The sequence below is a fragment of the Perna viridis genome, chromosome 7 (assembly GCF_037379345.1).
Source record: "Perna viridis isolate PV_CMFRI_1.1 ecotype Kerala chromosome 7, ASM3737934v1, whole genome shotgun sequence".
NCBI lineage: Eukaryota > Metazoa > Mollusca > Bivalvia > Mytilida > Mytilidae > Perna > Perna viridis.
Genome location: NC_142451.1, coordinates 5,319,105 through 5,595,561, shown reverse-complemented (window position 1 = coordinate 5,595,561; position 276,457 = coordinate 5,319,105). Strand labels below are relative to the sequence as shown.

At 32.5% G+C, this 276,457-nt stretch overlaps 9 protein-coding genes and 1 long non-coding RNA gene across 21 annotated transcripts; 6 read left to right on the top strand and 4 right to left on the bottom strand.

The window, feature by feature from the left end:
• The first annotated feature begins 16,840 nt into the window (after positions 1–16,840).
• On the top strand, positions 16,841–34,960 carry LOC148611074 (galactose-specific lectin nattectin-like). Its single transcript, XM_088595211.1, has 4 exons — positions 16,841–16,862; positions 31,453–31,550; positions 33,966–34,059; positions 34,798–34,960. The coding sequence occupies exons 1-4, from the start codon at positions 16,841–16,843 to the stop codon at positions 34,893–34,895; spliced, it is 312 nt and encodes a 103-aa protein (XP_088451337.1). The 3' UTR covers positions 34,896–34,960.
• Positions 34,961–35,092: 132 nt separating this feature from the next.
• Positions 35,093–52,391, bottom strand: LOC148611073 (GPI-anchor transamidase-like). Of its 2 annotated transcripts, XR_015924045.1 has the most exons (11): positions 52,289–52,390; positions 49,634–49,779; positions 49,269–49,327; positions 46,415–46,491; positions 45,196–45,307; positions 43,102–43,198; positions 42,480–42,597; positions 41,133–41,243; positions 39,930–40,096; positions 38,169–38,319; positions 35,093–35,279 (listed from the first exon to the last, which is right to left on the bottom strand). XR_015924045.1 is itself a non-coding variant. In XM_088591186.1 (10 exons), the coding sequence occupies exons 1-10, from the start codon at positions 52,373–52,375 to the stop codon at positions 38,238–38,240; spliced, it is 1,056 nt and encodes a 351-aa protein (XP_088447312.1). In that variant the 5' UTR covers positions 52,376–52,391; the 3' UTR covers positions 35,093–38,237. The 2 variants fall into 2 exon arrangements, 1 of the variants encoding a protein (XP_088447312.1); XM_088591186.1 differs by having other exon boundaries at positions 35,093–38,319; positions 52,289–52,391.
• Positions 52,392–56,440: 4,049 nt separating this feature from the next.
• LOC148611072 (uncharacterized) lies at positions 56,441–95,476 on the top strand. Of its 3 annotated transcripts, none has more exons than XM_088591177.1 (24): positions 56,441–56,646; positions 57,700–57,907; positions 58,949–59,143; positions 61,266–61,421; positions 61,763–61,938; positions 62,443–62,556; positions 63,118–63,309; positions 64,392–64,470; positions 65,076–65,285; positions 65,884–66,059; positions 66,822–66,935; positions 67,888–68,079; positions 68,483–68,560; positions 69,727–69,745; positions 76,344–76,382; positions 77,111–77,274; positions 77,434–77,550; positions 78,622–78,813; positions 80,269–80,341; positions 84,363–84,425; positions 88,027–88,190; positions 91,163–91,282; positions 91,913–92,098; positions 95,325–95,476. In XM_088591177.1, the coding sequence occupies exons 1-24, from the start codon at positions 56,587–56,589 to the stop codon at positions 95,394–95,396; spliced, it is 3,159 nt and encodes a 1,052-aa protein (XP_088447303.1). In that variant the 5' UTR covers positions 56,441–56,586; the 3' UTR covers positions 95,397–95,476. The 3 variants fall into 3 exon arrangements, with proteins under 3 accessions (XP_088447303.1, XP_088447304.1, XP_088447305.1); XM_088591178.1 differs by lacking the exon at positions 58,949–59,143 and adding an exon at positions 58,215–58,259; XM_088591179.1 differs by lacking the exon at positions 58,949–59,143.
• Positions 95,477–100,077: 4,601 nt separating this feature from the next.
• LOC148611071 (uncharacterized) lies at positions 100,078–112,606 on the bottom strand. 4 transcript variants are annotated; one of them, XM_088591180.1, is made up of 11 exons: positions 112,213–112,606; positions 109,707–110,078; positions 108,935–109,062; positions 108,395–108,533; positions 107,597–107,716; positions 106,405–106,554; positions 105,450–105,611; positions 104,723–104,794; positions 104,276–104,443; positions 103,105–103,177; positions 100,078–102,357 (listed from the first exon to the last, which is right to left on the bottom strand). In XM_088591180.1, the coding sequence occupies exons 1-11, from the start codon at positions 112,265–112,267 to the stop codon at positions 101,475–101,477; spliced, it is 2,322 nt and encodes a 773-aa protein (XP_088447306.1). In that variant the 5' UTR covers positions 112,268–112,606; the 3' UTR covers positions 100,078–101,474. The 4 variants fall into 4 exon arrangements, with proteins under 4 accessions (XP_088447306.1, XP_088447308.1, XP_088447307.1 ...); XM_088591182.1 differs by lacking the exon at positions 112,213–112,606 and adding an exon at positions 111,218–112,194; XM_088591181.1 differs by lacking the exon at positions 112,213–112,606 and adding an exon at positions 110,990–111,188.
• Positions 112,607–112,742: 136 nt separating this feature from the next.
• Positions 112,743–117,779, bottom strand: LOC148611070 (uncharacterized). Its single transcript, XM_088591184.1, has 4 exons — positions 117,642–117,779; positions 114,334–114,466; positions 113,708–113,935; positions 112,743–113,429 (listed from the first exon to the last, which is right to left on the bottom strand). Exons 1-4 carry the CDS (start codon positions 117,642–117,644, stop codon positions 112,981–112,983), a joined length of 813 nt encoding a protein of 270 aa, XP_088447310.1. The 5' UTR covers positions 117,645–117,779; the 3' UTR covers positions 112,743–112,980.
• Positions 117,761–120,693, top strand: LOC148611069 (uncharacterized). The gene is made up of 3 exons (XR_015924585.1): positions 117,761–117,901; positions 120,147–120,256; positions 120,677–120,693. It is a non-coding gene; the product is annotated as an uncharacterized LOC148611069 (long non-coding RNA).
• Positions 120,694–120,783: 90 nt separating this feature from the next.
• Positions 120,784–144,796, top strand: LOC148611068 (uncharacterized). The gene is made up of 17 exons (XM_088595210.1): positions 120,784–121,336; positions 124,717–124,831; positions 125,732–125,814; positions 126,541–126,561; positions 131,162–131,253; positions 132,453–132,506; positions 132,778–132,856; positions 134,203–134,281; positions 134,759–134,879; positions 135,444–135,526; positions 136,028–136,103; positions 137,749–137,874; positions 138,843–138,894; positions 139,679–139,799; positions 140,614–140,758; positions 141,339–141,422; positions 141,823–144,796. The coding sequence occupies exons 1-17, from the start codon at positions 120,784–120,786 to the stop codon at positions 141,979–141,981; spliced, it is 2,043 nt and encodes a 680-aa protein (XP_088451336.1). The 3' UTR covers positions 141,982–144,796.
• Positions 144,797–156,544: 11,748 nt separating this feature from the next.
• Positions 156,545–193,714, top strand: LOC148611067 (tyramine beta-hydroxylase-like). Of its 2 annotated transcripts, none has more exons than XM_088591175.1 (9): positions 156,545–156,824; positions 157,506–157,697; positions 179,097–179,229; positions 182,184–182,282; positions 182,570–182,755; positions 183,313–183,482; positions 185,750–185,993; positions 187,220–187,316; positions 190,484–191,073. In XM_088591175.1, the coding sequence occupies exons 1-9, from the start codon at positions 156,789–156,791 to the stop codon at positions 191,004–191,006; spliced, it is 1,680 nt and encodes a 559-aa protein (XP_088447301.1). In that variant the 5' UTR covers positions 156,545–156,788; the 3' UTR covers positions 191,007–191,073. The 2 variants fall into 2 exon arrangements, with proteins under 2 accessions (XP_088447301.1, XP_088447302.1); XM_088591176.1 differs by lacking the exon at positions 190,484–191,073 and adding an exon at positions 193,613–193,714 and having other exon boundaries at positions 156,649–156,824.
• A 7,634-nt stretch (positions 193,715–201,348) lies between these two features.
• On the bottom strand, positions 201,349–209,545 carry LOC148611066 (PP2C-like domain-containing protein CG9801). Of its 2 annotated transcripts, none has more exons than XM_088591173.1 (5): positions 209,416–209,545; positions 206,526–206,674; positions 205,757–205,882; positions 204,934–205,115; positions 201,349–204,333 (listed from the first exon to the last, which is right to left on the bottom strand). In XM_088591173.1, the coding sequence occupies exons 2-5, from the start codon at positions 206,665–206,667 to the stop codon at positions 203,107–203,109; spliced, it is 1,677 nt and encodes a 558-aa protein (XP_088447299.1). In that variant the 5' UTR covers positions 206,668–206,674; positions 209,416–209,545; the 3' UTR covers positions 201,349–203,106. The 2 variants fall into 2 exon arrangements, with proteins under 2 accessions (XP_088447299.1, XP_088447300.1); XM_088591174.1 differs by having other exon boundaries at positions 209,302–209,433.
• A 10,795-nt stretch (positions 209,546–220,340) lies between these two features.
• Positions 220,341–248,242, top strand: LOC148611065 (uncharacterized). 4 transcript variants are annotated; one of them, XM_088591168.1, is made up of 9 exons: positions 220,341–220,469; positions 222,700–222,822; positions 223,613–223,896; positions 226,791–227,839; positions 229,566–229,680; positions 230,851–230,935; positions 234,632–234,766; positions 237,633–237,813; positions 238,343–248,242. In XM_088591168.1, the coding sequence occupies exons 1-9, from the start codon at positions 220,377–220,379 to the stop codon at positions 238,543–238,545; spliced, it is 2,268 nt and encodes a 755-aa protein (XP_088447294.1). In that variant the 5' UTR covers positions 220,341–220,376; the 3' UTR covers positions 238,546–248,242. The 4 variants fall into 4 exon arrangements, with proteins under 4 accessions (XP_088447294.1, XP_088447296.1, XP_088447295.1 ...); XM_088591170.1 differs by lacking the exon at positions 220,341–220,469 and adding an exon at positions 220,547–220,639; XM_088591169.1 differs by lacking the exon at positions 220,341–220,469 and adding an exon at positions 220,566–220,665.
• Positions 248,243–276,457: the final 28,215 nt, after the last annotated feature.

Genomic DNA, 276,457 nt, shown 5'->3' with positions numbered 1-276,457 from the left:
TGGTCTGCTGGAACGTTTGCCCTCCAAACTGAGCATTAACATCTTGGACGAAGAGTTCTATCACCATCAAATATACTTAGCATATAGAAAAAAGTAATCAAGGGAACCAAGGTTATAGCGGTAATCAAAAGAATGTAATACAGACATATACAACAAAGAAAATACAGTAACTAAAATCATACATATAAAGTAACAAAAGTAAATGAGCAACTCGGACTCCACTAAAAACTGGGAGCATGGACCAGGTGCACCGGTTTCTTCATCTACCACGATATCATGCCCTCTGTTTAATTGTTCGTTGCTCGTTACATATCCTATTTTATATTCACAACCTAACATTTCAAATTGGGAGCAAGATTCAATCGGACCAAATAGCTTCGATACTAGTTAGGGTACTAACAAAGAAACTTTTGAAATTGGTCATGTTTCAGCTGTTTCATACTTTAAGGACTCATTAAACTCAAGATTATATATATTTGCATTTTCGTATGGTAAAGTATTGTTGCACACTATGAATGCAGTCATCTTACAAACAAACAAGAAGGGCTTCTATTGCTTACAAAATGTACGAAATAAACTCTGTACAATCACAAATACATGCGTATTTTGGTCAAAAGAAACAGGCGGAAAAATGTCCTTGTAATATTTACTGACGGAGAAGGTATTCATCTACGTGGATGATCAGATGACATTCTTACGCTACAATATTGCCAATAAAATAACTATAAGGTACATCTATAACAATAATATTACCAAAATGGATGATAGAAATAAATCTTGGATGGGTAAAAAGCCTGAAATAAGTAAACGTATGTTTCATATCAAAAGGCGTGCATCATTATAATTCATTATCTTCACGTTTGTTAGCAAAAGGAAATGTAACCGGGAAATTTACTCATTGCTCCCAGTAGAATGTTTTGATCTATTTTGATATGATCATCAAAAGTTGATTGTTTCTTGAATTTTGTTTCGCTGTTAAAAGTGTGGTTTTCGTTACATAATAATATTGTTTTTCAAGAACGCAGATTTTAGTAACAGGAGAGGGTTTTGTAACTAATGAAAGAAAATGAATATTTTAATTGAATAGTTTTTAAAAATCCATTTATTTACTCTCACCTCTACATCTGAAACAGTGAACAAGTAACAATTGAATTATTTCATTCTAACAAAATTACCATACTGATATATTCTAGGCAATGGTCAAACGGAATAATATAAAAGAAAAGTCATATCAGAAATGAAAGTACCAAGGTAAAAAACCGGAAATTTAGGAACAATGGTTCTGATTGCTGGGGCTTAAGGTTGTACTATACAATGGGATTTAGGTGCACTGTTTCGTACACAAAACTGACCCGATCTAATTTTGTAAAACTTAAAAATAAAAGGTGCATCTTGGTGGAAATATTGAATGTGGGTAGTAGAGAAATCGTACATAAATAGATGCAACACTTGGGAAAATATAGAGGTGTAAAATGCATGCTTTAAGCTGTCCGGAAAGATTCAGGTCCTGACCAGATTGGATTCTCTTCCCTGAAACAACAAGCTGTTTTTTTCAAAAATGCAAAATTTCGCACGAACTTTAAGAATTAAAATCATGAACAAATGAACGGAAAAAGGTACACTTTATATTCGTCTTTTTTACTTACTTTTTCTACTAGTTTTGAAGTGCCTAATATTTTAATTTTAATTCTAATTTTTTACAATTAATTTTGGGAAAGCACCCAAAATTTGTTATGAAAAGTGATATGTATTTTTATTATGTCACCATGGCTACAAATCTTCAAAACAGAATAGAAAAGAATATATATCATTTTTTATATGAATCTCCATAATGTAAGGTTTTGAAAAATATAGTTTTTACATGAAAAAAATGTTGGATTTGCTTGTTTAAGTGTCTCAATATAGCTTTATTTCAACAAATTGTCATAAAGTTAGCTGCAGTTACCTATCCATATAGTAGAACCTAACCATGTTTTATTACGCGCGAAATATACAAAAGACCTTCTTCCACTACCGTTTGTCAACAAAGGTATAGATACGATTAATTAATAAAAACACCCTCCATCACAAAAACGTTACCAACAACATTCGCCCATATTTCAAAGACAAATCCATACCAATTATTTCATATTCCTATACTTCACCCATTGCATCCAACATTTTCAATTAAAAAAGGCCATTGCAGAACCTCGAAATTGAGGACTTCAAGGCTAAACCACATGACTGTTCTTGCAAAAACTCTCAATTCAAATATGGTCCTTCCTGTCACGTCGTTACGGGAGATTTGTCCATCATCAAAAACGAATCTCTGCATAATATCCTTTCTAAAGGTCCCAAGTACCGTGAACCACGCTCCATAAATTGGAATTATAACTTTAAAGTTCTTATGGATGCCGTGGAGGAATACCGAAGAAAATGGATAAAACGAGAACAAGAAGACATTGATTCTCTGTCAGAGTGGTTAAAGGCCGTGAGGTCTTTAATTCTGAAACGAATGAAAGTTTTAAGTACGTCAATGAGTGCCAATGCTACATCAGTTTTCAAAGACCCCAATGTAGCAAAAACATAGTCTACTATACATGATAATATGCTGTCGTACCAGCAGACAAAGCCCAAAAAACATTCTTTCGTTCGCACAACGTTTTGCATACAATATCTATTATCAGAGGTAGACGTAGAAAGTAATAGCAGTGATAAAACCAATACTGCTACCACACTCTCCAAAGAAGAAATGGTGCTAACCTCTATTGGTCTCTCTACCAAAGACGATGATTGTGATTTACCGTCTATGTACTGGGTTCCTAAACTCCACAAGAATTCATACATACAACGTTACATAGCTGGATCTGCAAAATGTACCACAAAACCTCTTTCAAAACTTCTTAACTTCTATACTCACGACTGTCAAAGAGGGTCTGCAGTCCTACCATAACACTTGTTACTCCCGTAGTGGTATTAATTCAATGTGGATCCTAAAGAAATTCAATAGATCTTTTGGAGACAATCAGTTCAAGACTATTATCAGAATATAGTAGCATCAAAACCTATGCTTTTTCAACACTGTATACTTCTATTCCCCATGCTCAGTTAAAATCCCGAGTTAAAAAACATTATACATCGTTGTTTTTCCAAAACGATGGTACGCCTAGATACAAATATATAGTTCTTGGTAGAGATTCCTCATACTTTGTGAGAAATAATTCCAAATCATCTTCCAAATATACAGAAGATGTTTACAAAATGCTGGAGTTTTAATCGACAACATATTTGTCCAGTGTGGTGGACGCGTTTTTCAACATACGGTCTGCATTCCAATGGGAACAAATTGAGCTCCTCTACTTGCTGACCTATTCTTTCACTCTTATGAGGCTGATTTTATAGCTGATCTAATCCGAAAGAAAGAACATCGTTTAGCTAGGTCCTTCAATCTCAGTTTTCGCTATATAGATGACGTATTATCTTTAAACAATCCTAATTTCTGGGATTTGATACATCGCATCTACCCCCAAAGAACTTGAGATAAAGGATACTGCAGACACTGTAAAGTCAGCCTCATATCTTGACCTACACTTAGAGATTGATCGTAAAGAAAATTTATTGGCCAAACTATACGACACACGTGATGATTTTTTTATTCCGTACTGTCAACTTTTCTTTCATCTCCATTTGTCCCTTCAGCACTTGCGTATGGAATTTTTATATCACAAAGTATACGTTATGACAAGGCTTGCCGCAAGCACACAGACTTTTTGTACCACGCTAGACTTCTTACAATTAGGGGTCTGCAACAGAGTTATGTTGCTACAAGATTGAAGTCATCAGTACAAATGTTCATTAGTCGTCATCATGAACTCGTGGATCATTGTGGTGTATCCATCTGCACCATGAAAATTGGTTTGTTCAATGTGTAATTGTTTTCCTTTTTCCTTTCGTTTAGCCCGGACTTGTCTTTTTATGAGCTACTCGATGGATGTTTCTTGCAAAACAGAGGACGCTTATCCTACCGGTGAACATGGTCCCTGCCCCCAGGTTATAGTGGCGTCCGAGTTGCTCATTTACTTTTGGTTCTTTGTATGTGTTATTTTAGTTATTTTATTTTCTTTGTTTTTCTTTGAAAACTGATGTAGCATTCACGCACATTGACCTACTTAAAATTTTCATACGTTTCAAAATTAAAGACCGTACGTCTTTACCCAGTCTGACAGAGAATCTTGTTTTCGTTTTATCCAATTTCTTGCGTAGTCCTCCACAGTATTCGTCAGAGCTTCAAAGTTATAATTCCAATTGAAGCGTGGTTTACGGTATTTTGGACCTTTAGAAAGGAATTTACGGAGAAGTTCCTTTTCGATGATGCGTAAAACTCCTAAAACGATGTGACCGGAAAGAACAGTCAGGTGGTTTAGCCTTGCAAAACTCAATATCGAGGTTCAACAATAACCTTAAGCTAATTGAAATTCTTTGGATGCAAATGTGAAGTATATGAATATGAAATAATTGGTATTGATTTGTCCTTAAAATATGGGGAATTTTGTTGGTTTAGTTTTTTTGAAGGAGGATGTTAACCAAATTAATTGCATCTATACCTTTGTTGACAAACGGTAGTTGAAGAAATGATCGTTTTTCTTCAGCTTGACCTTTTGCTCAAACTAGTTTAAAGAGTCATCTGTGGAAACCAATTTCAAAATGATTTCAAGACATCCGTATAATAATAAGGTAGGTTCTGAAACAGGAGTGTCAAGACTTGTTTTTAAAGGTAGTGTAGTAAAGTGGGAGGTATAGAATATAGTTAAGTTCAAGAGTGTATGAAAAGAAGACCATCTATGGAGACATCATGCATCTTAGGTGACGTATAGTGGCAATGGCCATGACTCCTTATCCGTCTTGGATTTTTGTCAAATAAATTCATTACATTTATGTTAGTGTAATATTGGCTTGAAAGGTTTCTTATACTTTTGATGTTTTCACTGCACCCGTCAGTTAATGCAGTACTTATTTTGCGTATCCAGCTTTCCTCTCTTTCCGTACGAACAATAACCGCACATTCGCATAACCGCATAAGTTCCATTCTAATGGGTAAATTAAGTTCGTCGATTTACAACTTAAGTCATCGTGACTTCTTGTTTTAAAGCTTTTGTTCGTAAGGGTACAAGTGGAAAAGAAGTCGGTTATTGGAATGTTGCATATTTTGCAAATTTTAATTCCATATTTTGATATGTACAATGTGGTTCGTCATCGTTGTCGTCAAAGAGTAATCAAGGGAACCAAGGTTATAGCGGTAATCAAAAGAATGTAATCCAGGGACAAAGACCAAACATGGAAAACAGACATACACAACAAAGAACATAAAGTAACTAAAATCATACATACAAAGTAACAAAAGCAAATGAGCAACTCGGACTCCACTAAAAACTGGGAGCATGGACCAGGTGCATCGGTAGGATAAGCGTCCTCTGCTTTTCTAGAAACACCGGTCGAGTTGCTCATAAAAAGTCAAGTCCGGGGTAGACAAACGAGGAAGAAAGGAAAACTATGACCCATAACGATCCACAAGTTCATGATGACGACTATGAAACTTCTGTAGTGATGACTTCAGTCTTGTAGCAACATAATCCTGTTCCAGAAGCCGATTTGTTACAGTTCTAGCGCGATACAAAAAATCTGCGTAGTTTCGGCAAGCTCTGGCATAACGTATGAGTTGTGATATGAACACTCCATACGCAGGTGCCGAAGAGATGTTGCCACAGATGAAAGGAAAGTTGACAATTCTGAATGAAAAGTCATCACGTTTTTCGTAAAGTTTGGTCAATAATTTTCCTTTACCATCGATTTCTAAGTGTAGGTCAAGATATGAGGCTGACTTCACAGTGTCTGTAGTATCTTTTATCTCAAGTTCTTTTGGGTAGATGCGATGTATCAAATCCCCGAAATTAAGATTGTTTAAAGATAATACGTCATCTATATAGCAAAAACTGAGATTGAAAGATCTAGCCAAACGATATTCTTTCTTTCTCATCAGATCAACTATAAAGTCAGTCTCATAAGAGTGAAGGAATAGGTCGCAAGTAAAGGAGCACAATTTGTTCCCATTGGAATGCAGACCGTTTGTTGAAAAACACGTCCACCACACTGGACAAATATGTTGTCGATTAAAAATTCCAGCATTTTGTAAACATCTTCTGTATATTTGGAAGATTATTTGGAATTATTTCTTACAAAGTATGAGGAATCTCTACCAAGAACTATATATTTGTATCTAGGCGTACCATCTTTTTGGAAAAACAACGATGTATAATGTTTTTAAGTCGGGATTTTAACTGAGTATGGGGAATGGAAGTATACAGTTTTGAAAAATCATAAGTTTTAATGCTATTATATTTAGATAATAGTCTTAAACTGATTGTCTCCAAAAGATCTTTTTCAGAATCCACATTGAATTGATACCACTACGGGAGTAACAAGTGTTGTGGTAGGACTGCAGACCCTCTTTGACAGTTGTGAGTATAGCAGTTAAAATTTTTGAAAGAGGTTTGGCGGTACATTTTGCAGATCCAGCTATGAAACGTTCTTTGTATAGATTCTTGTGGAGTTTAGAAATCCAGTACATAGACGGTAAATCACAATCATCGTATATTGAATATATCATTTAAAGTGATGGAACATGGTTAATGGAATATATGGTCAGCAGACTGAACATGCAATTGGGTACACCCTGTTGGAATTGTCGGGGAACAATCCATACCAGATGTGAGCTTATTAAGATTCCCAACTAAGGATAAAACAGCATTACTAGCCAACAGTGTGTCTGGTCTGTTTTCAGGTTAAAATAGCATATGTAGACAGTTTGTTCGGTTGGTTTTCTACTGCGTGAATTTTCCAAGTGTTTTCCAAATTTTGCTGAATAAGTCAAGACCACATAGAGTTTAAAGGACTTGGAGATCAACTCATATTCGTAACTACTGAGTTTACAAAGCATTGTTAAAACTCCTTGCAAAATGTCCATCTCTGTTACAACAGAAAGTAGACCTTTCAGGGCTATAGGCCATGTCTCTGAAAGAAGAAATTGCCACCATTTTTCCTTGTTAACACTTATTTAAAAAAAAACTGATATTTTATTTGCTATTATATTGGTCTCAGCCTATTTCCCCTTGTACTTTTTAAATCATCTTTCTATAATCAACTCCGTTTATCATTCTCTTTACCCACTGCTCTGACATTAACATTTCTAAATGGATAAATGGAGTTTTTGTTTCCTCAAATGTCAGTCTTTTGATATCTAATTTTCTTATCCCCTTTATAACCTTTTGATTGCTAATTGTCCAACGTATATACTGAACAGCATCTTCATTTTGAATGTTGGTAGCTCTTTTGTCAGCATGCACCAGCCACCACTATTCCAACGAATTTGTCGGGTGACTCCAGGTAACCATCTACTGAAAATCTAAACAGAGTATCCTACCACCCATATTTATTATTTAACTTATTACATTAAAGACCTTAATCTGAATCGATTGACTCTGATCTGGTATTAAAATATGACAGCGCCTTTCTTCTTAACATTCTTCCCATCTAGGCGGTATTTGTTTGACCATTTACACGTATCGGCAGTGGTAGTAAATTGCAATATTTAGATGCACTAATCTCCTTTTCCATCAAATGGCAACCTATTTTGCTACTGAACATCAGAACTATGTTCATTTGAGGATGTTGTTTTCTGTTCGAAGTCCTTCTTCGCTCGTTTATAGCTTTTATCAGTGCGAACCTCTTACTATCTTTGACTGTTTTGTATTTTGAGTATACTTAATCCGTAATTTCTTATCCGTTATTGATCAGTTATAACCTTTTTATGATCTACTATATCTCCATCCACTGTCTTCATTGATGCTTCTGTCGGTCTGATGAAGAAAGAAGAAAAGTAAAACGAACAAGAATTAAGATGGACACAACAGTTTAAAGAGGTATTGAGCGACCTCCTCCTGCAAATAAACAAGCCTTACAAGGACCAGGGACTAAATAAGACATTAATAAAAACTCTCCAGATATTGATGAAACCATTTCTGCATTGGGATATTTAAAAACAGACCCTCCATTATGATAAAGTATCCTTCAACACATCTTTAAAAATATATAGCTCATATATCTCAAAACACAAAACAAATGGAATAAACGAAAGATAACCAGACAACCAACAGGGGGAGACGTAGGTAATTGTAACAATTGGAGAAGCATTACAGCACTCTCAACACCAAGCAAAACCCTAGCAAATCTGATCAACAAAGGAATTTCAAATTCAATTGATAAGAAGCAGAGTAAAGCAAACATAATGTCATAGAGAAGGGGTGTACTGGCCAGATACATCATTTGACAATCGGATAATCTCGAATAAAATCATTCACTTTTTCTCTGACTTTCAAGAATCATGCATATTCTTAGAGGGGTGCCACCAGTGTCTAGAACGAGTTTCGAGGATAACTTGCTGATGTTTATCAGAAAATAAAATTCCGACACTGCTGCCTACACTTGTACCAGAACGAAATTGTCTGACATCTGACAAACCCATTTTGTAACAAAACATTTTCAATTATAAAATAATTGCGTGCTTATATTATGTGGATCTTCTAATTAAGTCGAACATGCGGTTTTTGTTATGCATATAATTCTTAGTGTCCGTTGTTTGTAATATATATAAATATAACGAAGTTCTATTTCGCAGTCGTTAGGTCTAAAATAAACGATTCTTTCTTGCACACCTGTCTCTTTTGTAACACAAAAAGATATCTTGCAAGAAAAGGACTTACAGATCGCTAATTAAAAAAATAAACACATTCCAAAACGTGTTAACCAGACAATAGCACTAATTTTACAATACCGGTGTCTTTCTCAAATTGCATAAAGCGATTGTACGAATATCTCTTTTATAAGATATGTGTTCTAGACTAAGGTACTCCACCAGATAACATAGAATCCAGAAACTTCTACAATGAACATGGAATTATAAATAAAAAATATTAGGTTTCCGACACAACATTTATTTCTTACATGCCAATGTTACCCAATCCATTGACTAAAGGTTTCAGCATATTTCATTATAGCTGTATAAAAATTTAAAATAACGTTCTTGACATTTTTCGGTTTTTATGGAATTCCTCATCAAATTGGCATTTTTTTTTTATTTTTATAAATTTTCAAAAAAAAAGATTCCTCAAACTAAAATCTTTTCGTTGTTAAGCAGATCATGCTTCGTAATCACCATATTGTAATCAAAAGCATCTGCAATGGATACCGAAAATCTCAGAAAGTCTTAAACGCAAACTAGATTCAAGAACTACATTCAATATCTCCCAATTAGTAAATTTTGTTTCGAGTCCATCTGTTGAAACTAGTAAATTATGCACATTAAAATATCATATGTATTGATAAGTCATCATCATAATGAAATTCCCTATTTTAAGTTCTCAACACAAAATTTAGACCCAAAACAATAATAAAAATATCAGGTCATGAATTTATTGTAAATAACTATCAAAATATCGAAAAAACAATTTTTCAAAACTCTTCTCCTCTGACACTACTTGACCAACTGAAACGAAACTTGGTTTGAATGTTCCTTGGGGTATTCTGTATAGAAGTAATTTAGGGAGTTATGATTCGTCGAAAAACATGGCCGCCATTACTAAAAATAGAGCATAGGTGTCAGACAGTAGTTTTTCGTTGTAAGAATAAACGTGTTCATATTCCTTTCCGAGCAAAACTCAATACCAATGCCTTTCGAAATGAGTTGCATTTGTTTAATTAGATAAATACCTGTCTTATCCCTCCGATTAAGCATGGAACTGCAAATATTTACGTTTATTTTTATTTTCTTGATTATATCGTTTCATTATATTTATTTTCAGTTTCTGATAGCTATTTGCTGCATATTTCCAATCAGTTTTAATGTTTGATCGTTTGTTTGTAATTATTAATATTCTCTACACACGAGTTCTTTGATAATGTTATTCTCTTGTAATGTTCAGTGTACTCATACGAGGTAGCAGTTACCTCTATTTTTATATTTAGTCAGTAGGGACTTATCTTTTTATCTGTTCATCTTGTGTTTCGGATATCATTTAGGTCAAGACGACCAAGGCTGTACATCCTCATCAGGTACTCTAGCCTTCCATATATATAGAGTCAATTATGTTTAGTTTTTACAGAGAGTACAATGTAAGAATAATTGTGTTCATATTCCTATCCCAGCAAAACTCAATATGGGTACCTTTCGAAATGAGTTGCATTTGTTTATTTCGATAAATATCTGTCTTATCCCTCCGATTAAGCATGGAACAGCAAATATTTACGTTTATTTTTATTTTCTTGATTGTATTGTTTCATAATATTTATTTTCAGTTGTTGAGTTAAACAAAGTTTCCAGTAAGCTATTTGCTGCATATTTCCAATCAGTTTTACGAATTAATTGTCTGTATTTATTATTATTATTATGATTTTGCTCACGAGTTCATTTATAATGTAATTCCCTCTGTAATGTTCAATGTACTCATACGAGGCAGCAGTTACCTCTCTTTTTTATATTTAGTCAGAAGGAATTTATGTTTTTATCTGTTCATCTTGTGTTTCGGATATCTTTAAACCTGAGACGACCAAGACCTATAACCTCACCAGGTACCCTAACCTTTCATATCGATAGAGTCAAATTAATTTTATTTTGACAGAGAGTACTACATTCGGTACATACGTTGGGATATCCTGCATATATCAATAGGGATTTATGATTCTTCGAAAACCATGGCCGCCGTTACTAAAAATGGAACATAGGGGTGAGACATTAGTTTGTCGTTTTTTATAACGCAGGGTGGTATGTTAGAACACAAGGGGTTCTTTTTTCTTTGCCTTGTACTGTAACAGACTACTTCTTGGGATATTATGATTTTTTTAAAACCTTCTTTTATGGTCTTGTATCTATATCCCCTTCTTCTTAAATTGTTCTTCAGTTGACCTAAACGTTTTTTTAAGGATTCGTCATTTGAACAAATGCGCCTTAGCCTAAGAGCTTGACTGAATAGTATACTCTTAGTCAGGTGCGATGGATGACAGCTCTTAGGCATAAGATATTGATGTGTGTCAGTTGGTTTGGAGTATAGGTCCGTGGATAGCTCTCCCCCATAAGGTGCTGGAGGTATCGAGAAATCAGATGTTAGTAGCAGATGTTTCGTGATTGAACTTAATTGAAAGATGTTGATTGTTGGCACGTGCGATAAAATTGTTTAGTTCTTCTTTGTCATATGTTAACTTCATATCCACGTCGTCAACAAATCTATACCAGGACAGAGGCTTTTCTATGGAGGATTCAAGTAGTTCTTTTTCAAATTTTCCCATGAAAATATTGGCATAAGACGGAGCCATTTTGGTACCCATAGCCATTTATTTGTAAATAATGGTCTCCATTAAAAGTAAAATTGTTCTTTTTTTAAAACCATTATGAGTAAAGTGACTAGGCAGTCAGTAGGTGGAACTTTGACCTACCGAGAGTCCCATACTTCTCTACAAGCCTCGATACCATCAGAGTGAGGAATGTTGGTATAGAGAGATGTGACGTCCATAGTGACCAGAGTGGTGTTTGGTGGAAGGGGATTCAGAGCCTGAATCTTCTGTTAGTAATTAGTCGTATCTTTTATAAATAATGGAAGCTTTTCAACATAGATGAAAGTCCAAAAATTCCGAAATTTTCTCTGTTGGATGGCCATTAGCAGAGGTTTAGAATTTTCAGGTTTGAGATATTCAAGAGTTTGAACGCCAATGTGGTTATTTTCGTACATTCTGTTTAACTCAGTTTTTATTTCTTCCGCAATGGATTGAGTGGGGTCTGTTGTTAATTTGATATAAAACCGGTCATCTTTAAGTTGACGCTTGGACTCATTAATGTAGGCGGATTTGTTCATGCTCACTACAGCGCTGCCTTTGTCTGCAGGTTTTATTATGATATTGTCATTGGTCCTTAGACCTTGAATTGCAGCACGTTCCCCTATTGTTAAATTATCGTGACTCTCTATGTTGACCCTTACATTTCTTATTATGTCAGATTTAACATTATCAATAAATGATTCCAAAGTTAAATTTTTGCTCTTTTTAGGGACCCACTCACTTTTCTTTATAAACCGATAGTTATTTTCATCTACTGAATCACTCTCATTTTGTCCCTCACTCTCTTTTGAGCTAAAGTACTCTTATATCCTCAAACACCTGGCGAAGTTGTCAAGTTCCTCGGTCAGGATGGTTTCGTGTACAGGACCGGGAACTGGGCAGAAATTGAGACCCTTAGCTAATAATAATGTTTCATCTTCAGTTAGGTTTCATACACACTCAGTTTATTTAAGGCACTGAAGAAGGTCATTTGTTGACTGAAAATGTTGCTCATTATATATCTACTGTCAAAGGGCGGTGTTGCCATAGATGTCACAGGGGTACGCGTTCGAGTCCTACGGAGGGAATGACCAACAATTTAATTCGCAAATTTGGCAGTTCTCCATGTTTTCCATGTCTGGTCTTTGTCTCTGGATTACATTCTTTTGATTTCGGCTAGAATCTTGGTTCCCTTGATTACTCGTTAACTAAATCTGCTATGACTTACACCTCACAACATTTGAGAAGCAGATCTGTGAGTAAAGGAGTACAGTTTGTTCTTATTGGTATACCTAATCGTATAGTGACTGTCATATAAATAAATTAAAGGAACCAGGATTCGATCGGTAATCAAAAAGAACATAAACCGGAATTAACGATTAATCAGAATGAGACTAAACAAACGATATGAAATAGCCAAAATAGCACGTATATACAAACGAAAGTAAGTAAACGAGACAACATCACCCGGATTCCACAAAAACTGTAATCTTGGACCTAGTTAAAGCGCCTTCTGCTTTTTATTCCAGAAACACTCTCCGGAATACTCACAAAATGCCACGTCCAATGTGTACGGAAGATGAAAGAAGGAAAAACTATGATACAGTGAGATACTACTCATTATCCTTGAAATCTTAAAGTAAGGTCGTGATGCTACGTCAGATGATTTTTGCATGATTTATTGTTATGATATGTTTATTTCATGATATCAAGTAGTTTGTGAAAATTTGTCCTATGTACTGCAGTAAATTTTGATATGAACATTTGATTTTACTACAATGTATTTCGGATAATTTTCTTTCCTGTCCAATTCTTAAATCAAATGCCCATGTCATGTGTGAATCGCTTCGTAAGTAAAAAGTAATTAGTATTTATAGTCGTGTTTCATATTATAAGGTCTCATGAGGTTTTATAACGACTTATCCGCCAGTAGGACTTGTCTGACTCGAATTGTATACCATATTACATTTACCAAAGTTGCAGTTACACTTACTTAGACTTCATTATTTATATTAAACAAGGTAGCGTTGCTCTTTTGACATGCTGAATACAACTTATCAGTGCTGGATTATGTCTGATGATCATGAACATAGTAGGTAAATGATAGATGTGAACAGCATAACGAAATGTGTTATATTGAGTTGCTGTCGATTTACTACAATGAGTTTCTTCTTAATATGGTTGTCATCAGTTAAATTTAAATTTGAAATTAAAAGTAAAAAATGTTTATTCGTATAAAAATTCTAAACTGCCTTAGAGGCGTTTTCACGTCTAGTTCGGACGATTATTGGATCGATCGTATCGTCGCCGAATCAGACTCATAAATATGTGTTCATTTTTTCGTAGATGATCTGCAAAGGCCTTTGTAAGTTCATTCATATAGAAGTTTTTTGCACAAATATTGTCCTACGCTGCAATTTTTTATTATTATTATTTATTACATACTATAAATTTCTTGCAAGTATTTCTAAACTCTGCCGACAAAGACCCGAATAGAATAAAAGTTGTTGGTACAGATACAACTCTGATAGCTTTATCGACAATAGCTAAAACTTCCAGTGAATCAACAGACGTAAAGTATACATCACTATTGATTCCTAATAAAGGTTCTATAATTCTGGGAATAGAGGCGATAACCGCGAGAAAAGTTGTTATAGTTACGACTATTATCATTCTGTCTCTTTCAATAAGGTTTTCTCTGTTCGTCTGGAATTGTCGTCTAAACAGGTTTTGTTTTTTGATTTTTCTCGACAACAATAAACACAAAACAGACATTGATACAATTGGTATTGCATCACTTGATATCATAATGAAAATGGAAATTGCCACATTTATCACATTCGTATCGTTATTCGTTTGTACAATGTCTGCTATACAAACTGAAACCATCTTTTTGTTTAATGTATCAATAATAAGTCTCTCTTTGGGATTTAGAATCCAAATACTGACTGTTGACACCGAGAAAGCAACGATTAATACAAATATAATCCCAATTACAACGTTTTGCCTGTTAAAATACCGCTGATATGTCATTGGTAAGTACACAACTAAAACTCTTTGCGTTGCCTGGGCAACTCGTAACCATTGACAACAGAAGTACAAAGCAGATGGCACAGTGAATGTGAAAGCAAGGTAAGGGTAACACCAGTGAAACTCTATATAGTCTTTACCGCCAAAAAAAATCACTGCATTGATTAGGCTTTCTGAAAAAAGAAGTGTCACCTCAAAAGTTGAATACAACGACATGAAACCATATCTATGATAAAAGTTCTTTCCCCAGAGGAGATAATGCAATAAGCATAACAACATAAAGGAAAAAATGCTGATGAATGGTTGTACATAAACAATAAATATCAGTAACCGTTGGGGATAAAAATCTCTTGGATTTATATACACTTCTTTTGTAGCCTTTCCTGATAAAATCCCTTGCAGTAATATTGCTTGCAATTCATCAGGGGATAAGTCTCTTTTGCCTACAAATAAAAGAAAGTGAAATCAATGAAAAACACAGTCTAAAATGAGATAAAAATTACGACAAAAAGAAAGGCCAAAAACGCATTGGAAAAAAATAGCATTTACTTATTAATAAAAACAAAAATACACACTCATAAACTCAAAAAATACTAAGCGATGTGGGGGCAATATGTTTTATCAAATATACTGAGTTGTACTGTCACTCTATAACATTTGCAGTCATTGCTTTTTTTTTTAGATCGTTCACATGCTAATGAGTATGGCTAAGCATTTCTGCTATGATCATTTTAAATTCGAATGTCATTTTGAAGGCAGGTTTTGTGTGCTTATGAATGTTAATCTTTGTAATTTCAGTTTTGTACCCTTCCATGAGGTAAATAACGCTTAAGATGACTTTGTTTGTTGTATTATTAAAGTAAAAAAAACTTGCATGAGATCAAACTTGACGTTCTTCACCATTCAACATTACCAATCGTCAATCAAGGTCGTTCGTCACTTGACAGATGAAGGAAGAAAACTTTTTGAAGTGAATGGTAGAAACTTAAGTGGCAAATTCGAATCAATCAAGGGAATATGGATATTATTCTACAATATTTCATTGAGCAATTAGTCTTGAAAGCAAACTTAGCTCCGATATTCATAATGTATTTTCAGGGTAGAATTTAGTCCATTTTTTGACACTTTTTTTCTAATCAAAGAACGTTGATGCCAAAAGACAGTTGGCGTCACAGAAGCTCATTGGTAGAGCAACAGAAGAGATAGCATTAAGAAGTTTAGAACATTCGCAACACAACATGAGAAATAATGAAAAAGATCCAAAGAAGAAAGTGTATCAATCATGTTATGTATATATAATATCATGGATAACAACAGTTAAATGTAGATTATATCGAGCATCTAGAAGCCTTTAAAGGTATATTTTTAGAACTATCTCAACAAAGACAATACTCTTTCAAATTCAACAAGTCATCGTCAACTACATCAAGTGTGTTACAACAAATGATACTTAAAGCGACATAAAGCAGAGCCAAATATGCAAAAGGTAGAAGCAACTTGATATAGAAACAAGTTAAAATACACACCAGTCCTTACATCATTACTGTAAGATATAAGATAGATGAAGCGGAGGTCGAAATGAGGGCGTTTTGCGAATCAGACCAAATTAACGCTATCTCAATAATTTCTGCTGTAGATAATTCAGAGAAACGAACAGCTTCTGTTAATCTATATCAACACTCTGGTTGCAGTGATAATCAAGTAACATGTTCTGTTTTTTACACTGATGCTTCCTTATTCAATACTACATTTAAAGATGAAAACCAACATATAGAACCTTTACAGAGTGAAGTTTCACCGAAGTGTTTTCTTGCTTGTAAAACAAGCTTCAAGAATGTGATGAAGAGATCTGTTGGTGAAGAGGTTAGAGTCAGAAAGCTTAAAAAGAGTCACTAACCATTCTGGCATCGACTGCTACAAACCCCGAACAAGGGTATGACAAAATTTTGGAGTAGACCCAATGACAGGTTTTGCAAGTTGTTGAAAAAGTAATTAAAGGAACCAAGATTCTAGCCGAAATCAAAAGTATGTAATCCAGGGACAAAGATCAGACAATGAAAACAGACACACACAACAAAGTACAGAAAACAACAAAATAATACATACATAGTAACAGAAGTAAATGAGTAACTCGGGCTTCACTTAAAACTGGGAGCATGGACCAGGTTCACCGGTAGAGTAAGCGTCCTATGCTTTTCTAGAAACACCCGCCAAGTTGTTCATAAGATCAAGCCCATGGTAAACGAAAGTGCATTAAGACAAAAACCAAATTCTTTTCAAAGACCAGAAAGGAAGACATGGTCGATATTGTTTCCATATTGAAACTGTAAAGGAAAGCGAAACTTACAGGAATCTATTCAGAATTTACGATTCTTCAACTGGCATAAATCAGATAACGACTTAAGTACCTAAAATGGACAACAGAGACGAACCAGGTATGAAACAGAGAATCAAATCGTTGATCCACCGTTAATTATGAAAATAGAATATGTGGTATGACTGTCAATGAGAGTCATCCACCAAAAGCCAAACAACGACAAGTTTTACCTCCTAGGGTATGTACACAGTTTTTACATTGAATCGCCAAATTGAACCAAGACACAAAAAAAAGATCAGAAATCAGTAGCATACAAAAACCCTGCTTGTTCAACCACTTTAAAAAAGAAGGGAAAATTGAACAAATGTGTGCCCTTTATATGGAAATAATCATGTGCTAAATGTCATAGTTTAAGCTTCAGCTCAAAGCCCATGCATGCACGTAAAGAATTCCTATGGAAGAATTTTAATTTGTGCAGAATTGGAATGGAAAGATTGTTTTAAGTTGCCATTCTTGATGGCAAAGAATAATATACTGCAGTGGTTACAATATCATATTAACCATTATATCTTAACCACCAATATTTTTTTGAGTAGTAGAAAATCCAAATCATACTTTCCGTGAAGAAAAACCAGAAACGATAGAACATTTATTATGGAACTGTAATGTAGTTCAAAATTTGTTACATAACCTAGGTGTATGGTTACTACCAAATAATATAACCATATCTTTCAACAAAAAGATATTTTTATTTGGAAACATTACATGTGGAGTTAATAATAATGTATGTAATCTGGTATTACTGAAGATTTAACATTACATGTATAATGCTAGGTGTTTTAATAAACAACTTTCATTGCAAGCAACTTTCTTTTTAGTATGATAAACTAGGGCAAAGCATGTCATCTAGAATACATGTATATTTGTTTGTATATCATAATAGTATTTTTTGTTACTATGTATGCATATAACATGTAACCATGTACTGATTGTTTTTGAAAAAAAAAATAATAATAATATATAAATATAAAAAAACTTTGCGATAACTGCATTATATTTGGATGGCTGTTCAATAGAAAATAGAGCTAGGAAAATAGGGAGCAGCTTCGTATCGACAATAAGTTTACTTAAGTACATTTGAAAGTGCGAGAGTAACAACTAAATCATGTTTAAAGATTGTTCTTGTTAATGTCTACACAAAAGATGGCTGGCACTACTAAATAAGTGTACACACTGACTGATGATCAGAGCAAGCGCTCTTTTGCAACTTCAAACTTCCCACATATTTGGCTGAGACAGATCGAAAATTAGTATATTTTATTTTTTATTTTATATTGAGTATCAGGACGTTTTACCTCAAATTACCGTATAGTTACCAGTATTTGACAAACGGTCGAACTACTCCATCACGACAACTTGCATCTACACACAGACATATTCGTACATAAGACTGAGATAAAAATGTTGATGCCTTAACAGAAGATGTTTTACATGAAATTATGAATACTGGTATGGTTAAGGAATCTGGTGGTCGATGGAATGCTCTGATGCCTATTCTGGAGAAATAACAAATCGTAGAGAACAATTAATCGCTATGAAACGACCTAAGTCGTTTAATCGCACCTAGAAATCGAATTTTTGGGACAGGAGCATGTTATACAATGAGTGATAGAGAATGGTAACACAGAAGTATCACCACCAATTTCAGTTTAATAGGAATGATGGTATATTCCCATCTTCTCTAATTATCTCCCCCCAAAAAGGTAGTGTTCGAGTGGCGTTTGATACAGTAACCGTCTACAACAGAAACTCGGTGAAATAGGTACTGTACCAGGGTCCAAATCTTTCTAACATTTTATTTGGAATTCTTCTTTGATTCGGAGATAGACTAATGCTTTAATTGCAGAGGTTCAACATTTTTAGACTTGCAAAATGTTGACAATTACCAAAATTCCCTGCATTTCAGATGGAACGCTGACAGTGACATAACGTAAGTTAAGTAGATCACCGCATGGCTCTCGTATTTGGCAACAATCCCTCGCCTACAGTTGTCACTTATGGCTTATAGGCATCTGTCAAGAACGCTTATTCAGATGTAAAGAATTTCGTGAAACGAGATTACAATTTTAACAAAGGAATTAGTTCCTACGTTTTGAGTTAGCTCCCTTTCTATGTAAATCATGTTTTGCGTCATTTCTCATTAAATGACATTGTGATTCTATCGTTTATTGGTACGCAACTTTTTTGTAGGCTGGCAGTATTTTACGGAATAAACATAACTTTCTAAAAAGTTTTATTTGTAAATTATCGTTAGAAAATATTTTAAATGAAAGCTTGTCATTCGAAAATACTTCAAATATAAGCTAGTGATATGAAAATTAAAACAAAAGTAATTGTTATCATTTTGAAAAAGTATTCAAGGGAACAAAGATTCTAGCGGAAATCAATAGAATGTAATCCGGGGACAAAGACCAGACATGGAAACAGACAATCACAAAAAAGAACATAAATACATGTAATTAAACTAATACATACAAAGTAACATCTGTAAATGAGCAACTCGGGCTCCACCAACAACTGGGAGCATGGACCAGGTGCACCGGTAGGATAAGCGTCCTCTGCTTTTCTAGAAGCGTCCGCCGAGTTGTTTATAAAAAGTAAAGTCCAGGGAAGACGAAGAGGAAAGGAAATCCTTGAAACGTTGTACAAATCAGTTTTCTTGGTGTACATCGATACACCGTAATGATACACTGGTTCATGATGACGACCATTAAAGTTCTGCAGTGATGACTTCAATCTTGAAGCAACATAACCCTGTTCCAGAATCCTAATTGTAAGTGGTCTAGTGCGATACAAAAATTCTGCGTAGTTACGGCAAGCTCTGGCATACCGTACGAGTTATAATATGAAAACGACACTACATACGCAGGAGCTGAAGGAATGTTGCCACAAATGAAAAGAAAGTTGACAATACGAAATGAAAAGTCAATACGTTTGTCCTAAAGTTTGGTAAATAGTTTTCCTCTACCATCGATCTCTAAGTGTAGGTCAAGATATGAGGCTGATGTCACAGTGTCTGTAGTATCCTTTTTCTTAAGTTCTTTGGGGGTAGACAATACTTCATGTACATAGCGGAAACTGAGACTAAAGGATATCTCTAAACGAAGTTCTTTCTTTCGGATCAGATCAGCTATAAGGTCAGCCTCATAGGAGTGAAGAAATAGGTCAGAAAGTAGAGGAGCACAATTTGTTCCCATAGGAATACCGACCGTTTGTTGTACAATACAGTTAGGTCATTTCTGAAAATTTGGTCTCATTGTGTTCCAAAGCTGTTTTTAGGCTGTCTGAACAAAAATTTCCAGTGTTTTGTCATAAAAAAGTGCATATTTTTTAATTCCTTGGTGTATGGAGGTTCAAGTCATTTATAAGTAATTAAGTGATTATTGTTATAAAATCCAGTAGCCATGGTAACATACTGAAAAAAATATTACTGAGTTTTAGTACAAACAGGTGTACCTTTCCAAAACTAACAGACTAATAATGATTTATAAAATACCAGGCACGTAGACACTACCACAGGATGAAAGCATGCATGGAGTAGGTGGAAAAGTAATCAAGGGAACCAAGGTTATAGCGGTAATCAAAAGAATGTAATCCAGGGACAAAGACCAGACATGGAAAAAAGACATACACAACAAAGAACATAAAGTAACTAAAATCATATATACAAAGTAACAAAAGCAAATGAGCAATTCAGACTCCACTAAAAACGGGGAGCATGGACCAGGTGCAACATAACCCTGTTCTAGAAGCCTATTTGTTAGAGTTCTAGCGCGATACAAAAAGTCTGCGTAGTTTCGGCAAGCTCTGGCATAACGTATGAATACGCAGGAGCCGACGGAATGTTGCCAAAGACAAAAGGAAGGTTGACAATTCTGAATGAAAAGTCATCACGTTTGTCGTAAAGTTTGGTCAATAGTTTTCCTTTACCATCGATTTCTAAGTGTAGGTCAAGATATGAGGCTGACTTCACAGTGTCTGTAGTATCCTTTATCTCAAGTTCTTTTGGGTAGATGCGATGTATCAAATCCCCGAAATTAGGATTGTTTAAAGATAATACCTCATCTATATAGCAGAAACTGAGATTGAAGGATCTAGCCAAACGATATTCTTTCTTTCTGATCAAATCAGCTATAAAGTCAGCCTCCTAAGAGTGAAGAAATAGGTCAGCAAGTAAAGGAGCACAATTTGTTCCCATTGGAATGCCGACCGTTTGTTGAAAAACACGTCCACCACACTGGACAAATATGTTGTCGATTAAAAATTCCAGCATTTTGTAAACATCTTCCTCTGTATATTTGGAAGATGATTTGGAATTATTTCTTACAAAGTATGATTAATCTCTACCAAGAACTATATATTTGTATCTAGATGTTCCATCTTTTTTGGAAAAACAACGATGTATAATGTTTTTAAGTCGGGATTTTAACTGAGTATGGGGAATAGAAGTATAAAATGTTGAAAAATCATAGGTTTTAATGCTATTATATTCTGATAATAGTCTTGAACTGATTGTCTCCAAAAGATCTTCCGAATTTTTCGGGATCCACATTGAATTAATACCACTACGGGAGTAACAAGTGTTGTGGTAGGACTGCAGACTCTCTTTGACAGTTGTGAGTCTAGAAGTTAAAAGTTTTGAAAGAGGTTTGGTGGTACATTTTGCAGATCCAGCTATGAAACGTTGTTTGTATGGATTCTTGTGAAGTTTAGGAATCCAGTACATAGACGGTAAATCACAATCATCGTCCTTGGAAAAGGGTAAAAATAATAAGACCATTTTTGATTCATTTTCTCACAATTTTAATTCAAAAAGATCGTGCGAAATTAGGTATTCTGAAAATCAGCCATCTGATGCTAACGATCCGGATACCATTCTTCATTTAAAATTTACCTGTTTATCATTACATATATTACATATATTACATCTGTCTATGTATAAATGCTTAACTACATTTAAACAATATATCCACCACATTTCAAACTTTTAATTTTAAGTTTTACAACATTTGACGGGGTAACTTGGTGTGCGAAACAGTGCGCCTTAATGTAACTGTATAGTGCACACTGAAAAATGCGTCCACCACACATGACAAATATGTTGTCGATAAAAAATTTCAGTATTTTGATAACAGTTTCTTCGGTTTATTTTGAAGATGATTCGGGATTATTTTTTACAAAGTATAATGAATCTCTACTAAGAACTACATGTTTGTATTTAAGCACAATGGCTTTTTCGGAGTAACAACGATGTATAATGTTTTTGAGTCGGTATTTTAACTGAGTATGGTTAATACAAGTATAAAGAATTGAAAAATCATAGGTTTTAATGCTTTTGTATTCCGATACTAATCTTGCATTGAGGGTTTCCAGAAGATTTTTAGAATTTTTCATGATCCACATTGAATTAATACCACTACAGGAGTAACAAGAGTTGTGGTAGGACTGGAGACCCTCTTAGACAGCTATGAGTATAGAAGTTAAAAGTATTGAAAAAGGTTTGTTAGTACAGTTAGCAGATCCAGCTATGTAGCGTTGTTTTTATGGATTCTTGTAGAGTTTAAGAAATCTAGTCCATGAAATTACATCTTGCGTCGTTTACATATTAAACGTAAAATGTTAAGAGATGTTAATGATGGTTTTAATGAAATTATAATGGCATGGGTCCGGCCGAATGGTACCACTATCCCATTTACTAAAGTACATATTATGTCTACTTTTTAAAATTCTTGTAAACCTTTTTTATTGTGTATTTAGACTTTACCATATCAATTCAATTGAAAATTTCTAATTCCAACAAAAATAAATTGGGAAACTACATTATTTATTATATAGATAGCAGTGTTTTATCGAATGTTCCCATCGAAATAAATTGCGATAATTCACACTGTAAAATAAATTCGGTAATTACAATTTCGGACTTTCTCCCGCCGAAACGTCACAACTTTGAAATCAATCAGCCATTCACAAAATTTTAAAAATTTGAAGTTAATTTTGTAAATAGCAACGAATAATCGAGGAAATCTATATAATAAGTGGGATAATCAATTGGTTATCGTGAATAACCAAAATATTATCACGAATCCGAAGAACGCATAGATTTAACGAGTGGGCGGAACTTGTTCCTCGCACGATGTAAATAGCTGTCTTTGTAAGAATCATGCAAAATCTGAAAAATGTGATACACCCAAAAATAGGCTACATATTTTTTATTTTTGTAATTAAGTTGTTTTACGTGTCTATATTATGAAATGTGTAATTATTCATTCAAATCTACCTGCTTTTAAGAGATAATCACCATGAAAAATCCAATAGATTCTATTATATTTGAGTGTCATTTACAGAGTTATATCCCTTAATTTTGAATTCTACAGTGCATTCTATACAATGTTTATCTCCTATGAGCATGGGTTATACGAAAAACCAAATGTTAATTTCTGTTTACTGAAGCATCTTAGTTTTCCATATATTTTCTATCTTTGCGTCAATGCGTCTTTAGAGTGGTTATACAATGATTGAACAAACTATAAACCATGAAAAAAGAGAACTTAATGTTTGAAATATTCCCTAATATATACTTTATGATAGGAATAATCAAAATAATATAAAAGATACAAACCGTCCATGCTAGCTTGTTTCCGTCTTATACAAGTTTCATGAATTGAGTAACCATATATATATTCAGTTAAAGGATTAATATTATATAAAAGTTAAATGATACAGTGTCATTGATGATGCAGATGTCTATTTAATGATACCGAATTTCTGATAGACAATATTTTAGTAAACCGTTGGATGCCGAAAGTAATCAATTGATATGTATCTATTTTGTTAGAAATCTACGTGACTAATACATGGTTTCTTATGGATGAAGGAGTAATCAAGAGAACAAAGATTCTAGCGGAAAGCAAATGAATGTAATCCGGGGACAAAGACCAGACATGGAAAACAGAAAATCACAACAAAGAACATAAAGAAATGTAATTAAAATAATACATACAAAGTAACAAAAGTAAACGAGCAAAAACTGGGAGCATGGACCAGGTGTACCGGTAGGGCAAGCGTCCTCTGCTTTTCTAGAAACACCCGCCGAGTTGCTCATAAAAAACAAGTCCGGGGTAGACAAACGAGGAAAGGAAAACTATGACCCGTTGAATAAATCAGTTTCCATGGTGCTGATGGATACACCATAAAGATTCACGAGTTTATGATGACGACCATAAAACTTCTGTAGTGATGACTTCAATCTTGCAGCATCATAATCCTGTTCCAGCAGCCTATTTGTTAGAGTTCTAGCGCGATACAAAAAGTTTGCGTAGTTTCAGCAAGCTCTGGTATAACGTATGAGTTGTGATATGAACACTCCATACGCAGGTGCTGAAGGGATGTTGCCACAGATCAAAGGAAAGTTGACAATTATGAATGAAAAGTCATCACGTTTGTCGTAAAGTTTGGTCAATATTTTTCTTTTACCATCGATTTCTGAGTGTAGGTCAAGATATGAGGTCGACTTCACAGTGTCTGTAGCATCCTTTATCTCAAGTTCTTTGGGATAAATGCGATGTATCAAATCCCCGAAATTAGGATTGTTTAAAGATAATACGTCGTCTATATAGCGGAAACTGAAGAATGTATGCTTCTAAATTCAATATAGTTAAAATGACAATACTAATTAATTAGACTAATGAAATATGTATAAAGTCATGCAAATAAAATTTAAAAAGAATAAGGAAGATATCCAAAAAAAAAAAAAATGCAAAATATAAAAGGAAGACACAATTGTTCTAAATAAATATGTTTTAACTATATGTTTTACAAATACATTACTTTTAAAATAGTAGAAGTGTTTAATTGTAGCACAAACAGTGCATTTGATCACGATTTCAGTGAAGTTGGTGTTTATTAATTTGTGTTATTTACCAACGTCATTAAGAACTATCAAAGCTATTCAGTAGGGATTTTACAACAATGAATCAGCACGGTACGTTAATCATATAACGTACATTTCTAACAAATCAAGGGTATCATTATCGAACTCTTAAGAATTGGCTATGATAAAAATTTTGTCTATTGAAAAATAACATAAATTTTCCATGTGCATATTGTTTATTGCGCGAACTGCTTTCAGAAAAAGAAAAGTTGAAATCGAATCTCATTGTTATATGATGATTTCATATGGATTACACTCGTTGTTCAAGAAATACACTACTTAGTGCCACATCATTCACGTATTATATGTAATCAAAGAATTATGATTTTAAAAAAATGTCCAGGATTATAACCTATCATGTATTGATAAATACCAATCATCAGAGTGATAATCCGCGAATGGTCATGTTGCACCCTATATCTTTCTAAATAGCAATATTATCTACTATAAGGTATCATATTTGTCTATGTATTTAGAGGGTAAATGATAGTTTCGTCATGATAATCTCTTTCTAATCCAAATTGTCAAAGCTCGATTTTTTTTCATAATCCGATTATTCTTGGTGAAATCATAGAATATGTTGCGATACCAATAAATGCAATAATCAAGAGACAAAAGTGGCGCCATGAAATACCAATAATTAACATTGACAGAAGAGTAGTAAGAATAATTCACATTTACAAAAAGGTAAAAATCAGTGCAGCAGTAAACAAAACTTGAAAATAAATTAAAAAGGCATGTTCTATTCAGGCATATTAATATGAATAAATCTGAATTAAAGATATTTAGCGATTTGTATTGTTTGCCGTCATCATCCAAAAAGCTGTTTACAAGACTTGATTTTATGCATAAATTAGATCGGATTTTGCAAATATCATTTGATCGTGCAAAATGGGGACTAGAAAAAAAGAAACATAATAAATGAAGGTTTAAGGCTTTAATTGTAATTTTTTATGGTCAATTTGGACGAAAATTGAAGAGTAGATTATAATGTTTGTATTTCTACTCTAATATAATTTAACAGTAAGGTTTTACGGAAATGATATTGACTTCGAGTTCGGTAATGAGATACTAATATTTATGTTAGGCAAGTTCCAATGTCGTCTGCTCTGATATTTAACATGCCTTCAAACGAATCCGAAAGTGAATTTGAAGGTTTAAGCGAATCTGATATTGTAAATGTTCAAAGGGAAGTCATAGCAGCAAAAAAGGTTGAGAAATGTTCTAAATGAACAAAGTATAGGTGATGATTCAGATTCAGATAAAACCCCTGAAAATGAACTTGAAAATGATGTACCTATCAATATATCAATGAATGAGGTAACTCTGCTTATTGTTGGCATTCAAACTTTGATGTTCTAAAAAGGGGTCTGTTACATATACTTACACCTAGGGGAATAACTGACCCCGAGATTACAATGGACCCAATAAAAGATACTCTTGGCAGCTCTTTATTGATGATAGGTTTCTACAAAATTTGATAGAAAAAAACAGTTACGCCAATTACCAAATAATAAACATGCCAAGAGATTTTAAATGTCATGGATTACACCAACCCCGCTAGAAATAAAATATTTCCTTGGTCTAACATACCAAAGGGGTATAACCCAAAAACCTAACGCCAAGTTATACTTGTCCTTTTATGTCAACTTTCATCTTTTCTTTAACAATCAGCCGTAAGACACGCACAAATTTTAAGATATCTACACTTTTCTGATCATGCAGCTGAGTTAATAGGTACTTCTAGCTATGATTAGGTCAGTGGTAAATCATTTAAAATGTTTTTGTTCCCAGTGTATTCTAAGGAGAAATCTCACATTTGATGAATGTGTGGTGTCCTTTAAAGGTCATACATCCCTGAAATAGTACATACCCTCCAAACCTAACTAATAGGGTGTTAAGATATAGATGCTGGTAAATGATGATAACAGTTACATACAATATATTGATATATACCCAGGCAAACCTGTAAGAACCGAAGGAAATTAAGAACTGCATTGTTAATGGAAGACTAAGAGACCAGGGCTATCATGTGTACTCTGATAATTGTTTTTACTTTTCCCTGTCTGTTCACTAAATTGTGGGAAAACTATGGTACTGGTGCATGTGGCACTGTATGTCAAAACAATGCAGGTTTGCAGAATGATACATTGTGTAAAAGAAACCTCCAACATCAACTCAATTCGGGCAAAAGAGACCTATATTAGCCACAATATGGAAAAATAAAAGAAATGCCTCAGTCATCTCCACAATACAAGGTGGCAATGTAGGACATGCAAGTCGTTTAGTCAACGAAAATGGTACATGTTCTAGGAAAGATGTTGTTTCTATTAGGGTAATCTTTGATTATACAGAAGGACATGAGGATAAAGCTGACCAATATATATAGTACTACAGCTATAATCATAAAACATTGAAATGGCCAAAGAAAGTTTCCTTCCGGGTATTAGAAATGATAAAATTCAATGTTTTCTGACTTTTTACTTTAAGTCGCAATCACACATTCACCATCACATTTTTGAATTTATCTTCTATGTTCATAAAAAGGCTATTATCTGGTTCGTCGAGGAGGGGGAGGGACAACAGTTAACTTACCAGAACTCAAATTAGTTTAGAGACATATGCCAACAACCTTTCAAATCAAATCAAAATGTCATGTCTCTTACATGAAAAACAGGCTGCGGGCATTGTGGAAAACATTTAAGTCTACCTAACTGCTTTACAAAGTACCATACCCAGAAAAACTACTGCTAGTTTTGTTTTTTTTTATACTTAATTGGACATTACATTTCCATAGTTTAAATTGGATAGAGCTGAACAAATGTAAAGGAATTCTAATAAAAGAAAAGATACATTGTAACCGGTCTACAATTCATTTATTCAAAGTGAGGGATAATTTTTTGTTGTTATAATTCAATTTTTTTTCGGAGTTCATTTTGATGCATGTTGTCGGTTTAGTTATCAAAATTTTATTTGATTTTTTTAAATGAAAAATCATTTCTCCGTTTTCGCATTTGAAATATCAAGTCATTGAGTCAAACAACAGTCATTAAAAATCTTTCCAACCGATCAATAAGATTATTAGTATTTCAAAATTTATGAAATATTTATATCAGGACTATTTTGATTTATTTAAAGGTTGAAACAATGGGAAACAGTATTTTAACCATAATTTCTTGTTCTGTCATCTAAAGTAAAAAAGTACTAGCTTGTTATGTCCGTATTTGACGGCTATTGATAGCTTTGGGACAAAACCAAACGGGTCGAACTGATAGATTTTCATCGTACAATTGCTTGCTTGGTATCAACAATGACGGTTTAATGAAAAATGTTGTTCTAAACTTTTTCATGCTTTGATTTTTACGTTTCTGCGCCAAAAATAAAAATCTAGTACTGAAAGTGTTAAGAGCAATTCTCTGAAAGGACCAAAAGAAAAGGAAAAAAAATGAAAAACATGCTTATTTATACTGTTTGAAGTCGTTCAAGCATTTAGACGTGTAAAACAGTAACAAATTTTATTTTAGTAACACACTATCAAAGAAAATTCACTGTTCTGCTGGAAAGGTAGTTTTATGCCATTTATAGTTATGTTGTTTCCATGGAAACTATAACTGAATTTACTTATTAATTTTGTTTTGCATTCATTAAGATCAACATTATATACAGTTATTTGTCATGTTATAAGACTTCTGTTAAAACTCATGTTTAAAAAGAGTCTAAAAGTACCTTAAAAAATGAAATTTTTGTATTATATGAATGCTATTTTGGCATTATATGAATGCTATTTTTAGTTAATAGAAATGTAATTTCTTTAAATGTTACAAAATATAAACTTTACTCTTTTATATAAGAGAAAAATAGTCATGTGTTATTTTTCTCTTTGCGAAAAATGATGTTGAATATGGTTGCCCTGGCAAAAATCGAAAATATGATTTTTTTAAATGTTTTTATGTATTGTTTCCATCATCATTTCTGGAATTTTTAACATATTTGTCCGGTGTGGTGGACGTGTTTTTCAACAAACGGTCGGCATTCCAATGGGAACAAATTGTGCTCCTTTACTTGCTGACCTATTCCTTCACTCTTATGAGGCTGACTTAATAGCTGATCTGATCCGAAAGAAAGAATATCGTTTGGCTAGATCCTTTAATCTCAGTTTCCGCTATATAGATGACGTATTATCTTAAAACAATCCTAATTTCGGGGATTTGATACATCGCATCTACCCCAAAGAACTTGAGATAAAGGATACTACAGAAACTGCCTTATATCTTGACCTACATTTAGAAATCGATGGTACAGGAAAACTATTGACCAAACTTCACGACAAATGTATGACTTTTCATTCAAAATTGTCAAATTTCCTTTCATCTGTGGCAACATCTCTTCAGCACCTGCGTATGGAGTGTTCATATCACAACTCATCCGTTATGCCAGAGCTTGCCGTAACTACGCAGAATTTTTGTATCGCGCTAGAACTGTAACAAATAGGCTTCTGGAACAGGATTATGATGCTACAAGATTGAAGTCATCACTACAGAATTTCTATGGTCGTCATCATGAACTCGTGAATCGTTATGGTGTATCCATCTGCACCATGAAAACTGATTTATTCAACGGGTCATAGCTTTCCTTTCCTCGTTTGTCTACTCCGGACTTGACTTTTTATGAGCAACACGGCGGGTGTTTCTATAAAAACAGAGGACGCTTACCCTACCGGTGCATCTGGTCCATGCTCCCAGTTTTTAGTGGAGTCCGAGTTGCTCATTTGCTTTTGTTACTTTGTGTGTATTATTTTGGTTATTTAATGCTTTTGTTGTGTGTGTCTATTTTCCTGTCTGGTCTTTGTCACTGGATTTCATTCTTTTGGTTTCCGCTAGAATATTGGTTCCCTTGATTACTCTATCCCAAACTTTTAATCTTCATATAATATTATGTTTTCATCAAGTGACCAAAATGTAAATGCATAATCTGGATGTTCCTATAATACAATAAAAAATATATTTTGTGGCAACAATAAAGGTTAAGGTCACGACAAAAATGTACGTTTATAAAAATAAATTACGAAAAAGACCCTGAAGTTGTGACCTTGCTTCTTTTGTGTCGTTTTTTTTTACTTCTTTTGCAGGAACAGTTTTCATCTGCTTACTTAAAATGATTATGAGTATTATTGACAAGTCTTGTAAAAAAAGACTGAAATGTCCGTTTTCTTGAAGATTACCATGGTTACCAGGTTTCTATTAAAATTTCTCAAATTGAAAATAAAAATGGCGGGGATATTACAATTCAATTTAATCTTTTTTTTTTAAATGAATAAATATTTCTCAACTATCCTGGATGATCATCAGTATTCTTTTAATTCCTTTTATGTTATTTATATTAAACAATAATAAAGCGAAATCAATCCAACGGATAGGATTTTATATTGTTTCTTTGTATAGGTTCCTATTGTTTATCTACATTGATAAAAACTGTACCAAAGGTACTCAGCATGAAATAGTTAAAACTATGTGTACTTGGTGATAAAGCAGAATGAAATTCACAAGAAAATCACTTATCTTTTTCATTTTTGTAAAAAATCTGATATGTAAGTACAAAATGAAATTAAAAAGAACACTACGATATTTTTTTTCAATTTGAAATTGAAGGATTAAATTCATTTTTTTTTCCTTATATTTACATGCTAACGGAGGTATTAGGTTTATGTTACTGAACTGGAAAGGCCACATGTTGCTAAATTCATCTAATGTTTGATTACTATGAATGAAAAATATATCAATTTCCCAACCCAAGATAAATTATCTCCTGCATTCTTTAAATGTTTGCTTAAGTGATATTAAATAGAAACATCATTTTAAATGACCACAGAGACTAAGTTCTATTGTTTCAATTTCTTATGTTTAAGAGGATGTCCATCCAAAAACCAGGCAGTGGGTAGCACATGACAAATTTTGTTTTCAAAACATTTCACCCATTTCGTATCACAAATGCATCCTTTTCCAAAGTTGAATGTTGGATTAACTGCAACGATAAAAGAGAAATAAATTATATAGAAAAAGTAATCAAGAGAACCAAGGTTATAGCGGTAATCAAGAGAATGTAATCCAGGGACAAAGACCAGACATGGAAAACAGACATACACAACAAAGAACATAAAGTAACTAAAATCATACATACAAAGTAACAAAAGTAAATGAGCAACTCGGACTCCACTAAAAACTGGGAGCATGGACCAGGTGTACCGGTAGGATAAGCGTCCTCTGCTTTTCTAGAAACACCCGCCGAGTTGCTCATAAAAAGTCAAGTCAAGCAGTGAAATTCATTGAAAAAAGGAGATAACTCTTGAACAAAATTTGATTGCTTTGTTAGGGAACTTTAAAATCATTTTTTGAGTCATGTACTGTCAAATCAAATCGAATCTAATACTTTGTGTCATACATATGGTAAATACATTACATTGAAACACAAGTATTCAGTGGGTTATAATATACCTTGTGCAACTCATATCATATGACCTGCCTGATTTTTACATCGACAACTTCTTAAACACAACAAGCTGTAGATCAATAAGATCAAGAAACGATGTAAATTTGTATAAATGTAAGAAATGATAGAAACACTTCATTTTTCTTTGACAATAGAATCGATGAAAGGTTGAAAGACAACACAACAGACCATGAATATCGTATCTTGTATATTATTTTATTATCTTTTTAAGCACATGCAGCTGGAGAATGTCATCTTGGATTGTTACATTATGCTGGTTCGTGTTATTTGTTTATCAACACATCGAAAGAAAACTGGTTTCTAGCTGCAGTAAGTAAAGTAACAAAACATAAAAACCAAACCATCAAGGAGTCTTACATAAAACCTGGTTTAACCCACCTTTCATTTTGAAATGCCTGTTCCAAGTCAGAACCATGTAATGGTTTTCCAACTTTTTCCTGATATTTAATATACCGACTTTCCTTTTAGACTTTTCCTATTGACTACTGCCTAGGTTTTATCAATGCGGTATTAAATAGAATGCAATGATGAGAGGATAAAACTTTCAAGTGAAAGTATTTTTGAAATTATTCAACTACACAGAATATTCATTTGTTGTAAATAAAAGTTAAGTTTTTGGCTGGGAAAAACTCCTTAAACATCTTAGTCAATATCTCCATAGCTAAAATGCCGCTTAATCACCAAACTGTTTAGAACTGTGACATGTGTTTCGTAATGCATGCCCAAATTAGGTAATCTTGGTCAGTTTCATATATATATATATAGCCCAGCTGGCCGAGTGGTCTAGGGCGCTGGACTTTGTGCAGGCGGTGTTGCCATAGATGTCACAGCGGTACGAGTTCGAGTCCCCCAGAGGGAACGACCAAAAATTTGCATCGCAAATTTGACAGTTCTAACATCGTTGGGAATTTTTCAGACCTTTATATTTATATGTTTGTGCAATTATCTCATTTAAGGTAAATCGAACGGACGCGGTAAGTTGGTAGTAGACCAACCGGTTAGTGAGTACAGACATTCTGTAATCAGGTGTACATCCTAATTTACTTCCAGTCTCTTCCAGACAATTAGGGTTCTATTGCATATTTTATAGCCTCCACCTTCGCTTAATTTGTCATTTATTCAACATTTTCAGTTTTCATTTTTTTTTGTTTTTTGTTATCTGATCTCTCATTTCATACGATGAGATTTATTGAATAAATGATCTTAATCCCAATAGCTTTATCGTTCATTTGAGCAAATAGATCTTAGTCTCTTTGGTGAGAAAAATGAATCAGATATGTTCTATCGTGGATGTGTTCTACAGGTCTGTCATTGGTCTCCGAATGAATAGCTAATATCGAATTTATTTTACTCAAATTTCTTTGGCCGACATTTTTGTTTCTGTTTTGTTTTGTTTTTGTTTTTTTTGTTTTTTGTTTGTTTTTTATTTTTTTTAATTTTTTTTTTTGATAAAAATCAGACAGGATGTGATTCGTGCGTGTCAAAACCCCACTGAATTTACTTTCATTTCTTATTCAGAATCAGTTACAGACCACATAAAAAGTCATAGTTTCCATTTTGGTGTTGCGCTTTTGAGATAAAATTTATATACTAGTAGATTGTACATGAAATTAGCACTTTGCAAGAGTCATCCTTCTTGATTTTGTTCGATTTGGTTGGTTTAAGTGGGAGATAAATGTATGATGTTTTCAAGAGTACAGATCTTAATAGGGAAAGCAGAACTGTTACGTAAAAATATAGCATATGTAGAATGAAAAAAAGCATTGATTGTTTGGGGGAGTTTTTTTTTCATCATTAATCACTTTAATATGGACAGTGTTTGTATTTTATATGGACTGGTACTTAATATTTTCGGTTCCCCACTATTGTATGAAAATTCTAGATCTTTCCATACGTACAAATTAAGACAGGATTAAAAGATACTAATAATCAATACGGAATCGTTAAATTCCTAGCCAATTATTAAAGATATAACACGTTCCTTATTGTTACATTTTTTTCAAATGTATGCATAGTTTGTCCTGTTTAGTATAGACATGCATGTTATTCGACCAACAATCGAAACTCCAAAAAGGAACAAATTACGTCTCATTACAAAATGACCTGTTTCGTCATTGTATGTTGCATACATAACAGAAGACCTTGAAATTTAGACTTTGACAAGGAACTTTTTTGCATTTTCTGTCAGTATAATACGAATGGATTATTGTACATAATCGATTTGGTAAATGTACAAATACCAGTCATATAAGTATTAAAAAATTCTGTTTGCTGCACACGTGTGTCAGTGGTAACCTAACATCAGCAGCATTAGAACCACATACTTAAGAATATCAAGATCCCAAAATACATTATTCACAAACAGTATACAAATGTATTTTATAGATTGTGTGCTACTTCGTTTGTTTAATACAAGGAATAAAGCATCATTGTTTAATTTTGTCTAGTTCGGGGCGGTTCAAACCAGGGCACTGTTCTCAGGGACCTCTGGCCCACCAGCAGTATCATCAACCCAGTGGTTTCCAAATTTAAGAATGTCAATCATATAAATATTGTTAATTCCGTATGCTGTTCAAGTAGTAATCTCTCATATGATGTAAATATTGTTAATTCCGTATGCTGTATATGTGTTTCAAGTAGTAATCTCTCATATGATATATGATTTTTCTATGTTCTCACTGATAATTCAACTTTGGAAGTTTGACTTTTCTTTACTTATTACAGAGTTCGTGTAGAGAGCATGACAGCACTTTAGCTGAAATTACTACTAAAGCAGAGAACGATTTCGTTGTAAACATAGCAAACGGTCTCAAAACAGGTAATTGATATACACCAACACAAAAAGGGGTTATAAACTGATAGAGTAATCATAGAGTAAATAATCATAAGGGAACCAATATTCGAGCGGATATCGAGAGATAATTTTCAAAGATAACGGCTAGATAAGGAAAATAGACACACACAACAATGAACATAAAATAACCAACATAGCAGGTACAAGGGAACGAAGGAAAATGAGCAACCCGGAGTCCACTAAAAAAATTGAGCTAGAACAGGTGCACCAGTAGGGTAAGCCTCCACGCGTGACAAACGTATCTGTTATTCTTTCCATCACACAGAGAGTGCTCCATCTATTTTCCGTATCCTCTCCTACACCACTGATTGGAATTCAATGTAATCACATTATCTTTATTACATATTCCGATTGTGTACATCCTATTTCAGATTTTGATCCGAATTAAATTTGAGGTTTCCGGAAGCAAAACGTGTTCTTTGTCAATTATGAACTATTCGTGATGTCCCGTTGAATGCATTCATTTATTATAAAATAAATCATTTAAATATTATCATTTGCTAGCTATATATAGCCAGACAGCTTTTTTTTTAAATACAATTAACATTGGCCATATCATCGAGGTCTTTTAACACTTTGCTTTAGTAGTTGAAGATAAAGAAATTAGTATCATTTTACGTCTGTGATAATAAAACGTCGAGGATTCCTTTATTCAAATTTCAAGAAAGATGACATCGTTAATATCAATTTTCAAATTAAAAGATTTTTGGATTGGAGGAAGAAATGACGTAATAGATGGATTGTGGGAATGGTCCTCCGGAACACCATTTAATTTTACTGACTGGGTCAAGCCAATATAAGACGACCAAAATCACAATCTGAACTGCCTTTTGATTTTCCATGGAAGCTGGGTTGATCACTTTTGTCATTTCACTAAACACTACATATGTGAAAAAGGGTAAGATTAACAAACATGTATGTAACAGTTGAAAAAATTGGCATATATATATTTGAGATCAACTCTTGAAGCTGACAAATTTCAAGGCTAATAAAATAATTATTCGATCTCTTCTCTAATTCAGATGTTCATTTCACATTCAAATTGTACAGTGTTGTGTCTTAACTTATTACAAAAACTTTAGTAAGAAAAAAATAGCTAGCTTAGGAGAGGGGATGTTAAAAAAAGCATAAGGGTGCTAGGACAATATCAATAACAACATAGCAAATAATATGAAGTTAACATAAGACATGAACTTAATGTGCAATACAAAAAAAATTATAACCATTATAATTTCAATTTTCGGAATGCACAAACATTCGAAAAATTAATTTTAACTACAAAACACTTATCATTGTTTACAACCGCGAAAACTTATAACCATGAATATTTTGCGTTGATGGAATTGACGAAAATTTATATAATTAATGAAGCAACTATTATTTACTTAAGAGTGAACTTTTTTGCACCCTACTCTAGTTTCTATAACATCATTATTTTTAATTTCCAGTGAATATTTTTTACTCCATTATAAAGTATGCAAAAAATGTAAGATTGAACTTTCAGAGCTACGTTGGATGAATTACAACCACATTTTTTTAGTTGTTTTAATGGTGTTATACCACTTTTGTATTCTTTACTATCAACAAAAGCTTCCATAAACTGTACTTGTGATTTATACATAATTTAGTTTTTTTTTAGTTTCATCTCGGTATTTATGTTGTTATAATACAATTATTTTCTTATTAGATTAATATATCCATTTATATTAGATCTGTTATACATTTTTGTAGTTATCCTCCTGGTGAGAAGATCATAGGAAAATAAATACTGATAAGTCTTCATTTCTTAAATTCTTTACAGTTTCTAAAAGTCTACATGTGTTCATATAGATCATTGTCTTGTCAACATGGTACAAGGATTGGGAATGTAAAGCAAAAAGGCTACTTGAGCTATCTGACTAAAAAGTGTCCTTTTTAATTTATATACAAAACTACCAATCATATATATTGCATATTATTGCATATTTCGAGATGCTGTACACCTGTCTGAATGGATAACCTCATAGAAAATGGATAAGAAGTTCTAAATTAAAAAAAAATAATTGTATAAAAGAGGTACTCAAAACCAAAACTATTGAAATGGGTTACCAAATCAATCACTGAGAAGTTCTACCATGTGAAATCATGGAAATGTCTAATGGAATTTACCTTTTAGACCTGATGTGTTTACAGTCATCTAAAAAAACAACATCGAGTACACAATGTCGCAAACAAAAGAGGCCTATAAACCAGGTGTAGCTTTTGCTCTGAATTGTTATGTAGAATACTCAGTGTAAAGAATTATCAATATTTAAAGTATCTAAAACACATGAACATATATATATGTGTGTAGTTACAAAAGTCAATGAACAGGGATTTTATTGAATTTGTAATAACTACTTAGCACTTCAATATTAGGTAGATTCTGTCCCTACCTGGCTTCATACACAAAATTGCCTACTTGAAAGTAGTATTATGAGATAATCTCATATCTGCTATGATACTTGGAATTGACTAAAATATAGAAAACAGACATACACAACAAAGAACATTTTAAAGTAACTAAAATAATACATACAAAGTAACAAAAGCAAATGAGCAACTCGGACTCCATTAAAAACTGGGAGCATGGACCAGGTGCACCAGTGGGGTAAGCATCCTCTGCCAACACCTGACAAGTTGCTCATTAAAAAGTCATTTGTAAGACAACATTCCTAAAAACAGATATGCTTAAAAAGCTATAATATTACATGTTGATCATGAAAGGGTAAGTTTTATTTTGTTCATCCTTTTTAGTTTTATTAATGTGATACAACTCATGAATTTGATAATCCTGACTTCAATAATGTCATACTCAATAGTGTCATGATTACTGAAATATTGGTTTCTACTACTTTAGCCAAGAGTCAAAGGTCATAAGTCAAATTTGTGTAGATTATGAGGACTTCTGTATTACAGAAGTATAATTCCCAAATGTCATTTTTTTATTCATTATACAAGAATAACATGTAATGGAGTAGTTTCAACATTTATAGTCAGGGGCCAGACTGAATGAAATCATAGCATTTTAACTGTTGACAAAATACAGAAAACTAACCTTAAGTAAGACATATATTTTCCATATGTGTGTATATCATTAAAAATATGCAAAAAAACATGAACCTTTTGTGCCTTATCCACTAAGGACTAAAATGTTCAAAGAGTTAATTTTCAGTTAATTCAATTACCTTTCATTTTGAAGTGAAGGACTTTCTAAGTGAGACCCATGTATTACAGTTTAACAATACTTGTTTTATTCCTTTCGCTGACTTACATCTAACTTACATAGCACTTTAAATTGAAAAACTACTTGCTTCCCTCAAAGCACACTCTCTTATATTTTTTGAACATGTTGGTTTGTACCAATGTGTAATAAATTACATAAAAACTCACACATAATACATACATACATCAAACATCAATAACAACGGAAAAATGAATTGCAGCACTGAAGTACAAATTTAATGTTTTTTATGATTCATTACCATATTTATGAAAAGTATAAAATATCACAGGCTTTTACTACAGAACAATCACTCAGGAAAAAAAACAATGAAGGTACTTTTGTGGCTACAAATTATCATGGTTTGTGGAAATTTTGTTACTCCATGGAGTGAATTCATGGATTAGATTATAGATTCTATATTCAAAAAAAATTATTTTGCTGTAAATTGAAGGTTCAAACAAACCATACAAACCACAAAAATTGGTACCCTATGAAAAACAATCATTTCATGTAGTACCTAAAACACTCCTTAAAAAGTTCTAGTTCTCATTTTAGCATTCATGCATTGTTAATATTGCGTTTACACATCGTTTTGCATTTGTTTAAACACACAATAAACGCACTGAATGCATTCAATTATCGTGCATTTAAACACATGATGGAAGCATGATTTATACCTATGACAGAAGTGTTCATTTATCATGTGCTTGGTGAGCGTTTAGAGTGCATTTAGGTATTGTGCATGTGGGAAACCTAAATGTCTCGAGGAGTGTATCACATTCATTATGCAATAGCAAATAGATGCCGTATACATGTAATTTAAATGATATCATGGCCATTGTTCAGAACTTTGACTCTATTGGTTTCTTGAATCCCAACATCTATAGCATGACTGATGTCACACAGGCATTGGAAACTGGTCTGCATAGGACAATTTCTCTTGTTGTGCTGGTTCTGGGTTTTCTTTACAGCTGTCTTTCCTGTGAAATTAAAAAAGACAAGGTCTTCAATCTCACACAACAAGTTCTCCAACCTCACACAACAAGGTCTTTAATATCACACAATAAGGTCTTTAATATCACACAACAAGGTCTTTAATCTCACACAACAAGGTCTTCAACCTCACACAACAAGGTCTTTAATCTCACACAATAAGGTCTTTAATCTCACACAAGGTCTTCAACCTCACACAATAAGGTCTTTAATCTCAAACAACAAGGTCTTCAACCTCACACAACAAGGTCTTCAATCTCACACAACAAGGTCTTTAATCTCACACAACAAGGTCTTCAACCTCACACAATAAGATCTTTAATCTCACACAACAAGGTTTTCAACCTCACACAACAAGGTCTTTAATATCACAAAACAAGGTCTTTAATCTCACACAATAAGGTCTTTAATATCACACAACAAGGTCTTCAACCTCACACAACAAAGTCTTTAATCTCACACAACAATGTCTTCAACCTCAAACAACAAGGTCTTTAATCTCACACAACAAGGTCTTCAACCTCACACAACAAGGTCTTTCATATCACACAACAAGGTCTTTAATCTCACACAACAAGGTCTTCAACCTCAAACAACAAGGTCTTTAATCTCACACAATAAGGTCTCTAATCGCACACAACAAGGTCTTCAACCTCACACAACAAGGTCTTCAATCTCACACAATAAGGTCTTTAATATCACACAACAAGGTCTTCAATCTCACACAACAACGTCTTCAACCTCAAAGAACAAGGTCTTTAATCTCACACAACAAGGTCTTCAACCTCACACAATAAGGTCTTTAATATCACACAAGGTCTTTAATCTCACACAATAAGGTCTTTAATATCACACAACAAGGTCTTTTATCTCACACAATAAGGTCTTTAATATCACACAACAAGGTCTTCAACCTCAAACAACAAGGTCTTTAATCTCACACAATAAGGTCTCTAATCGCACACAACAAGGTCTTCAACCTCACACAACAAGGTCTTCAACCTCACACAATAAGGTCTTTATCTCACACAATAAGGTCTTTAATATCACACAACAAGGTCTTTAATCTTACACAATAAGGTCTTCAACCTCACACAACAAGGTCTTTAATCTCACAAACAAGGTCTTCAATTTCAAACAACAAGGTCTTTAATCTCACACAATAAGGTCTTCAATCTCACACAACAAGGTCTTTGATCTCACACAATAAGGTCTCCAATCTCACACAACAAGGTCTTTAATCTCACACAACAAGGTCTTCAATCTCAAACAACAAGGTCTTCAATCTCACACAACAAGGTCTTCAATCTCAAACAACAATCCCTTTGGTTTAATATTGAAGAAATAACATAAACTAACATACAAAGGATGTTAGTGTTAATATATAAATTCATATGTTATCAAATTTCTAAATTCAAAGCATTTTTCTACCTCAGTATTCCAAGTAAACAAAATTAAAAAGGAAAATAAAGCAATCATATAACATGTAAAAGTCAAGTCAAAAGATAATAATTTGTAGGTAGAAAAGCCTCACCAATGTATCTTAACTTATTTTTTTACCAATTCCATAATTTGAAAAAAAATCAACATTACTTACGAACAATAATCAGTTTTATTTTGGAGAATGAGTTTTTTTACCAATGGTTCTACATTTCTGACACTTCCAAAGAAATCTGTCAGTAAGACTTTATTGGGGTCTCTTCTAAATAAATCTGTTCTAGTGGCTACTGTTGATATACATTGGTGTTTTGGGCAAACTTTCAACTGAAAAAAAAAATCAAAGTTTCATATTTATTAGTAAACAATAAAGTATTAAGTATGATTGTTTTGTTGAATTGTTTGTTAATTTTGATTTAGTTGACTGATTTATTCTTTTCTTTTTGTAGATTTTAGGTTAGACAGGAAAAACGTTTTCCTGACTGAGAGTTTATTTATTTTTATTTCTTTTTTCTGTTGTTCCATAAAGGTGAAGATTTTTTTCCTGACCAACATGAATACCTATAAATCAACCTGACACTGTTTATATGTATTGAACTCAGTTTCAAACTCACCATCCCAAAAATACATGAATTTCATATTCATTTGTGTCTTTCATATATCAGCACATTGCATATTTGTACACATTCTTCTATCAAGGGTAGAAAAGGGTAGGGAACATTGCATTTTAAGGGTAATACTTTTTGATAGTCAAGTCTTTACTGTTGAATTTTTAACACCTTAAAAAAAACACATATTTTACTTTAAAATTAAGTTTTAAAAACATTAATGTTAAAAAATAGCTGTTTAAATATGGGTTGTAGTATATCCAACACATATAATAATGTGCATTATGGTCTCACTAACCACTTCCGGGTCAAATGGCCACCCCCATATGTAGTACCAAAAACACACTGAACCTAGACATATGCATTGTAAGTGCATTATTTGTGTGTATTATGATTAAAAGTAGTCAAATTGAAGCTGAGAATGTGTACTTTAAAATCATATATGTAATTAACTACAAAAGTGTATGAATATTGTTTACATGTGTGAGTAATTTGCCTCCATGCTGTCAGTTAGCAGAACAGGTAAAAATGTGGATTTTCAGTATTATTTATTCAAATAAATTTTGTGAAGAATTTCTACTATCATCGTACCATTAGCATAATGATTTTGGAAGCCTTATTTTCCAAGCTTCGCAACAGTATGCAACTTTAAGATGTCATTTGTCCTGGGAATTCACAGTGAGACTTTGAAAATTACTTTTTTAACATGTAAAGTAATGGAAACGTTAGTAGTGGTTAGTGAGACCTATACTTACAAATTGTCCCATGGTCTTTTTACTATCTGGTGTAACTTTATCTAAGAATTCTAAAGCATAGTAAGTGTATCTATCTATCACATAAACTCCTATACTACTGTCTACATGGTGCTGAAAGAGAAAGGTCAAAAGTAGTGAATAGTTAACTTGATAATAGCTCAATTTGAAACAGATACAGTTTACTTGGCTTTACATACCTGTAGGTAGTATAGCAATGTAAATTGAATTCATAGTATATCTATACATTACATCAGTTCAAGCCCATTTTTGATTGAATCATTATTTTCTTCAGCCATTCTTTTATAGTTGTCTTTCTTATTATTCATTATGCATTTCTCAGTTTATAAAAACCAAACATCAGTACTTATGGTTGCTATGCATAAACACAAAGAATTTCATAATTCCTTACAAGAAATTCCATTGTAATTCTGCCATTTTTGTTGCTAAGTGCCGATTGTTGAAAAAATACTGATAATTGTATCATTAATTTTTATGTTGACTTGAACGTTATTTCTCACGAATTTGAAAATAAACTATTAGAAGGAACTTTAACCTTCAGAAGAATTGTTCACACAAAATAAGGTGGTAAATCTATGTTTTTGTTAAACTACCAACAACCAAAAATCATCTTGGTAACAATATTACGGTCCATTTTGACAATGTAAACATTACAGTCTCATCAGATTTGAACAATTCACATTTTAAGAAAATGCCATTTTGTGATATAAATGAGCAACTTATTTAACACAATTTAAATATCAGTAGGTGTCAATAAAACTGTACACAATTTTAATTTCAAATTTGAATAATATGTTATGTATGTAATACTGAGTATACAAGTTAAATGATACTTATTGTTTTCAGAGGTTTGTATCGTGAACTACTCAAATAGTTCATAATTCAATAGTTCATAATTTTTTTTTCTCAAATTTGAATGGTTCAAATGTAGAAAAATCGTATTACAAGATTTAAATTATAGTCAGAAATTATTCTGTTACCAAAGTTATCATTGCATGCAACTGATTTCCCATGAAACAAGATTTTCCCATATAAATTTAATTCTCTGGACTTGTAGCTGGTTAGTTTGCTTGATGTTTGTGAACATGACATGGTTGACTGTGTTTTATTTCATAATTCTATGTCAATATGCATCTCTTGGGAACCATGATGGCTAAATTATCATTATCCACAACTACCTACTGATAAAACCTTTCATTAATCTTTGGTTGTATTTCTAATTGATAATTTACATCTGTGAATGGGAAGTGATTACTCAAATTTGCAGTGTTATCAGATATCATGTTTATCATGAAAGTAAAATACAATTTCAATTACAAATTTACTCACAGAAAGAGAATCTTCACCAACATGGCTGCTGGCAACAGCTAAAATATTGGGTGAGTAAAACAGCTGGAACATAGACTGGGCTTGGCAAGTGTCTATCATGAAAAACACCTCATGGTATCTAAAATGAAGATATTTTTAAAAATAAATATATCTCTACAGGGTATGTAAGTCTGGTAAAATAACTCCTAAGCTTTCATGAAATTGGTCCCAATCTACCATTTAAATGCATGGAAATTTGTCACTTACAATATAAGCATTGAGTTCAGTATAAAAAGCAAAACATATTCCAGTGCAAAAATGCAGATAAAAATGATAAATATCTATTTTAAATGATGAAAATGTGAATAGAAGCAAAAAATACAAAATTTTGCATTGTAATACAGCATTTCGGTAAACAATACATAGCAGATCAGTCTTTTGGTTTCAATATGTTTTACACAGGAAATGGAAAGAAGAGAGAGACTAACAAACCCATATTAGAAGTTCTGATGTTTTTCACAACACAATCTTATCAATGCCTTTAATCAAAATCTGACTGAAACCTACCCCTTTCAAAAATGTGTGCTTCAAATCCGGCAAATAAAAAGTGCAGGACCATTATCCAGAGAAATAGCAATCTTACCTCTGTTTTTGCCACATCTGTTCAAAGGCATCAGCAAGTTCTACATTAGATATTTCTTCTGCATCTTGAAACTTGAGAAAACCATCTCCACCATGACCTACAAATATAAAAATAGCATCAGAATGACAGAATGTACTTTTTAGTTAAGAGTAAAGAAAGCAATACATGGAAATAGAATCCAAAATACAAACGTTTAAATTTACATTATATACATATTTCAATCATAGGTGGATCATAGGGGTGGAGGTCCTTGTGAAATTAAAATCTTTATTATAGAATTAATGTATGGCCTTTTCCATATTAGCCCAGTAACATGCCCAAGTGTTAATAATGGCCCAGGATGGTTGTAGTGGCCCGAGTGTTAATAATGGCCCAGGATGGCTGTAGTGGCCCGAGGCAGTGTTAATAATGGCCCAGGATGGTTGTAGTGGCCCGAGTGTTAATAATGGCCCAGGATGGCTGTAGTGGCCCGAGACAGTGTTAATAATGGCCCAGGATGGTTGTAGTGGCCCGAGTGTTAATAATGGCCCAGGATGGTTGTAGTGGCCCGAGTGTTAATAATGGCCCAGGATGGCTGTAGTGGCCCGAGGCAGTCTTAATAATGGTCCAGGATGGTTGTAGTGGCCCGAGTGTTAATAATGGCCCAGGATGGTTGTAGTGGCCCGAGTGTTAATAATGGCCCAGGATGGTTGTAGTGACCCGAGTGTTAATAATGGCCCAGGATGGTTGTAGTGGCCCGAGTGTTAATAATGGCCCAGGATGGCTGTAGTGGCCCGAGGCAGTGTTAATAATGGCCCAGGATGGTTGTAGTGGCCCGAGTGTTAATAATGGCCCAGGATGGCTGTAGTGGCCCGAGGCAGTGTTAATAATGGTCCAGGATGGTTGTAGTGGCCCGAGTGTTAATAATGGTCCAGGATGGTTGTAGTGGCCCGAGTGTTAATAATGGCCCAGGATGGCTGTAGTGGCCCGAGGCAGTGTTAATAATGGTCCAGGATGGTTGTAGTGGCCCGAGTGTTAATAATGGCCCAGGATGGTTGTAGTGGCCCGAGTGTTAATAATGGCCCAGGATGGTTGTAGTGACCCGAGTGTTAATAATGGCCCAGGATGGTTGTAGTGGCCCGAGTGTTAATAATGGCCCAGGATGGCTGTAGTGGCCCGAGGCAATGTTTATAAGATTAGACATACCTAATAATTCAATATACTCAGTCCTAGTATCATCTTTCAGGAACTTAAAATCTCCTAATCTAATTAACTGAATTATTAGGTCACTCTTAAATTAAAGGTGTCACTTATTGTAAGAAATGCATGTACGCCATTTTGATTTAGTCTAATATGGTCCTGTATTGATGCGAGTTTTAAAATTTGTAATGCTTGACTGTGATTTCATAATGACCGGCTGTAGGAATTCCTGGTTCATAATTACCAGTTGTCGAAATTTTCGGTTCATAAAGGATGGGCATTTCTATACATATTGTAGACAGTTGGTCAATAAAATTTTATATTTTATCTATCTATTTTCTACAAAAGCAATCTAGTTCAATAAATAAACAAGCAAATTCTATTTTTTTTATCATGGTACCATCAACACAAGAGAATATGATGTACATGTATATTTTTTCACATATTCTCCTCAGAGGAAAAACTTGGGAACCCAGTTTGCCCCCTTTTTTCTGTAAGAGGATTTGCCAAATTTAGGAGCTTACATGATGGTTGCCTTTTCCTGTCTTTTCATTTATTGTTACTTTGATTTTTTTAATGTTGATTACAGTAATTGTCAAATAATTTATTAGTCAGAGAAATGAAATTGTCTATTAGTGTGAATATTCTTTCTATATAGGAACTTAAATCATGTGTTATGGTCAATATTAAGCTAATGGACATTTTCCTCACATCTGTGAACAATTTTTTACTCCAATGAATGTAATTTGATATGTGTTTTTGTAAAATGCTGAGACTGCTCACTCTTCTGAAGCTCCTAAGTCCACCCCAGAGTTTTCAGTGAGTTTTTGGTGTTTGTTCTCTCTGTGAGTTCTTTTTGGTTAACTTGGATATCCACACCCTGATTGACCCTTCAGTATTTCTATTTTTTCTTGCCTGTCATATACACTAATATATTGCTCCGTTCATCTGACATCAACCTTTTTGATGGTGGGGTACTTGGAGGTAGTCTGCCAGTTAATACTCTTATAAAATTCTCAACAGTCACCTGCAATGTAAATTACAAAAATGACAGTTCCCCAGTATGTTTTCTTTCTAAAATAAAGGAGCTTGTGCGGTTTATTGTAGCACTTTCAAGACTTTGCCTAAGTCAACTATAATTCATGATGAGTTCCCATATTCAAAATTGATGATTTTCGTAGTTTAAGCATTGATGGTCCCTTCAATATGTAGAAATCGTAGTTTAAGCATTGATGGTCCCTTCAATATGTAGAAATCGTAGTTTAAACATTGATGTTCCCTTCAATATGTAGAAATTGTTATTACAAATGAAATTGTTTATTTCTTGAATTGATGAGAAATAATTACATTCCTCTTTTTCTTATCTAAATGGTTTGCCCCTACAACTATTGACACATGGTGGTGCTTCTGCACAATCAGACTTTCGTTTTCATAAGTTATTGGGGGTTCTACCTATTCATTCTATTAACATATGCATGTATCTTTACAGGTATAGATCGACAAATTTTGAAAAGGGGTGGGGGTTTCCAGGTTATTATTTGCTCTTTTTCCTAAATAATGCACAAAATTATGAGTTTCTTTTGTTACTTTGTATATATTATTTTAGTATTTTACATGTATCTTCTTTGTTGTGTTCATCTGTATCCCATGTGTAGTCTTTGCCCCTGGATTACATTATTTTGATTTCCACAAGAATCTTGGTTCCCTTAACTACTCTTTCAAACCAATGAGGGACCTTTCAACCCCCACCCACCCCAAAAGAAACTGCCACTTATTTCATAGACAATGTTGAAGCTATTAATGGAACAATATCTGAGATGCAAGGTTGCGTAATATGCAGACAATACATGATGAAATACATTTTTGAATGCACAGCACAGGTACAATAAAAAAAAAAAGGAAAATACTATATACACAAAACAAGCTGAAATCCTGAACTAACCAGAGCATCCTAAATAAGTGAAAATGACAGCATAGCTTTCAAATTCTAAACTGGACTATAAGCATATGATACATAAATAAATGAAGGAGTGATTACATTTCAATGTCCCAATGAAGAATTCCTTGATGGCTGTCTGGCATATCTTTGTGCCAACAACACACTGCAGTTGAGGACAATAATTATTATACTTACTTCATACCCTCTGTAATCTACTTCTACATCATCACCATAAACATTTATGTGCTGGTTAGCGTTGTTGAATACTGTCGCTGAAATAAAAAACAAAATTTTATTTTTTCATATTAACTGAAGAGCTTGAATATACAAATGTAGTGATTACACGAATTTGCATCCCAAGTTGAATTGTATGCAAGTATCTATAATATCATTCTTTGAAATCAATAGTGGATTACATTTCATAACCTCCTTTATCAAATACAAAGAGCATAAGATCTATCATGGATTTCTGCAAATATCATGATAAAAGCAATAGTTATAACAGAAAAAGCCCAAATACTGGACAGAACTGAGGTTCAGGTGTGCAAAATTTTGAAAAATTAAGTTTTCCAAAGTGAGGCTTCGAACATAATTCAACAATTCCATAATCTGCTTCTCAAATTTAGCTGATCCTGTAAGAAATATAGAATCTACAACAACAGTGAGTTGATTATGAAATTTTCCACATTGAGAGAAATGATTTTTTTATATTCTTAATATCAAGGCTTAAAGACATAAAAAATCATAAATGTAAAAATTTATTTCTGGAGATGTGAAAAATTTCATTAGGCCAAAGAAATTAATAGTCTGGCTTCCTGCTACCAGCAAAAAAAAATTGGGTAGGTAGGTACATTGTAGGTAGGAAAACTATCTTATATTAAAAAAAATTTTTTTTTACATTGAGATAAGGGGGAAAAATCTAGACTTTACCAGTGCTTGAGCTAAAATGGCCATAAGATGTTTAAGGAAGGCAAAAAAAAAACTAGAGTTGGTAGGGTAGCAGGAAACAAACATAATTTTTTGCCTTATCAAAGAGTTAAAGTTGTAGATTGTGTTTCTCTCAATTTTTCAAAACAAAACCAATCCAATTAACCTTAAAACGTCAAAAAACCTGAAATAAATAGCGTGTGCACCACAAACCTGTTGACGTTATATACACACTAACATTCAGAATAACGTAAATCTGTCAATTTTAGACTTTTCGTACACTAAAATTCTTCATAGCTATCTTCAAAAAGTGTATTCAAGGTAAGAAAATTCAAAATAAATCTTGTATTATCGATATAACAACCTCAGACCATCATAGTTATTCAAGATGAAGCCCAGGACAATTGAAAGCTTAGCTCAGCAGAGAACAAAAAACTCTCTAGAAAGAAAAATTTTTAACCAATCAGTCAAATGTATGAACAGAGGATAGAAATTAGAGAATTCAATTTTTTCTTCATTTTTTTATAGATAGTAGAACATAATAACTAAGTTTCCTTTCCCATGTGTATTGCTTACTCAGGGTGATAAGAATTCCTAAATCATTGTCCGAGGATTTATAAACGTCTTGATCTGTGTTTGGGTAAACTACTCATATCTTGTATTGAAATTGATGCCCATCAGCCACGTACGCCCACTTCTCAGACCCTACACCTGTTGGTGTTTCTGCAGCTGGAAGTAGGACTTAGCATTTACTCTTCATGGTTATTATAAACAAAAAGTAGGGCTTACCATCGGCTCTTCGTGGCTATTATAAACAAGATCCAAGCCTGCTTCGTCAGGAGTCTGACTTAGATCTTCCACAGACGAGAATGTGTAAAAAATTCTTTGATATTTTTTTTATCTGCTGTATGCAATAAGAGGTTGACAGTAGAATATTTTCTTACAGTCTTTATCTTTCATTAACACTTTCTAATGTTTTTTAATCAGCTTGCCAATTTTTCTCAAGCAAAAGTGGTATTTTGTAATAAAAACCAATGGTATGCTATTATTGTCCCTTTCCTTTTTTCTAAAGAGTTCAGAACGTCTAATTAATAGAGCTGACTCCATGTTGGTGTTGATCACATTTTCTGAATATCCTCTTTTTAATAAAAATATCTTAAAATTATAAAGTATTTTCGACGAATTTTCCATGTTACTGTTGTTTCTAATATATCTGATAGTTTCACCTTTTATAAGTCCCAGAAAAATGCTGCTATTGTGCACTGAAGATTTGTGGAGGAATTGATAAGTATTAGTTGGTTTTATGTAGCTACGTATATCAAATATTCCATCTATTTCAAAATGTTCACCTTTGTAGATGCAAGTGTCTAAGAATATTGCCGTAGAGATTGATATGTTGAATGTAAATTTTAACAATGGATGAATTGAGTTCGCAATGTTGAAAAAACACTCAATTTCATTCTGTGGGCCATTGTATATAAAAAATCTGTCATCCCTGTATCTTCCATAAAACAATATTTTGTTTTCTGTCTCAAATCTGTTAAAGACTTGTTTAATAATTTTATATGCAGTAATATCATAAATTTCTGGGCTACATTTAGAGCCCATACTTGCTCCTATTACTTGTCGGTAACATTTTTCATTAGATTCGAAGAAATTATTTTCCAAAACAAAATTTAATATAGTTCAAATAGACTTTGGGTAAGGGCTTGGTAAAGTGTAATCTGATTCTACCCTAGTTTTGTAGCTTTCTTCAACTGTGTCCAAGATTTCTGTGAACTGTAAATTAGTATACATACTGGTTAGATGGAAATCTACCAACAGACAATCTCTATCTGCTTTTAAAGTTTCGATTTTGTTGATAAAGTCTAAACTATCTCTTATGTAACTATTTTGTCTTTTTACAATAGGGATCAGAAAGTAATCAATAAATTTGCTTATTCTTTCAGTTAATGAGTTTATTTGTAATATTATAGGCCTGCATGGTGGCAACTGCTCTGTGTTTGGGTAAACTACTCATAATAATGTCTACATGAATTTTCTATATAATTGTACATGTATGTGGCACACACCCACCATGCCCTAGCTGAATCTGTCTTGGCTAATGTCCAATTAGACTTACCAGGTCTTGGGTTCCTGGGGTTACATGCCATGTCATCAGCTATCATCAATATAATATGACTGGAAAGATAAAAACACAATTTAAACTTTAAACATGAGCATAAACAGATCACTAGAAAACCACATCTAAACTGGTAAACTAACTTTACTTCTCAAGATATAAAATGCTTACTTCTAAGGTACTAGAAATACATGTATGATTAAAATATATAAGTGACTTCACATGTCAAGGATATTTGTAAGAAAATATGAACATCAATAGATCTACATGAATAAGGAAACATATTTTGTGAAAATTTAACAGACAATAAATAATGATATTGGTAGGAAGAAAAACAATGGATGCTTAGTAATGACATAACTTACCTGTCAGGAATTCCTAACTTTTTAACACTTCTATAAATAGACAGAACATTTGCCACATGTCTGTAGTTGAACCAAAACCGAGATGTGTCAACAAGAACAACCCAGTTATTAGTGTGTCCACTCTTAAAAAAGTCTTCTATTTTTTCCTGAAAAAATTGACATTTGGAAGAAATTATTTGGAATTCTAATATGACGCCCTCAAGAGGCTTAGAGTCCACAACCATGGTTGATTTTCGATTGCCTTATGTGTAACACTTACTAAAATGGCCATGGTTTGTGTCTGTAAATTACCTCCCATCAATTCTTTTTTTGTGTAAGCAAATACAGGATGTGTATTAGCTATTAATACATTTTTATTCACTCTGATAGATTGAAGGAAGATCAAAATTAATACCTATTTTCATATTAGGTATAACATCAAAAAAGAGATTTCGATGACCTGAAAAAATTTAGGGCCAAAATTGCCGAACAATAAATGAAAAAAAGAGGACAAAAAATTGTATTACACTGCACATATCTTCTAATCAATGATTCAGTAAACATATTGTAAAATGCAGAACCATTTATATGTATGAACATTACATTAATTCTGTCACATGGTGTGTGTTCATTGAATGAAAGAGCAAAAAACAGCCGAAGTCTAAGGCTACCCTACCTTGGGTCTCAAAATATGGAAAAAGTATCACAACTAATCGTATCAGAATCAAATAAAATCATGGAAACTCTGTTTAATTATTGTATTACCACAGGCTGGCCATTTATGTTGATATTTAACCCCTCACTATTGCTTGAGGTAATGTGACATAAATGGAGAGCCTGTGGTACAATAACCATAAAATCGAGTTTTCTTGATTTCTTCCTTACATAAATATGACAACTGTTTGTTCTATTGTCGGTGGCCACGTTTTTGCTACAGTAATTCATTTTGTGTAGGACCCAAACAAATAATCCAAGTTAGATCTCATTTGGTCCAGAAGTTTCAGAGGGGAAGATTTTGGAAAAATTATAACATCAAAAATTACAAAAAAATATGAAAAAGGACAATAAATCCTAAATCAGTCCATGGATAATCACAAAAATTTGTACATTGATAGATCTCGTGCCAAACACATTTACCCATCAGAATTCGGCTAAACCTTATGGACTTGGAGATATTTGTCAAAAACTGATATATATCCTCGTTATATTTTTAGTAACAGGGGCCATGTTTTAACAAGGATAAAAAAAAGGTAACAATCATTTGTGAAGGATACTGAAAGGAAAAATCATGCTAAGTTTAATTTCAATCAGTCCAGTAGTTTTCGAAAGAAGATTTTTTAAAATGATACATGTAACATAAATAATACAAAAAACTCAATGATAAAAGGCAATAACTCCAACATTGGTTAACAAGTTTTCAAGAAAATTTGATCACAGATAGATCTCCTCATGTTGAATGGAACACTTTTACCTTTTGTCAGAATATGGTTTAACCTTACAGTTTTAGAGATATTTGTGAAAAATTGATGTCTAACCCCTACATTATACTTTTAGGTACAGCGGCCACGTTTTTGAACGGATCAAAAATCTAAACAACATTTAAGTGCCAGATACCCTAAGGAACATCTGTGCAAAGTTTTATATAATACATGTACCACTCAGTAGTTTCAGAGGAGATATTTTATTAAATTGTTATTTGACAACAATGGATGCCAAGTGATGGCAAAAGCTCACAAGGCCAGGTGAGCTAAAATAGTACAGCAACATTATAACAGACATTCTTAGACCAGCAGTAAATTTTTTTGTCATGAACATCAAGAAGTATAGGTCTTATCAGATACAGAAGTGAAGTGATTCTGTATTTGGCTTAACAGGTCAATTAAGAGCTTTTTGGAACACCTCATGGTATGACTGCATGAACTTCGTTCATTGTGCGCACAGTATTACTTTTTGACACAATAAAGCATAGTGACTTACAGTTCATTATGATCACACAACTGGCTTAGACACTATATACATGTAGCACAAAATCTGAAACTGAATTACTGGTAAATGGGGAAAAAATTCTGGTTTTGGGGTTTGCCTTCAACCCCTGTTCATAACAAAAAAAAAACAAACACTGTAAGTATGATGTACAGATGTAATGTGATTTTTGTAGCAAATTTAGTATCAGCATACACGAAAATGATTCCGGAATCCAACTAGGTATGTGTGATTTGCATAATTTCAACTTGAAAGTCGTCACAAGCGGTTGAAGGGCGGTACTCCGTTGTACCACTGAATCTCCGACTTTTTGTATGGCACATCGTTCTGACCCCAACCCAACATATCAATATCCAAATAAAAAAGAGGAAGGTTGCAGGGTCTGAGGAAATTCGGACTATGAAACTACATTTCTGTATATATCTTATTATCTACCATGATATCTCACTTTCAATTTGGTGGGTTTTTTTAATATAAAATCTTTCAACTGCAACACTTTTGTACTTAGCATGAAATACTTAAATACTTCCCAGCGCAGACACTCTGTCTAGGTCTGCACATGATATTTACACACACGTATAATAGACGGCAATGTAGGACTCGTACATTATTAAATCATTTCGTTACTAGAGATGTGTAAGGTGGTTTACTTTGGGATTAACATAAAACAATAACCATCACAATGCAGTTTACCTCATTACAAGAGATATCCAAAATTGCAAATGAAGTAATAATTAAAAAAAGGAAAAACAAAAATCGATTTTTGCTGGAGGCATCCATGTTGTTTTGTCTCGATATAGCTAAATACCAATTGCTTTTCCTTCTCGCAGTATGACGTACAGCAGTAAGGCGTGTATCACGAATAATAATATAAATATTATTTGCAACTAGAATTTGTTGTATTGATTTAAAAATAGGAAATGTGGCATAGTTGTCAATGAGACAGAGTAGAATCAGTCATGCACCAAAAGCCAAGCACTTTATATCACATGACATTAGCAAAATGTAAATGGCCCCAATATAAATGAAGCGAATATATTCATAATAAAAGAGAAGAAAATCGACCTAATCTAAAGAAAAAATGTAAAACGAATAAAAATGAACAGGTGACGTTCATGCTCCATATAAAGAGGACATCAATGCTGAAGGAATCATAAAATCAAAGAATCGGAGGAGAAACACCGGGGATCTTCCGAGTTAATTTTTTTTTCTACTAAATAGTGTATAATAAGTCCAAGAGTGACATTACATTTTTAAGTAGTTAAATCTTTTAAAATGAAAAGTAGTTTTACGAGAGCCGTTAAATAAAAGTTTTTGATTTTAAAAGTATCAGTTGGTTTTTAAGTTTTTATTTCGTCCGCAAAGGATTGAGTGAGGTCTGTCGTTAATTTGATATAAAAACGGTCGTCTTTAAGTTGACGCTCTGCCTCATTAATGTAACAGCCACAATATCAATCGTGAGCACTGGGCCTCTGTCGAAAAAACTCATCATTATCCAAAGTCTTTCCCGAACCACCAATGATTGCTTTCAGACAGCCAGACAGTTTGCATAGTCTGCTTGTGAGGGCTGAAATATCTAAGCCCAACTTGACTCCAGGCGAGAGTCGCTCCTGTGGTGACAAAAGGTGTAAATGGTGCAACCAAATGCACCTCTCGTTTCATTCACCAGCACAGTCACGGGGGAACGCTACAAAATATTCTGCAACGTGCACTGCAAGGGTGCTAATGTAATATATTTGCTCCAGTGTCCCATCTGTGGCCTTCAATATGTTGGTGAATCTAAACAGCCTTTTTACAAGCGCTTGAACGGACACAGGAGCAACCTAACAAAAAAGCCTTTACTCCCAGCGAGTCAACACTTCAGATTACCTAACCACTGCCTCGATGATTTCAACAAAATGAAAATCTTCCTCGTGGAACAAAACATGATCTGGAGCGATCTACAGAGAGTGAAGCGGGAGGAATTTTGGATAAAAGAACTCCGTGTTTTTTACACCCACACGGAATTAACAAAAAAACATTAAGTTCTTCCTATATTTTGTATAGTTTCTTATAACAGTGTTTGTTCCCCGTGCAGGTCCGGGTGTTAAAAGAATAGGCCTGCAGCAGCGCTAAGCTTGTCGTATAAGGCGACTAAATAGTGCTCAGAAACCTAGCCGGGGGCTAGGCGCTCTGCTCACAGAGCAGCTGGGATGTGTGCCCCAGGTGGTGGAATGGGGTACCCCTGGCGTGTTACATGCTGGGGTTGTCACGCTATAATACGGAAAACCTGACCGCAAACCATAGTGATGCACCGTGTTGGGAAAGATGCCACGTTCCTCGCACGTTAAAGAACCCTGCTAGGGTATTCGATAGGAGTAGGAACCTTTGCGCTCCGCCACAGCAGGGTAAATTGCCCGACCTTACCAATCCCCCTTATTCCAGTGGCAATCAAAATTTGTCGACCCTATTATCCTTGTGACCCATCCTTTTTTTTTCATTTCATGTTCATTTTGTCATCCATTTCATGTTCATTGTCTGAATATAGCTGAAATATTGCTGCTCGGACGTTAAACCCCAACAAACATATAACAGTGTTTGTAAATAATTTTAGTTTTATAGTTCAGTATTCAGGATCAACACACAACGTGCGTCTATAACACAATGTTCAAGATCTTTGTTACCTGTCGATAAAATTTTATACGTCACAGGTATTCACCTGATTAGATAGTGAGTTGTGTTCACAGACAATTTACTTCCATACACACTCAGTTTATTTTAGTAAACTGAAGGTCGTTTGTTGACTGAAAATTTTGCTCATTATATCTAATATAACAATATTTTATTATAGTGTATTAACATCTTTATCGGTATCGTTGTACAATCCTTTAGACTTAGATAATTACATCATCGCATCTACCCCCAAAGAACTTGAGATAAAGGATACTACAGACACTGTGAAGTCGGCCTCATATCTTGACCTACACTTAGAAATCGATGGTAAAGGAAAACTATTGACCAAACTGTACGACAAACGTGATGACTTTTCATTCAGAATTGTCAACTTTCCTTTCATCTGTGGCAACATCTCTTCAGCACATGCGTATGGGGTGTTCATATCACAAGTCATACGTTATGCCAGAGCTTGCCGAAACTACTCAGATTTTTTGTATCGTGCTAGAACTCTAACAAATATGCTTCTGGAACAGGGTTATGTTGCTACAAGATTGAAGACATCACTACAGAAGTTTTATGGTCGTCATCATGAACTCGTGGATCGTTATGGTGCATCCATCTGCACCATGAAAACTGATTTATTCAACGGGTAATAGTTTTCCTTTCCTCGTTTGTCTACCCCGGACTTGACTTTTTATGAACAACTCGGCGGGTGTTTCTAGAAAAGCAGAGGACGCTTACCCTACCGGTGCACCTGGTCCATGCTCCCATTTCTTAGTGGAGTCCGAGTTGCTCATTTGCTTTTGTTACTTTGTGTGTATGATTTTAGTTACTTTATGTTCTTTGTTGTGTATGTCTATTTTCCATGTCTGGTCTTTGTCCCTGGATCACATTCTTTTGATTACCGCTATAACCTTTGTTCCCTTGAACACTCTTCCAAATGATGTGATTTAAGTGTATAGATGTACATATGTACACAGACAAATTCATGATAATGTAGAGCACCAACACAGTACGGAGCGCCGAATGGGACTTGATCTTTTTGTAATCAAAATTAATTTTGTGTACACAAAATTGAATTCTATCATAACAAAATCAGTTTGTCGTACAAAATTATGTTATACATACTTGTTTTATGATCACTTCAAAATCGTAATGACAAAATTCAATTTTGTAGAAAATATTCATTCTTGACATAACAAAGTTCAATTTGTCAAAAAAAAAAAAGCATTAGTACGTGGGCTGAGATAACCTTCCGTGCACCCCCTCCACTCATCAACCAAAATATGATTTGCATGTACCCTTATACCTCCCATTTACGAATCTTTTTGTCGCCAAAAAAATAAACTGAAGCATTTTTGTATTTTTTTTTTTTTTTTTTTTTTTGGCTACTTTTTATACCTCATTGAGGCAAAAATCTATTTTAAACTTTTTTTGATTCTGCGAACTTCTTTTTTTCTACAGAACGTAGTAACTGACATATGTATATATCATCATGTAGCCCAATGTCTCAGGTTTACAATTGTACCAAGAAAGTTGCGGTAACACTTAGGGTTTTGCGGTAAAATGCGAAAAATATACCCCTACCCCGCCTAAAAATCGCTAAACTGACATATTTTTCAATGTCAATACCCCAATAGAAGAACTAGACAGCGTGTTAAAAATTTGTTATTTACTCCAAGATCTCGTGCTGATTATTATAAACGTTCGCTAACAGTGTCTGGTAACAGTCTATGGAATATTTTACATGAAAACGTCAGAAATTGTAATACGTGAATTAGCGTCTTTTAAGAAACTTATTTAGAAGAATATATTTCTACATTAAGTTATTGGTGCCAATTTATATGTTTATATGAAAACTTAAATATAATGGTTTTTATCGTATTTAACTGTATGATTTATATATATATATATATATATATTAAAATACATGACCACTATGTGAACTATATTGGTATTTTTGATATTTTTTGGTCATTAGTGTAACCTGTACTATTTTTATACACCAGGGAAAAAGACCCAAAAACAATATACTATGAGCCATTTACTTTTTTATACAGTTTAAATTTTCTTAACGTTCTTTTGATAGTAAACTAACGTTACGTTTATATAATAAATTTTGTTATTTATAGGTAATCAGTTGAAAACTTCAACGGACTATATTGAAATTGAAACCGGATGTTCGTCCGCAATATATTTGTTGTCCTTGGATACAGTCTGCTTTGGAGGATTTGGAACATTCAAACTGCGGTATCTCTCAATTTCTCGAAAAGTGCAACATAACCGTCAAGATACCACCTAAAAAGCAATCATACATCCGCGTCCGTAGCGGAAAAATGAGTACGGATGATGCAAAAACTTATCTTTCAAAGCGAGAAATCCCTCGCTTGTTTGAGGTGAGACAGTCCTTGCTTTTATCAAATATCATATTTTGTTTATCTTGTTTAAATTTGGTAATCTCTATGATGTTTTGCATATTAGGTTTTGCTTTTCAATATTCTGTAAAAAAAAAATAATCGTTGTATACGTTTGAGCTACTTGTTGTTTATTAATGTAAACAAATGAGAACAAATACTTGAAATAGCCTCCTGCTTATACAGATATACTGCTCTACACTTAACTGAACTCCCTGTGTAAAGGAACAGCAATGATAATAAATTACATGCAGAAAACTATCTGCACTATTTCGTAAGTCAAGAAATATATTCAAGCTGTAAACAAATCTTATCAAAAACCTGTTGTTAGTGTGATGTGTGAAAATATACAGTGCCAGATCCAAGCCTTGGTCCACTGGGGGAATCCAGACCTTGGTCAGCTGAATGAATGTTACATAAATTATTATTATATATATATATATATATATAACACAAAATGTCTAGTAGAACCATAAGTATTGGATCTCACAAGACAAATTTCAACAAGTTGCTACAACTATTCCAATTCACATTCTGGTCCAGGCAATTGTGATTTTATTTTTTTGATGTTGTTTCTCCAAATCCAGTCCACTGGAAGTGTAGTAACCCTACTGCAGACATGCACCTGCCCATAGTCAGAAGATGTTGGTCATTATTGTGTCTTTGTGTCATTATTTTACTTTTTGATTTATTTTGAAGAAGCATCATTACACTGTTGCTGTGAATTTTGTCACAAGTGTTGTCATGAACTTTCAGAGCTTACTTAAAGATGTGTTTCATTTGTTGAAAACATTTTGCTTATCTCTGAAAATATTTGCTCTTTTGTATTTCGGTTATACGCAGATACATTTGTTTCCTTTCTCCATATAAATTCTTTTTCTGTTGCATAAAAATAAATACTCATGCGAGTACAGTTGATTGATTTGGCATTAAATGTGCTTTATATTATAGAGATCACCTAATTTAATTTAGATTTTTGTATTTTTGTTATTTATTTACCATCTAAGCAATTAAAAGTTGTCTTATATTTTGTAGAGTTTGATGACTGGTCTTATGTACCATAGACCAACAGATCATATAAGTTACCTGATAGAATGTCTAAACAAGGTCAAGGACAAAGGTCAAGAAAACTTAGTATGGAATTCATTTGTAGAAGTCAAGAGAACAAAAACACCATTGCCTCCAATAACCCCAGATAATGGCAAGCGACCAAAATCAAGGGCAAAAACTCCAGTAAAAATAGGTAATTTATTGAACTTCTGGGCAAAGCTGTGTTAAGATGAAATAATTAGTTAATAAACAATTAAATACTAATGATTTTAACTGATTTATTTATGTTTCAAAGGTATGTCATTACTGTGAAATAAAGTTTAAGTATTGATCAAATATGCATGACTGTTAAGATTTGGGGAAAACAAGTTCAGAACTGTTATTCGTTTGGAGACCAATAAAGGCACTAATGTTTTTGCTTATTTCAACTTTACTAAAACAGTGTAATAATGTATCTGTTTTATCTTTTTTAGTTTTATTTTCATAATTTTCTTTACTAGGCCGAGATTACTTTTGGGTTGAAAGATCGGGCAGATCTAATTTAGGTACATGGTATGGAGTTCTCCCCATTATAACAGAGCATTACAACTCTGATGATAACATCTTCATTTATTGACAGTTTGACTAAATGTAATTCCTGTTGACATGTTTTTGATTTAATTTTCATACAATACATTAACTGATTTAGATTTTCAAATCATTTAAACACCTATACATGTGCAAACCATCCACATTACTACATGTATTAAAAGATTTACCAGACATGCACAAATCCTAAATTTAACTTGAAATAACTTTTTCTACCCCAAATACATTTCAATGGTGCAATTTAACTATTTAATGTTAGAAATTTGGAAGGCTTAGAAAAAGGTTATAGGTTTATGTATGTGCTACAAATTGTATATTGTGCTTCTTTAATTTGCTAGAGCACATAACAAACCATAAAAAATATACATACAGGTACATGTATATGAAAGGACCCATACTATATTTTAAACAGAGTAGAGTAGATATTTCTGAAAGTATTTCAAAGACTATACTATAATGATAGGATTGAAAAAGCTAGGTCATGTTCATTTTTAACTTTATTGAATCACTCTACCTAGGAAAAATAGGAAAAGATATTGCATCCTGCTCTGTAGGTTTATGGCCATATCTTGATAAAGTCTCATGAGTGTAATTCTCAAAAATAGTAAATTTGCTTTTTAAACATGCAAATAAATGTTGGTTCCAGATAAAGAGAGATCTATCACTCCAGTGGAAAGGCAAAGGTCTATTACACCTGTTAATAGGCAAAAATCTGCCACTCCTGTGGACAGATATGGATCACCAATTGATAGGCAAAAATCTGCCACCCCTAATGATAGGCAAAGATCAATGACTCCAGTTGACAGGAAAAAATCAATGACTCCAATCGATCGACCAAGGGGTAAAAACTCTGCACTTTTCATATAATATTTTCAGTATTTCATACATGTACATCTTTTAGGCTTTTACATGTAGCTTCAATTACTGCTTTTTCTGGCCAAATATATCTCTTCAAGCAACATACTTGGTCATTCTTGGTGATGGAAATTTCACTTTTATACATTGATTACAAGTGTGATTATTGATGATTTGCCATGTTTTTTTAACATGTTTTACAACAGACTAAGATCCATCAACCTAAAGCTAATCCAAAATGCTTGCAATGAATGTATTATACATTCCTTTCAATTAGATTAAAACAACAGATTAGATCAGTAATCAAATCTTATCATTTTAAAAATGAAATATTGTGGTGCTTTTTTTTACTTTTAATTGTATTATACATTTTTGTTCTAAGTAGATTGAAAATTAACATTTGAAATACACATTAATTCATGTGTGTTTCTTTGTCATTTTTTTTTTGTCCTTTTCTTTATTTTTAATTCCGAGTTTAGTTGGGAAAGCTTAATGAGTATGACAATTTCTTTAGATACTTTTTACCAACTATTTCAGAAACGTCAAAACAAAATGTCTTATATGTATCTATAAAACGGAAATAGGTATTTTGAATGCTGAGAAAAAAACTTTCCTTAAAATATTGTACATACCCCTTTATTTAATAATTGGGTACTGAGTCCTACTGACTCCTTTCTTCCAATTCATTGTTTGTCAGTTGATGGATTATTGGAAGAAAACTTAAGACTCCACAAATTGGCTGCTTATTTGGCATATTCCTTTCTCTTTCTTTTTTAATATCTTATTGAGCACATGTATATATATACTTTGTTTTGCACAACACCTTTCATTAACTGAATAAGTCTTCATGCAATTATTCTCTAGTTGTTAACCAGTGTATTTCCCATTTGCTGAGTTATCTAATCTTTATAGCAGATTTCGTTTAAGGACCTAATGACTTGCAAAATTCCAGTTTTCTGCAAATATATTTTTCTTCTTTTTCATATGCTACTTCTAATCTTTAATTACATTAGTGTTTAATTATTTTTCAATTATAAAAAAAAGAAAATAATAAGTAATTCTTTTCAATATTTGTTCAATACAAGACACATTTTTGCTGCTTTAATGAAGGACAACTCTTGCACATGGGAAGTAATTCTGTTTACTGCAAATTAGGACATTCATGTAAATGGAATGTTGTTTACTGGTGCTTTATATTTTTTAAAGAAATGATATTTTTAATTGCTTTTTTATTCAAAATTAAGTGAATATTTCAGCAAAATGAAAGATAAAGTTTTCCTATAACACAGGATAGAAACTATGAAATTCATTATTTATTTTGTCATAGCTTCATTGCAACTGCTCAGGATTTTTTCCCTAATGTAATTATTAGCTTTCAAAGCTAAAGTTTTTCTTTGATTTCTATTGTAGTATTTTTTCACTGACTTAATTCTACACTAGCAGTTTTAAAGATTTTTGCTATTGACATTTGAGGCTTTAGAAGTTCTAGAAACTAGTGAATGAACAAGACAATTTATTTTTTATTTTCTGTTATGTGTTATTCATACTACCACTTTAAAGACTGGGCTATACTGCATCTTCCTTGTCTGGTTCACATAGTAGAGTTTGTAATGGATAAATATTTCCACTTTTTTGGTGTTTGGCTTCAGCATGGTAATTTTACCAAATGTCCACATTTCACCTTTCAACATTTCCAGCATTTCAACTTAGTTATACAGTATGACATGTTTACAGTTAGGTGATTGGGGTTCTGGTATGCTTGCACCCCAACCATTATTTACTTATATTAGTTGCATTGATTAATTCAAGTCATAAAAAGCAGTGATTCAACAATGGAAATTTACCCCAAATAATACTCCATGATAATTATGACTATTCCTTACATAAAGGTTTTCAAATTACAAGGATGACATGTGAAAACCTTGTAATTATTTCTAAAACTTTTTCCTAATGAACCTTGCAAATACACTTAAAATTTGAATATGCAAAAGAGGCAATTTGAGATGTCTATTTTTCACTGTCAGATAGATAGCTTTCAGTGCAAGTTTCATATAAGGGAAATGAATCTAAATTCAAAGGTTTAAATACTACAAATTGAATATTTTCAGACTCTCCAGTTCCATTAGAGGATAAGCGTGGAACACCACTGCCAGCTATTGGGGACCAGAAGGAATCAAATAAGACAAATGACAAAGTTCAATCAACTGCTAAACCGACAACGCCCGGTCAGGGAATCCCAGATGTTCCTATCATATTTATCATGGGTTGGTCATTGTTTTACTGTTTGATTCTGTCTATTTTAGGTTAAGCATTTTGAATGATTAGGTTTGAACACTTTAATGTATGCAGTTGTAGATTTTCTTCACAAAGTATGATATGGTGTTCATATCTTTTCTTGTGAGGAAAAAGTGTGTTACATATAGAATTAGATGCTGTTTGTTTTAAGTAAAGAAATTTCTAAGAGAGGAGATCATAATAAATTCCAAATAAAATAAAGCTTTAAAGTATTTATGATAGTCTTTAAAAAAAAGGTCTATAAAGACTTACAACATTGATTTTAAATTTTCATATGTGAAATTGTATATGTATTTTTATTGTTGAACAGGTGGACCAGGGTCTGGAAAGCTGACACAGGTACAGAGGCTGTTAAAATTGGCTACAGGATGGGTACATTTATCAATGGGAGACATTTTACGTTCAGAGATTGCACAGAAAGGTCAGGCAGAAGACAAGTGGAGTATGATAGGTGATCTGGTATCTAAAGGAGAAATGGCCCCTGAGGTAAGATATATTATTAGTTATTTATTTTCTTTGATAAGCTGGACACTGTGGCATTGTTGTGGTAGGTTGCTGGCCTTAAGTGCAGAGAGAACAATTCTTTTATCCATGACTGAGTTTTACAAAAACTAGACCTTAAGATATACCTTGGTATACAATCACTAGTTGTCAGAATTATTTGACTGTATGGGATGACATGCATAAATTTTTATGGACTATTGCCTCGGTGAAGTAGCACTGAAAATTAGGTTCAATGTGTCCGTCTAGCATCATTAACTATAGAAACTTTGAAACAAATGCCTAGCATTCATATTTTTTAATTACCAGTAAATAATTGTTTAAATGAAGTATACATGTACTTCTTTAATATGCAGAAGTAAGGATGAAATGTTGGTTGTTCTTTTTAAAGAAAGTTGTCTCTTTGCAAAGGTTTGAAATACCGGCACTTGATTCGAAACTTATTATTATTAAAGATTTTACCATTTTTGTTTTTAATCTTACTTTCAGGAAGTTACTGGAGAGTTACTCTTGAATTCTTTCAAACAGCACCAAAGTGCAAAGGGTTTCATTTTAGAAGGATATCCAAGAGATTTGGCTCAGGCAGAGGAGTACATGAAAGTGGTATGCTATTATCTTAAAAATTAGTATAAACTGTTTTCAGTTTAATTGCTAAGTTGTGTCATTATATATAAAATATAGCTATATTAACTTTTGATTTAATTTGAGACAAATTATGTATGATATTTGAAACTCCCTCCCACTGTTTGGTAAAATAAAAAATTATACTTTCATCCAGGCAAAAAACCAGATTTACCAAAGGCTTAGATGAATTTTTGACGAAGCCAATAATTTAAAGTCCGTTCAGTTTTACACAATTATAATTCCACTTCACAAGTGGGTGGTATATATTTGAATCACGCTATTCATCCATTTGCATTTAGTTGCAATTATCTGGGCTCCAACTGAATGGATTTTTTTGTTTTATATAGATGGGGAAATACGTTGTAAGCAATATTGGTTGATTTCTGATGTCAACTTCCTGTAGGAGTAGGGTATATCTAGCAGAACATGTTACCCCTGCATGCCCGATTAAGTCAATTTTTACTAGTACAGTCTCAACCTTAATGGGGAAGTCACTAAAGCAGAAATATTATATTAAATATGGAGTAACTTGTTTTGTAGATTGGCAGAGTTAATGCCATCTTATACTTGGACTGTGAAGAGTACTACTGCACCCAGAGACTGTTACGCAGAGGACAGAAAACGGACAGAATTGATGATAATTTGGGAGCCATCTCTAAGAGGATAACTTTCTTTAAGGACAACACACTGCCTGTCATTAAGTACTATGATGATATGGGCCGACTTTTTGTGGTGAGTTCCACAACCATTATACAAATATCTACCTGGAATATAGTTAGAGGCCGCCTAGTTTACAGTAAATCCACAAGTTGTTGTGATGTTTTCCTTTTTGCATACATATTATTAATTGTCATAAAATGCACAAATCTAAACTCCCATTATGGAATTTTTAATATCACTGATATGGAAGTTTTCTCAAAATTAAAAAAAAATCAAAATTGAAGTCACATGTGCATTTACAGCTTAAATGGAAAAATCCTAATAGTAAAATGCATGTATTTTTTTCAAAATTTTCAGTATTTGATAATTCAAAAATTTGAATTAATTTGGGAACTTCTTGCTACATAAAGGATTTAAACAGTTTGTATGAGATACTTGAGATATGAAGTATTTCATGTGATTGAGATAAAAATAGTTGATCTTCTCTGTAATTATCTGTTATTCTTGTAAGATCTATTTTGGTAGAACCTGTTAACAGACATCATTTACAATGTTATATTTATCCATGATTTTTCATTCCATTTTTCACTTGATCATAGGAGCACACAAATTTCAAAGTTTTTGTATTTGAATAAAAATCTTTAAAAAAGAATTAAGTGATGTAATTATAAATATGACACCACTTTTGCTGATGAAAGTAAATTTCATTCAATATTAATGCATGTTGAGTATTGGTATTTTACTAGATATTAATGATTAAAAGGTTTTAAACCATAAATGATCAAAAAAATTTAAGTCAGTAAACAGAAATCAATGTGTATATGTACAATGAAGCAGATGATTTGAGAGTATGGTAATTCTATTCCCCAGCATTTCTATTGTTTTCCATTGTTCATACTGCTTGATAATTCTCTCAGGCTACTGCCATAAAACTGAAAAAAAATGTTGGCACTTTCAAATGACAATATTGTAATAAATCAACTATGATGTTGCCAATAAACACTAGTTTTGAATGCCTGGACTGAAAATGGCATCTAACTAACTGTAATATTTCCTCTTTCAACATCAAAACTGCAGTTAATCTGTTTATTATACAAAACTGTCATCACAAAGATAACTTTTTCCTATTGTGAAGTCAATTATTTTTGTTTTAGCTCAATGGAGATAGAGATGTTCAAGAAATAGCTTTTGAAATGTCAAACATTTTCAAATTCCTTCAAAAGAACAATTTTGGTGAGTAAATTTGGTTTGTTTTGCACTTAATGGAATGTTCTAAAATTGTTTAATATTGAACCCCTGCAAAATGGGAAATATTTAGTGGTCATGCTGTCCTTCTGTTTGTACATCCACAATTCTAATCTGTAACTTTTCTAAAACTGATGAATAGAATTTAATGAAACTTTTACAAATTCTTTATCACAAGATGCCATTGTGCAAATCCTATTTTGTTTTTCCATCTGAATGACTATTGGTATATCAACAATTTCTTGTTTATAAAATGAAGAGATCAAGATACTATTTGTTGACTTCATGTTAGCATTTTGATACTATTCAGAATTCAATAGTCAATAATGTATTTAAAATTTTTATGTAAGTAATTAGATAGTAATATTGATCAATATTTAAATTACTGAATTAAAAACTAGGTGTGGTTTAAAATCAAGCCCCACTGTGCATATGACTACAAATGAATGATTAGTTAGGGGCTTTTAATTATCAATGATAACATTTTTGAAAATAGTTTGTACTGAAATGGCAATGGAGTCAACATGTGATAAATCAGACAGAGGAAGCTCTATGATAGTTTTATTAAACCAATGGTGTCCTCTTTTTTTCAGTTCTGAAAGATGCTAAAGCAATGACAGCCCCTCCACCACAAAAAAGACCTGTTTCTTCCAAGAAAGAGCGTAAGTCATCACCCAAAACAGAAAGGAAAGAATCCAAGAAAGAAACAATAATTCCGTTAGTTGAGAAACCACCGACTATTGACGTTCCTGACACAGGCAGAAAGGAAGGATTGCCTACTGTTCCTATTATACTGATAGCTGGTAAGTACTGAACAAAAAATATTTTTTCTGGATTTGTTACTATGTTAAAGGAAATCACTCATTTTTTATTGTTAGGACTATTTCTTCTGCAACTAAAATCATTAGAATTTGTTAAATTATTTTTTCTCATTTTTTTTTTTTTATTTATTTTATGATTTCTATTAGTGCTTATTCTTGCAATGCCAGTCTGTCCTGATTCGAAATGATCTATTTTACTTACCAAGTATACAACAACTTCAATCACTAAGGTTTTTTTAGGTACTGGAATATTCTGATTTTTTGTCCCCACCATTACATTGAAGGGGACATAGAAATACCATACGCCCATGCACAAGTCCATCCATTCACATTTGTAGATTGCTCAACAGATTTTGTTCAAATTTGTAGAATTGTTTGTTGCCGTTTGTAGTTGATTATATTGTGCCGCCATTTTGATATACAAATTTTACAGGAGTTATGGAACTTTTGTACTTTCAACTTTTTTGCGGTGACAGGTATATAATTATATTTCGCACATGCTCATTGACAAACCTCGGCTACGATAGAAAGGTCTTTTTTGTTAGGTTGAATACATGCACTAAGAAATGTTTGTTTATAGGTGGACCAGGCAGTGGTAAAGGTACGCAATGTAAACAGATTTTGGAGAGATATAAGGAAGTTGTTCATTTATCCATGGGTGACATCCTAAGATCACAGATTGCAGATGAGGGGTCAGCTGATGAGAAGTGGGGTATGATCGGTCAGCTGGTACAGAAAGGAGAAATGGCACCTCAGGTTTGTTAGATGTTATTTGATTTCATTAATAATATTGGTAAACTGAATTTCATAGCATCAACAAATTGTAAATGGGAGTACTTTAAAGCTGCCATTCATGCATTATTCTGCACACTATAATAAATAACATTCAATGGATAATGGTTAAACTGAGTTAATGGTTATTTTCTATGAAAAGCTTGAATAGATAAATTTTCAAGGTCAATTGTTAAGATGACAGTGTAATTGTTTACTTGGCCATCAAATGCCATGGTATGCATTACATCTCACAATTACATAAAACATATGTGAAGATGAACAAGACATATTGATTTTTTAAGTTTTCAACTGAAAGCTTCTTACGGTACAATTTCTACACATCCATCCATATTTTAACATGTGGAAAGTTTAGATCAGTTTTTAATGAGACATACAAATGTAATACAAAAATATATTTACATTTACTTAAAAGAGTTGAATTCTTAATGAACATAGAAATATGCAAAATGGAATACTCTTGAAGCTGAAACCATTTTGAAATGCTATAAAATTTCATGCTGTAATGCATATATTTATACAAGCATGAAGTAAAAAAAATAATCTTAATTTGAAAAATCTGCTTTAAATATATATTTATATACTCTCAAGTGAATGATCTATGAACATAATTCATGCACACTTGAATTTTTTAAAGTATTTTCCCCAGATTATTGTATGAAAAGTCCCAATTGTTATGTTTTCTTATCTGGAAGCTCTATTACAATTGTTGATGATATTTTTTAGGAAGTTACTGCAGAATTATTAGTTGAACACATTAAAAAACATAAAGATGCAGCTGCCTTTGTTGTAGAAGGATACCCAAGGGATAAGTCACAAATGGAGGAATTTAATAAATGTGTAAGTACATCAAGTGCCCTTAATAATTTAAAAAAAATACTTCAAAGTACCTTCAACATGTAGGAAGAAGCAGAAACTGAGTACTTACTCTGGTATTCAGCCCTGTTTGTTTTAGTTCTTTTGTGTTTTTTAAATTGCCCTTATTTAGATTCTAATTCATTTTTGCATGTATTACCCCCTCCTTTGTATTACTACCTCTTAAGTGTAAGTTTTTGCAAATGGGAAAAATCAAATACATTCATGTCAAAACTCCATGGATCTGACAATGTTATTTCACTCAAGGATACCCTGTCTATTTGAAAAGACCATCATATGATCTGTGCATCACTGGCTTTGCTCAGAAACTTTTCAATAAAATCTTAGAAAAATGAGGTTTTTGACAGAGGTATCTGCCTTTAAAATGTTCATTTTTCAGTGCAAAAAATCTATGGAAAATCTTGTCTTCTTTCCTTCATTATCATGGTGCAAATAGTCAAATTAAACTTTCAAAATGGTGGGTTTTTTCATACCATGTTTCACCCACTGACTGATTCTTACAGGCTGACGCGTAATATGAATGTGAATAACTTATGACATAAATATATACATAAATAGTTCATTTTATTTGTTCTCTTGAAGTTTCACATTCGTCCAGAATTTTACAGCTCTAATAGCTTTAAGCTAGCTCTGAATTTATATTTTACTTAGAAAGTCTTATATAACCATTGTAAACATGAACAATTTCTGCCAGGCCCACAATAAGAAGACCCATCTTCAGAGCAGGTACCCTGATTGCATCATTAAACTCCTTTATTTTACTGTACATTAACTCATAATTTTGCTTATGAGTAATTCCCTATTATTACTTGTAAAACCATTTCTACTAATAGGAGAAAGTCTTGCTCAACTGCTGAAATGCTTACATAATAGTGCTGTACTTGAAACAAAAATTCATTGTCAGTTATGTTTTCAGATTGGAGGCTTAAATTTTGCCATATTGTTGGACTGTGAGGAGTATTACATGCAGAAGAGATTGTTGGATAGAGGAAAGAAGAGTGGCAGAATTGATGACAATTTGAATGCCATCCAGAGTCGACTGACATTCTTTAAAAATAACACATTACCCGTTTATAAATACTTAGACGATCAGGGCAAACTAGTTGTAGTAAGTTGAAAATTTTATTTGCAGTTTTATACTGAGTAATTATTTAAAGTTTGTTTTTAGTATTATCTTCTATTTTAATATAATTACAAACATTTTTCAAATACAGAAAAGACATATTAGATATACCCTGTAAGTTAATGGCTTGAATCTTCCCTTTTTTAACAGGGAGAGGTTTTATGTTTGCAGTGTCTGTCTCTGACTTTCATATATTTATTTTTTTAAGTTCTGAATGAAAAAGTACCAAAGTATTTAATGTTAGGTATTTATTACACATGTTTTTAACAGATCATCAATTCAATTGATTTTTTAAATAAAATAAAAAATATTTATGATTTTATAGAGTTATTGCCCTTGACATGACTAATCCACATGTTACTAAAAATGAGTATATTTATTTTTACAGCTTGATGGGGATAGAGATTTAGATGAAATTTTCTACAACATCTCTCAGATTTTAGATTTTGCATTTTTTGGAAGAGAGGTGAGTTTATGCTGCATGTTTGATAGGACTTGACCTGTTTTTTTAGTAGAACAAGACTTTTTGATAGTGAATATAAATTTTTCTATAACATCTATCACATAGATTTTACTTTTGTTTGATTTTTGGTTTGTTATAAGTTTATTAGATACTGAAACAGCAGAAGTTTATTTTCACAAATATACTCTGACCATGTATAAACATAAATAATGGTTCCAGTTTTTGTTATTCCCCTTTATTTGATTTTTTTTATTTAAAAAACCCTGATTCAATAAAAAGTATCCATGGATAGAGGATATGAGATATACTATATATGTTGTTGATTAAATTCACACAGGTTGTAAATAATTGATATGAATGCAGTCTACATCTACTGCAAAATGTGCAGATAAAGATCAAGGTGCATATATACATATGTAAATGTTTTGTATTACTGCCAATTAGCAGTGAAGCATAATTATCAAGTTTATATCAGATGCATAGTAATCCTTCATTATATTATTATCAATGACTTGTAATAATGATACTTCTGGTGGTTTGAGGATCAATAGAGGTGTCAAACAATATTGTTAAACCATGTAATTATTAGGGAAACATATAAACACATATTAATTATCTATTTCAAGACAGATCATAGCTGATATTTGGATTTTTTTTAAATATGTATTTTCCACTTCTATTTTTTACCCCACAAGACTTAACCCTAATTGTACCCATTCAGTATAACTTGTTGATCCACCTTTTTGCTATTCTGAAGGGTAGAACGTCTTGAATTATGAATGTAAGTGATTTTTCTTTTTAATTATTTGAATTATGTCACATATATATGATAATTTGTTTTCAAGGATATTTTTATTTCATAGGACTGCTATTAAAAAAAATCTATGTTTGAAGGTGTTTTTTAAAGGACATTGATCTATCATAGGTTGTTTTCTATGCTTAAATCACTTGCTAAAAAGTCTGGAGCATATTTGGTCAGGGAATTTTTGTAGTTCTACTCTGCATAAGTTTTTTTTTAAGATTGATCAATCTGTAGAGTAGAAGCAAAATTGGAATAAATTAGGAACTTCCATAAAATGACTGTGTTGAAATTTTGGGACAAACTATCTGAATACAGACATAAAGATGTTCAAATAATTACTGAATAAGTTTTCCTTATTTAATTTCAGCCAAAACCTCCAGGCGCTGGTAAGTAAACTTATATCCTTTAAGATATGTGATGATCTGTCACATGACCTACAATGATATTTGATTCCCATTAAAAAAAAATCTCACATTGCTCCTCATTTTCTAAAATGTTGGAAAATGAACAGGACATGAGATTCTATGGTTCTACAAGTATTAAGATTGAATGAGGTCCAAAGAATTTTGCAGTGTCATTAAGGCTTATTTGAGTTTTACAATGAGTATTGAAATGTCAAGCTGGCATTGTAAATAAACATATCAACAAGTTAGTTATAGCTTGGAAATATTTATATAAGTGTAAAATACACTTAATCAAACACTCAGTCCAATAGAAAGTTAATCAGATCGATGCTGGTACAGATATCTTTTTATTTACCAGGAATAATTTGGTATTAAGCCAATATTTGGTTCACTAAAAAGCCTTTTTGGATACAAACTATAAAAAGTTTGTAACCAAAAATGTTCTGAATTAGAACTTCAAAATTGTTGCTACAGGAAAACTCAACAGGAAAATTTGATTTCTTGTAATTAAAGGAAACTTTCTAAGTTTATCAAATTCTACATTAAAGCTAAATTGCTATGAATGGAAAAGTGTCACTAAGTTAACAAGTTTTCTTTACCAAAATTTCACTTTGTCAGGATTATTGTAAATAGGAATTGTGCTTCCCTAGTGTAAAATAAATACTGAAGTTTTATGGCAGTTCTTTGCTGAAGTTCAAAAAGTTAGTATCATTATCATATGGAAGCTATTATTTTTTCTATGGGACCTTTTCTGTGCATGGTCATGACTTTGTGCAATGTTTTCTTCAAATGCTTAATTTTGACTACTTGCATTAAGACATGAAAACTTTTATGGTCATGTTATGTGATATACATCTAAGCCTGAAACAACTCGAATACTTAGTATAAAATGAATGGTGTGGAGCACTTACCACAAGTAAATAATATCTAAAAGCCAAGTAGAGATCTACGTAATTTTTGAAATCATGCACAGCACAGTTTTGCTCAACATCACTTGATTGCAAGAAAATAGGACAAAAGGTATAGTGGCTTGAAATGTCTGTACTATTTCTGGAAATCTTTGTTACTAATATGACCAATACAACTTTCATCTCTATCAACCCAGGGGTTTGAATTAAAGAGGTATTATTTAAGCAACATTTAAAATGGGAGGCCATATTGGAACAAAAATTTTCAGAATGTTTATTTTACATTTTTTAATCATTGAGTAATGCCTTTCTATCTTTTTATTTATTTCATCTCATGATTTATATTTAAGAATAACTCAGTTAAGTTTTTCATTTTATAAATAAGTTTTAAAGTGTTTCTAGAAATGTATTTGCTTCAAAACTCTTTTATATGTTGCTAAAATTTTACCTTACTTAAAATGCATGTACATTTGTGACCTTCCTCCAATGCATGAACTTGGATGACCTTTAACATTGCATGTTTGTTTCAGATGAATCATTAGAAGAAATGATTAAACCAGAAACTGCAAAAACAACAGGAGACAATGTAGCAAACCCATCACATACAGAAAAACTGGATGCAGTGGGTAAAAGTGGATAGTACCAGTACTACTGGTTTCCCAAAAGACTTATGTACCAGTAGATCATGGCACAAACTTTAATGATATATTTTCAAACCTGTGATATTGTCCAGATATGATTAGAACTTCTTAAATATTAAGTAGATTTATTGTAGTGCTTATTGGCACAAAAATATTTTTCTTATTGTAAATAAATAGTCATAATAACAAAATGAATAATATTAAAGATTGTTAAAATCAAACATGATTTTAAGAAAAGAAATTTAGGACAAAAATTAAAAAAAAATGTTTATTAATTTCAAGGATTAATATGACAAAAGGAATGAAAATCTACAATTGATGTATTTTGTATTAGTCTCATGCTTTAAATAGTTATCTTTTAGATATATCTGTTATCTACCTTTATTAAAGAGCATGCTTCCAGTCAATAAAAGTAATGTCAGTTTCCATCCTAACACATTCTACATTCTTTATTTCTACAACTGCAAGTCAGCATATCACATTGACTTTTAAGGTCTTTTAATATGTCTCTTACATCTTTTTAGAGAATTCATCAGGTTTTTTTGTAACTAAGGATATCTTTTGTCATTTCCAACTAGGGGCGGTTTTTAATGCTGATGTCAAATGTTATAAACAATTCACATTTCCATTTAACACTTTAGAATTTGAACTTGACTCTATCATTGTTTTCATTTTTTCTCTTTCTGATGTAAATTTTTGAAGCATTTCTGATTTGTAAAATGATTTATTTTCAACATTCTTGTGTATATAACTTAAATTTTTTTCAAAACAAATTTTATGTATTTTGACTTTCAGTGATATTAGATGGTACCTCAACTTATCTTGAATGCAATTGAAAATTGAATAAACTTTTTGACTTTGACATCAGAGAAAAAACAATTGAAATTATTCTTAGAACATTGATACTCCAATCAGCAGTTCAGGAAATAAATGTTTCTTGAAAAATGGAAAGAGATGGTTCTGATCAATAGTATTTTAAAACGAGAATTACATATAGCTTTAGCTATTTTTTTGCTGCCATAATTGTGAAATAGATTGCTTAGATTTATTAAAGTTTCCTGAATTATCTCCCTTGTACCATTTTTGTTTTTTTTTTTGTTTTTTTGTTTTTTTTTTCAGAAAGTGCAGAAACAAATATTATTGAAAAAGTTTAAGATATATAACACTTTAAAAATCTTTTTTGAAAATAAAATGCAGTACATTTATTAGTTTTAAGAATACTTAAATTCAATTGTGATCAAACCTTTTTATATGAGTTTTGTAGGTATAATATATCTACATATTGGCAATAAGTTTCTACCTTATGATGACCTTGAATCCTCTAGCATTTACATCATTTAGGCAGCATCATGTGCCCTTATACTTTGTGTTGTTGTTTTTATATGTCCTTTCATGTGATGGATATTTGAAAGTGTACAGCTGTCTGTACGTCTGTTCTTCTAAGTGTAGTTTGTGAAATCAGAAAGATTTTGATGGAATTTGATAATTTAATAAAGTCTGCCTTAATGTACGGGAACTTCCTATCGTTTTTCATTTTTGTTCCAGAGTAATGAAACTTTGAAAAAACTGTTAGTTTTTATTGGACTATTGATAATAAAGCTTGTGTGTATAAATTGTAAGCAGTCTTTTGCCTTTGAAATAAAGTACATGTATGGTACATGTATATTACTCAGTGCTCAATTGTGCCAACACTTTCTGTATATGGAAGTTTGATTGCTTTCTTAAAAGCTAAAGGATTGTTGTTTAAGATTTGGACACATTTTAATGAGTATGTGGCAATTCCTTCATTCTCAAAACTTATATTTGATATTTTCAGTTGAATCCTTATACTATTTTCTTTTTATCGACCATCTTAACACCAGTTTTTGTTGTATGTTTGTTGTATGTGGTCTGTGATATGTTTTTTTCTGTGATAGTATTATGACTTTAGTAAATTTTATTTTTATATGTATTTTATTTTCATATCCTACCAGTTTTGTATTCTTTGGACTTTTTTATGTATTTTTTTGTAGGGTGTCCCTCTCATATTTTTTTTCTGTAAAGTTGAGTATTAGGGACTAGAATTATTGGATTAAGGGTAAATTTTCTTCAAATGTTTTTAAAAGTAGTTCAATATATTTTTATGAAATATTACATTTGAGAGCTAGAATGTTTCTAGGAACATGTAAAAACATACATCTGTGGTGAAATGTACATATCAGTTTCCTTAAGCTTAAAATGCTTCATGTGTATATACATATATTAATTTTTGCTTCACATAATCATCAAGGGAGACAACTCTAAGCAGATGTAAACAATCTAATCCAATCTACATTGTTCATTTCAATCTATGTTGCAATTTTATATTGTTATTTTATTTCTATCAATGATATACAATATTGTTAATTGGATTCATCTCTTACATTACTTTAATAATAAAATAATATGGAACTTTATTTCTTCTTATATTTAAGTTATTAAAAAAAGTGATAATATATAGGCAATTCAATGGAGAGAAAGGAGAGGTAGCTCAGAGTAATGGAAACATATTTATTTTCACAGATTCTGTCAAGCTAACATATTTTGGCATGTTTTGAAAAATGATGAGTATTTTTTGGTGTTGGCCGATCCAGGGAGGGGGAGGGTTCTGGCCTTGTCAGAAAAGTTTGATTAATTTTGTGCAAAATTTTGGCAAGAATTCAAAAATAGTCTATTGGAACCCCCTTTTATAAATGTCTGTATTAGAATCCCCATTTGATAAATTTCTGGATCTATCCCTGCTTAATATGAAAATACATATATTTGTAGCAGACCAGAGTCCAGTTTCATAAAAAATATCTCAAGTTCAGAATTTCCTCAAGTCCTGTGTTTTAGGAGAGAGAGTATTTGTTAATTTGAAAGGTGGCTTACAACAAACCTTACATAAAAAAACATAATATCAAAGATGACCAGTTGGTTGCATTCTAGATATTTTACTGTCAAAGAACTTTTATTCGTGGGTACCTTACCAATTTTCATGATTTCAGGGAAAATGATTGGCTCATAGATTCTAGAATTTGTGGATTTGACAACTCTATCATACAAAACAAATATAAACCTCCTTTTCGTTAGGAACCAAATTTCTTGGTTAACCAAACCCTTGAAACCACAGTTTGGTACCCCACAAACAATAATACTTTCATAGTATTAAAATTTTTTTAAAATCCAATAAAATGTAATTTTATCACTTTCTGGGTGAATTTTTGTAAATCTTGTTTTATAGTTTATATTTATGGCTTTGATAACGATTTTCTTTTAAGCTGTACATAGTATCATTGGTTAGAAATGGTATTTACCCTGGCAATGCTTCAGGTGGTTTATTAAAAGCTATTTTGTATAGCTACGGTATTCCAGTTACACTGTAAGTCAGTTGTGGTTTTATTTACACAGTCAATGACACAATTTAAATTTTTTGTTGATGATATCAGGCACTAAACTAAGGAAAAGCGTGTCAGTTTGTTACCCTAAATCAGGGAAACAATTTTGTTTGCATGTTATCTTGATTTTTTAAAGTCTACCTCCCCCCCCTCAAAAATGTTCACTGAATCTAATCTTTTAATTCTATTAATGTCACCCCCTTGAATCCTGCATCAGTCTCTGTATTTTTTAGAATGTGTGTGTTGTTCCTTTAATTTTCCTGCAGTTTTAAGGGGAGAAGTATTTTATATGTTTAATATTTCATTCTTTCAAGTGAGTGTTAACATGCACTATCTTCAAGGTCAAGGACTTCCAACATGCCATGCCCCTTCCACTATCAAATATTTCTGTGTTAAAGTATAGAGGAATTGAATTCCAGCCTTATCCAATGCTTGTCATACTATTAATGGTGCAAAAGTTTATGTCTTGCATGTAAAAAAGAAATTCTGTAGTACATTTATTTCGTGGTAGACTGCATGTAATTAAAGATTGAGATATCAACCAAAGACAATAAAATTGTCATTGCTAACATAGGTAAAATTGAAGGTCATCTGCAAGTAATATTGAAGGTCATTTTTAGTTTTTACATAATTTTAGACTTCACAAGGAAGTAAAATATAAATGTTGAATCAAAAGTGAAAATATTTTATATTATATACTCACTATGGAGGTTGTTTAAGACAGTAGAATGGCTGGGGTGATGAGTAAGTACATTTTTAATATAGTTTAGTGTGACTGGTATAATTTGGTGGAAATTAGTGAATCTTGTTATGCATGTCAATTTTCTAACAAATCTGAGATTTTTTAAAATTCCTTCAATTGGATCTCTGCAACAGTACAGGAAATAGGAAGTTTACACAAGATCAAGGTCATTCAATGAAATACATTGAAACCTGGCTAAACCAAACATGATCATAAGCATGAAATATAATTATCTCCTGCTACATAAAAGCATAGTGCATACATTTCACAAAACATTCCAAACATTTGTCCTTTCCCCATAGAACAAATTAGGAAATTTGGCACTTACAAAAATTATCCTTTATATGTTGGTAGATAGAGAATTTAATTTTATTGATACATGTAAAAGTAATGGCGATCCAAACTGGATCCTGGATCCAACACCAATGCTAAGCTTAGAACTCAATTCCTTAGTGATACTGCAATTTTATTCTATGTGAATCTCATGTTTTAAAATCTATTGATTATGTAGAATTGTGTGTCATTTATTTGCACGGGAATTACATCATAGACATCAATACATAATTTACATTTTAGGTAAAATCAGAGGAAACTTTTGATAAAAAAGATACGAATAGAACTTTATTGTATTATGATAAATCCATTTCTTAGAAGGGGGATGGTGTTCTGATATGTGTTTTTATACTCAAAGTAATATAGATTGATAGATTTACTAATTTTGTCTGACATTGTGAGGTGTCATCAGCTCTGCTGCCAAGAGTTACACATTCAGAAAAAAGATCTTAACATGTGTGTGTTTGTGTTAATTTTGGTAAGACAGACCTTAAAAGAAACCCAAAAAACTTAGCCATCCTAAATATTGATTTAAATGTCCTATTCTACTGTCTCTTTCAGAGGAAGCATTGGAGCATACAAAAGTAGTGTTTGTTGTAGGTAAGTCTTTGTTATTGTGCATAAATTAGGATGACAAAAATTTCTATCAAACATAGATTTGAATACTTACGAAAGAATATGATAGAATTTAGTTTATATCTCCTGCTCATTCTAGTTAACTATCTAAACGGGTTCATCAGGTGATCATCATTTAATCACTTCATCAGATGGTGATCATTTAATCAAGAGAGGACCAACTCTACCCCCTGAACATAACCATTTAATATATACAGTAAATAGCACAATGTACATGTATTTTGAAAGTTTTTTTTTCTGGTTTTAAGTGAAGGTGTTACTGGGGTTACTTGTGTTCTCTGACATGAGTTCATGTACTTCTTACCCAAAGATACATTAGAATACGAAATTAAAAAAATAGGACCATGTATCAATTTATCAAGCTTTTTTTATATTGAAAACTGTTAAATCAAACCACTTTTTGACTGAAGACTTTGTTTGGTTTGGGCAGGTTTTTTTTCGGTAAACATAGGTTCAAAGTGCATTTTAATGGATCTTGGGGACTTAATAGGACATCTGAATTAGACAAGTTTCCTGTTTATTGAGACATTTTTTGTGGACAGGTTTCACTGTATAATCAGTGTCAAATACTTTTTTCATTGTTTTATAAAAAAAATTCATCTGAAGACTATGTAAACAACACAAAAGTCTATTTGTATCTTAATTTTATGCTGAGAAAAAAGATATTCACTTCTCCATGCTGTTGTTTCTAGGTGGTCCAGGAAGTGGTAAGGGGACTCAATGTGAGAAAATCGTTGAGAACTATGGCTTCACTCATCTCTCTACTGGTGATCTACTCAGGGCTGAGGTTGCCTCAGGATCACCTCAGGGCAAGAAACTTACTGAAATAATGGAGAAAGGAGAACTTGTACCTCTGGTAAGATGTTTTTATATATATATTTACCTTATCTGTCATTTAATTTTTTTTAATTCTAATTTAGGTAACACCACCATTTATACTGTTATGTTAACTTATCTAATAAATGATTTTCCTAACTTATGCACAACTAATGATTTTATTGATATATAATTGCAGGATACTGTGTTAGACCTACTTAGAAACAATATGTTAGCAAAAGCCTCCACCAGTCGAGGATTCCTTATTGATGGTTACCCAAGGGAGATGGAACAAGGAGTTAAATTTGAAGACAAGGTATTTTTTTGTGATATTGTGAAAGGCCAAAGGAAACTGTTCAATACTAGAGAAGACAATGAAATTGAGTCAGAGCAGACAATAACCTTACCAACAGCCAAAGGCAGTCTCTAAGCCTTATATAAATAATGAGAAAAATTCCACATCCAGAGTCTGCTATATACTTGCCCTTGACCAATGTACTTGTTCAGTGAAATTGGCATATATTTATAAAATAAAGTCTAATTATCAAAACTGAAAAAATGTGTTGTTCCCTCAGTAGGATTCAAAACCTTTCTCTGCTCTGACATTTTTCTGTTGTTCCCTCAATAGGATTTAAACCCTGTCCTCTGCTCTGATGTCTTTTGTTGTTCCCTCAATAGGATTTAAACCCCTCCTCTGCTCTGATGTCTTTTGTTGTTCCCTCAATAGGATTTAAACCCCTCCTCTGCTCTGATGTCTTTTGTTGTTCCCTCAATAGAATTTAAACCCTGTCCTCTGCTCTGATGTCTTTTGTTGTTCCCTCAATAGGATTTAAACCCCTCCTCTGCTCTGATGTCTTTTGTTGTTCCCTCAATAGGATTTAAACCCCATCTTCTGCTCTGATGTCTTTTGTTGTTCCCTCAGTAGGATTCAAATCCTTTCTCTGATCTGATGTCTTTTGTTGTTCCCTCAATAGGATTTAAACCCCATCTTCTGCTCTGATGTCTTTTGTTGTTCCCTCAGTAGGATTCAAATCCTTTCTCTGATCTGATAACTTTTGTTCTTCCTTCAGTAGAATTCAACCCCTTTATTGCACTGATGTCTCTGGCAAGAGCACCTTCACTACATCAAAAACTCTGGACTACTATATTTCATTACGGAAATCTAATGATACATTAGTAAATCTAAAGCATGAATGTTAGCCACAGACAAAGAGTTGATACCTTATGATAAGGTATAGGGATATTTTTATCTGGGACAAGTGCCTGTGATGTTTGCTGATGAAATCACTGGTGATATATATTTCAGTGAAATTGAATAACCTTAGAAATATCTTTACAGTGATTCTGCAAATCACCACATTATGAGAAGATAATTTCTTTTTTCAAGGTAAAAGCCTGTGATTTTGTCCTTACCTTTGATGTCTCAGATGAAACAATGACAAAGAGACTTCTGGGTAGAGCTCAGACCAGTGGACGGGTTGATGACAATGAGGAGACCATCAAAAAGAGACTGAAGACATTCCATGACATTACTAAACCAGTTATAGATTACTACAACAAACAGAACAAAGTTGAGAAGGTATATATTTACAGTACAGTGAATGAATGATTGACCATAGGGCATTAACTTTTTTGGTTTTCATAGTTTCGTCAAACCATGAAATCTGAAATGTATAAAGTCTATCTTTTACATTCACAATTAACGCAGTTGTGTTTGACCAGTAAGTTTCAAATCCAAAGGTCATTTGAAATTTGGAAAAATTACAAAAATTGATTTCCTCAAAAAGTACCTTCACCGTACACTGCTACAACTAAATATGTACATAGCAAAAGCTGTGCACATTAACCCTAAACAAACATTCATCATACTTCATGTATCAATAACCCTAAACAAACATTCATCATACTTCATGTATCAATAACCCTAAACATTCATCATACTTCATGTGTCAATAACCCTAAACAACCATTCATCATACTTCATGTATTAATAACCCTAAACAAACATTCATCATACTTCATGTGTCAATATTCCTAAGCAAACATTCATCATACTTCATGTGTCAATAACCCTAAACAAACATTCATCATACTTCATGTATCAATAACCCTAAACAAACATTCATCATAGTTCATGTGTCAATATTCCTAAGCAAACATTCATCATACTTCATGTGTCAATAACCCTAAACAAACATTCATCATACTTCATGTGTCAATATTCCTAAGCAAACATTCATCATACTTCATGTGTCAATAACCCTAAACAAACATTCATCATACTTCATGTGTCAATCCTTAAAGTCTCTTCTAAGCAGTTTCTACTGAAGAATGCATATTGAACTTGGGTAGTCCCATGTAAATTGTTTGTCAAAAGGGGTTTAATTTAAACAGGGTTTACTGCACTGTATATTGATAATACTGTTCATACAGCTTCACGTTGCATACAAACTGATGTAACTACCAACATATCAACCCTTGGGTATATGTTTCAAGGGGTCAAAATATCATATTGGAAAACTTTTAAATGTGGTTGATTCAGACATGCTTTTAAGTTAAGACAGATTTTCCAGAATTTTCTGAGATGTTATTTTATCCTTCAATCATCATCATCAAATACAAATACAATGTGCCCAAAATAGTTGTGCTGTATGAACTGTGCATGAACATTTTCGTCTGTATATTTTAAGTCATGCCCATATTTATCCGTGATTACTTTGAAGAGTCCCCAGGAGGTCTAATGTAACACTATGTGAAACATGAAATCAACTCTGTGGGGCACAATAGGGAGAAATTAGACACATTTCTACTTCTCTTTGAAAAAAAAATCTTATCACCTTTTTATTGCAAGATAAAACAATATGAAAAATATGTGTACTTGGTGGTGGATGTTGAAATAATGCTTGGCATAGCCTTACTTTATTCCGTCCCCAAGTCTTTTACACATACAGGTATATATAAATTCCAATAAATTTTCATTCATTTGACTTGATATATGTAATCAATCTTTCATGTTTTCTTGTTTTGTTTTCAGATAATGGCAGAGAAGTCAGTAGATGAAGTATTTGCAGATGTACAGAAAGCCTTCAAAGCCAGAGACATAGAAAGTAAATAGAGTTAACTCCCTTTTTTTGATGTAGAAAACATCTTATCAGATGATTTCAATTGTAAAAGCTTTCCAATTTAATACAAATACCTATCTTTGAAGCTGTAGTAGATTAAAGAATAGATTATATATTTATTCTGTTATTTAATTTTTCTGCTTAGTTAAATATGCTTAAGCTTAAAGGATTAATTTTCAATCAAAATGATAAAGTTTAGGTACATTAGGAAAGCTGTCGTAGGGAAAAGATTAACATACAGTTCATTCTGGTACAACTTTATAAGTACAGAAATTTATCTTATATCAGATATTGTTTGTTTCCTCTAATCCTAAATGACTCAGTAAAATGTTTTTTTTTTTGCCAAAACAAATCAATATTTTATTTATTTATTTGCATTTTTCTGGCTTGCGCCTGATGTAAACATCATCGCCATTCTACCTTCCCCCTCTTCTTTGTAGGGTGTGAATTGGGAAACATGGATAGTTTTAAACAAAGGAAAATGGTGTGACGTGCTTTCTTGTAAAGAAGTCACCACTTCTCCTTGTCATTGATCTTTTAATGTTCCATGTGTACTTTTTCCAAACAAAACTTGTTCATCGACCATATTTGTAATAAGCATCATATTGGTAGCAAGGGATTCACCTGTATTTATAATGATGAGTTATATGGCTTGTAAATTTTGTTTTCGATTTTGATGGTTTTTTTTATGATGAATTTCTATTGTTGAAAGCATTCAAAACCTATTTATTTTGCAGATTCTAAGTACATCAATAAATGCATAGCTCTCAAAATTTTCTATTTAATGTTATTAACAAACTTTTTTATAGTTCAGGAATAGTAAAGCGTCGTATCTCTATCATTGTACAAGTGGTTTTTTTTGTTTGTTGATGAGAATGCTGTCAGTACTCTGTAAACAACCATGTCCTATGCTTTTGAGTCAGAGTTAGGATCCCATTCTTGTGAATTCACAGATACAGAGCACTAAAGATGGATTCAACAACAGTAAAATACTCTTTTTACAGCAGCCCTCTAGAATTTTTTTATAACACAAATTACCAGTTGTATAGTGCTTTCTATTTAGACTTTGTGTTATAATGTTATTGGCAACATGAGCCCCCCTCCCTTCCCTCTAAAAAAAAGAAAGAGATTTTGTACCCAGAAAACAGTAGTCTTTCCAAGTCTGATTAGACAGATCTTGATGTCTATATTCTTTACATTAATATTTGTTTGATTGAATGTTTATGATAAAACTTTTTTGTGACTGTTTTTCCTTTGATCAGATTCATTAATTCCCCAGATAGAAAAAAAAAAAGTTTGCATGATAAAGAAATCAGATGGCATGCATAGGTTGTTAAGATGAGAATAGAGGAAGATGTTTGTCAGTGTAACCCTGCCTTCCCTTTCACTTAGAATGTTACGATCTTGATAATTATGTAAAAACAATTTTGTAAACCTGCCAAGTTATGCAGCTTCCTGTAAAAATGTCATCAATTGATGTAATCAGAAGCCTAGCAACACCAGATTAGCTCAGCTATTTTGATCTGTAGTGTAAACTTAGTAATGACATAAAACACATCTTAGTTTTTAGGATTAAAGACAAAATTATGAATTCATGTCATATCTATGAATGAGGAAAATTTGAGAATTTTATTGTTATTGGTGGATGTATTAAATCAGCTTAATTGACATTTAATACAATAAAACCTGTCTAAAACAAACCATTTTTGGAATGAGGGATGTGTTAAGTTTAGGCATGTTCAAAATGTATTGAAATTGATATGAAGGGATTTAATTTGGGATCTGCCTGTAGGTGTGTCCAACATATGATTTTGACATGTTTCAGAGTGACTGAAAATATTAAACTAAAAAATATACACTGTAACTTTTCTTAATCTTCTATGGTACATGTCAGCTAAGGGGGATAACTCAAACTTTTAAACACTTACTGTCAAAACTTAATATCCACTTAAAATTCCTAATGGTTTTAATCTCCATTGGTTGAGACATAACAGATCAATGATTACTTTAATATATAAATCCCTCTTTCCTTGACAGGAAGACAATAAATCGGTCAAATGTTTGATGATTTTTATGTTTATACTACAAATGCTTCATCAGGCATGTATATGCATGTTTGTACAAATTAGTCATGTATTTTAGCTTCAGTTACTCCAGAAAAACGCCCTAAAGTAAAGTTTGTTTTAGCAAGTGAGTTGCCTGTCTGACTAGATTTTTGCACTGTGTGGCTTCTTTAAATACCTTATTTGAACTTGGTAACAAATTATAATCTTGATCTCTCTCATTTTCACTTAATTTACTAACTTAATTTTTTCATTATGGCAGAGTTAGAAATAGAAGCCTGCCTGCCAGCCCGAGACTGCCTATTTTTTGGCAGGGCTGGCTAATTTGAGCAAAAATCTATAGCCATATAGTAAATATGTCGAAAAATTGTATTCAGGACTGGCTAGAATTTTAGTGATTATGGTCCCTAATGAATGTATTACCACATGATTTTGTTTTAGTGTTGACAAGTAGCTTTTTATCCTAATTTTGTCTCCAATGTCCTGTCTTCTCCATTTTTAATGGAAGTTTTTCAAAATTTTATTCTATACAATTTTGTCGAAACACAATATTGCCCCTTTTATTGATGCAAAATTAGCCATTTACTTTTTGAACAAAATATGTTTTATTTTTATTATGCTATTTATTTTTCATGGTTTACCTGATGCCACTTTCTTAAAAACTGATAGTTGTCACCTTTTCCAAATTAAGCCTATAGATATTGCTTTGCAAAGTTATGCATTTTCATAACAATCACATTTACTGAATATTGCACTGAATTACAATTACAACTATTGTGATTTTTTTAGGGGTAGGGCTCAATTCACAGCCTCTAACAACAGAAGAATGGATCCATAGTGCTTCATTTCATCTGGTTTCTATAGAATAATAATGTCTCTCATCACTCCCTCGATGTCAACCCCATATACTGACCACTTCTGGTTTTAAGTCAATTTGAAACCAAAATTGCAAAAAATCCTCATTTTTTCTTATGTGACCCCTATCGGGACCCCTGACCTTCCACTTACAACTGTAATGAACAATTTTTGGCTTAAATTACCATCAGAAGGAACAAGCTTTGGAAAACTTGCAATTTGGACACTATTTTACCCCAGGTGAGCACCACATCTGGTGAAAAATGACCAAAAATGACCATTTTCAGGCAACACACACATTTTCCCATGCATGCCCAGCCACCCTCCCTCCCATCACCTTCTTAGATTAGATTAGATTAGATTAGATCTTAATTATTTCTTCAAGTAAATTACTGTGCATGAAAAGGAAGAAATTTGTAATTAATTCTGACTGTTCTTCTATTCCACTGCCTGAAGGCCTAGTAATTGTAAGTCATTGTCACTTACAGATAATTGAGATATACTCTCACTTTAATAGATAGCTTTTCCAAGAAATTAAGCTGTTAAAATGAGAAGTGTTCAAAATCAATTGATCTCATGGCAACATTTTGATGGATAATATTCTATTGTTTTAAGGAATAATGCCAAACATTTTTTCTTAGTTCATGTACCTTGAATTAATCCTTATTGTTTGGTGTGTTTTATAATGGATGCATCATGGTAAAAGTCACATAATTGCTCCATTTCTCTGACAACAAACTAAATATTATTACTTTGTAGTAACACAATTGTTTTTGTTTGAGTGGTTTCCATAGAAACCCAAAATATTATTACACTGAAAAAAAAATGCATGCTTGTCAGATTTTAGAGACTAGACTATTCTATTTTCATTAGAGGGGTGTTAAGGTTTTTGCCAACAACATTTTTCCATAGGTTAGTGTTACAGGGTGAAGGTCACCAACTCCTCCCTCCCTCCTAGTCTGAATAGATCGATCATTAGGCTACAACCATGGGATGCACAGGTGTGTATTGATCTTTAATGGTCTAAATATTGATCTCCAATCAGCTGATTTATTGGAATTTATAAATTCTATTTTTATCTTAAACAGATTCCAAACAGAAGGATAAGACAGAGCCTGGATTGAAGGATGCTAAAGTGCTATTTATTATTGGTAAGTTCATGTTGTGTATTCCTTTAGTAAACATTCAGTTAAATTCAGCGTGGTCATCAAGCATGTATAATTCTTGGATTTATACATGTAATACATTTTCACAATGAATATTGATAAAATCAATATATTGTACATGTATCTTAACAAACTTTATCCTTAGGGATTTATAACCACAAAGGAATATCAAAATCGATTACATTGATGGTTTTTATGCATGGATGTTCATTAAAAAGGGGAGTAATGTAGTCAATTTAATGTCAATAGATAGATGTCTATTTGTTATTACACTCATTTCTTGCAATATGGAAAAAAGAAATGTTTTCTTCAACATTTGTTAAATGTGAAAAAAGTATGTTACTTAAGGTTTTCTTTCAATCTCCTAATGTTTGATAACATTTTAATTTGAGTAATGAAGATTATTAAAGTAGATATGATATTGTCCTTCATAATATTAGTTAATGTAACTCAATAGGAATGTTAACTTAACATTTCCAGTTATCATGATGCAATGTATGTTTACATGAATGAAGTAACAAATGATAAACAAAATAATATTTTTGGACTTTAACTCAAAAACTCATGCAGCAATTTCAATTTTTGAAAATTTATGATTTTGCTATTTAGTGTAATGGGAATTTATTCATATAAAGGGGGAGATTTGCAATTTTTAGACTATAATTCAGTAATGGCTGAAACTGTTTTCATGAATTTTGAATGAATTTGTTTTTTTTTAATTGATGAAAGTTATAAATTTCTAATTTTTCACTTTTGAGTTTTGGGAAGGGGAAGATTTCCCATTCTTGAAAATGCTTCAAGCAGTTTTCTTGAAACTCTGTAGAATAGTTTATTTCTAAATGTGTAAGCTCCCTTTATTTATTTTGCATTTTGCATTTTTTAATTATGGGACTTAATTCGCACAAATATAGGGCAGTTTCCTTTTTTTTGGACTTTAACTAAAAGCAATTCATCCACCAAATGCCATGACATTGTGCATTATTTATTTCTTCTGAAATAGGCTTTTGATTAGTTTTATCATACTGTACAGATACAGAAACAAATTTCTAGGGTCTATAGAAAGCACTTTGTCTATCTGTCTGTTTGTCTGTTCATGTTATCTTTTAAAAGTCTTGTTACATTCAGTAAAGTTATTTGACTGCTTCCATTTCGGGTAAAATATTATCCTGTGTCAAACATTTATTCTCAGTCAAAATTCAGTGCTGTATCAAACTTGAATTTTGTGTCCATATTTGTTCCATTTTTTCAAGGTTCAACCTTTACGGGCATATTATTATTAACATATATGACCAGTATTGCCCTTATTCTAACTCCCTTGATAATTTGATAACATTTTTTTTTCTCTTTGTAACATTTTTTCAGTAATCTCTTCAGTCTATTGCACTAAAATAAAGTATATATCTGTCATGAGAGGACATTATTTACTTCTTTAAAGTTGTAAACCTAGGCATTTGAATTATTCATATGTACCATATCTATGTTTGAAAAAATAAGAATTTATCCATCTCTGCATATGGACTTTTTCTGAATGGCTCTCAGTTCAATTGAATTCCTAAGACTAACCAATCAAATTAAAGTGTCACATCACACTGAAAAGGAAAATCAACAATCCAAAGTTTGAAAGTTTTTTTTTTCTATGAATGAAGATTTTACATGGTAAAGGATTTTGTGGCATATCAATATAGCATCCCTTTTTTGATGAGTTTTATGTGGAGTTGTATTACTGTGTTTATAACATAAGTATTAGTTACTGAATGCTCTATAGAACACTTGCACTCCTGGAGTACTAAATGGAGTTATGCAAGGTTAAATAAGTTTATATATGATGGAGATTTTCCCTACATTTTTTATGCAACCTTCTGGCATTTTATTAAAGGGTCTACATTTATATAAAAATGATTAAGTCATGAAATTATCTGGATTAATTATTTATCTCAACAGATATCCTCATATTTTGTTGGTCTGGCCTTAAAACTTGAGATATCCATGGGAGGGGAGGTAATCCAAAATTTAGATATAGGTCTCACTAACCTCTTCTAATGTTTCCATTACTTTACATGTTAAAAAAGTAATTTTCAAAGTCTCACTGCGAATTCCCAGGACAAATGACATCTTAAAGTTGCATACCGTTGTGAAGCTTGGAAAGTTAGGCTTCCAAAATCATTATGGTAATGGTACGATGATAGTAGAAATTCTTCACAAAATTTACTTGAATAAATAATACTGAAAATCCACAAAATTTTTACCTGTTCTTCTAACTGACAGCATGGAGGCAAATTACTCACACATGTAAACAATATTCATACACTTTTGTAGTTAATTACATATATGATTTTAAAGTACACATACTTAGCTTTATTTTGACTACTTTTAATCATAATATACACAAATAATGCACTTACAATGCATATGTCTAGGTTCAGTGTGTTTTTGGTACTACATAGGGGGGTAGCCATTTGACCCGGAAGTGGTTAGTGAGGCCTTAAAAACATTTTATGAGTTTTTTATGTTTTTTCTTTTTTTACATTTTATGAAAGCTTGTGGTATTGTGAGTCTAATAAGACCAAAACTATCAAAATCAGACATAGGACTACAAAGAAATGGTCATTTTTATATCATGCCCCTCAGTGATATTTCCCCTAAATTACTAAAAAATTACAATTTTAACTAACTTGTCACACCAAATTGATACCTATGATAATTCAAGAAGTTGTAATAGTAAATATCATTTATCATTATGAAAAAAGAACAGATTTCAACAATTTATATTATACCTATTTCATTATTGTGTGATTCTAAGTCTGTGCTGTGTGACTATTTGAGTACTTTGAATATCCCAAGCAGTGACGTTGTGTATTTCATGGATGACGTCAAGTTATGAGTCACTGTTACTGATAAAAATCTTGTTGCTATGTTGTTTTTTAAAATACCTTGCACAATGCACCTCTTAAAATATAGCCAGATTACCAATATCACTATACTGATTTGATGGGAAAATGGAAATAGTGACCAGGAAAGGCAATTTATGGTCTCACTAACCACTTCTAACATTTCCATTACTTTACATGTTAAAAAAGTAATTTTCAAAGTCTCACTGTGAATTCCCAGGACAAATGACATCTTAAAGTTGCATACCGTTGCGAAGCTTGGAAAGTTAGGCTTCCAAAATCATTATGCTAATGGTACGATGATAGTAGAAATTCTTCACAAAATTTACTTGAATAAATAATACTGAAAATCCACAAAATTTTTATCTGTTCTGCTAACTGACAGCATGGAGGCAAATTACTCACACATGTAAACAATATTCATACACTTTTGTAAATAATTACATATATGATTTTAAAGTACACATTCTTAGCTTTATTTTGACTACTTTTAATCATTATACATACAAATAATGCACTTACAATGCATATGTCTAGGTTCAGTGTGTTTTTGGTACTACATAGGGGGTAGCCATTTGACCCGAAAGTGGTTAGTGAGACCTATAGATTGAATGAGTTATAAATCAGTTGTTTTGTTGTTGTCAACAAAATAAAAAAATGAATAAAGTTTATCTGTAATTTGAAATTTGACTTTACAGGAGGGCCAGGGAGTGGTAAGGGTACACAATGTGCCAAGATCGTGGAAAAGTATGGGTTTGGTCATTTGTCATCTGGAGATTTACTGAGAGCAGAGGTACAGTCAGGATCAGACAGGGGCAAGCGACTCAATGAAATCATGGAGAAAGGTGAACTGGTTCCTTTGGTAAGTAGCATTTGTACCAGTAAAAGTCATCCAATATATTGTATAACACACAACAAAGCTACTGGTATAGATGATAAATGCCAGAGTTGTTTCTGTATAGCTTAATTAAAAGTAAAAGAATTCTAGTAACCTCTTTCAGGGTAAGGAATAGATAAAATTTCAATTATGGTTAAAAAAATGCATAGTGTTCTGAATTATCTTGAACAACTTGTACCTGATAGTCTTGTACAGTGCAAGTTCAGTTCATTTTTTTGAAGTAAAAGAATAATGGTGGAGAAGTGGTGGAAGCATCAGCGTTCGGAGACGTTCCACTAAAAGAGATTTGAACTCTGCAAGCATAATTGCAGGTTTTTTCAGATTTTTCCTGATTTCAAAACCTATGCAATCCTCCAACTGTTTGATGGTTGTTAAGCAAATTAAAATTTCTGGAAGTTCTTAGTTCCATTTAAAAGAGTTGTATATGTCTGTCTTTGCCCCATTTTTTTTTTTTCGCCCATCTAAGACAGGATGTATTATGGTATACTGTTGTCCGTCCGTCCATGGTCAACACTTCTGGCAATAACTCAAAAACACTTTCACCAACTTTAATGAAACTTTGGTGAATTGTTCATATCTATTGACATAAGCTCCATTTCGATTTCTATAAATTTCAGATTTATCGTATCTGTGTTAGGATTTTTTATACTTAAAAAAAGTGGGATTTTCAAGTTTTCGCACAATTACTCAAAAACACTGTCACAAACTTTTATGAAACTTTGGTGAATTGTTCATATATATTGAATTAAGCTCCCTTCCAATATGTATAAATGTCAAGTTTTGCGTTTCCGTATTATGAAGTTTTACTCTTTTAAAAAAGATGGAAATGGCCAGGGAAATTTATTTGTTGAAAAATCGTTTGAAAAAGGACCATTTGTTATGATGATCGATTAATAAATATAAAAGGTACTTGGTAACCTTGTCTGAAAATTGTGTTTTGAATAAGATAGAAATTTATGTGTAAAAAATCAAGACAACAAACTTAGTTGAACTTGAGGTAACCTTGATAGTGCCAATTTTTTGTGCATTTTTTATTTGCTTTTTTTTTGGCGGGGAAGGTGGTGGGGTATTTGACAGGGCTCACATTTCTAGTTGGTCACATAAATTCATTAAAATCATAAGGACAAGTTAAAAGGGCAATGGGTGTATCATGCACTTAAAGTGCAGCTCTTTATTAAAAGATAATAGAACAGTAGTGGATCTAGAAAATTCAAGACTATCCTAAGAAGCAGCCCTCTCCCTTTGATTTTCTGTATAATCATGTGTAAGGGGGTAGGGGCCAAACCCTCTATGGTCCCTTGGATCTAATAATGTATAATAGAGGTCTGAAGTTTTGAACAGATGAGTTATTTATGACATACCAACCGTCAACAGGTATATTTTCATTGGCAGCACAATTTAAAGTACTTTCATAGGACATATAAGTTGGTGCATCAATTAAATAAGTCTTTCATATATGACCTATAATAAGTTCTTCATTTCATGTGACATCTTCAAAATTTGGCATTTAATACTATAAATATTTAGTATATATTTATTTTATTGCCTGTATACCTATTACACCCTTCATTTCATTCATTATAAAGCTAAGACAATGTAGCTTCAAGGACATAATTGACTGTCTTTGTGAATATAATCCACAAAAATCCCCAAAAATATTTTGTGATGCAGTGTTAATCAATTATATGCACGATATGAGTGATGCTGACAATCATACTTGGTGTAATTGCCATTTTCGTGCTGAGAATATATATACTCAATACTTTGCAGTAATATGTGGTATTTGTAATATATGATCCTGACCGACTAAGGGATTTCTTTACGTCCTTGGCTATTATTTGTCCATGAAAATCATTTATGTACTTGAGTGAGCAAAACATTTTTTATATAGTTATCACTGTAGCAACTTTTTTTTTTTTTAAATATGGATGAAATACGAGACATGTACTGAAACTAACAACTTTATACACATGATTTTGAATTTGCTCAAATCCAGCAAACATCATAATCCATGCCAACTTTATCTAAAAGCTTTCTTGGTCCTTCCATCATGGACCACCAATGAAGAACATATCCGACCAAAAGGATATTTTGTTTTATAACAAAATATGTATGTTTGCATGAATCTTGGATGTATTCTTTTAATGTAAGTGTAATACAGAATTTTTGTCAGTAAGTAATCTTCAAATGTCTTCAGCATTTGATGGGTTACTAGATAACCATCCAATATAGGGCCATGATATAACTCAGATAATTTGACATGTTATCATCACAGAGAAAATATGCCTATTTGTTATATATTAATATTGATACAAGTAATATTATTACATCATAGGAATTAAGTCATGGTTGAAAATATCAAACATGAAATATTCTCTGCTGAGGTTGTCATAACATGGTTTTTCAATGTTGTAAACAATACATTTTTATTAATTTATTTCATGTGATATGATATACTTGTGCATTTTTTGTCCCAGTCTCTGTGAGCAACCTGCTTATATAACCAGAAATATTTTTGGGAGCTTCAGTGTCATGTGATTTCAAAGTGAATTAATTGAGAATGCATCAGAACAAAAATTTCTAAACATAAATAGAACTTAAATTATATCAGTGCTGATCTTTTTGGAACAGGTATCTTTTTGTAAAAAAAGAAATAAATATTCCAAATTTTTTTAATAAAAATACAAATAGTTATTCTATATTTTCCCAATCAATTTACAAGGTAGTTTAATAAAAAAAAATTTGATTTCAGTTGCTGCTGAAATATGAATAAAACTTTTGCACTTGTGTGAAAAAAAAAATCTTATCAGACATAAAATCCCAGACCCCACCTCAGGATTCAAATGGTAGGTATCTTAGGACAATTCCCTGGTTACACATGCCCCAAAAAATCATGTGTTAAGTTTAATGGGGAATAACTCTTGTTTTTTTTCTAGGATGAAGTTCTCGCCTTACTCAGAGATGCTATGCAGAAGAAATTGTCAGAGGGTGTAAAATGTTTCTTAATTGATGGTTACCCTAGAGAGTTAGAACAAGGAGAAAGATTTGAGAAGGAGGTTAGTGTCTTTTGATACATTAACATTAAAGTAACTTGGGTACAAATTAGTAAAGAAGGACAGTGACAAAAATATAGAAACCAAGTAACAAATCAGCACAAAAAAAGAACATCACAATGCATTGCATCTTTTCTACTACAGTGTGGAGAATACCAACAAATCCAGATATTTCCAAATGTGACTGTGACCTTTCCTGTAATGATATTGAAAATAATATTTCAAATATTTTTCTGAAAACATATAACTCCAGTGACAGATGTTGAATCAAGTGTTCATATGAATGTACTTTAATAAAGGATACACGCAGCTGAGGTTAATAGCATTACATTATCTCCTGAACAGCTGATTTTGCAAGGGATAAAAAGCAGCGATAATTACTATAATAGGCATTGGTATTTGATGAAAAATACAAAAGCTAAAAAGGAGGTAAAATTCCTCTTAAGTAATTAGGATTGTCCTGTTGTTCAGTTTTTCAATATGTCACTAACAAAATACCTGACAGTGTTTGGCCTTATGACCAACCAAATAAATCTAAAGTGAAAATTAGAAAACTTCCCTTTCATAACACCATTTTTCTCTTCTTGCCAGTCTATTGGAACTTTGTGTTATCTACTTCTGTTTTTTCTATAGGTTACAGGGTGTGCAGGTGTACTATATTTTGAAGTTGCCGATGAGACAATGACAGCCAGATTATTAGAACGTGGCAAAACCAGTGGTCGTGTAGATGACAACGAAGAGACAATTAAAAAACGATTAGATACCTTCCACAACCAAACAAAGCCAGTCATTGATCATTATAAAGACAAAGTTTGTATTGTAAGTTGAAAAAGAAATTGGTGTAATCAGGGGTTCATATCTGTGGTAGTCAAGTTGTTTTTGGCCCTCAATTTCTTACCTTGGACCTGTGAAATTTCAGTTACATAGTTGCCAGACCTTCAACCTGTTAGTTGACCCTTTGTTGTGGAATTTAGATTTCATTAAGTAGACCATTGATTTGAAATTCAGGAATGTCCTGGATCTTTCTCTGTTGGAAGTAAACTTAAACCCCTGCTTATACTTTTTTATTGTAGAGTACTTTTTAATATTCCATTCCACCTCAAAATAAAACATTATGTGTTATATGGATTGATAATGATATAAAATTCATTGACATGTTGTTTAAGATATGCTTTAATTCTCCTATGAATTAGCAATTATCAATTTAGAAAACAACGAATAACCGATCAATTTATGCAAGAGCAACATTCCCAAATCCAAAATTCAAATAAACTAACATTTTATCGAAATGTACACATTGGATACAAGCGAGCAAGCTTTGTTGATATTTTACAAAAAAGATCAGAAAGATCCTCTCTTTGTAATATTAGAATCAGTAGCCATAATTTGGAAATAGAAAAAGGCTGTCATCTATTAATTCCTGCAAATGAGAGATTATGTAAAGTTTGCAACTCTGGGGAGGTTGAAGATGAATTACATTTTTTGCTAAAATGTGAAAAATACTCTAGAGTTAGAAGTCAATTTATATCCAAATTATCAAATATCTTCAAAAAAGATATTGATTCAATTAATTACTACACACTGAAACAATGTATACTCAGTGATTCGTATACTATACTAAAGATTATCACTAATTTTTTAGATATTATTTTTTCTATCAGTAAAATTTTATTTCATAACAAATATCTCTTCTCATAACATTTGATTAATATTCTATTTACATGTATACTGCTACTATATATGTTACACTTTTATGTATCAATTATATGGGCCTTTGTCAATTATTGTAATTGTGTTTGTGCCAATAAAGAATAAAGAATATGATGGACATCCACAACAGAAAATATTAGAACAGCCCCATTCAGCAATCACAATCATGTTCAAAATATTGCTTTATAAATGAGTGATCATTAAGTTGCCTAAGTGGCCCAAAGAGTAGAACTAGACCTTTTCCAGTATTAAGTTTAGCAAACAAATTCATTACCATTGTAAAATGTTATTAAGAAAGGGAGATAATCCATTATTGTAACCTACATGTTAGAGTTCTAGGTACCAGTATCGCATTGCATATCCCTGAGCGGATGTATGTCAAACATGGATGCTATTAAAATATAGTGCATTTTCTTTTGCCTCTCTACAAACTAATGTTTTGTCAAAAGATATGAACAATGACTTATAAAATAGAGCGATGACCACACTATAAGATGTCAAACTTTTTTAAAAGAAAATCTAACATGATAACATGAAAATGTTCCACTGAAAAGGTTGGTTTGATGATTCCAAACGAAAGTGAAAGTAGAGAAAATGGCTATTTATAGTTCAAGACTACTTTTCTGTCCAATCTTCGTGGACTCACCCTATTTTCTTTGCGGGAAATTATTTTTTTTACATGTCTTTAGAAATGCTACATAAGTGAAAGTTTTATTGAATCAATTTACATATTTTTTTTTAAAAATCCTAAAAATGTGCACTTCACTATAGAAGTCTATGGGAAAATTAATACGATACTGAGACCTCTAAATTTTCATGAGATATGACACCTTTGTGGGTTCAGGCCCAGGAAATGTCAAAACTTTCCATGGATGCAATACAGCTCATTTTCAGTTTCATCAATTTTCTGGTTACGCAAGGTGTTATTTGAATGTGGAATTATTTTAGAAAATAAGTGAAAAAAATATGATAAATCTTATCCTTAAAAAGGGCTTACTGAGTTTTCCTTGCCTTTTGGTATCTTACTTACTTTACCCCTTAGCCATCCCTTCATGACAAATGTCCATAGTAAAGGTTAGTTTTTTTCAAATTATTTTTTGGGGTCATTTTCTAACTTTCAAAATACTACCAAATTAAAATAATACATTTTGTACTTTGTTATTAGATTTTTTTCAGCCCCTACCACAATACAAAAAACTTTCAGACCTTAATTAGGCAATAACATGGTCATGAAATCCTCCATTCATGAGTCCCTGCTTCTCCACTTATAGAGTGAAAGATGGTAGTGTGGAATCAAAGTAAAGTATCTGTTGGTTGTTGCTTCCATCATCTCTCATTTTAAAGTGTACAATGCAGCATCCACTTGATTGATTCTTAGTCTTATATGCTTTAATTATCTTTCAGTAGATGTTTAATTCTAAATAATCAATCAATTTTATACAATTATGGCAGCTCAGTGCATGCAGTATCATGTTTTATGGGACACTTAATTGAGATATTGACCGAGACCCATGGCTACACACATGCACCTAGCTGACATAATTATTTTATAACATTTCTATATCGAAATTTCAAGAATTTCCAACTGAGTGAGTTTCTTTTCATCACAATTTTTTAAACAAATAGTTTGGTATGGATTTAATTGAGCCAAGTTATAACCATTTTTTGTTTGTATTTGTTTTTGGATTTTCTTTTTTTAAATTGAGTAAATTTAGGCAAGTACATAAAAGATATTTGACCGATGTTTACTCTGATGATTTTGCTACATAAAACACTTTTATAGTGAATGTAAACAGCTGACATCAGTGATGCAATATTACTTGTAATCAAAACATCAAGCCTGCAATACTATCAAAATATGGGTATGTCAGAAATACATTGTTTATATGGAAACTATAACATATGAAATCTAATAAAATAAATTATAACTATATATAATGGTACTGTTATTCATGGATATCATTTTTTTCTGTGGCTTGTCAAAATTTCATTTGATAATGGAGTTTTTAATTTGTGGATTTAAGTTTTTCAAAAAGTATTTTTATGTTGTTGTGATTAGAACTTATGTTACAACAAAACCACAAAAATTGCTTATCCAAAAATAATAGTTCATTTTCATTATATTACCTCCTAATGACATATGAAAAAGATGAAATAACAGCTGACCAGCAGAAGCAACAGCTATATTGTGATGATTGTAACATTTAGTTACCTCAGTGACAATGTTGTTTATATTTTCTACCTTCCAGACCTCTATATCATGATGATCATAACTTCGGTAACTACCATTGTCTTTCCCCCAGTAACAATGTTGTTTTTATTTTCTACCTTTCAGATCAAAGCTGAAGGAGGAATCGATGAGATATTCACCGAAGTACAGAAATACATGGATGAAAAGAAGTGGTAGACTCGCTCATTAAAACTAATTTATTATTTTTATATTTATATTATATAATACGATATTAAAGTTTGTTAATGGAGAACAAGTTTTACAGGGTTTTCATCTGTTTAAGAGAGAATGTAGTTTTATGTTTACATTATGAACTTTAATGTAATTGATCATGCCAGTACATAGGCAGATTATCTGTAAATTATGGTAGAATCAATTAATTAACAGGTTATTTAGCTAGTTCCAAAAAAAAAAAAAATTTCTCTGTTTATAAGAATATATTTTTAGCTTACTTCTTAAAAAAAGGGGGGTAATAGATTTAGTATATTTTGATATAAGAGAGATGTATTAAAAGGATTTTTATACATGAACATATGATATCAGAACTTTAACTGGTATTAGATTTTTTTCTGCTGTGATTAATCCATATACTGTGAAAGTAATTTTATTGATGGGTACCAATTTTCATGGGTTAGGGAAGAAACATCATTTTTTAGATTCTTGAAAGAGTAATCAAGGGAACCAAGGTTATAGTGGTAATCAAAACAATGTAATCAGGGATTCAACATGTCCATCATAGAAATGAATGGAACATTTCCTTGTCATTGGGAACCAAGTTCATAAATCGTCAGACCAACGAAGACCACAAAAATTGGTACCCCATGAACAATGATACTTTCACAGAGTCCTTTGCAACAATTTATGCTCTGCTAAAAACAAAGTTCAATTTCAGTTGTTTACTTACCAGAATTATGGGTAAAAAGAAAGAGATTACCTGTGCAAAAATATTGAAAAGCATCGAGATGCAAGTGTTTTGTAAATGAAACCAAATGAACATCTTTTGAGTTTGTTTATAGCATCTTTTTAAGCCTAATCAAAGAGCCAGAAATAGTTTTAGATGATTTTACTGTTGGCCTATGAAACCTAATCCCCCAATGCTACAGGTGGATGGTCAGCTTTTGCTATATACCTTTGTGTCATCCTTGTTTCTAAAGTACTGAAAATGTACAAATTATTGCTATGTTTTTATGTTGTGAAAATTCAACTTCCTTTACAATTGCCAAAAATAGAAACTTACATGATGTAACTTGTAATATTGTTGCTGCATGGTTTCTCAGAAGGTAATAATTACAATCACATTTTTACCAAATTACAAAATTGCAATAATTGATGCATGCAATAATTTTTTAATTTACTGTATCTCAAACCATAGAAGAGAAGTTTCACGAAGACCTTATTTAAGTTTAAAAGTCACATTTTGTCTTAAGTTCATGAAGCTATGTGTCACATTAGCTTCATCATATAAGTTTTTAAATTTTTGAATAAAAAAATGCATGTTTTGCTGGTAAGCTTCTTTATATTTATGCATTTGGTAATGGTGCTTATATTGGGAGATCATGCATTGTACATCAGCAGGCATTTTACTTAATATCACTATAGATTTCAAAATAAATTCATATTTAGGTTGTGACTTATAATGCTACATACATTATGACTAAGATTATTCTTAACAAACGCTTACTAGAGTAGGATTTGTCTTGCTTAGAACCAAAATGGTATATCTTGGTTACAGTTACCATATAGTGGCATTGTTAGCTGTATCACAGTAACTTGTTCTCATTACCAAATATGCTGGTAAGGTTGATTATATTGATGTGGTATTTGATGGTAGGAGCAAGTTCCTGTTGTCACCTCAAGAGTAATTAACTTATTTAGGTTATCAGTTCAGCCTTAAAACTTGGTAATATTTGTTTGATCATATTTGTCAAAACTGTATATACTACCACAAGCAAAGGAAGAAATAAGAAGGGATGAGGAAAGTTCTGGCAGTGGTCTAAATATTGAGAGGTGCAGAAACACATCTCAGTGATAAAAAAAAATCTGCAAGTCAAAAACTGCAAAAAATTCACTAAAGCTTAAAAATGGGGCATATCTTTTTTTTCAAAGTGGATTTTCAACAGTATTTTTAACAACTTATTAAAAAAGTGATAGTTTAAAGCCTTCTTTTACCCTTCCCCTTCTGTTAATTTGCCACCCCATTTTTATATGCACCTGCCTGTTTTATTTATATTAGCAATGATCTGTGATATTTTATTTAGTTGCTTATATTTTTCAGTGTTTTTTTTTATTGTATAGTTTAGTTTCATAACTGTGTATTGCTGCAATAGTTCTTTTACAGGAACAAGTATGATATTTATCTGTTATGATTTAGAACACATGCTTATTAGTTCAGCAAGTGCTATGCTTTCAGAAACTTTTTACTAGAATTACACTGAGTAATGCAAAAAAGACAGTAAAATATCTTGTATTTTGTCATGTTGAATGCTGCTTTAGAAATTTATGTGCTAATTTAAGTATAAATAATGCTTTCATCTTTCAGTGAAGGTAAAATGCTTATTTGTAAAATTTCACAGGTTTAGAATATTTGGATATTTTAAATACAATGGATTGATCAAATTTAGTGGCTAACAATTTTTTTCTGTTTGGTAAAGTATTTTTTGCAATTGTATGTCCACATTTTTGTAATTTATGTGAAATTATCAATTTCCACCAATTTAAAATAAGAAGGAAAAAAGGAAAAATATAAGTCTTCCAAATCTATACCCTGCTTAGTGTAGTAGAAGACAGTTTCTGACTCGAGTACTTGTGTGAAAAATACAAACAAAATATCAATCCATTATATTTATTTATGTTCATAATTGATTTTCTTTTATTGTTTTCTGTTTTGTATTAGATTTGATTGTTAAGGTTTCTGTATATCATTTATATTTGCTGCTTAGTTTATTGATTTAAAAAATTACATTTATTTTATTTTTAGGGGGGTATTTTTATTTAAAGATTATTGTCTGTTTTTTTAACATTTATTTATTTTTACTTTTTTTGTCATTTGTTTTGTTTAATTTTTTTTATCCTTTTTGTCATTTGTATTGTCTTGCTTTTTTGGGTTATTTTTCTTATTTAATTTTTTTTCAAAGATTATAAGCATGGTATGTTTTTCCTATATCTAATTTTAAAGTTTTTTTTAAATCATTGCAGTCAGACCTTTCTTTAACAACCACCACATTCATTGTGAACAAAGACAGAAAGTGATTGATCAGTACAATATAAATCATGTGACTTCAATAATAACAAAATGATCCTCCCTCTTTAACCTCTAAAGTCTCCATTATGGACACTCCTCAATTCTGAGGTATAATAATCTATCCCTAGGGACAGACCCAGAAAATTATGAAAGAGGGGTTGAATTCCATCCAGAAAGTTATTTAAAGAGGGGTCAAGGCTACAAAATTTGCACGTAGTTAACAAAATTTTACAACCCTTGGAACCCTCCCGTGGATCTACCATTGGAACCCTCCCGTAGATCTATCATTGGACTCCTCCCGGGAATCTACCATTGGAACCCTCCCGTAGATCTACCATTGGACTCCTCCCGGGAATCTAACATTGGAACCCTCCCGTAGATCTACTATTGGAACCCTCCCATGGATCTACCATTGGACTCCTCCCGGGAATCTAACATTGGAACCCTTTCGTGGATCTACCCTCGATTCCCTTGTCCATATATCCCGGTTACTAACGATGCTTTTGTTTCCCTCCAAAATTACTGAATTTTTTATTATTTTTTTTTTCAAATTAAATTTGCACAATGTTTCAAGTAATGAAATAAAGGACATGTACGATTTGGGAAACATTGCCCCTTTTCACTTCATTAATTTGGAATGCGGGGTATCTGTGACCATTTTTGTTCACAATCGGAATTACTCGACTATTTCGCTTCACTCTTCTGTGTAGCATCAAAAAAATTAATTTAACTAATTTCCGGCGTATAAGCTCCTATATTAACAAGCCTTATCTATGTATATAGGCTAAAAACCACTAATTCCACTTTCCATAGGCTTCTATGCTAAATTCACAATATTCAATGGCTTCTCTGGATTTTACCTTAACTTTAACCTGCAGAGGACTATATATCAGCATGATTCTACATATGTCAGCTCACAATCCTCAGAATGGCATGTGGGGTTAGCAGACTTGCAGTGCAGTACTGGTCACCGGAAGTGAAGGGTCTATAAATAGCATGGGAAATCCCAGTGTTTTCACAAGATAGGGGTATATTTAAAAATCATTATGGAGATTAGGCTTCACATCACAAGAAGCAAAATGCACCTATAAAATGTACAGAAATGTTTTTCCTTTCAGAAACTGTTTAATTTTTTTAAATAAGATGAGAACTTTTTTCACAGCACTATGGGGAACATGGGTAATTTCTGCCTAGGACTATTTTTGCGTACGTTCCAAATGCTCATTGGTTGAATTGGTGGTCTGTAACCTATATTTTATCTATTTACAGCCGACATAGTTTTTGATTGATCCATATAATTGCATTTTATTGCAATTTTATAATAGAGTACTTAGAGTCCGTGTGCAAGTTTTACTGAAAGGTTTGACTGGATACATATTTATTGCTGTTTTTATTATTATTATTATGTTTAACGCATCAATTTACTTACTGACAATACGAATTATAATGAATCTCCGTTTGTTTCTTCAAAAACAAACTTATATTTTCATTACTCTTTTATGCCTTATTTATCTTATGAGATTGGAAATATGACAGGTGTGGCTCTTTATCTCTAGTTACAAGGAAATATCGTAAGAAATCTCAAATCTGAAAAAAATTGGAAAAATAAAGTCTGTATTCAAGTTATAAAATCTATATTTTATTAATAAAATCTCAAGTCATAGAATGAAAACATTGATCAAACAGTATGCTGTGATTGAGGTCGGAAAGAAAAGATAAATAAGTAACAACTAGATAACCAATAAGGAATGCTGAGTAAGTAATCTGTTTATCAGTTCCACAAGACACCGTATGCAAATCAGGTGTGTTGATAAAACATCTTTTTTTTTCGGTGTCACCAACAATGAAAGTATATCTTGTAGTACTCCGGCAGTGCTAGAGGTTATCTTGCCACTGGGGTATAGAGGAACGGAATTCCAACCTTTAACGTTGTAGTAGTCAAGTAGCTGCTCAGTCCCGTCCGTCCATTCATAACGCTTTAGGGATACATATAAAATATTGAACCAAAATTATTCAAACTTAGCATAGTGTTTATATGCACATTCATAGACCAGTTATTAAGTTTTAATTATAGGTCTCTGGCATATTGGATGGAAACAACCTATTACAGAGAAATTTGACAATTTTATTTTTCGTGTATTTTAGCGTGTATTACATAGGTTCAGTTTGACAGTAACTACTTGTGTAATCTAACCCAAATTGTAAAACTAATTTTCTTCTAACTTAACACAATCTTTACACATTTATGATATTCGAACACACCCACCAGTAAAGTAGACTTTTTCCATGAAGTAAAATTTAATTTACGCACAACTCTGTAGTGTCCTCGATCACCCAGTCTCCTTTCACAGTATATAATCTTGGTTCATATCCGTATATAAACTGAAATCTTCGGTTGCATGCAGAGATTAACAAAATTCAATTTCTGTTTTCTGCAGTTAGTAGGTTTAATTAAGGATTAATATTTTAAATATAAATACTTGAGATGATTGTAGTAGCCTCCATTGGACATCAAATCATCAGTTAGTGACATGGGGTACCCATCTCGTATACGTTACTCCTAATACACCACAGAAGGGAATTTTGTGAAACTTGCACAAAGTCTGTATTACATATTTCTATTCAATATCTTCAATTAAAGATTTTGATCATAATCAATTTGGAAGTTTCATATGGCAAAACGTGAACTTTTTGATTTATGAATATGGTGATACGGGGGTACTTGTCTCTCCTACATCACTGAATGGAATTCAATTAAACTTTTATAACATCTTCATTACACACTCCCATTGTGCACCTCCTATTATGGATTTCAATTTAAATGGGGATATCAAGTTAGTGAACATTGCTTATAGTTTTCCTTGTTTCCATGGTAATATAGAAATAAAATGATCTATACTTACTACACAATGATCTTTTAAGTCAATAAACTAATTCAATTGCATACCAAAACATCATGCGTATTCTCAACGAACCCCTTATACTACATGTCAGAGAAACAGAACCCAGAGAATTCATGAAGATTTACAATTTACTGGACCGACGGGACTATCACTACGAAATTCACTTGTTGATATCCTGTCTTTACTAAGCTCAATGTCTACTAAGTCACGCAACATAGAGAATTCTCCTTCCTGGAAAGACATAGATACTGAACCCTGAAACCTTAATTTTGTCTCCTCCTCACTTGCACCTTCATCAGGGCCTTTTCCGTTTTGTTTCGCCTCGTTTTCAGCGATATTATCATTAAATAGTTTGGAGTTATGAGAAGTAGGACTATCTGAACTTGTGTCTTTTACAGTATCCTCGTGTGCCATGAGGGGTTGCCTTTCATTGGTGTCTCTTTCATACATCGAAATAGCAGACAATGGGTATGGGTTTTCACCAGAATCTCTTTGGTCGTTATCACGGAAACAAAACGATCCACTTTGTTCGCTTTCATTATCATCTCTGTCAATCTCAGTAATGCTCATCGACACCATTCGATTTTCATTACAACCAAGTTTGGATTCCGATCCATCACGTGTGTCCGTTTCTTCTGTTACATTTGATTTTGCGTCATCTTCTGAATTTTCGATGGGTACGGCATCGGCATCTTTGTGGATAGTTGCATTTACCCATGCAATATTTGTAACTCCTTCGGCTTTGGAGATAACATTTTTATCAAGTTCTTGATACGTAGAATCTGTGGGGTATGACACTTTGGAGATAACATTTTTATCATGTTCTTGATACGTAGAATCTGTGGGGTAGGACATGACCGAGGGCAAATATCGACGAGTTTGTGACTGGAATGCATCATTCTCTACGTCAAATGGATACCCAACCTGCTCATATTGCGGTAACACATACGATTTCCTTTTCATTAATTTTCTTCCTCCAGGGGGTCTCCTATACCTTTAAAATATATAAAAAGATTAATGTATTTGGATATTTCAAACACATGTGCCAATATTAGACGGGCGTGTGTATACAGCTAGGTCCAATGACTGATGCTCGGTTATTTATGCACTAAGTACGTTTTATATATATATATTGGTATGATTTTTATTGTAGACTGTAAAATTAACACTTTTCCTTCTCAAGAAGGGTGGGACACATCCCCTTTGAAGTGTAATATAGTATTATTGCTTAACGTTTTCCATATTGGCTTTAGTTGTTGGTCCGAGGCTAGCCATATTGGCTTGAGGCGTAGCCGAAGTCCAATATGACAAGCCGAGGACAATAACTCAGCCAATATGGAAAACCATATGCAATTATACCTCTATTGACTAATTCGTCCAATACGTCTTAACCAGGCCAATATGACATACGGGTAAAAGCCGTATTGGACGGCTAAATCCCGTATTGGGGCACTTTAGTATTTTGTATTGTATTGGCAGTTTTGACCATATTTAGGCTAATATTCGAACTTTAGTCAATAATATGTTTTATCTAACATCGGTTGGTTGACAGTTTAATCATTCTTGTACCATTCATTTCTTTTTTTAAACAGACTTTCCATTTGGACTATTCCTTTTGACTACTGCCTAGATTGTATCAGCTTGTTACTTCGTTATTTCCGAACTCTTTGATGGTCTAGATGATTTCTTGATAATACTGACCATGCACTTGACAAAATTTGAAATAACATTTGAAACTGACCTTCGAACTAACACAACAGCCACAACTATAATAACTATGCCAACTGTTATGCCTATGGCTATAAAGATTCTACCTGAAATGATACAATAATTGTATATAATAGGGTTATTGCATAGATACTGGGGGTGGGGGGGGGAGGTGGTATCTTGAGTAGAGTTTTATATTAATTGCACGAGTTTACGAGTGCAAAATGTATTCTACGAGGGATAATATTCCCCAATATTTATGCAATGACCCTTTTATTGTATGGCAATATAATTTAGCCTACTTGTTTAAAATAAACTTTTGTCATGGATAAGGTCGCAAATATTAACTATATTTACACTATTGTAATATGGAAATTTATTGCGCGCTGACGTTGCATTACTTTTCTATGGGGAAATTCTATTGCTATACAATAAAATGTTATATATAATTTTTAGAGAAAAAAAAACAAATGACTTCAGGTGGATCCAATTGCGCCAAAAATGTTGTAAATACCACCACTCATTAGTACAATATGATTATTATATAGATAGGAATGTTTGATCGAATGTTCCCAGTGTAATAAATTTTCCAGCAGGACTAGAGGATGTCTGGCAAGCTATTTTCTGACTTGGTGCCATCCTAACCCTAGGTTGGGGTATGGAGGAACGGAATTCCAACCTCTTAAACTGTAGGATTAACATATCATCCAACTGAAAATTAGTATGCTTTGAATTTTTAATCATCCTGTTGCTTTCATGATATTTATCGTTACACGTGAACTTAAAGCATACTTTAAGCATGTAATAAAGCAAATATTATTTTGTAAAAGGCTAGATAGAAGGAGTAAGGCATGAATTTTTAGATCTTGACAATATCAGGATGTCACACGTACTGCTATGTAGCCAGAGACCCGATTTATCCAAATATTGAACCTTTGCTTAAAAGCAGGCGAATTAATAAATCAAGCAGTGGAATTCCGTGTCAGTCAAGAGTTCCCCCCCCCCCCTCAATCTATATTTACTAAATTCTTTCATTTTTTAAAGTATCCTGCGTCGTTCTGCGTTTTTTCTCTATTTGTTTGTCTCGCATGTGTGTAACTTTACTTTCTATTGTACGTAAAAATTTGAATTTAGAAAACCACGACATTGTAATTATACATGCAACTCCAATTTTTATATATTATTAATAGCTTCAAAATAATTACCGTCACTATCGTCTTCGTCTGAAAGTTTGATATTTTTTGGTTGCTTTTCTAATAAGGTAGATCCATCAGTTATACTCTGAGTAGGTACATTGTCAGCCATGTTTCTCGTTTTAGACGTTGCTTTAATAGGTTGTGTTGCTACATCTTCTTCTGTCACTCTGTCTTGTCCTTGTTTTAAATAAATTACAATGACAACATTTTTTTCAGTATTATAAATAATTGATATATGCAGTGAAAGAATGGTACACACGTTTGTCTCTAGATAGCTATTAGATGATTGCAAGAGATACAGTTGCGATTAAAATCATCAACGTAAATGTAATCACAGTGGCGGATCCAAAGAAGGGGCTCCGGTGGTTGGAAATCCCACTTTTCTTGCAAAATTTTCTTAATTTTGTTCGAACTTATGGTCAGATATAATATTTTTTAAAGTAGTGTCCAGTTTACCTTTCTCTTGTGTCACGTGTCTTTCTGTAGGTAGGTGTACGTCTCCATGACCATTGTCTCTTAGAGTTGTTTCTGGAAACATTTCTGTGATTGTCAGTTTTTTTATAACATCATGTAGATTCAACACAATCATAAGAAGAATGTTTGTACCACTTCACTTGGATTGTGTTTCAAAAAGAACAAATCTACGAATGTACAGTTCGAATTATGGGGGCGATTTCCGGGAATAACGATGAAAAAAAGGTTCAAAAGAAAACTGTATATGCATTAAAATATATGCTCGTGCAGTTAGTGTCTTATGTTTATTGGAATCACTTCGTATCACTTTTACTTTCAAATAAAGAAATGAAGTGTCTGAACTCTTTTCTGAAAGAAATTACGATGGAGATGTTAACGTTATTCTTGCAATTTATCATAGGGTTTGTAATTTGTAATGATATACATGTAAATACAGAAATCAATCTTTAAAGAGTAATCGAGGGAACCAAGTTCCTAGCGGAAATAGAATGAATGTAACCTGTAATCCAGGGACAAAGATCAGACATGAAAAACAGCCACACAAAACAAAGAACATAAAATAACCAAAATAATACATACAAAGTAACATATGTAAACGAGCAACTCGGACTCCGTACACTAAAAACTGGGACCACGTGTACCGGTAGGGTCAGCGTCCTCTGCTTTTTCATAAACACCTATCGAGTTGCTCATATGCTCATAAACTTACCATCTAGAATATCTGTAGTCCGTTCGCATAAGCTGTTTAATTTTGCCGCGCAATTTTCCAACATAAATTCTAGGACGCCACTATTATTCCGCCTGAGAGCTGTACATTTTGTAGCATCGAAGTCCTCCTTATGTAAAGCAGTTACGACGTCCATAAAATTGTCTAGAAAAGATGTATTAAATGAAATACATTTTTATTTACTACATGTATTTGCATTAAGACTGACGACAATTTGGTGCTACCTATTCAATGAAAAATCCCAAAATTGGCATTTAGTTATTAGTTCTTCGTTATGGCTAAACATGATTATGCAGAGTACACATGTCTCATTTCATTAACTAAATCCTCTTACATATTGTACATGTATACATGTACGATTGCTGACTGCTTCCAAAGTGGAGTTAGTGAATAGGGTAATTTAACAAAATAACAAAAACACTTTGAAACCAAATAATAAATGTACCAAGGCCTGTTCTTCTCAGAGCTACTAATAAAGTCACCGATTTTCTCCGTAATATACAAGTTTTCTTGTGTAATTAACAGCCAGAAAAAATTGAAGATTCATCAAATCAAGTGCTAGAAATATACCGAAAGAGTTGATCCCTCGAATCATTATAGAGTGAGTATTCAAGTGAGAAATGACCCTTGTTGTATAATTTAAACAGATCTATCAACACGAGTCTTTGAATGGTGCCACTAATCAAAAGACTGATCCGGTTTTAATCTTATTTCAAAAGAAAATGAACAGTAAAAAATCAGGATTGAGGTACAAAGCATGGAGAATAAATTCCAGGCTAAAAAACTTTGCACCTTCAGAACAAATAGTCATTTCCAAAGTTTTATCAAGTTCTCTATGTGGAGGGTTCTGGGTTTGGACACCCCAAACCCAATTTCTGGACCCCTCTACAATTTTGGACGCTTACATCTGATGAATGATCTATATAGTTATACCTACCATAGCCCAGGGCTAAGTCAAGAACATTGAAACCTTGGATCCAATATTGTGCTGTCGCCAAAGATAGTCGCTTTAATTCTTCCAAGTGGACAACCCGGGTGTTCAGAGAAGTGCATGTTACTTGGGCGTCTTTCCAAGTTCCTTTCCTCACTGAAAATACAAATAATATGATATAATATATTATATAATATATTCATAGAATATTTGATATATTAAAAGATAATACAATATAATGATAATAATAATATAATAATAATAGATACATATAAATTACAAACTTATTAACTGTTATTCATTATTTATTGTATTTGTATTAATGTTTTCTCTTTGTCATGGACGTTCAACTTCGCCCTTGAAATAGATCTATTCTGGACTTGGTATTTACTGTTTTGTGGGATTATTTCAGCGACCGAAAACGCAGTATGCTAGAGAATCTTAAGTGCCAGCTGACTTGCTATCTGAATCAGACGTTGAGCGACATTAAAAACAACCCTTCAGAGTTATATATTTATTCAATTGTATCATAAGAACTATATATATATGGAGTGAATAAATACTATATGTATGTCATAACTGAATAATTAGTGCAAAGATTAGACACAACATTTTTATAATATTTTACAGAGGAGTATCCTCATTTTTTTCAGAGTTGTAAAGATCTGATGGTTGTCGTTTTGAGTAGAGTATACCAGTTTGAATGTAAATGTGTTGTAATATTGTTCTTTTTTACCTTTCACACTGGCTGAATCTAAAAAAGAGCTGTACCTTAAAAGCAAGTAATGTGTATTAATGTTTTGGTGTTTTCAAAAACACACCATTCCTCGGTATTACTTTCTAATTTCTAAATTGTTTTTTCTATATGAACTAAAAAGACGTTATTCGGGAATAATTTCTCCTTTTTTGAACATATCTCTAAAGGTTACTTTTTTCATAAAGAGAGGGGAGTGTCCATTACTTTAATACATTTAACATAGTTAAAAGATACCAGGCCCCAGAGCCACAAACACTTGAAAAATTACTTAAGTCTGAGAAAATTTTTAACTGTTTGTGACGCCATCAAGTTGGAAGACTTTGAATGGAGTTACCATGGAAACTTAGACAATTCTCAGACTTAACCTTTGTTTTTAACTTTTGTGGTACCAGGACCAGTCCTTTTTATTTGAAGCCAATTACTGAAGTAATCATTGCTTACCTTCGCTTGAATTCTTACAGTAGTAACTTAATGTACTGTTACATTTATCGAGCTGGTCGAAAATGTTCCCTGATCCAAGATGGGCTCCATTTGGACAATATTTAGATGAAAGATCAACATCTATGAACAAGTATACATGAACGTATAATGACAAAATGATAACCTTTTACCAAGAGTATTCAGCAATTGATAAAAGTAGGAGGTTTCAATTACAAAAAATTATGAAAAAGCTACATGTAGGCTTTCAGACCAACATTTTTGCCCAAAATATTTGCAAAATTACGAAACTTTTCCAACCAAAAGTTTTGTATGTTCTTTCTCTAAAATGTTCTTTCGTGTTTCTCTAAAGACTAGTACAGAAGACGATTATAAGAAAAAAAAATTCATATTTTTCTAAATTTAGACAAACTTTGATATCATATCCTTCTCGTAATCGTGGACTGTGCAGTGGTCCTGTTTCATTCTATGGTATATAATCATTAATACGCCTTCCAATTGTTATTTCTTTTAAACATGTGATATTATTATAGTAAACAGAAATTTATTCCCTTGCTCTGCATTTTTCGCTAAATTTAACAGTCAGTGACAAATTTTCATCGTCAGTGGAGGTAGCATACGGGAAACTTAAACGGGTCATATAAATGAATGGATTTGTAAAACAGATTTGAACTTATAAAAAACACACGAGAGCGTTATTTTACATCTACGTAACAAAACATTCGATTTCACTATAGAAAATATATTTTTAAATCATTTTGTCGCTGTAACCAGAACTGATTTTAAACAGTTTAGCCTTACGTTGTTTGGTTTTGTAAAGGTTTGTAACCATTCCTGTTGAGTTTTCTGGGTAACCTGTACACTTCTGATATCCTATAATTCTATGAGACGTAGAATATTGATGAATCAAAGCATCATACACGCAGCTACAGTTCCCGTCCTGAAATGTGTAAATCAACAGTAAAAAATTGTAACTGTACTGATGTATATATTTATCATACCAAAGCATGATACACGCAGCTACAGTTCCCGTCCTGAAATATGTAAATCAATAATAAAAAATTGTAACTGTATTGATGTATACATTTAAAATATAGAACTAATGATTAGCATTTAGAGAAAAACGAGAATATAACAGGCATTTTTTTTTCAAGATTAACACTTTAATTCACCGATTTCTCCAAAATCGGCATCGTCTGATTAATTCGACTGTCGACAATAGAAATGAGAGTTACGATGTAAATCTTTGGTCACATTAGTCATCTACTTGTACACATATTGTACTAGTACATTGTACTAGTATTATTCATAATCATTGTGGTTTATAAATATGAGACTTACCATCCAACCAATATGTTTGAAATCAAAGTTCCCCTTCGCACACTTTAGAACACATTCTTCTATAGAACGAACGTCTGGTTGTTTAATAACAAAATCCATGTCAATTGGATTTTCAATTTCTATGCATTCTGAAAGATTGTATTTTAGTATTAAAACTTTGCATTGTCCTTTTTTTCCAAAAAAATATTTGTCCGATTTTTTAATTTGATTAAAATTCGTATATTAGTCAGTTTCTTGGCCCATTCATTAACAGTAAGAATGCCTAATACAACCATCATATAAAAAATCGAATCGGTTAGTAGTAATAAGATGGTGGTATTGGACATAATTTTTTTCTGATGCTGTCAATGAATGGGGCCAGAAACTGACCAAAAAAAAAAAACCAATTTTAATTAGATTTACAAATCGGACGGAAATATTGGTTCTCGAGAAAAAAATGGTCTGTGCCCCATGAAGTACTTGTGCCGAATAGTAGGTATGCATTCTATCATAATACTTGCTAGGTATCCGTATTTAAATGAACATTCAAAATATAATTCAGTCAAGCAAAGTTAAAATTAAGAAGTTGTGTTTTAGAACAAACTAGTAAACTGGGTACTTTACCACCACGTAAAACATGACAAATTAAGCGTGCATATTTCCAGCAAAACGAAACTGGTTACATCAAATATGTAATGAAGGAAACCTGTCTTTGACCAGATATCGTCCGAGGTCAGATGAAAATGTATTGTGAAACCATTTCTGCTTTTGGTTGAGACAGGTTTTGACTTACTAATAAATAAAGCACTGTAGGCGTACAACTGGAACGAACGAACCCAGGCCGTAAATTCTGTCGGTAGTTCAGCAAGGTTGTAGTGCGATGGTAATTCTTCTAAGCATGAGTGACTGTCGCCTCTTATACAAAAATCAAATTTCATCAAATCGCAGGATTCAATCGCACTTGTCCAAGACCTTCCACTTGAATCTAGTTTCATTATGATAGGTTTGGTTGTGAGTGTCTCCATGGTTAATGTTGACTCCTCCGTTAAAGGCAATTCTGTGCTAAAGCTGGTGTTGTTAAGAGGGAACATCAAACCACCATGATCAAAGATAATGATCGGTCCTGTATTAGGCGTGGTATCATTGGCCACGGCTATAATATTTACTGAAAGGTGAAAATAAAGATTGTGTATAGTTTGATCAGGCGCGGATTGAGGTGTGCATGATGGGCGCGCGACTTCCCTTGAATCGACAAACCATCGATTGAAACATTTGAAAATGCATTAATTGATTTTAGTAACACATGAGATTACATGTACCTTAATAAAAGTAAAGAGTTTAATCAAAACAAGGAATGGTACTATGTCCACGGCCAAGAAATCACATAATGATAATAAATAACACAAAACAGCTCAACGAATACTCGATGAAACTCGAAATAAATAAGCAACCGGACTTAACTCAATTTGGGGTATGGTCCAAATTAACAATCCTAAAAATGTTGTAGGGCATAACAAAATCAATTATTGCACTAAATTTCTTCGCATCGTTCTGTTTTGCGTCTTGTGCCCACTGACTCCACCCCTTGTTATTGCATAATTTCTGATGAAGCTAGAAACTTTGAACCATACTTTGTTCAGTCAAGCGAAATGTTTACACGGCATTTTTAAAGATCGAAATTGTCGTGAAGGTATTTTACATTTAGGAATAAGGCAAAGTGATAAAACACAGAAAGAATCTAACAAACAGCATGTATTTAATCTGGAAGAAAATGGGAGGTACTTGTATAGATTTACGCGAAAATATCCATATTAAAGTCAGGCAAACAAAAAATATCGAGAAAAGAAAAACTGATTTTGTAAATACAATGCACCTGTGGATTAAGAACAAAACAGATCTAGCCTGATAAAAAATAATTGAATTATTTTAAGGATGCTCTAATTACTCTGATGTCTATTAGTAGTTTGACTATTTTGATATGCTTTAAGTGTTACACTTTTTACAATTACTAAAATACAAATTCTATCATTATACTCGTAAATATTTTCACAAATGTCAAATTCAATTTCGACTTACCAGTGTTGCTAAGTAACAGAAAAAAATGTCTCCAAACTTTCATCGTGTATTTTTCAGAAATTTGTTCATGTTAAGTTGGGTCTTCTAAATAATAATTAGGCCAATTTCATATTTAAGGGAATATCAACAATGAAAATTAAAAATTGGAAATAATTGGTAGATTCTACATTGTTTATCGAAATCATATTTTTTACGAGAAAATCAACCTCTCTTGAGTGTTTTACTAACCTATTAGAAACAGCTTGAAGTTGAAATTGACGGACTTTTTTGTTCAGAAGTAAACCCCCTTTTGAAACCTTAATCTCCGTTTGATATTTTTCAAAATATGTCACGTATTAGTCATCGAAACTGAAACAAGGAAATAGGACATATACAGATAGTCGAGATCAAAACGCACAATGCGTAGAATTATTTCCGTCAGATGTTAAGTACTTTTAATTTCACTTTTCAATTTCATGTTATCTATAAGTATCTCTTCCGACATTGAAATGTACACCAAAATACATATAAATTTCAACTATTTACGAAAGCGCGCCAAATTAGCATGATTTTTTCCTCGGTCACAATACAGAGAACACCGAAAAGAAGGAACTATGTGTGTATAGGAAGGCAGTGTTTATCCAGATGGATAAATAACTCACTTCGTTTTAAAATGGCATAAGATAAGATATTAAGGCATTTGTACCATTATGACAAAGAATATACACTGTACATGTGAATTGTACATTTGTTTTATAACACTTCGCCAATTTTAGACTTGAAACAGGAAAAAAAATGTTTTATATGGTCCAAGGCTGACGCACTGTGTCTTGTAGAACAAAATATTTGTCTCCCTTTTTATCGATTGTTTTTGTGATAGGACAGAGTAATCAATGGAACCAAGATTCTAGCGGAAATAAAAAAAAATGTAATCCAAGGACAAAGACTAATATAATATGTACAAAGCAGCTAAAGTAAATAAGCGACTCAGATTCATCGAAAAACTGGAGTCAAGGACCAGGAAAGTCGGTAGGATACGCGTCCTCTGCTTTTCTAGAAACACCCGCCGATTTGCTCATAAAATGTATAGTCCGGGGTAGTCAAAAGAGGAAAGGGAAACTATGACACCCTGAACAAATCGGTTCTTATTGTGCAAATGGACACACTATAACGATCCACGAGTTCATGATGACGAACATATAACTTTTGTTATAATTATGACTTCAATCTTGTAGCAAAATTACCTTGTTCCAGAAGCCTTATTGTAAGACGTCTAGCGCGGTAATCAATAGTTCCCATCGATCTGTAAGGTCAAGATATGAGGCTTGACTTAACAGTGTCTGCACTATTCTTTATATCAAGGTCTTTGGGTATATGCTATGTCTGAATCCCCGGTCGAAACTAGGATTGTTTAACGATAATACGTCATCTATATAGCCAAAACTGAGATCAAAGGATCTAACTAAACGCTGTTCAATCACTTGAATCAGATAAGCTATAAAGTCAGCCTCATAAGATTGAAGGAATAGGTCGGCGAGTAAAGCGGCACAATTTGTTCCCTTGGAATGTCGACATTTTGTTGGAAAACGCGTCCACCACAAAGGGCAAATATGTTGTGAATAAAAAATTCCTGCATTTTGGAAACATATTCTTCAGTATTTGGAATCTCTACCAAGTACTACATACCTGTATCTAGGTGTGCCATCTTTTTGAGGAGTAACAACGTTTTTAAGTCGGGATTTTAGCTGAGTATTGGGAATTGAAGTATAAAGAGTTGAAAATCATAGGTTTTAATGCTAAGGAAATGTATGGAATCCTGATAGGGACAAATAAAAAAAGCTTATATCATTTTATGTGCAGAAAGTAATACTTTTTGTATGTCCCTATCAAGACTCCTACATGATTACTTTGTTTCAACATAAATAAACGGAATCCCTGTTTCTCCATTGTAGTAGCTTCCTTGTTTGGTGATCCAATATTGTATGTAATCAGATGCCATCAAACATTTTGCATTAGATATTTAACATTTTCAGCACAATGGAAAAGAAAGCATTTCTCGAAGCCGATGTTTCCTTTAGTCTAGGAATTACATTTGTCAAAAAGGGGTCATTGGTATTCATTTTGTCAGCTATATATTCAATATGAGGACCACTTAGAAGCACTACGCCCTGCCCAACTTTACATTTGACCACTGCAACATGTGGACAACCATCAGGGGCATTAGCGTATTGAGCAATGACTTCAATGTTTTCATATTCGACACATCTGTCCAAAACAAAATGTCCACCACCGTTGAAGTATACAGTAGTACTGTCTAGGTGCATATCAGCTATGCATGTACTTCCTTTAGTGCGTGTATCTGTATTGTCAGACAGGTCTTTCGTCATTGTCAGTTCAGCAGTATAAGCACCAGCTTCACTATCATAAATAAATCCCGGGAAAGTTGGTCCGATACAAGTACCTGCAAATTCAAATTAGCATAATCCTCATTTATATTTTATTACAAAAGACTAAATTTCTGGTAAATGTTTATGACATGTATTATCGTGACTTTATACTTCATGTAGTGAAATGCACTTGCATTATAATCCATTTTCGTGTAAGAAGATAATGAGGTCTATACATGGTGTTTTTTTTAAGCTGCTTTAAACACTTTGTCAAGCCGATGAATATACCACAACTTTATGCAAATTACATGTCTGGCCATACAAAAATGCATTTTTTTTTTGTGTTGTATACCTGGGTAAAAGCCTAAATCCCGCGACCCACAGACCTCCAGTTTTCCATGCTTATCAAATTCAATACGCCGACAAGCAAGATATGCCCCTGCACAAATTCCGAGAAACGATCCACCTTCTTCAACATATGTCTTAATCTTGTGTAAGCCATCTTTGCCGAGAGCATTGATGTAACCCTCGTCGTAGCCTCCGCCAATAGCCAATAGAGCACATGACTCTTGCCATTCTCCTGTTGTAAAGAAAATTATATGGATGTTAAAATTGATTAAAAAATACTCCATCCGAAAACAAAGGATGCAAGGGGGAAACAAAAAAGAAAAACAAAATAATAGTAATAAAATAGAGGTTACGTTTGTTAGAAATTTTTTCTTCGCAACAATAAAAGGAGCTTTGCAATCAGGGGCGGGTCCAGGATTTTATGAAGGGGATGAGTAATTACAAGATTCAGTTATAAAGAATTATGACATGTTGAATGAATGAATATGACAAATTGCCATACTAAATATTTAGCAGATAACGATAGTTTCATTTTAAAGAAGGGGTGCGTACGCCCATTACGCCCTCACCTGGACCCGCCCCTGGCAATATCCTACTTTTCCAGTCAATGTGAATTTTCTAAACAAATACCTTGGATTATTTGTTTTGGTTGAATAAGCTTTACGTTGTAATGAGTGCAGTTTCTTAATAAAGATGTTTTTAACATATCAACACATTCATTACTGGAACCTTGTCCATGGTATATAAAAATGTCTCGCTTGTCCTGAAAAATAACACCACATTGTATTTGTATTAGTAGACAAATTATCAAAAAAGGGGGGAAATGTGCTCATGAAAGCAATTCAGTACAAAGAAGAAGAATGATGTCCCGGTTTGTATCCGTTTTCAAATGGCCAATCTGTTTATTTCAAAATTTACTTTGACTGCCAATGCGTTCTACTTTTTAACTGGTTTTGCGATATCCTTTTTGGTCCACACAATTACGACGTCAAAAGAGTACATACCGAAATGTGTAACCCGTAACTTTCCCCCGTACCCAAATACTCTTTCACCGATGTCTTCATTATTACGCCATATATCCAGCTGATAATCTGTACACATTTACAAAACGACATGATGGCTAGGCAAGAATTAATAATTTTTTTTTTGTGTGTGTGTGTTTTTCGAAAAATTGATTTTTTTTTTAAATTACCGAAATGTGTAACACAAAATACCCATACCCAAAATCAAAGTCCTGTATTTTTGTAATTTGCACAATTTTATTATATACATCACATCAGAACACCATAATATCATTAAAATATTCAATGACATCAGATTCGTTTAAAGTTTTTGTGAGAATTTCTTTTTTTATTCTTGATAAGATCGTATCCATTTTTTTTGCTGATACGGGTATTCGTGCTATATTACGGTGTGGAATTCAAACTCCGACTTTTCTTTTTAAAACAGTGTCAAATATTTCATCACGTTAACCAATGTCGTAAAGTGAAGTTTTAACTTCTGAATGATTTAAGAAAACGTAAAGTTCGGACTGGAAAGTGAAAAATAGTCAATGATTAGTTTCAATCGGAACTCCTTAGTCTTTCTAGTTACACTGAAGTAGCGGAAATGGCCGAGTAGTTCCGATTGTGATAAGTTTGGTACGATAACTATCGGTTACACATTTCGGGACCTTTGGGAACATAAAATCTGAAAATACTGAAATAAATCAATGAATCTATCATAGCCATCATATCATTTTGTAAATGTGTACAATATATTAGCTGGAAAAATCACGTAATAAATGAGGAAATTGGCAAAAGAGTATTGGGTACGGGGAAAGATACGGGTACGGGAAAAGATACGGGTACGGGTTACACATTTCGGGGTGCACCCATTAAAAGGTATGAGAAAGTAAAGATACGACATTAATGCAATAAAAATGATGAGGTAAAATGTTATGTAACGGTAGTCTTCTTTATGTGCAAGTTTCTCAGTGACAATGGCCAGTTAACACTTTGAAATCTGACTAAAAACAGCAATACCAATCTAACCAATTGAGTAGTGTGATATTCTTTTTAATAAATGGTGGCGAGTGCTATTCTTTTAATAAACGATGGAAAATGTTCGAACACTCACTAATGTATTCACTTTTCCAGATTTACGTGTCTTTATCAACTACTTATATTCAGACTAAATAACCTTGTTACGACACCCTGTTGTGTGGTACGTTCGTATAACACTGTATAAATGAAACCTCTTTTTTGAAACACATAGTTTATTTGACCACCTACAAAGCCTTTAATATAAAACAATGGTGCATATCGCTTATAAATGCATAACGCTTAATAACTTCAAAATTAACCGGTATGTCAATGCAACTGGAATTGACTAGCTTTTATCAACCTAACCCTCCTAAACGTTTGTTCCCGCGCCATATTTGTGACTCGACAGATAACCAGAAATACAAATAATTTCGTAACGATATGCGTATAAAGAAGCTGGAAGGTCCGAATAAATTTAAACAAAAGCATTCCCTCGGAATGTTACATCCTTGTGAGAAAACCGCATAACCGTAGATAAGTTACAAGCAAAGAATGTGCAGACTGTATGGCAAGCCGTTGTGGAATTTATTCCCCATTTATTGATATCAATAAATTATTTATTGATATCAATAATTTATTTATTGATATTCATAAATGAATTATTGATATTAAGGATTAATTATTGATATCAATAAATTGGCATTTATCGATATCAATAAATCTTACATATTTATTAACCTGTTAATAAATATATATAAATATTAATATATGATTTATCAACATGTTAATAAATATTTATCAACATGTTGATAATTAATTATTGATATCAATAAATTGTTCAACTTATTAACATGATAATAAATATTTATTAACATGTTATTAAATCTTTTATTGATATCAATAAATAGCTGAATTAATAACGCGTTGTTAAAGAGGGAGCCATCATACGCTCTTTAATCGTGATCAGAAAGGTGTAATTCTTAATATCAACAACAAAACCCAAGCCGTGTCGTGCCCTTAAAGTGAATTACTTTCTCAAGGAAATGGGACTCTTCAACCGTAATTTTAAGATTTATTCTAACACTTAAAAAATTATTATATATATATATACAAATAAGCATAATAAATCAGAAAATGTATGGTCACCCCTTTGCGTGTCTTGAAGTAAGCTGTTTCAATTTCATACTGAATAAAGTAGCAGAATACAGACATAGACCCGTTTGGTAACAAAATAGTGTATATAACGGGTATCTCGTTTACCGTTGTCATGTGCCGAAATCGGTAAATACCGAAATGACAATAACTTAGATATTACCCGGCATGCAAGTCTCCCGGAACAAGATTTAATAACATGTTAATAATTCGTTCTGTTTATTGATATTAATAAATTATTTATCAACACGTTAATAAATAACTATCAACATGTTAATAATTCATCTATTTATTGATATTAATAAATCATTTATGCACGTGTTGATAAATATTTATTAACATGTTATGAATTATTTATTGATATCAATAAATGGGGAATGAATTCCACAATGGCTTGTCATTATTTATTGATATTAATATATATTTATTAACAGGTTAATAAATATGGAAGATTTATTGATATCAATAAATGCAAGTTATTGATATCAATAATGAATCCTAAATATCAATAATTCATTTATTAATATCAATAAATCAATTATTGATATCAATAAATAATTTACTGATATCAATAAATGGGGAATATATTCCACAACGGCTTGCCCTATATGTACATGTATAAACAGATTGAAGTCACTTCCATTAACAGTTACAAATATGTTGTATTTACAATAATGTTACATTGTGATGACATGCAAACAATAATTTATACTGAATTTACAAATTAATTACGAAGAACTGAAAAACTAAAATATTTCTTACCATAGTGTTTTTACAGGGACATTCATAGACGGAAATAAGCAGAAATCCGAGTCCGGCATGTATCGAATGTTACTTCACCAATTTTACTTCCTGCGAAAGATGAAATCAAAATCAAAATATTGAAATCGAAAATTAATATAATTTAAAAACTTAAAAATGTGAACGCTATTCTAAATGGGAGGTCGTTTCTCCAGTTCTCGGCGTTCATCAAACAGTGCTGAAAGTCACACTAACAACAGATTCTGGGGAAATGTGACGAGGTAATCAGTTAATAGTCTATAATTATAGTGTTAACTCAGCCGCTTGTTTCTGTCTATGTGGGGGAAATACTATCAAACAGGGGTCGACTACTTGGGCATTGATAGTCCACTCCTGTTTGATAGTATTTCCCCAACATAGACCGAAACAAGCGCCTGTGAGTGTTAAAACTAAGCAAGGTGTTAAAATCAGATTCGAGGACTTATTATATATTAAACTATCAAAAATATAGCTTAGACAACTATAACAAAAAATTAGCAAGCTTTACTTAATTTAGTATCCAACATAACTTGCTACATCGGATATTGCACTCTTTAATTTAGGTAGATTTTAGATCGAGTTTCCTCCCTTTCCCGAAACAGGATTGCTGAAATACCTATTTTGAAACATATTTTCTTCGATACTTGAGAGGAAAATTTCTATCTCATTAAATTGAATATTTCAATACATTCATATTGTACTCATAGACATTTCTTGAAAAAATCTAAGAAATTTACCTTGTTTTAAAGAAGATATAGGCAAAATTAATTTTCAGCTCGGAGAAGTTGAGCTCGGGATACCAGAAATACCGACTCCCGCACTAAACTTGTTGTAAAAGGTGAATAAATAGTGGTCAGAACCCTGGCCAGGGGCTGGGGCATTCTGCCCACAGAGCCAATGGGTTGTGTACCCCAGATGGTAGAATGGGGTACCCCTGGCATGCTACGTTTGAGTTGTCGGGTAATAGTTCAGAAAACCTGACTGCAAACCATAGTGGTACATTGTGTTGGGAAAGGTACCACATTTCTTTCATGTTCAAGAACCCTTCTTTTATTTTTTAGCCATTTTTTTATATATGGGGAAACTTTCAATAGGGGGAACAGCCTTATTTCAGAGGTACATGCAGGGTTCTCACTAGAAATTTTACATGATGAATCCTGGGACTCATCACTTTTTGGAAAGGTGAGTCCCACCCTTTTTCTTGGTTTAAAACCAGTTCGAACACTACATTCATTATTTAAGCGCATACATCAGTACTACATACATGTATGTACAATTATACAAAACCATATCTCATTGCAATTATGCATGTCATCCATATAAAATTGTGTAGAGTAAACTCAGCATCTTTTTTTTATTTGAAAACAAACTTATTCTGTTTGCTTGCTTCATGACATAACTCTTTATATAATGTGTATTTGGTTACATGTACCTACATGTAACTACATTTATAATACTAATGTCTTGAAACTTCCGTTTGAAAGACTACAATCTTTGTTGACTCATGTTGAAACGGATGCATGTACCAACATTGGAATAACAGGTTGTTTTGAAGAACCCCCAAATTTTTATTGGCTAATTATAACTTGGAAACAAAAAACAACGAAAATTGTTGGTCATGTACCTCACAGTACAGTTGTGGCTTCAAAGCCAGTTCATGTACATGTAAATTTAGGTAAATAATATACATGTAATATTAAATATAACTGATTTGGAATTTCTTGATTTATAATTCACATACAATGTACTTTTTGAAATGGTATGTTTTTAAAAATTCTACACACACATAATAGAATTATTTGCTTTTAAACAATTTTTTTATATTTTGGAAATAAATATGAAACATTGAACTTAATATTTTTAAATGATATTGAAATTTTATATAGTTTATGCATTTGTATTCATTTCAATGAAAAATCTGAAACTTGGATAAGTCAATCATGTTGAGAGTTTACAGAACACATTGCAATCCAATAGAAATATGTTTAATCAATATTAAATTTTTAAGTGTTGAAATAAAATAGTGCTTACTGGCATATAATCAGCATACTTTAGCTTTTCAGTTAAGGTATACAATCCTATATTTAAAACAGCAAGTATAGTTAACCATTTTTTACCCAGCCAGGACAGGTCACAGGCATTTATGCATCTGATGATGAGAGATATGTGTACATGTACATGTATCTCCCTTGTCTTCTATGGAAACTGAAAATTCTTCAAAATTTGTTTTGTCAGCTCTTTAACACTTACAATTCTCAACAGATTTGGATAAAAATATTCATACCAGGTGTGAGAGTTATTTGCCTTGGGTGAGTACATGTACATGTATGTCTACAGTGTTTTCCCATATATTTGAAATAGCACAGCCCTGTAAGCTTTTCTCCAAAATTATAGCACATTGCCAATAAGTCATTTTTACTTTTTACTTTGCTTCAATGGCCTGGGGAGAATACTAGACTCAAATATTGTGGTTTAACTTTATTTTAGAGACCTATATGAAGTATTTCGGTGCTATGATGATGGTAATGGTAGAATACCCAGGAGCAAACTAAGAAAAGCATTTAACGATGTTGAACTTTTTCCATCAAAGTCTCAAAGTAAGTTGGTGATCAATGTTTTGCTTTTAGAAAACTTTACATACATGTATATGTGTATCAATACTACACTTTGTATGCTGAACCTAAAGCCAAGTTCAGAGCTGTTTAATGATTGAATGTTGTGTCAGTGCACATATGTAACATGAACATCATATGCATGTAACTGTCTGAAGTTCAGCCTTTATGGTCATCTGTTAAACATTTTATTGTTTTTTTCCTCTGTGAAAGTTATCTGATTGTGCAGCTACACAGCAGTGAAACTTTAGTTTTTAAAGTACTGGTAGTGGATAGGAATACAAAACTGCATGAGAAATATATTAAAAATTCTACATGAAGTTATAATAATGAAGACAGCAGAAAGCCCATAAATTATCCTAAGATTTAAGCTTGTTAGTTATTGTCTACTAATATTATCCTTAGTATACATGAATATTTGATGAACCATATTGCGCAGCTATTTTGATTCTACGAATTTTACAGGAATTATTGCACTTTCACTTCATATTTTTTTGTGGTGGCAGGGGGCAATGGCTTTGTGTAGCAATTCCGTAGGCTTATTTTTAAATGTTCATGTGTATACTTCCCCTCAGTCTGTCTGTCATTCCAAAGCACCCATACACAAACTTCCCCTCAGTCTGTCTGTCATTCCAAAGCACCCATACACAAACTTCCCCTCAGTCTGTCTGTCATTCCAAAGCACCCATGCACAAACTTCCCTTCAGTCTGTCTGTCATTCCAAGGCACCCATACACAAACTTCCCCTCAGTCTGTCATTCCAAAGCACCCATACACAAACTTCCCCTCAGTCTGTCTGTCATTTCAAAGCACCCATGCACAGACTTCCCTTCAGTCTCTCTGTCATTCCAAAGCACCCATACACAAACTTCCCCTGTCTGTCTGTCATTCCAAAGCACCCATACACAAACTTCCCCTCAGTCTGTCTGTCATTCCAAAGCACCCATACACAAAGAGACCTATATGAAGTATTTCGGTGCTATGATGATGGTAATGGTAGAATACCCAGGAGCAAACTAAGAAAAGCATTTAACGATGTTGAACTTTTTCCATCAAAGTCTCAAAGTAAGTTGGTGATCAATGTTTTGCTTTTAGAAAACTTTACATACATGTATATGTGTATCAATACTACACTTTGTATGCTGAACCTAAAGCCAAGTTCAGAGCTGTTTAATGATTGAATGTAGTGTCAGTGCACATATGTAACATGAACATCATATGCATGTAACTGTCTGAAGTTCAGCCTTTATGGTCATCTGTTAAACATTTTATTGTTTTTTTCCTCTGTGAAAGTTATCTGATTGTGCAGCTACACAGCAGTGAAACTTTAGTTTTTAAAGTACTGGTAGTGGATAGGAATACAAAACTGCATGAGAAATATATTAAAAATTCTACATGAAGTTATAATAATGAAGACAGCAGAAAGCCCATAAATTATCCTAAGATTTAAGCTTGTTAGTTATTGTCTACTAATATTATCCTTAGTATACATGAATATTTGATGAACCATATTGCGCAGCTATTTTGATTCTACGAATTTTACAGGAATTATTGCACTTTCACTTCATATTTTTTTGTGGTGGCAGGGGGCAATGGCTTTGTGTAGCAATTCCGTAGGCTTATTTTTAAATGTTCATGTGTATACTTCCCCTCAGTCTGTCTGTCATTCCAAAGCACCCATACACAAACTTCCCCTCAGTCTGTCTGTCATTCCAAAGCACCCATACACAAACTTCCCCTCAGTCTGTCTGTCATTCCAAAGCACCCATGCACAAACTTCCCTTCAGTCTGTCTGTCATTCCAAGGCACCCATACACAAACTTCCCCTCAGTCTGTCATTCCAAAGCACCCATACACAAACTTCCCCTCAGTCTGTCTGTCATTTCAAAGCACCCATGCACAGACTTCCCTTCAGTCTCTCTGTCATTCCAAAGCACCCATACACAAACTTCCCCTGTCTGTCTGTCATTCCAAAGCACCCATACACAAACTTCCCCTCAGTCTGTCTGTCATTCCAAAGCACCCATACACAAAGAGACCTATATGAAGTATTTCGGTGCTAAGATGATGGTAATGGTAGAATACCCAGGAGCAAACTAAGAAAAGCATTTAACGATGTTGAACTTTTTCCATCAAAGTCTCAGAGTAAGTTGGTGATCAATGTTTTGCTTTTAGAAAACTTTACATACATGTATATGTGTATCAATACTACACTTTGTATGCTGAACCTAAAGCCAAGTTCAGAGCTGTTTAATGATTGAATGTTGTGTCAGTGCACATATGTAACATGAACATCATATGCATGTAACTGTCTGAAGTTCAGCCTTTATGGTCATCTGTTAAACATTTTATTGTTTTTTTCCTCTGTGAAAGTTATCTGATTGTGCAGCTACACAGCAGTGAAACTTTAGTTTTTAAAGTACTGGTAGTGGATAGGAATACAAAACTGCATGAGAAATATATTAAAAATTCTACATGAAGTTATAATAATGAAGACAGCAGAAAGCCCATAAATTATCCTAAGATTTAAGCTTGTTAGTTATTGTCTACTAATATTATCCTTAGTATACATGAATATTTGATGAACCATATTGCGCAGCTATTTTGATTCTACGAATTTTACAGGAATTATTGCACTTTCACTTCATATTTTTTTGTGGTGGCAGGGGGCAATGGCTTTGTGTAGCAATTCCGTAGGCTTATTTTTAAATGTTCATGTGTATACTTCCCCTCAGTCTGTCTGTCATTCCAAAGCACCCATACGCAAACTTCCCCTCAGTCTGTCTGTCATTCCAAAGCACCCATACACAAACTTCCCCTCAGTCTGTCTGTCATTCCAAAGCACCCATGCACAAACTTCCCTTCAGTCTGTCTGTCATTCCAAGGCACCCATACACAAACTTCCCCTCAGTCTGTCATTCCAAAGCACCCATACACAAACTTCCCCTCAGTCTGTCTGTCATTTCAAAGCACCCATGCACAGACTTCCCTTCAGTCTCTCTGTCATTCCAAAGCACCCATACACAAACTTCCCCTGTCTGTCTGTCATTCCAAAGCACCCATACACAAACTTCCCCTCAGTCTGTCTGTCATTCCAAAGCACCCATACACAAACTTCCCCTCAGTCTGTCTGTCATTCCAAAGCACCCATACACAAACTTCCCCTCAGTCTGTCTGTCATTCCAAAGCACCCATACACAAACTTCCCCTCAGTCTGTCTGTCATTCCAAGGCACCCATACACAAACTTCCCCTCAGTCTGTCATTCCAAAGCACCCATACACAAACTTCCCCTCAGTCTGTCTGTCATTTCAAAGCACCCATGCACAGACTTCCCTTCAGTCTCTCTGTCATTCCAAAGCACCCATACACAAACTTCCCCTGTCTGTCTGTCATTCCAAAGCACCCATACACAAACTTCCCCTGTCTGTCTGTCATTCCAAAGCACCCATACACAAACTTCCCCTCAGTCTGTCTGTCATTCCAAAGCACCCATACACAAACTTCCCCTCAGTCTGTCTGTCATTCCAAAGCACCCATACACAAACTTCCCCTCAGTCTGTCTGTCATTCCAAAGCACCCATACACAAACTTCCCCTCAGTCTGTCTGTCATTCCAAAGCACCCATACACAAACTTCCCCTCAGTCTGTCTGTCATTCCAAAGCACCCATACACAAACTTCCCCTCAGTCTGTCTGTCATTCCAAAGCACCCATACACAAACTTCCCCTCAGTCTGTCTGTCATTCCAAAGCACCCATACACAAACTTCCCCTCAGTCTGTCTGTCATTTCAAAGCACCCATACACAAACTTCCCCTGTCTGTCTGTCATTCCAAAGCACCCATACACAAACTTCCCCTCAGTCTGTCTGTCATTCCAAAGCACCCATACACAAACTTCCCTTCAGTCTGTCTGTCATTCCAAAGCACCCATACACAAACTTCCCCTCAGTCTGTCTGTCATTCCAAAGCACCCATACACAAACTTCCCCTCAGTCTGTCTGTCATTCCAAAGCACCCATACACAAACTTCCCCTGTCTGTCTGTCATTCCAAAGCACCCATACACAAACTTCCCCTCAGTCTGTCTGTCATTCCAAAGCACCCATACACAAACTTCCCCTCAGTCTGTCTGTCATTCCAAAGCACCCATACACAAACTTCCCCTGTCTGTCTGTCATTCCAAAGCACCCATACACAAACTTCCCCTCAGTCTGTCTGTCATTCCAAAGCACCCATACACCATACAATAACTCAGAAACACTTAAATGATTCTTATGTGTACCATTGTTTAATATTGGTACACTGCTTTTCTTCATGGAAGGAAGCTTTTGTTTTTCATTTTATTTTCAAATTATGCAATTCAGATTTATACGAAAAAGGTGGTAAATGTATATCATACATGTATGCTTTGATATTTGTTACTATTTGAAGTTTTTTGTTGCAGTATTTGAGATGGTGCAGTGTGCAGTGGAGTATGGCAGCCCGTGTGAACCAGATCATGTCACATTTGGTGAATTCTGTATACTTGTGAATGAACTAAAAATTCATTACCAAAACTGGTAAATTATTTAATTTGTTGTATGCAAGAAAAACAATTATTCAACAAATTTTACAAAATATTCAATATATTGGTACAATATCTTAGATTTCATATATGCATGTACATGTTGCAAATAAAGAGATGTTATTGAAAGGCCCCTTGAAAAATAATCCAAACCTGTATAAAATGTCCAACTACAAACCTGTATGAAATGTCCAGCTATTGCAGTCAAGGACATTATGTTCATTTTGAATGTATAATTTAATTTATTTTAAACGTTTAAAAAGAAGTATTTCTGGTAGCACATTGTACAAATGTATGTTAAATATGAGCATTCAAGTGCAAATGTATGTAAAATAAGAGCATTTCATGTAGCATATTTTGCAAAAGTACAAGCATGTAAAATACATGTAGTAATAATTTTTTGGGGAATTTTACAATAGTATACATATGTAAAGCCAAACTTTTTCTCCACACACATTTGTTTTTGGTATTTACTGTATGTGGTGAAGTAAAGATGTTGGGAGAATATCCATGAAGCAACCACTCCGGTAAAGATGTTGGGAGAATATCCATGAAGCAACCACTCCGTTAAAGATGTTGGGAGAATATCCATGAAGCAATCACTCTGGCAATCATAAAAAATTAAACAAATTAGAGGAAGACACGTTCTAGTCGTTAAAACATAAAGGTACAAATATCACTAAACAGTAAACTCTTATTTGCCCTATGAAAACTAGATATACATAACTGAGTGGGTGTTTTTAACATCCTTGACTACCCTTTGGGGTCTTGCACAGACAGTAGATATACAATGTTCATGACTGTGTGGGGGTTTTTAAAGTCCTTGACAACCCTGTCAGGTCTTGCACGGACAGTAGATATACATGATACATGTATGTTCTATTGTTTTTTATAGTCGTGATGTAGTCAGTCCTAAACCCAAGAGTCAGTATAGAGATAAAAGACCAGAAACAGACAGCATTAAGTGGAAGAAAAGAGGTAAGCATTTGATTTTAAATTGACAATGTGTTGTAAATAAGCTTTATTAAATTTTTTATTTCAAAATAGATAAAACTCACTTTGCCATTTACTTTGAATTATTGTAAGTTTGAAATTTCTATTTGGTTTGTTGTGGTGTTTTAGTATATCAATGTTGCAATTAAGTTGTAGATTGTTTGTCAATTTTGCACATACATGTACATATTTCAATACATGTACAGCTTGTTCATATTTCTAATGCAAGCATTGGGTAGTTTTTTTATTTGATATTGTGAAATTTGGCTTTAAAAAGCAGATATAAACACAGATTTAGATGCATGGCTGTTTGATAAACTGTTTTTCTCTTGTTCCTTCAATTGCTTAATGATGTGGAATTGGCTTGAATGGGATTTGCTGTAGTTGCCATAATTTTATGTTACACTCATCTCTGATTTTTAATTTTTTTTTTATCTGAAGTGGACCAGGTGCTATTTCTGGAGTAGGAACCTCTATTTGTTGGAATTTTATTAACATTGTGCATTATTGGGGCAGAAAATGTCATATTTTAGTCAAAACCTCCCTTCCCCCTCTTTCAAATTTTCTGGATTAGCACATGTTATATGTTAAGTTTCAATTTAGCCATATTTTTTCATACACTTATGTAGGTATTTTTTTTAATCAGAGGTAGAGGTTTTTCCTCAAGGTGGTGAAGGTTGCATGCTCAGTTAATAATTAACTTAATTTCAGAGAACACCACATATTTTCAAGGTAATCTTTTTGTTGTTATAGTAACTGTAGATTATTCTTTCTTCTCATTGTTCACTGCACATCTCTCTAAACTTCAGTTTTATTTGAAAACAATCACATTTGGTACTTGACTGTAAATATATGATAAGAAGAATAAGGATAACTTGTATCTTTATAAGGATTATTTTTGGTCTTTTCTGTTCCATTTCTGTGCTCAGTTTGGAAGAGAAATTGGCTTTGATAATCCTTATTCTAGCTTAGCTTTCATAACAACTGATGAATGAGTTTCTTTTACTTATTCTGTGCAGTTTCAAAATACTATGCTTGTGTTCTCCAAATATGTGATTACGTTTACGTGTATGTATACATTTCTTTTTGCTGTATTTGGTCGTCATCTTCTGGAGACTCTTCCATCAGTAAAAAGGCCAAAAATTAAAGTAAAGTTTTTGTAGAACCATTGTCAAATTTTCATACAACCATATATAAATTTGAAGGAAATGCACAGGTGCCTTTGGAGTAGTATTGTCATAATCTCTTTGACGTGTACATGTATTGTAAGAGATGTATGTTGTTCACAATATTGCAAAATTTGCGAAAAATGATAAGGTTCCAATATGTGGATGATGTTATCTTTTTACAGTGGCAGATAATGAACTGCTTAGAAAACTAAAGCAATATTTATTAGGAAAAATGATATTGTGTCACATATAAACTGCTACCTACTGTACACCTATAAGGACCTTCACTGAATAGGATGAAAATACTATCTCATAAAAGCAACACTAAAACAGTTTTGTGAAGTTAATCCTTAGTATATATGGTATGGGGCTATATTCCTTTTTTTTGGTTCTGGTTATGTAATTTTTAGCTTAGGAAACCACAATTTGATTCATCAGCAAGCAGAGTGAATGTGTTTTAAAATGAGACCATCTTAGATTTTTACAGAAATTTTAGTATCTGCTATAATAATACTAGTGCTACATCCCTGCATATCACCCAGCAACAATAACTTAACTGCATGTGAAAGACTTTAAGTTATAATATTACTGAAGATATTAACTGGTTGTTAGATTTACTCACTGCACGCAAATTAGAGTGATTGAAAAACCTCATGACAATATAAGTATTCCATGCACAAGTGTATTAAAATCTATAGCATAGTGCTTTACACTTTCTACCAAAGGATTTGTCCAGAAAGATTTATGATTACACCTTACTTCACAAGTATTAAAATCCATAGCATACTGCTCTATGCTTTCTAGCACAGTTTATGTCCAGAAAGATTTATGATTATACTTAACTTCACAAGTATTAAAATCTATAGCATAGTGCTCTAGGCTTTCTAGCACAGTTTTTGTCCAGAAAGATTTATGATAACACCTAACTTCACAAGTATTAAAATCTATAGCATAGTGCTGTAGGCTTTGAAGCACACTATTTGTCCAGAAAGTTTTTTTCCACTTTTAAGACCCATAATCAAAATTTATGACGAGAAAAAAAGCTCTTTTCAATCATAAAACAAAAACATGTACTATAGAATTTCACATTTTTCTACCATGAACAAGTGGAAATGACACAAACAATCTCACCTGTAGTGTATTACCTTATTAACCACATTCTACCTTGATAGCACACTTTGTTCGTTTCATGTATCTGTACCAATAGTGTCTGTAGTAAACAAACATGTTGAATATCTTATTCTAACTTTGTCATGCATACATGTATTTATGTTTATCAGCTTCCTCTGTTACTTTTTATGCATAAAAGTTTTATGTTACAACTTGCCCAGCTGTTCTGCAAAAAACTTTAAACTAATTTAACCTTTACAACTTTTTGTAAAAGCCTGCACAGCTTAATACTGTAATTTGGAAATTTGAAATTATGTATCTAATGTATCTAAAACATATGTTAAACTTTTCATTGCTCTTTACATTCACCAGTGTTTCCATGGTATTGTTTACATGCTTTATGTGATGTAAATATAAAAGTTATATATAACCCGGAAGTTCTTTTGAAAATACTGGTAGTTAGTTTCTGCCTTATTTCCTGTTTTATGATATATATTTTTCATGTGGTAGGCTTGGTAGTCATTATGTGTAGCTATGTATCTTGTCTTAACAAAGAGACCATGATTAGAACTACAAGAAAACATGACAAAACATCAACACAAATTAATGATAAGTAAGGAATAAATGGGTAACCAAGACTTCACTAACATCTGGGAATATGGACTAGTCGTGGCGGTAGGATGAGTACTCTGCTTTACTAGAAACACCTGTCAAGTTGCTTATAAAACGTTAAATCTGTGTTGAAACCAAAATTGGAAACTGCAGCATTTTAAATGATTCTGTTGTCAAGTTGAAGATGTTCATACCATAAAGAGTGTAATACACAATATTCAATGTTTATTAAAGTGTAAGTTTGCAGTTATTTTCATCGACATTCTTAAATTTTGGAAATATATTTCTCAAAATAATAATGAAAATAGAATTGTTAGGAAAATGCTTATACAAATGTATAACCATGAGACAAATCATACAATTACAGTCTTCTATAGAACTCCATTTTCCCATCTCTTGGGAGCAACTGAAATTTTGGTGAGAAAAAAAGTTGTTTAATTATGTTCAACTTTCTCTTTGTCAAGCAGGAAACTTGAAATTTCTGAAATGTTTGTGCATTGTGGAAAAAAGACATTGATTGTTGGAAAGTCTTTTTTTTTATTTAGTTTTTACTGACATAGAATGTTCATGTTGTTAATTATAGATGTTTGACCCACTGCTTGACACTTATAAACTCCTTACATTATTTAACCTTTAAAGTCATGTGACTTGTGTTGCTGAAATATACATGCACTTGAGGTCACTTTGAGGACTGAAATGCCATAGATATTTAAGCCTTGTAAGAGGATATTTATAATATTAGTAAATTTACATGTATATGAATATATAAATAACAAATCTGCATAGGCATTATTGTGTACATACAATATAATAACCAAAAAAATATTTTAGGAATTTGAGCTGAAGCTGTTTATATATTATTTATCATATATTTAGTAGTAGATAATGCTGTTTTGTCTAAAATGATTGAACTGAATCAAACATTGTGACTTCACACCCATTATCTCTACCCAGTATCACATGAGTAACTTTTATCACATCCCTTCTCAGATTTCTCTATCATTCCTCTCAGACAGTTTGTTTATACTGCAATACTATAGTGTTAATGTATGGCCTTTTCCATATTGGCCCTGCAACATGCCCGAGGTATTAATAATGGCCAAGGATGACTGTAATGGACTGAGGCAATGCCAAGGGCATGTTACAGGGCCAATATGGAAAAGGCCATGCGTTGATATTTTTCTTAACCAACTTTATTTCAGAACATAGTCAGAATCTATTATCAATACATATGCGTTCACATTATTTAAAAATAAGTTCATATCACGACGAATCAAATATTTATGAAAATAAATCATGGAGGTTTTGTTGTCTTTTCCAATAATCCTCCCAAAAAATCGTAAATTTATAGACAAGTACAAGATTATACATACCTAATAATTTATATGGAGAAATTGCGATCACCAAAAATGAATATTCATGAGCTAATCAATGATGTGACCAGTCGCCCGATACCCAACAAAAACCATGACTCTTCAGATATCCATAATTTATGGAATATTTGGGATGTTTCCGTCTTTGTTCTTAGGTTTATTGATACTGTCCTAGTATGTTACCTGGGAAATTTAAAAAAAAAAAAAACAATTTTTTATGTAAAAACTCTGTTTTTTTTTAAGTGCATTTTGATCTTGAATCAAGCTATTTTCAAATGTAGTTTTGATAAAGGAATGCACAGGGTAGGTGAGTAAAAAGAGAAAAGAAATTTTTTTGAAGATTAATTTCAATACCTGGATCCATGCAAAACAATGAGATTTGACTGCACATTTCGTCTTTGATAATCACTAAAACATGAAAGTCACCTTTTTTCTTTAGCATTTCTGTATAGAAAAGTATGTGCTCCCACTTCAACATTTCATTTTTTTTTTTCTTTTCCAATAATACCCCCCCAAATCGTAAATTTAAAGCTCAAGATTAAACATACCAAATAATTCAATATACTTAGGCCCAGTGCCATCTTTCAGCAGCTTTAGATACCCTAATTAAATTATTTGAATTATTAGGTCACTCTTAATTAAAGTTGTCACTTATTTTAAGAAATGTACGCCATTTTTTATTTATTTCATAATGGCCCTGTATTGATGCCCTGTTTTGAAATTCGTAATGCATGGCTGTGATTTCGTAATGACTGGCTGTAGGAATTTCCAGTTTGTAATGACCAGTTATCGAAATTTTGGGTTCATAAAGGATGGACATATCTATACATATTGTAGTAAGTTGGTTAATAATCTCCTATTAAGATGGATGATAGAGTTTATACAAAATCTGTAACACATGTCACTCAACATCCATAATTATCAGCCCATCAGGCCAGAGGGTCTTTTGCTTCGGTTGATTCAGCATGTGGTACAGATTTTGCCATGTATTATTCTCTATATATATTTTATATTTATTTGTATATATCCAGACTAAAATCAGATAGAATTATATACATTTTTTTTCAGTGTTCCTTGGTGGTTCCTGTAATCCTACGACATGGAGACAAGATGTTGCTATTCCATTTTTGAAGAAACATGGGATCACATTCTATAACCCTGTATGTTAAATGATTACTATAGTCATTGTTATTTTCTGATTCTAGTAGAAATCTAGGAATGATATATAGTTTAAGTCTGATTGTCTGTCAGTTTGTTTGCCGATATGTTCCCCTGCACCTTTTTTGTAACAGTTTTCTCTGCTAATAATTACCACAGTCACTTGATATTTTGCTAGAAGCTTTATATACCGGTTGTGAAGCCGTTTCTTTGGATTTGATTTCAGACTTTAGCAATTTCAACTGCCTGTTTGACATTTTTTTAAAATATTTTTACCTTGGTCATATGGTTTCTTTTTCCTTTCCTCTTTCATCTACCCTGGACTAGTTTTTTTATGAGCATCTCAGCGAGTGTTTCTAGAAAAGCAGAGGAGGCTTACCCTACTGGTGCACCTGGTCCATGCTCCCAGTTTTTAGTGGAGTCTGAGTTGCTCATTTGCTTTTGTTACTTTGTATGTATGATTTTAGTTACTTTATGTTCTTTGTTGTGTGTGTCTGTTTTCCATGTCTGGTCTTTGTTCCTGGATAACGTTTTTTTTAATTACCGCTATAACCTTGGTACCCTTGATTACCCTTTGAAAGGGAGGAAAAGGGTGGTTGGGGATAGTCTCTTTTCAATCCAAAAGAAATTTTATTGAGTTTTAATTATGGCCTTGTAACATGAATATCATATATATAAATTTTAAAATTCTAATCCTGCCAGTCTGATAGTCATGTTGAAAATGAAGTCAAGTAATGATTCTAAAAAAAACTTGTATGTGTAGATCTGGGTCTCAGTCCAACAATCAATTAAAGTATACAGTATAGTGTTTTCCCCAGGTTATTTAAATGTTTTTAGGCCACTCAACCATTACAAAAGGTCATATTGGGGGTACCCCACCTTGACATGGGGCAGTTTATCTTCTTATACCTTCAGGAAGCAGCCTTCACCCTAGTGATGTTTTAAAATATCAGAAATGTGTGCCAACACAATAAATGTGAATTTCTATTGGCTGATCAGTAAAAAAATTATAAATTTATTCTGAAAATCAAATTAATAGTTGGGTTTTGCCAACTGGGGGCACATTGTAAAATTCATGATGTGGACAGCATGGTGCTAGAAGACCAAGGCATGGTACAGCACCATGTTAAATTGATCTAGGGAAATCTCTACAGTATTAACTATTTTTATTTGATCAGTTATTGTTCTAAATATTTTGTAGCAGGTACAGAACTGGAGACCAGAACTATTGGAACTGGAGGCTCAGGCCAAACAGGTAATGGAGGCAATCAGTGGCTATTGTTTTATTTCTAATTTTTTAAATCATAGATGTGATCTTCTAAATCTCTGTAAAATACCGCCTGACAAAGGTATTCAAAGGAAAGTAGAGGAAAATTAAATTTGAATAAAGAGAGCCAAACTACAATGTAGACTGATATATTATTAGTACCAAGCTTGAGTGGGGTGTCCATACTTCCTTTAACTGTTCAGAGTTTGACCTCTGGGTCATATATAGCTACGAAACATTTTATATCATTTATTTACAGAGTGCAGATGTAATGTTCTTTGTTATAGACAAGGAGACCAGAGGAATATCTTCTTTGATAGAAGTTGCTTACCTAGTCGGTAGGTCATTATGTATTAACTCATTCATAAAACTTGACACTTTCATTCATTTTTAGCTCAGCGTAGGACATGCGAGCTATTGCCATCGCTTGGCATCCATCATCATCACTGTCATCCTAATTAACATTTTATCAAACATGATATTAATTTTATTTTAATAAATTTAACAGTTTGGAAAATATTTATATTCGTCTTTTTTTAAATAAATAAAAAAATATATGTTGCTATTCTCCAATCTTTTATCTTTAATTTGGGACATCACTCATCAAAATTCATCCAGTGATTTTTACAGGCATCCTTAGCAAAGTAATGCTATTTTCAGCAGAGAGATTTGAAAAAATTGCCTAATGAGCAGCCAAATAACAATGGCAGTGTTCTACATAGATTATGACAAATGACTTCTCCCTCTAATGTGCACTCCCTGCCTGTACAAAATGACCATTTGGATTTTTGATCCGTCAAAAAACGTGGCTGCCATTACTAAATATAGAACATAGGGGTCAGACAGCAGTTTTACCCATGTATCTCCAAAACTGTTAGGGTAAACCAAATTCTGACATGTGTAAAAGTGTTCAGCATCATGAGATCTATCTTTAGTCAAATTTTGGTGAAAATCTGTTGACCCATTTTGGAGTTATTGCCCTTTTTGGATAGTTTTGCCGTTTTTGATGTTATTATTTCAAAAATCTTTTCCTCAGATACTACTATACAGCATTCAATGAAAATTGGTATGATTGCTTCTTAGGGTATCCTGCGAAAAATAAGCATTTGGATTTTTGATCTGTGAAAAATATGGCCTCTGTTACTAAAAATGGAACATAGGGGTAAAAATACGATTTTTTTTGCAAAAACTATAAACATATATTTCGTAGTTGCTAATTTTTGGAGGTCATGGCTGTTGTTACTAAAAATAGAACAAAGGGGATCAAAATGCTGTTTTTGCTGGGTTTTTTTTTCAACTACAGAAGAATAATGAAGATGAAAGCTACTCATAAGATAAACATGATATCATAAGTTGATTGGCAGTACTGAAATTTTTTGGGGACAGCCATTTTGCAACCATTTTCACCAGTTGCTTGGATTTCAATGATTTTTGTTTTTGACGAAACATTGTGTTCTAAGTTGAATGGTGATGCATTATTTTACTGTATGGTTACTTCCAATGCTGATTCCCTGTTGTTTCTTTAGTCTCATCTCTGCTGTCACCAATAAACTGACAAAAATATCACAAATTGTCATTAATGATCTGTCATTTAATCCATAAAAAAGATGTGATGGCTGTGGTATATTTTCTTAATCCTTTAATATTGATGTACTGGGATGTTTATGTGTACTTTTTTTTACAGCAAATAAGAAGCAAGTTGTTCTAGTATTAACAGATATAGGAGAGAATGATGTTGAATGTAAGGGAGTGTTTACACAGCTGTAAGTTTCTTAATTATAGCAGCACTTAATGTATTCAACTCGTAGATAATTATCAAATGTGTGTTAACTGAAAAAATATACTAGTATAACATTTATTGTTTGTAAATTTCACATGAATTTCACAATCATATGAATTAAACCTTTACATGAGTTTCATATGAAATTTTGAATTTATGAAAACTTATAGGTTGTACTTTTTTATTTATTTACCTGGGTAATATTGGTTTTTGGTATCATTTTAAAGTTTGTATCAGGTTTTAATCAAAGTACTTTTACAAGTTATGAAAATAAATTTTATTTGAATGTTTGATTGTCAAATACTTATAAATTCACACAGTAAAAACTGTGACATCTACAGCATCATGATCTGGATTTATGTTATAATTGTGAGTGCTGATTGAAATAGAGATAGCTTTTAACCCTGGAATAATTTAAAAATAATGTGTACTGTAGAAGCTCTGAATCCATAAATTTCAGAGAGAAGAATGATCTTGCAAGAGGAAGAAGGATTTTAGAGGATCTTGTGGAAAGAAATTCAGTTCCAGTGTTCACAGATCTGAATACTGCTTTAGAATGCACCAAAATAGTGCTCCGTCAGGTGCAGTTAATATATTAGGGTTATAGTTTTGGGTATTTGGCTTGAAAGTTTTAACACTGTCCATGTGTGAACTTTTTAGGGTTATCCATAAATTTGTTGACAACCTTAAATTTAAGAATAACTACATTCTAAGTGAATGATGCTGATATATTTGTGACCCTGTTATATCATCCAAGTGCCTCATCTGAATAATATAGCATATAATACATATGAGCCTTCTATGAACCAGATAGTTTTATGGACACATCTCTGTTAAGGCTTTGGTGTTTACAGATTCTACAATTTAATTCTATTGAGTTTGTATGTTAATAAGACACAACACAATGAAACTTCTTTCTTTATTAGTAATTTTTTATAGTAAAAGTTATATTGTTAAATTTTGATGTTTTGACTTAGCCATTGAATTTTCAATTATGGGATGTGATGGCATTAGTTTATACCCCAATTTTACAGAGATAAACAGCTGTACTGCAATAGTTTTGACTTGTCTGTATGCCCGTTCATATTTTCATTTAAGGAAAATTATTGTAAACTAATACCGGGTCATTTTTATGATAATTGCAGGGTCTCAGGGTACAAGATTTAGATATACAACATGGAGCTCAACCAGTTTTACATGGACATAATCCTGTTGGAGAAACACTGTTGTAAGCATCCTATGATTCTTTAGTAACATATTGTATATTTGTTCAACTTTTCTCAGAAATAAGTTTTTTTGATTTACATTGGTAGATGTTGTGGCTAGTAGTATATTATGTGGCAGAATGATGAACTGTAATGGTAACATACATTTATACATAGAGAACCCTCACATGACTATTATTCTAAATGACATATTATCAGATGCTCAAATACCAATATTATATATGTACTCATGTTAGTCTGATTTTAGTAATTTTTTGGTTGAATATTTGTCTTAATAAAAGAAACCATCTCCTTTGTTTTTTTCTTAATTTTGTCTAATTTTTGTAACTATTTGATCAAAATTCAAAGGACAAAGAAAAAGTATAATAAAAAAAATGAATATACAGACTGAAAAATATACAGTGAAAAGGAGGTGTAAAATTAATTAAAACAATGTTTCAAACTTTGATGGTTTATTATGACTTTATTGATTATTGGGAAAATGTACTTTTTATTTGAAACAGACAAATGAGAGAAGCCTTCAACTCAATGGATAGTGCTCATTCTACAGAAGATGACCAACAGCTCACTCCACAAGAGGTATGGAGATGGAATATTTTTATGTTACAGTCCCATTGCTAGGATTTATTCCTCTGTCTGTCCATTACATCGTTGTGGAACATCTTCATAAAATTTCTTCAGGAAGAAGTACATACAGTCGAACTTCACTCACTCGAACTCGGATGGCTCGAACACCTGGGATTTCTCGAACACAATTCAAAGTACCAAAATTTTCTCCTATATAATCAGTATAAATAACCATAGATTTCTCGAACTTTGATTTCTTGAACACTCAAACGGACTAGTCGGTCTGTTCAGTAGTAAAATCTTAGAGAATAACCATCACTAACTCGAACTCGTCAGCCATTATGTCAGCTTGGATAATAAAAGGTGTGAAATACTGAAACCCTATCATTAGTCAATGTCATTTTAGTTAATTACAGGTTAATTACTTAAGTCAACACTAATTAGGTAGTTTTGATCTTAACATAGTACTGATTAAAGTTTGAGAATTTTCCAAAGTTGGTATGATGAAAGCATGAAAGAAAATCAGATAAAAACAAATTATTGACCAAGGAACTCCAACTCTGAACGTTTTTAAAAGCGAACACAGCATTTTAATATCCACAAATCAACATAATCTTCTGAAAGCGAATGGAAAGGATCCATGAACTAACCCAACTTTGTAAGAAGTAAGCAATTTCTAATGATAAAGTCGAACTCGGACCGGCAACAAAAAAAAAATCCGTGAATATTCGAACTTCAATTTCTCGAACTCCTGATAACTCAAACACATTTCAATGGTCCCTTGGAGTTCGAGCTAAGGAGGTTTGACTGTACTAAGTAATTATTGATTTTCATGTTGATAAGTCAAAGGTCAGCAATTAAAATTCAACAAAGAGAGGTGATTCATCTTCAAGCCAATCAAAATATCACATGACTAATTATTTTGAGTAGCTTATTGATTTAAGTTGGGCCTCTCATGAAGTTATTTAAGCTTATACTAAACTGATAGCTGTAATGTTAGATAGTTATACAGCAGTTTCTATACAGTTATTTGTCTTCTAAAAAGTAAATAGTTTATCATGAATTTGCTATATACATTTATATCTTAGCCACAATCTTTTTCTTGTCAATTGCAGCCGACTTTGAATGTTGTGCTTTCCATATATACTGTAAACATATTAATTTTCGCAGTGGACAGAAAACCACAAAAATTACTACCTGCAAAATTGATTTTTAACACTGTACAATGCTAATCATTTGTTTGAGACCACGAAATATTGATTCCCATAAATATATTCACTTGACAGAATCTAAGATAAATTATCAACCGCGAAAATAAAAATGTTTACAGTATGCAAATTTGTTTAAACTTGTAATTTGAGTTGTTTGTATCTATTTTTGACTTGTTCATTAGGTACTATTTGAATTCTTCTTGTTTTGTCTTGAATATTTAAAAGAAAACAGCCTGTGACTGTCCAGAATATACCAGTAAAAGACAATAAACTTTGTACAGTCTTGTTAGGTAAGGTGTGTCAAAATAAACAGCGACTATAAAAAGGGGTCAAAAATAGATCTTAATGACCCTTCTCATTGAGGGGGCTGTTTGTTTAAAAAGCCAAAAAAATGAGTTATGAAATTATTTTGAGTTGTTTTTTTTTTTAATTCACTTTTTTTATAGCTGAGGCTTGCATACAAAAGTGTCACTGGAAAAGATTTGAATACTAAGTGGCTGAGGAAGAAAGAAAAGAATTCAAAATACAACTTTGAAGATTTCTGTGGCATTATGGTTGAAAGCCAAGTACAGGTTTGTTTGAAAACTTGGATTCTTGTTTCTGAAGCCCTTTCAAAAACACTTTCACTATTAAACTACTGTTACTATTCCTAAAATCTAACTATACCCCACTTATTTGAGTGGTGCTAATATTGCAATCACCTTGTCTGTCTGTCTGTGGTTTATGTCCATTACAATTTGTCATTAATTGTTTCTCTGTTTCTATTTGAGGGAATGTTTAGATATTTGGTTCTTTGCTTTAGTATAAAGATTTGTACCTTGAACTTTTCTAGGTTCCTTATCTACATCCTGTCTATTGTCTGAATTAAAGTTGAGTGGGGGTATTCTAAGTGTGACATAACATGCAACATTTTGTTACTGATGAATAGTCAACCTGTGCTGGATGTGTGGATGACCTTGTCAAGCTGGCATTATGGATGGGAAATACATTTTGCATTACTAGTTTTAAAACTGATGTGCATAGTTCAGACAAATAATCTGTAAATCATGACTTGTGTGCTGTGCATATCACTAAAAAACGTTAATTTCATTGGATAGTAGGCTGTATACATGATGTTTCATGGGTTGACAAAACATATCTTTGAGCTATTTATATAGGCCACACCCACATCTAAGTGGACTAATTTTATTGATCAATGTGTATTGTATATTTTCTATGTTTATCTATAAAAAAATGAAATAGAAATAAAGTAAAAGCAACATTTAAAACACAGTAACAAGATTGATTGTTTTATTTTGAATGTTTCATCTGCAAATTTTGGACATGAAGTTCTAGCAGGCTTTGTTGAAAACGTGCTACATACAGCTTTTACATGCCAATTAAACATAAAAAACCCATTATTTTCCTAAGGTTCTTGTTTCTTAGTGGCTGAATTATGGTTTAGTTATATTATGATTTTTGGGTTATATCAGCGGGAGTCATATAACTTTGTATTCATGAATTGACGAAAAGAGTTACGTTTGCTTTTTTTTTTCTTCAGAGTAAATCAGTTCCAAAGAGAATAGTAGCATTTATTTCCAGAATATTTAGCAGTAAGTTTGAACTATGTACAGCAGTAGAAATATTTATATATTTTGATATATTTTATCAGAAATATATAATAAGTAATATTCCTGAGTTCAAGACTATTTACTGTGGATGTTTTATATCATGAATACAAATCATGAGCTATGATGTTTGGTATTTTCATCATATGTTTCACTGAGCAATAGCTCTTGTCGTGAAATTCAATATCTTCAGTAATATTTTAAACCAATCAACTAACTACATAGATCATGGTAATTGAAACCTATTAGATAGAATTAAAAAAGTAATCAAGGGAACCAAGGTTATAGCGGTAATCAAAATAATGGAATCCAGGGACAAAGACCAGACATGGAAAACAGATATACACAACAAAGAACATAAAGTAACTAAAATAATACATACAAAGTAACAAAAGCAAATGAGCAACTCGGACTCCACTGAAAACTGGCGGGCATGGACCAGGTGCACCGGTAGGGTAAGCGTCCTCTGTTTTTCTAGAAACACACGCCGAGTTGCTCATTTAATTAAGAAATTATATGTTGTAACATCTTGACAAATTTATGGGGCTTATGTTATGTAGATATTTTTTGTTTCTCAGATACTTGGGGACAAATGGCTATACTTAGCAATCTTTTATGATATACTTGTTATGTAGCTTCAGCAATGACAACTTTGTTGTTTTGATATTAAGTCTTTAATATACTGTATTTAATAATTTAGGCAACATATGAAATATCAGTATTGAGTATGTATTGTATAAATATCTGTGTGTTTTTTTTTGACACACAGGAATTTCTGGCCAGTCTACCAGTTCTAAACCATGTCTCTCAGAGAAAGATTTTAGAGATGTGTATCTTGGTGGAAGTTGTGGAGACTCCAAATGGCGGGAGATTGCCATACCTTTATTCAGGTTGATAATTACATGACCTGATTTAAGGGAGAAATAAACTGTTTTATTTTAATTTTATATCATCTGTCTGACATTGTGCTTTGTTATTTTGTTATATCCCATGTTATATAGCTGATAAACAGGGATTGAAATTAAAGCTGGTTCGATAAACTTGATATTTTTAGTTTATTATTATTAGACCCTGAATGTGTTATTGATTGTTAAATAGATATGTACTTGTGGTGATAAAGGATCATTTTCATCATGTCTTTTCTCACATCCAATTTCTGCAGGACCGGTAGATTTTTAAGTCTACTGGTCCTGCTGGCTAGTTGAAATTTTAGGTTTATTTCTACCCCTGCTGATAAATGATAAGTTATTTGGTGCAGTGTATACGGGGATGGGATTATTTTGTAGTATATATTTAAACTTTATATTGTGAAATTATTTCTGCTGTAATAACTATTCATATATCAAAAATATCAGTTTGGAAATATTAAATTTTTATATGAGTTTATTTTTCTGTAATGTTTTTATATGAGTTTGTTTTCTGCAATGAGTAAAAATATGTAGCATTTTTTCTCAAACATGTAAATAATATGGTGGACTTATCACGAGCCCCTTTATGTGATTCAGTTTTATATATTTTATATTTCTATTGATACCATTTTTCCATGATATGTCTCACAGCAACACTTTTCGAAGAAATATTAAATGAAAACAAATGAATTTCAGGAAGGGACCAATCTAGTAATATGGTATTCTTATAGACTTGTTTGTCATAAAGGTCCTCATTGAAATTCACAAATTTTAATATCTACTTTTACTTTCTCAGGAAACATGGAGTATCATACATAAATCCCTACATAACTGGATACAACCAGAGATTAATACCCATTCAGGTGGCAGCCAGAGAAAAATGTAGACTTTTGTTGTATGTTATTACAGGCAGAACAAGATCACTGTCCTCAATGATTGAGGTGGGGTCAATTGTACTTTAAGGAAATAAAAGTATATCACTCTCATAAGGTCACTTGTACTTTTATGATTGCTTATGTAGGACATGGTTGTCATGGTAAATTAATGCCACATGAACTTCTAAAACAGAAATAATTATTGTCCAAGATTATGGTTACTGTGTAAATATCATATATTTATGTGGTAATTGCTTAAAAAGAATAATTAATGACAAAAAACCACATCAAAACTGTTGTGTTTAGATAAAGGGGAATATAACAATACATCTGTGCTAGTGATTTAAGAAAAATATAGGTAGATGGTACATAATTTTTGAAATTGAAGTATAATTGTAGAGAAGATTTTTTAAAATGATGGAAGTGGTTATTTATTAAGAAAATTTTGTATGAAGGACAAAGGGATTTTTTTCTCATTTGATGAACATTTGATTTTAAAAAAAATGTCTCAGTGTGTTGCTATACACAAAAAGTTGCTGAAATTTTGACTAATAAAAAGATGGTATTGAAACAGTTCTGAAACTTTCTTTTTTATATATGCTTGTTCAAGTTAATGGTTTTAAGTACAAGTATATATGTATTTCAGGCAGGATACTATGTTGGATTAGGATGTAAAGTGATCTTATGTATACAACAAATCCCAGAACATGCTGTAATTGGAGGTGAAAAGGTCTGTATCTAAGATATGTAGGTTCTTCAGATCATAAATATCATAATTTATAAAAACAATATTTTTCATTATTTTATAGATGAGGAACCATGTTGAAGATTTTGTGATTTTGTCAAACCATCAATTCTAATTTAAAACTTAAAATTTCAAGTAAAAATATAATACATTATATGAACTTTAAATTAAAATTCCACAATTTTATTCAATTTAGACAAACTGAAACCCAAAAAGAAATAAGTACTTTTGAACTAAGCTTGAGAAAATATTGTCTTTCAATTAAAGTAAAACTTCACTTCAGAAAGATAAGAGTTAAAATAAAAACTCATCGAACATTTTCAATTCTTCATTGCTTTTGAAATTGGAAAATTTATCTTTAACTCAGAGGATGTCTTCATTTCAGATTACAGATTGTGGACTAAAGGACTACTCCAGGGGGAGGTCCTATCTGTCAGATCTAGCTAACAGGGAGGGGGTACATATATTTGAGGATGTCGAGGAGTCTGTTATGTATTGTGTTAAGTGTCTAAAAGAAACACCACTGGACACAGGATATTCGTAGCATAGTGAATTTAAATGTATTTCTGTACCAGAATATGGATGTTTGAAGGTTAAAGGCAGTAATAATAGCAAATGGTGAATCTACAATATCAAAATTCTATGATGTACCAACTGTGTTTTTATGTTTTAATTAAGATATAGCTGTTAAGGATAACTCAAGAAATAAAAATTTTTAGAATATACTTTTGCCATGCAAATTTAATATTAAATGAACTGTTTTAAAGAATGATTACAGAATTTGTACAACTGGTACTCTATAGCCAATGTCACCAAATTGTAGTGTTTAATTAATTGTTAAATAATGACATCTGATTGGGAAATCATTGTGTACCTGCTTTACTGACATTCAAATTCACATTTATTTTACCTTTTGTTGAATTGGCTATACATCATTTACAATATGGTAATATTAATGTTTTTGGAATCTTACTTAGATCATATTTGTATATTGCTATTTCCCATTTTAGTTTTGGCAGCTAAAGAATTTTCTTTGTGTACATGTTTTGGACCTAGTTATAAATTAAATAGTTCAGCTATTTCTGTGTACATGTTTTGGACCTAGTTTTAAATTAAATAGTTCCGCTATTTCTGTGTACATATTTTTGACCTAGTTTTAAATTAAATAGTTCAGCTATTTCTGTGTACATGTTTTGGACCTAGTAATAAATTAAATAGTTCTTTCTGTGTACATGTTTTGGACCTAGTTATAAATTAAATAGTTCAGCTATTTCTGTGTACATGTTTTGGACCTAGTTACAAATTAAATAGTTCTTTCTGTGTACATGTTTTGGACCTAGTTATAAATTAAATAGTTCAGCTATTTCTGTGTACATGTTTTGGACCTAGTTTTAAATTAAATAGTTCTTTCTGTGTACATGTTTTGGACCTAGTTATAAATTAAATAGTTCTTTCTGTGTACATGTTTTGGACCTAGTTTTAAATTAAATAGTTCAGCTATTTCTGTGTACATGTTTTGGACCTAGTTTTAAATTAAATAGTTCAGCTATTTCTGTGTACATGTTTTGGACCTAGTTATAAATTAAATAGTTCTGCTATTTCTGTGTACTAATCTATGGGTTTTTTTATCATCATTATAAATTGCTAAGAACAAGAAGATGTTTGGATTGTGCAATACCTTTGGTGCATTTAATGTCTTTATTTGTAAAATAAGTATTATGATGTGTTTCATTGTCAGGCTACTTTTGAAAAGAAAATGTCATCTGTGTTTCCCTGGATTGTGATGCTACTGTCTAAACTCTAAAGGTAGAAGTGAATGTTTATTCAATGTCTACAAAGAAATGTTCAGTTCATTTTTGAAAAGGTTTCATTTAGTAAGACAATTAATTGAAAACAAACTTACCAGTTTTGTTCAAGGATTCCTTTTTTCATATACTTTGTATAAAGTTACTGTCAAGTTGGAATTCAAATAAGAATGATGTATCCTGGACCATTAAAATTTAAAACGAAATGTTTTGCAATGGAAAAGTTTATGGTCTTAGACCTAGGTATTGGTACTATAAAAGTAAAGGGAGTTTATTCTTATTGATTAAAAACAGACATCAGCAACAAAAATATAAATACAAGATGTTCACTCTAATTAGAATAAGACATTATAATCAACTGTTCCAGTTAGTCACTGCATGTAGGATCTAACAACAATCTATTTTATGACCTTTCTGATTTTCATCTGTCATGATTTTGAAAGTATTATTCAATGGGAAAAACCAGAGGAATTTGAAAAAGTTATGAGAAAGTGGAATGGAATGTTTTTTTTTCAATTGTACTTACAGTCACAGAATGGAATAATTGATAGGTATAATTTCAGTTAGATTAACAAAATGTTATATCTAGAATTTTTTCATTGATAATGATTATATCATAGATATAGATGAAAATATGTTGTATATTACTTTAAAAATGTCTCAGGTGCAACAATTTTAAATGATTCAGGAAAGTTAAACAGATCCATCTTATAACTACATGCATGGTAGTTTTGACAACTTTAATGCAATAGTTGTTATTTTTGTATTTGTGTATATTTTGTTGCTTGGAGAATTTTAGCATTATTTTGTTACCCTGGGGTTATTTTATCTGAACATAGACTTCTCTTAGGAAGGTTCTTGGAAAGTAACATTTATCCTTTGATTCCTCAAGTTTTATATAAAAAAAAATCATAGATCAAGTTTTTCTCAAATCCTTCTGCAACTTAAATTTTGACAAATCATGAAATCAAAGATGAGGGAAAACATAAAGATTTTAGTTAATCTTATTGATAGATTTACCCTGTGGTATTAGGGTTTCCTTTTTATTCATTGAAGACCCATGGGTGGCATTTAGCTGACATTTTTCATTGTGATGGAGTTGTTGTCTCTTTGACATTTTCACCATATCCATTGTTGTTGTATTTTATTTGTCAATTCCCTCAAGGGATCAACAAGTTTAGATACATCTCTATTAAAAAAAATCATAATTTCTTGGAGTTTTACTTAAATAAATCATGTATTACTTTCTTAAAGAAATTAAAAAAAAAACTCTGTCCCCTTCGAATTGTCTAATATATGAGCTTAAGGATAACATATCAATCTGATAAAATTTTGTTAAATTGTGATTGCTCAATTTGAAGCAGCACCTGACTTTGGTAGATCTATATTTAGATAAAGTAACCTTATATTTTGTTACTTGATAGTCATAATGATTATGCTAGTTTTTAGGAGTTTTTTATTGTTATTATAGTAGATGATATAGATTTTTGTAGTGATTTAAGTTGCTGTTTTTAGAATTATTTTAATGAATGGCAATAAACTAGGTAGATAGAATATTAGTTGTTATTTTTACAAAAATAAATTCTACAAAAAAATAAAGGAAAAAAATATAAAATAAGACCTTAACACTCTCCTTATTAAGTATATAAAATTTAGTAAGACTTATAGTGTATTTCTTCTGTTACCAAGGCACAAGTTGTTTAGAAATGTGAGAAATAAAATAGATGCTATGAAATAGTCTATTTAAAGCAATGTTGCCTTAAAACAGATAATTTAGTTATAAATACAGTGTGTATGCTAAACTGTTTATCAATATCATGAACGTCTTTCACTAGGTGGGAAAGATCTTATTGTTTTTGTCTTTTTTTTCCTTCCAACATTTATTGTGACATGGCCTTGTTTTGTCATCTGTCAAGATATATTCTCTGAATTTGACCTTTCATTAGCACTCATAGTTGAAGGTCAAAGAGTGCTAAAACGCCTTCTCACTTCAAATTTCAGGCCTTGATATTAAGAAAACAACAAGAGATAAGAACATACATGCAGATCATGAAATTATCATCTCGATAACCCCAACATTTTGACAACGGTCATTTCAAAATTTATGACAATTTAATTGTTTCCGATGGTTGTATGACCTTGATCTTGTAAGTTTCATCAAGGTCAGGTGATCCTAAGGTGTATGGTGGTTGTCCCATGTCTACGACTTCCGATTCTTAAGTTTGTTATTGCATCATATTTTAATAATACATTGTGCCCAATATGAGCCTTCAAATTTCCTATATATTTAGTCAGCGTGTTGTATAAGTTCTGCATATTATCATGCAGTTTTCAGATATGAGATCTCTTTTTTTGATTTTGAGCTATTGAAATTTCAGTATTCAGGAGTGGGTGCATATATTTCAAAATCCATACAGATACACAAATAATCTTTACACAGAATGAAAGATCTGCTCAATGACAATTGTTTGTTTCAACAAACGGTCGACATTCCAATGAGAAAATATTGTGCTCCTCTACTTGCTGACCTATTCGTTCACTCTGAAGAGGCTAAATTTATAGCTGATCTGATCCGAAAGAAGGAACATAGTTTAGCTAGATCCTTTAATATCAGTTTGTGCTATGAAGATGACGTATTATCGTTAAACAATCCTAGTTTCGGGGATTTGATACTTCGCATCTACCCCAAAGAACTTGAGATAAAGGATACTACAGACACAGTGAAGTCAGCCTGATATTTTGACCTACACTTTGAGATCGGTGATGAAGAAAACCTATTGACCAAACTACGACAAACGCGATTACTTTTCATTCCGTAGTGTCAACCTTCTTTTCTTCTGTGACAACATCTCTTCACCACCTACGTATGGAGTTTTCATATCACAACTCAGATTATGCCATAGCTTGCCGTAACTAAGCTTTTGTTTGTTTGTTGGGGTTTAACGCCCGAGTAGCAATATTTCAGCTATATTCAGGCGATGAACATGAAGTGGATGACAAAATGAACATGAAATGATGGTGAAATGGGATGGGGCACAAGGATAATGGGGGTCGATAAATTTTGATTGCCAATAGAAATAGGGAGAGCTGGGTAGGGTCGGACAATTTAGCCTCCTGTGGCGGAGTCCTGTGGTTCCTACTCCGGGAGAATACCACAGTAGAGTTTTTTTAACGTGCGAGGAACGTGGCATCATTCCCAACACGGTGCACCAGTATGCTTTGCGGTCAGGTTTTCCGTATCATAGCCTGAGAACTCCAGCACGTAACACACCAGGGGTACCCCATTCCACCACCTGGGGCACACAACCCAGTTGCTCTGTGGGCAGAGCGCCCTTGCCCCCGGCTAGGATTCTGAGCACTATTTAGTCGCCGTAACTAAGCAGACTTTTTGTATTGCGCTAGACTTTTTACTATTAGGCTTCTGAAACATGGTCATTTTGCTACAAGATTGAAGTTTTATTGTCGTCATCAACTCGTTAAGGTGTATCCATCTGCACAATGAGAACTGATTTGTTCAACATATCATAGTTTTTCTTTCCTCTTTCGTCTACTCCGGACTTGACTTGTTATGAGTAACTTGGCGGGCGTTTCTAGAAAATGCAGAGGGTGCTTGCCCTACCAGTACACCTAGTCCTTGCTCCCAGTTTTTAGTGGAGTCCGAGTTGCTCATTTATTTTTGTAATTTAGTATGTATTATTTTTATTATATGTCCTTTGTTGTGTTTTCCATGTCTGGTCTTTATCCCTGGATAACATTCTTCTGATTTCGGCTAGAATCTTGGTTCCCTTGATTACGCTTTGAAAATAAACTAAGGACCAATATAGGAAAAACAATGAAATTACAACAACTTGAAATTTTCATATTTTACAACAGTGTTGTATATTTCATCAGTATCTATATATAGAATTGGTACTGCATCATTTTCAACTTTGTCCAAAGGGGTCATATGATATATCATTTTGAAGGTCTCAATGAGCGCATTTCAAAACACAAAGTTTTAAACCTGATATTTCATACATATTCAAAGGGTAGGGTCAATAAGTGCAAATATTAAAAGTTCTTGAAGGTAAAATTGTCGCATATTAAATGAAAAGTCTTGAAGCGTACGTCCGAAATACTGATGTTTTCTCTACCAAAGTCGGGTTGAGTAGGGCCAATGAGTGCAGTAACTAAAATGTTTCCTATTGTTAGGTTGTCATATATCGAATGAAAGGTAGAAACAAATACGTCATAATCAAGTTTTATCAAAAAGAATCATGTTAATAAGAGCGAAAGACTAAAGTTCATATACAAGTAGGGAATCAAAGGTCATCAAGTGAGCATTACATAACTCACCATGAAAACCTGAACAATTGAAATTGAAATTTTGTTGTGAAGAAAAGCTTGTTTGGTTTTTTTTTTATCAAATAAACGGTTGTAACATGTACATTACAAGGCGAACATTTTCAAGGGAAAAACCTTTCAATGATTTACAAACAGTTGACATACTAGTTGGCCTTATCAGTTGTATAATTGTATCATCCTTTCGTCGTCGTCACCGGTGTCGTTGTTGGTGTCCGTTAACTTTAGTTTCTTTAGAAAACTTTAGTGAAACTCATCCAGTCTTTTTGAAAATAGCACATTGTTCTTGGGGACATGGCGGAGGGTCATGGTTTTTGGAGGCTTTTGCCCATCCCTTGTGGAAAAAGGGCTAAAAGGGGGAAATATGTTTTATTATTATAATTGATAGAAAAAACTTATTATTGATTCGATTTTTATGCTTCAGATGTCAATCTGTCCCTTTTAAAATTCTGCTTTAAATTTAGAGTTCAGAGAAAGCTTATCTTTTAACTGTTCGAACTTATTTTATTTTTCATAAGATTGCGAGCATCTTTTTATTGAATTCTTTTTTTTTTAAATCCATGTCTGCATTTTTTAATCAGATTTCGGATATCTCTTACAGTTTTTGAGTTGTAAGGTGTCAGATGCCCCCCCCCCAAAAAAAAAAAAATAAAATAAAATAAAAAAAATTAAATTTTGTACTGATTTAAAAATTTTGCTTTAAATGGATTCTTTAAAAAATCATGTCTGAGGTTTTTCAATTAGATTTCAGAAATCTCTTACCGTTTCAGGTTAAAAGGGGCTACACCCCAAAAAATCTACTTTTTTATTCTTTGTCCGATTCTGAAAATTTTTGATTAAATTAAAAATCTTGTGCTATATTGTGTCCAAACCGGTTGTCGTGTCCATAATTAACTGCAAGTCCCTATTTTTAAGTGCCAACACTTTCCCCAACTGCAAGGTTCGACCATTGTGGTCGTATCATGCTGTACTTTGCAAAGCTATTTATTATAATATGTCTGTCGAAAGTTAAAACTAACCAATTCTACCATATCAGTATTACTTATATGACTGTAATGGCTTAGATACAAAAAATGTATGCAAAAGACCTATACAAATTTGTTTTGCCATGACAAATCTGTTCAGTACTTCCTATCATTCCAGCTAAAATGAAGTTCCATATAAGAGTAATTATTCAATAATTCAATATAAATGTTACCACGTTTATGGTATAGCTATGTTCAGTTTACATAATCAATGGTAGTACATTACTCTAATAGCATATTGGCCTATATGATATAAGTAATAAGCGTTTGTCAGTTTGGATAGAATCTAATTATCCCAACCCAATCATGTCGAATGAGAGAAATTGTTCGGAAGACAATCAATAACCATTTATGTATTGAGTATCTTGTGTTCGGTAAAGCTTTACAACAGTTTAAGTGCAAGGAAGTGGGACACACAGCCCTTATTTTGGCTGCGTTTTTCACTTGAGTGTTTTTGATGTCATAATGTAGCTCCTTTAACTACTCTGTTCTGGCGGGGCTACTAAGTGGTTCTATTAAAAGCAACCTAGCAAACCCAGTAATTCACATCTGGGTGATTTCAGATATTTCAACAAATATTCATTATGATGAGATTTATTTTAAAATAATGAAAAATTATTTGACATAAAGACAAAATTTATTGCCCCAAATAAAATATTACTTCGAAAATTAATTCTTTGATAATATTTACCTTCCATCACTGTTTTCTTGTTAAACTTATCCTGATGCTTACACTTTAATTTATAAAATATGTGAAAATTAACCGTTTCAAAATATTGAAATTGTATCTTGTTTTTACACCCTGGCCCGCTGATTGTGTGATGTAAAAAAAAAAAAAGCTTCACAGTTAACGGAAAAAGAAAATGAAGGGGTTCAGAGGTGTAAAAAAAAAAAACAAAACAAAAATACAATTAAAACCGTGGTACCATTGAAGGGTTAAGCAGCAAAAACTCCATTCAAACCGGTGTGCCGTTGAAGGGTTAGCAGCACAAATTCAATTAATGTTGGGGTTCCATTGAAAGGTTAGCAGCACTAACACCATTAAAACCAGGTTGTCATTGAAGGCTCTATCAAAACCTGAGTGCCATTAAAGGGTTAACAGCACAAACTTCAGTTAAAACTGGGTTGTCATTCCAGGGTTCAGCAGATCCCGCTTCTTGTAAGACGCTTGTCGTAGAAAGATTTAGGCCCCACTTTTTGGACCTCTTGGTCCACTAACTGTTCCCTTTCTTGTTCAAAGCTGTAGATCTTCCATTGATCCCTGCCATAACTCACCATGATACCATTTTCTCTAAATTAATATATCGTAAATAAAATGTTTATCTATAAAGATATTGGATGGGTGGTTTCGTCGTACTTCGTCATCTATATAACCTCGAGAGAAGCAGAATTAAGGCTACATTTTTTTAAAATATTGCTAGCCGATGTAATATTATTTCAATACAGTAAGTGGCAGTAGACAACTATTCTCTGAAATATACAGACGCAGAATCTTCATTGAATTTAGGAGGAAGAGATGAAATTTCTATGAGTTAGATAAAATGTCAGTCGGTGATAACATCTTGTCCCCCTAATTCAATCTTGAGTGATTGAAATAAATCACTTGGCAGCCAATCGATAGTAATAAACAGTTGTGCAAATAAGAGATAATCTTAGAGATATGGCTGCTATATCTACTTACGAACAAGATATATATATATATATATATATATATATATATATATATATATATATATATATATATATATATATATATATATATATATATATATATTGCTTCTATTGCTATCTTCAGCAAGCCTTGCTGTAAGCGTGACAGTTATATTATTTTGAAAGATCTAATTAAAAAAATCTAGTATATCATTGAGAGTACGTGCGCATTCAAAAGGGTTTCGAAAGGTGTTTGTTATTAATTAGCCAATGTGGCAATAAACCCATCTATTATTGTCGAAACTAAAATTTGAAAAATCAGGTACGATATTGCGCGCTGGATATGAGTCTCCGGTATAAACGAGTTAAAAAATCTGGGGTTTTTTCTAATCAGGTTGGCTGTAGAAAGTGTTTTTCAGCATTTTAATTATAGAAAGCATAAAACTGTTACAGGTGCATTGCAACATATTTGTAAAACCTATTTCCCGGACAGCTGTACCGCGTGGGTGGTCTTGTCGTAGCTTGCTGTCCTCAGAAAGTCGTGGTCATACAAATGTAGTTACTGCATCTTCGAATTCATCAAGCTCGCCAATTAGTATTTCATTTGCGCCTTAAACCATATTTCAAGTGCGCCAAAAATAAATTATTGTATATGCGGCAATCAATGATGATTTTATATATTATAGTAATACTTGTACCTCTTCCAGCATTTTTTAATCTGTTACCCCTCCTCACTACGGGAAGGTGGAAGTAATAATGTTAAATTGATTTAAAAAAAACCAACTATAAAATCGCATTCATCATATACGATTTAATCATCATTTTTAAAAGAAACGTAAGGCCGTAAAGATTGCATTGTGTCCATCTTAGTACTTTAGTATATATATATATATATATATATATATATATATATATAGAGATCTATATATATATATATATATATATATATATATATAGACCTATCTATATATATATACATATGCAAATTTGTAGTCGTTCCCTCCGCGGGACTCGAACTCGTACCGCTGTGACATCTATGGCAACACCGCCTGCACAAAGTCCAGCGCCCTAGACCACTCTAGGCCACTAGAATCAGGTGCGTAGCCGAGGCCAAATTGAAGTGTAGGCAAAATTAGTGTAGGGGGTCATAGATGTCACAGCGGTACGAGCAGGTCCAGGGCGGAGCCCTGGTACGGGGTCCAGGGGGGGGGGCGAAGCCCCTTTCCGAAGCTCCGCGGACATAGCGTTTTATGCATCATTTATGCCTCTCCTGGATGTATTTTATCTCAAAAAAAAAAAAAGAAAAAAAGAAAAGAAGATATTGGCAAAATTAAGCGCAGGCAAAAGCTTTTTTGCCTAACGGCAGCTACGCGCCTGGGAATAGAGTCGTCACATTCTGAGACGTTTGTATAATATTGATTTGTTGTGACATGTATCAATAATTTGATCCTCTATCCTACATAATAACACCTAAGTGAACTGTCCCGTACTACCATACATCGTGTACTAAGTTACAGCCCTAGATTAATCCTACGAGGAGGAATGACCCGGCCAGCGAAAGCCTAGCTGGCCGAGTGGTCTAGGACGCTGGACTTTGTGCAGGCGGTGTTGCCATAGATGTCACAGCGGTACGAGTTCGAGTCCCGCGGAGGGAACGACCAAAAATTTGCATCGCAAATTTGACAGTTCTAACATCGTTGGGAATTTTTCAGACCTTTCTATGCGTTTACATATCTTCCCTGTATCAATTTGATCCGATGGAGCAGTGTAGTGAATAGAGTCGTCACATTCTGAGACGTTTGTATATATATATATATACTACTTTTAAGTAAGTTTTAACTTAGTACAAATCGTTTAAACTATACCTGGAAACTATCGCAAACGAAATAATTAGTCTTTGGAGTGAATATTTCAAAAATTGGTGTAAGCATGACGCCCGCACTCGAAACGAGATAGAGAGTTGAGTGGTTAAATAAATATCGTAACAATATTACCGAACTTATGATCAGGAATCAGGAGTTCAAACCTGCAAAATCAAGGATACATCGGAAAATGTGTAATTAGCAGCTATGTTCGAAGCTTTGTACAAATATTTCAGAGTGAAATAGTTGGTTAAACATGATACATATGACACACAGACACTTTTTTATGTATATTTAAAACCGAACAGAAACACGTACGGAATGTATCTGATAACTTTATAATTCAACACACATTAATTATAAGTAAGCAATGAACTGCACTCAAAATATGAGTTCAAGTGTATTTATTTTTGCTGAGCCATGATTTGTTACTAAAAGGCAGATACATTGTATATATGGATCCCGAGTACACGACTTTATTTATCAAGTCGATTCTTGTACCTTTACAATTGTACATATTATACTTGTATCATGTAAAATATGCAGCTCCACTAGCCTTGTTAAAGTTTAATGACACCATCACAACATTGAGAAGCACGTATTAATTGGGTATTTTTTTATATAAGGAACACAATAGGCAAACGTCAGTCTTTGACACAAACTAGACTGATATTTTTATCTCATCTGACAGATATAAGGAAAAAACATTTGACAGTTAATAAATTGTAATAGCGACAGCATTACGTTGATTTTTTTAAAGTATAAAAGCGAAACTTCGATTTTTCTAAAATTCGAATTCAATCGTTGAAGTGGAAACTCGTTCATTGTAGACGGATATTGTCATCAGTTTGTAATACGTATGAAGATATGTTTTGATACCTTCCTCGATGATTTTGGATTCCGTTAATGACCTGCTCTGGATTGTGACACTCAACAGTTGTATAAAAGGAAAACTACACTCCGTCGTCGATAAATAAGAGCTACAAGTTCGAGGTTAACCTGATTTTTATGCTGTTTTTTTTTCAGTATCCGCTGTTTCTATTCCAAATATCTCGACTTTGCCCTTAGATGTGTAACTTCGTTTTAAGCTGTTTTTTTTTCGCCTTAAATTAAAGAAAATTTGACTTTGAGGACATAATAATCGAATGATAGATAGGTGAGATGATTAATATAACGAAAACATGAATGATCCCTCACTTTTTCTTCTTTCATTTTGATACGAGAAATGTATTTTGTTCCAAATTTTAGCAAACGTGTTCTCCATCGTACATCTTACTATCTTTTAAGAAATTGCTAAATGTATTCTAACATGACCAGATGTTATATTAATTCCTAAAGTCTCAGTGCTGTATTTAGGCCCATTTAGTATTCTTACCGTTTTCTGTCAGCATGCTTTATAGATTATTCTTGTAAGTGACTTTTTCGAGACGGTGATTATTGTGTATAATCTTTTGTCATTCAAAGAAACAGACTGGATGAACAATACTCATTTCAATAAATATTAAATCAAGCGCTATTTAGTCATATTTCATTTCCTATACTAAGTGAAGCATTGTTAAACGACTACTATGTGCCATATATTTATACCAGTGTAATAAATGGCCGTTGATAGGTCGAAATAATTTTTCAACTTTAAGTAAACAATTAAAATATTTATCGACTAAGCATATCTCACCGATAACAAATCACTAGTGATGTTATTAGAAAAGGGACCCGTATAAAATACATTAGTTACAACTCAACATAAAAATTATGCAGATTCTTTAGGAACACCATGATTCACAGAAATTAAATACTGCTGACGTACGTGTACTTTTATTTCATTCCAGAAACAACACTTTTTATACTTTTCAGTAAAGGTCCAGTATGCACGGAGAATAAAGATTTAATCATTTAAGAATTAGTAACTGAATTTATATATTTTTTAAATTTTTAGTATGGCCACATTTAGTCTAAATTCATCATGCTATATCATTTCATATTATTTCATGTTGTTTTACGAATACAATAGTATTTTTCTCTCAAAATGCCAGAGTCTTACATGGATTTGATTTAAGTGGTATACAGAGCTTAGTTCTCAGAGCTTATTTTCAGGCAGCTTTGATAGTTAGGCATTGTACGATGGTTATATAAATCTCATTATTCGATCTAAAATATAAAAATCATTTGGCATTCAATCAAGAACAACACAGAGTTCTTTTCATTTTAATATATGACTTCTTACTTTTCCTTTTAGTCTATTTGCAGCAGTAGGAAAATTGTTTGGATTTTTTTTAGTCCAAATTGCCTTTCTCTCGCTGCTCATTCATTTATATTTTCATATTTACCCCAAACTTTGATTAAAGGTTATGATGATGTTGGATATAGTGGATTCAGTATCACATCTTTCTATACTGATTACTGCTTATCTATTCTTCCTCCTAACGAGCTAATTCAGTTTTGATAAAAGTTGAAGAACATATTGGTGTGTTAGCATCTATAACGAGTTTTCCCTTTTGATTGAGATATATGTTTGTAGCTTAAATATCAGCTGTACGAACGAGAAAGAGTTTGACAGACAATCAATTGAATGTTTTTTTTTCCCACATCAGATACAAATTATGTGAAGCAAACTATTTTAAATAACAAAACACATTTCAATATGCATGACCACTCTTTACTCGAGCTTCAGATCGACATGGATACCGTCTCTTATAGTTTTTTGAATCAAGGGTATTCCTACTTCCTTGCTCGTTGTCAAACACTGTTGAGGCACCTGATCCTTATTTTGATGATGGATGACTTGCTATTGTACTTTATTTTACACTATTGAATGCAAGCCGTTTTAGCCACGTGGTTTCAGCGTGTTTGTTTTCAAAGGGCTGTAGTCCAAACAACACACGACAACCTAGATGGCGGTCTCATTGGAGGAAAGGAAGAGTCATCAAGGGAACCAAGATTCTAGTGGAAATCAAACTCCAGGTGCTGAAGATATGTTGCCACAGATGAAAGGAAAGTTTACAGTACGGAATGAAATGCCATCGCGTTAGTCGTAGAGTTTGGTCAATAGATTTCCTTTACCACCGATCTATATGTGTAGGTCAAGATATGAGGCTGACTTCACCGAGTCTCTCAAGTTCTTTCGGGTAGATGCGATGTATAAAATGCCGAAACTAAGATTTTGTAATGATATATTTAAGTCATATACATACCGGAAAGTCAGATTAAGAACAGTAACAATTGTTCTTTAAAACTTAAACTATTTACACTTTGGCAAGTAGCTAAACAGTTTTAAATAAAGTATTTAAAAGTATTCAAGTACTTACCGCAGCTATAATAAGTCAAATGTTTGAATTTGAAGTCTACTGCTGTATATTGCTTCAATGAGACAGTAAATCAGTTTGTGGGGTTGGAGAGTTACTTCCCTTTAATATCGCCATTTTCTTGATCCTATCTTTAGTGTTTGAGTGTTAGAATTAAATGAAAGAAGAGAAACACCAATGCCGACATTGAATTGGCGTGCGATTCATCCATTGATTATAAATATGTGCAAGACCTCAAGACTTTTTATTGTTTTATAAGGCTCATCCATCCCAGAAAAAAAACCAGACAGTATTCATGTCTATGAAAAAAAAAATACTCTTGATAAAAAACATGAAATAAAACAAATGAGAAAGCTCTGCATTGCTGTGGGTAAATCTCTTAATGCAAATTGTCCATAAAATTGTATTAGAACCTAATGTTTTTATGTTGCCGCAAAATGAATTTTATACTAAACTAGATCGTAAATAACTGAAGTTGCATAATTAACGTATGCATATCAAAACTTGAGTGTTGACAATACTGTTGCTTAAGACCAATACTGCTACTTCATCTGTGGCAAAAAATATTTAATCTCTTGACGCTTATTTGTAAAATATAATCGGGTTATAAAAAGTAAAAAGTACCTTTTCTCTATTTTAACAAAAAATCGTACTTCTCTGTTACCCCCTGGTTGATTATAACGACCACCAGGTGTTTTGTTGTTGAGAGATGCTGGCATTTATTTTGATATGTTTTGGTATGGTATGAGTAATCGTGAAAGTACTGAAGAAAGTACCATAACATATATTGCATGTTATAATTTATTGAGTTAAACGTTGTAACATCAAAAAGCATACTCCCAGCTGATAACAATGTTCATTTAAAAAACAACATGCCATAATGTTTAGGCTTTCAAATCTAATTTAGATATAAACATCATTATATTGTTCAGAATATTCAAATACATCTCTGTTTTTCAAATTGCAAAAATACTTCATGTCTGCGTTTTGGATAACAGAGACACTGTTTCATACTTAAATATCAATGCCAATTTTCCACAACTTAACATTTCAGTTCGTCAGTAAAATTTAATTAGCAAACATTCTTCAATTTAAGAAAGTGGTTTCTATCATAAATTGAGGATTTCAATTATTATGTTGCATGGATTGACTGCTAAAACCGTTTTTCAAACGCATCTATTGGATTTGTTACGAGATTATTAACCCAAAAGGATTCTAAATTTATAAGGAAAATCATTGCATCAGGAACAAATTGGTGGAAGTTTTATTTGTTAATATTTGTCAATATCTCTGAGAGCTCTTGACGTTTTGATTATAAAGATTTCCTACAGAATTACGTCAACCGCCAAAAAAACAATGAATTAAGATGCGAACAGTAGCGAGAATGGCTTACAGCTCGAAGGTATGTTAATATTTTTCTTTTGCTCATTTTATTAAACTGCTTTATTTGAGAATTTTGCAAAACTCAGCCTTTGAACAGTGCCGTATCATGTCATTCTAATGTCAAAGGTAAAGTATGGTTCATTTATCAAAATTTTGCATTTATGTACAATTTTCAGTTGATTGAAGTTTTTGTCCCTGAAAAGACAGGCACCTGCGTGATGCTTTAATGGAAGCAAGTATCATGCAACAGGGTTCTGTTGCTACAAGATTGAAGTCATCACTACAGAAATTATTTGGTCATCATCATGAACTCGTGGATCGTTATGGTGTATCCATCTGCATAATGAAAGTTGATTTGTTCAACGTGTCATGTTCTCCTTTCCTCTTTCTTCTACCTTGGACTTTTTATGAGCAACTCGGTGGGTGTTTCAAGAAAAGCAGAGGATGCTTATCCTACCGGTGCACTTGGTCCATGCTCCAAGTTTTTTAGTGGAGTCCGAGTTGCTCATTTACTTTCGTTACTTTGTATGTATAATTTTGGTTATTTTATGTTCTTTATTTTGTATTTTTGTCCGTATATGTCCTTTGTCACTGGATTACATTGTTTTGATTTCATCTAAAATCTTGGTTCCCTTGATTACATTTGGATATATTTAACCTTGATTCGGTTAATAAATTTTCTTCATGATTCTCAAAATAGGTTATCGTGATTTCGTTTATTCTGTCAACACCATGCTGCCTGGGTTTTAAGAAATTTCAAAGCCAAATTCCAAATGGAGATAGAGTTGCCAATCCTTGTACAGAGAATGAATGGCAAGGTGTTGGACACGAACATTCAAACGGGGGCGGAGAAAGGAATCCATTCGGGCAAGATTTTAAGAAATCAGGAATGGTAAGTGAACACCATATGTAAACATTTCTTGTCTTATACTGACAATTTGAAAGAAAAGGTCGTGCCTTTTCTTAAAGCATTTCACAAAACTGATATTATTGAAAGTTAAAATGTAGATAACGGAGGTCTTTATGTTATTGTAATTTAAAATGTTTTAGCTATGTATAAAATAAATTAGTCGATGAAACAAGAGTGTTACATTTATATTTTACGTAAAATATCTTGTGTAAGTTGTTATGATTCCATTTAATTCTCTAATTTTTTTCTCTAAAGCTCAATTTGACACAGTATAACTCATCTGACTTTTGGGTTCTGTTTTACTTTGAAACAAAATTATTGTTTGGGTCTATAGTCTATAATAAGAACTATGACTTTAATTGTGCCATCCAGTAGGATGTTACCACACTCCACAGTCACTAGTTATGGTTATTGCAATATGGTGACGGCTGGAATGAAGGGTCGCCATATTGGGATTATAAAAGTCATAGGCTGGGATGATAAATATCATAGGTTTTCTGATTGTTTTCGTTGATATTTGTCATTCTATTTTCATCAAATAATAAAATATGGAGACGTCATTGCTTGTCAATATCAAACAAGGAGTAGCGAATTACGATTATCTTCTCCTTATTTTCTTACCGGAATTACTACTTTTTTTTTTTAAATATCATTATCTCGAAATATTTGACAGCGATTTTCTGAGTATCGATACCTTATATTGTATCGATACAACACACATAGGATGTAACGGTGTAAAGAGTAATCAAGGGAACCAAGGTTATAGCTGTAATCAAAAGAATGTAATCCAGGGACAAAGACCAGACATGAAAAACAGACATACACAACAAAGAACATAAAGTAACTAAAATCATAGATTCAAAGTAACAAAAGCAAATGAGCAACTCGGATTCCAATAAAAACTAGGAGCATGGACCAGGTGCACTGGTAGGGTAAAAAAGGAAATAGTTCATACCATTTTTTACAAATGAAGAGCTGGTAAACAGTCAACTCGTTCAGATAAACCAGCACTATAGTCCCGACTAAATTAAAACAAAATAAAACTTATAGGCTTTTGAATATTTATTTTTTAACTCGATTGAGAACTTCATATTTTTGAATTTATCCTTTCTAAGAGTATTCAAGGGAACTAATTGCACAATTATTCTAGTAATATAGAAAAATTACAAAGCTACACGGAATAAACCACCAAGGATGTTCAGCAGATGATAATTCCTGCACAACATGACACCCATATTGTATTTATCACACATCTGCTATATCTTATCAAGTTATATAAGAACGCTACTCTCCATATAATTGTTTTTACAAACTTTCTGGAATAACCTGACAAGACAAACCTTAAAACAAACTTGACTTCTTCGAAGCATGGTACTTCTGGTTTAACTCTCCCTTTCAATTGAAGTACCACAAATTCTTAGGTTTTGTAGATTGTTATCAGACGTAAAATAAATTAATCTACAGGTGTACTTGACTGGTTAAGTGGGCATTAGATAAACATTGGAAACTTTGAGAACCATTATCAGCGCTACACTTGCAGTTAATGATTTCAATCTAACTTTGAAATAAAGTATTTGTCGAATAATCTCTCAGATTTATATATTTTATATATGAGAGGGCACCATGTATATTACTGAATATAGATTTGAAGTAGAGTTTAAAGAATGGTATATTGAATCAAATATTATTATTTTGTCTCATTAATTAACGGTGTTTGTAGTTACCTTTGGTTCATGGTGCTTACTAAAGAGAATATTATTTTAAAGCTCAATATTGCAACTTTTGAAAATCATTTGAATTTCAAACATGCATATCAAAATTCTTATTTTATTCCTTCATTGAGGAGTATTTAGCCGGCGTCTAATGAAGAATTGTACTTAATTTCAAAATCTGTGCACAACAATGCAAACCTTTTTTGTATTTAGAGAATAAATTGCGATTACAATGCTTTTTTTCCAAATTTATCATCTCACACCTTCTCTAAAACACCATGCCAAGTCGCAGTAGTATAAGTTCTGACAATACATGATACCTGTCAGCCTATTACCTACAATTTATGCTAAAAGATGAATATCCTTTTAACTATACATAGTACCTTAACAATAAAAAAACAACTTATCAGTTTATCAGGATTCTTGCAGATTGTCAGATAATTTAAGAAACATTTATTGTGTTACAATACTTTAAACAGATATTTCTAGTTTTTTAGCTTAGCATATGTGTAATCTAATGACTTAAAAACAATTTTTCATGGATTTCTACATGTTTATAAAGTGGAAAAGTAAAAATAAATTGAACAATTTTCTATTCTTTTAGCTTTTGACAATTCTTTGCTTATTTAAAAAAAAACTCATCAGAGCTTAAATCATCTCAAATATTGTAAAATTTTCCAATCAACGCATGTAGAGCGACGACATTTTTTGGTTGTCTGTTTGTTTTTGTTTATGATTTTGGTTTTAGTGAATGTCGATTTTTGATAAAACTTTTGGCATTTTAAAAAATGCTTTTTTTGGCAATATACCGAACAAGCTCAGTGGATCGCTTATGCACTGCTTAAACTGTCGTAATGAAAGAATTGTCTTAATTGCAATATTGATTCTTTTTAGTGGAGTCCGAGTTCCTCATTTACTTTTATAACTTTGTACGATTTTTTTTGTTTTGTTTATCTTCTTTGTTGTGTTTGTCTGCTTTTCCATGTCTGGTCTTCGCCCCTGAATTCTTTTGATTCTTGGTCCCCTTCATTACTCTTTCTTGCTCTTATCATGTGATATAAGCATTAATTTAACCTTAATTACATAATGCGTTTTCAAGGCAAGTACGATGATATGCTATATTCTTTTTATTTAAATAAAGCGTCTTAAACATGTTAGATTATGACAAAACAAACCGCCATTATATCACTTGTCTTCTAAAGACACCATTCTATTTCATTTATTTGATTTTTAAAAATAAGCGGTGATACTTCGAAGTCAATCAGTCAAAAGGTTTTATTTACACGACAGAAATTACACATCTGATTATATGTTCATATAATTTTATCGATGTGGTAATGAGAAATTGCCCATTTAAGTACAGTCAAACCTCAGTAGCTCGAACTCCAAGGGACCATTGGATTGTGTTCGAGTTATCAGGAGATCGAGAAATTGAAGTTCGTCGAATTCCGGATTTTTCATTGCCGGTCAGAGTTCGACTTTATCGTTAGAAATTGCTTACTTCCTACGAAGTTTTGTTAGTTCTTGGATATTTTTCATTTACTTTTGGAAGGTTGTGTTGATTTGTTGAGATTAAAAATGCTGTTTTTGCTTTTAAAAACGTTCAGAGTTCGAGTGCATTGCTTAATAATTAATTAGTTAATTAGACATTAAAATTTTCTTTCAAGCTTTCATCATGCCGACGTCGGAACATTCTCGAACTTCAATCAGTACTATGCAGATTTAAAACTATCTAATTAGTGATAACTTATATATTACATGTAATTAACTAAAATGGCACTTTGATTAATGATAGGGTTACTGTTTTTCTTTTTTTTTTTTTGTACTTTTGAATTGTGTTCAAGCCATCCGAGTACGAGCGAGTGAAGTTCGACTGTATATTTAATATACAGTATATTACATCTTACATCATTACGTTAAAATCTATATCACAGGCTGTATCAATATGAGACTCATATATCACTCCAAGGGCCTACGGCCCGTGGGGTGATATAACTCGAGGTAAAGATATTTGAAAGAGCATGTGATACAAATTTTAACATGCCATGTTCATTATACATGTCTCAGATATTTTAACCATACTTTAAGTATGGTCTGTGAAAGGGTGTGATATAGGTTTAGGGGTATGATATAGTGTAAGCGATATCTAGGTGTAGGGGTGTGATATAGGGTATGCAATATACGGTAGACTATTTAGGGTTTAAACAAACACTTATAATGCATATACAAATAAGTTATATTTGAATCTAAATATATGATATAAAGTTTTATCTATAATATCAATATTAAATTGCCAATATTAGTTATATTTTTATTGACTTTCAGCAGGAATTGCCCGTTTAACCACATTTTAATTAACATTGAATTTTGTTTTAAAAAAAAAACTGTTATTATTCTTAATAGCCACATTTTTCTTTATTACCAATCGAATTGAAATTTTATGTATATTTCAAATGACAATGTTAGTCATACTGACCATGACATCACATACAGAAAGAATAGTTCCATTCTAGTTTTAAAAGGAATTAACGACAAGTTTTACCGGCATTACTTATTGCATTTTTAATACTGCTGATACTTTAAGTTATGACCTTCAAAACACAGGAATACCAATCAAATATATTGCAAATTTCGGTATGCTGTACACATGTTTCAAAAAGTAACCACTCATCGGCAGCATTATAATCAAAAATAAAGACAGATCTAAATCCAAACCTGAATTGTAAACAAAAAATACTCCAAACCTAAACTATAGAAATATGAAGCAAAATTCATCCAAAACTGTTTATTTTTTGTGTTATGTCTTTATGACCGTGAACAATTATATTTTAGTAGTACTCACTAGCAAAAGCGAAGACAACAACTCTTTCTTTACCACAAGTTAAACGTAATGTAATTGCATTTATAAAAAATATGATAACATTTTTTCTAAACATTCAATCATCAGAAAAATTATTTTCTTACAATGATATTGGACTGAAGATAAAAAAAATTACCTGACAGAATTTCACAGATTTTTGGGAGCTTAACAGAATAAGTTCCAGCTAAACACCCAAAAGGTGTTACCAAATATTTGAAAACCTTTAATCAATACTTTTGAAAACCGATTGGTTAAACGTATCATAGTTTTCCCTTCCTCTTTCGTCTATCCTGGACTTGACTTTCAAGTGATATCCGAGTTTCTCATTTACTTTATTACTTTGTATGTATTATTTTGGTTATTTTTCATGTTCTTTGTTGTATATGTCTGTTGTCCATGTCTGGTCTTTGTCCCTGGATTACTTTATTTGATTTCTGCTAGAGTCTTGGTTCCCTTGATTGCTTTTTAGAATTACATTTTGTACTGCATACTTCGAATGCTTATTGAATCTCATTTACATGACCTCGATTTTGTTTTTCCCTGGTAAAACATTTGATTGGACTGTCCTCTACAGCTGATTACCTTAATATTCGTTGACATCAAAAGTTAATAGTTCTCCTATTAACAAAATATGTCATTTTCTGAATTAGCAGTACTTATATGCTATATGCTCTATTATGAACTATCTACTGATTATGTTTCTAATGGGGATTTATCGAAAAAAAAATATTGTTATATTTTTTTTGCTAGTTATCTTGTTAGCACTTAACATTTTAAAGTTTTTTTCTCTGAACATCTTTGTCAATCAGGGAAAACCCCCGCGTATTGCATTTCAATTAAACTATTCACAATGCATGTGTTAGAATCAATGTGATTCCCATAAAAAATGGATTATATAATGAAGAAAATATCAATACAAATGATTTGTGATAATTTGTTTTGGGTATCATCTTTAAACCTTATCTCGAGCTGAACGACGGTAGTCATCTGGGTACAAAAATGCATGACAAGTTTGACGATTTTGATTTTATAATAACAAATTTCCCTTTTATATGCATTGATACTCCAGATTTCCAATCGCACTGTGTTTATATTTTTTCAGTTGTAAAGGTATGTCAGTGCTATTAACCGCTATTTCGAATTCTTAATGCGGAATTGTTATGTGGGGGACAGGTTTTTGGATTAAGGTTAAAAAAATACATCCCGCTACTTAAAACAACCGAAAACAAAATCTTATTGAGAAATGCTTTGTTATGACAAAACAATTAAAAGTCAATAAACCGGAAATGTATCTATACAATTCGGTTTAACCCACCATTTCTTTGTAATTGCTTTGACCAAATCAGGACCATTGCCACTGTTTACAATTTTCCGGTTTTTTGCCTTGATATTGCGGCTTGATAAACGGGTTTTCTTTCTTTTGAATATTCCTTTTTGATTTTCACCTACAAATTTATTATTATAAGTTCGGTAATTTTATTAGAAAGGTAGAAACCGAGTTTGAAATTCCTATCAATCAGTTTTCATATATGCTATTTCAAACTGAGTACCTCAACGAAATCATAATTTTACTAATGCAGGGAGCTTTTGTTCATTCAAATGTAATGTTTTAACAAGACTCGATTGAAAAAAAACTGTTACAACGATCATCTTTTAGTTCTAAATAATGAATAATCAATACATTTATTTGTGAAAAGCATAACACCTTTTAGGGGACCAGCGAAATTGTAGGTCAGATCAAGCCAAATTTTGAAGTCCTTCCATTATATAGGTAAAGCCAAATTTGAGGCCAGGCTGTACCGTGTCCGAATGATGAGACCAGGCACACTATTTGAGTATGCCATATTACCCCCACAGTGATTTTGAAACGATGCATATATTGTCTGCTTTTTTGCTCTAAACGACTTCTTTGTTCTAGGTGTATTTTGTCTTATTGGATACAACAGGATAACTGAATTTCATTTTTCTGTAATAAATAAGGTAATATCCTTTGAAAAAACTGCCACTTGACGTAACATTGTGCTTGATTTATGCTTAGAATTTAAAATTGAATCTCAAACCAAGTACGCTTTCAAGATGCAATATTGAACTTTGAGATTTAGAAATCAAATCTCACGAAGTAAATGGATTTAATAAATGAAATTTGTGGTTCGTCTAAAGAAACACTTGGTTTGGAAGTTCTATACTTTGTCTGAACTTACGTCATAAGACTAACTTAATTTAGGTGAAAATAAGGACGAATTAGTTTGCTATAAATTGAAGGCTAAAGTATGTTGAATAATAAATCGTACCTATATAACCCCAAAACACCTACAACAATTTCATTTTTCAATATGAAACTATTCCAATTCTTATGGACCAGTTAATATTTGTATTGTGAACTTAATACTCTGGCAAAACCAGAATTATTGTCATTGTCTGTATGATTCTGTAAGACATAAAGAAAATGAACAACAAAACAAAGAAAACCACCTCGTTAAGCCACAACGACATTATCATTTTTATGCGTATACAAAAATATGAAATAAAAAATAAGAAAAAAACAACTTATAATACTAGATAACAAAGTTAGTCAAGCTCACAGAAATAAAAAAAAAATAACTTAATAAATGAATGAACGTGAAGCTAAAGATTCTATATATAGATAAGAAACGTATATATCTCTAGGGCGTTAAGACCTATATATTCAAAATATGTTATAGCTGCAAGTTAATCCCTCGATTTAAATATTTTCATTATTTTCTAATGGGATTAATATTTACATACATTCTTATCTGCTTAATGCTTATTATAACTTAAGCGTACTATTTTAGTGTTAAGGAAACTTGGTAGTATAGAAAGAATTATAAAACAGCAATGTCGATCGAATATTTACATACAAAGCATAATCTTTATTAGCTACATCTAAAGCAATGAAATGCCTCATAATATGGTTTCATATCAGTAAAAAACTTGAGGTCGTAAATTTGATTGCTTTTGTACATAAATTTCCGACAGTTCGTCAAAATATTTGTGAAACGTTCGAGATAACAGTATGATAGAAGACATGTGTTGGGTGATATTTTATTTTGTGGATCACCCTTGCAACACATATTTTATCATGTAATGAATTACCGCGCTTTCGACTTTTTATATGATTAATGTATAATTTTTAATTTATCACATTTGAAACTCTCATATACCTGCCTCGAATACGACATTGGAATTTTCGTAGGACCGCAAAAAGAAATTGCAAGGTGCCATACTAGGAAAACAACCAAAAAACAAAAAAAACAAAAACAAAAAATCAAAAACAAAAACAAAAGAAAAGAAAACTGGCGGTGATTAAATTTGGGGTTTATGGTTTGAACCGTTTCTAAATTGAGGTAAAAAGTGCCATATATCAGAATTTTCCGAATTTTATCGTAAAATTAAATTTCATTGTAATTGTTATCGTTATTATTATAACTTAGACAACAACAAAACAAACGTAGGACAAAATAAGAGAAAAAAATATGGAATAATATCACGACAAAAAAAGTGTTCATTTTATTGTAAGCCAACGTTCCATTACAGTACTTGAATGGGGAAAACTTCCCATTCTATGGTATATGGGGATGGGGAATGGGGAATGGGGTATTGGGGAATTAATTTTTTAAAGTATTTATTGATATGGAAAAAAATATTAAATTTAATTTAAAAAAATACAAAACATTTTGATGAATTGAAAAATATATAACATAATATGATAATATACATATTTGATAAGAAATATGTAATGGCGATTCTTTGTAGTATAGGGACATTTCTATGGGGATTGGGACAATGGGGAATGGGGACTGGTATTACGGTGTATGTGGGAAGTTTATTCAAGTGCTGTTCCAGAAATTGAAAAAAACATCTTCAAATGCCATATGAATGCACAGACCACAAAATGCTATGTTGCTAATGGTTAAAAAATACAAAAGATATCCGATTCTGATGCAATACTTAAATTGATACAAAAACACATTTAATATAAATGAAGCTTTATATAAGATTTTACGTTTTGGCGATACTCTTTTTCCATGAGGTGTCTAATACATGATTCATTCTTCTTTGTTTACTGGTTAATAACCAAAATGCGCCTGCAACGGAAGGTGGATTAATAGAGCCTTGTTGTGTACCTGGTTAAAATGGAACCTTTATCTAACTTAATCAAATATTACATTGGAAGTTCCTGTAAATGTTAGTATGTACAAATTAAAAAAGGCATTTGTATATTCGGATAAGAATCGATAGCATTTGTATAAACAATTTGAAAAGTACATGTAGTTGTAACATATGGTAATCCACATTTTAATTCAGTTTGGAGGTTGTGGTTCATTTACAGAAAATGTTAAGACTAAATTTTATTTTGATATATTTTTTCTGTGAGGCAGCCGTTGAATTCGGTCTTAACTTAAGTTTACTTAATTTAAATTGAATATTAAATGTTTTTTTGGCTTACATTCTAAAACGCGTATTTGTAAATAGCATTCGCTGTTTTTCCGTCAAACATCATATACATAGTATTATATCACGCTTAAGTAATATTTCCTCAGTATTGGAGAAGGCATATCAGTTTAACGAAAGTTCCGTTGATATTGAACGTTCCTAATTTACCGCTGAACTTGAACCATTCTACCAGATTAATAAGTCCGATTTACAACATATGTTTTGCTTTGGTGTCATAATGTTGCATCTTTAATATCAGACTGTTGTAGTTTACGCTGTTAAAAATGATAGAAAGTTTACTAACAAACATAAAGTATAGAACGATTAAAACACAAACATTTATGATAAGAAATGTCAGCCACATTAACAATTAGTCTATCACTTCTATGTTAAAAACAAGTTATTATGTAAAACTGTGCATGTACATTGTTTTCTTCATTATTATCATCATTTCCATAATCTTACAGTGGCTGTCCATTTCTTATCTCTGTAAAGGGGTAAAAACTAGTTCATCTCTATGGTAGTTGGCCAGGACAGAACAAAACAGTGTTTTAAGACCTAGTAAAGGGAAATTATTTTGAATAACCTTCATGCTAGTTAAAACACCTTTATTACAAGAAACACTAGTGGCATTTTTGTTTTTATACAGCAGCATCTTTAGATATATTTATGAATACCATTATCGTTATGCAAATAAAAAAAAATCTGACGCATTCCACGGCTCATAACAGAGCTTTCGGTTTGGATTCTCGGTACTTGACATTAATATTTTGATGTAGATATAGGCAGCTATCGCAGAGTTCAGATACAAAAACACCTTATCTAATATTTATAATCTTGTATTATTCGTGTTATAGATATAATGAAATGTAATTGTTGGGAAAACAAGGAAAAAATTCAATTAAGAGTTTTTTATGTGTATGATTGGTAGTTAACTGTTTTAAATGCTATTGAATTTTTGTGTGCTCATGTCGATGCATTGCAATATTTAAAAAAAATCTTTCCTCCTTTCATGCATGGGTTATAAATGTTTGTTTTCTAGGGATAAATTGTGCGATTTGATTGGTCTGCGTTTTAAGAGAGGGATCATTATAAAAGTTTAAGACTTTTTTTAGGTTTTGATAAATACTTATTTATAACCTTTAAACAGTCTAATCTAAATGGAAAATAGACTCCGGATTGGGAAAATTTTTCACCGGTCATTGAAGGACCATAGACTGCCTTTGTCTGTTTTCTTCAGTTTTTGTATCGCGCTAGACTCCTAACAAATAGGCTTCTGGAACAGGGTTATGTTGCTACAAGATTGAAGTCATCACTACAGAAGTTTTATGGTCGTCATCATGAACTCGTGGATCGCTACGGTGTATCCTTCTACGCCATGAAAACTGACATGTTTCACGTGTCATAGTTTTGTTTTTCTACCCCGGACTTGACTTTTTATGAACAACTCGGCGGGTGTTTCTAGAAATGCAGAGGACGCTTATTCTACCGGTGCACCTGGTCTATGATCCCAGTTTTTAGAGTTCGAGTTGCTCATTTGCTTTTGTCACTTTGTATGTATGATTTTAGTTACTTTATGTTCTTTGTTGTGTATGTCTGTTTTCAATGCCTGGTCTTTTTCCCTGTATTACATTCTTTTTGATTACCGCTATAACCTTGGTTCCCTTGATTACTCCTTCACAGTTTAGTGTGGCTGTTGTCTTTTTGACACATTTCAACTTCATTAATTTGCGCACCTTGTTCTACTAACATACTTTACTTATTCATCTTTGTGTCGGGTAAGACTGCAATAGTTTCTCTCCACTTACATTTGTCTTTCACTAGCTTCTGTGCTTCTTCTAAAGTCTGCTCTGCATCTTTCAGCTCTGCATTGACTGTTTCGCGCCATGATCCTCCTGGCTTGCTAGGTGTTTTACAAGAGGGGTCCATTTTGAACGACTTTTGGTAGCCGTTGCTGCTACTACTTTCTTCGAACATCATATTGAATTGTGTGCTCAAAGTGGTCATTTTTGTGCATAACATATGATGGGCGCTAGCGTTTGTGTGCAAAGCATATTATGAGCACCAGAGCTACATCGACATTAGCTACTGTACTAGACTTCTTACAGTTAGGCTTATGGAACATGGGTATGTTGCTACAAGACCATCACTGCATAAATATTATTGTCGTCATTTATGAGGATCGTTATGGTGTGTCCGTCTGCTCGATTTGTTAAACGTGTCATGAGCAACTTGGAAGGTGTTTCTAGGAAAGTAGAGAATGCTTAACAACTGGTTCACTTGGACCATGCTTAAGTTGAATCTGGATTGCTCATTTTTATTTATTTGATTTCATGCGCAACTTTTTGGATATTTTATGATGTTCTTAATTGGTGTGTATATATTTCCGTGGCCTAGTCGTTATCCCTGGATTATGTATATGAGCGAAGACAAATACATTTAGAATTCGACATTTATTTTGGAAATTTAAAATTAAATATCAAACATATAATTCCAACTGTACTTTATATACTACTTCAATATGCACTTTAGGTGAGAAAAGAGCGTTTGATCTTACATTTACAATGATAAATTACCACTTACACCGTAGCATACTGAATCAAAACGTCGTTAGTTGTAAGATACGGCTACATGGGTGTTTTTAAAGAAATGTCAATTAGAATGTGCACTCAAACCATCGACATCGACATGATTGTGCTCACAATCAAGCAAAAGTGTGAAACAAATCATCCGTTACAAATATTCACATTTTAGTTACTTTATCTCTCTCACCAATGGGTTAGCCTTCGTAAATGTGGTTGTTCACGAAGAATTAGATTATATTCACCGATCAATTTACGATGTTTTGCCAGAAACAGTGCACGTAGAATATATTAATAGTTCTTGAAGCAAAGATAAGAAAAATTCTCGTATTAACTACAATTCAATATAATACCAGTTATAATTCAGTAAAGAAGTGGCCTTGCTACAAATGCACTTGACAATGTTTATGATATATTACAGTTTTTATTCGAGATTTCCATGCACTTCCAAATGATTGGTATCAAAAGATCAAACGGTAAAACGCTAAAAATAAATCAAAGCATGTATATTTAATTATCCAACGTATTCTAAAATGATTCCATTATGTCAAATGTCAAATTAAACTTTTTGTTTTCGGTGGTTTGCATTTGTTTGAACGTAATTTGCACTTTTACAAGAGATACATGTAGTGAATATATTAGTAATAAGTCTTCGGTAGAGAATAAATTTAATATAGATAAAATGTATTCAGGTTTTGAAATTTAACAGTTGCGTCAATCATTCTCTGTCCAAATTTGCGCAACAAATAATTTTTAACATGCTGTATTAATCAAATCCCAGCCAGCATTTTACAAGTTTCCATTAGCATAATTAAAATGAAAGAAATATCACTGATTAAATGTGTTTCTTATTGCTGTTTATTATGTAATACTAATAGAAAAAAAATATGCGAATAATTTTTACTTTAACTCCTATTAGAAATGAAAATAATTGCTTTAAATTGAATGTTTACTATCTTATGTAAACGTTTCAAATCCAATTAAAGTTTATTTAGAATGAAAAACAAAAACAATGTTAACTATGAATTGATTTTTTTTTGTACGAGACCAGCAAATGTTTTAAGCGTTTGTTGTGGCAACAGTGTTTGGTTGAAATGAACAATTTTATTTCAGTATTCAAGCTCCGTCGTTACTGTGTTAAGTATGATTTAGATAGGTTTCATGCCCGCAGTTTTAGTGGAGTCCGAGTTGCTCATTTACTTTTGTTACTTTGTATGTATTATTTTAGTTATTTTATGTTCATTGTTGTGTTTTTCTGTTTCCATGTCTGATCTTTGTCCCTGGATTACATTCTTTTGATTTCCACTAGAATCTTGGTTCCCTTGATTACCTTGTCAATTTTCGCTCACCGAAATAAATTATATGGAAATATTATCAGGTGTTACGGTGCTGTATCTGTCAGTGTTTTCCACACCGGGTAAATCTCTGAGGTCGACGTTGGACCTAATCTTCTGAAAACTGGTCACTTGAAAAGCAATTCAATTTAGCCGAATTATTTATACAAACATTTAATTTTTTAAATATGTCCAAGTAACGAAATCAAGGGTGGTCTAAATAGTTCAAACAGAAAAAAAAGCGCCAATAAAATGAAGCTCTGATAGATTTGTGAAATGACAAGAAATAATATTTTGAATATTACTCATTCAAATGATCGTTATGTGAAGTTTTCAAGATGTATTTAATATGAACTAATATCTTGTGTAAACGTAAAACACTAATCTTGTAAATGATCTTACTTTCATTTTAAAAGATAAAACAGTTTGAAGCGTATCATACATATATCATTTTTTTCTGAAATTGATTATGATTTCTTAACTAAGTTCCATTTATATTTTCATCAACACAGCTGTTGAATGAGTAACGTATCTTTCGTTTCCCATGTGTGCTTTGAAAAGAGGAGATGGTAACTTCTGTGTTTTGCAATATTTTTAACTGTGATAAATTGTTTAAATAAATTTATATGTAATGAAAAGGACCTGGAGTTGAGCGGAAATCTAAAAAGAATATAATCCGATGATAATGACTAGACAGGGAAATAAGATACACACAAAAGAAAAATGAAATAACCAAAATAACACGTAGAAAGAAACAAAAGTAAGAAACTCGGACTCCACTTAAAAATGGGAGCGTTGATCAAGTGCATCGGTAGAGTAAGCGTGATCTGCTTAGCAAGAAACAGCCACTGAGTTGCTCAAAATGTCAAGTCCGTGTTACACAAAAGGGGAATAAAAAAAAATGGCACGGGGAATAAATCCATGAAGCCGACAATAAAATCTCTGCAGTAATGACTTCAAACTTGTGGCAACATAACTTTGTCCAGAAGCATAATTGTAAGGAGTCAAGCACGGAACTATTTCAGATTAAGATCAATATTGCGAGTGTCTATACATCTCTCCTCTAAGAGTGATATTTGTTATCTAGTTGTCTAGTTGAAGAAAAAAAACGTTCACTGAATAATTATTTTAAAGCATTGCATTCTAATTGATTTTCAACCAAACTATTTTGATAAATATTTATTTTACATGAAACATGAAAAGCAATTAGTCTTAATCCGCAAGTAATCTTAATTATATACATATTTGTATGACTGCCATTAAGTTTTTTTCTCCATTCCTTAATCCATTCTTCAACTTGTATATGTTATTGTATTTTATATTGTTCGCTTCATTGTGTATGTGGATCGTCCTTGTTTCCTGTTTCTGCGTTTCTAGAAAAACAAACCTTGTGCATCGGTGCATCCCGTTCTTGTTTCTAAGGTTAAGTAGAGTCCTGGTTGGTCATTAATTTTTGTTTCTATGCAGGTGTTGTTTTGGTTATTTCATGTTCTTAATAAAAACACGAAAAATCTGTACTAATACTCCTTCATTATGCTGCTGTTCGTTCGGCTGAGAAGGGTTCAGGATCGGAATATTTGAAACAGCTTCTACTTTTAAAATACGCTTTACCGAAATAGAGAAAAGAAATATCAGAAATTATGTATACCTCATAAAACAATTACTGTATTCGTTATGCCGGGGCTTGCCGAAACTGAGCAGACTTTTTGTATCGCTCTGGGGCTCTGGCAGATGGGCTTCTTGAACAGGGTTATGTTGCTACGAGATTGAAGTCATCACTACAGAGGTTCTATAGTCGTCATCATGAACTCGTGGATCGTTATGGTGTATCCATCTGCACCATGAAAACTGATTTATTCAACGGGTCATAGTTTTCCTTTCCTCGTTTGTCTACCCCGGACTTGACTTTTTATGAGCAACTCGGCGGGTGTTTCTAGAAAAGCAGAGGACGCTTACTCTACCGGCTAACCTGGTCCATGCTCCAGGTTTTTAGTGGAGTCCGAGGTGCTCATTTGCTTTTGTTATTTTGTATGTATGATTTTAGTTACTGTATGTTCTTTGTTGTGTGTGTCTGTTTTCCATGTCGGGTCTTTGTCCCTGGATTACATTCTTTTGATTACCGCTATAACCTTGGTTCCCTTGATTTCTCGTAAACAACATCATTCAACGCTTTCACTCAGCAGTTTTCACAATTCAATGAAGTGAATGCACGATTAACTGTCAAATTAAACAAACATTACATAATTGCATAGTGTAGTTATTTTTTGAACGACCTAGTTGAAATAGTCTGTACAGTTTATTCATTACTCTGATTAAACACTACATAAATTGTTCTTCTGACATGTTAAATGCGATGATATCAAGGCAGAAACGACACGTCAGCACAAATTTGTAGTTCTATTATTTAAAAAAACATAGACAAGTAAATGAATTCAAAACTATTAGATGATCAGTCTTTGTCAATGTATTTTTCATATGAAGCTTGTTACTTCGCAATGAGGAATAAAAAAGATTTTTTTTAAAACGGGTTAATAGTAAACAAAGGTGTTGAGGCATTAGACCATGATCATGACTCGAAAATATCAAGTCTGTTACACTGTGCTCTGTTATAATTCAAATACTTTATTATCGTGTAAACATAGTAATGTTTGTGACAAATAAAAGCTATAACTTGAACATTGTTCAAAACATGGCAATATAAATGAATATCAGGGAAATGGATCTTTTGTGGCTTTAGTACATTGTATTAACGTCATAATGGTGCATTGTTAAATGTGATATAAGTCTGTCAGAGTCAGGCAGTGGGTGGAACATGATATAACAAAACCCACTATTTGAAATTTAAATTTGATTATTTGCACATGTTCATTGGTGAACATAATAAGGGACTAAAATAATTACATACGACTTAAACAATGCTTTTTATTTGCAAGGAATTGACAAGAGATTACACACGCATCTTAACATGAATATTGGTGCAGTTCGCCAGTTTACGATTTGCGGTTTACACGTATCTGGTTATTTCGTACGTTTTAAAAATTAAAAAATATTTCTCTAATAATAAACCTCTTATTCATTCATTACCGATACTGCTAAAATACTTATTGTCATACTAACACAAAAAATAGCACTTAATTCCAAAAAATCACAATATAAATTACTCTATGCTATAGCAACATATATATATTTCATGGCCAGAAATTCATGTATTATAAAGTTCTGCTTAACTTCTTATAGTTTATAGATGCGACATGCATGAATTTGGTACTGGACTGTATTTGCCGATATAAAGTTACAATAACCTTCCATCGAGTTTATACCACTAGGTATAGCTATAGCTTAATATAAGATGGAAATTTTTAAATTCTACAAATCTTTTTTTATCAATCATTTTGCTAAAGATTATACAGTGTATGTACTTCGGCGACATATTATTAGAAAAAAAGATAAACATTTACGTGTCTATGCTTTTTTCTCGCATTTATTGGATGAATTGTCCATGAGTTTTCTATTTCAACGCTTCTTCACGATGCTTAGAAATATTTTGTTACGTAAATTTCGTTTTTAAAGAAAACCTTAAATTTTAAATCGGCTCTTTAGTAAAAATTGCCACATGCGAATGACTGTACTACGATTGACATGCCGAGGTGAATTAAACAAAACAGGTTCAGTTCCTGAACAGTGCATAAGTTTTAAGAAGCTCACCAACGGGAAGTTAATATTTGTACGGTAGATAGTGAAATCCTTATAAGATGAGCGTGTATACGAGTTGATTTTTAAGGTGTTCATGAAAGAACTGGGACAAATTAAAACAACAGTACTTCACATTTTCGGCAACTTTTCTGATTCTTTAATAAATCATACTTGTAGGGTCCATGTCATGAAGGAATATTTCGGATTAAAAGTATTATCGCTATTACAGTTTGGAAATAAGGGTAAAAAAGTGGTCAAAGTAAGCATTTTTTGTCTGTTTTTTAATATACGTCTAGTTTACATCTTTTAAGATTCAAAGTTCTGCGAGTGCTTAATTCTGTCAGACTCTTATCAAATCACCATATAAACCACGAACGCTGTATCAAGTTTCAATAATGTATCTATATTGACCCACCTATTTAGGGTTCGATCTTTGCGGTCGCATGAAGCTGTGTCCTGCGACGCATACTTTTAGTTCAATTTATGAAAAGGAAAGAACGCATACACTCTCGCAGAGCAACAGAGTGTTTGAATTCCCTTAATAATATAATATAATATAATATAATATAATATAATATAATATAATATAATATAATTATCTAACTTACAAATATATTGGCTTTGAAAAAAAAAAAGATTTATAAGCATAATTCAGTTATTACCGTGAACCACTTTCCATAAACTGGAATTATAACCTTTAAGTTCTTTCGGATGCCGCGGAGGACTACGCAAGAAAATAGATAAAATGAGAACAAAAAACATTGATTTTCTGTCAAAGTGGCTGTGAGGTCTTTAATTTTGAAACGTATGAAAGTTTTAAGTAGGTCAATGCGTGTCAATACTACACCAGTTTTCAAAGCAGAAACTGTCGAAATCAGAAAACATACGGTCAAAAGGAATATAAACTAAACTAGTAAAACTAGCAATACTATCTTTATTGTTTCACTTGAATCGCAGTTTTAATTAAAAAAATAGCAAGTTACATAATTAACTTTTAACAAGATTCCTTTTTTTAGGATTAAATTACATCCGTAGAATCAGGAAAAACTGATTGATATGAGATGTTACTTCCTTTGTTATCTGTGTGAAATCAGTGATATTGAGTATTCTTTCTAGAACGTCTCTGTTATCATTAATCATGATCAAAAACATTCAGTAGAAATAAAGGTGCATGAATCTAAATCAATGTTAATCTGATTATCATTCCGCGAAGATATATTCCCATAACATATGTTTCAAATACTTGATTAATTAATAAGCTGATTGTTTAAATACGACAGTTGTCTCTAACATTTTCTGGCGTCCGATCAAAGAAATATATAACATGGTCATTTTAATGTAATTAACAATACTTCCATCTGTTCTAAATTGATATATCAATACAGTATTTATTATCACGACTGTTGAAATATTTGGAAATGTATTTAATAAACATCGGCACCTTCATTAAGCTGACTAGAAAAGAAACGCCCAATTACACAAGAAATGTTTCAAATGTTTGTTACATAAATAGAGAAAAGTGAAAGCTAGGTTGTATATTTTTGGTGCGCATTGAGTTAAAGGACTTATTGTTCAACTTAAATCATTTTAATAGAACATATATAATTGCAATGCTGTTGTATTAGAACGATGATAGCACACAAACATATTTGAAATTCATGAAATGATTTTATGCAATATTTTGCCAAATTAAAATCCGAAATGATTCCTTACTGTATCAGAACTATTTTTTGAATGGTTGAGATAGATGTCCCTCTGAAAGACAAAATCGATTTAATTATTTTTGGGTGATTTAATTAAAAACAAATGGCGCGTTGCTCATAAAGGGCTTTCAATCGTTTGGTTGACTAATATTAATTTCTTTATTTATGTAGAAAGATAACCAAACTCAGGAACAGTGAGCTTTTGCAAAGAGGATGCCATGGGCTTTCCGGGAATTGCATACATAATCTCAAATCAGCTCTTAATAATAAGGGTTTAGAGTATCGTTGACCAATTTTAATTATTTCAAAAGAAGAATCGAATTAATTAAATCAAATGCTTTCTTTTCTTCGTTTTCTCTGTTGGAACTAGTTTTTTTTTTTATAACAGCTTGCAATTATGACCTTATCATTCATATTTGTTTGTGTCAGGAAGTACACTTTAAAGTACGCTAATATAGAAAACTGCATGACTAACGCAACAATTGTAAAACTTTAATACTATTTTATTTTTCATTAAAGTTTCAATCCCTCAAACCTTCAAGTTTTATAAATTAAATTACATTAAAGCTTGTTTATGTTTGTTTGTTTGTTTGTTTGTTGGGGTTTAACGTCCGAGCAGCAATATTTCAGCTATATTCAGACGATGAACATGAAATGGATGATTAAATGAACATGAAATGAAAAAAAAAAGATGGGACACAAGGATAATAGGGTCGACAAATTTTGATTGCCACTGGAAAAAGGGGGGATGGGTAAGGTCGGGCAATTTAGCCTCCTGTGGCGGAGCGCAAAGGTTCCTACTCCTATCGAATACCACAGCAGGATTCTTTAACGTGCGAGGAACGTGGCATCTTTCCCAACACGGTGCACCACTATGGTTTGCGGTCATGTTTTCCGTATTATAGCCTGACAACCCCAGCATGTAACACGCCAGGGGTACCCCATTCCACCATCTGGGGCACACATCCCAGTTGCTCTGTGGGCAGAGCGCCTAGCCCCCGGCTAGGTTTCTGAGCACTATTTAGTCGCCTTTTACGACAAGCTTAGCGCTGCTGCAGGCCTATTCTTTTAACACCCGGACCTGCACGGGCGAGCTTGTTTATGCAATATCTTGCCAATTTATTCAAGAATAATTCATTTTAATGCCCAACAGGCGAAAATATAGAAACAGATGCCGCTTATTATTTTTTTTGGTTGGGTTTTGTAAGTAATTCTATGACTTGCTTGTAATTTACTTATCTCTATTCTTCTTTATTTGAATATCAAAGATCAAAGGATAAATATACAAAAAAAAAAAAAAAAAAAAAAAAAAAAAAAAAAAATATGCGTATAAGCTTGGCTCAGCAAACATCCCCATCTTAGATATACCATAATGCAAAAACAATTACCATCTTTAAAAAAAAAAAGATAGCCGACGCGGTACAATTTTGTTCTTTTTAAGTTTCTAGGGGAGCCCGAGTTGCTCATTTGCCTTTGTTACTTTGTATGTATGATTTTAGTTACTTTATGTTCTTTGTTGTGTATGTCTGTTTTCCATGTCTGGTCTTTGACTCTGGATTAAATTCTTTTGATTACCGCTATAACTTTGGTATCCTTGATAATTCCTACATTTCTTTCAAGAAAATTACACATGGCACGCAATTTCAAATTTTCGTTTGTTTTTTCGAAGCAATTTCAAAATTTCGATACAGTTTTTTTTTCGAACGCCACTAAGTTATCAGTATTTGGCCAATCGGGAAACATAATTGCGATCAGGTGATTGGCGTTTCCACAGAAGAGCGTCCTTCAGGTCAAAGGGTAAAAAGCGAAACTATACCGACTGCGTCGGAATAAATAAAAAAAAAAGGTCTAATAAAACTTTTAAAAAAATGAGCACTATACCCTATACCAACAGTTTTTTATTGCAATATTCCATCGTGTAATCCTGCTAACACAAATGATAATTTGGGTAAATGTTATGACCTGTAAAGGTTTATCTAGAACCAGGGGCATTGGAAAAAGAAAAGTAGTAGAATTCTGATTTTTTTTCGGCTTATTATGATGTATGTTTGATTAAGAAATAAATCACGGAAACTCCATTTTATTATTGTTTTATTAAAATACGGCATAAACGGTCAGCCCGTGGTAAAACATTGACACAGTGGAGTTTACATGATTTATTTGGATTCTAATAGAACAATTGCGTTTCTTTTTTGTTTACATTTTCGTGATCTATTATGGTAACCTTAGACCCGCCATATTTGGCTGTACACATCACCCTATACCAGTTGAAATGGTCAGTAGTGAAACTTTGTGTTTTGTTTTATTATTTATAATGGAAGACATAGAGAATTAAGTAGAATGATATCAGATATGGCACAGTTGTTTGCATTTTAAGGTCACACATAGACAGGTACAACGCCTGGACTGCAACGTTTCATTCATTGACATTTGTTATTGTTTATTTTTATACATGATGGCGCATGTGGCGAGTGCTACCATGTACGTATGCAAGTTTTTTTTTAAATATCACTTTTCTAAAACATAACGTCTATTATTTTATCAAATATGAATTTGATGTTCATTCACCTGCTGAAATGAATGAAAACAGCTGATACACATTGGAATGTTACGTGTGTTTGTTTACATGATTTAAGGTGGGCAGTAATTTACACACACAAAAGCCACGCCCAGTAAGTCGCGAGTTGCTCACATAGCAATCTAAAATCAACCACAGTTATGGACAAAGAGCCTTTTAAGGACGTCATATTAGAATACATATTTGAGTATATAGACGTATTGTGAATTATTTAATTCTATTCGATTGGAAAACCTTCTATTATCTGTAATCAGAAAAAGGTCACAATTTCTTTTCAAAGAAAATGATTTTTTTTTTGCTTGGTTGTTTTTACGTTATTGTCGGCGGTTTAAACTGTAAATATTAATAAATAATTATGTCCTTTTTATTTCCATTCACTTAAATTCATATATTGATTTCAGCGTGGACAAATCATTGACACATGATAGTTTAATTAAGAGCACTGCAATTCCCTTTTTAATTAGAAATGGAACAGAGACCTGTGTGGCATTGATAGCGACGGTGATGGCTTGACAAATGGGCAGGAATTAGGCGACCCAAACTGCGACTGGGTACCAGGAGAAAATCCATACAGAACGACGAATATTTCACACCCAGGTAAACATATATAAACCACTCAAGAACTAATTTTAACATTTTCATCGCATTTTTTATATTTTACTCAAAGCCCAAATATACTTATAGTTTACATTACGTAAAGATAACTTTCTAGTCAAATCATCATGGTTTCCTTGTGAATTGGCTATTTGAGCTTGAATTTCACATATTGGGGAATCCTCAAATTGCCTCCCTATTCCCATGTATAAGGCCATGCATCAGGCCATAAACATCCCAATCGCTGAAATTGTGACGTTTGAACTTTATCCAATTGGAAATTTCATGTCATGAATCGCTTATTTTTTCTTTTATAAAAATAAATGAACATAATCCATGTTTGCCAGATTTGCAGGAAAGATTCAAATTGTAAAAAGGGAAACAGAATCTCTATGTTCAATGGCTCATTTTACGATTTATAACCATACACTGAAACGAGAGACAAAGGTATAAAGCAAAAGCAACAGAAAAATAAACAAACAAAATGACAAAATAAAATATTGTCAACTCTTATAAAACAAGCGAATAGGGGAATACCAATATTTTCTTTTTCGAGTACGTATCAGGTACAATGCTAAATATTACTATATAAGCACTATGGCGCAAATTTCCTACTTATAATTAAACTATCTGTTCAATTTAAATATTTCATTAGAGAAGAACATAAATTTTCAATTTTTTACATTTCATATATGCCATCTTATTCATTTGTCGTTTATTGTATATTTAAATTAGAAAATACACAGCTTTGGTTTAATGCTTTTCATGATCTTAACCTACACTTATAAATCGACGGTAAAGGAAAACTATTGACCAAACTATACGACAAATGCAATGAATTGTTTCTATATTGTCAACTTCCCTATCGTTTGTGGCAACATCCCTTACTCGATCCTGTTGAAGCATATTTACTTCCAGACAGATATAATAAACTTTTGTTAACAACAACCTATAGGTGTTCACTACATTAGAACAAACATCATCCTCGTAAAGAGGTCGTTTCTAAAATTCCACAATATTTCAAAAATCAAAATGCTCTATTGTCTTACAGATATACAAAGCCAATGAGTAGTAAACTTTTCAACCACAAAAGACCCCTCTGACTTAAAGTCCCCTCTAACATGTGACTGTGCTTCTTCTCTCTTTAATTACATGTCATGTCACTACAGGTGCTTTGAATATCATTGAGAATGCACTCCTACGTAAGGTAGTTTTCATGGTCCAAAATTCAGAGAACCAAATGTCTCAATTGGAAACTTAATTTTAAAACAATAATAGATGATGTGGAAGAATAAGCCAGATCATGTATAAAGAGAGAAAAAAGGACACGGACCAGAAATCGAGTCCTTCTCAGATTGGATACGTACCATCCGATCGTTGGTACAGAATCGTACTGACAATCTCAAGAAGTGTGTCAATAAAAGATACAAGTCCGTATTGAACGATTGTGAGGCACTTAAATGCCTTTCCTCACTATATGTGAAATATGTTTTCATCCATGTGGACAAAGCTTCAACATTTCATTTGTTTGTAAAGCCAATTACCTCAATTGATCTATTAATAATTGGGCATTGATAGTAACATTGCATGTAATGCCACATACAGACGTACTACTTTTGACAAAGAAGAAGTTCTTAATCAAAAGTCTTCCATGTCTTCTCTCAACCTCAAAACAAAATGTGAGGACTTACCTAACTTGTATTGGATTCCCAAACTTCATACGAATACATATAAAGAAAGGATCCTGTTAAGAATAAAAAATATAAAAGATGCTAAATCCTTTAAGTTTACATACAGATGTTTTTTTCATTCACAATCCTTCTTTTGGTAAATTGTTACTTTCAATATACCCACCAGAGCCCGAGATAAAGGAGACTACAGCCTGTTCTGCATATTTATTTGGACCTACATCTTGAATTTGACGACAATATCAACACTAAGATTTATGAAGAAAGAGACGACTTTAATTTCTTTAAACGCCAAAAATATCTGCGTAACAGACTCCTGAATCAGGGGTATGAGGAAATGCGCCTCAAAAGGTCTCTTACCAAATTATTTTTAGATATCAAACCTTAGTTTAAAAATACTCAGTTTCTTCTAAAATAACGAGTTATGGTTGTTTTTTGTTTTAATTATTTAATTAATTTAATGATTTACTGATTATGACCTAATAGCATGCAAATGCTATTTAATCACCACTGGTATATTTACGCTGCAATGGAAGAGGGAGTTTAAGAGTGTTGTAAAACCCACAATTTCGTTTGAAATGCCTGTGCCAAATCAAGACCATTGCGCTACCAGCTGCTCCGGTGGTGTCATATTTTGCCAGACTTATTTTGGATATTACAGTTCGGTAATTTTATCGTTACACTTATTCAGCACATACGTATGAAGTTTTTATATCTCAACTCATACGTTATGTCAGAGCTTGAGGAAATAACGGACTTTTTGTATCGCGCTAGACTTCTTACATTTAGGCCTCAAGAACAAGGTTCTGTTGCTACAAGATTGAAGTCATCACTACTGAAGTTTTATAGTCGTCATCGTGAACATGTGGATCGTTACGGTGTATCCGTTTGCACCATGAGAACCGATTTATTCAAGTGTCATAGTTTTCCTTTTCTCTTTCGTCTAACCCGGACTTGATTTTTAGGAGCAACTCGGTGGATGATTCTAGAAAGGGTGAGGACGATTAACCTAAGGTGCCATTGGTCCATGCTCCCAGTTTTTAGTGGAGTCCGAGTTGCTCATTTACTTTTATTGCTTTGTACGTATTATTTTGGTCTTTTATATTCTGGTTGTTTGTGTCTGTTTTCCATATCTGGTCTTTGTCCCTGAATTACATTCTTTTGATTTCCTGTAGATTCTTGGTTACCTTGATTACTCTCTCAACATATTTGCTGTTGACCTCCGTAGACATTTGGTGTCGTTTCCAATATACTTTTTGTTGTCTACAGGAATATGTGAACCACTTAACTCCAACCAATGCCTGGACAAAAACACGTGGTTACAATGTGAAAGTCAAAGGGAGCAATGTGATGCATTAGAAAAAACAGGTAAAATTTTATTAATAATATTGCATGTCTGATAACATTTTAAAAAATATACGGGCTTTCATCAAAACAGATTTCGTAAACAAATTAACGCTGGTCGACAAGCTTTGTGAATAGTTTCAAGATGCTTCGTTTTAACTCGTTTTTTTTTATTTTTGCAAAATTGGACTCTACATTTTTTCTGCTGTATTGCCATCATACAATCGTCACTGCATGTCTGACACTTTTATACTACAACTGTTTTTTTTTTAATAAAGAATTGTAATATTGTTTAAATTTTGCCATTTCAGATGTGAAAAAAATGGGTTTGCGAATTCCTAAACTAAAAGTACCGAACAAACAAACATCGTACATGTGTCAGTTATTTGACCTATCTAGTATTGGGAATAATACATATCACATGATTGGAACTAAGCCAATCATTGACAATGAAGATATTACTCATCACATTCTTCTTTTTGGCTGTGACGAAACAAGTAAGCAAAACTTCATATTTTATAATCGGAGATTATGGCTATGTTGTTATCTCGTGTTTGAACGCATCTGAATAAGTAATCACATGAACTGGGACAGCTTAAAGCAGGAATTGAAAGGAATAAATGCCTACAAAAGACATTTTTATTAAATCATTATACACATACTAAAGTAAAAAACCTAGGACAAAGTAGATAAAAACTGGAAGTAATGCATCCCTGCCATAAATGTGTAAATATTCATTTTGCTCTATTGGACGATTATGTTTCAGAAAACATTATCAAGCAACTTGCAGAACTTCTTTTGAAACTTAAATGATGAACATATATCAACTCATTATAATAACAAACATCTGTAAAACATATGTTGCAGTGATAATAGACCCTTTCTGTCGGGAGAATATTATGGTTTACGTACAAATCCCCCCTTTTTACGTCACAAAACTATCCAACAAATATCATAATATTATTTGCGGTAACGGTCATATGCCTATTAAATTTTATCATAAAGCGAGAGCCTCGTAGTTATTACAAATGTGTTTATTCACTTGTCCTTTAAGAGAGAAAGATAGAAGAACCAATGAATATCCCTTATGAATGTGGTATGCTTGCTCACCAACAGTGTGTTTTTATCATTGGGACATGGACTGTTGGAAGTTTTGGAGACTGTTTTCATGACTCATCTGGTTTCAGAATTGGTCTTGGTGGATTTAAACGAGTAGCTTTACAGGTACGTGAAATTTTGGTATATCGTACACAATGCCTTTTTTTTTTACTATAAGTGGCTTGAAAACAGTATTTCAATTAATCTGACTTCTGTGATTCATTTCATGTGCATTAAATTTGACATAATCATCGACAAGAAAAGATATTTGATAAAAAAATAACTAAACTATGTACCTGTTAGCGTTTGATTATAATTTTGAATAATTGAAAAATCACGTAACCAAGAACAAACAAGGGAACCACGATTCAAGCCGAAATCAAAAGAATATGACCCAATGATGAAGACCAGGCAGGGAAAACAGACACACACAACAAGGAACATGAAATAAACAAAAACAAAAAAAAAATGAAAATAAACAAAAGCAAATAAGCAACTCGGACTCCACAAAATTTTTTAAATTGTTTTCCACATTTAATTGTAACTTTGATAAAAAGACCCTCTTTGTTATTTTCAAGCAGGCTCCTTATAAGTTGCTTATGTGAGCCTTTGATAAAGGTACAATCACCCACAGCGTACGTGATTCAGCTTCTGAATCTGTTTTGATCTTGAACTTTGTGAGTTTTATGCTCGTGAAGTTTTGTGAGTTTTATGCACGTGAAGTTTTATGAGTTTTATGCTCATATAGTTTTATAAGTTTTATGCTGAAGAAGGATATCTGTTATCCGAAATATTCTATTTAAATTTTACAATCTTCTGGTGATGTTAAACATATTTAGACGTTTATTTAATTGTTATGTTTCGCATCGTTTTTAACGATCCATCACCCCGTATGATTAATTATATATATATATATCTGAAAAATTCCCAACGATATTAGAACTGTCAAATTTGCGATGCAAAGTTTTGGTCGTTCCCTCCGTGTGACTCGAACTCGTACCGCTGTGACATCTATGGCAACACCGCTCCTAGACCACTCGACCAGCTAGGCTATATAAAAATATAGCTTTCGCTGGCCGGGTCATTCCTCCTCATAGGATTAATCTAGGGCTGTAACTTAGTACACGATGTATGGTAGTACGAGACAGTTCATTTAGATATTATTATGTAGGATAGAGGATCAAGTTAATGGTGCATGTCACAACAAATCAATATTATACAAACGTATCAGAATGTGACGACTCTATTCGCTACACTGCTCCATCGGATCAAATTGATACAGGGAAGATATGTAAACGTATAGAAAGGTCTGAAAAATTCCAAACGATGTTAGAACTGTCAAATTTGCGATGCAAATTTTTTTGGTCGTTTTCTCCGCGGTACTCGAACCGCTGTGACATCTAGTTCGAGTCCCGCGGAGGGAACGACCAGTTCTAACATCGTTATATCCTTATAATTAATGTTAAACATGCAAATTTGTTTACATGAATACAAAAGAAAATAAACTGAACTAAACAATAAAGAAAAATAAAGTTATTACACAAATTTATGAAGGAATTCACGTATCTTCTAGATTTTTTCTGTCAGATAAATTCACTGTAATTGTTTTTATTTCCGAAAAAGAAAAGGCATTTTGGTATGAGAACGGCGACACTCTGGTAATGACAAAACGATGTTATATTTATGCTGTTACAATTAAGTTCTTTACATTCACTCACTTCATTATACCCCACAAACAAAGATTAAAGGGATATATATATATCACTACGTCTATCTGTCCGTCTGAGTGACTGTCCGTCAGTCTGTCCACCTTCTTTGTAAGGGCAAATCCTCCTTAACCTCTCCAGGGATTTTGATGAAATGTTAATGGAAGGTTGGGAATGATATGTAGATGTGCATGAAGTAACATAATAACTATTTCAGGTTCCAAAGGGAGATGATCGAAATTGTGTGTTTTACATGCTACAGCCTCACAAGCGTGTTTCCCCCTAAACCCCAAGGGAATTTGATGAAATTTTATTGGAAGGTTTGGAAACGTATGTCGATGTATATGAAAGAAAATAATTACTTTTGGATGACTCCAATTTAAAAAAATAAAAATCAAGGGTTTTACTTTTTAAAAATTTCAAATACAACTGCTCCTTCACCATTCAAGAGTCTTTTATGTAATTATATAGGAAGGCTTTGCATCATATGTAGATGTGCATGAAGGAACACAATTACAGTCAGAGCACTCCAAACGGAGAAAATCCATATTAATAGCTTCATATGTTTCAACTCCTCCTAAACCAGGTACATATGAAGCGGGAGTTTTCTTATTTAAACAAAGTAAAAAAATAATAATTTATATGTTTTTTCGATTATAGATTAGTTTTTCTGTCTACTTCTTTCAGATACACTGGAATAATAGGGACAATGTTCAAGGCCTTACAGACTCGTCTGGACTAGAGATGTATTATACAAATAAAATACGACCTTATGATGCAGGAATGGTGGTGTTCGGACAGGAGTATTTGGAGATTCCACCTGGTCTTCCTAATATAGATTTTCATTCTACCTGCTCTAGTGATTGCACTAAAGCCATGTTTCCAGAAAGTGTTTTCATTACCAGAGCTGTTAATCATATGCACTATAAAGGTATCAAAATAAATATATTGTGTAAACCTTCAAAAAAGATGGGAACGGTATAGAGACACCAGATATCCACTTCGTTATACCTATTTTTGTTGTAGAATAATCTCTCCTATAACATGGTGTATAAATGGAAATCACAGAAATTGTATGTTGGTCACGTTACCAAATACAGGTCAATTCGGCACATTTCAATTTTTGGCACAATTTTTGAAGCCTTTCTCATAGTATAAATTATATTCTAATTTACCTTTTGCATATAGGGTATGTAAATCGTGTTCTAGTGTCATCTTCCTTATTGGAATTGTTTATGTAGAACGTATTGAAATCCGTAGATCCATCTGAATTTATTATTTAAACAATCATACTTCCTGGATCTCAGAACGCTGCATTAAAAAAGCAAAATCTTCATATATATTTTTCATTTTTATCGTTATATTTACACAAAAAGATGTTTGACTTTTAATTCTGAAATCAGCGCTCTGTAAATGACAAAGTTTTCATGCATTTGAACCTTAGGTTGTACCCATTTTCGTGAAACCACGGAGTAAAGTGAAGAGGCTTACATGCCCTTGAGTAGCTGAAGCTAATTAATGAATACTTTTCTTTATACAAAAACTGAAAATGAACGAGGAAAAATAGAAAACAAAAGTTTCTTTGGGCAAACATACCTTTATTATAGGTGGGAAAACAAGTAATAACGTTAATCAAGAAGAACACAATTGAGTGACAACACCCAGACAAAAAAAATAAAATAGACATTTATCAAAGAATATAAAATAACCTGAAATAACAGACACACAAATAGATAAATGAGCAATCCGGACACTGTTAAACACTATGAGCATGGGTCTGGTGCACAGGTATGAACAATATTTTAAATACTTGACATCTAGCAGAAATGATGGATAAAACATTTCACCTACCGGTGCACATGGTCCATGCTCCCAGTTTTTAGTGGAGTTCGAGTTGCTCATTTGATTTTGTTACTTTGTATTTATGATTTTAGTTACTTTATGTTCTCTGCTGTGTATGTTTTCCATGTCTGGTCTTCGTCCCTGGATTACATTCGTTTGATTACTGCTGTAACCTTGGTTCCCTTGATTACTTTTTCGTTAACATAAATTGCAAAGAAACTAACTTGCTCCGTATTAAGTTTGATTTGAGATAAACTTTTGTACTATTAATTTTATTATTTGGGAGAATTGAAAATTTTCTTTAATTTATTACAGGAGTAAGTCAGAGAATAGAAATTTTTCGTGGTAACAAAAAAGTAAGAGACATAACCAATGACGAGAAATATCAGTATGATAAACCAATTTTTTACAAGTAAGTATATGTATACAATAAGTCAATGGTTATAGAACAGAGTTTAGCTATACAAGCTTAATTATTATAGGTTGCAAAACGAGTGAAAGTTGAATATCGCATGATGTCCATGTGTATCAGTAGAAGTTATTTTGAGAGAAGAACGTAAAAAACGTTACAACATCGCTGTCGATCAATCAGATTTTTATAGACAATGCTACACAATCACATAACAGCCAATCGCCAACAGCCGGGCGTAATTTTTATATCACTTGTTGATATTACATTGTCTCATGGTGCGATATCGATATCGCAAATTCTTTAAGATTCGGTTGTTGTATATATTTTCTTGAACGGGTAGAGATTTGTAATATTACACCATAGGAAAAAAACGGATATGGATAAACATAACGAATGCATCTGCGTATAACCTAAATACAAAATAGAAAATGCCTTCAGAGATCACCAAAAGGTCTTCGATAACTGTAAACACACTGTACAGTAAGCTCTGGAAGGCCCGACAACAAAGTAATAAAATCCACGGTAACTTAACGATGACAATTTTTCAAAATCAAACTAAAAACAGTAATGTAACGAGACAAGGCACATTAATGACAATCACCATGTTTGTCATTAATGTGTCCCTGTGTCGTATGAAATCTGTTGTGGTGTTAAACTAGTTTTATAAGGCTATAACCGTCCCTTTTAATGAAAGGTAAAAAATGAATGGACGATGTGACACGAATAAGGGATCACATAAAAAATTCTTTGCAATTACTTTTTGTGTGGTTGTGTTTCTTTAATGTAGTAAACCTGGGGTACCCCCAGAATTTGTACATGATATTACACTGACTGTGGCGCATCATTTGTAAAATTTTAAAGAAAATTCACCGTGCAGATTTTTAACAATGAACACTTAAATATTGCTATTTTTTTAAATCTGAATCATTGGCAAAACTGAACCATATCTGGTAATTTAGAGTCATTTTGACAATATATTTAAATAAATAACTCAATATTAAGTCAAATACAATTTAAAAGGACTAATATATCAGATTTAATATCGCATTTTATTCTTTCCATTTTGTAGAAGAGATACCGGACTTTTAATTTACCAAAATAACAAAAAAGGGATAATTTTCAGCTATTGAAAAAACCTCTATTTTGCAAAAACATCATATTTTCGTACAAAAATGATGTTATATGAACTATTCATATGCGAATCAATAGACAAATTTTCAGAAAAAATTCACCGTGTAGTTGTTTTTAATGTTTTAATGATAGTAGGGTAAATATTGAAATATTGTTTTGATAGTTAATCAATGAGGTTACCAAGTATCAAATTATGATGACTTATATTGATGAAAGAGCACAGCTTGAGTCAACTACTGTTGCAAATTAATGTCACAAAAATATTTATATTTCTACACAAACTCATCTGCTAAACGTAGTTCAATGCTGGATAGTCATATGCTAAACAAAGCAACAAAATGAAAACAGAAAGCTTTAAGTCTTATAAGGAAGAGAAATCAAGGACACCAAGGTTATAGCGGTAATCAAAAGAATGTAATCCAGGGACAAATACCAGACATGGAAAACAGACATACTCAACAAAGAACATAAAGTAACTAAAATTATACCTACAAATTAACAAAAGTAAATGAGCAACTCGAACTCCACTAAACACTGGGAACATGGACCATGTGCACCGATAGGATAAGCGTCCTCTGCTTTTCTAGAAACACCCGCCCAGTTGCTCATAAAAAGTCAAGTCCGGGGTAGACAAACGAGGAAAGGAAAACTATGATCCGTAGAATAAATCAGTTTTCATGGTGCTGATGGATACACCATAAAACTTCTGTAGTGATGACTTCAATCTTGTAGCAACATAACCCTGTTTCAGAAGCCTATTTGTTAGAGTTCTAGCGCGATAAAAAGTCTGCGTAGTTTCGGCAAGCTCTGGCATAACGTATAAGTTGTGATATGAACACTCCATACGCAGGAGCCGAAGGGATGTTGCCACAGATGAAAGGAAAGTTGACAATTCTGAATGAAAAGTCATCACGTTTGTCGTAAAGTTTGGTCAATAGTTTTCCTCTACCATCGATTTCTAAGTGTAAGTCAAGATATGAGGCTGACTTCACAGTGTCTGTAGTATCCTTTATCTCTAGTTCTTTTGGGTTGATGCGATGTATCAAATCCCCGAAATTAGGATTGTTTAAAGATAATACGTCATCTATATAGCGGAAACTGAGATTGAAGGATCTATAGCCAAACGAAATTCCTTCTTTCTAATCAGATCAGCTATAAAAATTGTCGAATAGGTATATTCGTTTAACTCTAAAAGGTTAAGGAGTTATAAAACCGGCAATGTTATTGGTTAGTCGTACTGTCTCATGACAGATCATTTCATATTTCAATTTTAATATTATACCTAAAGGAATCTTGGTTTGCCGTAAAAGATATCATTTCAAACGTTTTCCTACCTTATATAATATATGTACCCATTTGAAAGAGTAATCAAGGGAACCAATGTTATAGCGGTAATCAAAAGAATGTAATCCAGGGACAAAGACCCGACATGGAAAACAGACATACTCAACAAAGAACATACAGTAACTAAAATCATACATACAAAGTAACAAAAGCAAATGAGCAACTCGGACTCCACTAAAAACTGGGAGCATGGACCAGGTGCACCGGTAGGGTAAGCGTCCTTTGCTTTTCTAGAAACACCCGCCCAGTTGCTCATAAAAAGTCAAGTCCGGGGTAGACAATTGAGGAAAGGAAAACTATGACCCGTTGAATAAATCAGTTTTCGTGGTGCAGATGGATACACCATGATAACGATTCACGAGTTCATGATGACGACCATAAAACTTCTGTAGTGATGACTTCAATCTTGCAGCAATATAACCCTATTTCAGAAGCCTATTTGTTAGAGTTCTAGCGCGATACAAAAAGTCTGCGTAGTTTCGGCAAGCTCTGGTATAACGTATGAGTTGTGATATGAACACTCCATACGCGGGTGCTGAAGGGATTCTTGTTTTTATGTAGAAAATTTAGTTTTTTTCAGTAAATATGGAAAATCTTTGATATTCCTAACCTGATCAAAGTGGTAATTAGTATACCATTGCATCGAACTGTTGTTTAAAAAAAACTGTATTTGTCCCTTATTATGTTTTTAGATTTGACCCGCCTATTGAGGTAAAACCTGGCGATGAAATCAAAACAACATGCTCATACTCGTCCGCTTCGTCAAATACAACTGCATATTTCGGCGAGGGAACGTCCGATGAGATGTGCTACGGTTTCATCACGTATTACCCTGTACAGAAAATAAAACTGCCGTATTGTACAACGTGGAAAACTGTCGAAAAATGTAAACGATATTTGCCTCAATTTGGTGGAATAGTAAACGGGTGTAATTGGAGGAATTTTATGTCTCTTAGTAACGAATACCTGGGATATATAGTGCTTGAGCTTACTATGAACTGTGACAACACTTGTTCGCATAATTGCACAGAAAGGGTAAAAGAACTTAGAAAGCACGAATGTCTACGTGGGGATCTGGGAGACTTCATGGTGCATAAATTGTCAGCAAGATTCCCACCCTTTACTATATTACGTGACTGTTACCCTGTTAATTCGGCTTACAAAATTTACGTGTCATTTATTTTGTTTATTGTAATTATAATGAACACACTCTAAAATTAAATTACTATATTGATCTTTCTCGCTTACAAATATGCATATGTTCTGATAAAATTAGATTGCATTAGCAGACTTTTCCATTTATCACCATGACAACTAATATCCATAGTTAACTCAAACCATTTGGCCTATTATCTACGTACATGATGACCATAAGGATATGTTTTAATTAACTCAATACATGCACGTACACTACACATTATACACTATATACCAATTGCAATAGAAGTTGATTGTACAGTACTCAAGCCTCTCCGAGAAATAAAATGGGTCTCCAGTGTTCTCCCAGGGTCTTTTAGCATTATGTTAAAGTGATGCTATTTTACTTATTTTATGGTAGGTAATGTTACAAATGTGAAGCTATTATTTTAAAGTAAAAAGATGCTAACTAATTTTTCTAGTTTGCTGGGGTGCTATTTGAATTTTCAAGGGTGAACACTTTTAGAATTTTTAGCTATGAAACGTTGTTTGAATGAATTTCTGTTGAGTTTTGAATCTAATACATGTACGGTATATCAAGATCATCGTCTTTAGAAGGGGACCAAAAGTGGATATCACGGATTTATGGTTTTCAACTATCTCTTCCTTTGAGAGTGTTGTAGCAGTAAAGTTACTGGTATAAATTGGGTCGTAAGGTCGGGGTTTACAAACAGTGTTTTGCGATGACAACAATTGATGTTTACAACTTCAATTACCTAAATTAACACTTAGGTGTGAGTATTTGTAAAATTTATGCAAAATGGGAAAAATCAGAAAAATGCATCTCAAAACCCTACCGATCTGACAATATTATTTCACTCAAGGATGCTTTCTCTACTTGAAAAGACATTTTTTTTATCTCTGCATCATTGTGTTAGTCGTAATTTTTTCAAAAGAATGTTAGAAAAATTAGGTTTTTGAGTTATCTGTCCTTTAAATGTTCATTTACAGTGCATTTCAATAAAATTATATTTCAATGCACCAACATGATATGGAAAATCTTGTTTTTGCTCTTGATTCTTATCGTGCAAATAGTCAAATTACACTATCAAAATGTTGGGTTTTTTTTTAAACCACGTTTCAGCGACTGCCTGATTCTTACAAATACTGACACTTAAATTAAGACAGTTAAACCTCTAAAGGAGACTTATATCTGCGTGTAGACAAAACAATTATTACTGTATATATGCCCGTTCAAGAAAACACGTTTGATCATGTGAACTATATAAAAATCATTGAAGTCAAAACGTCTAAAACAAATCTCGTAGCGAACAAAAGAAGACAAGCACAAACAATTATTTTGTCAGGTCACAGCCTGTTCTTGAAGAATCCAAGTTCTGAACAGCATCTGACGCTCAACACTCACTATATATACCGCCAACAACCGTTCAGCACATGTGTATGATGTTTATACAGAGCTCGAGCTGTATGTATCGTGCTAGACATCTTACAATTAGGCTTCTTGAACAGGGTCATATTGCTACAAGATTGAAGTAATTACTACAAACGTTTTATGGTTGTCATGATGAACTCACGGACAGTTATATACGGTGTATCCATTTGTACCATGAGGACTGATTTGTTCAACGTGTCATAGTTTTCCTTTTCTCTTTCCTCTACCCCGGACTTGACTTTTTATGAGCAACTCGGCGGGTGTTTCTAGAAAAACAGAGAACACTTACCCTACCGGTGCACTCGGTCCATGCTCCCAGTTTTTAGTGGAGTCCGAGTTGCTCATTTACTTATGTTACTTTTGTGTATCATTTTAGTTACTTAAGTTTATTTGTTGTGTTTGTCTGTTTTCCATGTCTGGTATTTGTCCCTGGATTATATTCTTTCGATTAACGCAAGAATCTTTATTCCCTTCTTTACTCTTTAAACTATGTGAATAAATTTCATTTAAAAACATCTGCAATCAAACTACAACAAAAACATCCACCTTTCTGAATGTGTGAGTTTTAAAACCTATTATGACATTCTTTTTTTTTAAGAGACAATATCACAAATGACAGTAATGCAGTTTAAATAACCTTTATGGGCAGATAATTGTAATATGAACATTTTATGTTTTCATTTTTTTCTTCTACTGACGCCCGGTTCTTAAAAAAAGTACAAATTAATCAATCACACTTATTAATCATCAGTTGATAAAATTATTTTAAAAAGCAAATATGGCGAATTGAGTCAAACACTGAAATAACTTAGATATCAATGTTCACTATATTTTTTTTTTCCCCGTTTTTATTTTTTTTTTATTTTTGGACTTAAAGCCAATTGAATTTGTTGCAGATAACAACGTGATGTATTATCTTTAGGTAGTTCCTGGCCTTGCGTTTTCAGTTTACCCAGAGGCCTTGGCACAACTTCCGGGTGGTAATTATTGGCCAATGCTCTTTTTCACGATTATTTTTTGCCGTCGGTTTGTGTAGCCTGGTAACAATTCCATTACAAAGGTTTGTCTTTGTCATGATATTTAGTAAATGTGTTTTCTGTTGTGAAATAATGGTTAAATAATTAATTCTGTCAATACTTTTTATCCTGATATTGTTATGAAATAATTTTTTTCAGACAATTGTCTCAAATATCATTTATAAATTAACTTAAATATACACTAAATATTTTAGTTAATCAGGCGACCTAGATGGTAACGAAAAAGGATGGATGGTGTCAACAAAATACAAAATACAGCTGTGAATAACATCATTTCCTGTTTACATAAAGCGGGAATACTGAAGTACCAAACGCGGAAAATTTCTTTAACAAAAGTTGAAAACATCAGAGACACAATAAATGAAAAAACGAGTCACACAATAGGTAATCGAATCTAAAGATTCCTACACAGATGGACGTCATGGACCCAATTTAAACCATGGAAGAACGCGTTGGCCATTTTCAGTTGCATTATGAGGTCATTTGTTAATTTTTGTAAAATGAAAAAAAAGGAATCATTTCTTTAACTGACATGCAAAATGCAGTCAATGAAGCATTGAATTAGTCCAAAATACATGAAACATGTAAAACACTAAAATTATCACATCTGATTGAACCTGAACTTGGAGAATAGACCAACTATACCAGACACGTAGGGGAGTCAAGAATGTTTATCTGGTTACTTTAACGTTTTCTTTTTTACATCATATTTTTAACTATTGCTTGTTTTAGACAAATGCAATCAAGTGTTTAATAAAACTCTGCTTTTACTCAATGTTTGCTTACTGCTCATAGTGCTGTTGGATGACTGGACAGTTTCCCAAGACTACGGAATTCCAACATGGTATGTGTAATAGCAATCTGTTTGTTACAGTTCTAATGTGGACTTCTACTGATTACCCATGTTAGTATTAGTTCAGTTTGAGATCCGTGATACGCTGGCTACCATAAAATTTTATTGTTTTAATGTATGAATATATATTTAATCATCAAATGGAATCGAAAATATGATGTCAGTGGTACCCACTGCAAGTACGATATACATAAACATGAAAGTTAGGGGCAAAGAGGACAAAGAAGAAACAAGTACTATATTAAAAAAAAGATAACTGTACTTTTAACATAATTTTCTGCATTTCATTTTGGAAATAACACATGGAACGCAATTTCAATTTTCGATAGTTTTTTTTTTCGAACGCCATTTAGTTGTCAGTATTTGGCCAATCGGGAAGCAAATTTGCAATCAGGTGACTTGCGTTTCCATGGAGTCCTGAGCGTCTTTAAGGTCAAAGAGTAAAACGCGGAACCATACAGAGTGCGTCGGAAAAAAGAACAGATGAAAGCTAAACAATATGAATATAAACCTGAATGAAATATGAACGAAACATTATAAATGCCATCAAGATCCAACGACACATTCGTCAACAGAAACAAACTACCGGTCATTAGCTCTATGTTAAGCACAGTGTACCCAGGACATACACAATAAGATGTATTTTAAGCAGATTTTATCGGATCATTTTATTGCAAGATGGAATAATGAAATTTCAACATCTACTATGATCTTTTAAAAATGAATTTGATTTAGAGAAATATTTAATTCGGTTGAATGAAAAAAATAGAGTATGGTTAACAAAATTTAGAGTTTCTAATTTGAAAGAGTAATCAAGGGAACCAAGGTTATAGCGGTAATCAAAAGAATGTAATCCAGGGACAAAGACCAGACATGGAAAACAGACATACACAACAAAGAACATAAAGTAACTAAAATCATGCATACAAAGTAACAAAAGCAAATGAGCAACTCGGATTCCACTAAAACCTGTGAGCATGGACCAGGTGCACCGATAGGGTAAGCGTCCTTTGCTTTTCTAGAAACACCCGCCGAGTTGCTCATAAAAAAGTCAAGTCCGGGGTAGACAAACGAGGAAAGGAAAACTATGACACGTTGAATAAATCAGTTTTCGTGGTGCAGGTGGATACACCATGATAACGATCCACGAGTTCATGATGACGACCATAAAACTTCTGTAGTGATGACTTTAATCTTGAAGCAACATAATCCTATTTCAGAAGCCTATTTGTTAGAGTTCTAGCGCGATACAAAAAGTCTGCGTAGTTTCGGCAAGCTCTGGTATAACGTATGAGTTGTGATATGAACACTCCATACGCAGGTGCCGAAGGAATGTTGCCACAGATGAAAGGAAAGTTGACAATTCTGAATGAAAAGTCATCACGTTTGTCGTAAAGCTTGGTCAATAGTTTTCCTTTACCATCGATTTCTAAGTGTATGTCAAGATATGAGGCTGACTTCACAGTGTCTGTAGTATCCTTTATCTCAAGTTCTTTTGGATTGATGCGATGCGTCAAATCCCCGAAATTAGGATTGTTTAAAGATAATACGTCATCTATATAGTGGAAACTGAGATTGAAGGATCTAGCCAAACGATATTCTTTCTTTCTGATCAGATCAGCTATAAAGTCAGCCTCATAAGAGTGAAGGAATAGGTCAGCAAGTGAAGGAGCACAATTTGTTCCCATTGGAATGCCGACCGTTTGTTGAAAAATACGTTCACCACACTGGACAAATATGTTGTCGATTAAAAATTCTAGCATTTTGTAAACATCTTCCTCTGTATATTGGGAAGATGATTGGGAATTATTTCTTACAAAGTATGAGGAAGCTTTACCAAGAACTATATATTTGTATCTAGGTGTACCATCTTTTATTGGAAAAACAACAATGTATAATGTTTTTAAGTCGGGATTTTAACTGAGTATGGGGAATAGAAGTATACAGTGTTGAAAAATCATAGCTTTTAATGGTATTATATTCTGATAATAGTCTTGAACTGATTGTCTCCAAGAGATTTTTCGAATTTTTCAGGATCCACATTGAATTAATACCACTATTAGTAACAAGTGTTATGGTAAGACTGCAGACTCTCTTTGACAGTTGTGAGTATAGAAGTTAAAAGTTTTGAAAGAGGTTTGGTGGTACATTTTGCAGATCCATCTATGAAACGTTGTTTGTATGGATTTTTGTGGAATTTCGGAATCCAGTACATAGACGGACCAAAAGAGGATAGCACAGATTTATGGTTTTCCACAATCTCTTCTTCGGAGAGAGTGGTAGCAGTATAGGTCTTATCACTGCTATTATTTTCTAAGTCTACCTCTGATAATAAACATTGGATGTAGATTGAGAATTCCTGTAGAAACAGGGAGGTAGAAAAATATTCCTAAACATGAAAGATTTTGTACTCTGTGTGAAAATGGTATTGGTGATGAATTTCATCTGCTATTTATATGTCAAAGTGAAGTAGTTGTCAGTTTGAGAAATAGAATTTTACCAGATTACTATATTAAATATCCAAGTTAAGTTAAAATGGAAGGTTTGCTATCAATTTATAACGTTGAGGTTTACAAACGACTTTGTATTTTTATAAAAAGAATAGCTGCATCATTTTGAAACCATGCATAATCATATTTTCTATTGTTATTGTGAATACTATATTATTATTTCGTTATGTTGAATGTATTGTTTTATGTGTATATATATGACAATACTATCATGTTACATATTCATTATGTCTGAGTTATCTTATTAAAAATCTTGAAAATCGTGAAAAACAAATACAACAATCCAAGTTACGAAACAAGAGCATACGTCAAGTACAATGATTCACACTAAACAGAAAGCTTTCTTGGATTTGACATCATATGAGAAATTGCGTAAATGTTTTTAGAATAGGGGAGGACGCCTACCGTAGCAGAGCAATTTAAAAAAGTGTGTATCTGTGAAAACACCAACCATTTAAATCGTTTGTATATTGCAAAACATTCGTAGAGAAATTAGCACTTCGCATTTCCTTAGTTACATATTATCGATGAACATAAAGAATAAAAAATATAAAACCTATATTTTTGCCCCTTTTTATTGCATTTTTACCAGCAAAAGCTAGATGTTCGAAAGAAAAGACATAAGGGAAATAACCAGAAACATTCATACAGAGACAAAAGTATTAACATGACCACGTGTGATCAGGGAGTCTTTATTCCAAGTGAATACATGTACAAATAAATATCGTATTTAACAAGTGGATTTTTTCCCGCTTTTAACATTCTAAAGGTCTTTGACTAAAAACGTCGTTTCAATATTATTTTAATTGAAAAAAAATGTCAAATAGATTTTATATTGTTATATAAACCTCAAACTGATGGGAAACAACATTCTAAATTCATATTAATTATTTCTTGAGGGTTGTAATTCTTGTTAGATAAATTGCCTTTTTGGTTTCTAGGACAAGGGCGTCCTCCTTGGCGATTTTATGTATTCACATTAACAACGATTTACCTTATTACCATTCCATCCATATATACTTTGCTTCCGTGCTATTAAAAGCAACAGAACAACGCTTGATTGATTTATTGATTGTTGGGGTTTAACGCCCGAGCAGCAATATTTCAGCTACATTCAGGCGAAACAATGCTTGAAATATTTTATCTTGGGATACTACCATTCATCACGTAATGATGAAATATCTATAGTAGGACGATTTCTAGATGGACATAAAATTTAGCTATCACCTCATGGACTCAACTTTGTTTTGTGACAACTTTTCTTGTCTTGTTTTAAAAGGAACTAAATGATTTGTAAATTGAGAGTATAACTTATAGAAGTGTATTTTAAATAGCTTGTGGTGTCATTCTACTTTTATGTTTTGTGTGTGTGTTTTTTTTTATCTATTTATTTATTTATTTATTTATTTTTTGTGGGACACAATAATTATGTTGAACTCTACAATGACTACTATTTATGATTTAAGATAAAAACCAACGCTATAGATGGTTCAATCTACATTCTCGTTACCATGACTACTAAAATAGCATGACGAGAAATTTTCGAAACGACGACTTTAGAAGGGTAACATAATAAATAAAAACACTTTTATAACTATTCTCTTTATTGAAGAAAAAGACTAGAATTACGTCATTTTACACCACTCATCAAATTTTATATTCATTACCAATACTTAATAACAAGAAATAATATAACATAGAGTTAGTATAACATTTAATACGACCCCTGTTTAAAAGACATGTTTAACTAAAACAAAAATGTTAACATCAGATGGTAGAGATATAATAACATCAATAAAAGTGTTGGGTTACAAAACTTATTTTCCTGAAGTAAATTATTTTATTTCCATCTGAGCTAATATAAACCATGGTATAATCATCAGGGGTAGATCTAAAGATTTTTAAATAGAGGGCTCAAGAAATATCATAAAAAGGGAGAGTGGGGTCCTGGCTACAATTTGCAAATTTTTGCCAAATTTTATACAAAATTAACAAATTTTCAAACAAATGGGGAATTTCACCCCATTCCCGGTTGATCATTTCATGGTTATTAAAAATAAGGTGATTATATAATATAGCCTTCTTTCCATCTTTGTAAAGTCATGGATGAAATTTTAGCATAAAAGATGCCATGTCATTAAAGCATAATTTGTGATTTTTCACATTTCACTCTTACAGACATATCAACATTCAAACCTCAGTTTTTTTACAAATATACCAAATTCATGTTGCATTTACAGGATTTAAGCTGCCAGCATTTGTGCACTTACATTGCAAATTGTGTCAATATTTTATTCAGAACTACAGCTCATAACTTAAATTAGGAAAAACTACTGATTGAATTTTTGAATATATATATGTACACCAGTGTCAATCAAAATAAGATGGGTTTTGTTATAGTTTCTATACATTGTTTTTCTCTTCTCAAACAATGATTTTGAACCTTGTACTGATTTACATGTACCCTACCTTCATTTAATTTATTTTAAGAAAACAATTTAAACAAATGCCATTAAGTTTGCGGTATTGAACAATAATTGTACAAGAAATTTTATGATGGTATTTCTTTTAATAAAATACTACCAGTATATGGAATTGGAAAATACAAATTTCCTCCCAATATTTATTTTCAACAATGTATGACTTTAGCATGTACACAATACCTCCATAAAAATAAAAAAAGATATCATTATTGCCATACCAAATATGCAGTGATTCAGACATTTTCTCTATGGCTAGGCAATGTTAGTTGAAAAAAATAGTAAATGTAAATAAGCAGAACTAATAATTTAAACAATATATACAAAAAAATTGGTAACTTAAAGGAAAAAAAGCTTACTAAATAAATAAAATATATAAATAAAAATATTGCAATATATAATATTATTAACTGATGACTTAAAATACAATGTAAATTGCCCCTTTAATACAACAGGAGGTTTTAGCAACCATAATTTATACAGGGCAATTGCCCTGTATTAATTTAATACAGGGCACATGCCCTGTATTAATTCTGGCCCTGTATAAAAGTTAAACTTGTCCGCCATTTTGTTTGAAACAGACTATAGAAAATATGTCATACTGAGCTGTATTTAAAGGTTTGTACAGATAACTCCTGTTATTTTAAGTCATCATTTAATAAAGGGATCATAAAATGGTTATTTTCATATTAATCCTGTATTATGTCCTCGTACAGTCGTATTGGGTTTTGACCACTTGTATTGGCCCTCGGCTTCGCCTGGGGCCAATACAAGTGATCTCAACCCAATAGGACTGTACTTGGACATAATACAGGATTAATATGAAAATAACCATTTAATAACCCTATACAACATAAGGGGAAAATAAATACATTAGAAGTAGTATAGTAAATGCATTTAAAATGGATGACAAGATGTAAAATACAGCTTTTTACCTTGCAAACAATTAAGTATATATCTACTGTAATCAATGTAGATTACATTGTAACATCTCATGCTTTATTTGTCTAAGATTATTAATATCAAAATAAGGCCCATGAAACATTAAAGGTTAACGATGAGGTAATGCAATTAACTGTCAGATTTTTTATCATTAACATTCACTTCTCTGAGAAGCATTGTGATAACACCAAACTAAAAGGAAAGCATGTATAAAATAGCCTGAAGCATACAATGATAAATTTGGTTAATTCTGAAAAAAAGTATGATATATCAAAAGTAAATTAGCAGTATCGTATATAAATATGGTTAATATATAGAACTAAAATATGAAAAGAACATGCACATAAAATGCATAAACAAGATTTGCGATAATTTTCTATGGTACAACCTTCTTCAAATGCAAATAATTAAGAGATAATGAACACTTCCTAGAATTTAGTCCCTCCCTTTGAATGAGTAACGGTAATCAAAGGAACTAAGATTTTAGCAGAAATCAAAAGAATGTAATCCAGGACAAAGACCTGACATGGAAAACAGACACACAAAACAAAGAACATAAAGTAACTAAAATCATACATACAAAGTAACAAAAGCAAATGAGCAACTCGGACTCCACTAAAAACTGGGAGCATGGACCAGGTGCACCGGTAGGGTAAGCACCCTCTGCTTCTTCAAAAACACCTGCTGAGTTGCTCATAAAATGTCAAGTTCAGGGTAGACGAAAGAGGAAAAGGTAAACTAGGACACATTGAACAAATCAGTTCTCATAGTGCAGACAGATACACCCTAACAACCCGCGAGTTCATGATGACAACCATAAAACTTCTGTAATGATGTTTTCAATCTTGTTGCAACATAACCCTGTTCCAGAAGCCTAATTTTAAGAAGTCTAGCGTGCTACAAAAAGTCTGTGTCTCTCCAGATGAATTTTAAACATTTGTTAAAACAAATGAATGTAAAAGATCAGTCTATTTCAAAAATTTCCAGATCAACTTTACTGAACATAGAAAGTTCAGTATTGGATTTGTGACATTCTTATCCATGGTAACACAGACGTCATAGATCGCTTTTTTTGTTATCCAAATGACACTCTATGATTTGCATCTAAAGAAACAGAAGATTGAAGCATAAAAAAATTATGCATATTTTTCATTTTAATTTTTATTATGTATTAATTTCTCCCAATGCAAAAAGGCTGAATTTTGCTTGAATATAAATACATGTATACATAAAATAATAAAATATATAAAAACAATCAAATTTCAACCCAGATGTACATGTATACATCTTCATTAGAACCAATTAAAAAAAACAAATGCCCTTTTCCCATGTATATTGATTTTTTTAAATAAAAAACTGAACTAAAATAGCATTCAAGATAACTATGTCTTGCCAGATTTATTTTAGACTTGACTTGATTATGAAATGGATAAGTATTCTGTAATTGTGTTGTTGCCCTTATTCACAATGAAAATACATGTACATGTAAATCTCTCTTGAGTTTATACAAACTGCTTTATCTTAAAGTGTATATTTTCATATTAAAAACAAACTGTTAACTTCGAATAGTATTGCATCCATCCTATCATATATATCAAAAATAAATCTTCCAACCATTACTTGTTCTTTCACCATAAATTTAAGATTTCCTGACATGAAATAATTTGACAAATAATGCAGTTCACATGTATGTGTATATAAAACCTGCTTTTTTGTCAGAAAAGTATTCACGTCTTCAATGTAAAGGATGAGAAAGTTTTATTTTACCACAAGGATTTCATAAATAAGGATTTCTTTTCAATTATAAGAACATACATTAAGCAAAGAATAAAATCACAACCATTCAAACTAAAAAGCAAAACACAAACTACCTAAATTCAATCTCATGAAGTCATTATTGCATTTCAATTAAAAAAATCTCTAACTAAAACTAGATACACAATAAAATGTCTCAATGAGCAACATTAAAAAGCTTCTCCATTTTTTCCCCATAAATTTCATAACTTCAATCCTATAAAGCTACATGTAAAATATTTTTTAGCACTAACAAAAATGTGTTTTTATAAAACATGTTAATCTACTGAATCGTACATGTGTATTGTATAGCAGACAAAAGTGAACAACCTCAGCCATGTATTTTCCCAGAATAAAATAAGACAAATAGTATACTGTGTTACTTGAAACAGGTATATTTTGTGGCAAACAGATGAATATGTTTAAAGAAAGCAGAAAATTATTTTCTTTTTCTTTAGCTTCATTGCACTAAACAAATGATAAATGTGAGAAGTATGATAATAACTGGCCAAAGTTAACTGGATTTTATTTGAGAGTAGGAAATATCAAGACAAAAAGTCATAATAACCATTCAATCATTTAAATAACATACATGTACTATGTACAAAAATCAGTTTGCTCTACAGGTAACAGACAGACAGACATGAAACTGTTGTTTGATTGGTAGATTGTTGGAGGCACTTATTAATGTATCAACTAACTTGTAACATTGTTGTCAAATTAAATATGATAAAAATAAATTAGATAAAATATTTCATAAAACATACTTTAGAAGACAAACAATTAGTTTTAAAGGGTTTTTTTTTAAGTTATCTTATAATTGGAATTTAGCAAGATTTACCTGTTCTCACAAACTCTCTTAATCCAAATCAAAATACTTGAAAACTCATACATTTACACTATACCATTTATAATTTAAAAGATTAACAATTTTACTTCAAATAAAAAAAACTTAACAAAATCAAGTGAGAACTCATGCTGACAAACAATCATTCTTCAATGTTCAAGACAAGAACAAGTATGTCAGTCCTTAGTCTCATGGTGTAACAATAAAACTTCCTCTTAATATGTTTACCTATTATGTAAAATGATCAAAGATGTAAGAAAATTCATACAGCAGACTCATAAGACACAACAACACTGGTATTCTTCTTAGGCTTCCTTAATGGAGAAGCAGCAGGTAAATGTTGACTTGGACTCTGTGGACTCATCGGTGATGGAGATCTCAGATCTTTAGGCAGGAAACTTAGACTCCCTGGACTTGATGGAGTGCTGGGTTCTGAACCTGAACGTGATCGAGGTCTTTTAAATGAAAATTTTGATGGTGATATAGACAATTTTCCTATAGATGTGGGACTAAGAGGGGACTGTGGAGATGTCACACTGAGACTTCTTAAACGGGAAAATAACTTGCGAGGTCTAGATGGTTTAGAATGAGAATTAGAAAAGCCATGGTGAGAATGTCTACGGTTACTATTGCTGTTTGAGTCTGTTGTACTGCTAATGGATGAACTAGAGGAGGATTTTGTAGGACTGGACACCATGGGAATATTCTCAAGATTATCGTCATCAATTTTTGCACCACCAACTTCATATGCAACGATTGAAGCATGATCAAGTTTGCCTGCAGCTTTTGACATTTTCTCAATTATTTCTGAGTCACGTTTTTTCTTCTGGTCTGGAGTCAATTTTCTACGTTTATACAAGGCAGGGTTTTCAAGCACTTTACGTTTTGAGTCTGTTAACATAAGTACATGTTGTACAAGCATTCCACACAAACTCTGAGCAGTACATTGCTCTTCTGTGACTAATTCTTGTTCATTTATGATTCTCTCCATTTCTTTCATTCCATAAATGTGTCTCTCACTGGGTTCCATTTCAGGTTTGATAATGGGTTCACTGCTAGAACTTGTTGGTGAGTTATCTCCATTTTCCCTGCGAGGTAGAGCGACTTTTGTCACAACAGGATCAAAATTGTCTGAAATGCCATCAGTAGTTAAAAATACAATATCACCTTCACTTGCGAATGTCAGGGAGCAAGTAAGGTTTTGTAGCTCTGGTTCATTTCCATGAACAGGTCCTATTGCACCACCTGCATCCCTGATGTCCCTCTCTGAACTAATGTCATGTGACCCAATAGTTATTTCACGTATCCCTCTTTTTTCTCCAAGTATGTAGCCATAGCTGTCACCAACATTTACACAACACACAGAAAACTCTCTAGAGGATTTCATTGGACAAACCATGCATGCACACATTGTTGTTAGGCCACCATTATTGGAAAGAATTGTTTGATGGGCTTGGTCAAACGAGCTCCTGAGTATTTCTATCACTTCCTGAAATAATCAAGTATAAAGTTTTTTTTCTTAAGCATATTTAAATGCCTGCAAATGCTCAAAACTTACAAAAAAATATCTATAGATGCCAAAATAGCCAAATCAGATTAAGCATACTTAAATTTCTACTTATATTTAAAAAACATACCTAGTTCTCATTGTTTATGTATTGCAAGAAAAAGCAAAATCAGTGGATTTAACTTCAGTATGCGGACGAGGAAAACATACCTGTTCACCCTCCTGCATAGTTTAATGTAAAAGTTGCACAGAAGTTTGTTTTTCTATATTAAATAATGCTTAGAAGCTTGTAGCAAAAAACCTCCTACATGTACATAAAAAAGTTGAAATGTGGGAGGTATCCCACATACCCTCTCTCTGAGATTAACAGGTATGGAAATATGGTTAGATAGCATCTAATTTTCCCACATCCCCTTGCTACATACACACACAAGTAAATATATTTTCCCACGGTACCCTTATAGTGTATATTAACATTATATTGTACAAGTGTGTGTACATGCATTTGCACATGTGCGTGCAAGTATGCTGAATAATAGACTACACTATGAGATAAAATGGAAGTGAAACATGTAATTTTACCCTTGTATTTCTTGGCTGATTCAGTTTGTCATATAACTGCTTATTGAGATACTTCATACAGCCATACAGGGCACATCTAGCAGCTAATCTGGATTTTTCTCCCCAATTAACACCATCAGCTATCAGTAAGAGACAGTTATTCTTCCTAGCACATATAGCAAAGGCATCTGCTATTGGGTCACCTGTTAAAAATAAATAAAACGCCTGTAACGAAATTGATAAAACGTAAACCAAGTAATCCGAGCACATAATACCCAGTAATTAGAGCACATAATACCAAGTAATCAGAGCACATAATACCAAATATGTACAGTAAATTTCAAACTAAATATTGAGAATTTATTGTTCACATGAGAGCTAAATTTAGCATACATGTTTATGTATACGAAAAAAAAAACAGCTTAATCAGTTTCTTAAAAGAATTTCTGGCTATAGCAGAATGATAATCACTTTACAAACTGACCATCTAGTCTGTCATAAAACATTACCTTTTTGTACCCTCATCATTTTAAGGATATATACTTAGACACATCTATTTAAAGCAATTTTCATGATTAATATCTGATTCCATATCTCATTTTAACATATTTACAAATGTTGTTAAAGTTTAAATATCCTCCTGTAAAATGATTATCACAAAACTGTGCTACATGTTTTATATATACATGTACCATGCTTCAAAGAACCCTTTGATAGGGGAATAGAATCTTACCTTTATATTAATGTTTATGTTTGTTCTAAATTAAAGGTAAAGCATACATGTATATCTAGGTTATGTGTTTCATTACTTTAACATAGAGAGAGGCTTAAAACATATACTGACCTGACATTTTTCCATTTACAGGGTGTTGTTCATATAACGATATACAAATCCCATATGCTTTTTCAGTTTTATTTTTCCAATCTGCCACACCAGCAACTTCAACATTGTTAAATCCTGTATTTCCATCTGGAAAAATACATACCACACATACAATGTACTAGATCTATATGTATTAAGGTTTCTCAAAGTCCCACTAAATAAATTAACTTTGCCCAAATCATATGTGTATATTTTAAATAAATCTGGAAATTTTCTACCTTTTGCCTTTTGGCATGATGTAAATTATACATACACATGTATACATGAAGTAACTTAATTTATGATGTTTTCATTTGGTAAAACAATATTTTGCTAATCTTAGGCATAAGGGTTGCGTCTAACTGGCTAAGCAATCATATACATGTACTGTTAGTACTATCAATGCAGAGCTCCAGAATACTTTTTCAGTATTAAGTTCGCTGAACTCACGAGTCATGTATAATATACATTTTTTTTTCATTTTGATGTCTTTGAAACACAACCCTTTTCAAAAATAACATATATTTCATGTGTCAACAATATGCCATGTCATGTGACAAGTGTAGCTACATATGTATACATGTAAATTTACAAAGTACACATGTAATTGTAGTTTTTCAGAGGTTACTTAAAGTTGTGTTTACACTTATTGATGACCTTTTGGTGACCTATGAAAGAGTTTGTTCTGTGTTTAGGTTATACCCTGGTGCATTTGTAGCATTTCACCATATCTTTTCTTATTTCTACTCACTTTGTTCTCTGACAGGGAAGGCTAAACCATCATCAGGTCCTGTATAGCTAGCTATTATTTCATCATCTAATGTGTCTAATTCTAATACTGGTATTTCATCTGGTTTCTTTCCATAGTAACATTCATGGCCAGAACTGGCCATTTTGTTCCTGCATTAAAAATTTATATAATGTGTTACATGTATATACCGTATGGATGGTGCATGAAGAATCTAATATCATTCACAACTTAATCATGTGTAACTGATGCAATGGGAGAGAATGATTTACCTCACAAAAATATAACATCATCACCAAGGATCAAACTCATGGACCACTGATAAACCATTTCAGCTTCATGTAAGTCAATTGACTGGTCATTTAAATCTACTATATGTACATTTGTACCTACTCCAATGCATGCACACATCTCACAGTACAGTCTATACATGTACTATTTTATTCATTTGTGTACATTTTGTACATGTACATGTAACTTACAGGGTACTAACTCTTGTCACTTAGGCCATAACAAATTATGTCTGTTCATGGTTATATTCTTAACAAAAGCATACTCAGTATGTACACATTTTCATTTCATTTTTTCAGCACAGGTTTCACCTTTAATTCAACCAAATCATTAGTCTTGAGAGTAAAATTTTATGGTTACTTTTCCCATCTGTGTTTATTATAAGTCTATTTATTAGGAACACTGTTCATATGACAACATTTATTAAATTTCAGCAATATAATGCTCCTAACTTTTTGGCGAACATGAAAACACTCAATAAATTTATAATTCCTGAATGACTTAGCTGTAATGAACTTTTTAACCCAACAGAAATCAACAATTTTTATTTTTTCAATTTCAGTTTGCTGGTAAAGTAACTTAGGGTCAAGGCAAAAAATAGGGTAGGTCGAGTAACCGCCGACAGACATATATTTCTTCATGGCCTTTATTCAGATACATGTAATTACAGATATTGAGACACAAATTGTGATTACCCCAATTGCGTCACACAATAAATGTTTGGTAGGTATTTGAGTCCTAATGATGAGTTTCACTCAAAGTTAAAGTAACTGCCAACTAATTTTTCTAAAATGGGCATTTGACTTACAGTGTAATAAGTTCTCGCCAGTATGGGACTTTGAACTGAACTGACCCTCTGAAACTAAGCATGTTGCTGAAATTTTATTTCATTTTTGCTGATACATTGTAGATTATAATGGGTGCATTTAACATGGTTCGTTAACTTATATACAGGTACAAAATGTAGGTCACTGTGTAATACTTTTATGTACATCAAATATATTTGGACGTTATATTGATAGAACAGATCGAGCATACTGTATCTCCAAAATGTACAGTTTGTAGAAGTACATGTACATTTGTACATTGTAAAGTCATAAGAGTACAAAAACATGAAAATTGTCCTTAACTATGGTCTAAGTTTGTATACATGTTGGGATATACATTTTTGTGTGTAAAAACGTTGATTTAAAGATGACCAATGACTTTGCTAAATTCATCTAACTGATTGTGAAATTTTCAATCAATTAATCACATCTGGATGGTCAACCAACTGGTTTGAGACTTTTATCAATCATCGACACACCACTAATTTAAAAATTAATTTCTATATCTGAAGATATTTATGATTGAAATTTTTTTCATCTCGGCAGATGGAATTTATAGTTCCAAATGGCTTCCAGCCAATTTAAATTCCTATGATTGACCAATCAAATTCAAAGTGTGACCTTACAACAAAATTGAAAACTAACAAGATATGCAATGAAGTGGAATCCACTGTACAGTACTTTGTACTGGATCTGGTGTATATTTTCAAAGACCTGTACATGCCAACAAGTATTTCTCGCAAGTAAATAATTCCAACCAACCAATTTCTGTCCTCTCCTGTGAAAAAAGTGCATGCACAAAATTTACGAAAAAATGTTTAACAGATTACTGATATTTTGCTCACAAAAAATCAGCTGTCATACCACGATTTCATTGAGGAATAAAATTATGATGAGCAGGTTTGGCAAGAATTGCTACTGTGTTGAAAAGGATTGATTGATTGTTGGGGTTTAACGTCCGAGCAGCAATATTTCAGCTATATTCAGACGATGAACATGAAATGGATCATAAAATGAACATGAAATAATGATAAAATGAAAAATGGGATGGGACACAAGGACAGTAGGGTCAACAAATTTCGTTTGCCACTAGAAAAAGGGAGGGATGGGTAAGGTCGGGCAAATTAGCCTCCTGTAGTGGAGCGCAGTGGTTCCTACTCCTATCGAATACCACAGCAGGTTTCTTTAACGTGCGAGGAACGTGGCATCTTTCCCAACACGGTGCACCACTATGGTTTGCGGTCAGGTTTTCCGTATTATAGCCTGACAACCCCAGCATGTAACATGCCAGGGGTACCCCATTCCACCACCTGGGGCACACATCCCAGTTGTCTGTGGGCAGAGCGCCTAGCCTCTGGCTAGGTTTCTGAGCACTATTTAGTAGCCTTTTACGACAAGCTTAGCGCTGCTGCAGGCCTATTCTTTTGACACCCGGACCTGCACGGGGCTGTGTTGAAAATGGTGAGATCTAAAAGTCTTTAATATTTTCAGGGCTGTGTTGAAAATGGTGAGATCTAAAAGTCTTTAATATTTTCAAGTCTTTAAGTTAAAATTCACAATTTCATTAGTAAGGAGTCTAGGCCTATCTGTTTATGAGCCCTTTACTTTCGTATTTACAAAGTAATATTCAAATGTATGGTTTTATTGGTATATTTACTTACTCAAATACACTCAAAAATAAACTCAGTGAAGGACCGTGATTGCGTTAATCGTTGTCCATGGATGTATTTGGTCGAGTTCGAACGTTAAAGCTAAAAGCTACAAATGTAACCTACCAGATTTACAATTGACGAAACATGTTTTGGAAGAAGTGATTCATTGATGTGTAATACAAAATTATGTTAATTTTTCGATGATCGAGAAGTGCATTTGATCTTTTGTCCAATCAATGTTATCTTTGATACCAAGACCAAAAGATTGGCTGAAATAAACATTTTTGAGACTTAGAAAGTTGAATGCTTATAACGACCTTGACATTTGTTATAAAATTTGTGTTAAATTTCTCCCGTCTAGGAGCACATTGAAAAACAAAACCATGTATTGTTTTAAGTGTACGATATATTTTAATTCTATATGACCATTATTAATAATGTACAGTCAAATAATATTAAAATATTAATACATGGTAATTTGTATTACCAGGCAATTCCTATAAAGGAGGTACAATCAGCACAGTACCAAAAGGATGGCAAGCCAAAGTCGACAAAAATGCCTATTTATTAATATTTATTAATAATTATAAATACTTATAATTCATTCATAAATATTTATAAATTATTTATTAGTATTTATAATTGAATAATAAATATTAATAAATATGGCAATTATAAATATTTATAAATGAATTATAAATATTTATAATTCAATCGGAGTCAAGTGGACAAAAATGCCTATTTATAAATATTTATAAATAATTAAAAATATTTATAATTTAATTATAAATATTTATAATTTAATTATAAATATTTATAATTTAATTATAAATAATTATAAATAATTATAAATAATTAAAAATATTTTTAATTTAATTATAAATAACATCATCATTACAAATATTTATAATTCAATTATGAATATTTATAATTGACTTACAAATATTTACAATAAATGATTATGACACAATACACAAATCTTAACATACAAATAAGAGGCTCTCGAAGAGCCTAAATCGCTCACCTGACAAACCATACCCACCCCGTGTAGGTCCGGGTGTCAAAAGAATAGGCCTGCAGCAGCGCTAAGCTTGTCGTATAAGGTGACTAAATAGTGCTAAGAATCCTAGCCGGGGGTTAGGCGCTCTGCCCACAGAGCAACTGGGATGTGTGCCCCAGGTGGTGGAATGGGGTACCCCTGGCATGTTACATGCTGGGGTTGTCAGGCTATAATACGGAAAACCTGACCGCAAACCATAGTGGTGCACCGTGTTGGGAAAGATGCCACGTTCCTCGCACCTTAAAGAACCCTGCTGTGGTATTCGATAGGAGTAGGAACCTTTGCGCTCCGCCACAGGAGGCTAAATTGCCCGACCTTTCCCATCCCCCCTTTTTTCTAGTGGCAATCAAAATTTGTCGACTCTATTATCCTTGTGACCCATCCTTTTTTATCATTTCATGTTCATTTTATCATCCATTTCATGTTCATTGTCTGAATATAGCTGAAATATTGCTGCTCGGACGTTAAACCCCAACAAACAAACAAACAAAAAAAACATACCCTATTAACTAAGTAAGTATATAGGTATCATGCTTTGTTACCATGTTTGACAAAAAATTGCTGAAAAAAAAACATATATATCAATGAATGCTGACGTAAGTTCAAAAGAGTACCTAAGGCACTGTATTCTGTAAAATTTTGGAAATGCCTTCAAAGTGTTTTAGAACCACTGGAAAAAAATTTGGGGAGGGGTCCCCCTATGTCCTGTTATTCCACCACATCTTAGGGGGCATTAGACCAGTATAGATTTGCTGAAAAAGAAAAAATTAAACCACGACTACACAAAATTTCCATACAAGGAGACCATGTTTACTTTATAAACCAATTATCATTAAAATCAAAGCAAGTGTGAAAATTAGCGGAAAATGGCAAGAACAATCTTTCGTCATCACCATTACTTAAAAAAACCTAGTTTCCTTAAGATGGAATCTGCACAACTGGTGAAAATGGTTATTAAATGGCAGCCATTTTGAAAATGGCCGCCTAAAAAAATAGATTCTATACTGCCCATCAACTCAGAATATCATGTTTGTCTCATGGGCAACTTTCATTTTCATTATTCTTCTATAGTTGAAGCAAAAAAGCATTTTGACCCTTGTGTTCTATTTTTTAGTAACGACGGCCATTTTGTTTTGTTTTTTTGACTGATGAAAAACTTAAAATTATCAGTTTATGGAAAAAACCTTTAAAAAAATTCTGCCAACTTTTATTAAATTTCATTGCAATTGGTTTCAGAGAGTTGTACACGTTAAAACGACAAAAAAATTTAAAAAATCTGTTTCAGGGGCCATAAATCCTACAATATGCAACAAATCATTTTGAAAATTTTGGCAAAGGTCCGTCTACTGATTGTGAACAATATTACTCTCCATCAGAATTCGACTGAATTTTTGTGTTATTTGCCAAAAAAAAAAAAAAAAAACTGTATTTCGATCCCTTTGTTCTATTTTTAGTAACAGCGCTGTCATTTGTGTACAGAACATTGTGAGGATGAGATTTTTTTTCAAAGTAAAAACCGCAAAAACAGCAAAAAAACGTTCAAAAAGGGCAATAACTTCCACATGGGTCAACAGATCTTCACAAAAATTACATCACAGATAGAGCTCATCATGCTGAACACTTTTATCATATGTCAGAATTCGGTTAAACCAAAAAAAACTGCATGAAAGAGTAATCAAGGGAACCAAGGTTGTGCGAATACGGTTACTTTTGGGAAATTTTTGTAGCGTCCCCTCTCAACTGCAAGAGAGTGAGCACTAATCCTAAATTTACAAATTGTGGATCTGTCCGATTTAAATGTAAGCATGTCTGCAATTTGATTTGTATAAGAGTTTTATTTTCTCTTACGCAGCTATATTGATTTTGAATAGCTTGATTAAGTACGTATTCTTTGTTTTACATTTGATATATTTCGTTTGATGAGGAAACAATGATTATCTAATCCTATTAATTTCTGTATCTTAAACCATGTTTTTCGACCTTTTTACATTAGTAAGTTGGTGGATATGTTTAAATTATCAGTATACTTTATTGTAATTCATAAATGAAATTTAAAAAAAGTATTGAATCCCAACAAGGACTTGTATATCGCAAGTATTGGAATCTCGCGCAATATTTAAGTCCTTGATCGCAATAAATAACAATAAAAACAAGTAAATTTTTGATGTCACTTGATCGCAATTCTGTTTCTCGATTGGCCGAATACTGATAACTTAGTGGCGTTCGAAAATTGAAATTGCGTGCCATATCTGTTATTTCCTGAATGAAATGTAGAAAATTATAAGTAAAAAGAACAAATTTTACTGCGTCGGCTATCTTTATTTTTAAAGATAGTACTTGTTTCTATTGAGTTCGCCAATCTCATTAGTGCTGTCATATTCACTAATTTGCATATCATTAAGTGTCAAAGTGGTTGACAATTAAACAACTAAATAAACAAACCAATTTTTCGCAACTTTTTAACTTGTTATTTTATACAATTTTGGTTCTGTAAATTGGTTCATATAGCTAAAATAATTCATATTTTGTACGTGAAAATGATTTGAAGTAATATTTTTATGTAAAACCTCTCTTTTCATAGAAAGGGAATGGTTCGGTAAGGGCCAAATTTTGCCTCAAAAACCATGTCTACATGAAAAAAAATGTTGTTTCTCCAGTTCTTTAATGTGTTTTATATTTGATTTGATTGATTTATGGTAATAATTTGTCTAGTGAACATATACGGTCATACATGTCCTTCAAATTTGACTGAAAACACCAAATTGTGTGCAGTTTTTCACTCTTTTAACAATGGCCACATGCGTGTTGACTCTTGTGCTTCATATATTTTGTGTACAATTGTCAGTTACAAGTATCTTGAGTCAACAGATGTGTGGCCACTTCCGTTCCACACAAAAACCATCTCAAAAAATGCAGAAATGTTAAAAGTTAAAGGTTTATTTTTTTTTATAAAAGTTACATAAATGCAAACTGTTATTTTTGAAATGAATGTCGCAAATCACGCCAATAACATCATATATTCATAGCGACCATGTTACTATACTACTACTACCTAGAAATCAGCTTTAATCAAGTTGTCAAAAATGCCCAAAAAGGGGTCCTTACCAAACTTACTCCTTTTTTATTAAAGTTTTATGTTTAGACGTATAGTCTAATTACTGAACATTTATTTAAAACTTTGATGGATAACAAGGGTTTTATTTGCAGTTTAGGGAACAAAACGATTTTTTCAATTATCTTAAAAAATGAAAAAGTTATGATGAATTAAAATTGATGCCTCATGCCATGCCACCAATTGAAAATAAAATCACGGGTGGTTAATAACGTCATAAATTAAGAACTCTTCTATTGTTATTTCAAAGTTATCTTTTTTCAATCTCCTACCCAAATGTCCTTATAAAACTTATGTTTGATACATGTATCTTTCCGTTGATGAAACTTTCATCAAGATTAATGCTACATATATGTCAGCTTCACAGTATTTTTTTCTATGAAAAATGTAATTTCATACAGATTCTGAGGGAAATTTTAAAATATAGGACTCACTTTTGGCACGGTGCTGTATATTCTACCGTTAGGGATTCATTTTTTTTTTAATTTTCTGTGTTAATGTAACGCTTTAATTTGAAATTATTCAGTTTTTGCGATACATATTCATCTTTTTCTCAGCATTTGGTTATCATTTCAATGTCATACGAGATTGACTCAATGTGCATTTTATATATATTTCTCATGTTTCACCCATGATATATCAATTAATCTATTTATCGTATCACATACTACATGTAATAAATGATAGTTCTGGATTTGCACCAGAATATAAACTCGAATTAATCTAGTGAATAATCCTGGTATTTCATATTATAGAATAATAAATCACAGGAGAAAATTCTTCCTAAATAACATTTTTTTTTAAATTGCAGAATTTCAGTTGAACTCATTCTAAACCCGAGTTATTTCAGCTCTCCCATATTCCACAGCATCCTTATATTAACGTTCTATGTCGATCATGGCCGTGCGTACGCATGCTATGTATCTACATAAAAACACATTGTAGCAAGTAAGATGGTAGAGTTATCACATCTTATATGTATTATACACTTGGTGTGGCTGTATTTGTATAATGTTGCAGATCCTCTATTGCCTAACTCGATATTATCAGAGGTTGTCCTATTCAGTTACAACATGTGCTAGTTTTCGCGCTCTAGATTTACTTACGAGGAAGTATCACTCGGTTAACGAAAGCTATATTTTAATATAGCCTAGTTGGCCGAGTCGTCTAGAGAGTTGGACTTACTGCAGGCGAGGGAGCGACCAAATTTCGCGTCGCAAATTTGCAACCTCGCATCGATTCTAGAGTTGGGGTGTAGTTTAGCCTTGATTATATATATATATATATATATATATATATAGAGAGAGAGAGAGAGAGAGAGAGAGAGAGAGAGTAAATTATTTGAGCATGCATTCTGTTTATATTTCATATTATTATGTAACATTCCCTCAGAAAACACATCTTAAAAAATAATTTCTCTGAAATACATTTTAGACCACATGTATGTATTATTGTTAATCACATAAGTTTCCAAACTGTTAGCATACAAAGGAAACTATGCTATAGAAGTTTTTTCTCTATCTAATACCAGCAGCTTGATATGCAATTGATAAAATCCCATTGTTGGTTTAATTACAAAAAAATATATATAAAAATAGGATATGTGGTATGGTTGTCAATGAGACAGTCATCCACCAAAATCCAAAACAACGAACAATTAAACTGCTACATGTCACTGCACCGTATTCAATGATGGACAAAATCCATACCATAAAGCAAGCTTTCACGGGCGCCAAAATAAATGAAGTGAATTATTCACAAAAGACGAAAACCGACCCAATCTATAGAAAAACGTAAAACATAAAAAAAAAACAACGACAACCACTGAACTACATGTTCCAGGCTTAGGACAGGCACATAAAGTATGTGGCGGGTAAAACAGAGCCCTCCCCTAAGTTATAAAAAGAAAATAATAAAGTAAACTTATGAAGTAACAATACTTTGATCCATTATGACATCATAACTTACGATTAATTTTTTTCACTTTTGAATGTTTGTGCAAAGGACCGCTGGTTTTATAAACAAGAATTGTACATCAAGTAATTTTGAACGAAGGCTTGGGCTCCAAAGCAATAAATTATGCGCAGTAGAGTTTTTTTTTCTTCCGCTGTCTAAGTGAATACAATGTCAAAATACTATTCACAGTAGAATAACCTAGCACATATACGTATAGCAGGTGCCCTTGATGCATTCATTCAAAGGAAGATCATTGTCAAAAGCTTTCCCGTTTGTAAAATTATATAAAACAATTCTTCTGCAGAAATCTCACAATAGATAATGTCGTTATACGAGTCTATAATAATAAAAAATATGGTTTTGTTCTCATCGTCGTTGCAATAAAGGTCTTTGAAAACATACTGCGGGAGGGCAACTGCTATTCTGTCAACTGTCTTTGTGTGCACATTAAATTTTCTATTCAAGGTAATTTCCAGTCTTGGAAAAAAGACATGTTTCCATATGTCTGCGTGCGAAAACTTTTGCTTGGGTGTACAATGCCAAAGAGAATACAGGTCTCAGTCTTGTATTGATATTCTTGAGCGGGTGTACGTGAAGTGGAATTTTAGATTTATTGAAAGATGTATCCAAATAGATAAAAAAATTGTGATTTTTATTTACAGATTCACAGACAGGAAAGAGGAAGGATATCACGTTGACAAGAAGTACTGCAGAACAAAGTGAAAGTAGACACCATGTGATTTTGAGTTCAAGGTTTGCCGGTGTACCAAAGTTCGTGCCTTTTTTTCGTTTTGGTCTAAAATTGAACTTCTACATTTATTTAATCAAGCCAAATTTTCCAAAATTGGATTGAAACTTTAGAAAGAATTTTTGATTTTTTTTTAAAGAAGCAACCTTAACATTGCGGCCTATAGAAAAAAGAATACAAGACTGAGACCTACAGCACATCGGTCGAGTTGCACATTAATTAAGTCTTCATATGAAGTAGGCTCGTTATCTTTATTGGTTTTATTGACTGCAACAAACTTCAAGTCTCCCGGAGTTGTGTTCTTTGATAGTGATCCCTTATTTTACAGCATGTTCCTCTTCCTTTAACCTAAAACCAATTATTTTATTGAATTGCATTTCCAAGTTCACCTTGTGCATAAAATGAAAAATGAAAGTAAATATAATAGTTCATATTATTTACTTCTTCTGTTATTTCAAAAGATACTGCGTTAAATATCACAGTGTAATATGAACTGGTTTATGTGTTGAGACCATACTGTAATACATAGTGTAGCCAGTTGAAAATATATATTCTGTTCTTAAGTTGCAACTTTAGGTACCAATTTAAACGATTAAATAAGTCCTTTAAATTCAAGTGTCATTTGACATGAATTGTGTATTTCTTAGTTCTATACCCTGTATCCGAGTTTTTTTAAAGAGTATAGTATCAAGATGTAATTTACACACTTTTTCAATTGAAAAGACGTGATTTGTTTGTTTATTTTTTCTAGTTTTACGTCTGATTTCATTTTCATACATTTACTCCGTACATCATTATTTTCACCCGATAACACCGACAAAGGTTGTCAGTTGAAACATAGGAAGTGTAATCTAAGGAACCAAGATTCGAGCGGTAATCAAAAGAACATATACACACAACAGAGAACGTGAAATAACCAACGTAACACATAAAAGTAAACAAAAGTAACATGTGCAAATACCTGTAATTACAAGTCCATGTTATGAGAAATCGGGACTTAACTAAAAACTGCAGCTTGGTGCACCAATAGGGTACTTTTCTATAAATATACCCGCTGAGTTGCTCATTAAATGTCTCGTCCGGAATGGACAAAAGCGACCTAAACGACCCTCCTTCTTTTGGATTAGATCAGCTATAAAAGTCAGCCTAATTAGAGTGAAGGAATAGGCCAGCGAGTAGCAGAGCACAATTCGTTTCCATTGGAAAACCGACCAGGGTTGGGGTAATTGAAATCGGTAATTGCAATCAATTACAATTAAATAGATTTTTGGAATTAATTGTAAAATATTTTATAATTGAGGGAATTTTCAGTTACAAGTATTTGAAGGCATTTAAATACTTTTTTGAAAAAAAAAAAGATTTTTAAATTCTGTTGAAAAACACATCCATCATATAAATACATTTTATGTTGTGGATGAAAAATTCGTTTTGACAACATCTTCTTCGGTATATTAGGGAGATGATGTAAAATCGGCCAGCGTACTCCCTCCTCCTACAGGACTTTGTGTAGACCTATAATAGAGCGTTCATTATTGATGTATTTGGAAAATATTTCTGACTGTTTGTGGCTAAGTAAGTGCAGCGCTATCTCAAGATTAAAGAAATAGTGAAGGCCTTGACGTGAAAATGACGAAATTTGGTGAAAACTGATTTTCCAATAAAGAAAAAAAAGATACAAGAAATAGTTTAATACCATTAGAAAGCTCAGTTTTTAAGCTTTTGAATGAATATATGGTTCATAGTTTTCATTAAAAAAATTATGGCGAAAAAGTAAAAAAAACCAATCCCGGTCCTTCAAATTTTTGTTTGAAAGTTCCTCGAATTCGGACATCAACATAGGACCGGCTATCCCTTAAAGATTTTTTGCAAGCAGGGTAATTTAAAAGCCTGGTTTTAATGGAATGAAATCCTATTTGTTTGCTAAAATAAAACTGCAGCGTTAAACTTCTAATGGGGGTTGAATGACCCCCCTCCTACTTCAGGCAATATGTATGTAGTCCTTCCATTTTTCATCTAATAACAGTCTAGGAGTTACAAATTTCCATAAATATACTGTTATTGTAAAAACAATAATTGTTATGAAATTACAATTACTTAATTAACTAAAGGTAACGTTTCTTTTTGAAATGGGGCCTGGTAATGAAAAGTATGAAATTTCAGATTTGTACTTTTCATTTTTTTTAAGTTAAGTTTTTTTTAGACAAAGTGAATCAGACATGACCACTCTTTTCTTTAAGTATATATAGTGTTGGTTGTAATAAGAAATTTTAAATCGATTCATGATCATAAATACAGACGGAATTCGTTACGATACAACTGAAATTCTGTCATTTACAACATTTGAATTGTTGGATATTCCAGTAGGCTTTAATTGGAAGAAGATCCACTTAAACATGTTGTCATTTGTAAGGACACTTTAATATCATCTAATCATTATAAAAATTTAAATTTGAAACTAATACAAAATATATAATTAAAACTTAAATATATCCCACATGCATGTTTAACGCAATGTTTCTTTTTTATTTTACAAGTCAATGAATAGAATCAATCTATTTGTTTCAATGAATGAAATTCAATACCAACAAATTTTGAGATTTTACTAAATGATGCCCTGATTAACTGCTATACCAAGTTATTCAACTTTCAAGTATTGCTCAAACTTGTTGTTTGCTAGTCTTAGTAAACAGCTTATTTATTTTTATTCACAAGCGCAGGTTGTTTGCCATAGATACTATATTCTTACAACTAATAGGCTGTCACTTTTCATCTTCTACACTTATATGTGTGATATCATCAATTACATGCAAGGAAAATGTATTTAGATATCACGATTTCAGCTCTTTTTTAAACGTGCTCAAAATAAACAATATACGTTTGTCAATTGTATTCTTAAAGATGAACATCATTTAGGTAAGTGTTAAAATCAAAATAAATATTATCATTTTTAGCACATTAGTGCTTTCATTTTAGAATCTTAATTGCTTCAGAAGTCAGAAGACTATTGTTTACTAGTACTTCTTCTTGATGAATTAATAGCTTTTATTTCAAATGCAGAAATAATTTTTTTCAGTTAATAATAAATTTTTCAAGTAGTTGAAATGCTGTTTTATCATTTGGTAACACAGAAACCTACAAAAAAAAATGCTTCAAGGTTTTGTCTCTGAAAAGGATGACTTGACATTCCTATATGGAATCTGCCTCGTCGAAAAGAAGTGAAGGTTGGATTTATGCGATTCAGAATGCTCATGATTTGGCCACAAATAGTTCATGAATCAATTCTTTCAATAGCTAAATTAATAATAAATGCAATGTCTGCGATCATTTCTCGATATTTTGAAGGTAACCAACAATACATTCATGAACTTATGTTTTTTTTTATTGTGTTGATCTCTAAATAGAGGGAAACTGGTAATGATACATGAATTATTTCATATGTGAGTAATATAGGTCTACCCAGGTTATGCATATCATTTTGAATTTTTATTTTGATAAAACTGTAACTTAAAGAGTTTCAGTAGAAGAATACACATTTTTTTTGTGGATAAAAAGAAAAAATAAAAGGAATTGAACTGTGTGTGGTAAAGAAAAGAACGATCATTGGAGAACAAAACTTGTGGAAGAAATGCTTCGCCATCATTTACAGAGGTAAATGGATTTTTTATTTCCAACAGACGGATACGAAACAAAATTTTCACTAATTATGGGATTTTGACAGAAGGTCTCTATTCCCATATGCATTTTCAGACATTGCCACTGCGGTATTCAGTATCCATTGCAGATGCTTTTGTTTGATGATTAAGAAATTAACGTGCCGACTCAATTATTTTCTTAAAATTTGTTAACTAACGAAGAAATTCTAGTTTGAGGAATTTTTGAAAGCATTTTCTGTCCTTTTTTTTGTTAGACCTGAATGTATCATAATCATACATTTTTCCACTCTTAGCATATATTCATTAGCCAAAATAAATCAAACTGTTTGGTCTCTACTATGCGATTTTTACAGGGCTGGGATTTTTAATTCTTTTGGTCTAGAATGTAGAAATCAAATCTAAAAGCTACATATTTTTGCAAACCACTTTTAATTTAATTCTTAAGTCAAGAGGAGATAAAACCCGCCAAATTATTTTGCTATGGTAAATAGGTGGAAAAGTCTAAAGAAAACCCGAACATTCTAATTAGCATACACAAAGCAACATGTCAAGTAAATGGCGCAATCTGAAAGTCCAGCGAACAAATTTGTTGAAAATGTAGTGTTTGAACAAATGAAAGCGAATGGAAATGACGTATTCAGTCTGCAGGTATGTTGATTATACTTTTTTACGCAAATTGTTCGCATGACATTTCTGCATTTTGCCTTTTTGCACCTGCAAAACTGTCGTATGCTCGATGAATTTTTGCAACAGCGCAAATGAATGTAAATAGGAACTGGTGATTTATTATGTGTTTAGTGTAATCGGATTTCTATTGTGTATGTTGTTTATTTGTTCTAACAATGTGAGTAATTTTCTGTTTTTGCGAAACGAAAGTTTGAATTATCATTACAGATGTTTTTTTTTAAGACTAAGTGTCCACGAACTTCTTACCTTACCGATCGCGGTGGAAAATACCTCCTGTAAAACTGTTATTATTAATATTATTTTTAGTTATTTTTCTCGGAAGATGTTTATTATATGTTTGTTGTTTTCTTAGACAAAGAACCAAACAGGAAGGCATGACTAGCAATTTTATTTGACCTATTTCATTACGTCATATGTATTTTAAATTTAAAGTACTAACTTAGTGTGATTGTGTTGACCTTAGAGTATTATTTTAACATGACTGACTTTTATTTTTGAAGATTTTTCGAAGATTCAAATCTCTTTGAAGTCAGGGACAACCTAAATTGGTTAGCTTTGTTATGTGCTAACAATAGAAAGGTCATGTACCCTGGGGTCATGGCTGATCAGCTGTTTGGTGTATTTCCTATAGATACACAAAACACAATCATACATAGACGGCAATATTCTTTTCATAAATTGTATATTTTAAATTTGATGTTTAAAATGTGATAGGTTATAGGCAAGTTACATTTTCAAAAAGAGAATTGTTTTGAACTGTTCATTAATAATGAAGTACATGGGAAATTCCAATAATAGCTGGTACATTCAGTACAGGTGATTGAATAGAACTTCAAAATGGTAGCCAGTTGTTTTTATGAAAATATTGATACCTTATATGATTTTGAATTTTGTGAATCAAATATCTTCCTACCAAGACAAGAGTGTATTACATCTGACATATTTCATTGTCAAATTATTCTGAAGTAGAACACAAATATGCTTTTATAGAGGAAAAGGTAAAGTTTACCTGTTGTGTGTACATGTATGTACTTTGTCATTACAGTTCTACTTCTTCCTTCTTGTGGTTACCATATTTGAAGAAAAAAAATCTAAGTTGTTCTTAACATTAAAGATATGATGTACACAATTATTCAATTTAGAAACATGACATTGATTGTAATTGTTGAAGATTTCTTGACTTGTGTAAGTTGTCCTTTCAATGAAGTGATTTTCCATAAAGTGACGTGTCTTTTTTAAGTTATTGTCTTAAAATAATATTTTTACTATCAAACCACTTTCAGTTAGCTATTGAATCATATGGACAGGCATAAATAATGCCCACATTTGCTCCTTAATTGAAATTCAAAGGAGGGAGCACATAATTTTAAAAAAAAATATTTTAAAACAGCTCAGATTAGTTCTTATTTATTCCTCTGATACTTTTACACAGTAAATAGTCTTTTATTCCAGACACAGTCTGAAGCTCATACATGATTATTTAGAAAAGAAAAGATACTTGTGTATCAGTGTTTTTGTTAGCCTTGATTTACAGCTGAATTTCAAATGTTGGAAAACATTTTTCCTAAACAGGAAATTTCTAAATTGTCAGGCATAATTTATTGAGAAAGCCAGCATAATGTTCTAGAGATGTATTTCTTGGTTTCAGTACTTTGTTTACTTCCAGTGCATGTTCATTTTCCACTAGTCGTAATTTTTAGGATTGTAGCCCTTACTGCTTTGGAATAGGGATATTTAAGGATTGCATATATAACTTACATGCACATACATGTAATTAAAGAATAGGTGTATGTATGGATTTTGTTAAAGAGGGTAATGAGCCATATCATGTTGGAATGAAGGACAAGGAAAGGGAACAGAATTATGCATTTTCTTAAACTTTCTATGAAATGACTATTTCTTTATAAGCATTGTTTGACCATTATCATTGTGGTCAGAATCTTTTCCAGGCTTTTAATCCCAATTGAGAGATGTATCAAGTTTTATGTTGTTGTCCATTCTTGACTCAACTGTTCAGGGTCGGGTATAATCAAGCTGCACCCTATAAAGCTTATTATTCATTGGTTTCTGTAAGTTCTCATTATTACTGTCTCTCATGCATTTGCATTGTCTTGGTCCTTTGAAATATGAGCTTTGGATTTCACTTTGCCAGATTACTTTTATTTCACTTAATGATTTGTCATTTCCACAGGATTCAGACTACCCACCTTCATTTGATTTCATGAAATCTGAAGAAGATCAGCCTCTAAATTTTAATTTTCTTGGACAAAGACATGGACAGCCATTTTATGGAAAACAGAATAAACTTTCTGAGGTAAGGTCAGAAAAAAAGAAGTTACGAACATGAGTATATCACTAGAACGTTCGAAAAGCAGATTTGAAGATTTCGAATACAAAGCATAACTGGCTATTTAGAACAATGTACACGTTTTTGGAAAATTTATTGTGGCTGTTAAACTTTTAAAAAAAGGTCTGATATTTATTATAAACAGGGTCAATAAAGTGATGCCCATTTCCCTGAAACCGGTATTTTCATCCTATGAGGGGCCTGACTTAAGCAGACTGGAGGACAGGTTCATAACCTGCTTTTCTTTTTTTTTTTTCAACAAAGTCTGGTTCATATCTTGACTATTATCTGGCAATAGACAACCTGATTATCTTCTGTTTTTCCAAAACTGGATTTTAGTGTTATAATTTTTTTTTTACTGTATATTTACTGTACTTCCGATTTTACCAATTTCCGCTTTCTTTGTTGACCTCGTAAAATCAGGTCTGGATAATAGATGAATGTTAAAAACAAAATTCTACAACAAGCATGGCGACTTTGATTTACCCTTTGCCAACTTTTAATTTCTGTTTGGTAAAAGATATTCAGCACTGCATGTTTGTGTTTCCTGTTTATCTTTATTCCTCTCTATTCTATAATTCCCATTTTCCTATAACATTGGGCAAGTGATATTCACTCTAGGAGAGTTACATTTGTTAATTTTGTATGTTCATTTGTGGAAAAGTTATATAATTTTTATAACAAACTTTCCCATGTATCTCTTAAATTTGTTGAATTCTAGACCACTGAAAATGTATTAGAGTACTTGTCTTTATAGGTAACAGATAACAGCTTTCAATCAGCTGGATGTGATGATGGACCTCAGCCTGTTGATTTTAGTTTATTTTGGAAGGATGTCAATGCTAACACAATCAAAAGTAACAGTAGACATCATCTTGATTCTGGTTTCTTTGAACAGATAAGTTTTAGCGACAGATTGGGTCACAACTTGAGTGCAGATAAATTTTCAGCTTTAGATGATATAGTTTCTAGCATTGTTGATGATGAGGCATCTCTGTTTGCATTCAGCAATGATGCACATAGCAATTTTGGAATTGAAAGGTATGACATCTAGCATTATTTACAACACAACATGTTAATCATGGTTTCCATATTATTATTGTCAGTAATAGTAATACTTCATATGCCGAAAGTTACCATGTTGTTACTCAGTAATGCAAGAAATAGTTATCAATGCATTTTGGCAGTGAAAATGAAATACCGCGGGACCGGCAGACTTGTCTTACAGTCTGGTAAAAATGCCTTCGTTCCTGTAAAAAAATATTGTTTTTTTAGTTGCCCAAATGGAAGAAAAATTCAATTTGGATGTCCTTTAAGATATTGATGTAAGATGACTGCAAACATTGAAGCCTGATAAGTGATCAGTGTGTGCAATGCTTGCATAAGTTGTGAATAAAGGATTGTCCTGTTTTTTTTTTTTTCTGAAATTTAGTTTTAATGGTCACCTAACATTTGCCTTAGTAGTTTTTATACACCTGTCTTTTAAGATGTTGACATATTATGGTATACAGGTGTGCATCTGTCTGCCATTAACACTGCACAAATAACTTTAAAATGCTGCCACCAATTTTTGTGAAAGTTTGGTGAATTGGTTTTTCTATGTGGCAGAGCTCACTCTTGATTTCTATAAGTTTCTGAATTTTCGTACCTGACTTATTAGACTTTATTCATACAAAAAAGGGATGATTATCTGTTTTCAGACTATAATTCAAAAACCTTTGTAGATCAATGAAACTTTTGGGAATTGTTTTTTTTTCTGTTGGTGTGAGCTCTATATAAATTTTTATAGATTTCTGATTTTTTTTTTTATTAATTCTTGAGTTATTGGACTTTATTTGCACCAAAATGGTATGATTTTCTGTTTTTGGATTATAACTCAAAAAACCTTTACAGCTATGAAAAATGTTTATATATCGATTCCTTATATTGATGTAAGCTCCTCTTTTGATTTTTGTAAATTTCAGATTTTAAGATCTGTGGAAAGTAGTTTATTACTTCTGATGATAGCTCCCCTTTGAATGGTTAACTTGTATTTTGGTCTTTATTCATGAAAAAGGGTGATTACCCTCAATTGCACAATAATTTGAAAACACTTCTAGTAATTTTAATGAAACTTTGTTCAGTTATTGTTTTTTTCATTTTTGTATTTTTATATGTTTTGTGTCGGATATTTAATCACATTTAAAATTCAGGGCTTTATTAAACTTAAAAGATGTGTCCATATTCGCTCTTATCACCTCAGTGGGTGTATCTAGCTTTGCTCCGTAAATCATTTTAAAGTCCCCCAATGAAGTCAGGTACATATTGTTTTTACTCTGTTTCTTATTATAAATTATTGTGGTTCATGCCAGTCTACACGGATTGAGGAGTCAGCTTTAGTTACATGTGTTTAGTGTAGCCTTAGACAATTTCTTGATATTATCAGGGGTTTCATTACTTTTTTGTGCAGAAGGTACTTTACAGAAAGTAGGAGGTACTAAATAAATTTGGCAAGAGGTCTGGGATGTGAGCTTTTTTTGAGATTTAAATTTTTACTTGAAAATATGGGATTAAGTCTGCAATATTTGCTTCACTTTTGTTTAAAATATTAGAATTTGAAATCAAGATATATGATGAATCATAACTGATTTAGACTCAAAACCCTGAAATCCAGGAGCTCCCCATGATTCCCACCAAGCCCATTTCTAGACTTATGCAGATAAACTTTGTTGACTGTATAATACATACTATGCTATTTTATATGAAATTTTGATAAATGTCATATTTTGTTCTTAGGCTTTTATTTACTTTTTACAAAATTTGAAGACTAACACATGTAAATAAAAGCATAGTAACAAAACTAAACATTTATTAAATGAAATTCCATAACATGTGGTGGTTCCTAGGGCTGATTGAATAATTTTTATAATAATTTTGTTGTTGTTTATCGCCTAATTATTACTGTGACATGTAGTGCAATTGCATATGTCTTATTGTGAAATGTTGGTCTAAAAAAATCATAGTCTGATAAGAAATTCTTTGCTTCTGAAAAAGAACAAGGCTGGCAGTTTTAGTCTGGTTGACTATTAGACAGACAGTATATTTTAAACATTACAATGTATTTATTTTCTAAAGCAGTGTTGTATCTCGGATCCAATATTTTTTTTTATCTTCTTGTGAGCAAAGGCCAGACATGTTCTTTTCAAACTTATGCTTGCCAGAATATTTTTACTAAAACTACCCCTCCCCGCCAAATCCAATGGTCGTCCCTTAAATCATATTCTGTAAAAGTTTGTTTCACGTTGTTGACTGGTTGTCAATACAAAAAATACCTGCGCTCGTCTGCACAAATCACAACAAATATTGGGACAAATGATGGGTATGGGGCAATTCCAAATACGAACAGCATTTTTTTGACACGTTTTCATAGAATCTTCGCCTGTGTTTAGCTTGTTGTTCAGCACAAAATAATTGGTGATTGCTTTGACATTGTTAAGTCACCACATTTTCTATAAATTGTCGTATATTAAATCACTTTACTGATTAGATTCCGATGCGGACCTTGACAAAGACACCCATATAAACAATAAATTGCAAATTTGGATACAAAGCCTACAGACAGAACGATCTTAGATATCTATTTACTAGATTTTTCCTCCTCATATTTTTGGCTTTTTTTATTTTGCCGGTACCAGACGCTACCTTAGCCAAGTAAAAGTACCGGGTACTGGCTCTTAATGAATGCACTGATTATATGAACTTGTCATTATACTACTATAAGTATCCAACTTTACAATGATTTACAAATGCAGTTTGGGCCCCACCACTGTATTGTAGACAGTAACCCAGAGTTTTCAGTCTTTGTGTACATCTCTACGTAACGAATTCCATGTCTACTTAGTATCTTCCAGATTTTTTTAGCTTTGCATAATCCTGTCTGATTTAATTCATTTCAGCTCGCCTACTACACCAAGTAGTGCCTGGTCCTCAGGAACAGATGATTTTGGCCCCAAAAGTGCATCAACTAGTTTTAGCTTTTCAGATGTCTGGGACAGAAGTGCAACTAATGACTTCCTTAACTTTTCCTCGAACTGCAACAATAATAATAGTGGCAATGCTTTTAATAGTGACAATAGCATATCACAAGACTTTTTGTCTGACACTTCTACACAGCAGTCTAATGCCCTTGAGAGTTTGATTCATGACCTACAACACACAAATCTTGCAGATCTTGACAACTTGAACCAGTACCATGTTCCAAACAGTAGAACCCATAGTAGCAGCACACCAATCTATAACTACACAGGGGACACAAAACCACAGGTTCAACAAAAAGCACGCAGATCTCTTGTCTTTGATCACCTTGATAGGGAGAAGCCACCACCTACTTTTGGAGCCATATCTAAGCAAATCAGTGTGTCACAAACTTCTTGTTCTGCAGTAGATACTTCTCAGGGCCCTGCTACAGCATTTCAAACTCCACCACATGATGTGTTCATTTCTGCCATGTCCACACAGGGATACCCTTTGTCCTTCACAAATGCAAGTGTTACAGCCAAACCAAACCAAGAGTTGACTCGGAAAAGTAATGGCTTGTATTGTAAACACGTTCGTCCCATAACTTCACCAGTACCTTCTTCCCAGTTCAAGGTATCAGAAGGAAGCAGTCGCACTCAAGAGCTACAACAACTTGCAGAGCTTGCAACTAATCACAATTTCCTGTCTCAGCCACCACCAGATCTTCGTTGCCATGACAAAGTAGGAACTCATGACTCGTCAAAAGTTCAACTACATGAAAGTTATTCCAGTGATATGTTGATGTCTCCATTTGTTGACCATGCATTTGATCCAGCCATTGCTCAAAGAGATCTTGTCTTCACAGATCAATTTGGCAATATTTCACCAGCCGTGTACCCTCCAATGCTGAAGTACCCTAATATGGTTATGCCACCAATGTTAGTGCCACAAGGAACTATACCAGGAGAAGCACTAGAGTATTTTGCTGGTAAGAAACATAACTGTCTCTGTTAGCAGTATACACATGATAATTGTTTCCTTGATGTATGTACATACATTTTTATGACCCAGCAAGTAAAAGTTTGTTGGGGGGGGGCATATTGTTTTATCGTTGTCAGACCATCTCTCCTGCAGGTTTTTCCATGATAACTCATAAGCAGACACCAATGGAAACTTTGAGGAAGTGTATATATCCATAGTGGGAAGCTCATGTTACTATTCACAAGGGCTTCCAGGTTGGTACAATTTTCTGTACTAGAAAAATGCTTGTATCAAATGATATGAAATGTTAGCTCAGTGGAAAGTTGCTTACTTATTGTGTTGTCAAGTTGCCAGGAATAGACATCTTTCATATGGTATTTCTAGGGTTGTCCTACTTGGAGTGTTTTCACTAAAAAATTGTGTCCATGTTGAGTGCCGGGACATCACTTTGTCTTAGGTTAAAGGTTTCTTTGAAAGATTTTTTCATTCGTAAATTGCTTGTTCATTGGCAATTATTCTTGAAATTGACTTGATTTAATTTTTTATGAAGGCCAAAAATTTACAGTCGTATATTGGTATCATGCTGACATCGTTGTTTTTAGTCTGTAGACAATTTGGTTTTCAGACAATGCCCATAACTTGAGTATAAGTGTATGGATCTTTATGACATTTTACCACAAGATGCAATACCACAAAAGAAAGCTGGGATTGATTTTTTGGGTTGTCAATTCAACCGTTGAGGAATTACGGCCTAAATAGGACCAGAAACAAGCATTTTTATTATAACCAGACAATGACTTAAAAAACTGTACAGGAATTCAGGACTAAAAACGGATCAGGAAATGGATTGCACAAACAGTAGTCTGGTAGTCCTATGCCTTTATGTCCCTATAAATTTGAGAGAGGAATACTTAGAAAGTTTAGTTGGGTTACCTGAATAAAATTTTTAAAATTTTATCATACATATAGATTGGACCGCAAGATAATTTTGAGGACCACATAATTTATCAGAAAGTTCTTTGGGCTACCTAGCAAGAAAAGTTAGTGTAAAACCTTGAGAAACAAGCATTTTCCTTATGGTTTGACAATAGCTTCATTGTAAAGAATGGATCTCATTGAAATTGTACCACAAGATGCGATATCACACAAAGAACACTTGCATTGATTTTTAGGGTTTGCGACTTGAATTGTTTAGGAATTACCGTAGGAACCAAGCATTTTATCCACTGATATCTAGACCGTATCTGGACTTAAAAATAAATGGACAATGATGGAGTTATACCTCCAAAGGAAAGCTGGGAATGGTTTGGGCAGTAGTTATTTTAATTGTTTTTAAATGGTGCTCCTGTTTTTTAATTTGGAAAAATAATATAGACATGTGAACAAACTGGGAAATTTGTACGACAATTATATTTCAGTTTACAGTTGATTACACAAGTCCCAATGTTGGCATCTTTCATAAACAGGGATGATTTTCTTCTGCTTCTTTGGTGGATTTCTGTTATTTTGTAATCCTGATTTTACTGTAACGAATCAGGCTTAAATTGCGTGTCCATACTTGCGCCAACTGTTCAGGGTTCAATGTCTGCACACAGTCTGAAGCAAATTTTACAAAAAGTTAGTTGATTCTTTGAATACAAACAATATATTGTCAACAGCAATATGTCCTTGATATCTGTCTTCTATGATTGGTGATTGTTGACTCCATGTAATGTAGATTGATTTACTTTCAGTTGACCAGTTTGGCAGGTTGATACCAGCTTACTACAGACCAGAAATGTATGTAGATTTTCCACATTACATGTACGGTTTTCATCCAATGTTTCCTGGCTTGAGAAACCCTTTAAAGTAAGTGCAATCTAATTGATAGGTTTAATATTAATTCAGACATGATTTTTTTCCCACTTTTTAGTGGAATTCCACTATTTCAAATCCAGATTTTACCATTACAATTGTTTTTTTTACTGTATATTTACTTCCAATTTTGCCAATTAGGCTTTGTTTGCACACCTCATAAAATCATCTCTGTTAATTAGATTGAAGTAGGTTGAATTGGGGAAGTAGTCAAGTATTAAATTTATTAGGTATTTTAGGGTTAAAATTTAAGATTTAGTCAATACTTGCTCCAACTGATCAGGGTTCAATACATGTGGCCATATGAAGCTGTTCCCCAAATTGCATTTATTTAACATAAAAATAAAAGATGATATGATTGCAAGTGAGACAGTCAAGCAATAAACAATAAAACTTATAGAGGTCACGACATGGCATTGTTCTAGGATTCCTATTTCCCGTTACCTGGGGCATGTGAAATTTGGGTCAGGGAAAGTTAAGTACTTAGTTACACTTTCCCATGGCAAGTTGAAGACTTCATATGCTGTAAGGATTTGTTTTGTTAGGAAAGCAGTCATTGACTGTGGGAAAGTTGTTTCTATATTGATTTTTTCCAAGGAAACCTCAATTTCTGAAAAATCCTAGAACACTGCACGGTCTTTAATGATTGGCATGACCCATACCATAAAGCAAGCTGTAAAAGGTCCCAAAATAAATGAAGTGTAACTATTCATAAAAGACCAAAATTTACCTAATCTATAGGAAAAATGTAAAGTAAATAACAATGAACATAAAAAACTATGTCATATTTCACTTATGCTAGGTAATCATACTAGTATGCATTTGCATTAGCATAACTACATCTTGGTGCCATATCTGTTTCATACATATACCCCCTTCACCCTGTCATGGTCTGTTCACTTTGAAATATCTTGTTAAGATTTTAAAGTTTTGAGTTATCTGATAATGTTAATTTCACATGAACAATGTTTGTGGGAAGTCAATGGTATTTGTGTATAGTTGCATCACTACATTACACTTCCATATCTATTTCATGCATTTGCCATCATAATTTATTGACTGAAATTTTATGTTGATATTAACTGAAACATTACTTCATGTCAGGTTAGCCATATCTCTGTCATATCAGTTTATTTTATGAATGTGTATATATTTCTATAACAGAAGAACAGGTCCATCAAATGAACTGCATGTTAAGTTGGAGGAATGCTATGAACAGTTCAGAAATGTTGAGAGGGAGAGAAAAAAGGTATATTGAAAGGGAAAAAAAATCTCTAAAATCCATTTAGGCCAAATAAAATTATAAATTATACCTTTGTTTCCCGTTACCCGACAGACTCTGGAATTTCACTCCTGACTGTGTCAAACTTTAAAAAAAAAAAAAAAAAAAAATTAAAAAGTCAACCAATTGGAAATTTTTAGCATCCGTCTGTCTTTTTTTCCTATGTGACTGTTTTCAGATTATTCTGGAAAAAAATGACTGCCCACATGTTGACTACAAGCAATCTTTTTGCCATTTGGCTGAAAAAATGTCAAAATGTGGGCAACAAGAGGCTTTTGATGAAATGAGTGGAGGAACGGAACATGCTAGATGAAATCTTTGAGGCCAAGCATGGCCTTTTACCCAAAAATTTTATTCTTGCATTGAAGACTTCCATGGATGTTAAAATAAATTTGTTATGAAATGACAGTTGTCTGTTGTTTAAACCAGTGTACTTTAATCTCATATGTACCCCTTACACACATTTCACCATTGAATTGTGTCAATTTCCATTAGGATGATTTGGTTATTGCCGCTTAAAAAAAATCACTACCTACCTACCCATTTTTTTTTTTTTTTTTTTGGCATGCAACTGGAAACAAAGGTATAATTTTAAGGATGAAGTAACATTGTTACAAGTAAAAAGTAATTTTAATTTTGATATTTAAACCCCCAGTAAACAAAGTTTGGAGGAGTATAGAGGTTTCACCCTGTCTGTCCACAGCTGTTTTCTAAGCAGCTTGCAGCATTGTTATGAAACTTGATGTAGTGTTAAATTACCATATTGGGATACATGTGCAAATTACCATGAATTTATGTTTGGGAAAACATTGTAGAAATGATGGCTGATGGACTTGGACATTTTTTCAGCAAAACTTGGTCTTATATGATGTCCATAACTCCTCAATATATAACGTGTGGAATTGTTATGAAACTTAAGGGACTAATGAGTTACCATATTGGGATGTGCATGTTTTCAGGAATTTATGTTTGATAAATTTGCAGTCATATTCTGTTATGGAAGAAACCCAGATATTTCCTGATTCAGAAGTAGGTAGAATTATTAGCAAATGAATCCAAAATACCTGTATTAGCAAGGCTTCCATTAGATTCTGTGAGTTAAATCATATTCTGGTCATTAATGAACACAAATGTGTTGTCAACAAGAAAAAAATACTACTGTTGGACAGGTGTTTTTTGTTTCAGGAAATCTTGGTCTGATGCATTGTTCGCAACTCCTTTTCAAGGAATTGCAGGATTGTAGGATTGTAATGAAACTCAACAGAGTGTCAGATTTCCATATTGGGGTGTGCATATTGTCAAGAATTTATATTCAGTAAATTTGCAGTCATATTCTGTTATTGTGATGTCATCAACAAAGAAATACTACTACTTTATGTTTTGAGTTTTGGGTGTTTTAGAATGGCAGAAAAATAGTGTGTCAAAAGTGCTTAGTCTATCTCCCATAAAAATTGTGTCCAGTATGAATCGTGTGTCCACATTGGTCCCCAAATGTGTCGGGTTCAACAGGATGTGGGGTTATTAGTCCGTTAATGATTAGGGGAATTGTCTAGTTGGGGTTGTGACTTAACATAATGAGAAATTGGGGACCAGTTACAAGCATTTTCCTGATGTCCAGACAATAACTTGAGTTAAGGTGGATTGATCTCTGAAATTATGCTACAAAGTGCCATACCACAAAAGGAAGGCTGTATTAAATTGGGGATGTGACTTGAACTGGTACGAAATGATGAGCTAAAAAGGGGTAGAAACAAGTTTTTTTTTTCACTTCTTGCTTGAATACTTGTTAGTGCAGAGTGATAGGATTTTTCAACAAGGTTCCATCCATAAAAGGAAGGTTGGAATTGATTTTTTGGGAAAATGGCCTTAGCCATTATGAAATTATTACTGGGGTAGTTGCCAAAAAGGGGTCAAAACAAGTATTTCATAGAATTTTGAGTATAGGCATGGGATGATAGACATTTAAGTATAGGAAATCATGGCTAGAAAGGGGTCTGAATGTGAAGCATTTTCTTCAACTTTGTATATAAATTGTTTATTTCTTATATCTAACTACTTTAATTATAGTCAGAATCTTGTAAAACCTCACAATAACAATTAAGAGCTGTATTAAGTTTGAATGCTGGCTCCGTTATTGTTCCAACTGTTTTGATCTGTTAATAAACATGGCCACCATGTCTATTTATAGAACATAAGGGTTAAGCCACTTATTTCAAGGTACATCTCATAAACTATGAGAGGTAGAGAAAAGTAAATGTAACTAACTTTCTTGTGCTTGAAGATGTCTAAAAATGTCTTTCTACAGTAGATGCTGTAGGACAATTTATTAGAGTTGTCCCCTTGAAAGGCGAAAAATGATGGGTATGATTACATTTTTTATTAAATATCTTGAAAACTGTAGTAGAGAAGAACAAAGTTTCATTGTTGCAGTGATCTTTAAAGGTTTCCAGGTTGAATACTGACTCCTTGTAAGTCAAAAAAATGGCAGTTTTTACAGTTTTAAGCCAAACTCCTGAAATCAATAATAGTAAGAAATTTCAATTGATGAAATGATCTTTATGATAAGGCCTACAAAAGTCCTTATTGGATTGAAGTTGTAGGATGACTCTTTGTCAAAGTTATTGCCCTTGTATGAGGAGAAATGAACATGGTGAGCAATTCAGGATCCTAGGATCCCCTAGTTTTATCATTAAATTTTATAACTGGAATATTCCATCTTGAAATAAAAAGATTTTTTTCACTTAATGTATTTGAACTTTTATAGATAAAGAGTGGTGTTTTTATGCCCCCTTGACAAACTGTCGGGAGGGGGGCATATTACTTTACCCCTGTCTGTCAGTCCGTCGTGTCGTCCATCCGTCCATATTACACATGATCATGGCTTGTCCGGTTATCTCCTCGTAGTTTTTGAACTACATCTAAAATATTTTACAGGATATTTCTACTCTTGATGGTGTGGAGGGCCAAAGGATTTTGATTTTCATGAAATATTACGGAAATTGGTGAAAGTTGGACCTACTTATTTTCGTCAGAAATAGGGCTATATGGCTTGTATGGCTATCTCTTCATCTAAAATTTTTTTTTGCAGGATGTTTCTACACATAATGATGGTGTGCAAGGTCATAGGATCTTGATTTTTTCGTTTTTTCGTGAAATATTACGGAAATTGGTGAAAGTTACACTTGGTCATTTTCATCAGAAATAGAGGTATATGGGTTGTATGGCTATCTCTTCATCTAAAATATTTTTGCAGGATGTTTCTACAAATAATGATGGTATGCAAGGTCATAAGATCTTGATTTTCATGAAATATTACGGAACTGGGTGATAGTTAAGACTTAGTTATTTTTGTCAGAAATATATCCCTAGCAATAAAGTTAGGGATTTGTTATAGGGGGTATTAACATTTTTTTACGTGTCTGTCCATTGGTCCTCTTTTTCTCAACACAACTAGTCTGACACTACCAAACAGAATTTCATGACACTATGTGGCCGGAATACAATATGTAGATATGCACATATTTAGGAATTTCTGAATCTGCAAACCATATCTTCATACAAAAATTAACATGTTCCTAATTTGGCAAATCTTGCAAGGGGGGGCGTCATTCTTTTGATAAACAGGGCTTCTAGTTTTTAACAAAATTTTATTACTTATTACAGACAGAAGCAGAGTTAGCTCGCCAGAACCCAGGAAAGAGAGTGTCAAGCATGAATAACATTGTAGTTCCAAGATTGCCATCTAATCCATCAAGAGTTGATAGATTGATAGTAGATTCCTTCAAAGAACATGCTAGAGTATGCACATAATAATTTTAGATGCTGGTTGATATTCTGTTATAGGTAGAATGGTACTATTTATTTCCCATAGGCGACTACAGTGAAACTTTTGAAAAATTCACACCTTTAAAACAATGACGGAGCTATAAACTGACTTTTTCCAGTAATATCTTCATTTCTCTAACTAAAATTGCGATCAAAGTAATAGCAAGACCATCTCAATTCTTTGGTATTTTAAGCAGATGATGTTTGGGTCAAAGTTTTCTCCTTTTTCTGCAAATGGCACATAAATTTTAAAAATTTATAATATCTATATAAAATGGTTTTCAAAAAATATAATGCAATTTTTTAAAAGTATAATAATGTTAGAACCTGGAATTAATAAAACATTTTGGGTATCAGCACATTTGTCCAAGCGCAGTGTCCGGAAGTATTTACTTAAATAGGGTACACAAAAGGCCAACCTAAAATAATAAAAAATAGTAACGTTCTACCTATAGTTTATTAACTAAAACCTGTATTTATGCACTAAAATACATTTGATGACATTCATGTGACTTGACTTAAACAGCATATTATTATTGATGGTTCTAGCAGTTAAAAAATCTATATGTAATTTTAAATATAGTAAGTTTAGAAAAAAATGTTTATGGGATGCAGATAGAACCACCAGAAGTTAGGTACAAATAGTAGGTGTTATGTTGGATCACCTTTTTTGTCCAGCAAAATTATTGTCGCAAAAATCTGTGGCCCCACTGGACAAATTGATTTCAAATTTCATATGTGGTTTTTTATAGATGTAGCATACAGGTTACAGACCACCAATTCAACCAATGAGCATTTGGAACGTACGCAAAAATAGTCCTACGCAGAAATTACCCCTGTTCCTCATAGTGCTGTGAAAAAAGTTCTCATCTCATTTAAAAAATTTAAACAGTTTCTGAAAGGAAAAACATTTCTGTACATTTTATAGGTGCATTTTGCTTCTTGTGATGTGAAGCCTAATCTCCATAATGATTTCTAAATATACCCCTATCTTGTGAAAACACTGGGATTTCCCATGCTATTTATAGACACTTCACTTCCGGTGACCAGTACTGCACTGCAAGTCTGCTAACCCCACATGCCATTCTGAGGATTGTGAGCTGATATATAGTCCTCTGCAGGTTAAAGTTAAGGTAAAGTCCAGAGAAGCCATTGAATATTGTGAAATTAGCATAGAAGCCTATGGGAAGTGGAATTAGTGGTTTTTAGCCTTAAGCTGAGGCCATGGAAAAATGATAAGTTTCTTGGAATAGCTTTAAACTACTTGAAGATCTTGTAAACTTTGCTATGAGAGGAATACACTACAAAAATCCTTCAAAATATGCAATTTTTTAAGTTATAGGTCCAAATTATGGGAAATTGGTCTTTTTGGCTGAATTTTATGTCCTATCTTGTGAAAAGTGTAGAAAACTTAGTAAAAATATCAAATATTTAACTTTGAGGGCTATATTTACTTAAATATGGTGGTAATCAGCACTTGAAATCAAGTTTTGTGTAAATTTGAGCAAAAATTTGATTAGAAATGAGGAAAAACTCACTTTCATTACTGCGGTTAAGGACATATAAGCATTTCCCTATGGCAACATGGAAAATGCATTTTTGAGTACTTTTTTTGCTTTAGGTGCCCTTAACTTGCCATGTTTTATTGTGAAAACACTGTATTTACAAATTTAAAGCCAAAGATATCACCTTTTGCGAAAATTTAAAGATTTAGGGTTTTTGACATGTGATCAAGAAAAAGGGGGAGGCATGTCAGATATAAATTTTTAAAAATAGACCAATTTTTCAGAAAATGACTACTTTTAAAGGCTATCTCTTTATAAATATTGTTAAAAAACAAGTTGTGATTGATTTTTTTTATTTGAAAAGTCAGAAAAAGTTCTTTGCAAATATTTAATGCATTTAAGTATGGTAGAATATTGTCACTTTTTTGCTCGCGCAACTTGGTTACCCTATATTTAAAAATCAAATATTTAAAAAAGTGCTTGTCACATTTCACTGAAACTTTGCAAATGCATTCAGTATGTGTATAGGAAGATACTTGTATAGTTACATATTTTTCTAAGACAGAAAGTGACTGTTTAGGTTACAGACCACCAATTCAACCAATGAGCATTTGGAACGTACGCAAAAATAGTCCTACGCAGAAATTACCCCTGTTCCTCATAGTGCTGTGAAAAAAGTTCTCATCTCATTTAAAAAATTTAAACAGTTTCTGAAAGGAAAAACATTTCTGTACATTTTATAGGTGCATTTTGCTTCTTGTGATGTGAAGCCTAATCTCCATAATGATTTCTAAATATACCCCTATCTTGTGAAAACACTGGGATTTCCCATGCTATTTATAGACACTTCACTTCCGGTGACCAGTACTGCACTGCAAGTCTGCTAACCCCACATGCCATTCTGAGGATTGTGAGCTGACATATGTAGAATCATGCTGATATATAGTCCTCTGCAGGTTAAAGTTAAGGGAAAGTCCAGAGAAGCCATTGAATATTGTGAAATTAGCATAGAAGCCTATGGGAAGTGGAATTAGTGGTTTTTAGCCTACATTGTAAGCAATTTTGGTTGCTGTTGAATATCAACTTCCTGTACAAGTGGGGATATGCCTGACACAATAACATACAAACTTATCAGAGTATTGTTGCTTGTTTTTTTTCATCGTTTTGTATTAAGGTTGAGAATTTGATTATAGTGGATTAAAACCAAAAAGAATAAGTTTCCTTTTATGTATGTAGTTAACATTTTCCTTGACTGAAAATTTGGAACAGAACTACAAACAATATATTATTTATAGAATTAAACATTTTTTACTTCTATGTCACTTTAAATTCAGATAATAACTCTGATAGACAAAATGGAGAAGTTGAGAAGCATCAGTGTTCATCCAAACATTCATTCTGCAATGGAGAGGTGGCTTGAAGGGATCAGAAAAGTACAGGCTAGAAGGAAGGAAGAGATAGTTAATGCTACAAACCGGCATAGAAATGGCGGTCCTAGACACCAGGAAGATAAAGGTAAAATATTAGATGCTTACATTTCAGTCAATTTGACAATTAGTATTTACCATGGATATACATTTTAAGTCCTTTTAACATGTATATTTTTTAAATACAAAGTCTGCCAATAGCCTGGCAGTATTTGCCAGTCAATAATAGGCTTCTAAGGTGTTAAAAAGGTAGGAGTATAAAAGCAGACCTAATTTTCTTTTGTTTGAAGGCAGAATTTCTTAACTGCAAGTTTAACTGTTACAATTGTTTTTATATACATCCAGAACCAATTAGAGATTATATTATTATATAGATTTTATCCCAGTGTAATACCCCCTTCGTATCCCAAGAAACCATATAGGAAACTCCATAAGTCAATTAGATGATGCGCAGTTGCATCATTGGACAAGGCAAAAAAAGTTCCTGCAGAGTAAGATACAAGGCCATGCTGAAGGTAAAGCATAGTCAAAGTCAGATTAAGGCAGTGGAGAGTATTTTTTAAAGAAATTTTTTGACTCGAAAGTTTTTTAGTTTGACTATCATATTTTAATTTCAGATGTTCTAGCTTTAGCAGCAAGTATAAATGAACTTTCTGAGCTGACAAGGAAAGCAAGAACTGCCCAGTGGTGTGCCCTACAGGCAGCAGACAAGGACAATCCTAGTCTAGGAAAACTTGGTATTGATATTCAGTCATTCACAGCTGTTGCACAAGGAAATTCTGCTGGTACAGAGAAAGAACAGGAAGTTAAGCTGTCTTGAATACATGTAGCTTTTGTTTAATTCCATGGTGAAAGATTTGACGATGTGATAGCTGATATTTTATTAGTTGTGACACAATCATGAAAAATACTAAAATTGCTAGTATTATATATGTTCAAATAAGGTTGTGATATTGAAATGGCCAAATTATTTTATTGTACTAATTTTATTATTTATTAGATTTTCTTGTTAAGGTTGATGATACACTAAATTTAATGTGTTGAAAAAGCTGTTGTATTAGCTTCAAGCTGCCTTCTAAATACTCCTTTAATGTTTTTCCTGCTTGTTAATTAGAAATGAGATTAGGCTGCCAGCTTTTCTGTAACAATACTATTTGGTCATGATATAGCTTTATGCATGAAATTAAATGGGTTGAGAAAAATGAATATTTCAACATTACATTCCAAAATAATGTTTATTAGTGCCATATTTCGAGTTTGCATAATGATTGTCCTCATCATTTTTTCCCTTTTGTCTGAAAAACATGGGTACTATGTCTTTATGAATATCAGGCAAAAGTTGGTACATGCATGTCAAAAATCCACAAAAATGTACTTTTATTCCTAATTCAAGAAAAGTTTAAAACCACATTACCAGTCTTAGATAGTCATTTGATTGTTGCACTTTTGAGATAAACATTAAAAATGGCATATGTAGATCAAAGAAGCATTGTTTGTTTGATGGATTTTTCTTCACCTCTGCTATTGGCAATGTCTGAATTTCATATGAATTGGTACTTCAACAGGTTCTTTTTGGCTTTTATCGAACATCAGATTTTATGTATTTGGAAAACTAATTATATGTTGTTATTTTCATCTGTACCCATATATTCTTAGCAGCCTATTGAATTAACTAGTGTGTGGTTTTAGTGTTGTACTCTTGGAGTTAAAATGTAGCCATAATAACATTGGGTAGTATGCAACCTTGATTTTTATGTGCCAAAATAATCAGAAATATTTATTGTCAGAGGTTTCATAGTCAGTAATTCAATCAAAGTATGTAAAATTAGCTTGTAGATGTCGCTAAATAGAACGTATAAAGCTTCTGCTTCATGTGTTATTTTTATTTATTCAACATTGTTGCTTTAAGTACAGGCCTATTGTTGTAAAACTAATTACATTTTGCTGTGGCCTTTATTTATGCATATTACATATAATTCAGTCTATCATCATACAGAATGGAGTTGAATCCAGTGTAGAAAGAGTAGTTTAAATATTTAATGACACTATTAATGTAGCTAGATTAATAACAAATAATAATCAGGGTTTGTATGGTTAATAACATTATTACATTACTTATTTTTGGTAAATATAAGATATGATAAATTTGGATTAATTGTATTTTGCAACCTCCTGAAATTTTGTGATTTTAGCATTCAAACCTAATGTGTAACTTAAAAACTTACATTCATAACATTTCACTTAACTTTTAAACACAGTCAATGTTTGGCATTTGTGGGGAAGAAAAGAAATTTCTTACTACTATTATCAGTACAATGATGAAAACCCATTTTGTTAATTTTTTTTTTTTTTTTTTTTTTGGGGGGGGGGATCTTTAAAATGATGTCATCCAATTACTGTTCAGAATTTAAAGTATTACATATACCTGTATTGACAAAACCCAGATGTATGGTACTACATAAGTTATGTCTTAATGAGTCAGCATGACACAATTTCAATTATAATACCAATTATTGTTTACAAATTATTGTTTTATGTGTTCAAAAGTGCATTTGAAATCTTTCAGATTACATATATTATATTATCAGTTCAATATGATTGATTCATTAAGTGATAAGTCACAAATAGATTACTTTTGATATTTTATGTGCAAATACATTCATAACAAGGTGCAAATACTTCTTCTAGTCTTTCTGTCTTGATACATGACATATCAGTATTAAACTTGGGCTGTTCTAGAAATGGTTGCACATGTTCATGTCTTCAGGTATGTCTAAGCACGGTACTATGCTTAAATTGTTAGTTGTAGAAAAACCTTAATGCAAATAATACAGGATTTTCTTCCATCTAAATTCTGATTTTATTATTGTGATCCTTATTTTGAAATATTGTATGTTTACTTTTGGTTTTTCTTATTTGTGCTCATCTGGTTGTGTAAATGCATATCTACAGATGTTTCTAAAATAGCCCATACCATTTATTTGTAAAATGTTACTGTACTTCTTGCTGTCTTGATTATGTCAGATACATTGTTATCATTCAGGTACATTTTAAAACAACTATTGTGTGCAAAATTCATTATAAATTTTTGTTCTCAAGGGCAGAATTTGGTGACAAAAAGTATCTTGTTTCATTGCTTATTATCGATGAGGATTTAATTAACAATTTTTTTTTAAATTTTAATTAACTGTTATGATATGTAGTGTTATGTTCTTTTTCTGTAGGACAGTTATGGTTTTTAGGTTCTGGACCAAATTGTGTTAAGTAGTATCTTACTGTATATGTATATTTTATCTTGTAGGCACAAACTAAAATTTATAGCTTAGTTTTTATTCAATATGGCTGAATTACATTTAATATAAATATGTTTTCAATTGGGATTTTGTGAAGATATTTGTTATGGTTTATATTTAGACACAAAGTCTTGTTTAGAAAGGGCCCTCCCACATTAGAATAAAGAAAACCTGATAGAAGGATTTTTGTTGTGCTATACATAGTAGAAGTTGCCTAGATACAAAGTACATCATGTCTTTATTACATAGCATAGAAATCTACAGCCAATAAAAGTACTAGTATTTGCTCAATAGTAGATTATGCCATAGTTCAATGGTGATTTTGCTTGTTAAGTTCTGTACTTATGTGGAAGGTCTGAAGCTTGTATAACAGGCCCTGGATGCTGAACAGATCAGTTGGGAATTTTTTATATTGTTTTAGTTGAATCATGATAATCTATCAATATGATTTTTGTTGTATTTTTGCTTAAACTTTTAGACAAATTTTATTTGTCTACTTAAGTAAATTTTGGATAGTTATGATCTGTGAACTGACATTAGAAACCTGAAGGTGTAGTGTATATAGTAGAATTTAAGAGATATGTAGTCGGTATTCATGTTCAAGATAGTGAATTAGAATATGTTTTGTACTACAATTGTAAAGTTCTAACTTAGGGTTTGGAGTAGGATTACTTTATCAGCTATGTTTTAGCTTTGTACACATTTTATGTTGAAATTGATTTCCATCCAAGTTGAAGGGATTTAAACTTGAAAATGAAGAGCATAATTATTTTCCTAAATATTCTGACCTTAAGGCTGATGAAAACATAATTCATTGTATAGGACACTTTAAAAAATTGATATCAAACTCAATGTTGGTTATTTCATTTTTCTTTCGTTGTGTTTAACCCTGCAGTTAGTTTTTTTCCCCTTTACATAAAAAGCATTTTTATACACACCTTTTGCACAACAAATGGTGAATAACTAATGCTGAAGTTATGGTTATTATGTAAATATGCTGTAGTTTTTTTGTATATATAGATAGATATGTTTTCCATCAGAATGGCATGTACACATTTTAATGGTGTTACTAGCATATGTACATGTATACCTGACTTGTTGCCTTTTTGTTATTAAAATAATTTGATCAGTCTGTTAGACCAGTTTGGAGATCTCAGTGATGTGTATCATTTCCTCAGGATAAAAACAATATGTCAATAATTTATTTCAAATGCCTAACAGTTTTAGAGCTGTTCAAGAAAATACTGGTACTGTAGACATATATAGTCTATATAGTTTTGACAGAGTTATCAGCCCTTGATATGTTCATTTACAGTGCATTTCAATAAAATTATAACTCAATTTACCAAAATGATCCTGATGGTGAGAATAGTAAAATTATACTTTCAGAATGGTGTATACCATGTTTGACCCACTGCCTGATTCTGAAGGAGACTGATACTTAAATACATTCATCGAATTACAGTTATGCACAGTCGTATAAAATAAAGAAATGTAATTTTTTTTCCTTTTCTTTGCAAATGAAGGATCAATAAAGTTCCTTTTAAAGTAGAACTATAGAACACTTGTTTGATGGTGTACTTTACAGTTTTTGGGAAGAATAGCATATAAACAAAAGAAAATTTTTTTGAGGACCATTTATTTGGTGTAAATAAAAGTATTAGTTCTGGTACAGTAATTCTTCATTACACACTTTCCTTGGAAATGTATTTTCTTGAACATCTCCAATACATGTTTTACCTGTGATAATTATGTTGCAATATATACATGTTATGTTTAGTAGTAGTTATGATATGGAATTCTGTGGTCTCACAAAGCTCAAACAGTCAAAAAAATCCTGCTTAAATATATAATAAGTTTAGCAAGGAAGCTACAGTTGAAAAAAATATTTTATGCTATCATTTGAAAAATAGAAGAAATAAATGTTATCACCATTTAGTGGGCCAAGTATGAAGCCATATCATATCTTCTCCTTTCTTTGAAAGATTTTGTATCTTTCCACAACACTGCAATTATTTGTAATTCATGTTTTTTTTTGTTGTGGTACTGATCCATTGGTAATGATTCGGTAATACAATTGAGTCTGCTATGTCCCTCATACCAAATTGGCATTTTTAATAATTATATCTGGTCTATTTTTAAGTTGCAATTTTTTTTAAAGATTATATGAATGCATTATCATGGATTTTTGTTTTCCTAGAATAGTAACATCATGAATGTAGAAAGATGCTTAAGTGTGTGTTTTAGATACAATGTACTTGACATTTATGCAAATGTTATTTTCTTGTGAATATTTAAGGATTATAGAAAAATCATGTATATGTATTTGCAAGACAAAAGTTGTTTTGCACTTATTTTCACCGTTCAAATTTTGATTGTCAATTGATAAATATTAATTTTCTTTTTGATAATGGTTAAGACTAGGCTGACTTAAAGGTCCCACTGTGGTCAGACATTGAAATAAAAAGTGGACAGGTGAGGAAGAGGTCTTACGTTTGTTATCAAATATGGGTTCTAGTCTAGAACTTGAACTACATGCTGTTTAAAATTTGGATTTTTGAGTTATGTAAATTACTTTTTAATTTAATTTTTCATTAAAGCTGGCTTACAGTTTTAGTTATATCATGGATCAGTACCAGTGTTATACATACAGTAGATAGATGTGGGTTTGCAGCGTAGTGTTATAAGATAGTGCTTTATGATTGAGTTGCCATATATATATGATATTTATATATTTTTAATCTATTTAATTTATGACTGGTGAATATTTATCACGATAAACTAGATTTTGTCTGTAGTACCTGCAGATGATCAGGGTGTTAGTCAGTTTTTCAGAGGTATTAATAGTTTGGGATCTGATCTAAATTTTTATAATTTGTAGGGAAAAAAAACAATCATATCAATTTCAAAGGTAAAGAATAGAGTAAAAGTTTTGGATCCAAACTAGACTGGTTATTATTTTGTCATTATAAGTACATGGTACTTAGTTGAAGAGGATGTTTCTGGGGTTTAACTATCTTATGTCCTTTGAGTGTCTGGGGGTTAACTATCCAATGTCCTTTGATTGTCTGGGGTTTAACTATCCCATGTCCTTTGATTGTCTAGGGGTTAACTATCCCATGTCCTTTGATTGTCTAGGGGTTAACTATCCCATGTTCTTTGATTGTCTGGGGGTTAACTATGCCATGTTCTTTGATTGTCTGGGGATTAACTATCCCATGTCCTTTGGTTGTTGTTCTTGTTAATTGTGGAAGTACATTTATTCATACTTATTAATTTTGTTAATTTTTTGACTGTAGGATTTGTTATGCATTATTGCAATTTGTAAAATCTTGCTGACTAACTCTTAAATTGAGTTTCATGAGAGGGAAATTATCACAGAAATTTATAGACATGCATGACATTGTCCATATATTTATGTATAAACCAATAATGTCAATGTCACAATATGAAACTTGCATTTATATATTTCAGAAAGTAAGGAATGGTCACAAATTGATTCATTTTCAGCATCAGATCTTCTAATTGGTAATAAATGTAGGTTTATAATAGAGGAAGGCAGATAAAACTATGGACAACAAGTGGTCCACAACATCTCTTTTAACTGCTGAATCAATTTATTAATACCATTGTCTAGAATGGCATTTTCAGGACAGTAGAAGAGAATAAGTTTGCAAAGAAATTTTTTATTTAAATTTTTCGGATGTTCATAAGTTAAGTTGACAAAGCAAATGAAAGATTATATCTGCCTGTCTTACTTTCTAGAGATGTAAAGTTTCATTGCATGAATACATGTACTTCCATACTTTGTTACATACATGGTTTTTGTTGGTATATAAAAGGAAAGCATGTTGGAAGCATTATTAATCAAAATTATGTTGAATTAAAACAAGTTAGTAATTATTTGTTAATTCCCTTAGATTTAAGAAATGAAATGAGCATTAAAAATAATTACAATTGGATTTAATGTGATTTAATGACAATCAATATTTCTGTATTTTACCAGAGTTAAACTGGTTCTAAATTTACTCCATTATGGTATCTGTGATATCTTGGTGGCCTTTTTTTTTTTGTTTTAGTTGTCATGTATATACCTCAGTACACTAAGTTCTTAACAGTTTTGGTTTAGTCTTTTCAATTTTTTTTTTCTCAATTTGTCTTTAAGTCATGGCTTCAACACTTTTGAAATGAAATTATGCTAGCTTCTCAGAGATGATGTTTGATGAACATAATTAAAAAAATTTCAGTTTCAAATCAAAAGTCAACAAACTTAATATCAAGATAATAGAGCCTTAATATTTGACAAGATTTTGTGTAGACTAGAGAGTTTACACAATTTCACATTTTCTTAAAAATTCATATAATTCCTTTACAAAATGTTAAAAGATCACTTATAAGTGGCATTCTTCCATATTTTAAAAAAGAAAGAAATGATGTCAGTGTCCTTTTTTTATTTTTTGGTGTTAAAAAAACTGAGATTCCAAGGGCATTTTTATTGAACAGTTCCTTGTCAATTATCTCCCCTTGCAAATGGGTTTTAAAAATAAATGCATTTGATTTTAACTTATTATACCCCACGCAACAAAGTTGCGAAGTGTATAGTGTTTATAACCCTTCCGTCTGTCAGTCCATCTTCAGTTTTTTTGTTTTTTTTTTTTCTAAACGCTTGCAGATATTGACATGAATTTTGATATATATAAGTTCACCATGATAAGTTATAGGTCAAGTTTAAGTTTTGTTATGCTCTGATGATTTTACCGAAATTACAGGACTTGAACTTAGCAAAATTCACAGAAAAAGTTTTCCTGCTTTTTTTTCTAAAGGCTTGCAGATATTGACATGATTTTTGTTTTTTTAAGATATATTTTCTGTACAACTGCTTTAATATTTTTTTAGATAATATTTTGTTCAGGTATATGTTGAAGCTGAAGCTAAATTCTGGTTTTGTTGGATTTATTTTCTCTTTTATTTAATTTTCAAATTTATATTTTCCCTGTTGAATAGTTTACTGTTAGAAATACATTACATCTGTGATCTTAAAACTGAATTTGTATTATATAATCATGAAAGATCACTATAAGTGGTAATTATTTCTAAGTGATGGGTGTATGTTCCTTTCAGAATTCAATGCTTTGAGTTATGAACCCTTTAGACCATGTTTTAAAAAGGCAGGTATAGCACAACTGCAAGAGCAACAATTTTAAAGTAGTAGTTGAATATTAATTAGTTACAGCATTTTTCTCTTTTGTGGAAAAGGTTTTCTTTAAGAAGTTGAGAAATGGAAAACAAGAGAATGTTATTTTTTTTTTTGAGAACATTGAATTAATGTTATCTCTATCAGACTTGTATAATACCCTGATCTATGGCAGAGCTGTGATTATATAATTAGTTATATGGTTGTTATTATTTTATACTTAGAATTTTCTAGAAGTAGTTGGAATCTCATGTTTATCTTGGTGTTATTTGTTCTATATTACTTCCCTTTGGGGGATTGAGACAGGTTCAGTTGTAAAGTTGTTAAAAAGACATAAATATAGATTTAGTTGGAAGAGAAAGTTATAGAATTATTTAACCAAGTGGCTTAAAATGTTCTACTTCAAAATACTTATCAAAGCAGTGCATTTGCTATATACATTTATTCATCGTCCAATAATTTCAATATTGATTTAATAGGTTAAAACTTATCTAATGAAATGAAGCATTCTTGGTGTTTTGAAGAAACTTATGAACAAAAGTTATCTCCCTTTGTCTTACTTTAGTACAGCTCTGCCTAAAAACTAGACAGAGGCTTGTAATAGGTGATTCATGCATTTCTTAATCCCAAATATATTTTATTGCTAATCCTTCTGTTAGCCCCATAGAAACTGTATTAGGAAATATAAGTGCAAATGAAAGTAGTCCACTGGAGATATTAACACATAGATTTTGGTTGTGTTCTACTACAGAGAAATCAGGGGAAAACTTCCTGCCACTGTTTACACTTTAACCAATCAAAAAATATTTCACTATAAGTAGCAGATCCCAGGACATCAACGTAGAAAGAGTTGTTTTTAGGGTCTAACAGATGTACTTAGTATTTATACAGTTTTATTGATTATCTTAAGATATAATGAATCACCCCTGCCATGTTTTTAGGCAGAACTATATTTAAATGTATATTTTAAGCAGGTGACCAATTCCAGTATTTATGCCTTTTTCACAAACATGTATTGTAAGAGTTGGAGATTAAGTTCACATGGTATATTGTTCAGTGTTTTATAGTATTAATCAGAAACTGTTGCTTGTTACTATAAATACATTCCAACAAAAGATGTTGAAATTGTTTAAAATAGGAAAAGTGAAATTATGTTAACTATTTTCTTTAGCTTTGTCTTTTCAAATGTAAAATGTATCCTTACAAGGCTATTAAAATTTTAACCTTAATCCTGATATCTTCCAGAAACTTGACAAGAATTTTTGATTGATGAATAACGGCTTTTGAAAAAAATGTTTTGATAGCTACCTGGCAATAGCTATACTGCTTAAAGTTAAAATCAATGAGTTTACAAAACCAGTATATTTTAAATGTGTTCATTTTAGCGAGTTTATAAAACAAAACTTTGTCATATGGTTGTTTCAATATAATGCGAGTTTTCTGTATTTTAAAATATAGACGTATTTTATGTGAACTTAGAGCTTGCAATAGTAATGAGATTAATAGTAATGACATTGTGTAGAGAATATGTAAGGTAACTGTTTGAGCCCAGCGTATGGTCATTATAGGTGTCTGTTTTTGTGTAGTTCAAAACAAAACCGTTTTTTTTTAACTAAATTGCATTTGGGTTTTGAAAACTTCCAAAAAAGAATTTACACAAAAAAAAAAGAATTCTGCAAAATTTGATTTTGTATTGAAATTTTTTTGGGTTGATGTAAAATAATGAGGGAAAAACATTCAAAATTTCTAGGATTTTAATGACTGTAATTGACCTCCATGTATTGATATAAATAGTGTTTTGTTTATCAGTTTTGATGTGTACATACTGGAAATAGAAACATAAATGTTTGAAAGCTATTGTTGACTAATGTTTTTATCAAACGTACCATACGATATGTTACCAGTGAATTATATGAAACACTATGTGGGCAGAATGATTAATGAGTGCCTTGGAAAGATTTTTTTTTATATTTTCAGGTTATCATCGTTTGCTGTTTTGAATTTTAAATAAATTATTAAATAAAAAAAAATTGTTTTGTGTTAGTCTAGTAATACAGATTTGTGTAATGAGAAGAAACAATTAAGACAATAACACTAATAGTTAATTTCTGACCAAATACACAATATGACTTACACAAATTTGATAGAAAAAGGGATAAGATATGCATATCGCGTTTGACTCCTACTGATATCAACCCAAAACATAAGCAAACGTTCTCATCAATCATCTAATTAAGACGCATTAATACTAAACTGAACAAAGCATTAATAGTGCACGAAAGTAGTAAAATTACCCTCAAATATCCATTTTTGTGTGTAATTTGGTGTTTCTCGTTGTCCAGGTATTAGTTTCTGTGAAGAAATTATCCAGAAGATCGACGTATACATTTTAGTTCTACATGATTAAACAATACGGGTGTCGAATGCTAAGTTAGCTTTTGTTTGACTGAAATTCATTTTGACCTCTATTTCTGCTAAAACCGAACTTGGCTTAAGTCTTAACAAGACATCCACAAGTGACTTCGTAGCTACAGGGCATAATTATTTTGATATTTATATGAATTGTAATGGAAGTGACTTTAAAATGTTTAAACGTACCCATGGTTTTGCTATTATCACGTGATTATCATATTTCATTATGGATATAAACGGTAGTGAGCTGAGCTCGGAGTTTTACAATTAACTGTTGAGTCTCTGTATTTTACATATGCTTAATGTGTTTGAAAACGAGATCGAGTTAATAACACATGAGTAACAATCGTCGCAATGATTGGTCAATTCAGTAGGCATTTAGTATTTAAGCGAGTTCATCGGCACAATTTATCGCTTCGTCTGTAGATAGCCATTCAGGTGTGTAGCGGACTGTCTTTACGCTTTAAGACTTACAGTCTCTGCCTTCTTTGCTTTTAACTAATCTACTGTTTTGCGGTTTCTCATAGGAATGTAACATTCCAAGAGGGTGCTTTGGTTTATATTTATTCGGACCTTTCGGCTTCTTCAAACGCTAATTTATCATGAACGTATTTATTTTTCTGGTTTTCTGTTGAGCTACAAATATGGCGCGGTAAACAAACGTTTAGGGTGTTAGTCACTTCCAGTTGCATTGTCATACCGGTTAATTTTGAAGTTATTAAGCTTTATGTATTTATAAGCGATATGCACCATTGTTTTATAGCAAAGGCTTTGTACTTGGTCAAATAACCTATGTGTTTCAATGGAGTTTTCATTTATACAGTGTTATAATTACGTAGCCCAGTGCACGAACGTACGTATCACATAACAGGGTGTCATGTATGAGGTTACTAAGTGAGAATATAGGAAGTTGGTATTGAAGTCCCTTCGACTCCTGCGTATGGAGTGTTCATATCACAACTCATACGTTATGCCAGAGCTTGCCGAAACAACGCAGACTTTTTGTATCGCGCTAGAACTCTAACAAACAGGCTTCTGGAACAGGGTTATGTTGCTACAAGATTGAAGTCATCACTATAGAAGTTTTATGGTCGTCATCATGAACTCCTGGATCGTTATGGTGTATCCATCAGCACCATGAAAACTGATTTATTCAACGGGTCATAGTTTTCCTTTCCTCGTTTGTCTACCCCGGACTTGACTTTTTATGAGCAACTCGGCGGGTGTTTCTAGAAAAGCAGAGGACGCTTACCCTACCGGTGCACCTGGTCCATGCTCCCAGTTTTTAGTCCGAGTTGCTCATTTACTTTTGTTACTTTGTATGTATGATTTTAGTTACTTTATATTATTTGTTGTGTATGTCTGTTTTCCATGTCTGGTCTTTGTCCCTGGATTACATTCTTTTGATTACCGCTATAACCTTGGTTCCCTTGATTACTCTTTGACACATACATCTGGAAAAGCAAATACATCAGCGAACGTTCAAACACTTGCCACCATTTTTTAAAAAGAATATCACACTACTTATGCTGTTAGATTGGTATTGCTGTTTTCTTAGTCAGATTTCAAAGTGTTAACTGGCCATTTTCATTGAGAAACTTGCACATACAGAAGACTCCCGTTACAAGATGTTAAACTAAAAACCCTCCACATGTCCAGTTTTTGACGCGGGTCAGTTCAAAGCTATAGTCGCTCAAATTTGCAATAAAAACCTTATAAATTTTTTTTTTGCGTATTCATCTGATAATTTATCAACATAACCTTTCTATACAGAAATCAACAAATGACTTGTTAACAGTCCAGTATTTAGGAGAGCGATTTTCTCTTTCATGAGCAGTATTGAATCACAGATGAGTTGCTAATTGTACTCACCGACATCGTCGTCTTCCGGCATCTGTAAAAAATATTGTTTGCGGACAATAACTTGAATATCGGTGTATCCCCATCAAGTTGTACCACAAATGTGAAGAACTACAAATAGGCACTGATATATTTTGCGGGGGTATTGAGTCTGTGACTTAAACAGTTTTGGAATTAGGGATCGGAAGAGCGAAACAATATTTTATTGGTTTCCATATAAGAACGTGTATTTAAATGTTTTGATCTCATTCAGATTGTGCCAAAATGTAAACCACAAAAGGACACATGGGATGTTTTTTTTTGGGGGGGGGGAGGGGGTGGGGGATAGGACTCGAACTGTTTAGGAAATAGGGAGCAGAACAAATATTTTTATTGTGTTTTAACTATTAATTGGGGTAAAAGTGTGCATGGGCCCATGGAAGTGTATCACAATGTGCTATATCACAAAGGAAAGACCTACTCACTTGGGTAAAGCGGATGACAGTCACCCCAAGATGGAGGATGGAAATTCGGGTAAGAATATATTTCTTAAATAAAGTTGCCTATTCAAGTTATTCAACAAAATGAATATGACAAATAGTTAGTCATTCATCAATGCTTGATATTTGAAGCGGGAAGGGTACAACCTTTGCTAATCTGTCATTTATATGAAGAGGGAAGGGTAAAACTTTTGCTAAATCTGTCATTTATTTGAAGAGGGAAGGGTAAAACTTTTGCTAATCTGTCATTTATCCATTTGATATGTTTTATTTTTGTTGTTGATTACTTAATTGATATTTTTATATGCAGAATTAATTGATATTTTTTATATGCAGAATTAATTGATATTTTTTATATGCAGAATTAATTGATATTTTTATATGCAGAATTAATTGATATTTTTATTTTTGTTGTTGATTACTTAATTGATATTTTTATATGCAGAATTAATTGATATTTTTTATATGCAGAATTAATTGATATTTTTATATGCAGAATTAAATCTGCATAGTATGATTTTTGAATAAATGACTTTTTCCATCAATTTGATTTCTTATTTACAACAAAACAAGCTCGGGCTCTTGGCTTTGTGTATCTCAATTTGTAATAATGATGCCTGACAATCTGTCTGTCTGTCTGAAATGTATCATTAATAAGAAATTACAAGGTAAATATATCGGCGGGATGACCGTAACGAAGAATCTTCTTTTTCTAAGAATGACTTAACATGCGACAAGAGTAGTCAGTAACATGAGAAGCAAAAATATTTCGTGATGAGAGTTGGTACATTACCATAATGATAAACGTCGAATTGCAAAATGTTTCACTGAATTATGTTAAAATTGATATACTTAATAAATTCATTCCAAGTGGCTTCTACTACAAGCGGTGTTTGTACAAAATACTGGAAAAAATGTCAATGGATTTGGCGATCCATCTTTGAAGACTTTCCTCGGGTTTCCCTTAAGTAAATATCTTAAACGTAATAGCCGAATAGCAAAGTACATCCGTGTTAAGTAATGCAGAAACATCGTGCTAATGTACATGTATGGCTGCCGCGTGCGGTATGCAATATTGTTGGCTTGGATACGGCAGGGAGTATATGTGTGTCGTACAATTTATAATTTCATAGATAATTTTATGTGAGATCTGAACTGTATGAATATGATCATAAAAGAGAAATGAGGAGAGCTATGATAAGAAAAAAGACACAAGAGGTAAACATTTGTTCATATCAAATGAAATGAGAATATTAAGTGGTAGAGTTTTTACTGATTCAACATATTCATATGGTAAATTTATACTTGCTACAAATCTATTGGTTCAAGCTAGTGTAGTTGTATGTAATAGTGTCAGAATGCATGTTACACATATACTAAAAAATTGAAATAGCTGACGGTCTACCATTTTTTTTCTGACTGTCATTATAGATAGCAAACTTTCATTTACTTTGATGGCATCTTAAATTTAGCCAAGAAAAACATGTCTGTTAAAGGTTACATTACTGACCCAATATTCTTTTGCTTACCCTTGCACATTTGTCATTGTATTTTTGATTAAATGTCGCTAAACTATCATTTTCTTAATTGAGCACTATTAAAGTTAAAAAAGTCCGCTCCTGTAAGTGTCAATATAAAATGATTTTACCTACCTACCATATTTTGTTTCATCCTATGAAACCTTAAACAGACATGTTTTTCCCCTTTGCCTTAAAACAGAATAATACCTATATAAGGGGTCAGTTAAGGCTTGCCTGAATCGTGAAACATTCATTTGATTAAATCCCCAACTACATCAGATATATTTGCTACAGTTAAATTCAGTTTAAGCATATATTATTATTATATACTTTCTCTATTACATAACATCAACTATTACACATTATAATACTAGTATGCACCTTTAATATCCCACTTAATTCGACACTGAAATAAACATGTATAGAACAAAAGAGTAAAAGGGAATATTTTTTAAAATAATAAATTTAAACACCAAAATCACTAAAAATCTCTTACCTTCAAATATTAACTTTAACAAGCAGAAGAATGATGTAGTTTCTTCTGTTTTCCTAGTCTATTTTTAGTTGCGGATAAATACTTAAAAGAAAATATATCAGTATTTCACCCGTATCAATATCTTATACTAACATATTTGTCTCAATATTTCGTATTTCGTATCAAATAAACCTGTTACGGTCACCCCGTTCGTCAGTATCTTGTTCTGTTACGGTCATCCCGCCGATATTTATACCTTGTAATTTCTCATTAATTATACCCATATGCTTCCTGCTTCAAATATCAAGCATTGATGAATGACTGACTATTTGTCATATTTAGTTTGTTGAATAACTAGAATAAACAGCTTTATTATAGAAACATATTCTTACCCGAATTTCCATCCTCCATCTTGGGATGACCATAACGGTCGTATCCGATTTATATTATTGGGTTGTAACTTGTTGAACTGTATTGGTATCAGGGATAAAAAGGAACTCAAAACGAGCAATTTCCTGGTGTCCAGACGATACTTTTTAACTGATTTTTAGATGTGTTAAATTTAGTAATATTCTTTTTACAGTGACCAGATTTAAAAGGGGGAGGGTTGTGACCACGCCAAGTACTCTAACCCCGCCGCATTTTTTTCGTCTGTCCCAAGTCAGGATTTTTTGTAGGTTTTATTTCGTTTTCTCTTGCAGTTGACTTTTATGTTGCTGGAGGATATAGGGGCAACTACGTATTTCGCTGTACCTGTGTATAGGCTAAAAACCACTAATTCCACTTCCCATAGGCTTCTATGCTAATTTCACAATATTCAATGGCTTCTCTGGACTTTACCTTAACTTTAACCTGCAGATGACTATATATCAGCATGATTCTACATATGTCAGCTCACAATCCTCAGAATGGCATGTGGGGTTAGCAGACTTGCAGTGCAGTACTGGTCACCGGAAGTGAAGGGTCTATAAATAGCATGGGAAATCCCAGTGTTTTCACAAGATAGGGGTACATTTAAAAATCATTATGGAGATTAGGCTTCACATCACAAGAAGCAAAATGCACCTATAAAATGTACAGAAATGTTTTTCCTTTCAGAAACTGTTTAAATTTTTTAAATAAGATGAGAACTTTTTTCACAGCACTATGAGGAACAGGGGTAATTTCTGCGTAGGGCTATTTTTGCCTACGTTCCAAATGCTCATTGGTTGAATTGGTGGTCTGTAACCTAAATGTATAGTGTTTTTTTTTGGCAGCTGCAGCCTGCACTCTTGTGTGAGGCTTTCTCCGTCGTTTATTGAAGACCTATGGATGGCCATGAGCAGGCATTTTTCATCCCGGTGGGGCTGTCGTCTCTGACATATTCACCATTTTCATGCTCGTTATAATGACCTGAATTACAGTGTATGGAACATAATATGCAGTATCATTGTCTTCTGGTTTTCAAGTTCTCTGACCAATTTCATTCTGGTAAGAATCATGAATATGCTGTATCAAACATTTAATCACAATCGAAACTCATTACTGTATCAAGATTGAATGTTGTGTCCTAAATTGTTCCAGACTTCGAAGGTTCAACCAACGTGTTCGCACCAAGCTTGCACCGGAAGTACTTTATATTTATCTATTGTAGCTTGTGTGTTCGTGCGTTGTTTTGTGTGATACGACTAAATTTCAATATGTACGAATGCATAATAAGTACATTCCTTGTACGAGTTATCTTTCAACTTGGTAATAAACATTCATATTCATACAAGTACATGTTTATGGGAATGGTTGATGTTAGATGTACTTTACTTTCGTCTAGTACTGTAGTCGAATGTAGAAAACGCACTTTTCCTTACTTTTCTTTGATATGACAATCTGCATGTGACCCTTTTGCACGTACAGTAAATAAGTGCCGTGTAAGTTAAGGTTGTCATCTTTTGAGTTCATCTGACATGTAGGACATACTAAATGGAGGTCATCGCGTCCATGAATAATTATAATTTTCATATATATGAAATGCTATGACTGACACCATCGATACAGATAGTCCCTATCTATTTTTACAGTATAATTACATACCTTTGTTCAGAAGACATGTTTCTGTCTTTATGTTTAATTTTCATATGCAGTTCTTAAACGTTTACGTTTTCCTTTATTTGTAGATCGTGAATGGTTTAAAAAAATGTAAAGTAAGTTGATGTAAAAAATGGAAACACAGGTAAAAAACCAAAATATTGTATTATCTGTTTCATACGTGGAGAACCGGAATGTTTTGGGTTTTTCTTGTGTGTGTGCATAAAACACATTAAAATGCAGTGCTTCTAGTTCTAACCATATGAAATTCAAATGCATTTATCAAAATTTGCAGAATTACAAAATTCAAAATGCCTAAAACACTGAGGCTTTTTTCTTTGTGTTGCACATTGTAGAACCTCTCAATGATGGATTTAGCTTCCTATCTCTTACATTTGAGTATTTCTTGTATTATTCTTCCTATATATATATATGATTGTTATGCTGCTGATGAGAATGTACTCCTTGAAACACGTGTGCAGCATATCATAATTTGCGATACACTTGTATATATATGATTGGCATTTTTGTATTTATTGAACATGCACATATATATATATAGTCCATCTTTATTGTATACCAAGTTCCTGATCATCCATCGTTTGTACATATGTTAAGTTCGCAGTAGGAAATTTTCAGCCTTTCTAGTTACACACAAGAAAAATTTCGGAGACACTAGGCGAAAGAATCTGTCCGGAATTTGACCGATCCGATTATTACATTATAATTTTAAGGGTTGACATTTTTACCATTACTTTTTTTCCTAGTTCCTCGCTTCCCGCCAAAAGTTTTGACAGCGTTATTGTTCTTTATTTCTAGTGATATCTAACCATTTTTTTTAGCGCCATCTGGTGGATAGAACTACTTTCAGTCGCGTATGAATATAATTCCGGCATTTTTTTCAAGGAGAAATTCTCCTTTCTGGTGCAAAACCACTAAAAAATCCCATATATTCTATGTTGAATTAAACAATTTTCTGAATCTCATTTAAAATTTGTTAAAACGTACTTTAATAGGTTTCTTCAAGGGACCCTTTATAGACTCTCTCATGAAAATTGCAGCATATCTTTATTGGCTTGTAAGAAAGAACGGTGAAGTTGAAAATAGACATATACTATAATTCTACTTCGTTTTGGAAATTTGACAAATCAATGGGATTAAGATCTAGACTCTAAAAAATATTCACGTGATAAGCTTTCAGATGATACCCTGTTTGCATATACTGGCTAAATCATAAAAAAATATGCAATGCATTCTAGGAACTTCTTTGTTTTTTACCGACTACTTCATCCTAGGAACTACTTTTTTACGGACTACTTCATCCTAGGAACTACTTTTTTTTACGGACTACTTCATCATAGGAATTACTTTGTATTTTATGGACTACTTTCTGGTATGTAGAGGCGACTAGTTCCCCTCAGTTATCTTCTGCATCTCAGGTTATTTTTTAGTGTAGAGGAAAAGGCCGAGTAGTTCCGATTGGTTAAGTCCGGTCTAAATGTATCACAAGTTCAATGTTATCATGATGTTATTTTTGTTTGCAGCCAAAGTTCGCTAACGATGATACACTGAAATTGTGTAGAACACCTGTATGGCTATCGTCGGACCCTTCAATTAATTTTCATTGGGTTTTGTTTCCAACACCACAACCTTCAAAGAACATTTTGTGTTCTTTGCAACCATTACTATTTTATAAAAATGCTATCAAATCATTTATATTTTAGGACAATTTTACCTGAAAGTTATGGTGAAGGATTACGATTTAACATGTGAACTAAGTTTCTTTTCAGTGAATGTAGGAACTTCATTATAATCGTTCTTATTATAGTTATAGTGATGTCTTAGAGATAATATTTTCACAATAAAACATGTAATACATGTTAACCCAATAATGATATGTGTTTCTATATGGAGAGAGTAATTACAAATAATGGAATGAAAAGAATATAACATTACATAGTCAAATGCGTATAAATAAAGAGTTTGATGGAAAGATGCTTGAGTAAAAGAAAAACTGCATATTAATTAGATGCTTGATAGGGATTACTATCAAGCAGAAAAAATATTGATAAATTTCTAGATATAATTAAAAAAAAACTATTTCACTGTGAAAATCCAGTACAAATCTTATATATAAATATGTTCATAGTTAACAAGTACCTATACATAGACTCGTGCTCTTTTAATAATAATGGTTAAGCACAGTAGATGGTTCGTGCGTTGAATAAACATATTACTTTAGTTTTAAAACGTCCTTTTAATATATTAAAGTATAATTAATCTTTTAACCTGGTAAGACACACTCCCACCCATGTTCAGATGACATGCTTATAATCTCGGTAACAATTAGTTACAGATCCCATGATTGTTACAGTCCAGGGTCAAACGCAAATGACGTCAAACATTATAGAAATAATTATTACTGTCATATATTCCAAACAATTAGTACGCGGGCCAAAAATAATTTGCTGTAATTAACCACTTTCTTACCACAAAGAAGGGAAAAATATACACTTTGTCAGATAGGCAAAGACTTCTACTCTATCATATTTTTCCTTCAATTGTATGTAGATCGTGGTATATTTGGATTCGTAACAACATTTTATGAGGCTATAAATATCATAAGTACATGTTTCAAAATAATAGATCACATGAAATTGCTTTAAAGTTGACTGTTTAAGTCACAAATCGTCAGGTGCACATGCAGCTAATCACATAAATTAGATTCTTTTATTTAAGTTGGGTCATACCTATGATTTTATAATGTTGACGCGGAATGAACACTTTTCCCTGTTTCATGACATAAACTGCATGGTCGAAGTTGCTTTCTCAATGCTTTGTACTGCAACAATATGAAACCAGTAATTTATAAAAACAAATCCATGCATGTTGAATGGAAGTATCGGAAAAGATGAAACCTAAAATTTTAATCAATTATCCATCAAAACCCTAATAATAATACGATTCAAGGTGTAAACTTGTAAATTTAGGAGAAAGATGCAATAGCGGCAGTACTGTAGGGGAACTAGAATTCGTTGAAAAAACAACGCAGAGTATTCCTAAACGATAATAAACGAGGAAAAATCGCACTATACAAAGGAGCTAAGTACTCAGGAAGACGGACAGGACCTACTCCACCGAAAAATGGGCGATGTCAGTTGTTCCAGATAATGAACAGTTACTATTTTACAAGACACCAGCCCTGCTCATCGTTGTGAGTGGAAGAGGAAGAATATTAATGACAGATGGAGGTCCTTTGTCATTTATGAAAACAACCTGTATATCGGTCAATCTGATATCTTTGTAACAGACGAACAACTTGGACGAATGATAATTATGTTATGGACAACATACCCTTGTCCAGTAACCTTTATGTAATTTTTAAAATCCAATCTACAAAATAGGTGTTATGTTTACATTTCTACATTGAAGTAACTAGAAGTTTACTGCACGGAAAAAGATGGTTGATAATGTAATTTAGAGTCGGAACGTTTGTCATTGTTTTAGACGAAACCGTGCGTCTTACGTTAATGAAGTCGGAAAGGATTGTGGAATTAAATGTTTTTCTTATATCAGGAAAGTTAAGAAAATGACGCTCTAGTAATGATCTCAAGATTCGAACATCCAAGAAAATATTAAATTTTGATTTTTTTACACACTTTTTATATCAAATTCCTCGAGTTTCTTTCGTCACGTCGTCACGGCAAACGATGATGCTAAAAAATACATGACAAACGAAAAACTCAAATTGTCAACGGTATATTGGATTAAATTTTGTGTATGATTGTATAAATCAGAATGCTAAGTTGTTTTTTTTTTTTTTCATAAAGACAAAGACTATATCATTCTGTCCACGAATTGGATAAGGGTAACAACAAAATTATCGAACAATAATCTGATCCATAATCAAGTTCACAATAAATCTTGCAAAATAGATGTTAAACCACCGGAGCAGCTGGTACTGCAATGGTCCTGACTTGGTTCAGGTACTTCAAACGAAATGGTAGGTATGTTACAGCGCGCTAAACATTCCATTGCGGGGTGACTACACTAGTGGTGATTAAAACAACATTTCCATGCTATGTCATAATCGTCAGCACAAAGAACAATTTACAAAAAAACAATCATTACTTATTGTTTTAGAAGAAACTGAGTATTTTTCAACCAAGGACTGATATCTAAAAAAAAGAATTTGGTAAGAGACCTTTTAAGACGCATTTCCTCATATTCCTGATTCAGGAGTCTGTTACGCAGATATTTATGGCTTGCAAGGAAACCAGAGTAGTTAGTACCTGCTCTAGTGTAGCGAATCGATTGTGAAATATAAATATCATATGCAGGTGATGAAGGTATATTTCTGCACAGATAAGGAAAATTTAGGATTTTAAAATTAAAGTCGTCTCTTTTATCATAAATCTTAGTGCTGAGATGACCACTATTGTCAAATACAAGATGTAGGTCCAAAAAAGATGCAGAACAGGCTGTTTCCATTATCACCAGCTCTGGTGGATATATTGATGGTAACCATTTACCTAAAGAAGGTTTGTTGATGGACATTACATAAAGGATTTAGCATCTTTTTTTTCATTCTTATGAGGTTCTGAAGAAATTGAAGTGTAAAGAGTTGAGAAGTCAAAACGATTTTAGGTTTTGAAGTAAATCTTTAGAATTTCTAAGTATCCACAGAAGAGAGTTGGTGGTATTGCAATAAGCTTTCTGTTCATCCTGCACTGCAGACAATTTATCTTTGCAAGATGAATTGACATTTCCTTCGTGGAGCAAGATGAAGATACCTATCTTTGTATGGATTCTTAGAAAGTTTGGGAATCCAATCAAGTAAGGTAAGTCCTCACATTTTGTTTCGATGTTGACTTGTACGTAATATTAAAAACAATTCTGTTGGTGGTTTTACGCCACAACATCATGATTTTTTATAATACCAAGAAAGTCGGTTAAAAGATTACAGTAACATTTACTATATTTCATGTTTCACGGAATTTACCTGAAAAAGTTAATTATGGAATGAAAGAAAACGACCATTAACACGAGACTGTGATGTATGTGGGAGCAAAACCAGCTGTGGTATTTCAGGAATGCACCGAACATTCCATATAAACATGAAGTTTTAGTTTGAAATTATGAAATAAAGTAAAAAAAGGCATGCTCTGTCATTTTACTAATTAGAAGTAATTAATTAAGCACGAGACAACAATGTTGTATCTGTTTATATCAAAAGAGGAACCTTAAGCCTTTAAAAACTATTAAAAAGTAATATACATGTATATTTTGACAAAATGACAAAATCGCTATTGGGCACGTTTATCAATGTTTTGTACTCATTACTTCTTTTTTCTATGTTTTGTTATTAATAGTTCGGATTTTAACAAATATAATTCAGTGAATTTTCTTTCTATATCTAATGATATGACTATCCACTATATCTGCGTTATTACAGCAGGTAAAGTGAAATGACATAAAAAGTTCCTTTTAGTGTAGAGGTAATCATAACAAGAAAAATAATTTTATATTCCGTACTTTAGACAAAGTTATGGTTGTCTCTAACCGTTTTGGCGAGGAGAGAATCTCGTAGTCTAAATTAAAATTTGTTTATATATATGCGTGAAAAGTAAAGTAAAACCATCTGCCTTTCTATAAACTTAAAATATAATGCTGATTTTGCTGTTTGCATTTATGAGTAGGTTAGTAATTTTGTTCCTTTTTAAACTCTTATTAGTTCTTCTTAGTTTATGCCTCAATCATCAGACCAAAGAATAATCGCAGATTGTGTGTTCTTGTTACATGAAGTTGTATGTTATAAGCAATTTATTATATTGGGCAGTTAGGCGGGAGGTGGAGGGTTGATTTCACTATTTTTTTTTCTGAATACGGACAACTTACCAGCCTTTTCAAATGAAATTCTGCATTAAAAAATTATGTCTGTCTCATATTATTTTTGCGTTAATTTGGTGTTAATAATATTGTTCAGTATACCAGGTCATTAAATTAACAGCATATAAGGGTAATACCAATGAAATTGTTATGATCAGTGGTGTCTTTCTCTGACATTGTTTACAACTTGTGCGTCTTGATTCAAAAATGTAATTATTGCCAGACCCATAAAATTCTAGTTCATATGACTGTCTTGTCCTACATCTCTTAGCAATGCGTTCCTTCTCGATTGACAATATTCCATCAAATGTGGAAAATCCCAACATAGGGGTTTTCCAGAAACTTAAATTCTCAGGAATGTTTTCGATTGATACATAAGAAAAAAAATCAGTAAAAAACTCATGATGAAAAATCGAGAAATACAAAGAACAAGATGTCGCGTGTTACCTTCTTACTCTTTCATTGTTAAGATTATGACAAAAACCCAAAATATTTCAAATGTCCAAATTTTCCGCGAAAATGATCAATGTGCACTAAAATCACAATTGTCGTAACACTTGACACTTTCAAACCTGAAATAGTTACACGGTATTGACTATGTTAGTACACCAATCGAGACTGGTCATTATTGACACTACATACATGTTAACACTCGCCTAACTCACGATTATTGATGTTCTAAATATTTTATAATATCTTTCCGGGAGAAATTTCTGCATGTTTAGACCATGTTTAACAACGAGCGACATCGGTAATTAAAATGATATCACAAGGAAGCACTGACGAAAGCATATTTTTCTGACACTTTTGTCCCGCACTGATCTATTGGAAGTCGAACCCAAAATTTCGTCACGTTCAGAAGCGGGAAATACGCAAATTCTTTCAATTCCAAAGTCAGACTTTTTTCTGTACTTTTGTTCTATTTTCTCAGGACTCTTCAGGTTTGACTGTATCGAATTTTACAAGTAAATCATGTCTTCTAAGTAGGGTTTAGAATTTAGAAAAAAGGACTAGTGTGATTGTATGACATATGCACTTTACGATCGCGTCTGCAAGTACTAGTACTTGTGCATTGAATTATTTCTGAATCGGTGAAATTTTGACGGTTGGCGCCCTGATACATCATTTTATAAAACCAAGCATATGAAAAAAACATCTTAACATATAAATCATTATATTTCATTCAGTCCGGTTCAATGCACCGCACAAAAGTTAGTTCTTCTTCTGTCAAGTACAGTGCAAGAAACGAAGCCTCCGTGTGTTGTGTTCTTCAATCATGATAATCTTTTAAAATGATTTTAAATTTATTTATACTTCAAAAGCTATATATGAGTCTATGCAAGGTGGTCTTATTTAAAGACACGGTACAAGGTTACCAGGCTCTGGGCACACACCCAATATCTTGTCACGCCAATATTACATTGTCACAAAATTCAATTAATCTGATACAACAACCGCCCTCATATTAAATTGGAAACATATGTGTTGTCAGGAGCAGTGTTATGACCTTAAGTCAAGGTCCTTATTTTACACAATTAGTCTTTGATCTAGAATAGCCACGTTGTCAACATACTTAGACAAACGCATAACACAAGGAAAAACACATTTTATACGACTGTCCTAATCCAAAAAAGAAAAAAAATATATATATTTGGTGCTACAAGGCTTTCATTGTAAAAATACCGACTTCAGGAAGATAATTGGGCAGTTTTGATTGCCAGAAATGTTTTGATGTCAAGATCCGATTTCAGTTTACTGATTTATAAAGCATTTATTTGTTTTTTAAGCAACAAGTTTGCAAACAAGTAAATCATCAAAACCAACCTTATAAGTGTTTTTATTTTACATGTTAAAGGACACAGATATTCCCTGCTACTTAATTCTCTTCATATTAGGGTTCTGCTAAAGTCAAAATCTAGAGCATTAATCGTAATATCAAATCAATTTTAGTCATATTTAATATAGAACTGCCTCTGAATACAATATTCTACACATATGAACGTTTTCTAAAATAAATCTCATATTTTTATAATTATATTATTATACACCATATATTTAGATTAAAATATAACTTTTTTGGATATGCATTATAAGTGTTTGTTTAAACCCTATTTCGTCTACCCTATATTGCATACCCTATATCACACACCTAAACCTGTATTGCATACCTTATATCGCATCCCTTTACAGACCATACTTAAAGTATGGTTAAAATATATGTTATAATGCACATGACATGTTAAAATCTGTATCACATGGTGTCTCAACCCTCGACCTCTATCACCCCGCGGGCCGGTGACCCTTAGGGTGATATAGGAGTCTCGGTTTAATACAGCATATAATACAGATTTATACATGTAATATTATGTCTATAAAACATACCAGGAAAGACATTTATTTAGAAATGTATATATTTCGTAACCTAAGTAAATCAAGTGGAGGGAAATGTCTCACTGACAGATTTTTGTTGTTGTATGAAGCAACAAAGAAAAACAACGTGTTTTAGAAGTCTACGCTTATTAGTATTTCTTTTATGATAAGTAATGGCATAACCAACTACACTATCATTAACAACATTGCTCATAGCAGTTTGCAATAATTCACACTTTTCAATTTCAGATAATCAAATTTTAATTTCATAATCATTTTAACCACAAATATTCTACACAATGAATAGAAATGAAACTAATTATTGTCAGAATTCATTGTTCATGTTTTCGAAATACTCTCTCGCAACCGATTGGCCAGACCCATATAAACGACAAATTTGATTGGCTATGTTTAAACTTAGAGTCAATCACTTTTCATGTTAATTTCACCTTTCACTATTTGACAGTTATTAGTTATTAGTGTTGAGGAAGTAACCAGAGAAAGTTGCCTAGTTCAAAAGTATTCCGAAAAACATGGTATTTGATCTTCACGGCGACTAATTGATTTATAAATGGATGACATGTGGTCCCTCCGTTTTAAACTAGATTTGACGTATTGTCAATCTTTCAAACTACTTTCTCAAATCCATTGCTTGCTTAAAACAGAAACAGGGGATTGTTCGTTCAAATTCTTTTAAGAATACATGTAAGTTTATTGCTTTGTACTTTATTAAAAATCCGTGGCAATTAAGTTTTAAATTTACAGCAACCCCTTGTTTATGCATTTTCTCAATTGTTTACGCCTATTTTTGCTTTTTTTTATTCTCGCTCAAAGGTACTAATGTTCTGAACTAAAATAAAACTAAACAGAAGTTGAAAAATAGTATTTTTCTGTTTACACACGATATCCTTAAATTTTCAACAGCGTAATTTTATCAGAAACAGATAAACAAAATACATCCAACTATACCATTCTAAAATTTTAGAAAAAAATTACCATGACTGTACAAGATTTTTTTTTCAGATATCGAACTGTTACTTTTCTTACACGACTAACTCCTTTCTTTCCTTTGATGTAGTCACTGAGTACATTATTTACGTCTCTATATATAGATTAAATAATAGCTGTCATGTAAGAACTATATAAACGATTTCAACTGCATAGATTGAACAAACGACAACACAATATGCAAATGTACAAGGGAAATGCTAAACAATATCATATACAAATGATCAATCGACATCCTTTTCATGAACTACTTTAGGATTATAAAATGTCGTATGTAAAACTGTAAGCCGAGTTCATCACTTCAGGTCCTTTTTAACATATACATATAGCTAATAACTACTTGTTATGTAAAAGTTTCATGACTGTAACAATAACGAATAATTTGAACGTTTAGTTCATCATGCAGATAACATAATCAATCAGGTCTGTCAATAGAAATTATGCAACACCGCTTCTCTAGAAGTTCAAATTTTCAAGTATTTTATTTTAGAATCATGAACCCACATGGGCAACGATAATCTACATTTATGATAATTTTCCCAAATGTCTCCCAAAAAGATGTGGAAATTTATCTTATCAGTAGCAACTACAGAACCAAAACAAAATGGAATGCAACCGCCAGTATATACGTGGGTCAGAACCGTCGACCAAAACAAAATGGAATGCTACCACCAGTATATACGTGGGTCAGAACCATCTACAAATAACAAAATGGAATGCTACCGCCAGTATATACATGGATTCAATTTTTTCGAAGAGAAATATATCCATTAAGTCAAGATAAATGCAATTGAAGATGACATACCATACACATTAGGTCAAAGTGTTATCCTTCGATGAAAGAAAGGGTATATCTTCAGTGTTTTATTGGTGACGAAGAATGCACCATTACGAGCGGAAAAGCCCTACTGTTCATGTCCAGCAGGGTAAGGTTATAATATGCTAATGGCAATATTCATAGAAAATTTACTATGCCCGAAATAAATATTGACATGGGTGTGAAATGGAGATTCAAAGTCGGGATTTTTTGTACTAAAATAAAAACGATATGCCTTTTTTTGTCTTGGCCTTATTGGCATAAATTTCTTAGATTTATATGCAGAAGTCACCAAGGGACGGTGCTTAAGAATGTGCACCTGCGTTGAAATTGCAGCCCCCTCGTGTCTACTGCAAAAGAACAACTACATATGATTAGCAATAGTTCAAAAGATGATACCAATGTATATGATTACATAATGTACAGTACCGAATTGTAAAGGAAATACGTTAATGATTAAACATATTGTTTATTCCTTAAATGATAAATATACTTATAAACAAACATGAGTAATCGCACCAGAATCTTACTGTCAGCTTCGTCCTTTTCTTTGCGTTATCTTTTGAAATATGAACTATTTCTTCTGTTCATTTACTGATATATTGTTTGTACTAGTAAGCTCATTACGTAATTTTATTATATTTAAAACTATTATTTAAGGCTTTTTATGGAAATGTAGATTTTTTAAAAGTCGTCAACGTATTTTTCAGGATTGTTGACCTCAGACTAACTGGTCAATTGGTTAATGTTCAATGCTGTGATATTGTGTTTTCAGGATAGCAAGTATATAACAAAGTAAACTACTTTACCTGTGAAAGGAAAGACAGCGGCAAATGACGATGAACATCACATGAATAATGAACCTCCAAGAGAGCTACATCGTGTTCACAGAAGAGAATTGGTCTTTATATGCAGGTTTGTTCGATATAGGCTGTTCTTCAAAGGACATATTAAGTGTAGTTCTGCCTTTCAAAAAACCCAGACAGAGGTTTATGATTAGTGATGCATGTATTTCTTAATCCCATATATATTTTGATTGGAAATCCTTCACTGGGCCTGATAGAAACTGCATTAAAAATAAAAGGGCAAACGAAAGGTGGCCACTGAAGATATTAACACTTTAAATTTTGTTACGTTATACTATAGGAAAGTACGGGAAAATTTTACACTATAACCAGTTAAATGATATATATTAGGTCCATGTATTGGAACATAAATTATCCTGAGATATGATCAAGCACTTTAGACAGAACCAAACTTAATTATTGTTTTTAAGATAATTACTGAAAACAGACTAGTTTGACTTCAGATAGATTGAACCGACTTCGTTTTTAGATTGTCTTACAAATGGTATCATAAGTTTTGTACAATTGCATATAAAAACCTGCTGTTAAAACATAAGTGTAATAAAACATAAGGAGAATGGGTATGATGAATATGTCAAAGAGAGAACAACCAAACCTAGATGAAAAATAACAGCCTAAGGCCACCAATGGGTCTTCAATGAAGGACGAGGAAACCTTCAAACCACTGGGCAGCAGGCTGTAGCTGGCACCAAATCAGCAATATACACAGGTACAGTGAAATAGTTGACTCTATATACTTCAGCTACATTAAGTGAAAGTGAAAAGGAAACAAAACATACAGAGGCTAGAAATTCCCGATTTGGGACAGGCGCATTTATACGTCACACAAATGCACAAACAAATGAATATTAGCAGCTGACTGACACGCCAGCTTCAGACCATTTTAAACCTACAAACAGTTATGCCCTCATGGTATGTAAGATCAATCCTAATTCTTCCAATGCGGGGTTGAGAACCACGGAACATTACTATAAGACATACAGGGACATAACCCATGTCATGCCAAAAACTGCTTTTAAATATAGTTTGTTAGTTTTTACGTAAATACCCTATGAGCGAATCAATGTTAATACCAAAGAATTTTATCTTTAATGATTTGACAACAATATCATAACTATATCTATTTCGAATTAGCTTATCCGACGGTTTAGTAAACTAACTGGGTGCGTATTGAATCGTTTACAAGTGCTTTGTTGAGAATAATCAGTATATTCATTATGTATTATTTGTAAGAATAAATTAGGGGCAGCTATGTATGCATTATATGATGTGTCCTAACTCAGTTTGTCTACACTTAACATTATTTGAACAATCACATAAATAATGTTATTCATCCTAATCAGTGTACTTTTACTATAACGTAGGTACTTTAATTACACATGGGACCGATTCAATGGATGCCGCATACACAAAACTAAGATGCCACATAGATTGTGTTCTGATTTAAAATATTAATAACCCTTTCATTTTTCAAAAAAAGCAGTAGACAAAAATGACAGCACACACAACTGATTTATTCATCCACGTTCTTCATCTACTTTTAATTCTTTCTACGTGTTATTTCGTTATTTTATGTTCTTTGTTGTGTGTGTCTGTTTTTCCCTCTCTGGTTTTCATCCCTGGATTGCATTCTTTTGATTTTCGCTGGAAACTTGGTTCCCTTGATTACTCTTTATCCCTCATTTTGAAATAAAAACACCAAACAGAATACAGTTTTTTTTTATTTTGGACGGTGGAATTTATACATTTTTATCTGATTCATATACAATACATTCCTTCACGCTTACTCACGGTAAAGTGTTGACATAATAATATTATATGTTTCGAAGCAAATTTTGGCGTTGTTGACCATTATTTGCGCCACTGTAATCTTAACTTCAACACCAAACACACGTTAACACAAAATTAATATTTAAAAATAGAAGGACATAAAGAAAGCATGACAATTATTGGAATGAGAATAGACATAATCAAGGAAATTCACATGACACATGGTAAATAATTACACCATATTTGCTGCATGTGTCTGGTAAAGATTTCTCAATTAAATAACATGCACAATGTAAGTATGATAACAAACAAAGTTTTAATTGACATTTATTTTCACACGTATGTAAAATTAAATCATATAGTCGAGCATACACCCCAAAAAGTTTCCCTAGAATACGATAATAAAGCGTTGATTCCTGTACAAATATCACATGTAGCTTCCTGATTTATAAGGATTGATATGTTCGTCAAAAATAACTTGAAACGTGATAAACAACTTTGTGAATATTTTACCATTATAAAACTGACAAACAAAACAATGTCAAAGAAATACGATAAAAAAATCAATCAAAAACAAAGAAAAAAAAACTTAACCCCCAAAACTGACAAAACAATTTATTCTGCTTTGTTTATTGCTCTTGTTTTCTTTTCTGTTTTGACTTACTGTTCCTACATCTCCCATTGCAAAGACTATAATAATTTATATAATGCCAAAAAGAAAATAAGACTTTTTATGTATCTATATACTAAGTATATACAAATAAGCGTTTCAATTATTCCCCTTGAAAGCAATATATATATATATATATATATATATATATATATATATATATATATATATATATATATATATATATATATATATATATATAAAATTCCCAACGATGCTAGAACTGTCAAATTTGCGATGCAATTCTTTGTCGTTCCCTCCGTGAGACTGTGTCATCTAAGGCAACACAGCCTGCACAAAGTCCAATGCCCTAGACCACTCAGCCAGCTAGGCTAAAGAAATATAGCTTTCCCTGACCGGGCGGTGTATGGTAGTACGGGACAGTTCATCTAGGTTTTATTATGTAGGATAGAGGATCAAATTAACGGTACATGTCACAAGAAGTCAATATTATACAACGTCTCAGAATGTGACGCCTCTATTCTATTTTATCATTTTATTTTTGATAGTTTGTTTGAATTGCCATAGTAATCAGAAATTTACTTACAGTCTTTTCATATAACCCATGTTCTTAGGAGATAAAGCATGTGTAGAATGAACTGTAGATTGCAAAATTAAATGACACTCAAGTACAATCAAATCTATTGGATGTTCAATGTTGATTATCTCCTCAGAGCAGGTAGATTTGAATAAATAGTTACATATTTCATAGTAAAGACCCATAAAACAACTTAATTATAAAAATATAAATATGTAGCCTTTTTTGGGGTGTATCACATATTTCAGATTTTGCATATTTCTTACAAAGAGAGCTACTTAATTTCTTGACTACAGTCCTTGTTTTGTATTATTTCTTTACGCATAAACATTTATTAGCATATCAACATTTTGTAATCTACAAAAGTTTAACTACGGAAAATATTTTAATACATTGAAGTAATAATCTTTTTTTAACAAATCAGAGAAGGTGAAATGCACCTTAAATATCAGTAAATACATAAAAACATAGATACATTATATAGTTTAATGAGTAATTACGTACCAAAAGACACCTAAGGTAGGAAATTGATAGCAAATAAATTACAGCTCATTAAAGTGGAATTTCTTCAGACGACCGCATTTTAAAAGTTCTTTAATACGAGTCAACAGACACCTTTAAGTGTTGAGTCATTTTCGTTATAATGGTGTCACATGTTTCCTCTTATGAACATTGTCATTTTCCTTTCAATTCCGGCTTTGCTAATAAACAGCTGACTTTATACACCTTCATAAAAGGTCATTTCACTTTTACTAAAATACGTAATTACTGAAAGAATATAGTTACTGAACAAATAAGTTTTATGTCAGTTCAATTTCATACATTTTATCTAAAATATGAAATGTCATAAGAAAAACCTCTTTCAGGGAAAGCCAATCTGGAGTGTGAACAATTGGAAATTATTAAATATATGTTAACACAACAAATGTGAAATGTCCTAAAGGTAGGTGTTAAAATAATAAAAAAAAAAAGTTTTCTATGTAGTTATAACTCAGATGAATTATTTTCAGAACTACCATCATTTACCGATTAAAAGAAAAAAAGCTTTAAACACATTGACAACAAGATTTTCTCGCGTTTTATCTCGTCGTTTTGGGTCTATTTCGGTTGATAATTTTATTCAAATTACAACCTTCCTTATTATGTTTTCATTACAAAAACTGTAATTCGTTATTATACTACATGATACTTCAATTCTGACAATCCCTCTAGAAAACAGAAATATTACAACACATATTTTTTTTTACAGAAGGAGATGTAATATAGATTATTTCAAAGACACATCAAATATCAAATCATTTTTAATAGTGATACCGTGTTTAATATCACTACAGAGTTTTAGTAAAAATAAAGAACATCTGATTTAACTTTATCTGTGTAAAAGGATTGTCAGTACAATTTTAGAAGCTTTAGTGTTCAAAAAATTAAAAAGTGAAAGAGTCTGACAAGATTTTAAACTTTAGTGTAAGCAAACGTAGTATTAGAAATAGTGATAATTATGAATTAGAAAATGTTAATGAATAAGATTCTTTTATATCCAAAGACTATTCCTTTTTGATAAACTCGCAATGAGTATTGTATTATCTTGGTTCACAACCGAGAATAGACAACATATTCGTGAACAGGTTAATTTAGTATCACACAGTCTATGTATGTGTGATGTCGAGTCTAAATTAAAATTGTCTCGTCCATATCTTATAAGAAAGTCTTTATAAATTGGTACATGAGGGCCGACTTCGTCATGTAAGTTATTCGATATTTTCCAAATCTAAAGAGGTCTACACGCTTTCAGTCAGATATAAGTTATTATGTACTATAAATGAAAAAAAAAGAATTGTAAAAAACGACCGTGTTAACACAAGCCTTGTACTGCTTATGTAAAGACATTGTATTACAAAAAGTGAAGACTGGTAGGTTTGAAGTCAGAATAATACGACAAAGTACAACGCAATGTCTGTCCGAGTGGTCAACCGCCCTCGGTCTGAATACGAACAACAACTACACCTAGTCCATTATACCTCGTTTGTCAATGACGTTATAAAATTATGAACAGCAATTTGTCAAAGTTTTCAAAGTTATTTGTCATTGTAAAACACTTCCCTTTATAATATTTAGCAACATTTTGTCGGGTAAACCTATCGACTACGGTAGTTCTATTCCGAAGTCAATAATTATACAGTACCTGCGTATGCGTCTCTCTCTCTAATATTGTAGTATTAGTTTGCACTAGAAAGTTTATTTTACGAATGAAATAATTCTAACTGTAGATTATGATCGTAGAAGTTCTTAAATAAATACGATCCTTTAAGTACCGTATGACATATATAAAATGTATGTAATATATTCAAACACCATCGAATTAAGTTCTATCAAAAGATATAATTTAAATGCTTCCGCATGTTCTAACTGATGTTTTATTTTATATTGTGTTTAATGCCCTAGAATAAACCTGATTCTATTATTATTTCAAAGCAATCAATATAAAATGTTATATGCTACCATGCATGTTTTAGGTAAAGATAAAAAATTCAATAAGTAGGCTAAAAATTTGTTATTTAAAGACTGTAACCTGGGGAGTATTTATTTCAGTTTTTGTTAAAAATAAATATGCAATAAAATATCTTTAAATATTTGGCGCTCTTGTTCATGCAACTCTGAAGGCATTCATAATGATGACAAATGTGTCTTATTCATTCATAATCCCAATTTATAAGAAGGATGTCTTACCACCATTGTAATTCAAACATGACGACTTGCGCCTCTCATGTAAATTTAAAACCATAAAGTCTGATTTGTTTAAATGGTTCAAGAAAATGAAAGGTAGATGACAACCATGAATACGAGTTCAATAAAATCGTTAAAATTATTATCATACTAAATAAGGGTAACAACAAAAATACCGAACACTAATCCGATTCATAATCAAGTGAAGGCCAAAATAAATCTGGGAAACAGATGTTTCACCTCAGGAGCTGCTTGTACCCAATGGTCCTGACTTGGTACAGTCATTTCTAACAAAATGGTAGGTTAAATCTAGGTTTACAGCGCGCCACAACCTCCCCCCACCCCCATTCCATTGCGGCGTGAATATACCTGTGGTGATTAAAAAGCATTTGCATGCCATTTTCATAAGCTGTAAATCAGCGGTCGCATCAGCACACAGAACAATTTAAGAAAAAACAATCATTACTTATTAAGACAAAACTGAGTATTTTTCAACCAAGGTCTGATATTAAAAGAAAGAATTTGTTAAGAGACTTTTTAAGACGCATTTCCTCATACCCCTGACCCAGGAGTGTGTTACGCAGATATTTATGGCGTTCAAGGAGATCAGAGTAGTTAGTACTTGCTCTAGAGTAGGGAATCAATTGTGAAATATAAACACCATATGCAGGAGATAAAGGGATATTGCTGCACAGGTAATGACAATTTATGATATTTAAATTTAAGACATCTTTCTTATTATACATCTTAGTTCTGAGATTACCTCTATTGTAAAATTCGAGATGTAGGTCTAAAAAGGATGCAGAACAAGCTGTTTCTGTAGTCTCTTTTATATCGAGTTCTGGTGGATATATTGACGGTAACCATTTACCAAAAGAAAGGTTGTATGGACAATTCATCATCAATATATCTGTATGTAGATCTAAAGGATTTAACATCTTTTAAATTTTTATTTTCGTCTCATATGAATATAAAAACAAATCGGCTAGGAGAGGAGCCCAGTTAGTGACCATTGGAAGCCAACTTGTTGCTGAAAAATAGTTCCTCGTAAATGTGACAAATATATCATTAATGAGGAAATCAAGCATATGGAAAACCTGATTTTCTGTGTAGCACACTTTGCTTCCTACGATGTTTTAAAAAAATATGTGGATTTGTAACAAAGAACAACATAATTTTTTAAACAGAAAAGAAGATGTATGAATACCTTTCAAACGAGATTTCAATTTATCATGTGGTATCAAAGTGTAACGAGTTGAGAAGTCAAAAGGTTGCAAAGAACTAATTTCCGGAAAGCTGCGGGGTTTTAGGTTTTGAAGTAAATTTTTAAGTATCCACATATGATTTATGCCACTACAAGAGTAGGTGGAATCGCAACAACCTTTCTGTCTAACCTTCACTGCGGACAATATCTTTGTAAGTTGATGTGACATCTCCATCGTGGAGCAAAATAAAGATCCTGCTATATACCTTTTTTTGTACGGATTCTTTTGAAGTTTGGGATCCCAATACAAGTACGGTAAATCCTCTCCTTTTTTTCGATGTTGAGGGAAGACATGAAGGATTTGTGGTTGTTTAGAGTAATCAAGGATAGCAAGGTTATACAGACAATCAAAACAAAGGACATAAAATAACTAAAATAATAGATTCAAAGTAACAAAAGTAAATGAGGAACTCAGACTCTAAGTAAAAACTGGAAGCATGGACTTGGCAAACCGGTAGAGTAAGCGTCCTCTGCTTTTCTAGAAACATCACCGAGTTGCTTAAAAAGTCAAGTAAGGGGAAGACGAAAGAGTAAAAAAAAACTATGACGCATTGAAGAAATCAGCTTTCATGGCGCAGATGGATACACCGTAACGATCCACGAGTACAAGATTACGACCATACTTCTGACTTCGATCTTGTAGCATCATAACTCTGTTCCTGAAGCCTATATGTAAGAAGTCTAGCGCGATACAAAAGGTAAGCAAGCTCTGGCATAACGTATGAGTTGTAATATGAAAACTCCATAGGCAGGTGCTGAAAGGATTTCTTCTTAGCCACAGTATCAATAAACGTCGATTATATAAGACGTATAAGACGGGATATGTAAGTTTGGAAACACCGAAAAAGCTGAACAATCTGTACCACGAAATCCAGGCCATAAAATATATATCTAACCATTAAAATACAGACAATTGAAGGTCCACTGGAGGTAAGAAAAAAATGCCCAAATAATTATATGGAGCACCCAACATTGAATCGATTATCAAAACTGCATTTAAATATTCTTACAGAGGAAAAAGATATAAAAGAGAAGACCACCAAAGCAATGCCATTAGCAACAAAAGAAGAAGTCTTAAACACAAAATAACAAACCGTACGAGAAATAGTACAAATCCAACTAATACCACGAGATGAACTCAGTAGTGAACAAAATATCCCGGGAAGAACTCAGGTAATCCGAGTAAATGAGCAAAGTACCCCGGGATGAACACAGGTATTCCGCATTAGTCAGCAAAATATCTACTACATGAAAAATTATGTGAACTGCTGATATTTCAAACTACCTGATCCTCTTTCGTGATTTTTAAACTTACAAAAACTTAAAAACTAAAAAAAAATACATCTAAAATTGTTGCCCAAGTAACAAATGGTGAGATTATCTCCCCTTTGCATTATATACTATAATAGTTTATTGATTTATTTCGTGGGTCTAATTATCAATCATTTGTAGCTGAACATCAACAATATATCTAAAACAAGAAATCGTTTTCTAAAGTTCTGTTTTAAAGGCATTTTCCTACTATTGCGACAGAAACCCACGAACCAATGCCACTTCGAATGACCTTTTCAATAGTGATTTTCATCAATGCAGATAACATATTAATTCATATAAACTGTAGCTAGCATTCTGTGTATAGAATATAGAACAATTAACATTCAAATATACGTCCTTTATCTATTACTGTTGCACAACTTGCACTTGGAAAAATGAAAAGCAAAGCTCAAGGTCATAATACAGCGACTAAATTATGTGGCCTGCAACAACATGAATTGAGATTATAATGATGAAACAAATCACTACGGACTCCGCTGTCGCTATTTTTATTAAACATTTTTCAAACCATTTCTTATACTAATGTACTAACAATTAATTGCTTTGGCTTAAATGCAACTAGAACTTGCAGCGCCATGACACATTTGAATAAAAACCCAACCGTCCCATTTCTCTGGTCATAATTCTGTATTTGATTACGGTCATATCGGCCATATAAAACCATTGACCATGCTGTTGTTTATAATATTATAGCGGGAGGACAAAAAATCAAAACTGCTTTTTAGACCTTTGCCATTTTAAGCATGACCGTTACGAGAATAGAATGATATGATTTTTTTATGTTTCTATGTAGGGGATTCTGAAGACCATGCTTTTGTTTTAATAAATCTTTATAATAAAATCCTTAAAAACTTAATAATATACCTGAACCGAATAGTACTTGAGCATAACCAGGATTAGTTTTTTTCAACCCTTACAGCACAATGTAAAACAAAATAAACCAAATACGTTGTTATGAGTTATAATAATACAACCAATATGAACTTAAAAAGTTCTTATAGACAACTCCATCTTATTACTTCCTGTTCTTCTGGCGTTTACCGGTCATCTGACAGTCATGGACTGTATTCTAATTTATCAAACTGTTGTAATATAAAGGTGAGACAAACCTAGTACCATCACGTGTAGACGTGATCTTTGCAGTGAGTGTAAAGTGTCTAGCTTGAACTTAATACCCTATTCCAACGAACTACACACTCAGTTAATGAATCGTTGATTTCATCGATTTATATTGAGCCCAAAAAGTATATTATCAATCACTGATTTTCGGCTTTTCTGATTGGTTTGTTTTTCAGAGAAAAATTAAGGTTATGATCAGTTTAAGATGAATTATAAAACATCGCTTGGCTTGTTCATCAAATTGAGTTCTCGTTTATTTCAATAAAAAATACAAAAATAAACGAAGACAGGACAAATAGATCATAACCTGTTTTACTACAAATTCCTCCCGACGTAAAGATGTGTTTTATTTACATGTTAAAACACAGTTTATGTCTACTTTGTAGTTTGTCATACATTGAATTGTGCATTGAGCTGAAAGATTTGTTTGCTAACAATAACACCAGGTTGAGAGAGAGAGACTCGGTATTCAACTTCGTTAAGTACACCATTCTAGTTATCAACATTGTTTTATTTGTAATTTCTATCTTTTTAAACTTTTTTGAGGGGATTTTTATAGCAGATTGTTGGTAAACTTATAGTACAAATACCAGCTTGAATTTGTGAAACTAGGAAAACGGTTCGAATTATATTTAAACTTAAAATAGAGCATTATACATGTGACTGCTGATCCATTACTGTACAGAAAATAAACGAAATTCCGGAAAGTCAGTTAACAGACTGAAGCAGATGTATCACAAACTGATCAATTCACTAGAATACATCAATGTATCACTGAAAGGGGAATTTTCTACTACTGGAAAAGTCTTAAATTTTTAAGTGGGAGGGATTCCCCTGTTTGTCTTAAACCATTCTATAAAACAACAAATTACACGCCTTTTTCCATTTAGTATGCACTTTATTATTAAGTTCGACAAATGGTAAACATTGGAATTTTATTTGACACCAATCATAATGCAAGAAAATGCAATACCAAAGAAACAAAATACATCAAGCTGTGTCGAACTTTTTATTCGTAGCGAATTTGGTAGTAAAAGGCCCTAGAGGGAACTCATCTCTTCGCTTACG

Excerpts from the sequence above, each read along its gene's own strand:
- LOC148611068 (XM_088595210.1), top strand. The coding sequence starts at position 120,784 with ATGGCTTTGTGTAGCAATTCCGTAGGCTTATTTTTAAATGTTCATGTG. Across the intron at positions 134,282-134,758 it reads AAGGGAGTGTTTACACAGCT|AGAGAAGAATGATCTTGCAA; the intron begins GTAAGTTTCTTA and ends CATAAATTTCAG. Across the intron at positions 140,759-141,338 it reads CACTGTCCTCAATGATTGAG|GCAGGATACTATGTTGGATT; the intron begins GTGGGGTCAATT and ends TATGTATTTCAG.
- LOC148611071 (XM_088591180.1), bottom strand. The coding sequence starts at position 112,267 with ATGGGAACTATTGATTACCGCGCTAGACGTCTTACAATAAGGCTTCTG. Across the intron at positions 106,555-107,596 it reads CTGTAAGAATTCAAGCGAAG|TGAGGAAAGGAACTTGGAAA; the intron begins GTAAGCAATGAT and ends TTGTATTTTCAG. Across the intron at positions 104,444-104,722 it reads ACACGTGACACAAGAGAAAG|GACAAGACAGAGTGACAGAA; the intron begins GTAAACTGGACA and ends ATTTAAAACAAG.
- LOC148611070 (XM_088591184.1), bottom strand. Across the intron at positions 113,936-114,333 it reads ACCAAAACAAATAATCCAAG|GAGAATGGCAAGAGTCATGT; the intron begins GTATTTGTTTAG and ends TCTTTACAACAG. Across the intron at positions 113,430-113,707 it reads GGATTTAGGCTTTTACCCAG|GTACTTGTATCGGACCAACT; the intron begins GTATACAACACA and ends TTGAATTTGCAG.
- LOC148611074 (XM_088595211.1), top strand. The coding sequence starts at position 16,841 with ATGGACAACAGAGACGAACCAG. Across the intron at positions 16,863-31,452 it reads GGACAACAGAGACGAACCAG|CACATGCAGCTGGAGAATGT; the intron begins GTATGAAACAGA and ends TATCTTTTTAAG. Across the intron at positions 34,060-34,797 it reads AGCAAACGGTCTCAAAACAG|ATTTTTGGATTGGAGGAAGA; the intron begins GTAATTGATATA and ends TCAAATTAAAAG.
- LOC148611066 (XM_088591173.1), bottom strand. The coding sequence starts at position 206,667 with ATGGCCAGTTCTGGCCATGAATGTTACTATGGAAAGAAACCAGATGAA. Across the intron at positions 205,883-206,525 it reads CTTCCCTGTCAGAGAACAAA|ATGGAAATACAGGATTTAAC; the intron begins GTGAGTAGAAAT and ends GTATTTTTCCAG. Across the intron at positions 204,334-204,933 it reads ATCAGCCAAGAAATACAAGG|GAAGTGATAGAAATACTCAG; the intron begins GTAAAATTACAT and ends TGATTATTTCAG.
- LOC148611067 (XM_088591175.1), top strand. The coding sequence starts at position 156,789 with ATGCGAACAGTAGCGAGAATGGCTTACAGCTCGAAG. Across the intron at positions 183,483-185,749 it reads TTAAACGAGTAGCTTTACAG|ATACACTGGAATAATAGGGA; the intron begins GTACGTGAAATT and ends TACTTCTTTCAG. Across the intron at positions 185,994-187,219 it reads TAATCATATGCACTATAAAG|GAGTAAGTCAGAGAATAGAA; the intron begins GTATCAAAATAA and ends AATTTATTACAG.
- LOC148611072 (XM_088591177.1), top strand. The coding sequence starts at position 56,587 with ATGAGTACGGATGATGCAAAAACTTATCTTTCAAAGCGAGAAATCCCT. Across the intron at positions 64,471-65,075 it reads CCTTCAAAAGAACAATTTTG|TTCTGAAAGATGCTAAAGCA; the intron begins GTGAGTAAATTT and ends TCTTTTTTTCAG. Across the intron at positions 66,060-66,821 it reads AAGGAGAAATGGCACCTCAG|GAAGTTACTGCAGAATTATT; the intron begins GTTTGTTAGATG and ends GATATTTTTTAG.
- LOC148611065 (XM_088591168.1), top strand. The coding sequence starts at position 220,377 with ATGGCGCAATCTGAAAGTCCAGCGAACAAATTTGTTGAAAATGTAGTG. Across the intron at positions 223,897-226,790 it reads AGCAATTTTGGAATTGAAAG|CTCGCCTACTACACCAAGTA; the intron begins GTATGACATCTA and ends AATTCATTTCAG. Across the intron at positions 227,840-229,565 it reads AGCACTAGAGTATTTTGCTG|TTGACCAGTTTGGCAGGTTG; the intron begins GTAAGAAACATA and ends ATTTACTTTCAG.
- LOC148611073 (XM_088591186.1), bottom strand. The coding sequence starts at position 52,375 with ATGGATGCCTCCAGCAAAAATCGATTTTTGTTTTTCCTTTTTTTAATT. Across the intron at positions 49,780-52,288 it reads TGGATATCTCTTGTAATGAG|GAAAAAATAGAAGACTTTTT; the intron begins GTAAACTGCATT and ends CAATTTTTTCAG. Across the intron at positions 42,598-43,101 it reads CAGATGTGGCAAAAACAGAG|ATACCATGAGGTGTTTTTCA; the intron begins GTAAGATTGCTA and ends TCTTCATTTTAG.